At 40.1% G+C, this 284,454-nt stretch overlaps 1 protein-coding gene, 1 long non-coding RNA gene and 1 pseudogene across 7 annotated transcripts; 1 reads left to right on the top strand and 2 right to left on the bottom strand.

The window, feature by feature from the left end:
• Positions 1-37,863: 37,863 nt before the first annotated feature.
• Positions 37,864-66,422, bottom strand: LOC116584601. Of its 4 annotated transcripts, none has more exons than XR_004283251.1 (4): positions 66,251-66,422; positions 59,049-59,111; positions 48,656-48,723; positions 37,864-38,097 (listed from the first exon to the last, which is right to left on the bottom strand). It is a non-coding gene; the product is annotated as an uncharacterized LOC116584601 (long non-coding RNA). The 4 variants fall into 4 exon arrangements; XR_004283250.1 differs by lacking the exon at positions 48,656-48,723 and adding an exon at positions 48,485-48,590; XR_004283248.1 differs by lacking the exon at positions 48,656-48,723.
• A 66,715-nt stretch (positions 66,423-133,137) lies between these two features.
• On the top strand, positions 133,138-255,402 carry ELOVL6 (ELOVL fatty acid elongase 6). 3 transcript variants are annotated; one of them, XM_032333149.1, is made up of 5 exons: positions 133,138-133,366; positions 133,522-133,642; positions 216,581-216,712; positions 247,245-247,396; positions 254,887-255,402. In XM_032333149.1, the coding sequence occupies exons 2-5, from the start codon at positions 133,554-133,556 to the stop codon at positions 255,309-255,311; spliced, it is 798 nt and encodes a 265-aa protein (XP_032189040.1). In that variant the 5' UTR covers positions 133,138-133,366; positions 133,522-133,553; the 3' UTR covers positions 255,312-255,402. The 3 variants fall into 3 exon arrangements, with proteins under 3 accessions (XP_032189040.1, XP_032189041.1, XP_032189042.1); XM_032333150.1 differs by lacking the exon at positions 133,138-133,366 and having other exon boundaries at positions 133,443-133,642; XM_032333151.1 differs by lacking the exons at positions 133,138-133,366; positions 133,522-133,642 and adding an exon at positions 216,462-216,475.
• LOC116584600 lies at positions 139,101-139,576 on the bottom strand (annotated as a pseudogene).
• Positions 255,403-284,454: the final 29,052 nt, after the last annotated feature.

Here is a 284,454-nt window from a genome sequence, read left to right as displayed (position 1 = left end):
GTATGCTTCCACCTAATACTACAAAAAAATGGAGGTAAAATGGAGTATATGGTTTTCAGGACAACAGACACATCAGGCAACATAGGACAGTTTCCCCAGGAAGCAAGTTAGATGAGCCCTATTTTCGGTTCAGCAAAGGACGAGTTTCCAGGCTGTGGTGGAGAAGGGAAACACAAGAGGCACCTAGCAGACTTCCTGACTTGGATAGATGGAGCTAAGAATCTAGAGATCTACAGTGTGCCCCCCGAACAATGCAGCCCAGTACCCATTAGTGCATCTTTAGGTAAGGAAACTATTAGAGACAAAGGAAAAGAGTCACCCAAAAGAATTAGAGGGACAGTATGAACACTCACATAAGCTGGGTGTCAACCACATGTGAAACCTCTCCATGCACTGGGCATTGGGCAGATTGTTCAGAAAGGTTTAGTCACAGCTGTGGGAAATTATCAGCCAAAGACTAAAGATGGCTCTGTTCTCACCTAATAAATCTTGTTTTTTTTTTTCACCTAATAAATCTTATAAACAAGACCTAAAGATCAAAGTGTCTTCCTACCGTCTTAACTATATCTCAGAACAAAGCTCAAGAATACTGATAGGAATACAAAAACATCCAGCACACAACATGATAAAATTTACAACGTCTAGCATGAAAGCTCACCAGGCTTGCAAAGAAGTGGGAAAATAGGAGCCCTAAATAGATGAAAAATCCCTCAATTAAAAGTAGAACTGACCCATGTATTAGAATTAGCAGACAAAAACACTAAAACAATTTTTATATTCTGAATGTTCAAAAGTTAAGTAGATGTGGAAGAAGTAAAAATAGCCAAATTGAACTTCTGGAGATGAAAATGACAATGTCTGAGTTGAGAAATATGCTGGGTGGGATTAATGATAGCTTACATTGCAGAAGAAAAGATTAGTGAATTTGAAGGCATGGCAATAGAAACTACCCAAAATTAATAGATCCATGTACTCTGACTAGGTGGGGAAAGGGCATGGAAGGCCCTAGGGAAAGAAGTTTCCATGAAGGTAGAAAGATACAGAGTCAATGAGCTGCTCTTTGCTCTGAGTGTGTAGTCAGGGAGAACTGTAGGTTTGGGTTCGTGGGGGGCAGGCACTACTACCACTCTTAAATTAGTCATCCACCTCTGTGGGGCAGGAATATGGGACTTTTGTGTCTGAGTGGTGGTCCAGGTGATATTAAGAACTTTTATATTAGAAGCTCAGACCAATCTAGGGGTACTTGGGCGGCTCAGTCTGGTAAGCGTCCAGCTCTTGATTTGGGCTTAGGTCATGATCTCAGGGTAATAAGATCAAGCCCCACCTAAGGCTCCATGTTCAGCATGGAATCTGCTTGAGAGTCTTTCCCTTTGTCCCTCCCCCCAAAATAAAATGAATAAATCTTAAAAAAAAAGAAAAAAGAGAGAGAGAGAGAGAAGGGCAGACCAATCTAAATGCTATCACTTGTGGTTTGGTGATGGTTATCCTTTTTTGCACCTTGAAGAACTACTCTGGTAATTGCAACAATCATCACCATGAAGCACCAGCAGCATGATCCAATGCTAGCTAAGACCAGTGGAGAATTTCCTTGGATTATACAGGCATTAACTATGTTAACATGTAGAGGCAACATAGCATGTTCCAGACACCCAGCTTCTCATAGCATTTGTGGAGCTGGTCATTCTAGAGAGGGAACAATCTGAGTTCCAGTTCCAGCAGCAAGCCGAAAGCAAACAAGGCTGATCTTTCATAATAAGTAAGCATCCTAAGAAATTCTGGAACATATCAAGGGAGGAAGAACCCAGTATAGAAGAGAAATGATCTTCCTGTTAATGTGGGCATGAGTGTTGTGCTTTTGATTTCTCCTAGGGGCTAGTTATTATGTATAAAATTGAAACTTAGATACTCCAATTAGAGAGGAGAAGTCAAAGATGTGTTTCTTATGAACAGGGTTTATCTGTTTATCTGCTAAAGCATTATTAGAGATAAGTACCAAAAGGAAACAAGAACAAAGAGCCCAGAAATAGAGATTTTGGGGAATTCTGCCCAGTTTAAACTTGACCTTCAGATTCCATGAAATTTCACATATTATTTTACTTTGTGGTGAGTGACAAAGGAGGAAGTTTTTGAGGTGAATATGTAACTCTTACCCAATTCTATATTCCTTCTTCATCTATCACTACTTACACTGAATGCTTATAGCTAATACACATATAAATTTATTATGTGCCAAGTACAGCTTTACACATTGATTTAACTCATTAATACAGCTCACTTAAGTCTCAAATCTAACCTTCTCTGTTCATAAAAAATCACCATAATAATGTGAAGGATCTTCCGTGAGAAAAATATGGTATAAGAAAAATAAATGCTGTCTGCACAAGACTTTACTTATGTGGAATTAAAATTATTTACTTGCAGATTTCACATGGTGAAACTTTATTTGTACTGTCTTTTGCAAAACCTTGTCATTCAGACATACAGACATGCTTACACTTGAATGTAATGATTTAGGACGTATTTCACAAAGGTAGTTGTAACTATTTAAAGCCATGTAAAACATTGGATCTATAAAAATGCTTTCCCTTAATACCCTAAAATATATACAAAATAAATAAGACTAAGAGGGAGTGGTAGGGAAAGTATGCATTAATTAGTACAGTACTGTCCATGCATGCAAGCCCCAAGAATTCCAACAGTTTGTTATTTTCAGATAAAACTCTTTCCTACTATGCAGGTTCTTCTGCCACTTTATAATGGAAATTATTTCCAACCATTCTGTAAATTTTAAAAAAATATTTATTTCCTAATTATGATTTATGTAACTATATGTAGTCCTATAATCCAAAGCAAAAATATCAACTATACTCACCTTTTATCAGTTTTAAGAAATAGAATTCTCCATATTTCTTTTGGGTTCAAAAAATAGCTTTCTATGTGAATAATTTTAAGAGCATGAGAACTAAAAAGACACTAATTTAGCAAATATACTAATGTTTGAGAATTCATGGATCTTGGTTCTTTGTGGGATGTATTTTTAAAGTTTTGGTGTTTTTTTTTTAAGATCTTATTTATTTATTTGACAGACAGAGATCACAAGTAGGCAGAGAGGCAGGCAGAGAGAGAGAGGGGGAAGCAGGCTCCCTGCTGAGCAGAGAGCCTGATGCGGGGCTTGATCCCAGGACCCTGGGACCATGACCTGAGCCGAAGGCAGAGGCCCAACCCACTGAACCACCCAGGCACCCCATGGGATATATTTTTAAAAGAGGCACCTCTTCAGAAGCACATGGGATGCTCAGTTAAGATTCCGACTTTTGATTTCTGCTCAGGTCATGATCTCAGAATTGTGAGACTGAGATCGAGCCCCATGTGGGGTTCCTGTACCCAGCAGAGTCTGCTTAAGATTCTCTCCCTTTCCCTCTGCCCCTACCTGCCCCCACCCTTGCTTGTACTCTCTCACTCTCCCTAAAAAGAAAGAAAGAAAGAAAGAAAGAAAGAAAGAAAGAAAGAAAGAAAGAAAGAAAGAAAGAAAGAAAACACCTCTTCAGTGGATGTTCTTGGATTATTGAACTTGCAATCAAGTGAGTTTTATTTTCATGAAACAGTATGGAATTGGAAATAACTTTTTAAAATATGTTAATTCAAAAAATAAAATTCTCTGGGACACCTGGGTGGCTCAGTTGGTTAAGCAGCTGCCTTCGGCTCAGGTCATGATCCCAGCGTCCTGGGATTGAGTCCCACATCGGGCTCCTTGCTCCGCGGGGAGTCTGCTTCTCCTTCTGACTCTGCCACAGTCTGCCGGCCACTCTGTCTGCCTGTGTTCGCTCTTGCTCTCCCTCTGAAAAATAAATAAATAAAATCTTTTAAAAAATAAATAAATAAATAAATAACAAATAAAATAAAGATTAAAAAGATTTTAAAAAAATAAAAAAAATAAGATTCTAGGGTAATTCTATGCCTTACCTATTGCTAGTATTTCTGCATACACAGATTATGTTTTTAAAAAATCAGAAAATAAGTATTTCAGCTTTAAGGGAAAACTATGTATTCAATTCTCCATGCTTTTCTTATCATCCTCAATAGAGTGAGAACCTACTTGCAAGGTGATTTTCTTAATGGGTAAAAATAAATCATGATATGAGGTATATTTATGCCTTTTGGCCACTTACTAAGAGCCCACCCTAATATGCTAAGAGAAGCTTTCTTTGCCTGAGAAGTGTATGTAATATTAAGGAAAATAAAAATAAAAAGCTGAGAGAAATAGTTTTGATTCACTCATGGGAATATGAGAAAAAAACCAAAACAAAAATCATAATTATACATGTTAATCCTGTTTACCTTAAAATGTTAATACAATCTACTCCAAGAGAGTATGCTTTTATGCTCTGGAAAAATAGCATATTGAAAATCATACTGAAGCGGCAAATTGTAATAAGCCCCTAATGAAGTATTCCAACTTTCAATATGAAAAGAATTTTTAAGAATACCAAGGTAAAAGCCCAAGCTTTCTCATGAAATTTATTCTTTCCCCTGTATATGAAAATATTATTTATCAGAATGAGAATCACCAGAAAAATACTTGTTAAATCTATTGTTATTCATGTAATTTGAATAACAGTGCTAGTTACATGGAAGTTTGATGCCAGAGTACTGGCCCAGACTGCACAGTCCCATCTACATCTACTGACCAGTGCCAAACACGGCTAGGTTCTGAAGACAACATTTTTGTGGGGATCTCAGCTTAAAGGTAATAGAGCTTAAGAGACCTTCTCACACTTACCTCAGTGAGTCAAGAGATTGAGGACTGGTGGTACAGACCCATCAAGAGTCTACTTACATCTGTATTGAATTACCTCTTGAAGCAAAAGTCATCGTAAGGGAAGAGAGAGCCCTCAAGTATATTCTAGACCAGTACTCCACACCAAGAGAAGCGTGACTTCTGAAGATAGCAGTGTCTGCTGCTGGGCTCAGCTTGCCCACCTTGACTTTTGCCTGAGGCCAGTGTGGTGAGAGAGACTGGGAGGCCTGGCTCAGTTCAGCACTCCTGCTGACAGGGTATGACATCTGCCAGTAGCAGCAGATTTTGCCAGCGCTGGCAACACTGCCCCTGCTGGGTGTCAGCGCTGTATCTGGGATGGTGGACCCAACTCAGCATGGAGGACCACTGGTAGGAGAGAGCAAGTTGTAAAGTAGTTGCACCATTGACAGCCAGTGCCTTCCTGAGGTATGGCCCATTAAGGGGCCGTAACCATGGGGAACGAGAAGAGAGCAGGAAATGTTAGAGAAAATGGGGGATAAGATGTAGTTGCTCAAAGTGCTATCTGCACGAGTCATACTCTTGTGCACTCCTAGTATAACTAGAGGACTTTGAACGGGCCTGAAGGAACCCCAACAGTGGGTCATGGGAGAATACTGTTTGAAATGTGGCCCAAACTGTAGAAACAGACCACCTGGGTTTTAATCTTGCCTGCATTGCTTGTCAGCTCTATCAGTAGCTTAATATCTCGGTTTGCTCTTTAGTAGTATTTACCTACCTCATCAGGTTGTTAAGAGAGAGGATGAAATAGATTCCTTCTCTCTGCATGGAAAAGTGTCACAGTTTTGCTTCATGAGGACCGTGCTTTGCCCAACTGTGCTGGTGAATCAGGGCATGAACTTTTAGTGACTCATGTCCTTTCACAAGCATACATTATTTTTTCTCAAGCTATTTTACTTAAATCTACTTTAATTTGGGCATTGCAAAGACTTTGTAAACTACATCTAAAATAGAGGTTTTGTTTGCAATAATGCCTTTTATTTCTGTCTCTTCTTTAGCATGCCTTTCGCTTGTCACTATGTATTTAGGTGAGGATAAGGAAGTTACAATGATATAAATGCATACCTATGTCTAAATCCATATCTACATCCATATCCACATCTCTGTCCATCTCCCTCTATTCTCTATCTATATCTCTTCACACTGTGATAGTTTGTTGGCAAGATGATTGCAACCATTATCCTGACCCTGTGTGCTTGCCACTTAGCATTGCAACTTCGTGCTGTGTTTCCCACTAAGAGGTAAGGTCTATATTTCCATCCTCTTAACTTGGCTGGCTTTGTGACTCACTTTGACCCAAGGGATGAGGCAGAAATGATGCTGTGTGGCTTTAAAGGCTAGGTTTTCAAGGGCCTTGAAAGGCATAAGGCGGCATTTCTAGAATGGTCAGAAGGAAAATTCTCTCACTTCTTCAGAGACAAGCTTAGCACATACTTGCCTCAAAGAATAATGATAAATTGGATACAACTTTTCAAAAACAATACTTCCATGACTCTGGAAATTCACCACAGACATAAAACAATTTGAGAAGCGTTGATTCAAGAAAAACTACTGAACCACTATACCATCAGTGGGGGTCTGTGAAGTTTTAGGCTATGGCTGTGTCCATTCTGCATCTGATGCAGATGCTCCATCAGCTCCATGGCATAGAGTTTTACTTGGAGGGGCAAGCTATGAAGATGGGAAGCCTCAGTGTATGAACAGGCTGAGCGATTTAAAAAAGAATGCAGAAAAACACATACCCCGTAGTACTGATGAAAGCAATAACGATCTCTGGCAAATATGCAGGGAGGTCAACATTGCAGTTAGATTGCAGTAATTGCAACAAGTAACAGATCAGCAGATCAGCAAGAAATTTAAAAAGGAGATCTGGGAAATAAGACAGCCATAGTGGGTCTTGGTAAGCTCCCATGTATTTCTATGGCTCAGGAAGATTGCACTCATGCACAAGGACATGCTTAAACACTGGAAAGACTGGAAAAGGCTATCTAATTGTCATTGTCTGAACATTGGGCCTTGTGGGTGCAGAAAGTAAAATCTGGGGCAGACTTCTGGGCTGCCTGAAGTTTCAAAGCATTCCCCGATTTACAGGCAGAGTTAATCGCAAAGAGTAGAAACCTTACTGATGCTAAGCAAACTTTTGACCAATCATTGACTGACTACTGAGTTATGCTCATCCAGGGGAGATTCTAGGAAAGCAGATTAAAAAGTAAAAAGAATTAAAAAAAAAAAAACTAGGCAGAGACATCAATTAACTAGGGGGTTCAAAAGCAAATTTGAGCTGGTAGAGAAAAAGAATCAGGATTTTAAGATAGATCAATAGAACTGATCCACTCTGGAGAAAAGATAGGAAAAAGAATAAAGAAAAATGGCAAAGCTTCTGAAACCTGTAGACATATTAAACATACCCACATATGTGTAATGGGAGTTTCAGAGGAGAGGAGAGAGAAAAAAAATTTTTTTGGAGGAAATAAAAGCCAAAAATTTCTCAGATTTGATGTAAATCATTACACATCTAAGAAGCTAAAAGAACTCCAAGTGGGATAAACAGAAAGACATCTACCTCCAGAGACAGCATAATCAAATTGTTAAAGCCAAAGGCAAGGAGAAAATCTTGAAAGCTGCAAGAGTAAAACTAATTATGTACAAGGAAACCACATTAATACTAACAGCTGACTTCTCATTAGAAACAGGGGTGACCAAAAGGCAGTGGCATAATATATTTAAGATTCTAAGAGTGAGAAATATGTCAGTGAAGAATTATATACAGAAGTGCTGTGCCAAACTATATGGGGGCCTGAGGTAAAACAAAAAATCAGTAATACTGATCTGTCTTTATTTGAAATTTCGACAATTCACTCATCGTGGATTTTATTGTGTCAATTTTGATTTTAAAATATTGCATTAAAATATTTTTCCTGATTACCAAGATCTTCAGTTTCCCTTAAATTTTGTGCCCAAGGTGAATGTCTCACTTGCCTCACCCTAACCCCAGTCCTAACCAGCATAACTGTGTTTCAAAAAAGAACCAGAAACATAAAGAAAAGTAAAAGATATAAAACTTCTAGAAGAAAACATTTAGGACACAGGAAGATTTCTTAGGACACAAAAAGGTATTAAATTAAGAGAATTAAAGATTAATTGGACTTTACTAAAAACCTCTGCTTTTTAAAAAGTATGATAAAGAACACTACATACTAGGAGAAACAAAATTAGAAATAATCTGATTTAGTTTAGTAAATTTGAGGATATGCATGTCTTATGATCCAGCAGTTCCATTCTTAAGGACTATACCCTAGAGAAACTCTTAAATGTGCTGGGCATATAAATGTGCATAGGGTTTGGGGATGGGGAAGATAAATTTATTTCCATCTTAAAATCTCACTGCATCCCCATCCCAACTCCCCATTTTTCTGACACACACACACACACACACACACACAACTTTGTTAATGGGATCGTCTTATGTCTTTTTAGTCCTTTATTCAGGACCATTGGCCCACCCTACCTCCTCATGCTCATGGCCTCTAATCTCCAAGGGTCTTGAACTATACTGTAGACAAAATCCTATAGGCATACATGTGTGTTTGTGTGTGTGTATTTTTTCTCAACTGATAGTCAAAGCCTCCTTCCATGACATTCCCCCCCTTCTAATCTCCAATTCACAGTATTCATAACTCAACTAGGCTTTGAAAGGAAAAGAAGTGAGATAAGCTAACAGTCTAACCATGTCCTAGTTTCCAAGTGTGCCATCTTTGTTGTCCACAACTAGCTAATGTGGGAAGCGCTCATGTGAGGGCCTGGAGGACCTCAACAATAATTCATTCTGTCCATGACAACTCCTGCCTTGGGACTCCAGGACAACACGGATTTTTGTGACCGCCATTGCAGGGGTCCACATCCCATTCTTGCTGCTAGATGGTGCTGCCCAAAGAAGAAACTTCACTTGAAGAGAAAGTTGACCCAATCTAAAGGCATGGAAATGTTTTCCTGTCTCAGTTCTCCTGAGGGCAAGATAATCAGGGTTTACCTGTTGCATAAACTTATCCTTGTTTTATTTAGGAAGTACTTGAAGCCACTTCACACCATTGGAATGCTGCAGGTAATGCAACCCTTCTCCTTATTGAGAAGGAAACTCTCCCTAGCTTAGTTTTGCTATGGAAATGATTTCTCTTTTGGTCAACTCTCTTGAAGCAGCGCTGTTCATTAGGAGTAAGTTTACAAGAATTTAACTGAGAAACCCGGTAAAACCAAATTTAAGAACATTTCACCATATGGTGCATTGAGCATGTTGCAAATACTGATTTCTCTTTGTCACACATCCTCATTCCTGTTGGCAATAGTATATATACATATATCTAATTGAAATATTATATTATATAATTAAATATATTAAATAAATGTAATATAATATTAAATTAACACACTTTATTTTTTAAACAGTTTTAAGTTTATAGAAAATGAGGAGAAAGAACATAGAATTCTCCATATGGCCCCTCATTCTCTCCTCTTTTCCCCTATTACTAACATTTTGCATTAATGTGGTGCATTTGTTACAGTGGAGGAACTGACACTAATACATTATTATTAACTAAAGTCCATAGTTTAGTTAGGGTTCATTCATAATAGGCGTGTGTGTGTGTGTCTATGGAGATAGAGAGAGAGAGGGAGGCAGATCAGGTATGGCAAAAATATTACCACTTGATGAATCTAGATGAGGTTATAAGGGTGTTTATTATACTGTTCTTTGACATTTCTCAACACAAAATAAAGCATACTTCCTATTTGGCAAAGTGTTTTGTTTTGTTTTGAATTACTTATTTCTTTGAAGAGAGAGAAAGAGCGAGAGAGAGAGAGAGAGAGAGAGCATGCATGCGCATACATGGGTGCCCGAGAGCATTCTAGTGGGGGGAGGGGCAGAGGGAGAGACTCTCCAAGCAGACGCTCCACTGAGTGCAGAGCCCAGCACTGGGCCCCATCTCACCATCCTCCAGGTCATGACCTGAGCTGAAACCAAGAGTCTGACCCTTAACTGACTGAGCCACCCAGGCACCATAGGTTTTAAAGGTTTTTAAATTGTTTTAATATTATGTTCTGTTTATTAAAGTATATCAGCCTACATATAGACATACATAATTTAATGATACAGATTATTTGCTTTGTATGTCTTTAATCCAGTGGAAAATTTACCTTCTAGTCTTCTTAAGAGTAACATGCAACATTAGAAGAGCACATTATTTGTTACAAAATTAAGAAATTGTATGAATGTAAATAACTGAATGAAAATATGATCCTGAAGGTGACTTAAAGTAGTAATCATGCATTCATTAGTATGAACGTACAGCTATATGCAATTTCATGTAAATTATGTAATAAAACTGGAAAGATATGACTGCCACCAAGGAGACTTAAGCTTGCATGTGTGTATGTGTGTACACCGGGATACAGTTATGATGTCTTTGCTACTTTACCATTTCTGATTCTCCCCTTTTCCATGCATTCATGAAACTAGTGGCAGCACAATTTCTGAAGCCTGTCAACATGAACAGTTGGCCGAATTCAGATATCCTGTACCACACACAAATAACAGAGACACAGAAACACAGATATTCCTCTATGACATTGCTGAACCTTACCTTGACTTACTGATTTAATTAAAAACTATTGCTACAAAATGTGTACAGGCAGCCTAGATAATTCCTACATTCTTTTCTTAAACTGGCAGAAAGAGACCTTGCCTTTTACATCATCTCTCTCTGCCCCTAGATCACACTGTATAATGCTCTGCATAATATGGGAATAACATATGATAATGGTAGTCGTAGTAGTAATGAGAGTAAATATAAGAAGACATCATTCATACTCAAAAACTGGGGGAATGTCTCAATAAATTGCTTTAACTTCCAGTTTAACAGATGATGCTTTGCACATGGTAGGCACTGGAAATAATCTATCTTTTGACTCAAATTTAAGTTGATTAGGTCAATCAGAAACACTCGCTGAACACATTCTGGGAGCCTGACGCCATATCTGGCATGAAAGAAAAAAGAAATAAAAAGTTCCGAATCTTTGAGTAGATCACAATACAGAATAGGGTATAAGTATGTAAGTTTATGTCATACGGTACAATGTCGCAAAGTGTTGTGAATATTTAGTGGCTTAATGTAAATGCCAAAAGCAAACTCTACTGGTGTAGATAGTATTCAGGGAAAGAGCGGCTTCTGGCAGCTTCTGATAGTCACTGGGAGGATGAATGCCCCAGCCTCACTTTTCTCCCTTTGGCCAAACCTAACTTGTGAGTTCCCTGGGATACTGAACAGGTGGAGAAGGGTAAAGAGGGCTTTGGGAAGAGCAAATATCCTACAGAGCACAGTGAGTCTTTACTGAATGTTTGCTGCTTGAAGGCAATCTGCTAAATGACGTGAAGACAATTCAAGATAAAATTAACTCAGACCCTGCCCTCCTGAAACTTGTAGACCAGTGGGTAAAAGACACTGTATACATAAATAACCAAAATGTCAGTAGACATCTCTTGGAATGATTTAGGTGAGGTGCTATGGTAGTATCAGAAGAAGGGAGTTTCAGAGGGGTGATGGTGGGCATTGGCTGAACAAAGACTTCATGGGGAAATCAGAATTTATGTTGGAACTTAAAGGATGAGCAAAATGTAAGTAACACAGAGATGGGGCATTTTAGGCAGAGAAGCTTAGCATAGCAGTGAGAAATCCTGAGGCCCAGAGTCAAAAGAGCCAAGGTATGAAGAAGGAAATCATGTTAAATAAGGTCAGAAATGTTTTGCATCACATTTTCACACTGTAAACTTCTGCAAAACAGGAGATGAGTTCATCTTGGACATGGTGATGGGATTGTGCTCATATAACTAAAGACTAAAGCATTTTTCAAAGTAGATAACCCACTGAGCAAACTGGAGGATACAGATTGGGAGTACCAACATCACCAAGGCATTGCGGGATAAGTTTCCTTGATATTGTATTGAATGCAGAGTAACTTTCAGAATCTTCTCTTTCCTTATGTAGAACTGCACAGTATTCCTGCTGTAATATGTGTGTATATGAGGAAACCTGGCTTGTAAGTATAATCTTTAGCTGGAGCAAATTTTACTACCCTCTGGTTATTTCCCAGGATTTCAGAATAAGTTCTACATAGTTAGAAAAAGGGAGCAGAAAACTGGAATGAAGGGTCCTTTTTTGTTGTTGTTTTGGGTTTTGGGGGGGGGGATGTGTTAGTGGAACTGTAGTGGAGAGAGGGTGGTACAACATTACGTGGAAACAATTTTAGTTCCACAATCAAGATTCATAAGCCTTGGAGCACCTGGGTGGCTCAGCCGTTTCAGCAACTGAGTCTTGATTTGGGCTCAGGTCATGATCTCCAGGTTGTGGATTGGAGTTCTGTGCTCAGTGAGAGGACTGCTCCAGATTCTCTCGCCCCCTCCTTTTGCCCCGCCCCCTGCTTTCTCTCTCTTTCGCTTTCTCTCTCGCTCTCGCTCTCTCAAATAAATAAAATATTCTTAAAAATCCATAAACCTCAAATTTCATCAATTTTGTGGACTTGAGCAGTCCTACAACCTTTCTGAACCCCAATTTCTTTTATCGACCTATGAGATGGTGGATTTCCAGGGTGCCTACGTATGGTAGCACACACCGCATTCTTCCTGCACTAGTCCGTGGAAGGGAGTGCCCATCCTGATCCAGCACAGGTCCTGACAGATTCTGCCTGCAGAACAGGGTGAAGTTAAGGATTCATCCTCACCCTCATGGGGCAATCTAATCATGATTCTCTCAAACTCTTCAATTCCTCCCGATCTCCTGTTAATGAGATTTTGAACTCTATTTGGCAATGGTGTTGAGCAAAAACTACTTTCTGGAATTTCCGCTCTGTTTTGCTTCTTTTCAACAACACTTTTCTTTTACCTAATTAAGTCATTTAGTGTTCCTGATGCTCACGGCATTCTATCCTTTTTTTTTTTTTTTTAAGATCTATATATTTATTTATTTGAGAGAGAGAGAGGGAGAGAATCTTCAAGCAGACTCCCCACTGAGTACGGACAGAGTCCGGTGCAAGCCCCATCCCATGACCCACGAGATCATGACTGGAGCAGAAACCAAGAGCCGGGCATTCAACTGGCTGAGCCAACCAGGAGCCCCACAAGTATGAGTATTTTTAATACAAGGAATTAGAGGCTTACACAGTGGTTGAAAGGGTGGGAAAACTAAGGCCAAGGAGGCTGTCAGTGACAATCTCAGCCTCTAGCACCACAAAGTTCTTGAGTGCTGCTGGCACAAAAGATTCCTAGAATATCCAGAACCACTGGGAGGTTCCCACTGACTCCTCAGTCTGCAGGACTGACACAGGTGATTCTCAGGAAACTCTGCTGGAAACTGCTTAGAATCTCACATCTGCTGTGTCATCTCTCTGGAACTACTTCCAGAAAATAATGGCCCCTTCTCTTCTAAACCTTGTGCTAGTGCCTTCCATTGCAAGAGGATTGGGAGCATGAACATGGCATGAAGAGAGTCACAGAAATAGAAAATAGTCTGTTAAATGACGGACTCCTGATCTCAGTTCAGGTCTTGATCTCTAGGTCATGTGTCCAAACCTCATGTTGGGTTCCACACTGGGCATGGAGCTTACTTAAAAAAAAAAGAAGAAGAAGAAGAAGAAGAAGATATACTCATACTTGGAATCCTACACAGCATCTGTTTTTATGACCAAACCCTGACCTGCTTGTTTAATAAATATTTGCAGAATGAATGGAAATAATTCTATTACATGGGGAAGTAATAATTCTATTGCACATTTATTGTTCTAAGGGAGAGAAAGTAACATCTATTGTGAGTTGGTTATGTGACAGGCGATTTTACATGCATTATATATCACCTCCCAATAATCTTGAGAAATCGGTGTCATTGTCCCCATTTTATACATGAAGTTATGGAATGAAGAGAGTCAAACAGATACGCTGCCTCACAAAGCAGTACATGTTCCACTCTGTGATGTTGTTTTAGTGTCTGTCAAATTAGCCTATGCCTTTGTGGATAATCACAAATAATTTAAAGAACCATTTGAACCTAATATCAGTGAAGGTCTTCAGAGTAGTTTTTTCTGCCCAGAGTAAAGTCCCGTGTTTCCCTTCAGTTATACCACTGAATAAACTATTTATAACTAATGGATTTTTAAAAAGATTTTATTTATTTATTTGACAGAGAGATTAAGAGAGAAAATAAGTAGGCAGAGTGGCAGGCAGAGGCAGAGGGAAAAGCAAGCAACCAGCTGAGCAGGGAGCCTGATGCAGGGCTCGATCCCAAGACCCCAGGATCATGACCTGAGCCGAAGGCCACCGCTTAACCAACTGAGCCACCCAAGCACCCCTGTAACTAACAAATTTGACTAAAGTGTTTGAGTCAACTTTTCTTCAATCACTAAGATACCACATGCTTACAGGTCGCTAAGAATGAGTAATTTTTTATGGTGGATGAAGTGGCAAAATTAGAATTGTTTTAAATATCCAAAATTTGAGGTAAATTGGGTTAATGTACTCAAAATAAGAAAGACATTATACAATAAAAGACCAAGCAATATACCTTTTCTGTTACAGTTTAATTACCCATCAATATCTGTTGAGAACCTTTGGAGATTATCCAATAACTACTTGTTGACCTTATGGAAATGCTGAAGACTTTGATCCTAAATACAATGACCTGAAATACCTTTCAAAACTTTATTGTTCATTGCAAATTTTGCAGAACATTTTAAAGAGTGCAATTATGTGTGCACTTGTAAACATTATAGTCATACCCTGAATAGTTTCCTATATTGAGCAATGGAGTTGATTTATGTGTTTGATTTAAAACATGAGCAGATACAATTATCTAAATTATAGTGGTAGAAAAATATGTAGGAATACAATGAATTTCAGAAAAACTTGATTCAAAAGAAGAATTACTGTTAATGAGTTAACAGAACACTTTTCTAGAAAATTGGCAATTCCAGAAGGGATTTTGTTGTTGTTTGGCCTTGGTTATTTACTCTCTTTGTACTGGCTTTGGATAAGTAACGGGTACTTCTTGAAATAGAAAAAGGAGATGGTTTTACTTCAAATGGCAGAGTTCTTATATTTGCAGATAAGCAATTATGGCTCAGATTGGATATATGATTTTTAAATTCCTAATTTTGTCAAAATTATGTATTTGCCGAGACATAGAAATGTCAGTTTAAATTTCCAGAGAAATGACAGGTTGTTGTTCAAGAGTGTATCTTGTTTTGTTATGATGACTCCAAATCTATTTCGAATGTTCATTTACTTCAATTTTTTTTAAATGTTGATGTGACTTGGCAGTAAATTTTGAGTAGATAAGACAGTCTAACATTAAGAAACAATATGAACAATATGGTCAACTAAAAAAACTTAACAGTAAAACACATTAGGATTCAGAATTAAAATATTCAGGGAGAGGGCAACTCGCCTTGTCTTATGAGATTCTTTTTGGAGAAGAGTGACATTTATAAACTGAACACCAATTTTACTTGCTTTCTCAAAATAAGTTCCAAAATACTCCAATGAATGCATTTAGCTAACCAAACACTAATTTGGAACAAACCAGAGTTTGGTAAGGCATGCATCCCGAGGCTCTTTTAAATTTTGTCACCTAGGGTGAAATCACAGCTGACTTATCAACACACATAATTCAGAGAGCTGAATAAAACTGCCTTCCGTAAAGACCAAATATAACTTCATTTAAAAAATAATCACATCCATGCTTATAGATGAGGCAAAGAGCATTATTTATTTAGAAAGAGAAATCTTATTCCTTTCCATTGGAGGAAAAGAACATAAACTAGAAAATAAAATTAGTAATAAAGAGAAAAAGCCACTTATACTAGTTTGCTTATGGTGGGGGGGGGAGCCTAACCAAGAAGACGAACATGCCGGCACACGCACAGTTGACTAGTATGCAGGAAGGAGAATGCTGGACTAGAAAAGTTGATATTACTGTCCCTCTGTTTGTGCTCTCCTCTGTTTATCTGTTAAGGCCACTCTTAGAAAAGCACAAACTTTACTATATATTTGTGTGCCAAGCACAACCACGTAGTGCTCTTGTCTTCTTACAAGAACATTAGATGTTCATTGCTAGAAAGAGAAAAAAAGAAAAAGCAATCATAGACAAGCAAAAGAGAAAAACAGAAAACATCCATCACTATCTTTAACTCAGTGCCCCCACTTCTCATGCTGTTCTTTTCTTTACTGTTTCACAGGAATTTTTAATTTCAAAAATGCTGATATAGATATTCATTTTCACAAAAACACGATCATATTAGACACAATTTTTTTGTAGAATACTTTCTTCCGTATACTGATTGCATGAAGGCAGCAGAACGGTGGCAGAGGAAGTTAGCGCAGGGTAAAGCCCACAGACTCTAAAGACTACCTGGTGTTGGGTCCTGGCTCTGGGGACTAGCTCTGTTATCCTGGACAATACTTAAGTGCTCTGTCCCTCAGCTTTCTCATCTGTAAAATGCAGGTAATACCATTATTACATCACAACAATATATTTTTTTTAAGATTTTATTTATTTATTTGACAGAGAGAGATCACAGGTAGGTAGAGAGGCTGGCAGAGAGAGAGAGAGAGAGAGGGAAGCAGGCTCCCTCCTGAGCAGAGAACCTGATGTGGGACTCGATCCCAGGACCCTGAGATCATGACCTGAGCCGAAGGCAGCGGCTTAACCCACTGAGCCACCCAGGCGCCCCACATCACAACAATATTTTATACTGTATTGTATTACATAATGTTATGAGGATCAAATGATATTACTTTTGAAGTCTTTGAACAGTATACATAATAATCCTATGTAAGTGTATACAGTTTATTTAATCAACATCTCTTGGTAGGTATTCAACTTATTACCGCTTTTCTATTAAATAGCCAGTTTCGTAATGGAGATAGATTTTTACATCTGTCTTTGCACATTTGTCTAATTTTCTTGAGATCAATTCTTAGAAATAAAATTGCTGTGTCAAAGGATATGCACACTTTAAATTCTGGTAAAAAATAATAATAATAAGTTGCAAAAAAAATTGGCACATCATAGAGACTATGCCTGTTTTCACTCCCTCTGAGCTGTGCTGAATCTAAATATGATTGTAGCTTTTGACCTGTAGTTCTCAGACTTTAGTTTTTGTAACAATCACCTGGGAACTCAAAACTCATCCACAGAGATTTACTAGAGGCAGGGTGAATTCTTGGAATCCGCATATTTTTTTAAACAGGCTTAGTTAACTCTGCTGCAGGTGGCCAATGCATTAGAAATATTGCATCTTCTGTGACCTCTCTTCTGGCACGAACAGCTAGCTACAACTTTGCTGACACGATAGTTGGGTTCAGCAAAGACAATTCTATCAGAACCTGGGTGGAAAATACCTTTCATAAGCCAGCTATCGGTATTGGTGTTTTTCCATTACATGGCACAAAAAAGTGAACCCTTCTTAAAGTTGCCTTCAAAATTTCAACAGCTGAAACAGATTTTGCTATTTTGCCAATCTGTATGTGATCATTAATGACAAATGGTTGGGATGTATCTCCAAATCTTCTCATATATAATCTTCACATCATAGATCTCATCATTTCAAATGTAGTTTGTATTCCATGAGTACGTCAAACTTCTATAAAGTATGCCCAAGTGTAAAACAAAGCAAAACAAAACCAGTTTCCCAAGTGTAAGAGAAAGTCCGAGGTTAGCAGTTTTGGACTGTTTAGGCAGGCCCAAACACTCAACTTTTGTGCTCGTAAGCCTTTCTGGCATGGGTGTGTACCACAATTTATATTTTCATAAGCTACGAGTCTAATTAGTCTGTTAGCTCCCCCCTTTGTCATAAAGGTTGGTTGGAGAAGGTTGGGAAGGGGTCACTGAGTGACTGACGCCTTCAGAGACAGCTGTCAAGAAAAACAAGCTCCCTGAGGATTGCCGGAACTATCTGAAGAGAAGGAAAAATGGTAGAGTGAGGGGAGGAAGTTCATTCAAATTAGTAAAATAATCTCACATCTTTAGCATCAACAAACTATTAAATTAGCTAAAATAATAAAGACAATTTCTAGAAACAGAGAAGTTGCTTAGAACAGAATCATTCTGCCCAATGAGTAAATATTTAAAGAATAATCACTACTTTAACATTTCAAAACTTCCCTCCACTTGATCACATGGAAGCTCTGATCTCATCTCAACCATTTTCTCAAAATGGCTCCCTTCATTCTACCTCTACCTCCAAACATGGCATGTTTCTCTTCCCTTACTCTTTTTATCCCCTTTCACTATCACACGAAGTCTTGCCTTCTTTTCACTCCCAAATTTACAGAGCTTCTATTTCCTCAGCAATCAGTTTCCAGTTGATTCCCAACAACATGGCCACTGCAGTGACAAATCAGCACTATTGAAGGCCACAGAAAATTTCTCAAGAGTAAAATTCCAATGGGTTTTTACTCTCAAGTCTCATGCTTTGGATAGTTTGCTATAACTGACATTCTGGCTCCAGATTTTTCTTGGTGTTCTCTTCCTTTGATGGCAAGAGTTAGAAGCTGGTGGCTTACCCAGTGCCTAACTAGACCCAAAGTTTTTTGGTTTGGGGCTTTTGGGTTTTTGGGTTTTGGGGTTGGAGGAAGAGAAATGGTCAGTATACTGGTTTAACAGAAGTTGTGTTTACTTATTTTTGCACACTCAGAAGTTCACGAGGTCCTCACTTTCAACTTTACACATCCCTGCCTGACCACAAAGACACGAACATCTATAGCGCTAGGTCATCATGATTCCTCTCTGGACTCTCCATCTTATTCCACTCTCCTTCCCCCACATAATTTGTTAGCCATCTAGTTCTTTTTGTACCTACATATTCATCATCGACATTATTAACTCCTCTAATAACGTCAAGTATTCTGAGTAGTGGTCCTAATGTTGAAATTTTCTGCCTCTACTTTGCTACCGAAATCCAGCTGTAGATTACCAACTGATTTCTAGGCATATCCAACCAGATGTTCCACCATCAACCTAAAGCTCACATGTTTAAAAGAAAATTCATGTTCTTTCATGACAGACTGTTTTTATCTTCTGACTTTCATATTTTGATTAGAGGTATTATTATTCTTGCAATTGTTCAAATTGAGCCTCTGCCTTTTTTTGCATCCTCATTGCTTACCCAGCGATGCCTCATTAGTTTGAAGCAAAATTGATGCATAAGGAAACCAAGGATTCAGAGACTAGTGTGAAGCCATCCAGCTGGTTAATGACAATGTTCTTGGATAAAACATAGGTGTCTTAATGGTCAGATTTAGTATTCTCTTCACTGAATCGGGCTGCCTTCATACTGAGAGAATTTACTACATTCATACAAAGATTTCTAACCAAAGAAAATTCAGTAAGCAATGTTTTTTCTGAATATCTGTATAATTTTGAAATGCTGAAAGAGTTCACTGAACTGACAAAAAAGTGAACATTGAACTAAAAGTTTTAGATTTACAGAGGAAAGATAGATTTTATTTAAAAAAATTAGTTTTGACAATGTTCAATTTGGGTCTGAAGAGACTAACAATGACAATGAAGATAGTGATTCTAGATAACATTTCTGTTTTAAAAAAAAAGACTTCATATATATATATATATATATAGAGAGAGAGAGAGAGAGAGAGAGAGAGAGCAAGAGACAGAGCATGAGCTGGGGAGAGGGGCAAAGGGAGAGCCCCCGCTAAGTAGGGAGCCCTGGGGTCTCAGGACCCCAGGATCATGACCGCAGCCAAAGGCAGACACTTAACTGACTGAGCTACCCAGTTGCCCCTCTAGATATTTCTTGATGATAGATTTCATTTAAACTTCATAGCAAGCCTATGAGGTATTGATTTATTATCTCTACTTTATTAATAGGGAAATTAAGACTTATGAAGGAGCAGACCTTACAAGGCCAGCCATGCTGTGCCCAAGGGGCTGTTGATAATGTCTTGTTATTCCCAGTAGAGACCACTTCCCTGCAGAGAATATTAGTTCAGGAAATACATTGAGAAAGGATCATGTATGTAAGGAAGGCAGCTGTGGACCCTCAGATAGTGCTTTTCCCTCATATTTTGGATACCCAATTCATATCTACCTGTCAACTCAGGTGACTCCTTGTTCTTGAGCAGTGGTCCCGCTAGCTCTTTGGCCACGTGTTTTCTTCTCGTTTCTTTCTCATTTTCAGCAGTTCATTTGGTTTCTTCCCTGTGGTTTCCTGTTCCCATCTCACAACCACTAACCTATTGATAAAGAGAACCTGCCTAAAGCATTTATAGTCTTCAGTCCTTTAAAGTATTACAGGATCTGGAATTTTCCCAAACTCTATAAATTACCATGATTGTCCTTCATTATAGCCCATTCATATTTTATATATAAATATATATACATTTATGTATATATATATATACATTATGTATATTATGAGACCTAGAGGGATTAAATAACTTGCTTATGGCCCTCATTATTCAGTGGTTTTTCTTGATATTGAGGCTATTCCCAAATATTACAGTTTCTGTCTCCTTCTAAAAACCAAACAGATTTTACTTCCCCAGCACCCCCACCTCCCCTAAAGTAGGGCATGGCCATGTAAATTGCTCTGGTCAGTGAAATGTGAACTTACATGCTATGTGTCATTCTGAGCAGAAGTTTGAGGACTCTGTGTGGAATTCTCCATAGTTCTTTTTCTACCAGTGTTTCAGACATTGATGTCAACTCTGTCAACTAGGGTTCTGGAGTGGGGACAGCACAGAGTAGGGACCCCAGCCAATCCATTTCGGTATGTAGCATGTGTGAGAAATCTTTGTGTGCCTTGGAGCTATTCATCACTGCAGCCTAACCCGGGCCATCCTGGTGGATATAGAATGCTGAAAGCATAACTTTTGACACTAGGTCCCACTGATTTTAAAACCCATAAGCTTAACCACTGTTGTGGACTGAATTGTGTCCCCCTGAAATTCATACATTGAAGCCCTAACTCCTAGGTCCCCAGCATGTGACTGTATTCAAACATAGGCCTTTAAAGTTGTTAAAATGAGGTCATTAGAATGCACCCCAATCCAATCTGACAGGTATCCGTATAAGAAGAAATTCAAGTACACAAAGAGACACCAAAGATGCTGGCAAAGAGGGGAAAGACCATCTGAGGACACAGCCAGAAGGCAGCCATCTGCAAACCAAGGAGAAATCCATCCTGCCAACACCTTGATTTTGGACTTCTAGCCTCTAGAACTGGGAGAAAATTAATTTCTATTGTTTAAGCCCCCCAGCCCGTAGCTTTTGCTATGGTTGTCCTAACAAGCTAAGGCAACTACTATACTCCATCCCCTTATAGATAGATATCACTCACTCATTAATGAGCCATCAAGACCCTAAAAACTAAAATATCATAACTACATATGTCAAAAAAATTTTTTAAGTATCTAGTTGGGATTTTTTTTTTAAGATTTTATATATTTATTTGACAGAGATCACAAGTAGGCAGAGAGGCAGGCAGAGAGAGACAGAGGGAAGCGGGGTCAGGGAGCCTAATGTGGGGCTCAATCCCAGAACCCTGGGATCATGACCTGAGCCAAAGGCAGAGGCTTTAACCCACTAAGCCACCCAGGCAACCATACAAATTTAATGTCAAATTTAATTCACACAGCCACCTATAGATTTTTCCACAGTTTTCTTTTTAAAAAAAAAAGTGATTCACTTAGTTGCTCCACAAAGCCCCATTAACTTTATCTGGTAGTAGATAGTGTCCCAGGTCTATGAGTCCTAAAATCTAAAAATGTATTTTTGCTAATGTCAAAGGGACTGCTTGGGCATCACACATCTCTGAAATTCTAGCAAATGCAAATAGCACCCATGTAAATGAAAATTCAGTAATAAAAGACTTTTTTTTAAATGAGAATTACCATAACTTAAAAGTCTGAAGTCTCTGCTACCTTATATTTGGAATATATATTTCTTAAGACATTTTTAAAGCAATCTATACTATTTTTAGGTCACCAATAACTGAAGAAAACTGAAAATGACTCAGTAGATTCAACATTTCATACTGTTTTTTTAAATATATAATAATTCCCCAGATTTTTTAGATCCTTACATGATTGGAACTAGGCATTCTTTACATTCTATGCTTTGAGTATAGTGTGAAGCCTTTCACTGCTAAGGTCTAAAAGAAGAGAAAATAATGATAAGATGGCCCCATGAACTTTCTTGTAGAGTTACTCCAGTGATTACATTATGTTATATGGCAAAAAGGATTTTATAGATGTAATTAAGGGTACTCATTGATGTGGGTTGAATTGTATCACCAAAAAAGGTGTTGAAATCCTCACCCAGCACCTGTGAATGTGACCTTATTTGAAATAAGGTCTTTGAAGATGACCAGGTTGAGATGAGGTCACCAGAATGGGCCCTAATCCAGTAAGACTTGTTTTCCTGTGAAAAGGGGGAAATCAGACATTGAAAGCTATGCAGAGAGGGTAATGATGTGAAAATAAAGAGAAAGGCATTCAGAGGCAAGGAATGCTTGAGGCTACCAACAGCTGGGGGGAGGCAGGCAACAGATTCTCCCTCCCCGCCCACTGGAGGATCAAAAAGCTGCCTGCTGACACCTTGGTTTTGCACTTCTAGCCTCCTGAACTGTGATAATTTATGTTACCCCAAACTACTCGTTTCTGGGTTTCTGGTATTTTGTGGTGTTAGCCTTAGCAAATGAATGACTTTGAATTTTAAAAAAGAGAGATTACCAGGGGGAGCATAACCTAATCATGCAAGCTCTTTAAAAGCAGAGTTTTCTTCAGCAAAAGAGCAAATCAGAGAGACTGGAAGCCTGGGGAGGATTTTCATGCACCCTAGCAGGCTCGAGAAAGAGGGGTCACATAACTGAGGGAAATCTCTAGCTGCTGAGAGTGGTCAAGCTGACAACAGGCAGTAAAAAAGGGAATTCAGTTCCTTACCCGCAAGAAACAAATTCTGCCTACAACCTGAAGGAGCCTGGAAGGGGGTTCTTTCTAGGAGCCTCCAGATTTAAAAGCCAAGTCCAGACAACACTTTGAATTTGGCCTTTGATTCTCTTTCAACATCAGCTGAGCTCATCCAGACTTCTAACCTATAAACTATGAGATAATAAAAGGGCGTTGTCTTAAGCAGCTGTTTTGGGGTAATTCCGTGTGTATATGTATGTACCCATAGAAAGTAAATACCACAGCTAGCAAGTATTTGGTACTTTCTTTACCACTCACTATTCTAAGTCTTTCATTTGTTTTGTTTTGTTTTGTTTTAATTAACAATATTGCATGTGATCGGGGCTGTTGTTGTCCTGAGGCAATAAAGATAAATTCAGAATGGAAAATTACATGACATCTGAGAATAAGAGTCAAGCTGCAGACAGACAATAAATAAAATGCCCTATTCAAGAAAAAGCTGAACCAGTGGAACAGTGGGAATTTAAGTAAGTATAATAAATATCTTCAAAAAGATAAGTGAGGATATTGGGAACACAAGGCAGGAATAAACAATTATGAAGAAGAATCCCTTAGCGATATTGAATATAAAAAGATACATAATTGTTTAAAATGTAGTAAGAGAACAGGCCATGCCAACTGTCCCAAGAGAGGCTTTGGCACCATTTGTAGACCCCTGGAGGAGTGAATTGCCAAATGTATGGAAGTAACTTGTCAGAAGCTTTTGAAAGGCTTTTTTTCTAAAAGCCAGGAAAAAATACCTTTAGAAAAATATAATCCAAATTTTCTTGCAGTATAATCTCTTAAGATTAAGAATTCTAAAAATCAGAATGAAGAGGAATTATATCTATTTTATCCTCCCTCTCCCCAAATATTCCACTGTCTCATTGAGGCTAAATAAGCCTTTGAGGTATGTGGGAAAAACTCTTGGAGGAACTTTTATTATAGCCATATTAACAAAGGTGGCTGCTTTGTACCTTGATTACTACGTGTATTTGTGATTGCCACACCTCAGGAAAGACAGAATGGAGCCAGTAAACTCAGAGAGGCCAATAAAATAATCCATCAGGTTGAAGTCCTGACTCAAGAGCATACATAACCTTGTAGCTTTAAGCTATTCATTTTCTGGGGTTAGGCCTGAGCCAGCTTCCTGCCTCTGGGCCTTTTTCTCCTCTCCACTCTGTTCCTGCCCGAGGACTAGGAGGACTAGTCATGAAGGTTAGTGGGCAGGAATCCCACATGTTTCCAGCTGTCCTAACTCCTCCTTGTCTGATTTTCCTCCAGCTGAAGGTCAGCCCAACCAAGCTCCAAGAGAGTATGCTTAGTGACCTTTCCCAGGCGACAGTGACCTGGGAGTCAGTGAATGGGGAGAGGACATACAACCAAAGTCAAAGCTAGACGCCTGTTAGAGAGCAAGCCAGCTCTCTAACAGCAAGCCTGTTAGAGAGCAAGCCAATGGACTCTGTACCCTAGGAATGGAATTAACAAGGCCAAATTAAAGTGGTGAATCGAGTAGAAGGTGGTCTGGGGGACTTCCACGGACAGAGTGCACATATCTGTGGAGTCTTGTGTATGGACTGGTGAGGCATTTAGAGTATGAATGAGCGACTTATTATTTTGCCCCTGAACCACACCTTAGTGGTTTCATCATACTACTTTCGATAAGCTTCCCTGACACTGGTTCTCAACTTGTTTAGAAATGCAGGGTATCTCCTGTTGTTTGATCTTCCATCACAAGGCTCCATTAATGTCATCTGGAAGCCTAAAACCATTTGCCACCCACTTCAGATACTATGCTTTGCCTGTTCCCACCTGGGTATGTGGAGCTCTCTCTTAACTCTGGTTGTCACTAGGCTACCTTAACCTGTCACATTTGACGGAGATGTGGAACATCCAGGGACAAGAGAGGATATAATCACATCTTACAGATCACAAAGGCTGTGAGTAAAAGGCATGGTCACATTCTGAACTAGACATTCTTAGAATCTTATTTTTTTTTAAGATTTTATTTATTTATTTGACAGAGAGAGAGAGAGATCACAAGTAGGCAGAGAGGCAGGCAGAGAGAGGGGGAAGCAGGCTCACTGCCAAGCAGAGAGCCCGATGCAGGGCTTGATCCCAGGACGCTGAGATCATGAACTGAGCTGAAGGCATAGGCTTAACCCACTGAGCCACCCAGGTGCCCCACATTCTTGGAATCTTAAAAGTGGTTATTAAGATAAAATAAATTTCTATTTTTGCATAAAGTAGTTATGCAAAAAGTACTGGTAGAAATTTCATCAGAATCAGTGGTTTGGGCTCAATATAAACAGAAATTTATGAAGGATCTGAGAAAATAAAAAATAATATGTACAATGGAATATTATTCAGCCATCAGAAAGGATGAATACCCACCATTTGTACTGACATGGATGGAATTGGATGGGGTTATGCTAAATGAAGTAAGTCAAGCATAGAAAGATAATTATCCTGTGGTTTCACTCCTATGTGGAACATAATAGCACAGAGGACCATAGGGGAAGGGAGGGAAATCCGAAGAGGGAGAAATCAGAGAGGGAGATGGACCATGAGAGTCTGTGGACCCCGGGAAACAAACTGAGGGTTTCAGAGGGAAGGAGATTGAGGGGAGGGGATAACAGGGTGATGGGTAGTAAGGAGGACACATGCCGTGATGAGCACTGGGTGTTATATGTAACTAATGAATCATTGAATACTACATCAGAAACTAATGATGGACTATATAGTGGCTAACTAAATATAATAAAAAATTAAAAATAAATTTAAAGAAATAATAAAATGGAATATTATTCAGCCATAAAAAAGAATGAAATCTCACCATTTGCAACTACATGGATGGAGCTAGAGAGTATAATGCTGAGTGAAATAAGTCAGTCAGAGAAAGAGAAATACCATATGTATGTGGAAATACCATATGTATGTGGAAATACCATATGTATGTGGAATTTAAGAAACAAACAAAAAAAATGAGCAAAGGAAAAAAAGAGAGAACCAAACCAAAAAACAGACTCTTAACTCTAGAGAACAAATTGATGGTTACCAGAGGGGAGGCAAGTAGGGGGATGGGCAGAATAAATGATGGGGTTTAAGAAGGGCACTTGCTGTGATGAGAACCGGGTGTTGTATGGAAGTGTTGAATCACTATATTGTACACATGAAACTAATATAACACTGTATGTTAGTTATATTGGAATTTAAAATAATTAAAATTAAATAAAATAAGAACTTCTCTGAAAATAGATACTGCTGCAATCCTACACGCTCTGGTCGAAAACACAAAATCTCTCACTGGAATATTGCAAAAACTCCCAAGTGGTCTCTCTGCCCTCACTGCAGCTCCCCCTCCAATCTGTGTCCATCCCTCTCGCTGGTCAGGTCGGGTCACTGTCTATGACTCAGGGTGGATCCTCCATCTCATTCTAAATAAAAGCCGAAGCCCTTATTAATACAGTCCTATCAGATCTGTTCCCTTATTACCTCTGAGATGGTATTTGTTAGGCAAAACAGTATAGTTTAGCGATCAAGAATGGACTTCAGAAACCAGACTCCATGGATTCCAATCTACTGCTAGTATATGCTAGTTATGTAAATTTGGGCAAGTTATTTAACCTCCCTGGGCTCCAGTTTTATCGTCATTAATATGGAATTGGTGCAATTCCATACCAGGGCATGGAACTGTGGGGAAGATTCAATGAGATAATACATGTGAAGTATTCGGAACAATGACTGGCACATAGTAAGCCATCAATAAAAGATAAATATTGTAACTGACATATCTAGTATACGGTAGGTGCTTAGTTTAAGGGTAGTTGTAATTATCATCAAACTTAAGATGTAACCATCTGAGAGCCTCAGAGAATGAGTGGGTTTAAGAGGTGGAGAATGCAGTTGTCTCAGACATCAGAATCACCAAAAAACCAAGTTTGCATTCCATCAGGGGAATGTGTAGCTAGGCTGACCATCTCTGATTCAAGTACATGTGTGCAGCTTAGCTAATAATATCAGACTCCAAACAGCTGATTGAGCATAATATGATTGAAGGACAAATGACAGCAACAGGACAATGGGTCCAAGCTGTGGTCACAAGGTTGGTCTAAGTTAGAAGGCTTATTTCATCTGTCAGGGGGTGCAGATCATAATTACCCAGAGAGGAGCACAGAGGCCTTCGGTCTGAGTCTCCTGAGCAGTCTTGTCACAGCTGAATGAGGGGGCAGGCACAGGATATTATTAACTGTCCCACAAGTGAACGCCCATAAAAGCAAATTTGTCCTGCTCAGCAAATTCCATTGCAGACATAACCAGCAACAGAAGAGTAGTTTTTGGAAGCAAAGGAGCTATTAAACATATGATTCCTAAACAATGAGACAAAGTCAGTACCTCCCCTTCATTCAACTGCTTCCCCTCTGATGCCGAGTTTGTGGATTTGGGGGGTTGGTATAAATAATAAGTATTCTTTTTTTTAACTTATTTGAGAGAGAGAGAGTGTGTGTGTGAGTGCGGGGAGAGGCTGGGGGAGAGAGAGAATCCTGAAGCCGACTGCCTGCTAAGCATGGAGACTGAGGTCCATGAGACTCTGAGACCTTGCGCCCTGAGACTTGACCTGAGCCAAAATCAAAAGCAGGATGTTTAACTGAATGAGCCACCCAGGCACCCCTATAGTTACACCTACTATATCTAAGTCATTAGATAATCTAAAGGAATTATAGGAGTTTTATTATTCTATAATTGTACTTATAAAATAATAGCTAAATAATGGACAAAGCTAAGGATTTTCTACAGTTGTTATTATATTAATATGATATAGTTTTTGCTAATCTTTATCTTCTATCTTTCCAGATTATTTAATCGTGAAGATATTTTCAGTCTGAGAGTATTTCTATTACTATTATTGATTATGGATATTTAATATTTAATATTGCCAATTTTTGATAGTTTTGGATTTTATGATCATTATATTTTGTCTTATCTCTACTATGTTGTCTTATTTTTTCTCTTTTTATTCCTTTGTTAGATTAAGTTGCTTTTTACTTTACTCATAAACATAGTTTAATAACATATAGATTTTACATATTTAACAACATAATATATATAATATATTAACATATTTTTATATATTAAATCCTATATATATTTTAATAATATATAAATTTTAAATAAATATAGATAAACATAAAATATTCATTATATGCTTTTGGTGGTTAACCTTGCTTACATAACATTCTAATTTGATTGTTGTCAAAGTAATACTTTCACATAAGTTAAAAAAAAAAAAGTAATGATGCTCAGAATCTCATCTAGAAAATCACAAGTTCTCTATAATTTTTCTCCACAGGTTTTACCACAGCATGTCTCCTAAGATGAGAGGTGGGGAGAGTGAGCTTTCAGCCAGACTGTCTCTGGAACTAGGCTTCTGGGCTCCTGGTTTCTCCTGGTGTGGCTGCCTCCAGGAGAAAGGTCTCCTTAGTCTCTAGTGCATTCCATACCTGGTTCCTTCCTGGAGCAGGAAACAGAGTTTGTCTTACTGACCTATTCCTGCCTGAATTGGTTATTGTGATGTGATGAACACACAACCTACCCAGATTTATGAGGAAGAAACACACAGAGCCATGAGGGAGAAAAGAATAAGCCCTTGGCCACATATCACATGAATCTCTGTATAAAATGCTATCCAGGTAAATGTCCAGCCTCACTGCCCCAGGGCTCCCCTCTCCTTTCTGAAGAGGGAATTTGGGGGAATCAATCTTGCCCCCAGGGCAAGATGTAAACTCTAGTTCAAGTAAACTCCGGCATCAGTGAATCTTAGAGATAGACCATCTCAGCAACCTTTTGACTACACGGTCTACTTTGTTCTCTCACATCCCATAACTTACTGTGTGTCTGCTTTCTTGGAGACAAGAGCCCCTACTTGGATGACACCTCCCACTTGTTCTTCGTTAAGATGGCAGGCCTGCCACTAACCACCAAAGAGGGCTGTCTTATCTCTTTGTGGCAATGTCTGAATGTAGCCATTCCTAGATACCATGAGGCTGCATTCCAGCCATCAATGTGACACTGCATTTCTTTCTGCTGGGTTTTTCTGATGTTGACATTTTGCATAGACATCCACCATTAGACCCTTGAACTCTCTTCCCAGGTGGAGTTCTTTCTACAACCCTCAGCCCTTCCCTCCAGTTCTGCTCCCAGGGGTAGATAGGCTCTGGGTCTGGCACCTGCCACTGGGCTGATCAAGTAGCAGGCATTTTCATGTGCTTTCTCACATTTTCTACACACAACCCTGGGACATGGGGGTCCAAATTCATGTAACTGTCCTCATTTTAGATTTCAGAAAATTGAGACTTAGAGAGGCTAAGTGTCTTCCCTGCCTGAAGCCAAGAATTAAGTGGAGTCTGTTCTCAAAACCAGATCTTATATCCATACAGTAGAATATTCTTCATCCATAAAAAGGTATGAAATGCTGAGACATGCTACACTGCGGCTGCAAGTGGAAAATGGACCACTAAGTGAAAAAAGCCATGCACAAAAGGTCCCATATTATAGTGTTCCATTCATATGAAGTATCCATTATAAGTAAGTCCACAGAGACAGAAAAGATGGTCAGCTGCCAGGAACTCATCATTCCTTTTGGGTGATGAAAATGCTTTGGAATTATATACAAGTGGTGGTTGTACACCATGCTGACTGCACTAAATACCGTGGACCTGCTCACTCTAAAATGCTTAATGTTATGTTACATGAATTTCACCTCAGTTAAGAAAGAAAAAGCAGGGAGGAGGAGTCAAGATGGTGGAGAAGTAGCAGGCTGAGACTACTTCAGCTAGCAGGAGATCAGCTAGATAGCTTATCTAAAGATTGCAAACACCTACAAATCCAATGGGAGATTGAAGAGAAGAAGAACAGCAATTCTACAAACAGAAAATCAACCACTTTCTGCAAGGTAGGACTGGCGGAGAAGTGAATCCAAAGCGACAGGAAGATAGACCCCGGGGGGAGGAGCCGGCTCCCGGCAAGCGGCGGAGCAACGGAGCACAAAATCGGGACTTTTAAAAGTCTGTTCCGCTGAGGGACATCGCTCCAGAGGCTAAACCAGGGTGAAGCTCACGCGGGGTCAATGTGGCCTCAGGTCCCGCAGGGTCACAGAAGGATCGGGGGTGTCTGAGTGTCGCAGAGCTTGCGGGTATTAGAATGGGGAAGCCAGCTACAGAGACAGAGCCAAGGAGTGAGCTCCCAGCTCGGGGTTTACCTTGAACCAGTCACAGGCTCGGTGAGCTCGGAGCGCGGCCGGAGGCCAGGCAGACAGGAGTAAATGGGCGCTGTTCTCTGAGGGTGCACTGAGGAGTGGCGCCCCAGGCTCTTGTCTCCTCTGGGTCGCAGACTGGGAGGCCACCATTTTCATTCCCATCCTCCGGAACTCTATGGAAGGCGCGCAGGGAACGAAAGCTCCCAAAAGCCAACCCGAGCGGATTACTTAGCCGGGCCCCTGGTAAGGGCAGTACAATTCTGCCTGGGGCAAAGACGCTTGTGAATCACTACACCAGGCCCCTCCCCCAGAAGATCAACAAGCAATCCTGCCAGGACCAAGTTCACCTACCAAGGAGTGCAGTTTCAATACCAAGGAGAGCAGCGGAATTCCAGAGGAGGAGAAAGCAAAGCATGGAACTCATGGCTTTCTCCCCATGATTCTTTAGTCTTGCAGTTAATTTAATTTCTTCTTCTTTTTCAATTTTTTTTCTCTTCTTCTGCTAAATTTTTTTTAACTTTTACCCTTTTCTTTTTTAACGTTTTTTTAACTAGTTTATCTAACATATATATTTTTTTTCTTTTTTATATTTTTTATTTATTTATTTTCTTTTTTTAATTGTTTCTTTTCTTTTCTTTTCTTTCTTTCTGAAGCTCTTTTTACCCCCTTTCTCCCCCCTCACGATTTGGGATCTCTTCTGATTTGGTTAAAGCATATTTTCCTGGGGTTGTTGCCACCTTTTTAGTATTTTACTTGCTCCTTCATATACTCTTATTGGGACAAAATGACAAGGCAGAAAAATTCACCACAAAAAAAAAAAGAACAAGAGGCAGTACCGAAGGCTAGGGACCTAATCAATACAGACGCTGGTAATACGTCAGATCTAGAGTTCAGAATGATGATTCTCAAGGTTCTAGCCAGGCTCAAAAAAGGCAAGGAAGATATTAGAGAAACCCTCTCAGGAGATAGAAAGCCCTTTCTGGAGAAATAAAAGAAATAAAATCTAACCAAGTTGAAATCAAAAAAGCTATTAATGAGGTGCAATCAAAAATGGAGGCTCTCACTGCTAGGATAAATGATGAAGAAGAAAGAATTAGCAATACAGAAGACCAAATGACAGAGAATAAAGAAGCTGAGCAAAAGAGGAACAAACAGCTACTGGACCGCGAGGGGAGAATTCAAGAGATAAGTGATACCATAAGATGAAACAACATTAGAATAATTGGGATTCCAGACAAAGAAGAAAGAGAGAGGGGAGCTGAAGGTATATTGGAGAGGATTATTGGAGATAATTTCCCCAATATGGCAAAGGGAACAAGCATCAAAATCCAGTAGGAGCAGAGAATGCCCCTCAAAATCAATAAGAATAGGTCCACACCCCGTCACCTAATAGTAAAATTTACAAGTCTTAGTGACAAAGAGAAAATCCTGAAAGCAGCCTGGGAAAAGAAGTCTATAACATACAATGGTAAAAATATAAGATTGGCAGCAGACTTATCCACAGAGACCTGGCAGGCCAGAAAGAGCTGGCATGATATATTCAGAGCACTAAATGAGAAAAACATGCAGCCAAGAATACTATATCCAGCTAGGCTATCACTGAAAATAGAAGGAGAGATCAAAAGCTTCCAGGACAAACAAAAACTGAAAGAATTTGCAAACACCAAACCAGCTCTACAGGAAATATTGGAAGGGGTTCTCTAAGCAAAGAGAGAGTCTAAAAGTAGTAGATCAGAAAGGAACAGAGACAATATACAGTAACAGTCACCTTAACAGGCAATACAATGGCACTAAATTCATATCTCTCAATAGTTACCCTGAATGTTAATGGGCTAAATGCCCAATCAAAAGACATAGGGTATCAGAATGCATAAAAAAAACAAAACCCATCTATATGTTGCCTACAAGAAACTCATTTTAAACCCAAAGACACCTCCAGATTTAAAGTGAGGGGGTGGAAAAGAATTTACCATGCTAATGGACATCAGAAGAAAGCAGGAGTGGCAATCCTTATATCAGATCAATTAGATTTTAAGCCAAAGACTATAATAAGAGATGAGGAAGGACACTATATCATACTCAAAGGGTCTGTCCAACAAGAAGATCTAACAATTTTAAATGTCTATGCCCCCAACGTGGGAGCAGCCAACTATATAAACCAGTTAATAACAAAATCAAAGAAGCACATCAACAATAATACAATAATAGTAGGGGACTTTAACACTCCCCTCACTGAAATGGACAGATCATCCAAGCAAAAGATCAACAAGGAAATAAAGGCCTTAAATGACACACTGGACCAGATGGACATCACAGATATATTCAGAACATTTCATCCCAAAGCAACAGAATACACATTCTTCTCTAGTGCACATGGAACATTCTCCAGAATAGGTCACATCCTTGGTCCTAAATCAGGTCTCAACTGGTATCAAAAGATTGGGATCATTCCCTGCATATTTTCAGACCACAATGCTCTGAAGCTAGAACTCAATCACAAGAGGAAATTTGGAAAGAACCCAAATACATGAAGACTAAACAGCATCCTTCTAAAGAATGAATGGGTCAACCAGGAAATTAAAGAAGAATTGAAAAAATTCATGGAAACAAATGATAATGAAAACACAACAGTTCAAAATCTGTGGGACACAACAAAGGCATCCTGAGAGGGAAATATATAGCGGATCAAGCCTTTCTCAAGAAACAAGAAAGGTCTTGGGTACACAATCTAACCTACACCTAAAGGAGCTGGAGAAAGAACAATAAAGAAATCCTAAACCCAGCAGGAGAAGAGAAATCATAAAGATCAGAGCAGAAGTCAATGAAATACAAACCAAAAAAAACAATAGAACAAATCAACGAAACTAGGAGCTGGTTCTTTGAAAGAATTAATAAGACTGATAAACCCCTGGCCAGACTTATCAAAAAGAAAAGAGAAAGAACCCAAATAAATAAAATCATGAATGAAAGAGGAGAGATCACAACTAACACCAAAGAAATATGGACAATTATAAGAACATACTAAGAGCAACTCTATGCCAACAAATTTGATGATCTGGAAGAAATGGATGCATTCCTAGAGAAATATAAACCACCACAACTGAACCAGGGAGAAATAAAAAGCCTGAACAGACCCATAACCAGTAAGGAGATTGAAACAGTCATCAAAAATCTCCAAACAAACAAAAACCCAGGGCCAGACGGCTTCCTGGGGGAATTCTACCAAACATTCAAAGAAGAACTAATTCCTATTCTCCTGAAACTGTTCCAAAAAATAGAAATGGAAGGAAAACTTCCAAACTCATGTTATGAGGCCAGTATCACCTGGAACCCAAAACCAGACAAGGATCCCATCAAAAAAGAGAACTACAGACCAATATCCTTGATGAACACAGATGCGAAAATTCTCACCAAAATACTAGCCAATAGGATTCAACAGTACATTAAAAGGATCATTCACCACAACCAAGTGGGATTTATTCCAGGGCTGCAAGTTTGGTTCAACATCCGCAAATCACTCAATGTGATATAACACATTAATAAAAGAAAGAACAAGAACCATATGATACTCTCAATAGATGCTGAAAAAGCATTTGACAAAGTACAGCATCCCTTCCTGATCAAAACTCTTCAAATTGCAGGGATAGAGGGCACATACCTCAATATCATCAAAGCCATCTATAAAAAACCCACCACAAATATCATTCTCAATGGAGAAAAACTGAAAGCTTTTCCGCTAAGGTCAGGAACACAGCAGGGATGTCCATTATCACCACTGCTATTCAACATAGTACTAGAAGTCCTAGCCTCAGCAATCAGACAACAAAAGAAAATTAAAGGCATTCAAATCGGCAAAGAAGAAGTCAAACTATCACTCTTCGCAGATGATATGATACTATATGTGGAAAACCCAAAAGACTCCACTCCCAAACTGCTAGAACTTGTACAGGAATTCAGTAAAGTGTCAGGATATAAATTCAATGCACAGAAATCAGTTGCATTTCTCTACACCAACAACAAGACAGAAGAAAGAGAAATTAAGGAGTCAATCCCATTTACAATTGCACCCAAAACCATAAGATACCTAGGAATAAACCTAACCAAGAGGCACAAAATCTATACTCAGAAAACTATAAAGTACTAATGAAAGAAATTGAGGAAGACACAAAGAAATGGAAAAATGTTCCATGTTCCTGGATTGGAAGAATAAATATTGTGAAAATGTCTATGCTACCTAAAGCAATCTACACATTTAATGCAATTCCTATCAAAGTACCATCCATCTTTTTCAAAGAAATGGAACAAATAATCCTAAAATTTATATGGAACCAGAAAAGACCTCGAATAGCCAAAGGAATATTGAAAAAGAAAGCCAAAATTGGTGGCATCACAATTCTAGACTTCAAGCTCTATTACGAAGCTGTCATCATAAAGACAGTATGGTAATGGCACAAAAACAGACACATGGATCAATGGAACAGACCAGAGAGGCCAGAAATAGACCCTCAACTCTGTGGTCAAGTAATCTTTGACAAAGCAGGAAAGAATGTCCAATGGAAAAATGACAGCCTCTTCAACAAATTGTGTTGGGAAAATTGGACAGCCACATGCAGAAAAATGAAACTGGACCATTTCCTTACACCACACAGAAAATAGACTCAAAATGGATAAAGGACCTCAATGTGAGAAAGGAATCCATCAAAATTCTTGAGGAGAACACAGCCAGCAACCTCTTCGACCTCAACCGCAGCAACATCTTCCTAGGAACATCGCCAAAGGCAAGGGAAGCAAGGGCAAAAATGAACTATTGGGATTTCATCAAGATCAAAAGCTTTTGCACAGCAAAGGAAAGAGTTAACAAAACCAAAAGACAACTGACAGAATGGGAGAAGATATTTGCAAACAACATATCAGATAAAGGGCTAGTGTCCAAAATCTATAAAGAACTTAGCAAACTCAACACCCAAAGAACAAATAATCCAATCAAGAAATGGGCAGAGGACATGAACAGACATTTCTGCAAAGAAGACATCCAGATGGCCAAAAGACACATGAAAAAGAGCTCCATATCACTCGGCATCAGGGAAATACAAATCAAAACCACAATGAGATATCACCTCACACCAGTCAGAATGGCTAAAATTAACAAGTCAGGAAATGACAGATGCTGGCGAGGATGTGGAGAAAGGGGAACCCTCCTACACTGTTGGTGGGAATGCAAGCTGGTACAACCTCTCTGGAAAACAACATGGAAGTTCCTCAAAATGTTGAAAATAGAACTACCCTATGACCCAGCAATTGCACTACTGGGTATTTACCCTAAAGATACAAACGTAGTGATCCGAAGGGGCACTGCACCCGAATGTTTATAGCAGCAATGTCTACAATAGCCAAACTATGGAAAGAACCTAGATGTCCATCAACAGATGAATGGATAAAGAAGATGTGGTATATATACACAATGGAAAACTAGGCAGCCATCAAAAGAAATGAAATCTTGCCATTTGTGATAAAGTGGATGGAACTAGAGCGTATCATGCTTAGCGAAATAAGTCAAGCGGAGAAAGACAACTATCATATGATCTCCCTGATATGAGGAAGTGGTGATGCAACATGGGGGCTTAAGGGGGTAGGAGAAGAATAAATGAAACAAGATGGGATTAGGAGGGAGACAAACCATAAGTGATGCTTAATCTCACAAAACAAACTGAGGGTTGCTGGGGGGAGGGGGATTGGGAGAAGGGGGATTGTATTATGGACATTGGGGAGGGTATGTGCTTTGGTGAGTGCTGTGAAGTGTGTAAACCTGGCGATTCACAGACCTGTACCCCTGGGGATAAAAATATATTATATGTTTATAATAAAAAAAAAAGACTACATACTGCATGATTCAACTATATGATGTTCTGAAAGAGACAAAACTACGAAGACTAAAAATATCCATGGTTGGCAAGAGAGGGGTTGAGGGTGAGGGAAAGAGGAATTGTTGAAGTCGAGAAGATTCTTAGGGTAATGAAAATACTCTGTATGATATCGTAATTATGTGTATATGTCATTACACATTTGCCCAAACCCAAAAATATACAACAAGAGCAAACCCTAAAGCAAACCATGAGTTTTAAGTGACTATGATGTGTCAGTGTAGGTTCATCCTTGGTTAAAAAAAAAGAAGTACCATTCTGGTAAGGGATGTTAATAATGGGGGAAGCTATACATGTGTGGGGCAGGAAGTTTCTGTGAAATCCCTGTTTCTTCCTCTTAATTTTACTGTTGACTTAAAACTTCTTTTAAAAAATGAAGCCTCTATAAAAAAATAAAAGTGAAAGCCATTTAAACCAATTAGATTGTCAAGGACTAATAAGACTGATAATATCTAGCATTGGTAAAGGAATGGGAAGATAGCAAGCACCATCATATACATGCCTTACACAAAGGTAAGCAAACTCCTTGAAGAACAATTTGGAACTACTTCACAAAACTTAAAAATACTATGCATCTGACTCCACAGTTTCATTTCTAAGAATTTTCTGCAATGGTTCAAACAAATGCCCAAAAATAATTACAGAAATTTTAATTGCAACATCACTTATAATCACATGCACGGTGTATGCTCACACACTTACCAGCCTCAATATCCAATAGAGAAATAGTTAAGTAAATCGTGGTACGATGGAATAATGTAAATCCATGAAGAAGAATGAAGTAGATTTTCACATACTAATAAAGAAAGATCTCCAGGAGACATTGTTCAATAAAACAAAACAAAATAAAACAAAGCAAAAATGGATATACAGTATGATTTTATTTGCTTTAAATATATATGTATGTTTATAAATAGAAATTTTCTGGAAGGATAATATTATGAGCACTACCATAGTATCATTCCATTTATACTAGATATAGAAAATTTCGAGAAGGATGAAAAAGAAACTGTTAATAGTGGTTTCCTCCAGAGGAACAAGACTGAGTCAAGGAAGAATGAAGTAATCTTTTTTTATTTTTTTAAAGATTTTATTTATTTATTTGACAGACAGAGATCACAAGTAGGCAGAGAGTCAGGCAGAGAGAGAGGAAGGGAAGTAGGCTCCCTGCCTAGAAGAAAGCAAGATGCTGGGCTCGATCCCAGGACCCTGCAGTCATGACCTGAGCTGAAGGCAAAGGCTTTAACCCACTGAACCACCCAGGTGCCCCAGAATGAAGTAATCTTAATTTTAATTTTGTATTATTCTGTATTGTTGAAAGTTTTGTTTGTTTGTTTGTTTGTTTTAGCATATACAGGCATTGCTTTTATGATTAAAAATATTTTTAAATGTTTTTGTGTTCATTAATTATTTTTATTTCTCTGGTCCATTTTCTTCTGTTTGAGTTTCATTATTATTTTGCATTTATGTTAATCATAAACTCATGAAATATATCAGTTTGCTTTTGCCTTTCTCTGTTTGCCTTTGACTTTTTGTTGATATATATACACACACATATGAATATAAAGTAAGTGTACCCCTCAATGAGATGAGTATTCACCATTTAACCAGTCCAAGACCAAGAAACAAACCACGAGCAGCCCCTCCAAAGCCCCTGTATCCCTTCCAGTCTCTATTTCCATGGCCGCCTTTTAATTTTATTTACAACTTTGGGGAAGGAAAATTTTCCAAACTTTGGTTCTCAACCTTGTGCTCTACTCTTCTGAGAATTCTTTCATTACTTCTGCACATATAAAATTTTCCTTGATCTGGAAATCAAGTGAATAGTCACCCATATTTTTATATAGTATTAGTAATGGTTTATTTCTTTACGTTGCTCTTTACCATCATTTACATTTGGGTAAGAAGTGGATGAGAACTTCAATTAAGTTGTTTTGCCAAAAAGCCAATCTTACAAGATCTTTTGTTCCTGGGTGGGCACCACGGGAGGAAGTTAATCAGCTCCATCGTTCTCCAGACCCCACAGCGCAGGAATCACAATTTCAGCTTCAGGAGAAGAGAGAGACCTCCCTGAAGTATTAATGATGACCGCCCAGTACTGGAAAAATAGAAAGAAACATATTTAACAGTGTAAAAGAGTACACATTCTAAAGTGAATCAAAAGTTTTACGTACATATTTAGTCATAGCTGTACAGATGTTCTGAGAGGGGGCAGAGAGGGGTTTGGCTCACCGTTATCCCATAATACAAAGTGGATGAGAAAACTGAAACAAAGGCCACCAGCGCAATCACGGTACCTCGCAGTGTCAGCTTTGGACTTTTTCTGTAATAAAGGCCACAAAATTATTGATGAGCAAGTGAGCAGATGGTTAAAAGGGAGACTCAGCGGGGCGGTTCAAGCACCAAGCAGAAGAAAAAGGCTCAAGTGAGAAGTCAAAATCTGGATTTTTCTTGGCTCCTTACCAGCCACAAGCCCTCTGGCAATCTACCTTATCAAACTTGAGTTTCCTTGTGCCTAAAAGGAGCATGAAAATACTTATACCGCCTATTTCAGAGGATTACCAAGAGGGATAAATAAGAGGAGGATTTCCAAATGCTTCCTAAAGGGTTAAGATCACACCACCAGTGTGGGTGTCTCCTCTTTGCACCTGTCTCCTCCTGTGCAGGAGGCCGCACTGGGAGGCAGCTGGGAGAGAGCAGGTCAGGGGATGGATACATATGCCTCGGGGCTGTGAAGTAGGAATTTCAGGAAATGAGTCATTCAAGAGTTTGCTTTCTGTGCTTCTCTTCGCCATGGGAAAGGATCATTCTGAAGCTGTTGTGGAAAGAACATGAACTTTGGAGTCACACTGGGATTCAGATCCCAGCTCTACTTTTTTTCAATCTATGTGACCTGAAGCGTGTTTATGAACTTCTCTCTGAACTTCACTTCCATTCTGTAAAATGGAGAAGAAAGCAATACTTTTTTCACGGAGTTGTAAGGACATGATGCCTAGCCCAGCGTCGTCACTTAATAATTAACCTTTACAATTTCTGTAAATTGCTCATGTTTTCCTCTACTTATTCATAAATATCAGGTTTGCTGTTTTTCATGTCAATACAATTAAATTCAATAAATATAGAAAAAAGAGGTCTCTATGGCAGTCACTAGGACCACCAAGATATTAATATGCCTCATACCGTAGAGCAGGGTTTCTCAATAGCAGCACTGTTGCTGTCTTAGAAGGGATCATGGGGGGCGGGGTAGGCTGTCCTTTGCATTGCAGGATGTTTAATAGCATCTTTACATTCTACCAGTAGATTTCAGTATCATCCTCCCAATCCTAACAAACAAAAATGTCTACAGATATTACAAAATATCCCCTGGTTGAAAAATTGCACCCAGTTAAGGACTTCTGTTCTAGGTGGCGTTTTTGGAAGCTAAAGGGAAGCTCAGAAGGAGTTCCATCAAGGACAGGACAATGGGAAGAGGACAATTGGAGATTTGGGGTTAGCTACAAGTAAGGTTTCAACAGTACAATACAGAATTGTTTTTCGTTTGAACTAAATATTTACCTGGTAGTAAACTGATCTGAGGGAAGATGAGATGGTTGTTCCCTTCAATGCAGAGCTTAAAAGTTTAGACATGATTGCTCTTCTTAGGAGGTTTACTTAAGGGTCACCTATTAGCAAAACTACCTTAAACATTAGAAGATAATCTATGCTCCAGAGATGAGATTTTAGTAGTTCACCTTATCTGTGTCGAAACCAGGAAGTAATTAGATACAGATAGGTCCTCTAATGGTACAAAGGACATTTTCTAAATGCTTGGGAGCTTGGGTGGGCAATGATGGCCTTGTGGTTCACCTGATAGAGAGCACAATGTGAGGGTCTGCCTCAGCCCTATTCCTAGGAATTCTCATCATTGAAAGGTAGACTACTCTAGGGTGAAAACTGGCACCTGTTTAACCATCATCAGTGTGTTATGCTGAGGTTTAGAATAGAAAACAAGGAACAGTATTTTCCAATGAGGACCACAGGGTCACTTAACAAGCTGATATGCAGGAGCTGTCAGGCATTGCTCAAAGCAAGGGATCTGCCCTGAGCAGTGTGATTTAAAAGAACCACAGCTAACCACGGAATGCCATTTCTTCTTTCTGAAACAACCACATCAAAGTCTTCATTTAAAATGTTTTGGAGGGGGTGCCTGGCTGGTTAAGTTGGTAGAGCATCCAACTCACCTTGGGGTTGTAGAGGTTACTTAAAGTGTAAAAAAAAAAAAAAAAAAAAAAAAAAAATAATTAAATCTTTTTAAAAATAAAAAATAAAATATTTTGGAAAGATCTGTGCTAGAAACCAAGAACTATGTGAGGGTAGCTTTGAACCTCTGGTTCTTTATCATTTATTTCTTCTACAAATATTTGTTTAGCGCTTGTTCATGAGGTGCTGTCTAGGTATTAGAAACAGCAGTAATCGAGATAGTTCAATACCTCCCCATTTTGTCTGGGAAAGTGTAGGACCAGCCCCAGACAAAAATAAGGAAGTAAGATTTCTGTGTCTTTCTGGTTTTCCCCACTCTTGCCCTCTAAGTGCACTTCAGTAGCAAGGCCTGAGGGAAATTATGAGATCTGGGTTCAAATCCTGATTATACTATTTGCTAGCTATGCAACTCTGTGAAGTACCTAACTTTTCATTGTCCAGTTTCCTCATTGGTAAAGTGGGATAAAAGAGTAATATCTGTTGGCCAACAGACACATGAAAAAGTGCCCCACATCACTCTACATCAGGGAAATACAAATCAAAACCACCTCACACCAGTCAGAATGGCTGAAATTAACAAGTCAGGAAATGACAGATGCTGGCGAGGATGCGGAGAAAGGGGAACCCTCCTACACTGTGGGTGGGAATGCAAGCTGTTGCAACCACTCTGGAAAACAGTATGGAGGTTCCTCAAAATGTTGAAAATAGAGCTACTCTATGACCCAGCAATTGTACTACTGGGTATTTACCCTAAAGATACCAGTGTAGTGATCCAGAGGTGCATGTGCACCCGAATGTTTATAACAGCAATATCCACCATAGCCAAACTATGGGAAGAACCTAGATGTACATCAACAGACGAATGGATAAAGAAGATGTGGTATATATAATATATATATATATATATATAATATATATACACAATTATCATATCTCTCTGAAATGAAGAATTTAAGAGGCAGGGCAGGGATTGTAGGGGTAGGGAAGGAAAAAATGAAACAAGATGGGATCGAGAGGGAGGGAAACCATAAGAGACTCTTAATCTCACAAAACAAACTGAGGGTTGCTGGGGTTGAGGGGCGTAAGGATAGGGTGGCTGGGTTATGGACATTGGGGAGAGTATGTGATATGGTGAGTGCTGTGAAATGTGTAAGCCTTATGATTCACAGACCTGTATCCCTGGAGCAAATAAAACATTATATGTTAACAAAAATAAAAAGTAAAAAAAAATAGTAATATCTGTATCATAGGATTGATAAGGGACTGAATAATAAAACGTAAATATAAATACAAATAATAAAATGTAAAATGTAAACAATCATTAAATACAGAGTAAATGTACAGTCAGTAACAGTCAAAATAACAATAATGACAACCACACATTCATCCGGGACTTGGGGCATCATGCCATGTTTTGTCTGTCCAGAGTCCTAAAACGACACCAGCATCCTCTACCCATCATGCTTTTCAAATCAGATTCTCCCAGTCTCCCGGAGTTTGCATTGTGGAACACTCAAAGTCTCCCTCTCAGCTTCTAAGTTTGGTTCCTTGCTTTGTCAGGGTTGGAATTGTTGGGAATGAGAAGAGACTAGAAGGGATCCTGGGACTGGGGGGTTGCAGTGGATCCATACTACCTATGCTACACTGGGTCCAAAACTCCTGAAAACTAACAGTATATAAAACCATGGTATTAGAGAAAATAGAAAAAGTTCAAAAAGCAGAGTTTTCATGAAATGTAATAACATTTTAGGACCCAATCGAAATTCTGAATTGTAAAAGCTAGACACGGAAGAGCAATTCATTAAGCAATGAGTTTTATTTGGGGGGAGGAGAAACATGTGCAGCCATAGCATCACAGACCAACTACTGAGTTAGAGCTGGCCCAATGAGAGCAAAGAGCGTCCTTTCAGCAAGAACAGCAAAGAGTTGATGGACTATGATGGGTACTAGAAGTGGGTGCTAATTAGTCACGATGACTTTGCAGATGTAATGCCCATAAATGTCAGACCATATCTGTGGATTTAGCCCACTGGGAGCAAAAAGTTGACTTAAAGCTGTTTGGCTTGATTTAGATGAAGGGTGGCAGATGGGTTTTGTCGCGAGTGCAAAACAGAGCATGCGGTAGTGGGCACCTGGGACAGTGTGTGGGGACTGTTCTGTGAGGCTGCATACCAACTCAGTAAGAAGAGAGCCATGTGGACTGTGGATGATTGTGATGGGCAGATGGAAGGATTATTAGCTTAATATACCAGTTGATGTCAAAGACTAGGTTAAGTGTTCATATTTTCCCCCATTAGTTTAAAAAGCAGATTTCTAGAGCCCAGGAGAGTCTATTCAATAGGTAAATCCAAATAAAATGAACTTGATACAAAGAAGTATTTTCTCTTCATTTTTGGTTCAACATTCAGTCGTAAAGTAGCTATTTCTATTCTACACACTGTGCCTGGGTTAGGGGAAAGGAGACTAGAATAAATATGGTTTCTACCCTCATGTGCCTTAGATGGCAAACTAGACCTTAAATCATCATACAAATAAGCATGGCATTGCAAACCAAAGCAAATGCTCTGAAAGAAATTTCAGGGAACTGTGAGTGAAGCACATCTAGGGGGAGTGTTCTTTCTTTGGAAAGAACAGTGCATGGCATTTCCATGGGGGCTTTTTGCTGTCCCCTTGTAACAAGCAGAAACATTGTCATTCAACTAAAAAGTATTTATTGAAAACCAAGTGCAAAGTTGGATGTTGGAAGATATAAAAATCCCTTTATCAGGTCAATATATGTCAGAGTTCATTCTATCACCTTACCTAAACCTCCCATGATCTGACCTCTAGTCACTTCACCTTTAATCTAGTGACTTCACCTTTTACTCTTCTCCTATTTGTTTTCGGCTATGTATTAGCCCTCTAGTCATACTGGCCTCCTCGCTGTCATTCAGATATCAAGCGTCTTCTCACCTCAGGGTCTCAGCACTTGCTGCTCCTTCTTCCAAGAATAATCTCCCCACATGTGTCAGACACCTTCCTCACTGCTTTCAGGTCTCAAATGGCACTTGTAACAGAAAACGTTGCTTCTGAGCTCCTTTTTCCCTAACATTTTTAATTTCCATTGTTTTAAAATTTTTTTCTAATAGACTACATCTTTTATTTTTAAAATCTTCGTTCTTATCTGTCTCCCCCTCAGCTGCATATGACTTTCATGGACCCTAGGTGTGAGAGCCCCTCTTCTTACACACACATACACACACGCTATTAAAAAAATTTATATGACGACTATATTGGCATAAAGACAAATATAGTCTGACTCCATTCATTATTTTGTATTCTTTTTCTTCTGATTTTAAAAGAAGTTAAAATTAAAGGCTTAGGCACTGTGTTTACTTGGTCTAATGGGTAAGTCAGTCTTGATCTTCCCAACTAGAAAGTAGATACGGTGAGGGGCAAAGATGTTCATCAGTATCAGTCACTGCTGTGTCCCCAATACCTAGAACAGTACCACGCATACCACACACATAGTAGACACATAATGAATACTTGTGGATTGAATTACTGAAAGAATGCATAACCTGGAGAGGCTTGGGTTTCTAGGAACATGCACTGCAAATTTTTAATTTCCAACAACATCAAAGTGTGGTCCAAGAATTTCAAAGTATGAAGACCTTAACCCCACCAGTAAATGCCTTTGTGGGAAACAGCCCTACCTTGACTAATTTTTGGTCAAGCACAGAGCCACTGGAGAGTACAAGACCTCAGGGCACTACACCATGCCCTGCCCTCTATAAATCTGATACCACCCTGAGGCTTCATGGTCTTATCAACAACATAAATTGCCTTAACCCAGGGATGTGACAGGCAATGGCAACCTAGACTTTGCTAACAGATATCAAGGGGCCTGTTTATTCAAGGCACCCCTCCTTGTGACTGACTTCTTAGTCTGCACCCTTGAAACTACAAGTAGAGCCTCAGTAGCTGAGCAAGTGTTAACAAGTGTTGGCTTATCTGAACTGGCCTGCGGACACCTTGTAGAGACTCCTTCCTGACTTCTGCTGACCCAATTGGCAAGTGTACTCTGCTTCAGTTTCACGTTAGAACATGGTCACTCAAATACCTGTGACATGAAAAGATGTTGCCTCACCAATTTGGACTTCTAAAGACATCAACTGTGGGGTGCCTGGGTGGCTCAGTTGGTTAAGCATTTTCCTTCGGCTCAGGTCATGATCCCAAGATCCTGGGATGGAGTCCCTCATCAGGCTCCTTACTCAGCAGGGAATCTGCTTCTCCCTCTCCCTCTGCCTCTCCTGCTTGTGAGATCTCTCTCTCTCTGTGTTAAATAAAAAAAATAAATAAATAAAATCTTCAAAAAATAAAAATAAAAATGTCGGCTATGCTCCATCATTAAATATCTTTGAAAGTCTCCGTGTCAAACTGCACATATAAGGCGGCTTTGCAATGTAACTCCAAAGGGATCTTCAAAACCAAAGTCAAGGTTGATGGAGCAACAGCCATGTCTTCTCTCAGTTGCAGACTGTATTTGGGAAATTCAAATCTTTTCATCTTCAAAATGACAAGTTTACATGATACTTTATGTTGGGTGAGGTTTAAAGATTTTTTATTTATATATTTATTTGACAGAGAGAAAGATCACAAGTAGGCAGAGAGGCAGGCAGGTAGAGAGGTGGAAGCAGGCTCCCCACTGAGCAGAGAGCCCCTTGGGGGCTCGATCCCAGGACCCTGAGATCATGACCTGTGCCAAAAGCAAAGGCTTAACCCACAGAGCCACCCAGGCACCCCTATGTTGGGTGAGGTTTATGTGTTCTATAAAGTATGAGATCATCAGTAGGCTTCTTTCTTTTCAAACCCTTGCTTTGTTTGTTATGTAGCAAAGGTTCCCAATCTAATTTATCCCATGTTTATCCCAGGAGTCAAATGGAGTGAATCATCATGAGTCTATTTACATGCAGCACCCAGGACATCTTGAAAAATAATTTTTTTTAAAGAAAATTTTTTAGAGAAAATTGTTCATTCAAGAACAATGAAAAATTTTCTAAAGGAAAAAGGGAATTGACATTGGGCTTTGTGTTTGTCATATGTTTATTGTCTTCTCCCACACTGGAGACAAGAATAGAATCTCCGTGAGAGCAAGGGCTTCATCTGTTTTATTCACTGATGTGTTCCTAAAACCTAGAACACTGTGCATACATGGCAGGCCTTGAGTAAATATTTGTTGAATAACTGAATGAGTTACATTCCTATCCAGTCCCCACAGATTTCTCTGAACTATAACATGAGGAAACTACAAAGAAGAAAAGAGTAGAACTGTTTAGCAAACTATCTGAAAGCACAGCACACCTGCCGCACTGGTGATAGAAGTTTAAACAGTGGCCAGAGACAGGGCTGCTGGCTTCCAAAGATACTCTCTTACACCAAAGTCGATGCCCTTGGCTTCAGGCATGACAGACATACGTAAAATTACTGGTTGGCATTGGAAGCATGACCTCAGTGGCCACACAGAAGATCTGCTGCTTTTAGTAGTGATGGGAACCATCACCCCCACCCCCGAGAAGCAGAGCTGAGAAGAGGAAGAAATGAATTCTGCACAAAGTAACCAAGAAAATGAATTCATGACTCACGAAGCAGCAAACTAAATTAGGCTTTAATTTAGTTACTTTCCATCACCAGAGCCTTTCTTGAATTGGCTGTCGCAGTTGAAAGTTGAATTGCACTGCCTTGGACTATCCAACTTCCTTTTTTTAAGCAAGATCTAACCTTGGTGATGATTACTGCTACCATGGATGGGAACCAAGCAAGTTTCAATATCATCCCTTTATTGGAACATTACTTTGAGCTACCCCTGTCTGTGACATGATTTCACGGGGTGTCACGGACTCAAAAGGAGCCAAAATGAACCGTAATTTGTTTTGATTTACAAACGCCCACAGACTATCTCTCCCTTTCTCAGGTAACACACACATGTAGTTTAACAAAGACTTTCTAGAAACATCTATTTAAGTTGCTTAATTCCAAAGGCAGTTTGGGGAAAGGAATTAGAGGCCCTTCAGGAGTGGTGTATAGTGATGAATAGTTTGGGGAGAGACTCTCAGACAGGAAGATATTTCAGTGTCTCTCACAACAAACATAGCACACCGCTATAGGGGCACTCATGAGATCATAATCACTAGTATCTTTTAGCCATGGATAAATCCAGCTAGGGCCTGAGAGAAATACATTTACTTCCCTTCTTATTGGGAGTCTATTAGATCCTCAGGTACTGGTCTTGGACCAAATGGGCAGGGCTCAGGACAAGAAGAGGAGCTGCCAGTGGACCTGGAGAAGTGGCTGGCACCAGATGTGGTGTCCCTTTTGTGAGCCATTTAACTTGCTTTTGGAGTTAGAGGGGCAGTCTGTAGGGTAAAAACAACGTGAAGAAGACAACAACAAACAAGAAAACTGTGACACAGAAGCCAAAGGAAGGTCAAATAAGATGAGGCCTTAAATTGCCAAGTAATGTAGAGACACGAAGGTCCTGAGAAATAGGGAGAGAACAAACCAGGCATGGCAGAAATTTGTTGTCTCCTAATATCCATTCTCCCCTTACTCCTTGGTAATAGAATTTTTAGTTGGAACACGTTATGCCCAGAATAAAAACCCCATTTCTGAGAGCCCCTTGCAGCTGCCTATGACCATGTGATTGATTTAAGTCACCAAGGTATAAGTTTAGGTATCTTGCAAGCTGCCAGAAATGTTCCTTACAAGCTGGCTAGTATATGTCTTTGCCACGTCTTTTTCCTTCCTGCATCCTGTTTTTTGAAACGTGCTTATAATTGTGCAAATTCAAGCTCAGCTCATGAGGGCCAGGACCAAGAGACAGCAGACCAGAAAGCTGGAGATAGCCTTAAATTCCAGGGACCTTGTGAAGCCGATCTGCTTCTCCAGCCTTGGATTGCCTACCTCCAAAAGCCCATCTTATTTAAGATGGAGAAAAATAAAAGTCCATCTTATTTAAGCTGTTGTTATAGCCATATCTAATCCTAGCTGAAATCATGGTCTAGTGTCTCATAGACATCATGACCAAAGCATAACTCTCGACCTCCCTCCCCCAAAGTCTGCTCCTCACACATTCTGCCCCATCTCAATTAATGGCACTCCTATAAAAGAAAATTAAGCGTCATCTTTGATTTCCCTCACAGCCTAGTTTAATCCGCAGAAGTCCTATCAGCAGTACCATCAGTGAGCGCCATGATTGCAAGTAGTGCTCCCATCCCTATCTCTCCAAACAGGTTGCTAGAATTTCCCTCCCGGATTACTGTCATAATGTCCTCTCTAGTCTTTGTGCTTCTATCTTTCCCTCCATAATCCATTCTCTATGAAAGATTTGAAAATATAATTTGAAAACTGTAAGTCAGACCATAATTGAATTCTCCTCAAACCTATCCCATTAATGTGGGAAACAAAGGCAGAAGAAAAAATTAAATCTCCTTACTTAATAACCCATGGACAAGTCCTTGAAAGAGGCAAAATGACATTCCTGTAGGAACTCAGCTGCCTCAGTGTTAATACTTTGCTCAGGGCAAAGGGCAATTTTAGCTTAACATTATCCCAGTCCTCCAGGATCCTGTTAAGTCTACTTTGGCATATAAAAATTCCTCTGGAAACTTTCTTTATCTCTAACCCCTAAGATATAAGTTAACAGTCATCCTCCAAGCATATGGCCCACCGATACACATCTGAAGAGTCTCATGACGAAGTTTTTATTAGACGGTAATAAATGACCTTTTCTAACAACGGCTAGCCCCCTCAAGGTCTTGGAAACCTTGCTTCCAAAATGCCTTAGAGACTTAAACTATCCCTAACCACTCCCAACTTGAAAGTATTTAATGGGCCACTCCTCAGGACCCCAGGGTAGCTCTTTCTGCCCACGGGTCCTGTTCCCATGCTTTAATAAGATCACCTTTTTGCACCGAAGATGTCTCAAGAATTCTTTTGTGGCCATTGGCTCCAAACCCCAACGTTTCTACATCACCATGGCTTTCCTTCGTACTTTGAACAAAATTTTAAGTCTTTGCAACAATCTGTGTGGACTTACATGATACACCTTCTGACTATCTCCCAATTCTATCTCCTACCTATCTCTTCCTGACACTTGCCACTCAGGTTCCATTGGCCTTCCTCTTGTTCCTTGAATATCCTACCTCATAATGATATATACCCATTCGTAAGCCAAATGCTGTAGGTTTTCGAACAGCAGCTCTTACGTGTTAGTCGCTGTCTTTGCTGTGTCCTTCTCTATCGGCAGAAGCCTCACTGTTCATCCCCAGCAGCACTCCTGCTCCTGTCCCGGCTGCCTTTGCCAACAAGGTCCTAGCACCGAGTGAGGAAGAATTGTTAAGAACTAATACAAAATGTGATATTTATGGAATGCTTACTTTGCACCAGAAGAGTTTCCATAAATGACCTCTTTTGTTAAGTAGACAATATCATCAATTCCATCTTCCTGATGAGGAAAGGAAGAATTAAACAGGGTAAGTGCCCCACACAAAATCAAGAACGAGGAGGTATCAACCCAAGTTTGTGTCCCCCTTGAACTATTAGGTTCACATGCCAGCAAGAAGGAAAGTCAAGACAAGAGAAACGACCACATCTAGGGACTCAAATCTTGAGAAGAGGAAGCAGAGGCCAAATTTCTCATGGGAATGAATTTCTATTTCCTGGAAACCACAGTTGAGAGTGTTAATACCAAGGAGAAGATTTTGGGAAAAAAGACAAAGGGAAACGAAGTCCCTGTCTCACTTGAACTGTCACTAGTGTAAACTTCTTTAATTTGTCTTACTTAAGTTCTAAAAGGACAGCCCCATTCCACTGGAGCAGTAAGACCAGAAGTACCTTTTAAATGAATTAAACCAGCCAGGGCATTAAATTATTTGACAAAGATTTAAGTTGAAACAAAACATCAGTATAGGAAAATTATGTTCTGCAAAAGTAATTTGTTGTTTCAACATTATACCATCTAATTATAAAAAGGATTCATGGGAATTTATCTAGTAAAGATATTTATACATCTATCTCTCTAAATATTACTATTGGTTTTATCTCTTCTGGAGAACGGACCACAGTACTTAACTAAAGCAGCATCAGACATAATCTTAGGTATTGGAGTCCTATGTCCTCCAATTGTTTGGGATTACCTTCAGCCCAGCTTCATTTACACTTAATTTGCCATGTTAGGCTCCAAAACGGAAAAACAACTTTTTAGAACAATGTTCTGGTTTCGATTTGTAAAAATCACAGTTAACATTGGCACCTGCAATCATAGCTTCTAAGTAGCACACACACAGAAAATATGTATTTATTTAGACTCTGTAAATTAAGGCATCTATCGTTACCTACTGGCACTGTATTCTAGTTGCCAAAAAGGGAGTGATTCCGTGAGAACTTCACCTGAAAATCTAAAGTTAAATGAACAGCCAAAATACTGGTGAAATTAGGGACATTACAGAGACCCAGGGTATGGTCATAGTTTTTTATTCTTCCTGGAAAATCATTTTCTTCTGAAAAATCAATTTTTCAAAGTACAATGCAGGGCACCTGGGTGGCTCAGTTGGTTGAGTGACTGCCTTTGGCTCAGGTCATGATCCTGGGGTCTCAGGATCGAGTCCCACATAGAGCTCCCAGCTCACGAGGAGTCTGCTTCTCCCTCTGACCTTCTCCCCTCTCATGCTCTCTCTCACTGTCTCTCTCTAATAAATAAATAAAATCTTTAAAAAAATATATTAAAGTACTATGCAATGTAAGGAACAACACTTTTTTTCTTTGGGGCATTCCTAATTACAGTTCACATAGCCGAGATAGAGTGGCTCCAATAAATACTAGGGCAAGGATCCAAACTGCTGAATGGGGCAAGCTAGTTGATTTAAGGCTCATGCATCCTCGCATCCTCGTGTGAGTCATACAGGCCATTATCTCCTGCGGAGGGAGAGCTGAATGAGCGGGAATTGATTATAGGATTCCAAATAATGTCAACTTTTTAAAATTATAGAAGTTATTGAAGAAAAGACTGATGCTTTTGGTGGAACCAGAGGCCAGAGGACAAGGTCTTGTTTAAAAACAAACAAACAAACAAACAGAAAACAGTTCTCTCAAAGGAGAAAACACTAGAAATCCCTTAAGGAGCAGGTAATTCCATTTGACATCTTTTACCAGGCGAAATCCAAATAAACAAACGTGCTCCTAACATTGTAAAACTCCCTGATTTCCTGGCTAGCAGCTTGGCGTGCTACTCTTGGGGAAATAGCTTTGTCATTTAATTAGGCATTTACTCAGGGAGTTGCAAGAAGTTGGGGGGGGGTGTCTCCGTATTTCCATAGAATAAGAATACAAAAAGGTAACTTACACCCCATTTTAACATTTTTAAAATGTTTTCTTATTCTGTTTCCTTCACCACAGCAGAAATTACTCCCAGAATGTTAACTAATCCACCAGGGGAGACACCATTTTAGAGGAGTTGGTTGGATTACTAAATTCAAAAGTATATACCACCACTGTTCCACTTCCACTACGGAGGCCAAGAAAATTAAGGCCATCCCACCTCAAGTTTAGCTGATGTGGGAAACAGAGGCAGAAGAAAATCATTAAAATTCCTTACCTACTGACAAGTCCTTGAAACAGACAGAGTGGTTCTCCCCTGGGGACTTAACTGCCCTCACAGTCCTAGCCTGACCGACCGCCTACCCGCCTACCCCGACAGGTCCGACCAGGAACCTGTAAGTCTACTTTAACAATTCCTTTATCTCTTACCTCCCTGTCCGGGTAGTACTCCAGAATAGAAGAGGGTTTAATTTGTTGTTCCTCCGACAAGGGGGACTACGTGCCGCGTTAGGAGAAGAATGCTGCTTTTATGCCGACCATACTGGGGTAGTGAATCTATGGCTAAGGTGAGAGAAGGATTAGCCAAGAGGAAGGAGAGGGAGGCACAGAAGAACTGGTTTGACGCTTGGTTTAATAAGTCCCCCTGGTTCACCACCCTAGTTTCTACCTTAGATGGCCCATTTGTTTTGCGTGTGCTCATTCTAACTTTTGGCCCTTGCATTCTGAATAAGCTTATTAATTTTGTAAAGGACCGTGTTAATACCGTCCAGCTCTTGGTCTTAAGACAACAATATGAAAAGTTGTCCACTCCTGACTGCCCTACAAATGAGCAAGATTCCTCATTATGAACAACTGAAAGGGGGAATGTTAGAGTGGGTTAGCATAAGTACAGCCATCTTGGCTTGGGCAGCCATCTCGGGCCCAAGGGCTGAACTTTCCCCTACTTTACTTTAGTTCCAGGGACTCCCACCCTGCTTTAGTAACAGGAATACCTAACCCTGTAAACACTTCCAGGAAAAACCGCTCTACCTAACCCCTGTAAACACTTCCAAGAAAGTACCTAACCCTATAACCAGCTCTGCAACAATTAATCAGCCTATCGCAGAAAAGTTTGAAACTGCCCCCACCCCTCTGCCACCAAGCCTCTTGTCATGACCCATAAAAACCCCTGCCTTAACTAGCCTTGGGGTCCAAGTCTCTACTCCGCTGTGTCAGGTATACTTGAGCCCAAGCTTAAGCTTGTCAAATAAACCTTGCTGTGTGACTTGCACTATCGAGAGTGTTCTCTGTCTAATTGAGGGGTGGTCAACTCCGTACCCTAACACCACCCATTATGGTCAAGCTGCTACTGTGCTTGCTGCATAGAGTTTTTTGGGGTTTTTGTTTCATTTTGTTTTTTGTTTTTTTAATTTCAGAACTGGAGAAAATACAAGGAATGACTTCGTTTAGACACTGCTCCAATAAAACTGTGCTTCCTAAATAAAAGAGGTGATGCAAATATAATGAGCCTTCTGATAAAATCCCAGCTTTCTGCCTGGAGGGGCTTTCCTAGCTGAGGCACAGGGAGGTAGGAGAACTGAGCTGGCGCTCCCGGGGGTTCAAAGGCCAAGTAAGTGCCCGCTCTCCAAGAGCAGTAGCTCCCACAGCTGGCCCCTGTTCTGCATTTCCAATCTCTCTCATGGCCTTGAGGGCCTTACACTTTTGAATTATAGATAGTTCTTCCTAATTCCCCTTCCTCCTTTCAGTTTTGCACCTAAAGATCCATCTTTAAATGTATGTCACATGAATTTTTTAATGTAAATTGAGTTTCCATTCTTCCAATTAAAATGATTCAGTGGCTTCCTCTACCTTTGAGATAAATTAGCAATATTAGCCCAGAACACAAAATTGCCGTGATCCAGAGTCTATGAATTGCTGCCCACCTATCCACTCTGCTTCACTTTTTCACCTTTTTTTGGGACACTTCATTCTTACTGGTAATTGTCTAAATAGGGCATTCTTCCCCATGCCTATGGTCAGCATCATGGCCCTCAAGGACTACAAAAGGTTAAATGGGACCCCATGCTTACAGGGGGGCGCTGCACCTGGTTTAACGATCTGCTGTCAACATCTTGAAATTCTTAATATTTTAACAACGTGTCCCAAATTTGTGTTTTTCATTGCAGCCCACAAATTATGTAGCCAGTCCTTTCTAGCTTTATATATGCTGTTCTCTTTGATTTGAATTCACATGCGCACACTCCCCACTAGCACAATGGTAGGCACCGTGGAAAATGGTGCAAGAGACTTTAAGTCAAATACAAAGAACACTGGAGCATCTGGATTTGAGTTTCAGCTCTATCAGATTTTACTTCCTAACATCTCTTAATTTGTTTCATTATCTGCAGAGGATTAAAGTATCTTTTCTACTTGCAGGGATATTGAAAGGATTGGCTGAGATAATATGGAAGTTTCAAACAGTAATATACAGATAAGGATTTTCATTATATCACCACATCTTAATTGGCTTACTTGCTTTACTTAATATCAACTAATCCCCATTTCCAGGAGGAAGTATAGGCCTGTCAAAGCAACTTATTTCTTAGACTCCAACAGAAGCCAGGAGGGCTTCAATACTGGGCTTGTGAAGTCCTTATTCAAGAATTGCATGGGTTTAGAAAAAAATGTTTATGATATACTTACATGGATAAGAACATCCTGGGCATTGTATAAAGTCAAAAATATAGGTTAAATAGAGCAGAAATTATGACATATTTTGAAATTAAGTGATCTATTAGTTTGATATTTTGAAGAGGATACCAGTTCCTGTGAAATGGGCACACTCGAATATTGCTGGTGGAAATAGATAAAATGTACATCCATACAATACAAAACTATTCAGCCATAAAATGAAAGGAGCTACTGATATATGCTACAACACAGTGAACCCCAAAAAACAGAAGCACTCTTCTCTCATAAATGGACAAATCCAACAGGCAGAAAATCAGTAAGAACAAGGCTGAATTCAACACACCATCAATCAACTGAATATTATTGGCATCTATAGACTCCTTGATCCAACAAGAGCAGAATATATAATCTTCTAAAGTTCATATGAGACATGCACTAAGATAGACCACATTCTGGGCCAAAATCACATCTTCTTAGATTTAAAAAAATAGAAATTATACAATGTTTGCTTTCAGATCACAGTGGAATTAAACCAGAAATCAACAACAAAAAAGATAACAGGAAAACTCAAAATATATGGAGATTTAAAAAAATACTTCTAAATAATATATGGATCAAGGAAGGAACATCAGAAGAAATCTTAAAATATTTTGAAGTAAATGAAAATAAAAACACAGCTCAACAAATTTTGTGGGAGGTGGTGAAGGCAATCCTTAGAGGGAAATTTATACCACTGACTGATATATTTAGAAAAGACGAAGCTCTAAAATCAATAATGTAAGTTTCCATATTAGGAAAACAGAAAAGGAAGAATAAGATAAATCCAAAGTAAGCAGAAGAAAACAAAATAAGAATTAGAGTAGAAATCAATGAAATTCAAAATGGGAAATCAATAGGGAAAATCAATGAAACCAAAAACTGGTTCTTTAAAAGGATCAATAAAACAGATAAGCTTCTAGCCAGGCTAACTAAAGAAAAAAAGAGAGAACACAGATTGGTGTCAGAAGTGAAAGAGGAGATGGGGTGCTTGGGTGACTGAGTCAGTTAAGCGCCAATTCTTGGTTTAGGCTCAGGTTATGGTCTCATAGGTGGTGAGATGGAGCCCCACTTTGGGCTCTGCACTCAGCTCAGAGTCTGCTTGAAGGATCTCTCCTGCACTTCCCCCCTCTCTTTCTCTTAAATAAATAAATCTTTGAGGAAAAAAGGAATGAAAGAGGGGAAATTAAAAGGATAATAAAAGAATAATTATAAACAACACTATGCCCACAAATGTGATAACCTAGATGAAATAAACCAATGCCTTGAAAGACATAATTTGCCAAAACTCACACAAAAAGAAATGCAAAATCTGAATAGGCCTATATTGATTAAAGAAAATGAATCACTGTAAATAATAAACTCCCCAAATAGAAAACACCTGGCCCAGATAGGTTCATCATTTAAGGAAGAAGTTATACTGATTTTCTACAATCTCTTTCAGAGTTTAGAACCAGAGAGAATACTTCCTAATTTATCATGAGGCAATCAGCTCTAATGTCAAAAGTTGAAATAAACATTACAAGAAAACTACAAAATATGATCTCCTGTGAACATAAAACACAAAAATCAACAAAATATTAGCAAGTTGAATCCAACAATGTGTAAACCGAATTACATACAATGACCAAGTGGCATTTGTCCCAAATATGCAAGGTTGTGTCAACATTCAAAAAACAATTAACGTCATCTCCCTTGTCACAGACTGAAAAAAAAAATCACATGATCCCATCAAATAGAAACAGCATTTGACAAAATTCAATACCAAGTCATGATAAAAACACTGTCAACTAGAAATAGAGGAGAACTTTCTGCACTTTATAAAGAATATCTACAAAAAACCCTACAGCTAGCATCACACCTCATGGTACAAAACTCTAAGCTTTCTCACTAGTATCAGGCACAAGGCAAAAGTGTCCCCTCTAACCACTGCTTTTCAACATCACACTGGTAGATTTAGTTAATGCAGTAAGACAAGAAAAGGAATGAAATGGTATACAGAATGTGAAGGAAGACATAACACTGTCTTTGTAGGTAGATGATATGATTGTCTAGACAGAAAATCTAAAAGAATTAAAAAAAAAAAAAAAAAAAAGCTACTCCTGGAACTAATAAGCAATTATGGCAAGGTTGCAGGATAAAGGCTAAAAAACAAGAGTCAATTCCTTTCCTATATACCAGCATTGAACAAACAGAATTTGATATTAAAACTACAATACCACTTACATTGCCACCCCAAAAATGAAATACTTAGGTATAAACCTAACAAAACATGTACAAGATCGATATAATAAAAACTACAAAATTATGATGAACAAAATCAAAGAACTAAATAAATGGAAAAATAATCCATGTTTATGGATAGGATGATTCACGTTTTTCACCATGTCAGTTTTTCCCAACTTGATCTATAGATTCAATGCAATCTCAAACAAAAATCCAGCACAGTGGGGTGCCTGGGTGGCTCAGTGGGTTAAAGCCTCTGCCTTGGCTTAGGTCATGATCCCGGGGTCCTGGGATCAAGCCCCGAATCGGGCTCTCTGGTCGGCGGGGAGCCTGCTTCCCTTCCTCTCTCCCTCTGCCTGCCTCTCTGCCTACTTGTGATCTCTGTCTGTCAAATAAATAAATAAAATCTTTAAAAAAAAAAATTCAACACATTATTTTGTGGATATTCACAAACTGCTTATTAGGTTCACTAAGAGAATCAAAAACCCAAAATAGCCAACACAATATTAAAAAAGAAAAAGAAGAACAAAGTAGGAAGATTAACAGTGCTAACTTCAAGACTTACTATAAAGGGTGCCTGGGTGGCTGTCTGTTGAGCATCCCACTCTTGATTTCAGCTCAAGTCATGATCTCAGGGTCCTGGGATTGAGCCCTGCATTGGGCTCCCCCCTCAGTGGGGAGTCTGGTTGGGGATTCTCTCTCTTTCTCTCTTTTCCTCTGCCCTTACCCCCATTTTTGTGTGCTCCCTCTTTCAAATAAGTAAAGAAATATTTTTTTTAAAAAAAGATACTATAAAGCTACAGTTATCAAGACAATGTGATATTGGTGAAAAAATACAAAAAGGTCAATGGAACAGAATAGAGAGCCCAAAAAGAACCACACAAATACAGTCAACTGACCATGACAAAGGAACGAAGGCAATACAATGAAGCAATGATAGTCTCCTCCACAGATGGTACCGGAAAAACTAAATAACCACATGCCCCCAAAAAACAAAACAAGACATGACAACAGCAACAACAAAAACGAAAGAGAAAATCTAGACACAGAACTTACCACCCTTCACACAAATCAACTCAAAATGAATCACAGACTGAAATGTAAAATGCGTAACCATGAAATTCCTAGATGACAACATAGGACAAAATCCAAATGACCTTGGATATGGAGATGACTTTTTAAATACAATGCTGAAGACATTGTCCATGAAGAAATAATTGGTCGGCTGGCCTTCATTAAAGTAAAAAAACTCTGTTCCATAAAAGACAATGCCAACAGAATAAGACAAGCCATAGACTGAGAGAAAATACTTGTGAAATATATATATCAGATAAAGAGCTGTTACCCAAAATATACAAAGAACTCTTAAAATTCAACTCTAAGAAAACAAACAACCCAATTAAAAAATGGTTCAAAGATGGGACGCCTGGATGGTTCAGTGGGTTAAATCCTCTGCCTTTGGCTCAGGTCATGATCCCAGGGTCCTGGGATCGAGCCCCGCATCGGGCTCTCTGCTTGGTGGGGAGCCTGCATCCCGTCCCCTCTCTCTCTGCCTGCCTCTCTGCCTACTTGTGATCTCTGTCTGTGAAATAAATAAATAAAATCTTAAAAAAAAAAAGGTCCAAAGACATTAACAGACACCTCACCAAAGAAAATATATATAGATGGCAAATAAGCATGTGAAAATATGCTGCACATTCTATATCACAGGAAAATGCAAAATAAAACAATAGTGATATGCTACTACACATTTATTAGGATGGCCAAAGTCCAGAACGCTGACAACCCTCAGTGCTAAAGAGAATGAAGAGCAACAGGAAGTCATATTCATTATTAGTGGTGTGCAAAATTGTGCAGCCACTTTAAAATGACAGTTTGGCGATTTCCTATAAAACCAAATAAACATGCTCTTAACATAAGATCCAGAAGTCATGCATTTATTTGTATTTATGTGGCATTTACTTACCCAAAGGAGTTGAAAGAAAACTTATGTCCACTCAAAATTCTGCACGCAGATGTTTAGAAGGATTTTAGTCATAAATGCCAAAACTTTGAAGCAGCCAAGATGCCCATGAGTAGATGAATGGATAAATAAATGATGGTCCTCCAAACAGTGACATATTACTTAGTGCTAAAAAGGAATGGGCTACTAAGCCATGAAAAGACATGGAGAAATCTCAGACACGTATTACCACGTGGGGAAAAAAAGCAATCTGAAAAGGCTACATACTGTATGATTCCAACTATACAACATTCTGGGAAAGGCAAAACTGAAGACAATAAAAAAGTCAGTGGTTGTCATGGCATGGGCAGGGGGATGATTGGGAGAAGTGCAGGGAGTTTTTAGGGCAGTGAAAATGCTCTGTAAAATACCATACTAAAGGGGTGCCTGAGTGGCTCAATGGGTTGAGCCTCTGCCTTGGGCTCAGGTCATGATCTTCAGCTTCCTGGGATGGAGCCCACAGCACATTGGGTTCTCTGCTCAGCAGGGAGCCTGCTTCCCCCTCCCGCCTCTGCCTGCCTCTCTGCCTACTTGTGATCGCTCTGTCAAATAAATAAAATACCATAATAACAGTTACATGTCATTATATGTTTATCCAAACCCACAGAACGTATAAGAGTGAACCTTCATGTAAACTATGGATTCTAGGTGATAATGATGTGTCAGTGTTGGTTCACTAATTGTAACAAATGTACCACTTCTTGGAGGATATTGGTAATAAGGGAGGTTGTGCATGCGTGAGGGCAGGGAGAATTTGGAAAATCTCTATACCTTCCTCTCAGTTTTGCTGTGAAACTTAAACCTCTCTAAAAAAATTAAATCTTAATTTTAAAAAAAAAGATGTAGAAAGAAACTAGATGTAAAATATTACAATATTTAATTATTTCATTTATTTGAAATTTATAGAAACAGCAAATATATAAAGTCAGAAAGTTGAACTATCGTTTTCTCGGTCTGAAGACAGGAGTGGGATTGACTGCAAATGAGCACAAGGCAACTTCTGGAGTGATAAGAATGATTTAAAACGGAGTTATTAACTCCGTTTGTTAAGTGTGTGCTTTCAGCTCTGGTCATGATCCCAGGGTCCGGGGATAGAGTCCACGTTGGGCTCCTTGCTCAGTGGGAGTGCTTCTCCCTCTGCCTATCTCTCTTCCTGTCCCTCTAACCCTCTCCCACTGCTAGTGTTCTCTCTCTGTCTCAAATAAATACAGTAAACCCAGGTTGTGGTGGTAGTGGATAGTTCCATGAGATTACTAAATTTACCTAACTACACCTAGAGTGCGTAATCACACGGTATGTAAATCGTGCTTCAATGAAACAGCTCAAGAAGAAGGAGAAAGAGAAAGAGAAAAGGAGGAGGAGGAGATAAGGGAGGAGGAGAAGAAGGCGGAGGAGGAGAAGGAGAAGAGGAAAAGAGAAGGAAGGGAAAGCATGGGAGGAAAGAGAGGAGAGCTCCCTGCTGCACAGTTAGCCACCCTGTCCCCAGCTGCATACTTGTTAGTTCCAGCTCTGATATTTACCAGCTTTGCAATCTTGGCCACTTACTGGATAAATGAAAACTCAGAACTCCTTCCAATCATCTTCTAGGAAAATGAAATGGATTTTTAAATTATTAATAAGTATTGAAGGGAACTTCTTTCCTCTTCATAAGAACTTAGCTTCTTATCATTTCCACTAAGAAAAAGATAATTCTAAAATAAATACCTCCATTTGCTACTTAAAACTGTTTTTTACATGTTCTTGTTGCAGTTGGTTCAAATTAGCATCCACACAAGGTGCACCCGTTACATTTAGATTTTTCCTAAGTCTCTTTTAAGTTATAAGAGGAAAAGACCATGCTTTGGAGGGCACTTCTTTATTCAAAGCAAATAGGTTTTCGAAATTTCCAATAAAGCTTCTTACACAAATGAGTGTTAAGGGGCTAGTTAAAATTGAAAAAGCTGTCAAAGCAATAAAGGTCAAAGTACTGAGAATTTCCACCAGCAACAGATAAGTCATTTACCTGAAAATTTGATTTCTACTCAATTTCTACTCAAAAGTAAAGCAGGGAATGGTAGAAAAAAAGAGAGAGACAAAAGAGCAAGAGGCATACAGAAGTAACCTCAAACTGCAAATGAACACTTGCAAACACATAGTCAAGTAGCAACAGGGGGATTCTTAACAAGGAGCCATGGGGTTTGCAGGCATAAAATAACCCTTCTTCTACCAACCTAAGAAGTTTAGCCATCTGAAACTTCATATCAGTAGAGGTCCAGAGGTCTATTTTGGCTTATCAACTCCGTAAATTAAGTTTAGTTGCTTGAGCTTATGTAAGATCCTTTTATAAAGTAACTTGTCCTCAAAAGCAATATTTGCCTTTAACCATAACTTGGAGAATGCCACAAATGAATAAAAAAAAAAATCACAAATCCTTACAGAATATAGGAAAAATGCTGAATTTGCAACTCAGTAACTACACCCTTCCCTTGTATCTTCTAGAAATGTCCTCTCAACAAACTCACAGCATCTTATCCTTCAAAAAAGCCCTCAGAAGGAGAGTGGAATGGTCTTGGGGGAAATGGGTTTTGGCATAATATTCAAATATGTCCTACAAAAACAGACAGCCAGGGGTTGGAGTTAGAAGTTAAGTAGACAGAGATCTTAAAGCAAGGGTTATTGATTAGTTATGAGACTTGAAATGACATGAATTTCTATAAATACCATTTTGGTGAGAGGGGGCAGGGAGAGAGAAGCTAGTACTTTCGAAATGCCTACTGTGTATAGGGCAGGTGTTTTCAAATATATATTCATTAATCTTTTAACAGCTTAGAATTTTAAAACACCTTAAAAGAGGGGTTCCTGGGTAGCTCAGTTGGTTCAGCATCTGACTCATGGTTTTGGTTCAGGCCATGATCTAAGGGTTTTGAGATCAACCCCTGCATTATAACAGGCTATGAGCTGGGCATGGAGCCTGCTTAGGATTCTCTCCCTATCCCTCTCCCTCTGCCCCCTCTTCCCTCTCATAAATGAAAGAAAGAATGAATGATGGGATTGGGAGGGAGACAAGCCATAAATGACTCTTAATCTCACAAAACAAACTGAAGGTTGCTGGGGGGGAGGGGGGTTGGGAGAAGGGGGGTGGGGTTATGGACATTGGGGAGGGTATGTGCTTTGGTGAGTGCTATGAAGTGTATAAACCTGGCGATTCACAGACCTGTACCCCTGGGGATAAAAATATATGTTTATAAAAAATTAAAAATTAAAAATTAAAAAAAAAGAATGAATGCATGCATAAATAAATAAATAAATAAAACCTTAAAGGAAATAAACTTGGAAAAATAGGATATGAAAAGTAAAGTTATTCTATTTTGCTAGAGAAAAATGAAGGTATATGGGAAAAATCTTAAAACTCTAGCAAATGGGATTCATTAGCACATTAAGATTATACACGCTGACTAACTGGGGTTTATGCCAGGAATGTAATATAATATGCCACACTAATAGAAAGGAGAGAAGAATCAACAATCATTTCAATTCATGCAGGGAAAAAACATCTGACAAAATCTAACAACATATCATGATAAAAATAAACGAAGTAGGAGGGCACCGGCATGGCTCAGTCAGTCGAGTACCCAATTCTTGGTTTTGGTTCAGGTTATGATCTCATGGGTCGTGAGACTGAATTCTGCGGCAGGCTCTGTGTTCAGTAGGAGTCTGCTTCAAGATTCTCTCCCTTGATCCCTACTCTCACACGCGCTTTCTCTCTCTCTCTCTCTTTCTCTCTAAAATAAGTAAATAAAATCTTTAAAAACAAATAAATAAATAAAATATTTTTAAAAATTAAAATAAAATTAAGTAGGATTAGAAGGAGTCTTCCTCAATGTGATAAAAGGCATTTGTGAAAGACCTATAAGTAAAATTCTACTCAACAGTGAAAGACTTCAAGCTTCTCCCCAAAATCAAGGATAAAACAAGAACGCCATTTTTGCTACTTCCAATCAATGTTGTACTGAAAGTTCTAGCCAGATCAATTACGGTGGAAAAGAAAAAAAGAAAAGAGAAGGGAAATGAAACAAAATGTATCTAAATTGGAAAGGAGGGGCGCCTGGGTGACTCAGTCGTTAAACGTCTGCCTTTGGCTCGGATCATGATCTCAGGGTCCTGGGATCAAGTCCTGCACTGGACTCCCAGCTCCGTGGGAAGCCTGTTTCTTCCTCAGCTTGTATTCTCTCTCTCGGTGTCTCTTTCTCTCTGTTGAATAAATAAAATCTTTTAAAATAAATAAATACATATGTGTGTATATATATCTACATATATATATATAAAATTGGAGAGGAAAAAGTAAAAGCATTTCTGTTCTCAGATGACATGAAACTTATATATAGAAAGCCCTAGAGAATCCACAAAAAGTTATTATATCTAATAATCAAATTCAGCAAACTTGCAGGATATAGGGCTGACATTACAAATAGTTATTTCCATACACTCATTATGTATACTAAAATTAAGCAATGTAAAGATAAAATTAAGAAAGCAATTTCATTTATAATAGTATCAGATCAAAAAGAATAAAATACTTAGAAATAAATGTAACTAGAGAGTTGAAAGACTTATACACTGAAAATTACAAAACCATTGCTGAAAGAAACTTAAAAAGACTTAAATAAATGGAAAGACAACACATCCATGTTCATGGAAACTCAATATGGCTAATATCAATCCTACAAATATGATCTAGATCCAATGCAATCCCTGCCAAATTCCCAACAGTCTTTTTTGCAGAAATGGAAAAAGCCATCTTAAAATTCAGATGGAATTTCAAGAGACCTCAAATAGCCAGAACAAAAAGAAAAGCAGGGCTATGGTGATAATGGTGGAGGCTATGCAGATGTCGGGGCCAGGGGTGTGTGGAGTATCTCCCTACCTTCCTCTTAATTTTGCTGTGAACCTAAAACTGCTCTTTAAAAAGAAAGCAAAATTTACTTACTTACACTTCCTGATTTCAAAACTTACTAAAAGCACAGTAATCAAAACAATGTGCTCTGCCATATGGATAAAATACATAGATCAGTGAGATAGAATTGAAAGTTCAGAAATAAACCAATACATCTGTGGTCATTTGAGTTTTTTTTTTTAAGATTTTATTTATTTATTTGACAGAGAGAGATCACAATAGGCAGAGAGGCAGGCAGAGAGAGAGAGGAAGGGTAGCAGGCTCCCTGCTGAGCAGAGAGCCCGATGCGGGACTCGATCCCAAGACCCTGAGATCATGACCTGAGCCGAAGGCAGCGGCTTAACCCACTGAGCCACCCAGGCGCCTCCATTTGAGTTTTAACAAGGGTGACAAGAGCATTCAGTCTGGGCTTTTCGCAGTAAGCAATGAAGGAACTATTTAAGGGTTTTGAGGAGAGTGAGCTGATTCAATCCATGACTGCAGAGGATGACTTCAGTTCTTTGAGTGAAAGATAAATCGCAGAGACGTAAGAATAACTAGCAAATCACTATAAAGTCTCTGTTGGTGTATTTGTTCATCATCTATTTACCGACTGTAAGACGTGCCGGGCACCTCTCAGGTCCACTGAACCACACAGAGCCCCTGTCCTCAAGCAGTCTACATTCCAGCAAGGTAAGACCGTTAACACTACTGATACACGCACATTGTGTCAGGTGATTATATGTGCCCTGAAGAAAAATCAAGCCAGCTTCGGGCACCCAGTGAATGATGCTGCGTGGGACAGTCAGCATTGAGACCTGAACGACGGAGCCCTGAGTGTGTCTCCCTGACGAGTGCTGGGACTTTGGCAGAAGCTGGGGACTAGGTGCCAGTGCTGAACCAAACCAGCCAGAGACCCTGATACTTGAGATAATATTTAAACACAGCTTGTAACAAATAGAGAACCAAAAGGGCAAACCTGGGTCCTGGATGGGGAGAGGCTATCTGTGGGAAGAGACAGAAAGTAGAGGGTAAGAGACTGAGAGATTTGAAGGATCCAGGACCCCTAAGCAGATTTCAGCAGGGCAATATCTCTCTCCTAACCATGGCTGATGAGTTTCTCATTAGTAACAGTCAAGAAAGTGTATTTTTTCACCATGCATTAAGAATAAGCCCAGTTGGGGGAGCCTGGGTGTCTCAGTGAGTTAAAGCCTCTGCCTTCAGCTCAGGTCATGATCCCAGGGTCCCGGGATCGAGCCCCACATCAGGCTCTCTGCTCAGTGGGGAGCCTGCTTCCTCCTCTCTCTCTCTCTCTCTCTGCCTGCCTCTCTGCCTCCTTGTGATCTGTCAAATAAATAAATAAAATCTTTAAAAAAAAAAAAAAGAATAAGCCCAATTGCCCTAGAAAAACAAACAAACCAACAGGAATGGGGATAATTCAGCAACCAAACTCTATAGAGGTAAAAGAGCTGGTAAGATCTTTAAAAAAGTCTTTACAGCCCTTCTCAGCTAAAAGAAATTCTTAACCAGAGATACTCCTTTAAAAAAATGATCTTCCTGGGGCGCCTGGGTGGCTCAGTGGGTTAAGCCGCTGCCTTCGGCTCAGGTCATGATCTCAAGGTCCTGGGATCGAGTCCCACGTCAGGCTCTCTGCTCAGCGGGGAGCCTACTTCCTCCTCTCTCTCTCTGCCTGCCTCTCTGCCTACTTGTGATCTCTCTGTCAAATAAATAAATAAAATCTTTAAAAAAAAAATGATCTTCCTTCATATGTTCCTCATAAAATGATACAGCTTCTCTGAACAGTAGTTTGGCAGTTTCAACTAAACCTGCACTTGTCATGTGACCTGACGATGGCGCTCTTGGACATTTATTCCAGAGAAAAAACTTACACCCACATAAAAACCTGTTCATAGGGCAGCTGGATGGCTCAGTCGGTTGTGCATTTGCCTTTTGCTCCGGTCCTGACCCCGGGGTCATGGGATGGAACCCCATGTCGGGCTCCCTGCTCTGTGGGGAGTCTGCTCCTCCCTCTCCCTCTGCTCCTTCCCCGACTTGTGATCTCTCATACTCTCTCTCTCTCTCTCAAATGAATTAACTAAAGAATCTCAAAAAAACAAAAAACAAAAAAACCCCACCTGTACATAATTGTTCATAACAGCATTATTTGTAATCTTCAAGAAGGGAAACAACCAAAATGTCCCTCAATAGATGAGTGGGTACACAAATGGCGGCACATCCATACAATGGAATTCTTGTCAATAAAAAGACACGGACTGTCACACACAACAGTTTAGATAGAGCTCAAGGGATTATGTGGAGTGAAAAGCCAGTCTCAAAAGGTCATATATACTGTGTGATCTATGTAACACTCATAAATGATGAAATTGTAGAGATGGAAAATAGGTTAGTAGTTACCAAGTGTTAGGGGAGTTTCCTGGGGGAGAATGGATAAGTGTGACTATAAAGTCACAAGGGAGAGATTTGTGGTGATGGAATTGCTCTGTATCTTGTCTGCGGTAGTGAGTCTGCACATCTACACGTGTCACCAAATGACACTATGACAGAAGTATGGAACACATCAGTACTGATGTCAAATCCCCCAGCATCCTTTTGTATTATAATTCTATAAGATATAACCACTGGGAGAAACCAGATGAAAGATGCATCAGACCCATCTGTTAGGTTTTCACAACTTTCTAGGAATCTGAAACTTTTTCAAAATTAAAAAATATTTAAAGATGTTTTTGAAACCCTATTGACCTTAGGTCTCTGGAAAATGCAAAACAAAAACAAAACAAAAATCTGAAAACAAAAACAAAACAAAAATAAATATCTAAGGAAAAAAATGTCTTCTATTTATTTCCAGTCAGAGTTGATTTTAATTGAACATACTTGTATTATGCGGAATGGTATAGAATTTTAAGTGTACTCTAGAATAGCACGGATTTTAATCAGAAAGAATGTCTGAAATAGCCCTCCACTGCTTCTGAAAAAGCTGAAGTCTCTCACCTTATAAACAGGCATTGATTCAGTACCACTTAGGTCAGTCTGGCTTAAGTCCATCAAAACAATCACCTGGCCCCTTTATCCTGCCAGGTCAAAAGAGATCAGCAGGGTTTGCAGCTGTGGTAAGTGAAGTTCAGACTAGTCCACATGGGGCTTGCCAGGGCAATGCAGCTATCTCTAATGGGGGTGTTAGTCTCCTGTTTTGAGTGTCTGTATTTGTAGAACGATCCTTGGTTTTACTTCTCAATTCCAGGAAGTTGTCCCACCATCACATTTATCACCCATGATTTGGGGCTGTCAGATATTTGATTGGATTTAAGAGATATTTGATTGGAAGAGTTCTCTGCTCTTGGAAGTCTTATTTGCATCACTCAACTCAAATTCCATTGTTTCCTCCATATCTTCCCTGATCTCTGTCTTCACCTCACACCCATTAGAATATACTGTTTTTCTTCCATTGACCTCAACATGTGACATACCTTCAACACTTCAATCGCTCTCTCATGGCTTATAGAATCTACAAACATCTATACTTCCCCTGAATTTTTAGTTTTAGACGGCAAACAGCCAATTATTAAAGAATCTACCATAGTGTTTCTCACAAAATAAGGAGTAAAGATATCTTGGTTAAATTTCGTTTACACAAATTACATAATAAACTTCTGCCTAAAATTGAGGTCTTACAAAGTGGGGGATTCTCAAGAGGTAAAATTAGAAAAGAAAAGAAACTTGGCCTTTCTAAGCTGCCAGAAGGAAAACTGCATTTAATGAGATAATTAAGTTTCACAACTGGAAAGCAAATACCTTTCATGTTCTGATGGAAACTTCCATGTTCCGGACAAAACTTCAATTCGAATGCAGGTGTTCTAGATCAAGATCAGTACACCGTAAGCATTGAGTGTAGTTCCTGGGACAGAGTTAGCACTTAATAAATGTTACCTATTTCATGAATTTTAAGATGCATTTCTTCCACATTTGACCTATAGAATTTATATACAGCCTATAATTCACAGTATTTTATAATCTGTCAACCAGAGGCAATCTTAATGTCGTTGTTTAAAACTCTCCTCCTGACACAATCTGGTAAGATCAAGAAAACACCACCAGCAAGTATCTTAGGTTCAGTGAAATATGGGCATTACAATTGTGCATCACTATATCCTGTTCTAGTGCCTGTCATATAGTAGTGTGAATCTGGGTTGAGTAATAACTAATAGGATACTCTTTGTTTGTAATCTAAAAATTTTTGTAAAGATTTATTTATTTGACAGAGAGTGAGGGCACACAAGCAAAGGGAGCAGGACAGGGAGAAACAGGCTCCCCATCAAGCAGGGAGCCAGATGCAGGGCTCGATCCCAGAAACCCAGGAACATGACCTGAGCCGAAGGCAGATTCTTCACCAACTGAGCCACCCAGGTGCCCCTATAATCTAAATTTTAAATTGCCTTGTAAATTGGAAATGCGCCTGTAAGATAAGAGCTCCCTTCATCTGGCAAATCTATAAATGTGAGTAGACCAGCACCACCCTCGCTCTAGCTCATATTCAGACATTACCAGTTACTGCAGGGAAAGTGCAAATTAGAAAGGCATTTTGCAAAACGTCACAAAGGAATTGTGCAATACTGTGAAAATTCACGCATTAAAGGGACAAATTCTTAAGTGCCGATGCAGACTGATGCCTGTTGGCCTTCCTTGTCAACAGAATTGGTCTTGAGCTGTTTCTTGCTTTCCTGGGGGGAGATGCATTCCCTGTGTTATTCATTACCAAAAGCAGTGCAGGTTCCTTCACCTTAAAAAGCAATGTAAAATTTCATGGTTTCAGAAGTAAAATAAACATCAAGTGAGACTTATCTAAAAGAATCACAATGGAAAGAAATTATCACAGGTTTTTTTCCCCCTAAACCTAGTAGGGTAGATTTCTCAGTTTCTTTGAAACTTTTTGGGAAGCTACAAAAAGAGGGGCGTCTGGGTAGCTCAGTTGGTGAAGGAGCTACCTTTGGCTCAGGTCATGATCCTGGGGTCCTGGGATTGAGTCCCGGGTGAGGCTCCCTGCTCAGTGAGGAGCCTGTTTCTCCCTCTACCCTTCCTCTCTGTTTGAACTATCTCATATGCTCTCTTTCGCTCTCTCTCTCTCAAATAAATAACAAAAACTAATAAAAGCTTTATTAAAAAAGAAAAAATGGAATGATACAAAGAAAATTTTGCAGAATGCAAGAGAATTGAAGAATGAATATACAAATATATATACACAGAGGGGGGAAAATCTGCAATTCATCTCTTCTATTTTACTAATATCACTAACCACCATATATATATATATATATATATATATATATATATATATATGACCCAGGCATGTGATCTCTTTTTCCCGCTACACATCTAACCAGCCACTAAATCCTGGACATTCTGTCTGTGCAATAATCACTGTCCTTCTCCCTATTTCCACACCTACATAGATACATCTACATAGATACATTTTCCACATCTACATAGATACACACTAATTTAAATTCAGGCTCCTATTATCTGACCCTGGTCATAATTGCTTTCTAGACCATTTGTCCTACTCCAGCCTTTCTGCTCGGAGGCATTTCATGCTGATGGAAACAGAGGATCAGTTTCACACTCAAAAATCTTCCGAAACTCCTTCTTGCCACTTTGATGGCTAACAGACATCTCAAATTCAGTATGTCCAAAACTGTGGCCCTAATCTTCCACCCCCAGACTCTCACTTCCCATAATTATTCCACTTCAGTTGATGGTAGGCATTTCAAAATCAGTATGTCCAGCTGGCAACGCCTTATTTATGCTACAAAACTCACTCTTCCTATTGTCTTCCCTGTCATTCCAGTCAATCAAGGAAAAATCCTTGAGATCTTTGACACATCTCTTCTTCCCACACTTAACATCCAATCCATCAGGGAAAAAAAAAAAATCTGTCCACTCGAATATAATAATATTTGATAAATATCCTGATAATAAATATCCAGATAAATAAAGAGCTAGAATCCTGAGATTTTGCAATGCCTCCACTGACAGTCGGGCTGAGCCACTATCAGCTTCTTCCTGTGCTGATCTGATAGGTCTCTCTTAGTTTCCTGTCAGTTTCTCCTGGCACTCTACAGTCTGCCATTCTCATCACAAGACAGAATGATCCTTTAAAAACACAAATCGGGAGCGCCTGGTTGGCTCAGTTGGTTAAGTGTCTGCCTTCAGCTCAAGTCCTGATCTCAAAGTCCTGGAATGGAGTCCCCCATCAGGCACCCTGCTCAGCAGAGAGCCTGTTTCTCCCTCTCCCTCTGCCCCTCCTACTCATGGTTCCTCACTCTCTCTTGCTTGCTCTCTCTCAAATTAATAAATATTCAAAAAATTTTTTCACCTTCTCAGTAAATACCCTCTATAAAATCAAATCCTCCCTATCACCCAGGACCTTTGAACTGCCTTATCATGCTCAAACTTTATCTTTTCATGGTGACACTCACCAACTTCTAACACTCTAATTTTTTTTTTTTTCTTTTTAATCAGAGAGAGGGAGAACACAAGCTGGGGGGAAGCTGCAGCAGGCAGAGGGAGAAGTAGACTCCCCACTGAGCAAGGAGTCTGATGCAGGACTCGATCCCAGGACTCTGGGATCATGACCTGAGCCGAAGGCAGATGCCTAACTGGCTGAGCCACCCAGGCATTCCAACTTCTAACATTCTATACAATTTTCTTATTTCTTATTTTTAATGACTTTCTCACTCTGTTGCAATAGAATTTCCACAGGTGGGGCCCCTATGTGGCTCAGTGGGTTAAAGCCTCTGCCTTCAGTTTAGGTCATAATCCCGGGGTCCTGGGATTGAGTCCCATATCGGGCTCTCTACTCGGTAGGGAGCCCGCTTCCTTCTCTCTCTGCCTGCCTCTCTGCCTACTTGTGATCCCTGTCTGTCAAATAAATAAACAAATAATCTTAAAAAGAAGAAGAAGAAGTAGAAGAAGAAGAAGAAGAAGAAGATAAAGAAGAAGAAGAAGAAGAAGAATTATTATTATTTCTGCAGGTATAGGAATCTCTATTGTGTTCATAGATCCACACTAAGCACCTATTACTTTGCTGGACATATTGTGAACTGAATTAATTAATTGCCAGCCAATTTAGAATGGACTTTCTGGGCATGGTAAGAAAAATGCCCATAGCACAAGTTCTACCCTGCTTTCCCATCTTTTTCTCCTACTTCACTGCTTTAATTTTCTATACTTCAGTCAATGACTAGAATACCCACATTTAGATAGTTTCCATGGAAGTAAAATATCTGGAGAAAGACATGTTCCCATTGAAAGCAATTTTAAGTCTGGGTCACTTGTCAAAATTACAGTGCAGGACAGTTGCCACAGTCTCTCCTAATCATTCCCAAGGTGGCTGCTTGCACAGTTCCTAAGAAGTGGAGATGGAGATGGAACAGCGCCATCTGCTGTCAGCCTGTTGATCTTGATGAAATAACTAATTTGGGCCTTTCAGAAAGCGATTTGTTCTCAAAGATATTTTAATATTTAGCCGTTAAACTTTGTTTTGTTCTATCGTCCTTGTTGTCACACAAAACTTTTTATCTGGCCATCTAAATTTTTTCTTCTCCTTCTTTCATGAAAAGTTAAGTTTGGGGCACTGGGTGGCTCAGTTGGTAGAGCCTGTGACTCTTGATCTCAGGGTTGTGAGTTCAAGTCCCACATTGGATGTAGAGATTACTTAAAAATAAAATTTAAAAAAATAATAAAAGTTTTGGGGCCCCTGGGTGGCTCAGTTGGTTAAGCATCTGTCTTCAGCTCAGGTGGTGATCCCAGGGTCCCGGGATTGAGCCCTGCATTGGGCTCCCTGCTCAGCAGGAAGTCTGCTTATCCCTCTGCCCCTTTTCCTACTTGTGCTCTCTCTTTCTCTCTCTCTCTCAAACAGATAAATAAAAATCTTTAAAATCAATCAATCAAACAAAATAAATCTTTTTAAAAAAGAAAATTTCAGATCTCATTTCTGGAAAATCAAGGAAAGTGTCAAGGTGGTAATTCTAATTTTTCTTGTGTTTTAGTCATTCTTCAATATGATTAAAAGTCGTGAATAAAGAACATTTTCTCACAGTGAAAATACTCTTTTCGTGTCTGGATTTTCAGAAATGCAGGTGTCCCTCTTTTTTCTCCATAAGTGACTATTACATTTACTACTTATAAAAGAGTCTATAAAATAGAGGCAACATTGGGCTCTCTAATTCTAAATGTTATTGGTGCATCCAAGAAGTATTTATGAAGTGCCCTCTGTATGCCAGATTTTGTTATAAGCAATGGTGATTCAACAGAGTGAAAACTGAAAAATTCTCTGTCTTCAAGGAATTTAGATTCTGGTTTTTGACTGTTAACTTGTTGTCTAACTTGTTTGGGAAGACACAATACTTGCTCTCCCAGCAGCTAATACTCAACTGAGAGGAAACAAAAAAGAAGCAAAATAAATAAAATAAATAATATGCTGGATGGTGTTATGGATTGAACTGTGTCCCCCATCCAAATTCATATGTTGAAAACCTTACCCTCGGTACATCAGAACGTGAGGTGACTATGTTTATAAATAGAATCATTGCAGATGTCATTATTTAAGATGAGATCATAGTAAAGTAATGTGGGCCCCGAACCAATATGATGGATACCCTTGTAAAAAGGGGAGATTTGGACATAGAGGCACACAAGGAGATTGCCATGTGAGCATGGCAGATATCAGAGTGATGTGTCTACAAGATAAGAAACGCCCAAGATTACCAAAAAAATTCCAGAAGCTAGGAGAGAGGTGTGGAACTGATTCTCTCTTAAAGCCCGTAGGAAAAACCAGGTCTGCCAGCAACTTGATCACAGACGTCTAGTCTCCAGATCTGTAAAGCAATACACTTCTGTTCTGAGTCCCTCGGGTTTTGGTACTGTTTCTAGTGCCTTCCTACCTAGAAAACTGAAACTGAGGAGAAATTTTAAGGCTAGCACACAAAGTTAAACTTCAGGAGATCAACTATATATGTATTTGTGTCCAACTATGGGCACAAAATTATGTAGTCTATACCATTGGATCTCTCTGATTCACATTTTTCCTTGTCCATAAAGGGTTGGGTGACATAATTTCCAGTTCCAATTCCAGATTGCATTAGAATTAGATATTTCTCCTCAATTTGTATTTTCTGGGGAAAAAAGCATTAGAAGCTGGTGGCTACCTCTTTCAGGTCTGAGACCCATTGCTCCATCAATTTTCCCCTTTGGTGATTACCTTCCAGCCTCAGGGAGTTACAGAAGGTGCCAAATGAGTACCAGAGGATCAGTAACTAATGTACAAAATTTTAAAATAACTTGACAAGACAAATTAATAATAGTAGTTGTCATCTATTACACATGTCCTATTCACAGGCTCTGTGCTAAGAGTTTTACTAAAATTTTCTCATTTTATCTTCCCAACAACCCTATGAAGTATTATTATTATCTTCACTCTTCGTAGAAGGAAACAGAAGCATCAAGAAAGTGATTGACTTTCCCAAGGGTTCACAACTAGTAAATGTCAAAGTCAGAACACATTAACCCAAGATTAATTGGCACCAAATTCCATGGTCTAGAGTATTAAGTAAATATAAATGAAAGAGGATTTTGGCTGGTCGCTACTTGTATATGTCATCTGAGTGAAGCCTTTTTCTTTGTAACCATCTTTTTGCTCCTTACTAATAGGAAACCCAGCTTGAGCACATTGTGTTCTTGATAAAATTATTTTCTTCTGCTACATAATGGTTTTCCTTATGTGTCAGTGTACAATGCAGAGTATACAGTATACATTGTAGTAGGTAGTGAAATTCCCCATTCATAATACATGAGCACCTAATTAGAAACCTTTATTCAACTTGAGTATTTGCAGAAATAAAAGATGTGTTACCAGAGTGCCTGGGTGGTACAGTTGGTTGAGCGACCGACTCTTGGTTTCGGCTGGGTTAACAGTCCATATCTCGATTTTAAAAAGCTCCTAAAATATAAATTTATAAAAACTAATACACCCAAAAAGGTAAAATCTGAATAGGTTTGTACCCAGATAAGAAAATAAATATGTAATTTAAAGCCCTTCTCAAAAGAAAAAGAATTAAATTGATAGTAAAGATGTGGTTTTGTGGGTCATAGGGGCTTATCACAACTACCAAATTCTGCCTTGGGAACATAAAAGTAGCCATAGATAATATGCAAACAAATCACTGTGGTTTTGATCCAATAAAACATTATTTTCAGGGCACCTGGGTGGCTCCGTTGGCTAAGCAACTGCCTTCAGCTCAGGTCATGATCCTGGAGTCCGAGGATCGAGTCCCGCATTGGGCTCCCAGCTCAGCAGGGAGGCTGCTTCTCCCCTGACCCTCTCCCCTCTCATGCTCTCTCTCTCTCACTCTCCCTTCTCTCAAGTTAATAAATAAAATCTTTAAAGAAATGTTTAAAAAATTATTTACATAACCAGAAGTGAGTTGGACTTGGCCTCAGGGCTATAGTTTACTAGCCATTGCTATAGTTGAAATGGCAGGAAAAATTAGATAATTATAAAATATTATAGTGTATTTAGCAACAAATTTTCACAGGTTTATAGAGATGATTATCTGGAGCAGAAAGAATATAAACAGAACTTTTTTTTTTTTTTTTTTTTTTTTTAAGAGAAAGAAGCTAAGCAGAAAGAGCAGTTCCAGGAAGAGAAAAGAGCATCAGCAAAGACAGAAATATGTGACAAAGCATCGTGAGTGTGGGGAGTGGATAATCAGAGTCAAGGAAGTGGGAGTGGTGGTGGTGGGTGATGAGAGTAACAGCAGCTGGTGTTTAGTGAGTGCTTACTTCATGCCAAAAAATAAATAAATAAATAATAATAATGCACTATCAACAAACACTAAAGTTTGCCTAAGATTGTGTCACTCTTTTCAGAAGTTATTCCAGAGGCGGGATCAAGGCCTTCATAATGGGTCATTATTGCACAATATATCAACAAAATTCAGTTCGGTTCTTCTTCTTCTTCTTTTTTTTTTTTTTTTGATATTTTATTTTATTTATTTGACAGACAGAGATCACAATAGGCAGAGAGGCAGGCAGAGAGAGAGGGGGAAGCAGGCTCCCTGCCGAGCTGAGAGCCCGATGCGGGGCTCGATCCCAGGACCCTGGGATCATGACTTGAGCCCACGGCAGAGGCTTTAACCCACTGAGCCACCCAGGCACCCCCAGTTAGGTTCTCCTAACAGCAGGTGCTCTAAGCCACTACAGGGAATAGGAAACATATTCACCAGAAGACAAGACCTAAATTTTTCCCCATTTTTTAAAAAAGATTGTATTTATTTATTTATTTGACAGAGAGAGATCACAAGTAGGCAGAGAGGCAGACAGAGAGAGAGGAAGGGAAGCAGGCCCCCTGCTGAGCTGAGAGCCCGTTGCAGGACTCGATCCCAGGACCCCGAGATCATGACCTGAGCCCAGGGCAGAGGCTTAACCCACTGAGCCACTCAGTGGGTTTTTTTTTCCCCATTTTCCCATTTTTAAGATTAACAATCTGATAAATCCATATGAATTCAACATGGATAAAAGCATGACAATGGCATAAATTAGAAGAGAACATGATCTCATTTAATAATTTTGACATCATCAGTTCCCCTGTGAACATGATCAGTCCTGCCAGTGACAGGATCCTTCTTTACTCCATGAAGAGTGGATAAAGGACACAGACTAACTTGTGCTCTGAATGGCCTCTACCCATTGCCAAAGGCACTCTTTGTACATGCCGTGACCACAGACAAGCATCTCTGAAACACTCAGCCCACAGCTGGGGAGGTTACAGTTTTGCTGCCAAAGTTCTAATTGGACTAATTTCAATGTAAATGTTGGACCTGTCCCTATCCCGGCATTTTGGGAAGCTCCACAAAGAGAGAAAATAAACGATTGAAATAATTCAGTTCAATATTGACAGAACCTATTTCAAACTTTCAGCGCAATTGTTGACAACTTTCCCCACATAAGTCAGTCTAAAGAAGCCTGTTTCACATGACCAAAGTTGTGCCTCAACTGCCAGAAATTTGACTGGAAATACATAAAAGATTTTTCTCACCTCTCTTTTGGAAGCTGGACTTCCAGGGGAGAAAAATTAGACCATCTCCTATTGCGGAAGGTAGATATGGTTTAAGTGTAAGTAACTTAAAATTTTAAGTAGTTCTCTCACAATCCATTTGATAGTTTACTTGTTTCTTTGATTATTTTCTTCAGTGAGCTCTTACTGTTATAAGAAAGAAGAGATAAGATGGTTATATATATCACACAGATTGCATCATAAATAAGACTTAAGCTGCATAATTTAGAGTGATTTACAAAACAAATGAACACTTTCATAAATGCATTACTCAGTAAATGGAGTTAATTACTCAGTTAACTTCAGTAATTAGGTTAAATATGAACATGTAGTCAAAACCAATTGATAAGGGAACTATCCATTGTTTTACAGATACTCAACACAGGTTCCTCTTGTCACGTGGTACACATGGATCCTGCAGGTAATTCATCCCAGACCTTCAGAGCATATCACGGATAATGTCTGGAGTGGCAGCCTCCCTGCAATGCTTTCATTTCCTCTACAATTTGGTGCATATTACCCGAAAAGATTATTGGAATGTATTTGGTCATTTCCTGTGGTCGATTGTTTTAGATGCGTTTTATGTATATTCACCTACAGCCATAAGAGTCTATTACATGTTTCTTGTTTACAGATACAAAATCCTTTTGAACCACATTCTCTAGGCTTTATTATGAAAGGGATAGTGTAAACCGAATTCTTGAAACCAGAGCAGCTTTCAAAGTTCACCACCAATCACAACATAAGAGACAGAGTTGATGAGCCAAAAATAGCAATTTAAACATATTAAGGCTATGGAAATAACTCTCAGAATAATTCAAAATAGAAACTACTAGATGGGATTGCCTTAGTAGAACAGAACTGGTGTGGAAAAACATAGGGCACAGAGTGAGTAATTTCATAAAAATTGCTTAGAAAGCATTCAGTAAATGGGTAGAAGACATCATTATTATTATTATTATAAGCTCTTCTATATTATTTGATTTTTGAAGCAAAGGACAGGGTCAGAAAAAGTGAAAGAGATACTGATGACCCCAAGCTGAAGCACTAAGGTGACAAATTATGTCTCTACCGCCTATGGGGAAACTTGGAATTTTAATTCTCTAAAGAAGTTTCCACCAACTAATTAACTCCAAGGCGGTGAAGCAGGGAGTTCTCAAATGCCTAAGTAGATCTCTTTCAAGTTGGACATCAGCAAAATCTAACTCAGAATCATATGTGGAAGGGGATTAGGGAGCATGGCGTTCCCTGGGATATAACACAGAGGAGACTTTCAACAGGGGTTCCAGCTATGGTTCCTTCTGTCACCCAACCCCAACTCGTGGGATAGAGGCTCTACCTTAGGGGCAGTCCACTGAGAAGAGTGGAGTCCCAGTTGCCCTTGTTCTGGCTCCTTCGTAAAAAGAGATTCCTTGCCCAAGCTGAGAAGACCAGAGACTACAGCTGCACCTACACCTACAGCTTGAGTACCCAGTTGCTAAAGCAATTGTGTCCCTCAGAAAGAAACACATCGTTCCTCCTCATGATCGCTCCAAAGATTTGGCTTGGGGATTTTACAAAAGGGGAAAGGCAAGCAACAAATCAGAGAGCTTTGAAGGAACAGATTTCCAAAGTAACAGATTTCACTTGCAACAGAGTAGAGGGAAGTTCAAGCCTAAGGGTGTTCTCAAAAATGACAGACCTTGAGCTGAGAAGTAATTAATAGGAGACTGGCAAGTGCACCAAAGATGCACACTGAACAATCAACCAGTTAGCTCAGCAGAGAGAGCAAAGGAAAGAAACAGCTAAGAAGAGCTCTCCTGTGCTCACAACAAGTCTCCCAACACTGATCTCAAGACAATTCCTTTGAAGGAGCCGAGATTGAACTGGATCTGTCTGTGGAACAATTTGGGTCCTAAAGCATTGTTGAAAACAATGTAGCTATCACATAGCAATTAATGAAACTTAATACCTGAGTGCGATCAGACAGTGAAACAGAACCCCTGATTGTGTAAACCCTGATACCAAAACCAGATAACAATATCATCAACATAAAAATAAAAATGGACAGACCATTATCTCTTATGAATACAGATGAAGAATCCTCAACAAAATATTAGCAAATCAAATCCAAAATTATTTAAAAATAATTATACATCATGAGAAAGTAGAATTTATTCCAGGTATTCAAGTATGGTTCAACATTTGAAAATCGATTAATGTAATCCATCGTATCAATAAGTTAAAGAAGAAAAAATTCATATGATCATATCAATAAATGGGGGGGGGCATTGGACAAAATCCAGTACAGGTTCATGACAACATCTCTTATAACACTAGGTCTGGAGGGGAAGTTCAAGTAGATTAAAAAACCTACAGCTAACATACTTAATGGTGAAAAATTGGGTGCTTTCATCTGAAGATTAGGAACAAATCAAAGCTATCTGCTCTCATCACTTCTCTTCAACATTGTACTGCAGGTTCTAGACAGTGTAATCAGGCAAGAAAATAAGAGTCCAGATTGGAACAGAAGAAATACAGCTATCTCCATTTGCAGACAACATGGTCTTATATTGAGAGTATCCTAAGGAATCTGCTTTAAAAGCTATTAGAATTAATTAACATGTTCAGCAATATTGTAGGATACAAGATAAATATACAAAAATCAATAGTATTCTATACACTGACAACGAACAATCAGAAACAAAATTAGAAAAACAATTTCATTTATAAAAGCATTTAAAGTAGTAAATATTTGGGATTAAATTTCACAAAGTTGTAAAACTTGTACTCTAAAAATTACAAAACACTGTTGAAAAAATTAATAACCAGATTCCCATGTTCATAGGTCAGAAAACTTAATTTGTTAAGATGACAATACACCCCCAAGTTGATCCACAGATTCAATGCCATCCTATTAAAATCTCAGCTGCCTTCTTTGCAGAAATTGACAGGATGATCCTAAAATTCATATGGAAACTCCAAGGACCCCAAATAACCAAAACAATCTTGAAAGAGGAAGAAGAAGTTTGAAAGACCCATGTTCCCCAGTTTCAAAACTACTTTGTAAGGCCAGTTACAAAGCAACAATACTGGCATAAAGACAGCTATATAGACTGATAAAATAAAACAGAAAGCCTGGAAAAAAATAAGTGTTTGCATATATTGTTGTCAAGAGAGAACAGTCATTCAATGTAGAAAGAGTATTCTTTTCAAAGATCTCTCTTTCTCTCTCCCTCTCACTTTCCCTTCCCCTTTTCCTCACCTCTCCTTCTTCCACACCCGTTAACTCTTTCCTTTCCTTCCCCATAGTCACGCTTATTCCCAGACTCTGGTTAGAGTGGTCAAGGTTTACTCGCAAATAGGAAACTTGTAAGAACTCTGGAAGCCCAGGACATTTCAGAACTTCTCTTCCTCTCTCTGCTTTCAGCTCCGTGCCCCTCACGGGCGGGACTATGTTTCCTGGAACTCCAGAAATGAAAGAAAACAACACAAAACTTTACTTCTCTTGCCAAATTCAGAACAAATGTGAAGAAAATGCTATCCTTCTGATTACTATCTTTATCAGGACCTCAAGGAAATTGTGTAAAAAATATAATTTGTCACGTTATCTATGGCAATGAGAAAGGAAATGTTATGTCTGTTATTTCTTTATTTGAGGACAAATGTTTAATGAATGAGGTATGTGAGGTATCCATTTCAAGCTGCTGCTGCTGCTGCTTCTTCTTCTTCTTCTTCTTCTTCTTCTTCTTCTTCTTTTTATTGTTTATTGTTGTTTTTGTTTGCTGTTCCAAGCTTCTAAGAGAATTCAGGAGGTTGGATTCTCTGGCAAGTGTCTAGCCATCCTATTTCTATTAAAATCTTTTTGTCAGAGCACCTGAGTAGCTCATTTGTTGAGCGTCTGTCTTCTGCTCAGGCCATGATCCCAGGTCCTGAGATCGAGCCCTGCATTGGGCTCCCTGCTCAGCAGGAAGACTGCTTCTCCCTTTCCCACTCCCCCTGCTTGTGTTCCCTCTCTTGTCTCTCTCTCTCTCTCTGTCAAATAAATAAATAAAATCTTAAAAAAAAAAAATTGCAGCCTAAAATATAGAGTTACAACATAGCAGAAACCTAAGTAAAATATTTTAAGAAAGGAGGCAGTCATCCAAGGAGCATGTATCTAGGAACATAACTGTGCCAAAATTTCCTAGTACCTAGGATTCTTTCTGAACGCAAACTGCGTTTGTGGAAGTTGGGAAAATCTGGAGGAACAAGTTTGATTATAAGACCTGACTTGTTTGCATATTTGCCAAATGACCTGGAACAAAATAGCCTCTTTAGCATCTCAGATTCCTCTTCTGATTTTTTAAAATTTACATTAATTATCTCCCAGGGCTATTTTGAAAATCAAAGGCCATCTAATATCTTAACTACACACACACATACACAAACACATAGATTAAAATAAAAGTAAAATAATTATTACTTCTCAAAGACTAACTTAATTAAACCCTGAAAATATTGGGCTCATCTGTTTCATATCATGTGGTGATTAAAGTGGTAATTAAAAAAAAAGAAAGTGGTAATATACCAGTGTGTCCCTCTCTCTTTCTTCAAAACTCAGCTCAAAACTTCCACAAGGGTGACTGTATTCTTAAGAGGCTAGATTGAAACATTCAAAGGTGAAGCATCATTATTCCTGCATTTATTTTCAAATGTGGCAAGATGTTAAAGTTGTAAATCTAAAGGAAAGATGCTCATTGAACTAGTCAATTCACTTGTCTCTAAAGTAGAACATGTTCAAAATAATAAGTTGCTGGGGGAAAGGAAGCAGAACACATTCTCTCTCTCACTTTAGTCCTTCACACAAGCTGTTCTTTCTCCCAGAGCAGCCCTTCCCTTCACACTGAGCATCTAACCTATGACTTTATTCACTGTAGAATGACACAAAGTATCTCCAGTAACCTTTTGAGCTTCAGTTTTCTTGCTTGTAGGTGAGGAACAATGACATCTCATAGAATTGTGCAGGTGAAAAAAGATGATAATTGTATTCTGGAAACCACGAGGTTCTTCTATTCTTACTATTAAGAATTTCTGTATTATAAGTGTCTAATATCATAGTAGCCACATGGTTTGGGCGTAGAAACAATTATGGATGGGTCTTCGAATTTTAAACTGGTAGAAAAAGAATTTTCTAGAATAATTTGTTGAATTATACCATGCTCTGCTCCCCTCAGCAGGTGTGTACCACTTATATGATATGAAATTGTGGTTTATGTACCAACATCTCTAGTTGTTACCTGGTGAGAAGAAATAAAATATTGGTCATGTTGAGGGTCATTACACCTCCCTTAATATTATACAAAACCCCTAATATTTATGCAGTTTGGGAAAACTGAGGAAGATCTTCTGGTGTTTAGTCCATTACGGTTGAGATGTTCATTATCCAAGTCTACACAGTCCAGGTGAAGATTAGTAACGTGGTTGGCATTGTATACACCCTCTGTGGCGAGTTTTACCACTGGGACTTTTACCACCCAACCTATCCACAGGCATTCACACCTAGAACCCCAACAGGCCGGTGCTCTAGTCACCATAGAATCCACCACCCTTTCATCCGTCTACTCTCATTAAATCCAACCATCATTCAAAGGTAAGCCCAAAGCCCTTTTCCTCTGTCCAAACAAACACTTCCTTTCCCCACTCAGTACATGGATATTCAGTCCGTGGTATGGTTTCAAAGAAATTTCTCATCCTGGGGTCTGTAGATGTAGTTTCGGATATCCATGGGCCTCAGCTTTAAGAAACAGTGATTTGAGGGGCACCTGGGTGGCTCAGTGGGTTAAGGCCTCTGCCTTCGGCGCAGGTCATGATCTCAGGGTCTTGGGATTGAGCCCCACATCAGGCTCTCTGCTCAGCAGGGAACCTGCTTCCTCCTCTCTCTCTGCCTGCCTCTCTGCCTACTTGTCATCTCTGTCTGTCAAATAAATAAATAAAATCTTAAAAAAAAGAAAAAGAAAGAAACAGTGATTTGAGTAAGCAAGTAAAGATTTAAGCAAGCAGATGACATCAGGATCTTGATAAGATTTCTTACCCCTCCGGAATTTCTTTTTCAAAAGTGCAAGAACCGGTTTTAAAAAATGCCTTTGTGTCTTTCTTCTTAGTCATCTTATTGAAAGATTTTCAAACACCTGAGATAATTGAAACACTGAATATATTGTCTTAATAAAAGAATTGGCATTAGAGCTTATTACAACATTAGCATTAGAGCATTAGAGCTCTGTTACAACACAGAATTAAATGTGAGTCTTTCCTTGGTCTCCAATCGTTCTTTTCTTGACTCATCACTTACATAATCTCTGACACCCTGCAGTTAGTTGAATCCCGCTAGCCAAGAACTTGGGATTGATTGATAAGATCACAACTAGAGGAAAATCTCCAACTGGGACTGTAAATACCTAAGATTCATTTAGTTCAATTCAAGAAAAAAAAGACCCAAAGAAGTTATTATCTGAGAGCACACATTAAAGTAATTTTTACTAAATTATCTGGTTCAATACAAGAACATTCCCCATAAATATATCTAGCTTGAGTGGACTGGTTCGCTATCATCTCAGACTCAGCAATTCGTATTTCCTATTGTTTTTTCACTTTTAATTTAAGGGGGGAAAACAAGAGGAATGTACCTCACCCTTCAAGGGTCTATTAAATTTAATTTCTGTGTTTTTTCTTTGATTACTTTCTTTTAGCTAAACCTATTTTTACTTAGTTTTAGCCACAAGTAAGCTAACTGTGACTCTCCCTTTTGGGTAGACTGCTGCTTCCACCCCATGCTCACTGAGATAAAGTCACAGGACTTAATCACAGCACAATACTCAAATCTAATCTAAAAAAGCACTGGTAGTTAATGCAGATTTTGTAAATATTTATTTGAAACTATCTTCTCAGGGCACCTGAGTACTTCTGTCAGGTAAGCAGCCAACTCTTGATTTCAGTTTAGGTCATGATTTCATCAGGGTGGTGAGATCAAGCCCCACTTCAGGCTCCACACTGGGTCTGGAGCCTGCTTAAGATTCTCTTTCTCCCTTCGCTCTGCCCTTCCACGACCCCTCCCCCCAACTTGCGTGTGCACTCTCTCTCTCAAAAATATAAATAAATATACAGAGAGAGAGATAAATTAAAAAAAAACTATCCCTTCTCTGGCTTCCAATTTTCTTCTTTAGATCTTTTTTCTCCCATTATTTTTAGGCTTTTTTCCTCCTATTTTCATTCCCATATAGCATCTCTGGGTCAGAAATCCAAATATCATCTCTCAGCTTCAAACTTGACCTTGTAGCTTTATGATACTGGGACTGGGCTTCTGCAAAACACTTCTTTGCTATCTGGCATCTTTTAGGTTTCTCCAGTGGGAGAAACTAAAAGGAAACTAGAAAGCAGGAGGAAGGAGAAAGAACTCACCAGGTCTCTTTTGCTTTCTCTTGTTGCCAGGGTCACTCCAGTGTGGCTTTTTACCCAAGCAGCACAGGTGGTTCCGGTTTCCAGCTTTGTCCTTCATCTTAGATCCAGCCTCCTAAGGATAACTGTCAGAGATACAGCAGTCCCAGCCCTGCCATTCCGAGGCCTCTCCATCAAGCTTCCAGATTTTCTGAGAACCACAATCTCTTCTCATTGTACCTTTAGTACTAGGAATGAAGCTACTTCCTGAAGTTATCATCTCTGTGTTCCTTTTTATTTTTTAAGATCTATTTATTTAGTTTGAAATAGAGAGTGTGCCCATGCACACACACGTGCATGAGTGGGAGGAGGGGCAGAGGAAGGGGGAGAGAATCTTAAGCAGACTCCCCCCCCACCTCCCTACCCCCCACCCCACCCCCAGCATGGAGCCCCACCCAAGGCCTAAAATCATGACCTGAGCCAAAACCGGGAGTGGGACACTTAACTGACTGAGCCACCCAGGCCCCACCCCCCATGTTCCTTTTAATACCCATTTAACTGATTCCCCATATTAAATTTTCTTTGTTAAAAGAGCTCTTGTGTTTTCTCTTCTCCTGGCTGGACCTTAAGCTCCACATCGCTTCTGTTGATCTGTCACCTCCCTCTTGGCCTCCAAACCCCACTTAACAAAATGTTAAGGGAAGCATTTTCCCTCAGCATTCTTCAAGTATAACCCCATGGGCTTCAGTACATTCTGTTCCATTTCTTTGGTCTTCCATTTTTAAATGATGAACAGAAAATCTTGCTTGAAGGGAATGAATTCACAATAGTCTTCATTCCAAATAAAGAAGCTAAACGCTCATTACCCTTTCACTGATTGGCAGAAACTCTTCATCAAAACAGATGTCCTAGACCCATTTTCCATGAAGCGTCATCTAGAATTCAAGATCTTAAAAGAGGCTTGGAGATTTTTTGGTAGTCTTTTATCTGGGTAACTCAAAGGATTGCAGATTAAACTTCCCCCAGAAGGGAAGAAAGAGAGAAAACCCAAAAGGCTGCTCAGACTATGACACTTTTATATGAATTAAAAGCTGCAACCTGGAAATCACACAGCCTGTAGGTTTAAGCCAAATCCCGCATTATTGAAATGGCCTAAGGAATGAAATGGAAAAGAGGTAGATGACATAAACACTCAGCAGGCCTAAGGAACTGTGTGATAGTTGTGAACTTCCCAAAACATAATTTTGGAGAGACACAATAAAGAACACTTAAGTAATTAGGTGTCACTTGTCATCAACAAGGAAAATGCCCAACTAGTAAATTACCATACTGACAGCTTTTAAATTATTTTTCTTAGACTCATTTTTTCACCCTACTCATTTTGTGTTTGATAACTGACAACAAACCTCTCAGGTGAAATCTGATGCTTCATGAATCTTGATAACTTGACCTCCTGAATATTTCATTAACAGCTGCTTCATTTAGTAAAATTAATAGTACAAAAGAATGAGCTCATCAACTGTAGTGTCCTGCATTTCATTTATATAAAGCTATTAAATTATTCTGTATGTTTTTTTTTTAAAGACACCAATTTTATTGTGCATTTTTCACATTTAATAACTGACACCTGGGGTAAATTTTTCAGTCAGTAGAAGAAAAAATGGGAAAACACTGGGTGCAAAAAAGCTGAAAAGTTACAATTAAAATGTCTCCTCTTCTGAACAAATCTTGTTTTCTTTATTTGTTTGTTTGTATATTAACTTTTTCTCACATTTACACTTACATCAAAAAAGGATCTGAGACAACTGATAAAAATACATACAACTAAATGGGATAAAGCAGATAAAGTCAAAGCGAAGGGGATTCTAGGAGGAAAAGTAAAATAAATCCACGGTAAAATATAGGAAGTTCCTACACATCTGCCAAAGTAAGAAACAAGTTTGACTCTGAGTTTCCTAGCAACCAAAGCAAAGAAAGAAACTAATAAAATGTATGAACAGAGTATACATTCAAAGCCTATGCCTGCTACACAGGACGAGTTTCGCATTTCCTGGAACTATAGCCATTTCTTCCTTGTTTTCTTATCAAGGTTGATACTTGGATATGTGGTAGATGAGATTCTTAACACCATCCATATAGTAAGTATAATAGTGAGTTCTTACTGAGTCTCTATTGAGTCTTACTGTGCAAAAGTGAAAGTAATACACCAAAGTTTATTTCAATAAAAATAGGTTTGAGGAGAATGTTCTAAGCATAAATTTCTCCGATCCAGGACAAATAAAATTAATAATACATAAGGTAATGAAAAGATCGCATGTCCTATAGACATAGATATCATTACTCATGAAGAAGTTTCTGCCAAGGGTCGCCTGGGTGGCACAGTTTGTTAAGCCTTTGACTCTTGGTTTCAGCTTGGTGTGTGATCTCATGGGTCAGAGGATTGAGCCCAAGTAGCTCTTCACTCAGCTGGAGTCTGGAGTCTGGCTGGGGATTCTCTCTCCCCTTCCTCTACCCCTGTCCCACTCACACTTGTTCTCACTCTCCCAAATAAATTAGTTAATTAATTAATCTATCTTAAAAAAAAAAGTTTCAGGGCACCTGGGTGGCTCAGTCAGTTAAGCGTCTGCTGTCGGCTCAGGTCATGATCTCACGGTCCTGGGATAGAGCTCCAAATCAGGCGCCTTGCTGAGCAGGGAGCCTACTTCACCCTCTGCCTGCTGCTCCCCCTGTTCATGCTCTCTCTCTCTCAGTCAAATAAATAAAATCTTAAAAAAAAAAAAAAAAAGTTTTTGCCGAGAGTCAGAACCTTTCTGGAATTAAAGAACATCAGGAACAATCAAAGATTTTTGTTGACATTCTCTTGTTTGGAATAATTTGACTATCCAAAGGCCAGCCTGAATGGGTGTGGAAACAGACTGATGGAGATCCTGTGGGTAGGGCCAGTATGTTCCTCAAATAATGATTATGAAATCGTACAACCAAAGACAAGGTGGACTAACGATGAACCCAAGTTCCACATCACTATGTCAGCTAGAAACCTTCCAGAGCATGTTTTTATAGTGGCCAAAAGTCATGAAAGCAAAAAAAAATCTCAATAAAAGCATCATAAAACAGTTTTCACATGTGCTCTGTCACCCTCTTTAATGTGAGGAAAACTCATACAGGTTTATAGGATGTGAGCCAATTAAATTGCTTAAAGATGTCTACTCAAAATGCTGATTTGGGGCTTAAGTTAGTCATGTTGATAATAATTAGATACTACTCATTCTTCAACAATAATCACTGATAATCTACTAGGTATCAGCAACTGCTCTAGACATAGAGATAGAAATGTCAGCCTTTCGTGGGACTGAAATTAATTACACTTTCCAGAAAAAGCTGGTAGTCTCTCAGAAAGCTTTTGGGATGAATAATGACATTATTCACAACTTTTCTCTTTCTTAGCAAGAATTTCCTGGACTAGTAGCTATGTTGATGAGAATATAAAATAGTAAAGTCCTGTTAAAACACACAGTAAACTATGTGAGCATATAGGATTTTGGTCACTGAGGTAGGGAAATTTGAGCCCATACCCAAAAAAAGTAAGGGAATGAGCCATGCCAGTATCTGAAGGAAGAGGGTTTCAAGCCAGGCCCAAACATTTGCAGAGCCCAAGGCAAGAGTATTGACAAGGACCCACATTCCATGTTTAAATGTTTAGAAGTTTTAAATGAAGTTTGCAAACTCTGACATAAAAAGTTTTAGTGTTTTACTTTGATACTCTACAATAACAAAATTTAAAAAATGTATAAGTTGGTTCTTGCCTGTAAAATGTCAAAGACCATTTATTCATATTTGTGCATGTCTGAGTATTCTGTTGATGTTTGGGTAAATAATAAAATAAAAACACATGTTAGGGGCTCCTGGGTGGCTCAGTCGGTTAAAGGTCTGCCTTCAGCCCAGGTCATGATCCCAGGGTCCTGGAATTGAGTCCCGCATCTGACTCCTTGTTTAGAGGGGAGCCGGCTGCTCCCCCTGCTTGTGCTCTCTCTCCATCTGTCAAATAAATAAAATCTTTAAACTAACTAAATAAATAAATAATAAAACACACACACACACACACACACACACACACATCCTTTATAGATCAGTACCTACTTTATTTCCTAACATTTCATTTCCTTACCTTCATTTCAGCAGAATCATGAATTAAGTTGATTTAATACAGATTTTCACCTATTTTATTTTTCTCTTGACTGTAATGATCTAAAGACACACCATCCCATGTAGCAGCCACTAGCCATATGTAGTTACTGAGCACATGAAATGTGGCCTGTCCAAATTGAGATGCACTCTAAGTATAAAATATGCAATTCTGGGACGCCTGGGTGGCTCAGTTGGTTAAGCCGCTGCCTTCTACTCAGGTCATGATCCCAGGGTCCTGAGATCAAGTTCCGCATCAGGCTCCTCGCTCATCTGGGAGCCTGCTTCTCTCGCTGCCTCTGCCACAGTCTGCCTGCTTGTGTGTGCTCTCTCTCTCTAACTCTCTCTATCTCTCACAAATAAATAAAATCTTTAAAAAATATATACAATTCCAAGAGTGAATGAAAAATATATGAAATATATCATTAATAATTTTATACTGATTATATTTTAGATACTTTTAACATACTGACAAATAAAATATTACTAAAATTAATTTAATCTTTTTTGCTATTTAATGTGACTACTGAAAATTTTCAAATTTCTTATGTGGTTTATGTTCATTAACTCACATTATATTCCTATAGGATAGTGCCAATCTAAAGAATTATAAAATCAAATGTCATTATATTCAAAGTATACATAATTTTAGTTTTGTCATTAACATAAACTAAAATAGAAATATTTTGGGCATCTGGGTGGCTCAGTCCATTAGGCGTTTGCCTTTGGCTCAGGTCATGATCCCAGAGTCCTGGGATCAAGTCCCACATATTTCTTCCTCTCCTTCTGCTTCTTCCCACCTGCTTGTGCTCTTTCTCTCATGAGCAAATAAATAAATATTTAAAAAAAAAAAAAAAGAAAAGAAACATTTCAATTTGTCAGACATTTTAGTAAAAATAATTTTTTTAAATTTTATTTATGTATCTGACAGACAGAGATGATAAGTAGGTAGAGAGGCAGGCAGAGAGAGAGAGGGAGGGGCAGGCTCCCTGCTGAGCAGAGAGCCCGAAGAGGGACTCCATCCCAGGACCCTGGAATCACGGAATCATGACCTGAGCCAAAGGCAGAGGCTTTAACCCACTGAGCCACCCAGGCGCCACTTAATATTTTTCTTCTAAAGAACTCAAATTTATTATTGTTAAAAAGCAAGCTAAAATTAACAGTTAATTAATATCTAATATTTTAATCAAATAATTTAAATAATGCTAGATTTCTAATTGTTTAAAAAGCTATTTGTATCTTATTAAATGTTCACAAAATAAATCTGTTCACAATTCTGGAGTCCAACAGCCATCTCATTGATCTTACCCCTCCCACAGTCATTTATCTTTCCCTTCATTAACATTCAGGTGGCTTCCTGTTGAAGGGTCTTACTCCTTCCAACCTTGTGCAATCGGCATTTTGCCCATTTCACTCCACAAACATTACTCCCTCAAAGTTCTCAAATAATTTTCTTTTTTTTTTTTAAGATTTTTTTTTATTTGTTTGACAGAGAGAGATCACAAGTAGGCAGAGAGACAGACAGAGAGAGAGGGAGAAGCAGGCTCTCCGCCGAGCAGACAGCCCGATGCGGGGCTCAATCCCAGGACCCTGAGATCATGACCCAAGCTGAAGGCAGAGGCCCAACCCCCTGAGCAACCCAGGCGCCCCTCAAATAATTTTCTATTCGTCAAGTTAAATGGCACCTTTGCGGCACTCAACCCTGTTAAACTTCTCCCTTGGAAGTATCTCCAATTTGTGACGTCTGATTTCTTTGTTTTGTTCCTACCTCTCACGTGCCTTCCCCCACTACCTCCACCCTTCAGAACACCTTTAAATATTGGCATTTTTCCCTAAGCCCTTTCAAAATCTCACTATCTTTCTGAAGAAGGCGTCAACTACTATTTATTTGCAGTGACTCACAAATCTCACCTCACTAACAAGCTCGAATACAAATTTCTAACTGAACATTCCATAGCCTTTCTTGCTCCTGAAAAACCTGTTCTCCTTCCTGTATCCCCAGTCTAAGCTAACCCGATGGAAGAATCCTTCCAGTGACTCAGGCTAGAGCCCTGTGATGCCCCCTCCCTTTCCATGGTCTCTAATCAGTGGCCACACCCTGTTTTAATATCTCCCCAGTGATTCCCAAAATGCTTCTCATTTGCAGAGCTTGTGTGCAGATTCTCATTCCAATAGCCTCTTAACAGGGATTGTCATTTTTAAAAATCTTGCCTAGTATGAAAGGACAAAAAAAAGTATCTATTCATTGTTTTTCTTTTCATTTCTCGTTTTCCTAGATATCCAGACACCTCTTGTAACCGGCCTCACTTCATCTCTGCCCACGTTTAACTCTGGTTCTTTTTTTTTTTTTTTTTTAAGATTTTATTTATTTATTTGACAGACAGAGATTACAAGTAGGCAGAGAAGCAGGCAGAGAGAAAGAAGGAAGCAGGTTCCCTGCTGAGCAGAGAGCCCGATGTGGGGCTGGATCCCAGGACCCTGAGATCATGACCTAAGCCGAACGCAGAGGCTTTAACCCACTGAGCCACCCAGGCACCCCGTAACTCTGGTTCTTACCCTGCTCTCCAGCTCTGAGCTAGTGCAGCCCAGCAGCACCCTGCCTCGCCTGCACAGCATATTTCTCTCTTCCCTCTCTGGAATTCCTCTGGTGTCATGGTGAGAGATGCTGTTGGGAACCTGCTGGCCATCAGTACGTGTCTAAAACTGGAATCCAAGGGAATGATTATAGGAGTAAGTGGAGGGATGATTCCTTAACCTTCCTTAAGGCTAATGATTTTGAGGCACTTGCTACACCTATATTGTCCAAGATGGTAGCTACTAGACACCTGTGTCCACTGTGAAAGGGTTTCAATATCTAAAATGGAACCGGAGGTATGAAACAAAGAATGTCATGCATGTGCCCTCAGAAAAAACGAACTTAAGAACTGAAAAGAGATGGATTTACTGTAAGTCAGTGATTTACAAAAGACCAACACTCATCTAAGGACCGATGGACATCTGCCAAGAGTCTCCCCCTGTCTTCAAGCCAATGGACTCACCGCTTGGACTCTGGCTGGACTTTTCCCTCTTTGCACTTCTTGCACATTAATAAAAACAGCACCCAACTCTCGACAAATGTGCCTGTAGCTTGCTACAGGACGCATTTCCCACATTGCAATTCCCCTGTTTTTCCTAAATAAACTCAATTTCTGGTAATTCAAGCTTGCCTCAGTTTGCCTCTTTATTTAGGTTGACACTGTTGTGCATTTGAAATGTGAATAGCCCAAATTAATTATGCTGTAAATGTAAAATAAACAACAGATTCCAAGAACAAGAGGCTAACTCCGCCCCCCCCAAAAAAAAAGAAAGAGAGAAAGAAAAAATCTCAACCAAAAGATATGTTCAAGTCCTGTCCCCCAGGACTTATAAATGCGTTCTTGTTTAGAAATAGGGTCTTTGCCAATGTAATCAAGTTAGTATTTCCCTGAGGAAATACTAGGTGGTGTGGAGGGGACCCTTAGTCCAAAGACTGGTGTCTGTATAAGAAAGGAGAGCCAGATTTGGACCACTACTAGAGCCGTGTGATGACAGATGCAGAGACCAGAGAGGTGCAGCCACAAGCCAGGCTCCCCAAAGACTGCTGGAGCCACCAGCAGCTACAGAGGGGCAAGGAAGCTTTTTTTCTTAGGACTTTTAAAGGGACCTATCAACACCTGGAGTTCTAGATAAGAACTGTGAAAGAATAAATTTCTATCATTTAAATCTGGGTTAAACCACCCAGCTTGAGGCACCTGGGTAGTTCAGTTGTTGAACGTCTGCCTTTGGCTTAAGTCATTATTCCAGGGTCCCAGGATTGAGCCCCAAGACAGGCTCCCTGCTCCACGGAGAGCCTGCTTCTCCTTCTCCCTCTGCAGCTCTGCCTTCTTGCGCGCTCTCTCTAGCTCTCTGTCAAATAAATAAATAAAATCTTAAACAGAACAAACAAAAAAGCCACCCAGCTTGTGGTAATGTGTTACAAAAATCCCAAGAAAACGAATACAGACTAAAAGAGTGAGGAGGACTCAACATGTAAGTATGTGCTGGTCTATGCAGGGGGTCACTTCAAAAGCATGAGAAGGAACTAAATTCTACCAACATCTTGAATGAGCTTGGCAGCAGTTTCTTCCCTAGAACTTCCAGAAAGGAATGTAGCCCTGCCAACGCTCTGGTCGTAGCCTTGGGAGATCCTGAGCAGGGAATCCAGCCACCGGATAATAAGCGTTGCTGTAAACTGCTAAGCTTGTGGTAACTGGTTGTGAAACACAGAAAATTAATATACTAGGAAACTGAAGAACGTGGAAGAACCAAGACATACAAAGACCCAAACCTAGAATAAGTGAGAATTATTTCTGTATATGAATCGTAAGAGATGAACCTGAGTGGGCCTTCTTCATTTTTGAGTTTCCAAACCTGTACAGCTCCTGAGTTCAGTGATGGACACAGATGGGCTGGAAGCCACTCTGACCAAGCTAAAGAGAAGAGGGTCAGTCATTTATCACCTGGCCCAAGGTATCCATTCGCACTAAGGATGGTGTGGTGGTCAGAGGGAGACCAACTCTAACATCCAAGTATCATGGCTTCTGGGTGGCCCAGTCAGTTAAGAGTCTGCCTTCGGCTCATGTCATGAACCAAGGGTCCTGGGATCAAGCCTGGTGTTGGGCTCTCTGCTCAGCAGGGAGCCTGCTTCTCCCTTTCCCTTTGCCCCTCCCCCGGCTTGTGCTCTCTCTCTCTCTCTTACTCTCTCTCTTCCTCAAATAAATAAGTAAAATCTTAAGAAAGTGAGGAAGGAAGCGGAGCGGGAGGGAGAGAGAGAAGGAGGGAGGGAGGAAAGAAGGACGAGGGTGCCTGAGTGGCTCAGTTGGTTAAGTGTCTGCCTTTGACTTAGGTCATGAACCCTGGGTCCTGGGATCGAGCCCCGTGTTAGGCTCTCTCCTCAGCCAGAGGGAGCCTGCTTCTCCCTCTCCCTCTGCCTGCCTTTCCACCTGCTTATTCTCTCTCTGTGTGTGTCAAATAAGTAAATAAAATCTTAAAAAAAAAAAATAAATAACACCCAAGTATAAAACATGACACTTAAAATGAAATGAAAACAAAATGAAATACAAGTAAAAATTACCCTGGATTTAGTCCATATATTACGAGGATGTATGTGTCTACGCATGTGTGCATATAATTTTACAAATAACATGCAAGTTTCTACGCATGTGCATGTACATATATGTATATATGCATACACACACACATACAGATTGGAAGAGAGAAAAACTAACAAGCTGTTTTTGGAGGGATGGCCAGAATTGCCCCATGCATCTGCAACTCCCCAAAGTAGGAGTTCAGGGTTTCGGATTGCTGAATGGCTTGATGAATGAACATGCTTTTAGTGATTGGAGTTGGTAGGTAACCTTGGTTGCTTTGTCATGTGTCATCTTGGTTCATCTGAACTACATTTGCCAGAATCAGTTTTTCTGTTTGTTTCTGTTCAGGGTCATTGCAAGAAAAACTCATTGGAAATTTGAAGGGCAGAAGTGAAGCCTCAGCCAGCACGTGCACCGGCTCACTTCATTGGCGTAAGATCGCAACAGGCCTACAACCTCTCCAGCTTCCCCAGGATCCTTCTCAGCTTCTCTGAGTTCTGGGCAGACTGGTATGTTTAGTACCATGACGAGGGGCCCTAGTTTCCGCTCAGGACCTGGCCCGGGCTTCTGTCTGTCCTCATGGGCTACAGCTCCTGTTCATGTTTCCCCACTTGCCCATGCTCTTCCTCCTCTTTACCTTCATCCTCTTCCTGCCTGCCTGCCCATGAGTTAAGTGGGATGCAAAATTCCTCCATTAAATGGGAAGGTGACAGCCTTGCAGAGATGGCTTGATCAGCTCCTACAGTTGTGTAAGGTCAAGTCATACACACATCCGGATGCTCGTACATTATACGTTATACGCATCCCAGAGTTTCTGCTTTTCTGAACAAACCCTGACTGACACACCAAACCACACTGGGGGTGTTCATAGTTTTTTTTTTTATGATCTAGAGAAAAAAAAAAAAAACCCTAAAACTTTGAAAATGAGGACATACATAGGTCATCTGTTGCACAAGTTTTATATTAAAGTGCCAAGAAAGCTGTTACACACTGGTATCTTTACATATGGTCTCCTCATCTGGTTATATCCCACTAATACATTTTATCCAATAAAATTTGCCCAACACTGATAAGACCACAAGAATTTTTATTGACAACCGCAAACAATTTGAGGTGTGTAAATATGCACATTCAGTCATGGCTTGTAATACACGATATAATAACGATAGCAAAGTGCCAGGAAATTTTTGAAGAAATTTTAAACCAAATAGCAATAACAAACACTAATTTTGAATAAAAGAAAAAATAGACAGAATCATATATATTCATAGTATGAGAACTATAGGCATTTGTCACTGAGATACTGAACTATTCCTGTACATCTAAGAATTCATTAATTTTGTCTTCATGACCCTTATGAATCTTTACATTAATATGACTGTGAAATAGGATTTTTGTTAAATGGTGAAAGGCACATTCTATCTACATCTTATCTACATATTCAATGTAAATTAATGAAAATTAAATTTCAAATATGGACCATCACACACTTAGTCAGACACTTTGGGTGTGTCGGTGAGGGTTTTCTGGATGAGATTAGCATTGAATTAGTAGACTAAGTAAAGCAAATTGCTCTCCTCAATATGAGTGGGCCTCAACCAATCAGTTGAAGACCTGAATGGAACAAAAGGGTCAGTAAGAGGGAACTGGTGTAGCCTGACTGCTTTGTCCTGGAGCAATGGTCCTTTCCTGCCTTTGAACTGCAACTGAAACACGGGACCTTCTTGGGTCTGGAGACTGCTGGCTTTCAGAATAGAAACTATACCATTAGCCCTTCTGGGTCTCTAGCTTGCTGACTGCAGACCTTGGGACTGGTCAGCCTCCATAACCGTATGAACCAATTCCTTACAGTAAGTATAAATAAATAAATATATACATGTTTGTTGGTTTAGAGAACATAACACACCATGTATTTAATCTTCTAGCCTTCTAGCGCCTTTGGTAAATTAAAATTCATTGTGACTTGCTGATGACAAGGGCTTGGAGATCAAGGAAGCTGCAGATTGAACTGGGAAAATTTCAAGTGTACAAAGAAAATGTAAATAGCCTTTGTTACATAAGACTATTGTGAAATCTAATGAGTAAAATAAATAAATAAATATTAAAGTTAGTAAGATCTCAAAACTTTTAAAATAATAATAATCAGGGTCATAATAATAATTGGGGTAAAATATTGCAAAACACATCTACTGCCTGCTTATGCAGTTAACAACCAAAGCATTAAAACTTTCCCTTGGTGTGCTTGCTACATGGGCATCAACTGTGCTCACAACATAGGACAGTGCAAATCTAAGTAATTCTTTCCTAAGTGACAGTCAGACACCCAGGGACAAGGTCACCACAGCGGTCAGAGATAACAACTCCAGAAACATTCCAGAAGCTTCACCAAACTAAATACATGGTGCTTTTTATCCATATTATCTCAGATTTACTCTGCTGATCATTAATCAGCCTGAACGTCAATAAACATTGACTGAGAAGAAAGGAAACTTTCTTCAAAACCAAAAACACCTTTTTTTTAAAAAAAGATTTTATTTATTTATTTGACAGATGGAGAGATCACAAGTAGGCAGAGAGGTAGGCAGAGAGAGACGGGGAAGCAGGCTCCCTGCTGAGCAGAGAGCCCCATGTGGGGCTCCATCCCAGGACCCGAGATCATGACCTGAGCCCAAGGCAGCAGCTTAATCCACTAAGCCACCCAGGCACCCCAAAACCAAAAACACCTTTAAGACAAAGTTCAGGTTGTGGACTTCTGAACTTGACTGACAGTATCTGAGGAGAGAAATACTGAATGTTTTAATGCAAGTTTTCTAAAAAATTTGTCATGAATAGCATGTCTGCGTTAGAAATTTTTCTTAAAAAAAATGGTGAGAAACTTAAGAATAAGTTTCTAATATCTTATACCCAGTATATTTTCAAAGGTTTATTCATTTATTCATTTATATTTAAGATTTTATTTATTTATTTATTTATTTGACAGAGAGAGACAGCATAAGCAAAGGGAATGGCAGGCAGAGGGAGAGGGAGAGGGGGAAGCATGTTCCCCACTTGGCAAGGAGTCTGATGTGAGGCTTGATCCAAGGACCCTGGGTTCATGACCTGAGCCAAAGGCAGACGCTTAGCCAGCTGGGCCACCCAGACGCCCCTTCAAAGATTTTTAAATCCAGATTAATGTCAAAGCTTATGTGCCATTTAAGAATCTTTGCAAATATATTTTCTTTAATTCCAGTTGTAAATTTTGTGACTCTTTTTCCAAAAAGTAATCTTTCCAGTCTCAGATGCTTGATTTGTATTCACCCTCTTTCAGCCCTGTCTTCTGTTTCTGACATGCACAGATACATTTAATATGCACAGAGTTAATGAATGAGATTGGCTTTTCCGGCAGTGCCAGCCGATCTTGCCCCAAGTTCTCTTCAGGACCGCACACTGGTGCTGAGTGTGACTCAAAGAATCAGCCCAACAAATCACTTTGTAGGGGCGCCTGGGTGGCTCAGTGGGTTGGGCCTCTGCCTTCGGCTCGGGTCATGATCCCGGGGGCCTGGGATCGAGTCCCGCATGGGGCTCTCTGCTCGGCGGGGAGCCTGCTTTTCCTCATCTCTCTCTCTGTCTGTCTCTCTGCCTATTTGTGATCTCTCTCTCTGTCAAATAAATAAATAAAATCTTTAAAAAAAAAAAAAAGAATCAGCCCAACAAAGCACTTTGTAAATGGCTCAGTGTACTTCGCCCGGGCAGAGGACAGCAAGGCCCGGGGGTGTTAGACTCGGTTATGCAGGTCTTGGGAGAAGTGAAGACCCACAGACAGTCCCAGAGAGAGCCAGTGAGAAATTTGCTCCATTCCCTTGGAAGACCAAGACTGCTCTTATTTATTTTCCTCATTCTGACCTTGAAGGTAAAGCTGTTGAGGAAAATGACAGGGGAGATGCATATATGGATCATGTGTGTGTTGTATATTATTACATGATACTTATATCATGTATTTTTACATCATGTATTTTTTCAATATGTATCACATGTTCTTTTACTCACTCAAAGTCTACAGTTTGCATTTGGGTTCACTCCTGGTGTGTAACATTCTATGGACTTTGACAAATGTGGAATGACACATATTTACCATCCTACAAAGCACTGTCCGAGAAGCCCTCTGTGCTCCTTCTATCCATCCCTCCTTCCCCCTTAGCCCTGGTAACCCCTGATCTTTTAATAGTCTCCATAGTTTTGCCTTTTCCAGAATGTGTTAGAGTTGGAATCATACAGGTACCTTCTCTGATTGGCTTCCTGCACTTAGTAAAATGCGTTTTAGTTTCCTCCATGTCTCTTCATGACTTGAAAGCTCATTCTTTTTAGTGCTAACTAATATGTCATTGTCTGAATATCCTACCATTTATTTGTCCACTCACCTACTAAAGGGCATCTTGGTTGCTTCCAAGTTTTAGCAATTAGGAATAAAGCTCCTATAAATATCTACGTGCTGGTATTTGTACACACAAGTTTCCAACTTGTTGGGAGCACAGTGTATTTTTTTAAAATTTAAAATACTATGAAATAAGCTTCCTGTTAATGTTCTTGTAACATAAAGGCTGATTTCAGAAATGAATTACTGGAATTAACCAAAAAATGTCTATCTATGCATAGAAAATAAAATCAGAAAGAGGTCTAAACTAGTACCCCTGCTAGTAAAGGGTACTAGTTTTTAAGGGGTACTAGTTTAAAGGAGTCCCACCCACTTGGGCTCTCTTCTGACTTCACACCTCCATAAGGGACTTGTTCACCTGAAACCCAGAGCTCCTTCTAGGCTGCACAATGAGTTCCTGGAATCTTGGAATTCCTCTCAGACAGGAAGAAGTAGAAGGCAAAAAGGAATTTTGTCAGCAGATTCAACCCCCTTCAATAAGCTTCTAAGAACACTTTCCTCCCATCACTTCTGCTTCCATCTTATTTGCTAGAACTCTTATTTGCTAGAACTACCTGTAAGAGAAGCCTAGAAATGTAGCTGAAAGCATTACCACACCAAAAACAAGGAGGATGTGCTGTGTGTGTGTGTGTGTGTGTGTGTGTGTGTATACACAATTAAGGAAGAAAGGGAAATTTGATTTAGTAAGGCAAATAAAAGTCTGTGCCACAGATGGGATTATTTGGACGAGGAACTGTAATCTTCTCCAAAGCCAACATTCACTAGTATTTTGTTTTTTTTAACCTATCAACCTTACAAACTCAATAGCAATTCAACGGTCAATTAACAGGGACAAATTATCAGAATGTGTTGTCAGGAAATTGTCAATGTTCCCAAGTATCTGTCCTTCAATACCTTGTGAATATTTCTACTCTTAATCTAGAAGCATCTGAAGTAATCCAGAATGGGATGTTTTCTTTAAGGATTTTATTTATTTATTTGAGTAGGAGAGAGGGATCGATAGAGATAGAGATCAGGAGCAAGGGGAGGGGGAGAGGGAGAGGGAGAAGCAGACTCCCCGCTGAGCAGGGAGCCCCATGTGGGGCCTGATTCAAGGACTCCAGGATCATGACCTGAGCTGAAGACAGACACTTAATCAACTGAGCCACCCAGGCACCCCCAGATTTGGGCTATTAATTTAATCTTAAAATCACACCATATATAACTGTCTATACTGATTCGACTGACATCCAGAATTATACCTGACAGCCTTTGGTTCAAGATAGCAGATAACAAAAGAGAAAGAGGAGTCATTAGGAAATGTAAGAACTCACACATTTCCAGAGACCAGAAAGAAGACAAGCATAGGAAGGTCTTGCATGAGAAATGGAAGGGATTTCAACAAGAAAGAACACTTGACTTCTCAGACTCTGAATATACAAGTCTGAAGTGGACTGGAGTCGGGGGAAATGGTAAAAGCAAGGGATGTAAGTACAATTTTAAGCACAGAAAAGATGCCCCCGTCAGTAACTCACAACCTGCCCTTTCCATCTTGGCATATCCCTACCTCTATTCATATGAGTACCAGCATTTTACCGATAGGAAAAAAATTTTGAGGATATTTTGAAAAATAATTATACTAATTTGCTGGAGAAAAGCAGAGCTTCTAGGATGAAAGGCAACCTACAGAATAAAGGCCTTCCCGTTCCAGTATTTGGACCTTCCCTACCCCCAGATTAAAGTCTACACCTGCAGAAAGTAAAGTCTGCCTAACTAAATATCCTGTCCATAGACATAGGTGTCACTGGGAAACAACCTACATACACCAGAGAAGACAAAACTTGTGCTGGCTACTCAGAACAATCTAATTAAGTTATGTTAAATTTTCCAACCAAATTCACCAGAAGGGTCACACAGCATAGATCACATGAGAACATAAGCTTGAAATGCCAATGCAGCCATGTGAAATCCTTCAACTTGGCCACCACCCTATAAATTTGAGATGAGGAAGCTCCTCCTACTAACAAGTCTATTCTTATTCCAGATATAATTTAATACCCCCAGCCACGCATAGATCTCTCCTTCAATTTTCCACATAAAGTTTCAGAATAGATAACAATTGTCTTCCTTCCCCAAATTATTCTTTTTCTGTGGCCCTTTAGGACCAAAGTGCCTAGGATGAGCTTTATCCCTTCTTAACCGCTTGCACCAGCTTCTATTTTTTTTTAAACTGGGTTACATTGGGGTAGCACCAACTTTAGTACCTTCAAACCTGGATTGCTCCCAACACCATGGTCTCATGTGTCCCCTGCTTACAAATGTCCACAAAACCAGCCTTTTACCCACTGAATTTAGAAAACATTATGGAAGTCTCCAGAACAAAATGAGAAACCTACGTTTAAATCTCAACAACCACATACCATCAATGGCATTCCTTAAGCCAAAGTACATATTATAGTTGTATGCTACAACCTAAACCCACATGATTGCTGCCAGCCATAGGCTATAGCAGACACAGTGCTTTTGAGTGGAAGAACATAAACTATGGAGAACATTAAAAGCATCTTATTTATTTATGCATTAGATGGACTACTTGAGTAATATCACTTGCTCAGTTAAAGGCAGCTGAAGGCTTAGAACCAAAGCAGGCCAAATGACCTCCTTTGGCCCTTATTCCCTAAACACCTGACTGTTGCACTTTTCCAATTCAGATGAAAAAGCTCATCCAACAACAACAACAACAGCAACAACAAAACAGTAGCACAAAAGTACAGAAAGATAGAACAGGAAAACTAAGGTTTCCCCACAATGGCCAGAGACTCATTTCTTCCTCCACAGAGCAAGAGAAGAGTCAGGACAAGCTTACTTCATCAGGTGTCAGAAGAGTAAGCCCACGGAATACCAGAGTCTACCAAAGAGATGGTAGAAGTCAAAATAATGGTTGCCAGGAGGAGTAGATATTGACTGAGAAGGGGTAATAGAAAATTTCCAGAGTCAAGGAAATGTGTATGTTTTGATCTGGGTCATGAATACATGGGGATATATAGGCAAAAAATTTTCAAGTTGTTCACTTAAGATTTGTACACTTCACTGGGTATAAATTATACCTCAAGAGAAAAGAAAGGAAAAAAAGAATTCACCAAAAGAGAGAGAACCAAATTTGTCTACAATAAGAAACATCCCCAGGGGCACCCGGGTGGCTCAGTCAGTTATGGGTCTGACTCTTGATTTCAGCTCAGGTCATGATCTCAGGGTCGTGAGAACGAGCCCCACATCAGGCTTCACACTCAGCGGGGAGTTAGCTTGAGATTCTCTCTACCCCTCCCTCTGTTTCTCCCTGCTCCTCTCTCTCTTTATCTCTCTAATAAATAAATCTTTTTTAAAAAAGAGAAAAGAAACACCCCCAGACTTTAAGTCTCCAGAATTCTGGAAGCCGTAGATTCCGAAGAGAAAATTAAGGGGAAGCCCATGAGAGGACGATGATGATCTCAGAGCAGACTGGTTTCCATCTCCCTTCAATCTCCCTTCAACCTCATGGAAAAGCAACTAGAAGAAAGAGAGACAAAAAGCCAACCAGAGTTCTTCCGAAAGGAACGAATTCCTACACTTTCACCCATGTGCATCACAACTTAGGTCTTAAAAAAGACATTGCATCAAGAAGTCATCACCCATATGTGCACTTTGACTTTAAACCCTTTGTTGAAAACAGTGAAGGCTTCATTCCAGGGAAATGTGGCCAAAGAAAGTTGACAGGTCCAGATGGGCTGTTGGAGGCTTCCAGTAACATTCCCTGAGCACTCAACTTCACAACTGCCGTTGAACACACATGATCCACAGATTTATTCTCAGGGATGTGCCAAATGATTTTCTCTTTAAAAGGGTTCCTAGATCATTCAAATTGGGGAAATAATGCCTTTGAGGACATTAGTTAGGACTAACCAAAAAAAAAAGTTTTATTCTGCTTTTTAAAAAAAATATTAAGGCATTGCCATACTCCCATTCCCCGATATTTTTTTTCCCAGCTCCCCCTTGCCCTCTCACATACAAACCACCGCCACTATCCAGACACCCAGATTATCTGTCTCCTTGACTAGGAAAATGATGTGTCTGCAGATAACAAGATTTAAAGACGCTCCCTGTTAGATTTAGGATTTTAAAACTTAGGTCATTTGGAAGTTAAAAAAAGGAAGGAGCCATGACACTTACAAGATATGTGGGAAAATACATGAGTTAGAGCAAAATGTCCCAGCCTCACCCCACTCCAACCTCCACACTAGAAAAGAGTCCTCAGGCTAAGGGAAGTCTCCATCTTACTGAAATGGAATCAGAGATGTGGTAACAACATCTAGTGGGTCCCAGAAAGAGGAAGCTTCTCCCCACCTCTTGGACTGAGTTCTGGGAAAGATTGAAAACCCCCATAAAAAGCTGGTGGTCTCTAGGAGGAAAAGCAACCTAGACTCATTATTCAGACAGAGCCTGTGGAAATGGCAAGGCGTCTGAGAAAAAATGGCTGCATGGTGTGCCTAGGTAGATGGCACTGGGGACAATATTATAGGTTTCCTGTGTCCCAGCACAGGCTGAGAACCGAATGATTTCTATGTTCCCTCAAGACACAGCAAGAGAGATGAAGAGAACCTGTGGAGGTTGGAATGAGGAACTTCTGGGCATTACATGGACTGACCTCTAAGGACTAGATAGGATGGATGATGGCTGTTCCAATAGATGTTAGGGTCAACAGATGACATTGAGGACCACACTGACTGTTTGCTTTTCCTTCAACAACCCAGTCATAGTCATTGCTATCCCACAGAGTACTTTCATGCAACTTAGGAAAAGAACACCTAAAAGTGTGTACTGCTCAGTGAATGGAATATAGGTTAGGCCTTGGCCCCCTTGGCTCTTCACACCACCCCCACCCCCAGGCAGGGACACTTGAAAAATAGAACTCAGATGTTCTACCTCTTAAACTTGTGCCACATCGCCTCCAAACTAAAAATTAAGATTAGTCCACTTCAGGAAATTGATCTAAAACCTCAAGTAAAATAAATCTATAGCAAATCTATAGTGATGTTTTAAAAAAAAACTGTAATTAGAAAACTCAACAATGTCCACCAATACATGAAACTTCCCTTTATTATAATATTTGTTTTGGTGCTTAGCTTTTTACAAAATTCTATCTCACATTATAATTACTTTTTGGGTCTGATTTTTATTTTCCAGCTTTATTGATACGTAGTGGACATAACATTGTGTTAGTTTAAAATATACAATATGATGATTTGACACAACCACAGAACATCTAGTCCAAATTCTGAATTTTATAAAAGAGCAAACTGAGAATAGGAAAAAGTTATATTAGTATAGAATTTGGGAATCTGTGTATCGTTTTGACATACCTTTGTTTTTTTTCCTGGACTATCCCTGCCTCTATGGAACAGAAACTAGTAACCTCTGTTTAGAAGAATAAGAGGAAGAGGGGAGCCTGGTTGGCTCAGTCAGTTAAACATCTGACATGTGATCTCTCCTTGGGTCATTATCTCATGGGTCCTGGGATCCTGCCCTGTGTTGGGCTCAATGCTCAGTGTGGAGTCTGCTTGGTATTCTCTCTCTCCCTCTACCTATGCCCTCTGCCACTGGTGTGAATGCACACACTCTCTCTCTCTAAAATAAATAGATAACTCTCAAAAAAAAATGGAATAAATAAGTGAAGAAAAGGGAAGCAGTAGATATCAAACTTTTATTTTCAAACACAGATGTCCATTTATATGGGGAAAATATGTGATGGGACTCTAAATGATCATAATCTTCTTCTTTACACTTTTCCCCAGATTTTTAATATGTGAAAATTCCTTTTACACTGAAGAGAGAGAAAAGGAATTAAAATTAATAATATATTAATTTTTATTACCGGTTATTTATTTCTAAAATCTGACTACTAATTATTTATCAATTATTACAACAATGTAAACCATTAGAAAAGAAAAAGCCTGGGAGAAAATGTGCTTAAAGTAACTTCAAGGACATGCATGTAAATATTTTCTTTCTTCTGTTTGTATGTGTTTTTCAAATTTTCTATAATAATACAAATTAATTTTTAAGATAAAAATTACTTTATTTTTAAAGAAAAATTCCTAAATGAGTATTTTTAAGTATACAAAGACAATGTCTCTTATCCTAGCACATTTCTCAAAATATGGGTTTTAGTACTTTTGATTGGATTTAAAAAATGAGTAATGATACACACACACAATTTTTTCAAGAAATTTAAAAACAAATCATTGAAACACACGTTTCTGTGACTCTGATGTGGCATAGACCTAAGAATCAAGTAAAAATCTAAGAGTTATACCTTAACCAGAGGCTTTCTAGTCCAGCCTCCTACTTCATGGAGAAGGCACTTCATGCCTAGAACTTCACTTTCCCTCTTTGTAAAACCTGCCTTGCCTTCCATTACGAAGAAAATGAGGCTTGCAGGAAGTTAAGCAATCTGCCCAAGATCATCACAGCTACTAAGTCTCCAAATGAGGGGAAGAACTCAGATGGCTTGACTGTGACACTGAGCAGGCACTTTCTAATGTGCCACAGGGCTCCAACCATACTCTCTTTTCACACCCCGCCATCTTGTCTTTTAGAATGGTGATAACACCCTAACATTAAAATGATAATACTTTTGGAAAAACCAACCATTCTACCACCAGGAAAACAATTTACACAGGACTGATAACATAAGGAGAACTACCCTTCAACTGGGGAACACAGGTATGAAATGGAAACTTTCACAGAAAATGATGTCAAAGAAAAAATTATCTGGGAGAACATTCACTTATTTTTTATGTCAATTTATTAAACTCTGTCCTTTGTCTTTGCCCATGCTATCCAAAGTGACATCAAATCTTGTACATGCCTCTGATGCTTAAGAAACATTCATGAGAGAAGTCGTCTTTAAACATAGAAGTTGGGGCGTCTCGGTGGCTCAGTCGGTTATGTGTCTGCTTTTTGCTCAGGTCATGATCCCAGCATCCTGTGATTGAGTCCTGCATCAGGCCCCTTACTGGGTAGGGAGTCTGCTTCTCCCTCTGCCTGCTGCTCCCCATGCTTATGCTCACTCTCTCTCTCTGTGCCAAATAAATAAGTAAAATCTTAAAAATAAATAAATCAATAAACACAGAGGTTAAACCACCAAGAGATACAATGGCATGAAACAAGAAATTCTAAATTTGTTTGAAACAGAGAAGCCACTTGAGCCTGCTAGAGGTGGGGCACCTGGGTGGTACAGTCAAGAGAGCCTCTGACTCATTTTTGGTTCAGGTTGTGATCTCAGGATCTTGAGGTCAAGCACCACGTCAGGCTCAAGTTCCTCTCTCTCTGCCCCTCCCCATACTCATTCATTCACTCTCTCTCTAAAATAAATAAATAATTTTTTTAAAAAATTTAAAAATAAATAAACTAGAGATAACTGCTAGTGATCCCTTTGCCAGAGGCCATTTCTCTCTCCTAAGGTAATCTGATGCAAGGAACTCTGTTCAATAACATTAGACACCTGTAGGACAAAGGCCAGCATTGGTTTCAGAAAGGGACATTGGAACGTAATGTTTAAAAAAATAGCAGAGTAAACATCTTTGGTACTAAGGTTGCGAATCCAGAGGGGGGAAAGAGTCACATAATTTTAATCTATAATATATTTTGCCTTGTACACTGAAGTATTTTTTCTAGTTCATTTTGAAATTTTAAGGATAAAATCTTTACTATAGATAAAAAGAACACTTTATAGAGCTAACTCATTATTTTAAAACTGTTTAAATTCACTCATCTCCTATTAGTACAAAGGAGAAAATACAGCAGTGGGAAATTTTTAAAAACAGGCCTCAGTGCTGAGAGAGAAAACACGTTCTTATTAATGAGATATGGGATGAGTCATATCAAGGCCCAATCTCTTCCCGGTTGTAGCAGATTGGATCAATCCTACTGTACTTAATGTTGGTATTTTATTGTTGTAAGGCAACAGGAAAATAATCTAGTCCAAAGCTGTGAATGATTTGTGAAGTTCATTGTCCAAGTATATCTTGCAGAACAACAACAAAACAACAGTAGATACAACACGATGACTGTTTTTCAGATCAGAGAACTGAAGTGGAAAGAGTAAAATGGAAATAAATGGGCAAGCTCAGAATTTAACTTAAGGATTCTTCTGTCTTTTACTTCTTTCTTTTTTTTTTAAATTGTAACACACTTTTTGTTTGTTCCACTCGAAGGATCAAGTACCTATGTTTATGCTGACTGCCACAGGCCAAAAAAGGATTTGTTTAGATTTCACTGAATTAAGGGAAAAAGCTAAATTTGGACACTTAAATATATAATCTTCCCTAAACTGTTCAGTTTGTAAACTGCATCACTTTATCTGAAATCCCAAGGACTGCTTAGTCATATGTATGGATGTATTTGAATAAATTTTTCAAGTAACATAAATATTTCCCCCAAATAAACATAACAGATGTTATTTAATAAAAAGATATCTGAGGGACACCTGAGTGACTCAGTCAGTTAATCATCTGCCTTTGGTTCAAGTCATGATCCGGGGGTCTTGGGATGGAGTTCCACTTTGGGCTCCTGCTCAGCAGGGAGCCTGCTTCTCCCTCTCCCACACCCCCTGCTTGGGTTCCCTCTCTGTCTCTCTCTCTTGTCAAATAAATAATTAAAATCTTTAAAAAAAAAAAAAAAAAAGATATTTGAGCTTGAAACTCCAAAAAAAAAAAAAAATTTAGATACATCTAGTGCAAAGGAAACTCAAAATGGATATCTGTGTTCATTCCCTTTTCTCATGATAACTCACACTCCTAGGGTGCTGGAACTTGCAAGGGGCTCACCAGCATAAATTTGAGCTCAACATCACCTTCGTAATTTCTACCTAAATGTGTTAGCTTATCTTTGGAGGTGGTGTGTCTTTTTTTCTCTCATCTGTGAAATAAATGTACAAGACAGTATCTGTTTCAGCAAAATAGCGGACTTGTTTACGGTCCGACCACCTTCACCAGTGGCTTTCCCGGACCCCCTGCAGACCCCATGGCTTCATTGTCAGTGAAAGCAGCCTCAGTCCTCCTTTCCATCCCACGCAGTCTTATCTGGTTATTACTCCTCTCAAGCCCTTTCCAATTTGTTGTAAAACTTGCTCCCTTCGCCTCACTTGTGGTAGATGGCTTTATTAGTCCCGAGTTTTCACTCCAAGTTTTCACCCTTTCCACACAATTTTAGTCACGAAACTGGGCAGCTCCTCTCTTTTCTAAGGCAAATCTAGAGCGAATGTATTATGTTCCTAGGAAAAAGTGTAATTTAGCAAAATCAACCTAAGATGATATCACATATTTTTTAATTTAAATTTTTTTAAAGATTTTATTTATTTATTGGACAGAGAGAGAGATCACAAGCAGGCAGAGCAGCAGGCAGAAAGAGAGGGGGAAGCAGCCTCCCTCCCAGGCAGAGAGCCCAATGTGGGGCTCAATCCCGGGACCCCAAGTTCATGACCTGAGCTAAAGGCAGAGGCTTAACCCACTGAGCCACCTAGCTGCCCCTTAATTTAAATTTTTAAAATGAAAGCAAAATAACCTTTCTCTTTTAAAAGTAACCCTGTGGCCCATACTCAGGTAAGAGCTAAGGAATTATATCTTTTTTTTCTCTTTTGATTTTATTTATTTATTCGACAGAGATCACAAGTAGGCAGAGGCAGGCAGAGAGAGAAGAGGAAGCAGGCTCCCTGCTGAGCAGAGAGCCTGATAAGGAGTTTGATCCCAGGACTCTGGGATCATGACCTGAGCCGAAGGCAGAGGCTTTAACCCACTGAGCCACCCAGGAGCCCCTAAGGAATTATTTCTAACCGAGTCTTTCTAGCTCATTGTTACATGGATTACACAATTACAACAAATCTCTGATAGAACAGGTCCTAAAAATCAGAAGCAAAATGAAATTTTGCTTGTGAAATTAAGCACAGAAGATCTGAATACATTACATGCCAATTGAAACTAAGGGTCTACTAAAAGAAATAGGAAACTAAAAAGCATTAATTTAGAATATCTAAGAGTGAACTGTTCTGTTTTAATTATAAATCTTGATGAATGACAAAACAATTGATATGGTACATTCAAGATTAGAAAACAACAAATGAGAGATTGTGGGCCAACCACCTGTTTTTCTAAATAAAGTTTTATTCCAATAGCCAAAAAAAAAAAAAAAAAAAGATTTCCCTCACCCCCCAACTTTGGGGCCAGCATGTGATTTGCTTAGGCTTACGCAGTGACACTGGATGGGACATGTCCAAAAGCATTAAAGTCATATGAAGGATTAGGCTTGCACTCTTAGCCTCAAAGAAGAACATGTCTGGAATAGCCTGGTGGTTCAGGGAGAGAATGAGAATGAGAAAATCCCAAGGATGACCCTTTGCTCACCCCCGATGCAAGCCCAGCTGAGACAACAGAACGACCTTCTTGAGCTCAGCTCAGACCAGTTGAACCCCAGCTGGCCCATAATCAATGCTTACTGTTATATGCCACTGAGATTCTGTGTCAGTTGGCATATAAATATTTATATTTATATGCCAACTGTGTGCCAACAGTACATGGCATACTTATGGCCATATTTAACTGGTACATCACCACTACACCACTATATCAGTTATCTATTGCTGTGTAACAGATTATCCCCAAACTCCATGGTTTTAAATGACAGTAATTATCTTGGGGTGCCTGGGTGGTTAAGTGTCTGCCTTCAGCTCAGGTCATGACCCCATCCCGACTCAGCGGGAAGCCTACTTCTCTCTCTCCCTCTTCCCCATTCCCCCACTCAGGTGTGTGTGTGCAGGCGCAAGCATACTCGCTCTCTCTCTCTCTCTCAAATAAATGAATACAATTTTTAAAAATAAATAATGAAATGATGGTTACTTTTTTTTTTTTTTTTTTTTTTTTTGTGACCAGGAATTTGAAGAGTTTAGCTGGATGGTTCTGACTCAGAATGTCTCTCGTGGCTGTAGTCAGGATGTTGGCTGGGGTTTCAGGAAAAAGGTTTAACTGGAGCCAGAAGAGCATCAAGATGGCACACGCACAAACTGACAGGGAGCCTCAGTTTCTCGCACGCTGCTGACAGTACACCTCAGTCCATAGCCACGTAGACCCTTTATGTAGGCTGCCTGAGTGTCCTCATGGCATGGCGGCTAAACTCTCCCTGGGAAAGAAAGCCCAAAGGAAGCCTCCATGCCCTTATGACCTTGTCTCCATCCAGAACTATATACTGTCACTTTTGCTTTACCATATTCATTAGAAGAGAGCCAAGAAGTTCAAACCCTATTCGAGGAGAGGAAAAATAAGCTCCATCTCTTAAGAAAGAAGAGTAGCTAAGCCTTTGGTGAACATATTTAAAGATCACCACAGAAGGCCTTCTGTACATTCCTCCTCCATTTAAGACACACTCAGTCCTTTCTGAGGCTTCTAAAAGTCTCATCCCATGATAGCACCAGCAAAAAGTCCAGAATCTCATCATGTAAATTCAGTTTTAGGGTCCTGAGTACAGTTCTTGGGGCCTAGCTCCTCTCCATGCAAAGACCTGTGCACTAAAGGGATCGGTTAGCTGCTCCCACTGCCACACCCAACATAAAATGGTGAGACAGGCACAGGAGAAAGACTACAATCATACGCAGGTTTTCAAAAATATTCAGACAACATAACTTTTACTGTTTTTTTTCTCATCAAGTCTTTAGAAGTATTATTCCTATTTCACAAAAGAGTAAATAGATTTATGAATTCATATTTAGTGACAATAAGGTAACCCCTAGTGAAAAGACAAAATGATCATAAAGAAAAATAAGTAATCAAGTACCAGAAACTTGGTTATTAGTTAATAGGACAGTGGGAAACCCAGAATGCCTACATTATGAAAGGCTTTATTAGTCTTAGTGTATCAGCACTATTTAAAAGACTTTCCATATGAGCAGCCATGAGCTATGAGAAGATATCTATTTCCACTTTACTGGTATTACCTGCTAGAACAAAGTTTTTGTAGTATAGAATTTCTGCTTGGAATTCTGTTGAATTCAAGACTATCAACAGACCAGGTGTGAAACCAAGTATCATATTTTTAAATCATGTGGAAAGATATACCATAGTATATCCATTCACAGTACCAAAATGGTATGCAGTTAGAAAGAAACTGGAAAAGTACTTTTGAGCATTGGATTATATGAAATAGGTGCTTTATTTACCCTGGGAGATAAAAAGGCAGAAGAATATAATTTTTGATGTGGTTATAGTTCTCCAGGTACAGAAATCCTTCCAAATAACATTGTACACGGTCTGAAGTGATAAAAAATACATCACCAAACCGAGTACACTCATAGACATGGATCTTTCATGGAGCCCCCCAAACGAGACAGCCTCATTTATTTCTTCGTTGCTTTTGGATTTCTTCTTTATGAACAGCACTTCTTGCATTCAGTTTAAAATAACCAATAAAGTCCTTCCTCCTGCCCTTCGTCCCACCTCCCTCCGTGATGCTTACAGGCACCAGCATGGCCACCAGCACCATGACAGCAAGAGACAGGGTGACGTGAGAGATTCTATTGTTCCCCGCACTGGACAGCTTACTGGTAGAGGAATTAGTCCCTCAAGATACTGAAATGGGTTTCAGGATGGTGAGAGAGGAGCCCCCAAGTACTTGGCAGGACTTGCAGGAGCGGTAGAGGAGCTGTCTTTGCTGATAGAGTACATTCTGATTAATGCAAAGGTCAGTCTCCAAACAGGACATACAATAGAAAAATCGCAACATAACACTAATTTAAACACCATAGAAAGTTATTTCTCTCTTAAGTAGAAGAAACTGGAAGTAGGTCAGGAAATCTTTCTAACTCCTCTCCCGGCAATGACTAAATTGTGACCTTCAAACTTATCATCTAATGTCCCTGTTAGAGCCTCAGCCATTGTATCCACATTCCAGGCAATAGATTGGAGGAAGGAGGAGAAAAAGACTTTCAAACTACCTCCAATTTAAGGAGAATTCTTGGAAGGCAATGGCGGGGAGGGGCGTCTCTTTGAAAGTTTATTGTTAAGAAAAAAAAAAAAAAACCCTATACTTTTTACATTTTACATTCACCTCTCGGAACATTTGATGGTACCAGTTAATGATACTATATGAAAAGCCCATCAGCTGCTTGAAATGGCTGCGAATTTTTACCAAGTTCTGGTATCAGAATGGTTTGAGCTCTTTGGAAAAATTAGGGTAGCATAAAGTAACAAGATTTCAAACTCCCAGGTTAGAAACAAGATGTTCAAGTCAGGAGAAAATTTAGTAAAAATTCAAAGCTGAAATGAAATGGTAACAGAAAAACAACAACAAAAAAATATAGAAAATAGGATTTCCCCACACATATACACGTTTGGTGAAGAAAAAAAAAAAATGCAACCAACCCCACCCCCCCTCAATATTTCTCTTAGAAAAGTCACCAATCCTGAATACAGTGTCTCTCACACACAACACTTCCAATTATATCTCATTAACCAAAATTTAATCTCATGATTACCCAGCAAATGCAACAGTTGAGCTGGATACAGAGATGTAGCTCTCAGTCTGTGTCACAGATACCATCTTTTTCTGCTTTGTTGTCCATTTTGATTTATCTGTTACCCTGAAAATAAGGGGCTTAAGCCTACTTTAAGATTTGAGTATAATGTTCTACTGGAAGTCCAGTATCTGATAGAAATGTGATGTGAGCCACACAGGTAATTTAAAACATTCTAGTAGCCACATTTAAAAAGTAAAAAGAAGCAAATAAAAATCATGTTAATAATGTATTTTATTTAGCCTAATCCATCTAGAATATTTTGGTATGTAATCATTATAAAAAATTACTAATTAAAATAAAATATAATAAAATAACCAATATTGCCTAAAGCTAGCTTAGTGACAGTTAAGATTCTGGTGACTAGGAAGATATGTTAGTAATATATATAACAGAAAAATGGTTAATATTCATACATAAAGATCTCGTCTATAAAAAAGGAAAAAAAGGTAGGTTCAAAAGTCCATAATACTCTTACCATTTCAGCAGTCTTATTTTTTTTATCTCACATAAATATTCCTTTCTATCCATCCCACTAACCCATGCATCCATTCATTCATTCATGCATCTGTCCATCTATGTTATTCAACAAATAGTCTTCATCTGTTGAACCCCTATACAACATGGCAGAGATGCTACTGTTGCTCTATCTACAGCCCTGAGAACCTATGACTGTCAGACCACAGATGTGTGCCCAACTTGAGAAGAAGGCCAGAAGTATTGATGCGTTGATACCTCTGGAAGCAGCCCTGAATTAATGGTGAACAGTTGGAGATGAATACCACAACACTTTACTCTCCAGATGGGACAACGGGGAGGTACCCAGATCACTGTTTCCCAGTGGTCCCCTGTGGGATAGAACCCTAATTATTCCTCATATAGTTTGGCTTTTTTCCATTTCCTGACTCATTTCCCACTCCCTTTTCAGTGCTTCCTAAAATTACTTCTCAAATCCTTGCCTCGGCATCAGCTTCTGGAAAAGCCCAACCTAAGAAAAATTCTAACTCAAACTTTGCCACCACAAATGAGGGACTGCTCTCCCCATATGTGCTCTCAGAGTACAAATTCTTATTGTTCTCATAGCACATTTCTTCTGTTGAATTGTATTTTAAAGGTTCTTATCTCTCTCCCATCTTAGATTGTAAACTTCTAGAGAACAAGAATCTTGTTTACTTCTTATCTATCCCACACTGAATGGCACTTTTTCTATAAAATTATTTTTTGTTGTTTTTAAGTTTTTATTTTAATTCCAGTATGTTAACATACAGGTGATAGCAGTTTCAAGTATACCATACAGTGAATCAACACTTTCTTACATGACCTTGTGCTCATCACAACAAATGCACTCCTTAATCCCCACACCCTATTTACCAATCTCCCACCTCCCCTCTGGTAATTATCAATTTGTTTTCTATAGTTAAGAGTCTTTTTATTTTTTTTTTTTTAGTTTTCTTCCATATCTTTTTTCTTTTAATTATTAGGTCAACATTGTCCTTTTTCCTCGAACATATTCTTCTTCATCTTCTTCTCATCAGAGTATATTTATTGAGTATTCCTTGGAAGTCTAATATATAATTGTTGGGGGAGGGCACTTAGAAGACATGGCCACAGTTAACCAGTAAGCTGGACCCTGGCAATCGGAGGCAACTCGTCTCTTCTCCCATCCTTGGAATGTACATACTTCTTGCTCCCCTGGTCGCAGAGGCTGCTCCAAGGACCTAGCCTTCAGAACGATGTGGTGTTGAGACCACCCAGACGGCATAAGTGACTGAACCCAGTTGAGGGATCTATATAAATATTTACGATTTTGTGGTTGGAGGGCAGTATGTGGAAATCTACCCACCTTGCTATGCCCAAGATAACCCTTGTATATAAGTTCCCTTCTTTTTTAAACCCGCCACCTGCCAATATGGAATGCCTTGCCTCTTTCTTCAGTCTCTTTGTGCCCTCTTAATATGAGGGCTAGTTTCAGAATATACCTGAAACCAAGGAGATTACAAACTATCAATAAGCATATTTTGTGTCTTTACTGTGGACACTTGTATTCTCTAGTTTTAATACCTATCAATCAAATCTACTTTCATGAAATGGTATTTAGTATTTTACTTACTTTTGTCCAGTTGTTATATATTGAACTGAGAGACGGTAAGTAATGTCTATTGCCATTAACATAATTCTGACTGGTTCTCCTTTCTTTCTCATAATCTTGGCTTAACGAATGTAATAATGAATATATCCTATCATGAACATATCATATCAATGAATATATCGTAATGATATAATATCATAATCTTGGCTTAATGAATTTTGTGATTATTTTATTGTATGCATATATTTATTATATTCATGATTTCTATATCACTAAACTCTTTAGTATTATAAAGTACACTACTTATCTCTTAATTTCAATTATACTTTGATCATAACCTCTATCCTTGTCTTGCTCACATTTTTCTGTTAGAATTTTATGCATTCTTTAATTTTCATCTGTCTAAAGTTTGCTGTAGGCAATTCTTTGTATATAACATTCAGCTGGGTTTGATTTTGTGATCCAATCCATTACTTAGTTCTATGGATTTATTGCTATGCCTTCTTAATGAATTGAGTCTTTTATCATTATGAAGTCTCCTCCTCTATTTCTGACAATACTCTTTGCCTTGAAGTCTGTCATAGCTGATAGTGATATAGCCATTCCATCTTTTGTATGCTTATTGCATGAATGATCTACCTCTTTTCTTCCATGCGTTTATTTCAACCTATCAAAATCTTTTTATTTATAGGGTATCTGCCAAAACAGCATACAGTTAGGTCTTGCTTTGTAATCTATTTGGAAAATCTCTACTTATTTTTGGAGTTTCTTGAATATTAACATTTAATACAATTATCAATGTGGTTAAGTTTAGAACGACCATTTTACTGTTTTCTGTTTTTGCCCCTTTTTTTGTTTGTTGATTTATTTTTCTGTTTCATGTTTCCTGCCTTCTTTTGAATTATTTAATTTTTTAAGGATGTTTTCATCTATGGGCTTATAAACCATATTCATGTGTATTAATTTTTAGTGATTATGGTAAGGATTCCAATATACATCCTCAACTTCTTGCAGTTAATCTAGAGTTAACATGGTACCACTGGTGGTGAAATATAAAGACCTTACAACCATATAGATTCATTTATGACCTTCTAGCTTTTATTCTACAGTTGTCATATATATAACATCTATATGCATTATGGTTCCTACATAACAATTATAATTTATTTATAATTATTTATACATTAATTTATAATTATAACAATAATTTATATAATTATATAATTAACATCATTTTAATTATAAATATATATAATATACATGTAAATTTATAGTTATAAATATAAATGAATATTATTTATAATTATAATTTATTTATAATTATTTATAATTAATTATAATTCCTACATGACAGTTATAATTTTTGGCTTTAGCCTTAATATATGTTTTAAGAAATTGAGGAGACAATTTTTTTTTTACTCAGGTATTTATGATTTATTCATTTTCTCATAAAACAGAGGTCTGGAAGAAAGTAGTACCAGAGTTGGTCCAGTGGCTCAACAAAATTATAGAGACTAGAGTTTCTGTTTTTGTTCTTCTATCACGCCGTTACATCAGATGGGTTTGGCCCATAGGCTTGTCACTTCCTGCACACACCATAGCTGGCAAATCTGAGGGATCATCCTTTATAGATACATTAACATTCAGCTGAAGAATAAGGGTGTTTCATTCAATACTTTCCAAGAAGCCCAGTAGGATCCATGCCTTTGAGTAAGAATCCCAAGAAAGCATGTGGCAATGTATTTTCATCCCCTATCATGGGAAGCAGGCTCTCCAGTAAGAAGATAAGGAAGAGGGGTGCCTGGGTGGCTCAAAAGCCTCTGCTTTTGGCTCAGGTCATGATCCCAGTGTCCTGGGATCGAGCCCGCATCGGGCTCTCTGCTCACAGGGAGCCTGCTTCCCTTCCCCTCTCTCTGCCTGCCTCTCTGCCTACTTGTGATCTCTGTCTGCCAAGTAAATAAAAAAATAAAAAATAAATAAATAACATTAAAAGAAGAAGAAGAAGAAGATAAGGAAGAAATACAGCTGCTGGGTTGGAAATCAACAGTTCCTGCCGTTCCCTCTGACCTCGATTTATTAGTAGTGGCTGCTAAGAGTGCTATATTTAGAACTGAAGACTCGATTTTGAAGAACTAAAAACTGATTGATATGCAATATCTGCCATGCACCTGGGAAAGAAGACTGCTGGGGGTGTTTTTCTTCCCTTGGCCTAAAATGTGTCACTTAAACCTGAAACCATTGCCTTCAACACTATATTGTCAAGCCCTCACTGATTTAGAAAGCCACTGTCTGAGCTGAAATTCTAGTTTTAGTACACACCACAGTATAAGATGCCCACCTGCCTCTAGAAATCCTGCTCTGCACTGATGGTCAGCGTTCATACCCAAGTTTAGTTTCAAACTAGAGACAAAACCCATCTTACTACCTAAGGAATAACAGGAGCCCAGTCTTACCTGAATTAAACCAGCATCTCAGAGTAAATCAACATAGAGCTGACCACCTCCCTGCCCCCATGCTTCGGTATAATACTTAAAGAGTAAAGCTTAGCATAAAGTAATTAATTATTAAAGGTGATGCTTCTGAAAATTTTAATGAAGATCTTTTGCGGTAGAGGAAACTTCCCAGAGACCCTCAAATTACTTTGGTTTTTCAAAGCCAATGCTGATTAAGACCAGATTTGAAATTCCTCTGCTGTTTATTGGGCTACAGAATATCTTTACTATTTCATGAATTGGTCTACTGTACCAGAGAATAATCAAAAAACTGCAATATTTGTTTTTCTTGGTAAAGGTAAGTATTGACATACAGGTGTGTGTGCATGTGTGCGTATGCAGGGTTTGTGCCATACAGCCCATTTCTTCAATGGATCATGGCTTTAAAAAAACAAAACAAAAAAAACTTTGAAAAACACTGTCTTAGGTATTTGAAATTATTTTGGGGGGACACTGACATAGAGCCAAATAACTTTGGATCCCGTGGTGAGATTTTTTTTTTTCAACCTCTTTCATTTCTTCTGGGTAGATAGACAATCTCCATTTGCCACTAACACATCGCCATCGGCTCTGTAACTTCTGTTGAGTCCTTTCTTTTAAACAAAGAAGGAGGAGTCAGGCTCAGAGTCTACGGTAGGAAGCATTTCTGTATATCTTCTATTAGAGCTTCTCATATATTCTATTTTTTATAAGGGTGTTTCATTCAGTACTTTCCAAGAAGCCCAGTAGGATCCATGCCTTTGAGTAAGAATCCCAAGAAAGCATGTGGCAATGTATTTTCATCCCCTATCATGGGAAGCAGGTTCTCCAGTTTTCTTAGATTCAATTAGCCAACATACAGTACATGGTTCATTTCAGGTGTGGTGTTCAATAACTTATCAATGCTATCACATCCTTTGCGCTCCTTAATACCCATCACCCATCCACCCAATCCTCTCACCCTCCTTTCCTCCAGCAATCCTCAGTTTGTTTCCTATTGTTAAGAGTCTCATGGTTTTTCTCCCTCTCTGATGACTTCCCATTCAGTTTTCCCTCCCCTCCCCTATGATCCTCTAGGCTGTTCCTTATATTTCACACATAAATGAAGCCATCTAATTGTCTTTTTCTCTGATTGCCTTATTTTGCTCAACATCAGAAAACCACGATATTTTATCAGTAAATGCATATAATTAAAGCCAGCGATTACCATTTCAAACATCAGCTGACAAATCAAATTAATGAACAAGCCATCTCATCTTCAATAAAGTTAACATTTGGCCTGACTTTAGCTAACACAATCCCACACATAATACGTAATAAAACACGACATATGTTTTCTTCTTTCTTATGTGTTTTCTTTTTTCTTGAGAATTACTTTTTGACATGTTTTAGAGGTGAAAAACCAAGAGCTTTAGTCTTGAGAAATTAGAAATTATATATCATATATTTACATCTTATATTTTGCTCGAAGCTTTGTAAATGAAAAGAAAATGGTGGACATATGAGGGATGGGAATGAAGACATGTTTCCTAAGAATGAAGGCTAAGGTTGCAGAATCCCAAAATAGGATTGATCTCTGTGCACTTCTGTGTTCCCTGACAACTGTAGCAGTCATGTTTACTGGAACACACACTCAACCAACTATAAGTATTTTAAGCAGAAAGGAATCGAATACAGGAAACTAGGTACTGATGAGAATGGTTGGAAAGGCTCATGCAGAGGGCTCTAGGTTGTCTCCAAGAATGAGTCCTAGAATATGACAGAGTGGAAGTGCTGAGCGAGGGAAGCTCTCTGAGGCCATCCCGGGAATTATTGAGCCAAGCGCACACTACAGCTTTGATCCAGGAACGGGGCTACTGGAGTCAAGTCACTGCCACTACTGGTCTTGGCTCTCCCACAAATGCATACACACCCAGGAAGCTGAAGAATAGACACAAGAAAACTTGCAGAAAAACCTGCTAGCTCTAAGAAAAGACCAGGGAAAGAAAGATGGCCCCCAGATACCTTTGCCATATTGTGTTTTATAATAAGGAATATATGGTTTTTGTCTTCATTCCAGACACAGAGCTCCTAAACCCCTTGGAATTTCCTTAACGATAAAGACGGTAAAGGTATCTTTTAATATTCATAACAAGCCCCTTTCAATCACACCTGAGTTTAAATTAATGAGGTAACTTTTGAATAGCCTCAGGATAAGGGTTGATTGCTAGGGTAACCAACCCTGTGCTCAGACTGTGCTCAGCATCCACCGCCCCCACCCCCCACCTTGCGGGGAAACTCCATGCCCTGCCTCCATACACTGCCCATTTCCATCTCTTCTGTCTGGCTATTCCTAAATTGAATCCTTTAAAACAAATCAGTAAAAACTGTTTTCCTCCATTCTGTGAGCTACTGTAGCATTACTGAATCCAAGTAGATTACAAATCTCCAATTTGTAGCCGGTAGGACAGAATCACAGGGAATAACCTGGATTTCAGATTAGCATCTGAACTAGGGAGAGGGGCAGAGTCTTGTGTAACTGAGCCCTTCCTTCACCTGTGGGATCGGATGGTATGTCCCAGTAGATAGTGTAGATAGGGTCAAAGTTGAGTTCAGCTGTAGGACACCTTGCTGATGTCTACAGAGAATCAGAAAATTCTTACTGTGGAAAAACCTTTACATGCAGTATGAGAAGTATTGAAAGCAAAGTTCAGAGTAGGGAGAAACAGAGTTTTTCTTTACAACCTTCCTCCTTCCAAATGTGTCGTGACTGCATCTAATAGACAAAACATAATTTACATGCAGATTATAGATGCAAAGAAGAGTGGTCAACATAGTTTTTGGCTTTCCAACCTCCAGTGTACATGAAGGTCTTTTAAAAGGAGAGTAGATTGTGACTGACGGGCCATTCTTCAGTTGTGTATCATAGTCACCATGTCATGGTCCTCAAATATTGTATTTGTATATTCTGAAATTACATAGTGCCAGAAAAATGTGATAGAAGTTATTCTCTTTGGGAAATAAATTATTTTAAGTAAATCTATTCTACTGAAAGTAGAGGAAATACAAGTAGTGTTACCTGGCAACTTTGAATATCAATGAAATGATTAAGCATATAGTTTCCTTTATTCATGAGCTATGGCTACATAATGCCAAATTTCCAATTGTTTGATATACAAGGAAGGAAGAAGAAGGATCTGACAAGTGTAGGGCTCATTTGATCTTAAAGGAAAGTGTTTCCAAACCTTTACACCCCCAAGTTTATTCATTCTTTCCCATGGGGGAAAAAATCAATCCAGGAAGAAATTCACTCTAGCTTGCATCACATAAAATCAGAAAACTCTAAAATACTAAATAAAATGCTACTGTAGGCTGAATAACGGCTACCTAAGGATATCAGATCCTAATCCCTAGAACCTATAAATACCACCTTCTATGGCAGAAGAAGTCTTTGTAGATGCGATTAAATAAGGGTTTTGAGATGGAGGGATTATCCTGGTTTATCCAGGTGGGCCCAGAATGTAATCACATATATCCTTACATGGGGGAGACACAGGGAGATTTAACACAGATACACAGAGAAAAAGTGATGCAAGTCAGAGCAAATAGAGATTTGAAGATGTTGGTTTTGAAGGTTGGAGAGGTGCTCCCAGGAACCAACAAATGACTACAGCCATCAAAAGTTGGAAAAACCAAGGAACAGACTCTTCCCCCAACAGGGGGCACAGCCCTGTTGACTCCTTAACCGTGGCCCTGTGATACTGATTTTCGACTTCTGGACTCTCAAGCTGGGAGAGAATGAATTTCTGTTTTAAGCCACCAAATTGATGCTAATTTGCTACAGCAGCTACAAGACAAGTCTTTTAGAAGGACCAAAATACCAGAGCCTGCTAGCTCAGTTGCTTACAGCATTTTCTCTCCACTGATGCATTGCCACAGAGTACCAGAGGATGCCAGTTGCACAGACAAGAAGGGTGTGGGTCAGAGAGGTAATAGACTGATAGAGATCACATGAGGTAAACAGTAATCCTGCAAGGTATTCAGTCTAGGTTATTCTGTTCCAGAGGCTGATCCCTGAAAAGTGAAACAAAGGCTTCTTATCTCAGCCACTGTGGTCGTTTTCCACTCCCCTCCTAACAGAGATCCTGGTTTCTTCCTCAACGTCTCCCTTTCCCTCATGCCCACATCTCCTGAACAATGAAGTTCTTTCTATCCAAACGCAGTTCTAGTTCCTGAATCCATCTCCTCCACCCATCCCATCACCACTTCCTTAGTTCCTGCTTTATTACCTTTTTCCCAAGTCATGGCAATAGTTTCCCAATTCTCTCTACTTACTCAACCATTCCCTTTTACCTAAGGTGTAACGTCCAAGACCTCAGCATGGCATAAACAACCCTTCATCGTCTGATCCCAGTGAACTCCCCAGCTTTATTCTTGCCCCACACCCATTGTTCTAGTTACATACTACATTTTTTATTCCTTTCGCATACACTAGGTTTTCTCAAAGGCATCATGTTGTCCCTGCCATTCTTTCTGTGTGAAATGAATGTCCTCTTTTCCACTAGCCTTCACTTTTACTCATTCTTGACCATTCAGGACAAATGTCACCTATTTCATCAAGCCTTTCCTGAGTCATCCAGGAGACCATGGAGGCTTTCTCAAATAACAAGTACCATGGCCCAAATACCAACTGGATCATGAATTCCTGAAGAGTAATAGAGAAATATTATAGACTTCCTATTCTGCTTCAACAATCTCCAAACTAGGGTATATAATACCTGTTTGGTGTGTGGGAAAAAAACACTAAATCTTAATTTAAAAATTTTTTATTTATATTTTTATTCATTGTTTTAAATTTTGATTTATCTGATGTTTTATAAAATATACAGAATATATACCAGTAGTACATGTATGTAGTTTTCAAAAAAGAAATATATATGTGGGAAGATCATTGATTTTTTTTTTAACTGATAGAAAAACACAATAATGTTTGGCAACCACTGGTCTTGCCGGTTTGAGGGGATTCAACAATATATCGCCCAAATCCAGCAGAGAAACTTATTTATTTTCGAAAAACCGGCATCTAGGACAGTTCTCCACACTTGGCAGATACTCTGTGAATGTTAAATGAGTGAATATAAATAAGTACATGAGGAGTACAGTCTTAGCGTGCATGTTGTCATGGAAGAAATAAAACATAGTCTTTTGATTCTGATGGTGTTGAGTTCAAATCCCAAACCTCCCACTTTATATGTCTTTGGGTAAGTTATTCATCATTTTAAATGTCAATATTCTCATCTTGTGAAGTAAAGATAATACAGTAAGGTGACTGTGAGAATTACAAGGTATAAAGATATAACAAATGTCAGCTGCTTAACATGATGCCATGATATACTAAGAACACAGTGCTTGCAACTGTGTCTGCAGTTCTATGTGGCAATTCTCGCAAACCAGAAACCCCTGGGACCTCATCAGCCCACCTTCTTTCTACCAAAATTACTTTGCCTTACGGTCACCCAAGGTAAAGTCTTGTGTCTTTAGATATGGATGAATTCCATGGCTGAAATCTAGGTAATCTGAAAGTCAGAGAAGAATCTCATAAAGTCAGGGTCACTCATAAACTCCCTCATTCTGCCACACTGCAAAAGAGGTTTGCTAAAAGTTACCTTCTTCTTCAGGGTTTAGACCAGTGTGCTTTCTGAGCTCACATGGGTTGAAGGGCGAAACTGCTCCTACCAACTTGCAGGTGAGAAGGCGATAAACATCTCCTATTAGCCATCGAGGGGAAGCCTCTATGAGCAGAACGTCCTCGTCTTCTCTGACCTGTGAAAACACAGCTGCGTCCAAAGGAACTTCACAATATCATGCTGCAGAGTCCTGAATGAGAACAAAGCCAATAACTGGCAGAGCTGTTTAGTAAGCGTTCACCTCGGAGATCCCCACAGGTTTGACGTCTCTAGAACCTCCCCAGATGGACAAGAAGCTTGTGTGGCAGGAGTGTGCAGCTGTTCTTGTATGTAGCTTCCTAAGGGGGTTTTGGGTCAGTTCCAGGTACAGCACAGGTCTAAGTGTTCAGTCACCAAGTCCCCAGAGTGTAGGACAGGAAAGGCAAGGCGGAGAAACAGAAGATGGAGCTGGGCAGGCACCACAAATAACCTCAAGGGCTCCAATTCACTCTCCAGCTCTTAGCTTAGAAGCTCCTCTTCTGGGAAATCCTTGACCCACCAGTGCAGAAAGGCTTGAGTTCTCAACCTTCATCATCTCCATGGAAGTATCACTTGGGGTCTGCTCCCCAAATGTGCCTTTTCCAAAGCTCACTCTCCCTACCACACACAGTGTGTGGAAAAAGCATACCAGGCCATTTGTTCCCTAACCACGGAAGCCTTTCACAAGCAAGACAAAAAAATCTAAAAAGTCAAAATTGAGGCTCTAGAATGCACTTAGAACTTGGTGCACTTAGAATTTTTTGCCTGGTACTGTTCTAAACTCTTTATACAGTACCCCTAAAACATAGGTTCTGTCATCTTGTATTATAGCTGAGAACACGGAATCCTAGAGGAGTTCAGGAATTCCAGAGATAACATGGTTAGCAAGAGGCTCAGGCAGGAACTGAATTCAGGTTTATCTTACAGCAATGATCTTGACCTCAGTTCCTCCCCCAAAGTATGCCTCTGTCTATAACGCACTTTATCTCACATCTGAGATAATATTTATAAAGAGTCTGTGTGCCTGGCACATAGTAAGTGACAAAGCAATCTATTTTAACCCCTACTACCCACTTCCTACCCACTGACACTACACTGTGACTATTTGTAATTATTTTACCTCTGATGTCACTTAAAATCTAGAAGGAAAGAAGTGTAATCAAAGAATGTTAAACCCCCTCATGTGTAGGACAATGGAAAGTTACTGGAAAACTCTAAAAAAAGAAAAATACCAAAACATCTTTTAGCAGAGTATCAGGGGGTTTCAGCTAGATTTGTACACTACAATCTGAATGAATATTAAAATGCCTTGAATGAAGTAATGCTCTAGAAGGGAACCTGGAATGATTATTGAAAACACCTACCCACTAGAAATAGGAAGAGAAAGGAACAATAAGGTAAGAACCCAACTGAGGACAAAAATAAATAAGCTGCCGTAAGAGAGATCCACATGGAGGCATCATGTTTCAGACAATGGCAAGGGCAAAGATCTTGAAATTACAATGAGCCAAGGTTTACACTCTTGTGAATTGAGGATTTTTAAAAAATCTTACTGTATGAGAACGTGATAGGAATGAAATAAATGAGAAAATCTGTATGAAATGTTTTATTCTCTGCCTGTCATTTGCTAAGTCCATTCAAAATGTGTCTTCCCTGCTCCTTACCAACCCTCTCTGAATGCTGGTATCCATCTTGTCTATTTTTTTTTTCTTTTTGTAATAGTTTTAGTGAGATATAAAATATATCCATTAAAGTGTACATTTCAATAGGCTTAGTATATTCACAGAGTTGTATGGTCATCATTACAATCAGACCATTTCAATCACCCCCCAAAAGAAACCACATACCTTTTACCTATCACTGACATCTAAGCTTCCCAGCACTGGGGTACTAGCAATTTAATTTCTGTCTCTGTAGATTTGCCTATTCTGGACACTTTATACAGGTAGAATCACATCATGTGAGATCTTTGGTGACTAGCTTCTTACACTTAGCATACTGTTTTCAAGATTCATCTATGATGTAAATGCATTAGTACTTCATTCCTTCTTCTGACCAAATAATATTCTACATTATGGATGTGCCATAATTTGTTTATCCATTCATCAGTTGAAAGACACTGGATTGATCCAATCTTTGGGTTATTATGAATAATGCTGCAGTGAACATTCATGTACAAATTTTTGTTTAAATACCTCATTTCACCTCTCTTGGGTGTACTCAACAACAGTGCGATTCCTTGGCCAAAGTGGCCTATCGTTTGGAAATTTCATCCTTCATAATGTGTTCCTGATTCTACAATTGTACAAAAATGCAAAACTTATCTTGCCCCTTGGTGAACAGATTCTTCAGTAACTCCTCATTATATAAAGAATGAGGTCCAAATTCCTTAAAATCAAAATGTCACACAAACTCTTTTAAGATCTGACTTCTGCTCAACTTTCTAATTTACCTCCTACCACTCTGCCTCTAGCTTCCAAGACTCAAGGGAAACTGGAATTTCCCAACCATGGGCAAATACTTTAGTCAGACTTGAAACTGCATGCCTGCTTCTGCCTCTTATCATTTTATCTGACCCCTTGCTCCCTTAAGTGTATTATGAGATAGATTATGAGCTAGTAAAATCTATATCGCAGAGATATTGACAGGGTTAAATAAGAGACCGTGAAGGGTCTGATACATTGTCTATCTTCAATAGAGGTTTGTTTGCTTTCATCATCGTTATAGTCATGGTCGTCATCATCACACTCAGCATCGTTAGGTCTCTGGATCTTTGCAAATGCTTTTTTTCCCAATGAGAAATTGGAATGTCTTCGCAGTTTTTCTCCAAGATGAATTCCTTCAAGTCTCAGCTCAGAGGTTCCCTCTTCTACATCAGTGAGTTAGTGCATTTTATTTTTCTTTATTTAGCGAACATGTATATTATGCTTATTATGTTCTTGATCCCTAAACACTTTTGTAAATATTAGCTCATTTGGTTGTTTGTTTGTTTTAGATTTTATTTACTTATTTATTTGAGAGAGAGAGAGAGAGTACACATTTATGTGAGCCCAGTGAGGAGCAGAGGGGCAGGGAGAGGGAGGAGCAGCGGGACAGTAGAGGGAAAGAATCTCCAGCAGATTCAGTGCTGAACATGGAGCCTGGGGCTTGATCTCTTGCCCCTGAGATCAAGACCTGAGCTGAAACCAAGAGTCAGATGCTCAACTGACTGAACCACCCAGGTACCCCATAGCAGCTCATTTAATCTACATAACAATCATATAAGGTAGGAATTGTTATTCTTTTTTTTGTAGCTGAGAACATTGAAGCACACAGGGATAAATACCTTGCCCAGATCTCCCAGCTAGTAAGTGGTGAATGCAGACAGTGTGTTAGCAGGGAGACCTTATGAGAGGTACCCTCTACCACTTTTTTTATTTTTATATATTCTTTATAATGTTATATTGCCTTACAATAAAACTTGAGCATTTTCTTTCTCTTTTCTTTTCTTTTTTTTAAATAAAGAACGTGACGTTTGTGGAACTTATGGAGCTAACTACACTGAATGGCTGCTAAGGTCATGGAAGTTGACAGGCTGATAGCGGCTGTCATGGACCATGGCTGAAGTTCTCTTGGTGGGGACTTTGCTGAGTTGCCAGTGATTTAAAGTGTGGGGGTTTCAGTATTTCTAAATGAACAGGTTCTGAGAACAAATGCTTTTGCAAAATCCACTTGACCTCTCCAGGTCTCAACATTTCCTCATTTATAGAACAGAGGTGACTGGCTTGGACCATCTTTCACTCTTCTGTTGTTCTACGTGAGATTGAGATAAGCGTCATAACATCAACATCACGCCTGCTATTGCCCCAGGTGCTGTGGTAATCACATTACAAAATTTATCCATTCAAACCTTTTACTGTATTTAATCCTCACTTTTAGAGAAGGACACAAAGGTAAAAGAGACAGAATTTTGTGTTGGTTAAGAGCATTGTTTCTTTTTTTTTTTTCTTAAGTTTTTATTTATTTACTTGACAGAGAGAGAGATCACGAATAGGCAAAGAGTCAGGCACAGAGAGAGGGAGAAGCAGGCTTCCCGCTGAGCCCGATGCAGGGCTTGATGCGGGGCTCTATCCCAGGACCCTGAGATCATGGCCTGAGCCAAAGGCAGAGGCTTAACCCACTGAGCCATCCAGGTACCCCAAGAGCATTGTTTCTTAACAAGACTACCTGTATTCCTCCTCCCAAAGTCTCCCCTAACTATGGAAGCATTAGAAGATATCTTACCCTCTTGCAGCTCCTTTCATGTAAACTGGGAATATTCTTTTTTTTTTTTTTTTTAAGATTTTATTTATTTATCCGAGGGAGAGTGTGAGAGAGCACAAGCAGCAGGGTAGGGTAGAGAGGGAGAAACAGACTCCCCATTGAGCAGGGAGCTGATGTGGGACTTGATCCCAGGACCCCAGAATCATGACCTGAGCCAAAGGTCGACACTTAACCAATTAAGGCACCCAGGTGCCTGTAAATTGTGAATATTTTAACAGAACTGGGCCACAAGTCTGTTGTGAGGATTAAAAGAGACCATGCCTGCAAAGCATTAAACTCAAGTGTGGGAAATAGTAAGCTACTGTTTTTGTACTTGTCTGAAGAAAACTATCAGAAAGTGGTGCCCACATATAAAGCCTAAAGCCAAAGATCATGCTCTTTCCATAGCACCACATACCTTCCTGTCAAGGGATTTCAGACCTAGAGGTCTTACTTGTCCTTCAAATCTCAACTCCTGTTATCTTCTCTGGTAGCCTTCCCCAAAACTCATAGTCTGTTAAATATCCCTACTCTGTCTTCAAGTAACCTCCATAATATACTCCTCAGAATCCTTACTCACTATGTTATAACAGTTGGATTTACTGTCATCTGTCACAATAGGCTCTGGGGTTATGAGAGTATCTTCAGGACTTCACTCAGCGTCTGTTATAAATGTATAAATGAGTTGATATATGAATGAATGAGTGAATGAATGAATTGCAGAGGTAAGTTGGAAAACACAGAATCATCTTCTGTTTAAGACCTCCTCCTTTTTAAGACCAGTTCTAATACCACAAAAAGATGGGTAGTTGTCCAAAGGAAAACCGTGAGTTTCTTAAGCCTGGGAGCTATAGAGGGAGGTGGAAAATTGAGAAATGAGGCCACAGATTTATTTCCTAGACTACATATTTTACAATAGAAATAATAGTGCAGGGGAAATTTATGTAATATGATTTAATTGGTCATTTCACAATATCAACCATTTTTACAACAAATTCCTCTATTTGTGATTAGATTAATCTATATTTGTCATATCTTTCAACATGGCAGATCTTTGAGGGAAAGATCTAGGAAATGGTGATGTTTAAACTAAGGAGCATTCAGATTAATGGACAGAGAGAAAGCAAACCCAAGTGTTCCCTTGTGAAACGGGGGGCATTTGCCTTATCAGTAGCTCAGGCTTAGGGAAATTCTAGCTGTTACTTCCCAGATTCTGCTAGTCTCTCTTTCACTTGATCCAATGTTAGTAGTGAGATGATCTCTTGGTCCCCTATCGGTATGTGGCAATAACTCATATTCAGGTGCCATGTAAAGAGAATCTTAGGAGGATTTGAGGGTATTACTCTTAACTGGCAGTCCAGGATTTAATTACCAGTATTTTATAGAAGTTCGTTTTGCACTTGGCAACATTTCTCTTTCCACTGTGTCTTACAAAAAAGAATTCTTTCACCTTTACTTTTTCTCTGATCCCTACACCTTATCCCTTCTCCGTTCTAGAAACTCCCTTAAGGTGTAAGAAACCCCAAACGATCCCCAAGGGACATGTCAGAAGCCCTTTAGACTCACCTGAAAACTGTGGGATCATGATTTAACTTAGCTTGGGGCTCTTTGGGGACCAGGAATGGCTGTATATGGAACAGAAATGACTGTTATAATGTATAGGTCATCAGAGTTAGGTCACTCCAAGCTTCTCTCTGAAGAGGAATCCTGAAGATAGCTAAAGCTCATTGAATCAGGCTTACAGCGTAACCCTAAAGAAAACTTTGATTGGTTCAGCTTGGACCTGTGTCCACCTCTGTAACATTAACTGGGCCCAAGGGTTAGGATACTATGATTCCCTAGCCTGAGTCAAATGCTCACTTTATCCCTGTGATTGAGAGAGGGAAGCTTGCCCCATGACTAATGGGGTCCATGTAGAATTAAGAAGCCTTCCGAAGTTCCCCAAAAAGCAGTGGGATGCAGTTACCAAAACAAGAGAGGCAAAAACAGGGAATGTCCATGTCCATATAGAAAAAAATAAGAATATAGGCCCTGTTTTTCTGAAATTTTTCCCACTTTTACTGCAAACTATGTCCTTTATGTCGCTCACTATTGTATTTCCCCAGATCTCTCTCTAGCTTAGGAAAGCTTTTCTTTCAGTGTTGCTTACTTTCAGATCTCTTTTCAAGCCAATGTTGCATTTGTTGCTTGTGTCTGATCCCCTATTTTCTTATCTCCAATAATCCCATTCTTTTTCTTCCTCTACATCCTGATTGAAAAGTCAATTTTGAAAACCCAAAATGATTAGAAAGTGCAGTCAAATACATGACACCTCATAAGTCATTAGACTTTATAATTGGTATTACATAGTATTAATTTTTTAAAAATGATTCACAGCTTTAAAAGTTTCAAGTATGAGGCTTCAAACAGTCAGACATGAATAAATTGGCATGATCTTGGACAGCCCACATTTTAGGAACTATCTTACTCACTTGGCAATTTAGAGACTCTATTAGTTTCTGGATAGTATTCTTTTTTATCTCCAATATAAAATCTCTTAATCTTAATCTTAATCTTAATCTCCAATGTAAAATACCCTCCAACCTCTTTCAAAGATTTTTCTCAAGACAGTTGAGTAAGTGTAAGAGTTTTCTACATAGTCTAATTGAGAAAGACTCTAGGCTTAAGTTGAACTGGTTGAAAGGGATCTGCTCCTGGGAGTGTCTGCCATGCTCAGAGCACAAGAGCCCTAGATGGTCAGGCCGGGGGTAGCACAGCTATCTGCTGGCTGGCCAGTTTGAAGTCATCTCCCCCTGCCTCGTTTGCCTGCTAAGAACCATTAAAACATTAGGCCTGGAGGGGCTCTTCTGGTCACATTGCCCACTATCTTCATTTCACAGAGGAAGAGACCGAGGGCCAGAAAGGTAAAGGGTTTTGCCAGGATGACCCAGTAGGTTAATGGCTGGGTTAAGAAAGAACTCAGGCCTTTTGGACAACAGTCTAGTACTCTTTCCTCTATGTGCCCCACTTTTCCCCCCTTTCAAGGTCTCCTTCTCTAACAAACAGCTGAAATGATGTTTCCTGTCAGGTCTTGTCTGTCTTCGTTTGAGGCTGGTAGGTCTCTCTCTCCCTCTCAACCTCCCTCCCTCCTTCTTTTTCTCCCTTCTGTCCATTCTTACACACTCCCATTTCTTTCCTATTCTGCTATATATAAAATACAGCAGAAGGATGCATAAAATACCTCAAGATCATAAAGTAAAAAAAAGTAAGTTTCAAATGATGCAGAGAAAGGAATGAGGTTAAAAAAAATGTGTATTATATTAAGCTAAATACTTGGTACAAGGGCAAGCTCCAGATTTGCCTCCAAGAGCTCTAACAATGCACAGGAGTCTTTCTAATAGATCAATTACTTGAGATGACACAATTATTCTTAGTCCTGAAACCAGATGGAGATACTCTTCAGAGGTTCCTCATAAGAAAAATATTTGAAGCTTTCTTTTTCTCCTCCCTTAGGTTATCTGGCCTGGAACAGGCTGAAAAGATACATCTTTAGGAGTTTAATTGGTATTCGCTGTTAATAAGTCTTAGCCCAAGTCACAAAGGTGGTAAAAGGCTGTTCTAAAACGTACATGAGAATGACCTCCCTGCTCTTCCAAAGGCCCAGTCACTGTCCCTGCCCCGCCATGATGACTCCAGTGGGTGAAGGTTGGATCATAGTGGGAAAGAGGCCCACTGAGACCCTCCACTTTCTTGAGGCATCCTGTAGAGTTTGAACGGGGGCACATCAGAGAGAGAGCAGCAGAAGGTTTGGCTATTTCTTGCTAATTCAAAGAAGTTTATTCATCATTAGATACTTTCCATGCATTTTCTCTTTTTCTATTAACACAGATAATGAGGAGTAAATGGAAATTCCTAACAGCCAGCTCATTAAGACCTCTATCCATATATAGAGAGAGAAGATGTGAATGAGAACGTAGAGGTGGGCTCTTGAGGTTTCCCCTCACAGGCCCTTGACTGATTTCCCCCCATAGGCGCTATAATGGTCTTAATAGCTATGATGAGAAATCTGCTTTCATTACCAAATCGCATTCTTCGGGTTTTGATTTAGATCTGAAATAAGTTTTTGTGCTACGGCATAATTCCGTGTATTGACTCTATATAGGGAAAGTGTATCAGAATACATCTGAAATAAAGAAAGGAGAAGACAGGTAGAAGCCCGTCAGCCCCTGGATCTTTCCCAGAGAGACGCTGAGTCCCCAGCAGCCCAAAGACAAAGACAAACTCATCCCCTGAATCTTCCTTGTCCTCTGCTGTTCACTACCAAAGTGAAAGAGTCTCGGCTTGCAGACTCCAAATGGTTCAGATAGTTCCAGGCAGGAATTCTTCAGTGAGGCAGACAGTGATCACAGGGTCGTGAAAACCCCAGGGTCAAACTGGACTTGTGAGCACCCGTCACATTCTCTTATTATTTCTTAAGTCAGATTCCTTCCTCTCGAACTGCTGTGCTCTCTGTTCATTTAGTTAAACTTCTATAGGTATCTGTTTTGGAGTGTGACTCTATTTTTACCTAAGTATTTGCACTTCTCTTATTTACATAAATTAGCCGATGTCTTTTATATTTATCTCAATCTCTCCAAGATTAATAAGGAGCAATTGTCAGTATAATAAGCTCTTTTAAGACAGGTCTATTTGGGAAAGTGTCTGAGGTAACCCAGAGTCCTCCTCCCCTCACCCAAATGCAGAGTCAAGAGAAGGAGATACTCAGCATTCTGACAGTGAGATTGGGGATACTACTCTGGGCATCCCAAAGCATCCCTGGAGCCCCGTGGGTAGCAGGATCAGAAGGTGGGTGCCTGGTAGAGTCCTACCAGAGTCTTTAAGGAAGCCCTGGGCCTCAACGTCCCTGTTTCATCCAAAAACCTTGAGAGGAGGTGGACAGCCATCTCCATTCTCTTCGTTTTTGCTCAGGAAAGGGTTAGGGGTTGGCTAAGGGCTTCTTGGCTTCTTTGATTTATAAATAAATTACGTCTTTGAGAAAAAAAAATTCTTCCTAGGATTTAGAATTTTCAGAGAGGTCTCTAGTGAAAATGTTCAGGAAGCAAATATTGATTCTTCTTTCTCTATAGCAGTTATCAGTTTACAGATGAGTTTTTAATATGCAATATTAAGAACACAAAAAAGCATTTCTCTTTTACAAAACAAGATGCTGTCCAAATCATCCTTGCCCTTAAGGAAATTTATAATCCCCTACATGGAAGCAGATGGCTCAGGCAGGGCCTTAAGAGCTGCACTAACAAGAGTTTCAAGAGCATAAGAGGCAAGAGTGAGAGGGGTCATCTCTGTGAACAGGAAAGGCCTCCAGTGTGGAGTAGCTTGTGATTATCTGAAGAGTGGGCTGAATTCGACAGGGAGAAATGGGAAGTTTGTCATGGAATGGTATTCTGAGCAGAGGGAGTTATGGGAGAAAAAGAGCCAAAACTTAAGATGTTCAGAGGATCTCAGAGGATTTAGCTTGGTTCAATTCCACCTATGGAATAGAGTTCCAGAAAAGCAGGTTAGTATTATTAGAAAGGCCCAGAAACAATGTGTGTATTTTAACATATTTCTGTGCCAGAAAAATTTGAGCTGGTATCAGGATCATCTAGCCTAGTACTGTCATTTTATATACAGAAAGGGAAATTAAAGGCTCGATTTACTCTCCCAAGATCAGATAGCTAGATCTGGAATAAAGTTAGTACTAAAATCCAAGTCTTTTACTTAATAATTGAGTCAGCTTTGCAGTAAATTTATGACTTGCAGAAGTGCTTACTCTCTGGTCTAACTTTTAAAAATTTTACTACTAAATATCAATTAACTGTGATTTTTTGAGCCTCAGTTATTTATATTCAATAGTAATTACCTACCCGGTTATGGGTCAGAAGCACACACAATAAATCTTTTCATAAAGATTCCTAGTGGTGTTGCTGGGCACCCTCCCAACCTTCGCCTCCATCTTTCCTAACCTTCTATAGCCCCTAAAATAAGTCTAGCAAAGTCACCATTTAGAAGGTTTTATTTCTAATATTATGCTACCTATGAAATCTTTCAATACAGAAAATTAAAAATAAAAACTGACCCATTATCTCACTACTCTGCTAATTTCTGTTGACTTTTTTTAAAAAATGAAATACAAATACATCATAAGAAAACTCAAATACTTCAGAAAAACAAACCATATAAACAGGAAGTGGGAACTCCTGTTGCTCCCAGATCTTTCCCCAAACATACATCCCCATCGAATTCTTGTTTGTCTTCCCAGAAAAAAAAAAAGGTGCAATTGTAGATGTTTTTCTATACACAATGTGCTGTACCTTGCTTTTTTATTTTCCTTAAACATGTATCTGGAATCCTTCAATATTACAACCTATAGAACAATTTCTTTTAACAAAGCTTTATAATAAACCATTATAAGGATGCATCATCATTTTGTTAATGAGCCCCCATTATTTCCAGTGTTCTGTTACTACAGACATTGCTGAACAATATCTTATACATACATCTAAAAGGTTTTTTGTTTTGTTTTGTTCACATCTAGAATGTCTTTGCAAGTATATCTTCAGAATAAGTTCCCAGTTGTAGAATTACTGGGAATTATCATGCAATATTGCTGAACTAAAGACTCTTTAATGCTCCCCCACCCCACTGCAGGTAGAGTCAAATCCAAACATCTTGGTTACCTGGCCTGCCTGTCTCTTTAACCTGTCAGTTACCCTTTACTTATGACCTGGGGACATACCAGCATTTTGCTCTTACTCCTGCAAAGTCCTTTCTTACCCCAAGACAAGACTTTTGTACTTCTTCTTGCTTCTCGTAACTTTCTGCAAGATGTGGTTGCCTCTTTGTCACTCTGGTTTCAAATCAAAGTCATCTTCTCTGTGAGGTCTAAAAGGGAATAAATGAGCACCTCTATTCCTTCACATCATACTGATTTTCTTTCTTTCTTTTTTTTAAAGTTTATTTTTGAGAGAGAGAAACAGTGCGCACATACACGTGCGTGGGGGGGATGTTGGCAGGCCAAGGGGGGGGGCCAATGGAGAGAAAGAGACAGCCTTTTTTTTTTTTTTTTTAAGATTTTATTATTTGAAAGAGAGTGAAAGAGACAGAGCTCGGGAAGTGGGGAGGGTCAGGGGGAAAAGTAGACTCCCTGCTGAGTAGGTGGCCCAATGTGGGGCTTGATCCCAGGACCCAGAGATCATGACCTGAGGGGAAAGCAGACTCAACCCACTGAGCTACCCAGGCACCAGGGAGAGACAGTCTTAAGCAGAGTCTGCTAAGCCCAGAGTCTGCTGGAGGGCTGGATCTCATGATCCTAGGATCACTACCAGAGCTGAAACCAATAGTCCAAGGTTTAACAGACTGTGCCTTCCTGATTAATTTTCATTTTAGTGCTTCACTCTGCGTGAAATTGTCTTCCCCTCTGGAATGTGAGCTCAAAAAGAACAAGAGCCCTATCTCTTTTCTTCACCAAGACCCAAGATCTCAGATGAACACAGGCTTAAGGAATATCTGGTGAAGAAATGGGTAGAGGGTAAATGGGTTTAAAATGACCACACAGGCAGCCAAATTGCTTTCAGGATAGTTACCTGCTTTTATTACCACTGGCAATGCCTCAATACCCTTGGAAGCGGTTAGTACTGCTAAGCATTTATCATTTTTTTGTAAATGTCCATTTTAAAGGTCAAAAATAGAGGCCTATCTCCCATTTCAGAGTAGTTTTCTTTAGACACTGTTAAGAACAAATCAGATATTTTAATATAACTTCATATCCATCTTCGAAAAATAAACAGACAATAACAACCATTATTTGAGTGAGAAACATAGTAAATGAGAATGTTTCATATTTGTTTCAAATTGGTGTGATGACTTCTAAGGGCATTGAATTTGAAAATCAAATCTTTTTAAGACTAAAGATTTATCCTTCCAATATACAATAAAACGTTTGCTGGAATTTGATTCCTTTCTCACTTCTCTCACCTCTTTCATCTATTTAATCATCTTACAAATATTTATTGATTGCTCACAGGCCCAGGTACTATAGAAAATCTTTCCTCTCTCATCAGACCACACCCATCTTCTAAGTCAATATTACCAAGCCTTCAGGCCTGGGCTTTATTTTTAAATTCATTCTGACTTGTACTGCAGAAGTATCTAGAATGATAACCCTTAAATGGAGAGACAAGGAAAGTCTATACATGAAATCTTTGGGAGGATATTCTCAAAAATTACTTGTTAATCATCAACCAATCTAGCCCTTTGATTTAAGTAATATTGTACTGGATTTTAAAAACCCTCTCTTTAATATAATTTCCTCCTTTACAGAGATATTTCTCCCAGTTCCCACTTTTCAGTGGTTTCCGGCAACCTAACTTTGAATGAAAATATCCTCTACTAGGACTACAGGTAAGGTGGGGGAAAGAGCACCAGAGGAAGGAAGGGAATTTTCTTCTTGGTCCTAATGTCCACCCCATTTTAAAGCATAAATTCTTGTTTCTAGTTTAAGCTTACAATTACATCCATAGATTAATTATTAGATACCTCCATGTCTCCTATACCTCATTTTTCCGAACATGTGGGTAGTGAGTGGAGGGATGGTCCCAGTAGAAAATCCTTTTCCTTCTGAGAATTAAGAGGGGTGTAAACAGAAGCTGAGTTTAGGACACTGCTATGAGACTGGGGGCTCAGTAGGGGTCAACATTACATTTAGCCTTTTCCTCAACACAATTCTCTTCCACCTACCCGTGAAATATATAAAACGAAATTTCTCATGCATATAAATAAAGTTTTTGCATTGGACCAGTTGGTCCAGTTCTCCTACCTGCTAACTTCCTTCCCCCCACTTTGTCTCAGTTCGTTAACTCTACCTCTCCCCGTACCCAAACCCTCCACCTAGCCTCTCTCCCTCTTCTGGCTACTGGTCTCTCTCCACTTTCCATCCCCAGCTCGAGAATGGTTGAGGAGCTCTGGGGGCTGCCGGGCCCCAGGTTGGCCGTAGTCGAAGCCATCGCTCTGGGGGGGGGGACCCCGAGAGTACAGTGGGGGCAGGGGCAAGGAGGTGGAAAGCGCGTTCCTCTCACGGGTAATCTCAGCACAAATTTGCCTGGAGCTCTCCCAGTGAAAGAGCTGGCAGGGTTTACTGTTTTCTTTATCGCCTACTAGCCAAGCTTGCAGGTCGCGCGCCTAAGGGCCGCTCCTGGCAAGCCGAAACCACATTCAAAGGCAAGGCTAGGCTGCCCACGAGGTTGGGATTGGGGATTGTGAATGACCTCGAGGCCGTTTCCTCCTTCTCGGCGCCCTTCCTCCACTCCCCTAGTCACCTTCGCGTCAGCAAAACTGCCCCTCGGGGCGAGAGGTCTCGCGCTCTCTCTCTCTCGCAAAGGGTTAATTTTCCGATCGCACGAGGGGGAGGAGATTTCCCCGTAGACAAGTAAAAAGGGTGATGGACAAACGTGCGGGCACTAAGACCGCAAGGCATTCATTTCCTCCGACGGTGGATGCGGACGCCGGGAGGAGGAGAGCCGCGGAGCGAGGAGCTGGGAGCCGTGGCACAGGCAATGCTCGACCCTGGATGTAGCTGAGAGAGGCTGGGAGAGGCCGGCCCCCGGAGATCCAGCGGAGAGGGGAAGACCTCGGGGGGGTGGGTGGGGAAAACAGACAGGAGAGCACTCGAAATCAAGCGCTTTACAGATTATTTTATTTTGTGTAGAGAACACGTAGCGACTCCGAAGATCAGCCCCAATGAACATGTCAGTGTTGACTTTACAAGAATATGAATTCGAAAAGCAGTTCAACGAGAATGAAGCCATCCAGTGGATGCAGGAAAACTGGTAGGTGATGCTTTCGCGTGACACTCTTCCCGGGAGCCCTGCGCGTCTTCCCGGTGCGCCTTAATGTCGATGTTTTCTGTCTGGGGCGTGAATGGGCCGATGAATCGCCGGCAGCAGAGAGCTGGTCGCTGAGTTCCCGGGTCCCCCGGGTGCAGGAACCTCCGGGGCTGCATGAAGCGCGTGGGTCTGTGAGTGCCCCTGTGTGAACCGTGGCTACACATACATCTTTAACATAGATTATATAACATAGAACATACATGAGTGTACAGAGTAGATGTCTGCGCGACACGGAAGGCGGGAGAGATGCCCCAGTCCAGATTCTGCACCTGAACTACCTTCTGGTTTTCATCTAGATTTGGGTTTTCTCTCTTGGCTCCCGCAAGCTGAGTGTGAAAGGCAGTGGAGGAAGGACCCAGGCTTCTGCTCCGTTTAACCCTCTCCCGCCGGCGCTCTCTGGTCCTCGCCCTCTTCCTATCCCTCGTGTCCTTCCTTTCTCCTTGCAGCCCTCCTACTTCACTGCCCTGCTCTCTGCAGCTCCCCGGCCGGATTTCTCCTTGCCTGGACCCCTCTCCCCACGCGGATCCCTTTCCGGTTTCATTAAGAGGCGGGGGCGGTGGGGGGAGGGGACAATGAAAACAGTAATAAAAATGAATGAACCCGAGCGAGTGGAGCCACGCCATTATTAAGTTTCTGTTTTACGGGAACGCCTTTTGGACCCACTCAGTTCTAATTCAGTAGGAAGCTGTTGATTGGAGTTGAGACACGGATTAAAAACCCCTCGGTCCGCAGAGTCCTTGGGGGCTCCTCCCCAGACACACTTCTAATAGGGAAAGAGTCTTGCTTGTTTAGTGTGTTCCCTCCGCCAGTCCTTTTGAAAAATCCCTGTGTGGGAGGAGATCCTGTGTCACCTTGCAATATTTAACAGGGGAGGGTGTGCTCATCTCGCTTCTTCCTTGTAGACCGAGGTGCTGGGGCAGACATTCCGGTCATCTTCTTGAGCCCGGGTCTGGCGATCAGTAAAGTGCACGCTCAACACCCCCGAAGCTGGGCAGCGGCCTGCAGCCTCCCGGGGGCTGGATGGGAGGGTTGGGATGAGGGGCTCTCCGGCGCCAAGGGATCCCGCCCGCCGCCGCGTGCGCGTGTGCGCGTGCCCCGTGGCGTCACGACCTGCCTTCCCTCCCCCCTCTCATCAATGGGAAACCAAAGACGCGGGCGCGGCGCGGGCCGGGGCTGGCTGGTGCAGTAGGAGGCGGTGCCGCGGGCCGGAGCCCGTGGAGGGAGGTTCAACTTCCTTTCCTACGGTCCCCGGTTGCGACCGGCCCGGGAAGTCTTGGCCGCGGTACCTGCCTCCTCCTGCTCAGCCCGCCCGCCCGAGGCCCGCTGGCCAGTTGCGGCTGCAGCCGGGCCGAGCCCGCCCCCTGCGAGATGCGCGCAGGCTGGGCCCGGCCCTTTGGGGGCGGGTGTGGAGGGCTCGGCGCACTCACACCCGCTATGGGTGGGCTGGGGACTCCACTGGGTGCGGGGCGTGAGGGGGCCCGAAGGCCGCGTCTGGCCGGAGCCGGAAGCTGGCAGGGGGACACGATCCGCTCCGAAGCCCTGGAAGTGCGGCGAGCACTTGGGGCGCGGGGCTGAGGCCCCTCCTGGGCGGACGAGCGCCGAGGGTACACCTCTCGAGGCTGGATCTCATAGGAGTGCAGACACTGAAAGGCCTTTGGCTCTTGGGGAGGCGGCCCCTCTCCGCCCATGCGGCCTGTGGACCTTCTCCGGAGGCACTTCCTCCTCCCGCGTAGAGGGTGGTGCTGAAGGCGGGGCGGGGCGGGGCGGGGGCCTGAGGCTGCCGGCGCTCAGAGCTGCGGGGCGGGCCCGCTGTGCGGCGGGGTCTTCCCTGCAGCTGTTTGTCTTGTTCTCTTGCCACATCACTCGAGCCCATCGAGTCTCCCTTGTCTCCAACTTGCTGCACCTTTACCGAGCCTGACTTTCTGGATCCGGTGTCCCCTCGCCGTTGCTACCCCCATTCCCGGTTGGCCTGCCACCCCTTGCACCACCAAGGTCCATAGGTCCATATTTATGGGTTGCCTTTTCTGAGGCCAGGTAACCATTTCCCGCTTCTTTTATCCATTCACTCAACAAGCACACAATGAGCCAGACAGGGCCCAGCCCTCATTGGGACTGAAAATGGCCAAAATGTGCCCCAAAGTTATTTTCTCCTGTTGAGCTCTCACCACTTGTTTCCTTCTGGCTCTTTACGAACCGTTCTTCTGGCAACATCTTTCCTGGCTTTTTACTTGTATATATGAATATTTACATGTCTGCCGGTGCCTCCTTCCTATCAGACCATAAGCTCTTTAGGTCACGGTTCTTGTCTCATTCAGCACGTTAAAGGCGCTTTGTACGTGGCAGATGCTGGGGGAGATGCTTATCCAGTGAGTTAAAATGATTACTGGTGCCCATTTTATTGCCAGCACTACCTGTTAATACCCGAACTTTAGCATATTTGGCTTCCCCCCTGCATTTGAATACTATATCATAGTCACCTACTGGGATTTTTCCCTTCCTTTTTCTTTGTGGACCCTATTTTTTTTAACTTGCCTTTTGCAGTCAAAAAGACTTTCAGGCTGTTACTCTTTCTTTGCATGTCTTCCTGACCTTAATTGTCTTGCTTTCTCCTTTTTATGGGGGGGTGGTGCATTTCTCCCAGTATCCTGGGGGTCCAGTTTTCTAAACCTCCCAGATCCCACCCCCAAATCCGGAAAACACAAAGTCTTGACTAAGTTGTGTAAGAAAAGGATTATTATTATTATTATTATTTGCCCTTGTTAACAGGAGTAGGGAGCTCCATAACCCAGGCTTAGACCACCCCCTGGGGGCAGGGGAAGTTTAGGAAACTAAAGCCTTACCTGTTCAAAATGGTTTGAAATAGCTTCTGGGGAAAAACAAAATGTTGTGAAGCATCTACTCTGTCATTTGAGAATCATTTGCACTTGTCCTTAAAAATGTCTTAGATATGACTTCAAACAAAGCTTTTTAATTTAGAAAATTAAAACTCCTCTCTCAAAGATGAGCTCATTTTGAAGAATTGTGAGAAAGGCCAGGAGTGCTGTTTTGTCAGTATGCTGTCTGTCCTACTTTGCGTTATTTAAGAGGACCTTAAATAAGCGTAGTTTATTAAACATATCTTATAATCCATATTCTTTTACCTCGTGGATTCCATAATCTATTACCTTATTACATATTAATGTTAAGGCCCCCTTATTTTGGAGTTGTATTTGTATAAACACTACAGGGTTCAACTGTGGCAAACTTATCAGGTTTATTGCTGCCTTAACAAAGGATTAATCCTATACTCGCTGTTCTAAACACAGGATAAGTACTAGAGACCTTTTCAATTTTCTGTCAAATAGTTCATGTATAATAGAGCAGCAGTTGAAATGCAAAGTAATAAATATATTTCCTAGGAGAATCATCCTGAGACCTCATCTTGAAACTACACGGCAAGTTAAAAATATCTCCGGTAAAGTTATCCAATACACACGACTTTGTTAGATGAGGTAGAGGTAGAGGAAAATGCATGAATGCCCAGTAGCATTTTTGACTGCCAGTTCTACACTGAAAAGCTCTGTCTGCGATTTCAAAACATTGAAAAGAAAGGCATTTTGTCCTTTAATGAGATGTCTTGCCTTTACCTGTTATTTTCACCAATAGCTGATTTAATTTATAAGTGCTGCTAGCAAGGAAGCGAAATCACCTAGTGACTGGTAAGGCAAGGCGACATAAAACTCATTGAGTGAGAAGGGCAGCTGGGCTCTGCCTTCTCTTTCAGCAGCCTGCCAGGTTTGTGCTAACAGCGGTGGATGCTAGTTAGTCGCTCCAGTTGTAATTGTCTGGCCAATGATGATTATCTTCTGATGTCGGCTGACACGGTGTTCACCAATAGGAAAACAGGAGGCCTGTGCTGACTGCTGTAACATTATGGCTGTGAGGTGACGTCATCACAGGGCTTGCCTAGAACCTCATGAGGCCCTCCCCCGCTCCTCTCTGGCATCCTTCACATACCCAGCCTTTCAGTGCTTTGTATATTTTTCTGACTTTCTCCACTCCCCCCACCGAGGTATTGGTTATAAAGGTTTAATTGTTTACATTTTGTGTTCTGTATTTTAGGGTCTACAAGCTAGTGTTGGATTTTTTAAGATTAAATACTACCCAAGGAAATCTTGGGATCCTCAAATTTGTTTTGACTAAGAAAAAAAAAAATGGAAGAAACACTATTTAAAAGGAAGTGTACATTGTTATATGGGGGGCTCAGAAAGTAAGATGATGTATAATTTCTGTATTAAAGAAACACATATAAGAACATCATAAGCCTTAGTATTTTGCTCAAAATAGAGCATCATAAGGCATGTCAGACTTTTAAAATGCAGACAAATTATTAAGCTGTTGTTTATCCTGTAGTGACAATTGTTCTGCATCGATCCCTAAGATCCTTGTGATCTGCTATATTCGTTTATAGAAAAATGGCTGGAGAATAGTGCAGTCTGCTCTCATGAAACCGCAAAGACCAGAGTCTCATTTAATCTGTGCCACTACAGCAAATACAAATTTGGTCAGATATCTAGGAAAATACTATGTCCATATAATACTCATGTTTCTTGCCACCTTGGGGAATCACAGTTCATATTAGTCTTAGGATTGAAAAGTCCTAAGTGAGGAATTTAGCATGTCATTCAATAAGCTTTAGAGAGCGCTGGGATATTGGTGTAATAGCACTAGGTTAAGAATGAGAAGACTGAGAAAATGTACAGAGAAGAAAAATACAATCTATGTTATGGTGTTAGAAAATAATGAAGTGTGTGGGAGGTCTGATCTGAACTTTTATGTATCTTTTTAAAAATTATGTATTTTCACATAGTCCTTGGTATTTTAGGATTCCAGGGATAATGGAAATTATTTTATGATCATATTGTCCATCCCTATATTTGCATTAGTTATAAATAATAGCATGTGATGCTAAAATTTTTACATAGGGCCTTTTGTTAAATTGAAGGTTGAGTTTTGTGAATAAGGCTTGTTGCTTGTTGCTTTTAATGTTAGGTGATGATAATTCTAAAGGTATCAGGATCACATTGTCAGATGTGATCCAAGACCTCTCCAGATCTGAGAGTTATTTTGCATACTTCTTGAAAGAAGATTCTTTCAAGTTAAACAGTGGAAATGTTGTGGGGTGGGAGGTGAGGGAGGGAGACTTAGAAATACTTAGGAGGGCATAAAATACCCATCTAGTCAGTCTTTAGCCGAAGAAGCAAAATGAAGGAGTGTTACACTATTCAGTTAATTCAAGAATTCATCTTTGCTTCAGTGATCTGGATATTTTAGGTCCAAGTTTTTTGTGTTTTTTTTTTTTTTTTTGAGGATACTTAAAATATGTTTCATAATAGATAACCGACATCCTCTTTCTATTTTTATTTGCATTTATTCTGTGCAGAATTTACTCCTGGGCCATGAGTTTTTGTTTCTTCAGTTTCTTCTGAGATATCTTTTTATTCTTCGTAAGCTCTTCTGGTTTAGGAACAATCAGCTCTTTTTCAGTAAGGAAATCTCGGTGTGGCAAGGAGAGCTCACATATGGATTAATCCAACCACGAGCCTTCTAAGTTCTTCGCTCTTCAGTGCATCTTGGGGGCTTGGTTCACCCAGATGTGCTCAGTGACCAGAGAATCAATATCTAAACCCTTAAGTTGAGCATTACTCTCTGAATTCAGCACTCTTCTGGGGCCACTGACCCTGTGTCCAGCCCCACTGTTTGGCACACCTACCTAGGTGCCTGGGCACACATACCAACTTCACCATGATAGCGATGGAATGGCATTTACTGCTTCTGCAAAGTGACATCTTTCAGATACTTGGTGGCTTTTTGGATATGCATACCCTCGTTGGCCTGGGCAGTTACATACGTGTTCCTAAAGTGAGTCCACAGATCTGAACCTCTTGATTTGCATGATTTTGTAGGGTTTTGGGGATGAAGCATTTTCAGAGTTCACGTCAGGCCTCTTAGGGGAAGAAGTGGGGTGGTGCAAGTATTTTCTAAAATGAATTATCTAAAAATTGACTCAGTGATCCACTTAATGTTTCATGTAAGGACATAAGTGAGCTGGACTGGCCTTCATTAATAAGAGCCAGACAGCAGTCCACAAACTTTGCCTTAGTTCTTTACCTTTACCTGTTCTATCTTCTAGTCCCTACCTTCAAATTTTCCTGCTCCCGTTTACTTTCCGCTTACCTGTGTTAAAAGAGCACAGGCATTTACGTAGAAAAATTACCTATGTATACCACAGACACATTTCTATTGATAGCCTTAGAAAACTTGAATGAAAATATAACATGGCTTTATTGGAATATTAAGGTTTATAACTTTATCTGTATTCAGACTACACAAACAGGCTGGTACAAATGTGTAACTTTTGGTCTAGTTATTCGCAGAACTTAAGTAGCATCCTTAATTATATTTAACTTCTGATCATTTTATTTTAGAAATAGATTTGTTCTTTTTTAAAAAATTATTGTTCTAGAGTCTGAAGTGAATTTGTACTTTTAAGCCTGTTGAGCGAGAACCATTGCACAACATTGGGTCCATGTAAGTCATCAAGGTTCAAGCTTGTGTGTTTATCGTGATTCATTTAGATACTGAGCACTCAAAATTTTTAGTCTTAAGGTTCTTTACCCTAGTATGTTGTAATGACAAATACTTTTAGGAAAAACTTCTGTTTAATTGGTTACTTGCTGTGAACTTTCAGCAATTTAACTTTAAAGCTTGTCTGCCCCCTCCCCTCCAAATGTACAAGTGAAAAAGATTTACACTTCCCTTTGCTGAGATGAGTAAGACGTACTGATTACAAGGAATTTTGCTGGATGGATAATTTTCTAATTTTTCTAATAATTTTATTTCCTCCAGATTTTCATATTTTGGTAGTTTTCTTTCTAAAAATTTTATAACTAATTGCAGTATGGTTAAGGGAATATCACTGACAGAATGTCTTTTAGGCTGTATGATCACATATATTTTTTTTAATTTTATTTATTTATTTGATAGGCAGAGATCACAAGTAGGCAGAGGCAGGCAGAGAGAGAGGAAGGGAAGCAGGCTCCCTGTTGAGCAGAGAGCCTGATGTGGGGCTCAATCCCAGGACCCTGGAATCATGACCTGAGTGGAAGGCAGAGGCTTTAACCCACTGAGCCACCTAGGTACCCTATGATCACATATTTTAAATGAAATAGGTGTAACCCCTTTCTTAAAGATAAATTTCAAATGTTTTAGCCCAACCTTTAACTTTATTAACACCCATCCTTGGAGCTAGTGTATTGTTTGGTTTTGTTTGGTTTTGTTTTTTTAATTGATTCTTTGTGTTCTGGGGCTGAATTTTTTTTTTTTAAATATTTTATTTATTTATTTGACAGAGAGAGAGAGATCACAAGTAGGCAGAGAGGCAGGCATAGAGAGAGGAGGAAGCAGGCTCCCTGCAGAGCAGAGAGCCCGATGTGGGGCCCTATCCCAGCACGCTGAGATCATGACCTGAGCCGAAGGTAGAGGCTTAACCCACTGAGCCACCCAGGCGTGGGGCTGAATTTTTTAAGGGACTTTTGAATTCATTAACTCTTAATGGACAGTATACATCATTCTTTGAAGATTATGAAAATAACCCATGAAATGTATGTTACATATTTTTGTTAGGAGAGGTACAGGCATTTACCTAGAAAAGTACACACATACACATAAGGACGTTGAAGTGACTTTCAAAAAATGAAAACTGATACCCTATTATAGACCATGTCTTTTCTATTTCTTGCTATTTAAAGAGCACCTTGCTGAACTGGACATACTTCTAAAATTTGCAAAACAGGTCCCAATTTACTTGCTTTTTGTCTATTTTTTTTTTAAAGTTGACTCCATGCCCAGTATGGAGCCCAATACAAGGCTTCAGCCTGTGACCCTAAGATCAAGACCCCCAACTGACTGAGCCACCTAGGTGCCCCTTGACTTTTATTAATTTTTTTTAAAACTAGTTAAGTAATGATTTTAAGATTTTATTTTATTATTATTATTTTTTATTTGACAGAGAGAGAGCACAAGCAGGGGTAACGGCAGTCAAAAGGAGAGGGAGAGGGGGAAGCAGAAGCATGCTCCCCGCTGAGCTGGGAGCTCAGTGCAGAGCTCCATCTCAGGACCCTGGAATCATGACCTGAGCCGGAGGCAGAGGCTTAACCAACTGAGCCACCCAGGTGCCCCAACAATTTGATTTTAATAAATATTTTAAAACCACAAAAATTGAATATTTAATTAATTTGTTCGATCCCGAGCAGTACTTGGATTTTTCCCGATTATTAATAAATTTTAAAAATCTTCAAAGTAGTTAATAATGGCTGAAACCTTCAAGTTTTGGGGCTTTTTTTTTGGTTTTGTTTTACTTTTTGTCTTGTAGGCCCAGTTGTTCCTTCTATTCAAAAGCTGGTGTTAATAAAATGTGAAAGCTTTTAGGATACTAGGCCCACTCTCACTGGGGTAATTGACTCATTCGGGTGTAGTGAGTTCAGTGGAATTGAATGTTTTGAAGTTGAGAATTTTATGATCTTGTTTTAGGAGGCACAATGGGGAAATAGGAGCTAGTTGAAAAGGTTTACTCCTAAAACTTTTTTTTTTTTTAATTAAATGTGTGAGATTTCTAGTAAAGTCTTTGGGTGCATTAAACATTTAAAAGCTAGACTAGTAGTGGTTATCATTACAATAAAAGGGAAGGAAGCTTAGTAAATGTACTATAAATATCAATGTCTGTAGTTAGCTCTCAATTTTATGACTTCTTGGCAGACTTAATTTAAAGATCTTTAAAAGTAGGGTAGATTTTCTTTATTTTAGAGTAATGATACTAATAGTTGGTACATAATTGTTTACTGATGGCAGGCATTCTTTTTTATTTTTAGTTTTTAAGATTTTATGTATTTATTTGAGAGAGAGCACAAGCAGGGGAAGAGGCGGAAGGAGAGGGAGAAGCAGACTCTCCGCTGAACTGGGAGCCTGTGGCAGGGCTCAATCCTAGAATCCCAGGATTGTGACCTGAGTGGGATGCTTAACCCCCTGAGCCACCCAGGTGCCCCGCAGGCATTCTCTTAAAATGCTTACATGTGTTAACTGTTACATCCTCCCAATCACCCTTTGATGTATTATCTTTTTTGATTTCTTAGGACAGGAAACGAGGCTCAGTGTGGTTATACAAGTTGGGATTTGCAGGTAGGGACTAAAAAGGGAGGAATGGGCTCCAGGCCAGATGAAGAATTTGTCACTGAGGCCTTGATCATCCCCTCATTTGAATAGGAATAAATACTCAATAAACAGTGCACTTGGTCACTTGAAGCACTCTAAACACAGAAGGAAATTGTGGTTTTAGTCAAGGGTCTCCCAAGTGCCTCTAAAAAATTTTTCCTAAGGGATCCTGAACACGGCAGGCCAGGGTCACTACGAAAAACACCTCTAAATGTTGTAGTGAACATTAAACTAGATAGATAATAAGTAACTAAATTAAATGATTAAATGATTAAAAATGATTAAATGCCTTAATCATTAAGAAGTATTTCCTGAATAGTGTGTGTTCATCTATCAACACTTTTAGGAGTGGGGAAAGCCATGTCACCTTTAATGTTGCTTCTGTCATAAACAATTCCAGTTTTGCCACAAGCAAACAACAGATTGGGAACTTTTTGTATAAAACATGCTTTCTGTCTGCTTCTCTTCCAAGAGCCTCGTACATTCAGCTTGGTTCTAGACTCCAGGAATGTGTTTCCACCTGGCGCTGACTATACCCTTCTTTCCTCCAGGCAGGTCTTAGTAGCTAGGGTAAATAGCCACCCACTGTTGCCAGAAGGAAAAAAAAAAAAAAGATGTGTGGGTCGGGGATGTCCCTGTTCTTTGAGGTGTGTTCCTGCTGTGTGAAGAATTAAGATGTACTTTTACTTGTTTTGTTGGCGAGTTTTAAGTCCTTGATCTCGTTCTACAGAAAGAAATACTGTAGGAAAAAGACATGAAAACATTAGAAAACGTAAAGATGTGGGAAATAAAACATCTTTCTTATCCAGAGGCATCCACTGTTCTTTTGCCACATTTCCTTCAGCCTTGTTTCCAAGGTTTTGATATACTTTAGATCATTCAGTGCAAACTGTTGATAGATTGAGTTCTTTATTGCGTGCTGGGACTGCAGTGGGCACTTTACATTTAATATATCATCTCATTACAATTCTTGTGTTACATATTTCCCTCTTTACATTATAAACCTACCGCTAAAACCTCTCCATAAGTGTATTTTCCATATATGTTATTGTTTGGTATCGTTTGGACTCATATTAATTTAGGTAACCATTGCCTACTGTTGAACATGTTCAATGCCTAAGATTTTGCTATTAGAACTAGTCCTCTGATTATCTTTGCATATTAATTTTTTAACTTATCTAATGTTTTCCTTTGTATAAATACGAACTGTAATGCAGGGGAATTACCTCTTTTTAAGGTTTATGATATCTATGGCTTGGCTCATGTGTAGAAAAGTGGAACCAATTTGCACTGCAGCAAGGAAGGACAGTTTTCACATCGCATTTCAAAAATCTTTGATAAGTTCATGCAAAATAGGATATCCCATTGCTTTAATTTATATTTATTTGTTTTGAAATGAGATCCAGACAATTTAGTTGGGTGTATTTTCCTCTTGCTTTTACAAGTTCTTTCTACTGGGCCTTTCCCAGTTAGCTATTATTTGCTCACACTTGGGATATATTAAGCATATTCACTTTTGTCTAGCATGACAACTTTGTTGTGAATAATTTCATCTCTAGAGTGACTTCTGGCAACTAGTTTAATATATGAAATAGAAATGTATTTTTTCATCACCTTCTGAATTAAGGAAAACAACTCTGCTTCTCTCTCTATAAATAACCTGTAAGGCAACAGCCCCAGGGAAGAAGGCAAAGAGGAGAGAAAGCCTGGAGACTGGGCGTCAGTGTGGAGGGAGCACTTCCCACACATTTTTAGACTCTCTTATTTGCATTTATTTTTCAGTTTTCCACAGGTGTGGTGATGAGTGTGCGCTGTGGTATTCCAGCATGGTGGTTAAACCATGGTATTAAACACTTGGACTCTGGAGTCCAAGTTGGTATTAAACACTTGGACTCTGGAGCCAGTGTGTCTGGGTTCAAGGCCTGGTTGAGCCACATAGCAGCTGAGTGACCATCTCTCTAGCAGATGAATTAGCACTTCTGCTTCAGTTCCCTCATCTTTAAATAGAGAGATGATAATAATAGTATTGGGGATGTTAATGAGGGAATCTACGTTAGCAGGCTGGGAGAATTAGACAATTTATTACACATTAAGTCCTTAGAACAGTGTCCAGGACCGTATATAATTTTTATTATACCTTTATTGTTGTCTGCACATAGACTCTATGGCATCAAAAGAAAAAGGGAGGAATCATAATAAAATTCTGGTAGAACTGAGGTCACCCTAAGTGGCTATGCAGTCAGTTCTCCAAATATGACAAAAAGGCCCATTACCCAGGAGCCACTACCAAGGGATAGGCACTGAGGGAAAAAAACAAGAAAAAGAAAAAAATCTGACGTCGACTTTGCCGTCAAGAAACCTATAATTTGAACGAGCCCAGCAAGAGAATATATTGTTAATAAAAAAGTGATTTTTAAAAAAGTATGGGGGGGCAACTCTACCATGAACATTTGGAACATTTTCAAAAAATGCTTTATCTTCCATCACAACGTAACAAACCGTGAAATCTAGGCAGTCCTGGGAATAGATGCTGATTACTAATTTATTTCCTATAAAACACCTGAGATTATCTCATTTAATAATTTATTCAACAAGAGTACGGTAGTGTCTCTATTGTGTTACACATACTGAAGGTAAAATCACTATATCCCTAAGTGAAATTATAGTGGCTGAAAATTTTGGAGTTATAAACTCCCAAGTTTGGGCTTCAAGTAAGTCTTTGGTTACTGCTCAAAGATATCTATCTATCTATCTAATTTCAATGAAAGAAACATGGCTATTTGATTTCTTAGTGAAGTAAAATAAGGGAGGATTACATGTCAGTTTTCTCTTATGCTCTGGAATATCAGTGAGCTTGTGGTAGAGAAACTGAAGGGGAGTCCTTTAAGGTTCCCAGTTTTCTCATTCTTGAGACAAGGAGGTCCATTAGGGGTTCTCAAAGTATGGGGGAGCTTTTCATCCATGTGCTTATTCCTTCTTCTCTTAGCTCCTGTTGAAGGAGTCATCAAAGGGTACATGTCTGCCTGTTGACCCTCAAGCTAGACCTGGCATTTGCAGGATCATCATTCCCTCCCTTGTTTTTGAGATGTGTGTTCTTCTCATTGTTCCCATACTACAAGCCACTTCAAGGACGCAGCCTTGAGAGAGTCATGTTTAGGGAGACCATCTGACTATATACACAACTGAACCCTGTGAAGGCCTTTGTACCAGAGACCATCTGACTATATACATAACTGAACCCCGTGAAGGCATTTGTACCAACTCTTAAGATTCCGGCAGGCAGGGACAGAGATCTGCCTGTCTTGCAGCTTCTGAAGACCAGCCTCATATGTAAATTCCCTTGCTTTTTAAAACGGCCGCGTACCAGTCTGGTGTGATCTGCCTCTTTCTTAGGGCTCCATGCACAAGGGACCTGTTTTGAATTTCACCTGGAGGACTCCTGAGGTTACCAACCAACAGCTCCCCATCCAGGCCTGGAGTTCGCATGGCCGTGGGCAATTTGCCCCTCTGTTTGTGATGACAGCAGAGGGGAAGTGTGTCGTGCTCTTAGAGGTATCTTATAACTAATTTCTAAGATAATAAACATGTAAGTTGTAAGTGGACTGTCCCCTTGGTCTGTATCAACTGTAGAGAAATTCTTCTTTCAGACCTAATGTTGTAGACGCTTGGAATTTGTAGATACTTGGAACAGTAGCAGTTAAATGTGGAAAATGACCCAAAGGTCCAGGAAATGAAGAAATTTAAAATTTTTTTCTGAGGTCAAATTTGAGAAGCTTTTATTTGTCAGAGCGATTATACTGTGTTTTCTCTTATTGTCCTGTTAGGTAGGAATTTTCGTGAAGTGTAGAAATTCTGCTCTCATGAAAAATGGCCCCATGAAGGACTATAACACTTAGTACTGACATGAGATTAGGAGATGACTAAAATCTAGGGACATTGTGATGCTTAATCAGAAAACCCAGATAGTTTCATGGGATTTTCTAGATTATAGGAGTGTGCTTCAAACTTTCTGCTCACATCCTCCTAAAAGATGTTTCAAAAGCTATGTACTGTCTGACACATTTGAAATTTTTCATTATAAGCTGAATTAACTTCTTAACAGTTAGAATAAATAAATGAGGGTTAGCTAGTTAAAACAAATATTTTATGATGTGCTATTGAATAATACACAGTGAATCTGAAATTACATAAACATTTTTATCAATGCTTTTATTTCATTGATGGCTCCAAAAAACATGACACATTCCACAATAAAAGAATCAATGGCATTAACCTATAGGGCTTCTGTTCTGAAAATTCAGAATATCTCAGTATTCATGATGTAAAAGGCTCTAAACAGAAGGGAAAAAAATGAATATTATCTTTATGCCTCATCATTGATCATTTTTACTTTGGGGGGGCTAGAAGGAAAGACCTAGGCAGGCAATCAAGTTTTTTTTTTTTTTTTTTTTTTTTAAGATTCTATTTATTTATTTGAGAGAGGGAGAGAGAGCACAAGGAGGGGGAGGGGCAGAGAGAGAGAGGGAAAAGCAGACACCCCGCGAGTGGTGAACCTGATGTGGGACTTGATCCCAGGACCCTGAGATCATGACCCGAGCTGAAGGCAGATGCTTAACTGACTGAGCCACCCAGGCACCTGGCTATCAAGTATCTTAAACTATGTTTTTTTGACTGCAGAGAAGATTATAGATAGAATTTCCAAATGTTTGTTAGGACTAGTTTTCTAACAGGGTAAAGCGATTTCTTTTTAACTTGGTCACCTGAGAACCTGAGGATGTTCTAGAGAAGCCTTCTTCCGTCCATTCCACTGGGGGTGGCTTCGATTGTTGAAAGCTGTTACACATATTGACTTGAAAGTTGAGTATTCCCGCCATTCCTCCATTAGTCCTTGTGCTGACTCTACCTGTATTTAATTCCCCCCTTCCAAATGACCATTTTGTATGCATTTGAAAATTGCTATTATGCCCTCTGTAGGTTTTCCTTTTCTTTCTTTCTTTCTTTCTTTCTTTCTTTCTTTCTTTCTTTCTTTTTTAAAGATTTTATTTACTTATTTATCTGAGAGAGAGCGTGAGAGGTGGAAGGTCAGAGGGAGAAACAGACTCCCTGCTGAGCAGAGAACCCTATATGGGACTTGATCCTGAGACGTTGGGATCGTAACCCAAGCTGAAGGCAGTTTCTTAACCAACTGAGCCACACAGGCACCCTGTAGTCTTTCTTTTCTAAGCCATTTCTCGTGTATTATTTGCAGCCCACTGATAATTCACATGGTCACTTATGAAAAATCAAAAATTAGGACTCCCATGCTTTGGGTTTGGACAATTCAATGTGACAGACTAGGAAACTGCTAATCAATTTTTTAAAGCTTGGTACATAGATATTAAAATGAGCAAGTCTGTATTAAAGAATAGCGGTGGGGGAGAAGAGAATTATAATTTTAATCTACTGGTAGGTCGGCCATGTGGTCCTTTGGAACATTACAAAGCTCTTATTGTACATAAGACATTCTGGAAATTTTAAGGACTCCAAGAGAACCTCAAGGGTTATCTTGAGTTGTAGTGATTTTCAATTACTGCTCATGCATTCACATTTGCAGAAATCCTTTTTTGAACTTGTATGTTCTGATTGCTGACACTGTTTGTGGTGACATCATTTTGATTAGTACTTAGTTTTTTGCAATTATTGAGTTCTTTTTCTACTGATGAGGGCAGTTTGGGGTTGGAAAAAAAAAAAAATCGAGAACCATGTTGTGTCCCTGATCCTTCAACAGATATTTTGGCCAGACTCAGTTAGAGGAGATGGTTTCTCTTCAGATTACACGAGCAAGCTTCGTGTCGGAGATTGAGAATGAGTATGTCCATATGAGTATGGAGGTGCCCAGGTACAGTGAAAGGTATTCCCAGGTAATTGTTACTGGGAGTACTGCTTGATGATGCTGATTCCATCTGACATTCTTTGGATTTGTCTTCACAGGCCATTGATTTCACAAACTGAACTACTTCCAACTTGCTCAACTTCCTTTGTTGTCTGCTTCAGGGCACCTTCGTGATCTGGCTCTGGTCATTTCTCTTGGCTCAGAGCCATTATCCCTGCTCTCCCTCTGTCTCCTATTCTACCTTTTGTCTCCTCACTCACTTTCCTCCCTCTATTGTCTTCCTAGTCTTTCAGCAGAAGTCACAGATCCCATCCTGTCACGCCTGGCCTACAAACCCCCACTGTCTATATGACTAGTCCAAATTGTTTTGGTTGGTTTGAAAGGCCATTTAAAACCTGGCTCCAAGGTAGCCCTCATCCCTGGCTGTCTATTCAAATGCAAATTAAAATCCCTTTTCCTCCCCACCCACCAAAATCCACTGGGTCTTCCCTTGTGGTTTGCAGGAACTTGACTCATAACTGGGTGAGTATTTTTTTCTTCTAGCTTTGAAATCAGTGCCTGTCACAGAATTTGGCATATAGTTGTACTCTGTGTGTGTTAAACAGATGAATGCATATTTGTATGGATACTCAAGCCTGTTCATTCACTTTCAAATTTATCTGATTTATTATCCAGTACACTTTATATTGTCCTGAAGTGAATCATGGGACACTGTCCAGTGACTTACTAAACAGTGAAAAAAAAAATCTTCTAATTTTATTTTTAAGAGGAAAGGGTAATAATTTATCATGACTAATTTTTAGTGAAACTGTGCTAATTGTTGGGGATTATTAAATCTTTTCTAGGCACTCAAGCCATCTACTCCAATCAGAAAGAATTTTAAAAACTTACCTACAATGAGGGATGGGTAGGACTGTATGCACAAGGAACAAAGATCAGGAGGAAAATAATACTCAAATGGTACAAGATAGTTGTATCAAGAGATTATTTGTCCCTTTGCTTTTCTAGTTTTCTATAGTCTTTTTTATGTTATACCCTGAGTATGAATGGGTGGTATGATTATGCATGTGGTCTTACTTTTCCCTTTTTTTGCATTAACTATAACATATTTACTGTTTTTATTGTAAAAGTTGCATTTTACTATGGTGTATTTGGTATCAGGTAACATACTTCTTTTTAAACTAATGCATTTTTAAATAAACATTAAAAAAGCAACATAGTTAAACAGAAACACAGTTTGTGGACATTGAATTGCACAATCTTCCTTCCAGTAAATACACTTTTCAGATTAAGGTAGACATGAGCCATACTATTGATGTCACAAAGATTTCCTTCACTTTCTCCAGTTGCCAATTCCCCAGTTCGCTTATTTTTTAGTAGGGAGGGGTTATCTATCTTTAAATGGGTTGGGGGGGGGGGGACAGAGATAAAGGACGTTAATTTGAGTTTAACATAACAACTTTTATGCTTTGGCTTCCGGAATATATCTAATAGGGCAAAGTTTCCCCAAGGACAATAGTCATCTAATCTAATAGAGATATAAGATGAAACATAAACCTGTCCCTGGAGAGAAAAAAATGAATAGGATAATTGGCTCAGGGACCTTGTGGCCCCTTGGAACAGATGCTGTACACATACCTGGAATTCATCATTAACAAATACTTCCAGAATTGCAGAATGCCTGGAAGATCATATCTCATTCAGAAGAGCCGGAAGGACTTTGTTTCTTTCTGGAATGAAGGCTGAGTCCGGAGGCCATGCTCTGTGGTTCCCCAGAACCTGGTGTGTCTTAATCTGGTGTGAAGTACCAGGTAGGAGGTTAAGAAGAGTGTGACAGAGCTTTTTAACAGGAGGACTGCTTTGCAGAGATTTTATCAACCTTGGGCATTGCTTTGAACTCTTGCTTCTTCTGGACTTCATCTTAGAAAAAGATGGGCTGTTGCCATTTGAATACAGGAAAAGTAGTATTTTGGTTTGTTTTCATGTTACCAGTGTTTAGGGAGACCTGCCATTCCATATTAGTCTTTTCCTCTCCATTGTCTCAGCCAGGAAACGAAAGGGCACAGGAGAAAGGAAAGGGGGGTTGGAAGAGAATGGTTCCAAATTGTATGGGATACAGTTTTTAAAGGTCTCGGTAAATGATCTGATCTTTTGGTTCTATCATTTCTGTACATTTAGAAAAAGTTTGCTCTTAATCTATTAAGTATTCTTTCTGGATGCAAAAAAACCCCAAAGTATTGGTAGAAATACCCTAGAGAATACCCTAGAAATACCTAGAAATACCCTAGAGAAGCAAAAAAGAATATTAAGTACTAAGGAAAATATTGCATAATTACTGTTTCAGGTTTTTTTAGTCTTGATTATTTTTAAGAGTGTTATTTCCTCAAAAGATATTTTTTCTGGAAGTAAATTTAAATATTTAATTTATTAAACATTTGTGACTTTTTTTGTCACCTAAGACAAAAATGTGTATCTCCTTTCAGGTAATTTTTTTTTAACGAAGTTTTCTGCTGCTATAGACATTTTTTTTTTTTTTAAATTTTGAAAACCACCCCCAAATAAAGCATACATAGTTTCATATTCTAGAGCAATGTGCTTGTATCAGCCTAATATCAAAATTACAATTAACTAACCATAAAATGTTCTCACAGCACAATCTCTGGGGATACTGTAGGTGCAGTTCCTGCCAGGAGAGAGTAGGGGCTATATGATTGTATTTGACTTTTAAAAACATTAAAACAAAATTTTTTACATTATAAACTTTTTTAAAAGATTTATTTATTTGACACAGAGGGAGAGCTCAAGTAGGCAGAGTGGAAGGCAAAGGGAGAGGGAGAAGCAGGTTCCCCAGTGACTAGGGAGCCGGATGTGGAACTCCATCCCAAGACCCTGGGATCATGACCTGAGCCAAGGGCAGACACTTAACCAACTGAGCCACCCATGAGCCCCTCACGTTATAAACTTTTGATAAACTTAAACATTCAGGGGTGCCTGGGTGGCTCAATGGGTTAAAGCCTCTGCCTTCCGCTCAGGTCATGATCCCGGGGTCCTGGGATCAAGCCTCACCCCAGGCTCTCTGCTCAGTGGGGAGCCTTCTTCCTCATCCTCTCTCTCACTGCCTGCCTTTCTGCCTACTTGTGATCTCTGTCAAATAAATACATAAATAAATGCCGTAAACATTCAAATTTTCATATACTATAAGTGCATATAAATATTCACATTAATTTTGAAAATAAGCTTCAATTTTAATGCTGTCTAATATGAACATTGTGGTGATTTAAAAAGTAAACCTCTACTAATTACTGGGCTTTTTTTTTTTAATCGAACGAATGTTGATGCTAATCTCTTATTTAGTTCTGCTATAACAATAAGAAGTGGTCAGTGCATTGTAACTGGTGGCTGGGCTCAGATGGGAGATGTTATTTCATGTGAGTAATTTCAGGCAAACCAGACAGTTGTTTTTCTGAACTGGCATTGCCTGGATGAAATAATACTCACAGTGGAGAACTACATGAAACAAACTTAAAAAAAAAAAAAAATTACAGTGTTTTTGAGAATTCTATCATGGCTAAAGATGAGTATGGTTGGCCTCGGAGATCTAAGAGCTCATCATCTGACTAAACTTTTCCGTGGAAAATATTTCTTCCCCACAAAGCATTTGGTGTCCAGAACTTCCTTCTTTCTCAGAGATGCTGGAGGGATGGACGAGGTGTCAGGATTCAGAAGCTGGTAAATTGTGCTTGTCCTTTGTTCCCACAGTGGAGGACAGAAAATGACAAAACATGGTGCAACTGGATGCCCCTTATAGGATTAAATTTCCCTTAGTGGAAAGAAAACATAAGTTCTTTTTTCTGTTTATAGTTTCTCCTATGTAGATGGGCTGTAATAGATCAAAGCTGTTTTTCCTTAGGTAGCTATAGTGTAACAGTTCTGTCTTTTTTATATGCCAGGTCTAGGATATTTGGAATATAGTGGCTTTCCCAAATATTCTATGAATTATATTTTCATCGATCTGGGGCCAGACCATCAATAGCTTGCCATTTGTCTTTAGTAGATGAAATTGTTTTTCTTCTTCTTTTATTTTTTTAAAGATCCTATTTATTTACTTGAGAGAGACCATGAGAGAGAAAGAGAGGGAGTATAAGCAGTGGGGAGGCAAGAGGCAAGAGTACAAGCAAGAGGGAGACTGAGAAGCAGGCTCCCCGCGGATCCCAAAACCCTGGGATCATGACCTGAGCCAAAGGCAGATGCTTAACTGACTGAGCCACCCAGGTGCCCCTTAAAGTGTTTTTCATGTGAAAATGAACAGTAACACTCTTGTTTTCTCATGAGTTCAGCTGAGTTTAAGGTTTACTGTTACATCATTCCTGAAATTGATGTATATGTTGTTCTGCTTTATCAATGAAATTATATGCACACAGAGGCCTAGAATTATGGAGATATAATCTTTATTTTTTTTTCCTAGTGATTTTACTTATGTAGAGACTATTAGGATTTATTTTGATAATGCAAAGACGGGTACTGTCACAGAAGTATTTTTAAAAAGCAGTAAACTTCATTCAGTTGTAGTTTCTTCTTTCAGTGGATAGACCTGGAGTAAGTAAGTTTTAAATAACACTGTAGAAATTTTAGGAAACCACAAATAAGCAAAAATAAGAAAATAAAATGTTACCTTGACATAAACACTAACATTTCAGTGCAAATCTTTTTAAAATTCTTTCTTTCCATCAGTCCATTTTTGTTTTTCTTCTTAACAAAAATAGTATGAGTTCATGCCATATTTTTCTATACCTGACTTTTTTTCCCCTTAATATAGGATGCACATTATTTCATATTGTCAAATACTTCCCTTACCTAATTGTATTTGAGAGAATTATGTTTCTTTATTGTGATATTCCACTTAACATGTGAAAAGCTTGAGGAGACATGTCACTCTTTTTAATCAGTATATTATTTTTTGTCATTTTTAGAAGGAAAAAGAAAGCTAGTAACTTTATTTTTTTAAAGATTTTATGGATTTGTGTGACCGAGAGTGTGCGTACAAGGGAGATGAGAAGCAGAGGGAGAAGCAGGCTCCCTGCTAAGCAAGGAGCCCGGTGCGGGCTCGGTCCCAGGACCCTGGGATCATGACCTGAGCTGAAGGCAGAGGCTTAACTGACTGAGCCACCCAGGCACCCTGATTATTTCTTCTTAGTTTGTTAATTATACATTTTACTTAGAGTACAAGCAGAAGTTAAAAATACATGGAATTTACACATTCTTAGATTATATGGTCCATAAGGTCACATTAGAAGTATGGAGAAGGGAAAGGAATGACTGGCTAATAGACAAGTATCCTAGAAGCTGATGCACTCAGAAATAATGGTGTTTTTTCACTGCATTAAATTTGGGGATTGACTTAAATGCATGGATATGCCAGCTCTAGGGTAAGAGAGTAAAAATACAGGTAAAGCTCATGGCATATTATGTGATAGTTTCCTGTGCTTTAAATCTATTCTATGCCTGTAGATTTGGCACCTGTGACTACTGCTAGGTCTAATACAGGGGAAGCAAATCCAGTCTGGTGAACGTGTGTTGACACTAGGAATGTCCAGCTCAGAGCAGGAGGGAACTGAAGGTCAACGGAAGAGTCTCAGTAAATCCAATCTGATTCAGTAGGACCACAGGCAAAAAGACATGCCATCCAAGCTCTTAATTTTTTCTTTTGATTCATGTTCAGGAGGAACAGCATTCTTCATTAAGAAGATATGTGTTTAAAATGGCTGAATGGGGGGAGGGCGGCACCTGGGTAGTTCAGCTGGTTAAGTCTCTGACTTCTGGCTCAGGTCATGATCTCAGTGTCCTGGGATCACCCTGTATAGGGGTCCCCTGCTCGGCCAGAAGTCTGCTCGTCCCTCTCTCTCCCCTCTTTCCCTCCCCTTGCTCATGCTCTATCAAATAAATAAAATCTTTAAAATAAATAAATAAAATGGCCAAACCGTTTTTGCATCCGCATATTGGGGATCTCTTTAGTTTGCATTGAAGGCAATGTCATTTTATTGGACTCTTTTTATAGTTCAGGGAGTTGTTTTGACAGAAGGCCATAAGCTGAGCGGCACGGCCCATTTAATAACAGGGTAAATTACATTCAGGTGGCTTGCTGCAGGTAGAGAAATCAGGTAAAGAATCCATGCGCATTGGGTCTAAAAGTTTTAGATGTTGGTCAGGAGTCTTTCGAAATGTGTCAGATGTGGTTGTTCAGGGTGGAGAAAATGATGAAAGGGGATGGGTGAGGGTATCACTCGTAACATTAACACATTAATGTAACTCTCAGAGCAGTTCCTGCCATCCTGGGACTGGCGCTCAGCAAACTGGGCTGCTGGGATTGCGTTCTGCCTCCTTCTCTCATTGACTGCTCCTGGCCCTGGACCGCCAGAGCTACATTTCCCTGTTTGTGTGCATTCTCACGCTTGACTAAGTCACACCCAGCAATTTGTGTTGTCTCGACAGAGAAGCAGGTCGGAGGTGCTATTTGAATGCATAGATAAGCAGATAAAGTCAGTGGATGAAATAGCATAGTATTATGGGGCTGCCTGGTGAGCTTTTTGGACTTCTTAAACAGACCTATAGGTTTACTCAGCGCAGGGCCGAGTGGAGAGTATTGCCTGGACATACGCATTGTGTAAAGTCAGTGTAACTGCAGATTCTGCTCCATACTTGGAACCTGAACAAAAGCAGGTTTGGGAGATCCAGGAGTGTTGTTGGTTTTCCTATGGTTACTATATAGCAAGCATAAGGCTCAGATGCAAAAGTCCCTGTATTCCAGGGGACATATGTCCATTGTTCCACTGTAATAAGACTCAAAAGCTCTTTGCAGAGTTCATAGTATAAGAAAAGAAAAGAAAAGGGAAAAGGAAAGGAAAGGGAAAAAGGAAAGGAAAGAAAAGAAAGGAAAAGAGAAAAGAAAGAAAAGAGGAAGGAGGAAAGAATTTTAAGTACATTGGGATAATACAAGTGTTTATTTTTGCAAGCATTTATTTTAAACCAAGCAAAGTCAGATCACATTTCTTAAGAAGATAATCACTAATCTAAGCAACGAGTATCAAGTATGGATTATATTCTAGAAAGTTCTTCCTTCCCAGGGTTTGATCTGTTGCCTAGATAGATTAGTACCATCTCTCTCTAACCCATGTTCTTTGTCAGAGGTTTGGTGCATTCTCATTATTTGCAGTAGTTACGTTTCGTAAAGTGTCTGAGAACACTGAATTAGCAAATTCTGAACCATTGCTCGCAGGGGAAATACAGGGTTAGGTTTCTGCAAGCCTTTGGTCATAACAGTTTTGCCAACTGATCAATATATGACCCTGTTTTATGCGTGCTTCTGTTTAAAGACACTTTATTTAATATGTATTGTTGAGTCATTAACATTAAACTCCCAACCGTAACTCATGCTTCCATGAAGCTCATCTAACACGCATTTCTCTGTAAGGCACAGCCTTCTTGCACTTAAGAGCACTGGACAGCATTTCAGTACTGGGGGCCGTTTTAAATGGTGAAATCACCAACAAAAAAAGCACAAAAATGCAAAAAATGTAGCACCAAGTAGACCAAAAAAGGGACGCTTGTTTACTGTATGAGAGTTGAAACAAGAAGGCAGAGTGTTGCCTTGTTTGACCTTAGCTGCGAACGTGGGCATCGGCAAGTCAAATTATTCACTGCTGTGCACGTGACCGTGAATGACCATGGAAGACTTTGAGTATAGAGTTTGGGGTGAGTGATGGGCTTGAGTGAGTAGGCGAATTTGCAATAATGAGGATCGCCTGTGTTCAGCTGCAGGAAGAAGCGTCCAAAGTTCAAGCCTTCATACTGTCCTAGATGAGTCTAACTTACAATGGCAGCACTCAACCTATGTTTAGCAGTGAAAATACTTTTCACAGAATGCTGAGAAGGCAAGTGTCTCTATACAGAGAACTTGTCTTTCCCAATTTACATCACAAAACATGCCTCTAAAGCTGCAGAGTTAAAAGTTTATTTTATTTTTTTAAAGATTTTATTTATTTATTTCAGAGACAGAGCACAAGGCAGGGGTGGGGGTGGCAAGGAGGGGCAGAGGGAGAGCAGATGCCCCGCTGAGCAGGGAGCCTGTCCCGAGGCTCCATCCCAGGACTCTGGGATCATGACCAGAGCCAAAGGTAGACGCTTAACCCACTGAGCCACCCAGGCACCCCCAAAATTTTATAAAAGCAGATAACAATTAGGTCAAAAAATTATTGTGGTTTCCTAAGGGAGAATCAGGAGGGAATTTCAGAAAAAAGTGGATAATTGCAAGCATGCAAGCTTACACACACACACACACACACACACACACACACAGTGAATCCTTTGTCATTGCCTTTATGAATGTGGAAGGTGATCGAAGCGTTTGCTGGAAATTGAAACATTTATTTGAGGATTTCTTTGGGGCATTTATAAGGATATTAGCTAACAGTTATTGAGAGCCTACCATGAGCCCACGGAGGGCTTTGTGAATAATTGACTCACCAACTCTCCATTTTATACAATCTGCTTTATGACTGGGCGTGTTTTGCAACTGAGGAACCTCCGGCACAGAGAGGATGAGTAACTTGCAGAAGGGCACAGAGCTGGTAATCAGTAGAGATGGGCTTCAAACCCAGGCAGGCTGGGTCCTCTAGCTATGCTTTATATACTCCCTCTCCGATTTTGGCTAATGACCCCAGCACTTATTGGAAAGATCATAAAAACCATTCCAAAGACCATATTTTAAAAGGGTAGTGATGGGTGGGAGAGCGGATTTCGTTTTGTTGAGGAAGCCCAGATCATGGGAATATATCACATGAAACAGAGTCTTTGAAAAAGTTCCGATTGTATCTTTTGAACTGGACTCTTATTCTAATGGTATATAGCAATATAATGCTCATATAACGAGCTAAAAATACAGACAGAAAATGCTGATTCACTCTTGAAAACTTTCTTTTTTAACTTGAGTAATCTCTTTCGTGTTTACTTATATTCCAGGCTCTATTCATAAAGTGATACGAAGGCAGGTTCCTACTAAAACATTAATCGTAATTAATAAACACTCCCTAACTAGATCTCCCAACTGGAATCAAGCATTTTGTGGCAAAATCTAGAACTTTGTGCCAAAAATACAAGAAATGACTTTTTTAATTGGCCTGACACTGGTCAGCACCTAAAGACCTCAGAAAGTTTTACATACAAACAATAAGAACAGCCTTAAACTTCGATGTGGGCATTCTGTTCTGATGTCTTTTAAAAAAAAATAAGAACTCTACATATAGATTTTTCAAAAGATGATGTGTGTGAGTTACTTGTCTGTTCTTTTTTTTTTTTTTTAATTTGACAGACAGAGATCATAAGTAGGCAGAGAGAGAAGAGGAAGCAGGCTCCCCGTCGAGCAGAGAGCCCGACGTGGGGCTCGATCCCAGGACCCCGGGATCATGACCCGAGCCGAAGGCTGAGGCCTCAACCCACTGACCCACCCAGGCGCCCGTTACTTGTATGTACTTGACAGAGATCAATTATAGTCAAGAATATTCTGATGGTGGGGCACCTGGGAGGCACAGTCGGTTAAGCATCCAACTCTTGGTTTTGGCTCAGGTCATGATCTCGGGGTCATGAGATTGAGCCCATCATTGGGCTCTGTGCTCAGCGTGGAGTCGGCTTAAGACTCTCTCTCCCTGTCCCTCTGCCCCTCCCCCTCCCTCTCAAATAAATAAATAAATCTTAAAAAAACAAAAAAGAATATTCTGTTGGGAAGGCCTTGCATCCCCCTCAAAAAAAAAAAAAAAAATACACCTTTACCCTCCAAAAATCTTTGGTAGACCTTTGTGTCTTACTAAAATTATATTACTGGAGAATAGATCTTGGCAGAAAAAGCACATCATGTATGGCCAAGGGGGAAAATGCCTGCTTACAAAACAGCAAGACCAGTTTGCAAAACATACACATATTATACGTATATACATATACAAATATATGCACAATTTTAACTGTGTGCATATCCGAATTCTAATCATGATCCTTTTGAAGATGGGATTAAGTTTTACTCCAGGGACCCAAAAGTGTGTCTCAGACCACGTAATACGTTTTTGCCAGTGGAGAGACCTTCAGATGCCTTGGTCTTCAGCAGCTGTGTGCATCTAGGCCATTCCATCTGTTCTTGGGTCAAGCCAGCTGGTTATTACTAAGAGATCGTAGTGTGCCCAACAGGCAGGAGACAGGCAGGCGAAAGGAAGACAATGTCCTGTGTTTGGCAGAGAGACCTTTTGTAAATATCTCAGTCTGTTGGAATTGTGATCCATTCAGGAAGGCAAATCCACTTGCAAAACACAGGTAGGATGATGTCGTACAGCCCAGCAAATGCTCAAGTGCTATAATATTACAGAGGGAGTTATAGTAACTCGGAAAAGAAAATCACTATGTCGTGAGATGTTTAGGATGATTTCCTGAAGGGGCAGGGGGCCTTGAGAGCTTGTAGTTGGATTAACAAGAAGGAGGAGTAGTGGGAGTTTACTCTGAAGGTTGCTAGCAACAACCTCCCGTGTGTTGTCCCCAGTGCCAACCCCGACAGAGTACAGAGTGCTGAGATGGAGAAGTGCCTTCCAGCTGTTTTCCATCAGCCAGGGCGAAAGTAGAAACACAAGAACTCAAGACAGTTGTTATCTGAAAAGAAAGGCGGGTGTGTATTGCTCAAGAGAGCTAGTTGATCTTTCTGGCAGTAAAGGACAAAGCAAGGTCCTCGACCAAAGACTTAAAGTGACCACTGGGGGAAAGTCAGTGATATAACATCAAAGAACACAGGAGAGCAAGGGCCAGATTAACACGACTAAAGTCACTTTCCAGTGCTCTTACCTGAGAGCAGGCTGGAAGTCACAGTACCCAGGAGAATCAATAATGCTGACTTTATCTTCCCTGAAGATCAGCTCTGAGCTGGACCTTTGCTGATAAGCTGGACCAGTAGTGCCAGACTCTGTGTCACGGAGGGAGGAGGTGGTATGGAAAACAGGATCCCCAGTTGACAGTTGGTGAGGAATACAGAGAAGCCATTAGAACAAGTATGTCCTTCTTGCTTGAGAAAACCACCCTTTCTTCCCACACTCCCTGGTGAGCCGAGGGGGTTTAGGCAGAGAATGCAGGATTGTTCTTGGCAGTTCTCGAATTCTCTCCCATGTGTGGGTAAATAGTCGGTTTTTCCAAAGAGGTGTTAATCGGCATTGTCTACGTACCTTATTTGAAGCATCTCTGATAATCCTGACAGGAATCCTTATAATTGTTATTTTATAGTTGAAGAAACCGAATCTCAAAGAGGTGATTAATTTACCTGTACCAGCTAGCGAGTGTGTGACTGATCTGGGATTAGAACTCGAGCAACCCCAGCTCCAGAGACCAGAAGCCACGCTTGTCTTTCGTACCCACTTTGCTGCAATGCTAGGAAAGCACAGGAGTTGATCAGCTTTAGCCGCTGAGAGGAGACGCAGCCCAGCCCAAGTGAGGTTTACGCGGAGTTTGTTGGGGGGAAGGAGGCTGGAGAGGTGAGGGTCGACTGGCAACTCGGGAACCAGACTGAGGAACTGGAGTAGCTCTGGGGCACAGGAAGGAGCCACATAAATCAAGGATGAACAAAATGGTGGAACTTCCCTCTTCTTTCACAAACCCAAATAATATTGAAGATGAATCATAGGAAACTACCAGTATTTTGACCTGTGAAATGGAGATATCATATGGTTCGATGGAAACAGATTCCCTGGTATAGTTTTATTCTTCTTATTTCACCAATATTTTCACTTAAGAGAGTCCTGGAGACGGTTGCCGTTTTGAGTTTATTGTTTGCAGACACCAAGCAAACAGTCTGTATTTCTTGTCCAACTAGTTAGAAGCCAGTTCTCTCTCTCTCTCTCTTTTTTTTTTTTTCTGAATAAAGATGAAACCTGCTGCGTGTGATTTTAAGTTTGCCATAATTTGGAAGCACCTCATAAAGATTGAATGCATAGAAAGGCCATGCACTGCGTTACTTTTCAGAGCTCCTTGCTTTCATCAAACACAAGCAGCCCACCAACCTGCCTCCATCTTGTTTTCCTTATTTCCTAGAAGTCTTCTTGGCATTTCTAGAGCACACTTACGGTGATAGTTGCCTTTTGCGAATGTGTGTATCTTGTGCTGGGGTCCTTGTACTCATGCTAATGAATGCAGTTTCCCTTTTTCTTTTTCTGAGCCAGAAACTTCCCTTCCTCCGCCGAACTTGTTCTTAGAGAAGCCGTGTATGAGTCTGGCACCTGTAGATTCAGACTTACCAAATCCTAGTTACGCCCTTGCCACGGGATGGTTTAGTGAACTAAGCACTCTCGTTAAGATCTCTGGGTCTCCATTTCTCAGTTTGAAATTGGGATAATCAGATTGGGCTGTGGTTGGGACTCCTTGGTGGTTAAGTGGGTTAAGTCCTTCAGCTCAGGTCACGATCCCAAGGTCCTGGGATTGAGTCCGGTGTCAGGCTCCCGCTCAGCAGGGAGCCTACTTCTCCATCTGCCTGCTCTTCCCCCTGCTTTTGCGTTCTCTCTCTCTCTCTCTCTCTCTCTTTCTCTGATAAATAAAATCTTCAAAGCAAAACAAAACAATTTGGGCTGTGGTAAGGACTGAACTAGAGAAGGTGGGTAAATGGCTTATAAAATGCCCAGGACTTTTTCAGACCTTCATAAAGGGGAGCTTTCGCTGCATGACCATGGGCATCTGTTTTCGCTTTGCTTTGCTTTCAACCTAACTGTGCTCTTAATTGAACGGTATTTTTTAACTTCCACAAAGTATTCAGAAACATCGTTAAAACTCTGCCTAAAAACTTTTCATGGCTCCCAAACTGCCTGCTCCATTGATTCAGATTGCCCACTTTCAGGTTTCCCACTCTGATACAGAAGACTTTGAAACATGACTTCAACTCACCGTTCTGAATTTATGGTCACTTTCCCCCTTTTCCTATGAATAGCTTATACCCCGGCATTTTTGAACCACTTCCTATTCCGTATGTATTTCCATCCCATCCTTTTCCTTTGTTTCTCTTATCTGGAATATCTGTCCCCTTTCCTTACCTTTTTTTTTTTTTTAAGATTTTATATATTTATTTGACAGAGAGAGCACACAAGCAGGGGGTAATGGCAGAGGGAGAAGCAGACTCCCCACTAAGCAGGGAGTCCAATGCAGGGCTTGATCCCAGGACCCCCAGGATTGTACCTGAGCTGAAGGTAGATGTTTAATCAACTGAGACACCCAGGCGCCCCTCCTTTCCTTACTTTTAAAACTTACCCAGAAAGCTTAACTTGACCCCATCACCTTTAAAAAACCTTTGAAAGTTTTTATTTTTTTTTTTTAAGATTTTACTTATTTATTTGTCAGAGAGAGAGAGAGAGAGAGCAAGAGCGAGCACAGGCAGAGTGGCAGGCAGAGTCAGAGGGAGAAGCAGGCTCCCTGCGGAGCAAGGAGCCCGATGTGGGACTCGATCCCAGGACGCTGGGATCATGACCCGAGCCGAAGGCAGCTGCTTAGCCAACTGAGCCACCCAGGCGTCCCAGTTTTGACAGTTTTTTAAATGGTTTTGATATTTGCAACCCCTAACTCTTGTTTACCTCTGGCCGCTTTTCTTGTAATAAGTTTAGTTATGATTTGTGTTATCACCCTTATCGCATTTTATACTCATTGATTGTAAGACTTGACTTGTAATCAAACCTGCTACGATGTACAGTAAGGTCAGGAACTATTTGCAGAATTCCATTTACTCACCAGACACTGTTTCAGGGCAAGGCTCTTGTTCTCATGGACCATACATGCCCCTGGGACAGAGAGGCATTAAACACATAAACAAATACATAAACAAAATAATGTCAAGTGTTGATGTGTGCTACAGTGAAAAAAAAGGCACCTGGATGGCTCAATCGTTAAGTGTCTATCTTCAGCTCAGGTCATGATCTCAGGGTCCTGGGATTGAGACCCACATCGGGCTCTCTGCTCAGCAGGGAGCCCGCTTCTCCCTCTCCCTCTGCCTGCTGCTCCCCTTGCTTGTACTCGCCCTTTCTCTCTGTCAAATAAATAAATAAAGTCTTTTAAAAAAAATAATGTTAGATGTTGATAAGTGTTACAGTGAAAGTAAAATAACTGTGTGATAGGAAGTAACCAGGGGCCACATGGAGCCCCATGTTTTTAGTCAAGGCTGGGGGAGCTGGTGGGGAAGACTTTTCGAAAAGCTATCATCTGAGATGTTACCAAATGAAAAGACCATGCTAGCCCTGGAAGCATCTGGAAGAAGAGTGTCCCAGGCAGGACATAATCAATACAAAGCCTTCATCAGATGAACTGTGGCTTGGCACCAGAGTTGGCTTCTGCTTTGTTTTGTTTCCAAACACTGCTCAGGTATTGATTGCACATTTGTGTCTTGTTTGGTTGTTTGGAGTTCATTGTATTCTCAGTGTAGTTCTGTATTATTTTTACCTATATGATTGGGTTCATATATGGTCACAGGAAGCCAGTTTTTCTCTGCACAGCCTTGGACACAGAACATTTCATTTAAATCCTAGCTCTGCCACTACTTATTACGGGGTGACCTTCAGTACATTATTCACCCCTTCAAGACTCGTGTTCCTTCACTTGAATGAGTATCACAGGAACTGATTTTCAGAGATGTGAGGATCTAATTAGGAAGTGTATATCAAGTGCCTGGCTTGGGGTAGAACTTCAGTAAAGTGTAGAATTTACTACGTCATGCATCGCGTTTGGGAAACCTTAAAACATGTTCTTCATATGGAGTTGTAAAACCAGATTCTAAGCTTGTGTTTCTGTAGCATTGCAGTTAGTTCCCGTGGTTAAGCATTCATCCTTGTGAAGTTTTCATCTTAAGGCAGATTCACTCCTGCTGAGAGCAGAAGTGTTGCAAGTTTCTGTGAAGGAGCCTGAGCTTCCCACGTGCCCCAAAAGGAGCTGCTTTGATAAAGGAATTAAGGTGTTAACAGTAGAAGTCGAAACATGTTCAGTGAGGTGGAGAGACTACCACTAGGTCTGTCCTGTCTGTCTTTTTTAAAAGATTTTTATTTATTCGACAGTCACAGTGAGAGAGGTAACACAGCAGGGGGAGTGGCAGGAAGAGGAAGAAGCAGGCTTGCCGCTGAGCAGGGACCCTGATGTGGAACTCGATCCCGGGACCCTGGGATCGTGACCTAACCCAAAGGCAGATGCTTAACGGCTGAGCCACCCAGGCACCCATAGGTGTTTCTTTAACCAAAATGTAACTCAATTTGCCTTTAGTCCACAGTCTAGATAGAAACATTTCAAGAGCTCCTATTTTGTATTTGTAGCAGGGAGATAAGAGGGAAAATGGGAAAAAAAAAAAATTCTGGTGGAAAAATTTCTCCAAAATATCTATATTCAGAAAAACAGTTCATTACAGTTCATTACAGTTCATTACAGCTCCTTGAAATAACCATATTAAGACTTTACTGAGTTTAACTAAAAACAAGAGACAGTTGGGTAATTTGTTGTCTATTATCTTTATAATTCGGCTGTGGATAGTCCATGAAACTATTTATTTAACATCCTACTGTTAGCATTCTTCTTCTTTATTTTTAACTTTAATTTTTATTTCTTAAAAAATAATTAAAAATAAGCATGATATAAAAATAAACATTATACAAGGGCACGTATGGAAAAGGGTATCCAGTGTAAAGGAACATATCGCCTTGCAAACCACAATGCCCTACCCTGTGGATAACCAGCGTACCCTTACAGCTTTATTCTGTGCATGTACAGAACAATTACAAATACAATTAGCTTCTCATTATTTGTGATAGTTATGTTCTATAAAGTCACCACAAACAGCAAATTATCAAATGCAAAACCATTACACATATTAGGTTCCTGAGAGCTCCTGAGCATTTTCGACAACTGATTAATACTTAACCTTGTTTTATGGTTATATCTGTTTGAAGATATCGTATTTAATATATATTGTTCATTCATTAACATTGAACTCACAGCTACTAGCACTGCAATGCTTGCCTCAATGAAGCTTATCTAACACAAAGTTTCTCCATCAGACATATCACAGCCTTTGCTTAGAAACATCAGACAGTATTTCAGCACTGAAAGTCATTTTAAACAGTGAAATCCCTAAGAAAAAGCCACCAAATTGAACAGATGTGGTAGTAAATTAGATCTTGAAAGCGCACTTCTATCCAGTATGAGGGCGAAACAAGAAGCAGAGAGAACATTGCCTTGCTGGACCTTAGCTGGACATGTGACTGTGTCAGTTAATTCACATTTTTTTTTTTTGCCACTCTGTGCATTTCCACGAATGATCATGAAAGTGGTGTGAGTATTGATTTTGGGGTTAGAAATAAATTTCAGGAGCACCTGGGTAGCTCAGTCGGTTGAGCCTCTGACTCTCGATTTCTGTTCCCGTCATGGTCTCAGGGTCGTGGAATTGAGCATGTGTGTGCCCAGTGTGGAGTCTTCTTCTCCCTCTCCCTCTGCTCTCCCCGCCACACCCATCCTTGTTCTTGTTCTCTCTCTCTCTCTCTAATAAATAATAAATAATAAATAAAATATTTTTAAAAAGAAATTGTAGTGAGTAGGAAAATTTGCAAATACAGAATCTGCAAAAAACAGGGATCGACTATTATCTTTTTCTAATTGTAAAGACACAGATGGTAGTATCGATAGATAATGTGCTGCATCCCCTTTCTTCACTTAACACATCTTAAACATATGTGATACACACGTCCATATATAATACATTTCCTTAAGAAGAGCTTTTGAATTGTATATTGTCATAGAAGCTGCAGTCCTCCATGAGGTGGACATTTGTGTTGTTTGCAACACTTAATTATCGGAGAGTTCGTGTATGCAGATCTGGAAGAAACACGTGGACTGAATTGCATGCCTCCATGATGACTGTGCATTATACATTCCTACAGCCATTTTAAGAGGGTTTGGCATTCTTTTACAAAGCAACGCGCTTTGCTGGTAGTATTAGATAATGGTTTGAATTCTATCTTAACACCCATCTACTGTGTCGGAGGTACCGTTTTACCAGTTTTCCAGTAGGCCCAAGAATCTACTGACTAGAAAACAATAGTTACAACTTCTAAAGAGTGAGTGTATGAGATACTCAGTTCCTTCCCTCTCTGTATACCAATATCCTAACCTTTATATTTGATACAAAACTGTGCTCAGTGCTTCACGTGAAGCAACTTGTCGTTTTCCACTCTAGTTAAACTCCCTGCAGAAAGTAGTGTGTTTCAAAAGTCCACACACATTGTAGCAACATATGGGCAACATGGATGTTCTCAGTATTTTATTGTTAGAACAAGCCTAGAGAGGATAATTTGAAGAGATTAAAAATATCTGAAACTTTACTCCCATGAAGTTGGTATGGATCCAAACTTGTAAAATGGCAGAGCTGTACAAATTATTTAATAAGATACTATTTTTCAATCCCTGCCTTCACGAAGGTTACATTTTAGTAGCAGGAGATAAACCGTAAATAAGTTAACCATGGAGTATATGGTTATCTGCCAAAGTTTTTCAGTGTACATAGGTTTTTCCCCAGGACAGATCTCCCCTTATATGTGTGCCTAAAGATGCAGGTGCAGGAACGTTCTTTGAAGCACTGGTTGTAATAGCAAATAATTAAGGGCAGTCTAGGTACCTTCTACTACAGAAGTGGTTTAATAAATTACAGCACAATGAAGCGGTGGAATACTATGAAACCATAGAATGAACAATGTCAAGCCCTAAGTGCTATCCTAGAAAGACCAAGACAAGGTACATTGTTAAAGATAAAGGCAATTCAATTGTTATATGCATCCGTGTCATGTGTTGTTAAAAACACACACACATACACACACACATTAAATTTTATTTGTTTTCCTTGAGGTGCCAATTTTTCCATTGTTAAAAGAGGTCTTACACATTAGTAGGAAAAAGATAAATAACTCAATAATATGGTATGTAAAAGGCATAAATTGGAAGTTCATAACAAAGGAAATGTTTCTTAGGCATGTCTTTCGGGAAAAATGAAAAAAATGTCTAAATGAATTTGCAACTACAAAATAAAACAGCAATGAGGTATCACTTTCACCTTTTCAGTGTTAAGAGATTAAATTTTTTGAGCAATCTCAAGGCTCGAGAGTGTGGGACAATGTTGGTGGAAATATAAACTCCTGTACTTTGGGGAGCCCTTTTGGAAGCTAATTTTGCATTCTCTATCAATTGTTAAAAAGACTAAGGTAGATTCTTGTGCTGATGTGAAGAGATTTCAAAGGTACATTGTCATAAATGAAAAACATCAAGATACACAATAGTATTTAAAATAGGACTCCTGGGCCCGTTGGCTGGCTCAGTCATTGGAGTGGGTGGCTCTCCGGGTCAGGAATTTGAGCTCCACGTTGGGTGTAGAGATTGCTTAAATAAATACACTTTAAAAAATAAAATATGACTTTTTAAAAAGTACATATGTATATATTATATACTAATATGTATAAAAATCTGAGGAGTGGAATTGGGAATCCGTGGGAATGGGAAGGAGACTTGATTTTGACTTTGTACTTTTCCTGTATTACTTGACCTTTTTTATTTTTTACCATATGCATGTATTATTTTTATAGTAAAAATGAAATCTCACCAATTTAAATGAGAAAACATTTATTTTTCTTCATACAATCAAGCAAAATAACTTTAGCCATCAAATCATTGTTGTTGTCCTCACCTATATTATTGACTGGTGGTCCCCTGTCTTAGAAATCCCTTGCGATTAAAAGGTTTCATCCGTATGGTTCTCCTGGGTGTGCCCTGGTAGCTTGGCATATGGTAGGCATTTGATAACAGTTTGTTGATTGAATAAAGGATAAACACTTTTAAGAGATTTTTTAAAATTTATTGGACAGAAAGAGCACAAGTAGGGGGAGCAGCAAGCAGAGGGAGGGAAGAGGCAGACTTCTTGCTGAGCACAGAGCCCGCTGCGGGGATCAGTCCCAGGACCCTGGGATCATGATCTGAGCCAAAGGCAGATGCTTCACAGACTGAACCACCCAGGTGCCCCAAGGAAAACATTTTTAATAAAGTGTCCAATATTCCAGTACCACCATCATTCTGGCAGGTACATTATTGTCTCTGTTTATAGGTAAAGTAGAAAAAAAAAGGTGTAATGTCTCAAAGTCAGTCTGGAAGTGACTAGAATAGATATGCGAAGTGAGTTTAGTATTAGAGCAGAGGTTAAGATTTTGGGAGTCATAACTATTTGTTCAACTTAACGTATTATCCAACTTCCTGGTCATTAATTTGAGAGTATTTGTTAAATTTTGTCCTGGCTCTTGATAATTCTTGATAGTACCTCTGGGAAACAGAAAAATGTGAATGCATGTGAAGTTTTTCTTCATCAGAGCTGTGCTTCTGTCTCAGTAAACAAACTAGAGGGAAAGGAATGTGTAGGGTGATTCCATGAGTGGCACAAAATGAGTTACCTCATGTTTGGTTTAAAGTTGAAAATGGGGTTGAATTATGGACCATCCATCTATACAATGGTCCATTATGCAACCTTATATTTATTTCCATGGGTGAATATGTACTGACATGGAAAGATGTACCCTTATCTAATATAAAGTAAAATAGAAATGTATACTGTGATTAAATTTTTGTAAGTAATGTATGTATTAATAAATTTGTCAAATTATCAATAAGTGCAAGAAAATAATGTAAAGATTTTCTTAAACTGTGCATTAAAGCATAATTAACTAGCTTGGTAAACTTAGTTTTCAGTGAATATATGCATGAACTTTGGTTTTCCTATTATCAGAAAAGTTTATTTAATCCTTCCTGTTCGCAGAAAAGGACTGGTGATTAGATGTCACAGTATGAAGCATTGACTGTTAGTCCACTTCATACCTTCATGAGTATATATACTTCCTACTTCCTTTACTTAAAAAAAAATTTACTTAGCAACAGAATGAAACAAAGTGTCATGTTAATTCAACATGTACAACTCTGCAAGATGTTTTTATATCCTCCATAGCAGATAGGTAATTCCTTGAGGTGTTTGGCACTCAGGAAATGCTTATTGGGTCACTGTTGGTTTTCTTCTCAAAGAAAGGTAAGTTATGGAGGCACCTGGGTGGCTCAGTGGGTTAAGCATCTGCCTTTGGCCCAGGTTATGATCTCAGGGTCCTGGGATGGAACCCTGCACCTCTCAGTGGAGAGCCTGCTTGTCCCTCGCCCTCTGCCTGCCTGTCAACTTGTGCTATCTCTCTGTCAAATAAATAAATAAAATCTTTTTAAAAAGAGAAAGGTAAAATATCTTTAAGAACTACCTTACAGATTACTCATTCGTTGCCCCTGACCTGCCTTCTCAAATACTACGTAATAGTAGTTTCGGTATCTGATCTGCTCAAACCAGATATTTGTACTTTACATTGCATGCCAAATTATTTTCCTATTATGCTTCAGTTAGCCATCACTTGGGGAGGGAAAAAGTGAAGTGAAGTTGGTGGTTATTTGATACTAGCGGTGAATAACATGTTTGAGCCTTTCTCTTACTCCCTTCTAACCTAGGCTTTGTCCTTTCCACAAAGAGGCTAAGGGGACCCTGCCTTCTCCTCTTGGACCATTCTCCTCTCCAAATCTTCCAAAAAAATAGGTCGTAAGATGGATTGGCCAGTTTGCACAGGGTGTTTACAGACCAATGAAGTGAGTGAGGAAAAGGCATCTCTTACCAATGGAAGATTTTTAGGAATAATCTTGTGCTTTCCATGTGAATGTTGTTTTTACTTTGGTGATGTATTTTATTCCAAGGCAGACACTTATTAATCAAATGTTTATTTAATTAACCAAGGAAGTATGAAACGGCTCAAAGAAACTAATTCAATCCCTCTGTCTCTTCTTTCCTGAAAAAGAAGCATGTGTTTCATCACACAGGGAAGCCCCTTTCCTGCCTGTTCACGTAAGTCAGTAAACTGTAGACGGAGCACAGCCGGGCGTGGACATCTTAGACAAGCCCTTCCCTTTCCTTATCCCCTCAGCAGCGGTCCTTCAGGGAGACTCACATCCTAAGTCTAGGTCACTTGTTCCCTAATCCTCTTTCCTGACGTGTCTCCCACTCCAGAAGGCATCTTAACACCGCCCGATTATTTAGATTTTACCAACCATGCCGTGTTCCGCGGCAACGGCCGGTCTCTGGAATCTTCAAGGTGCCTCTTCTGGAATCTTAACTCTTCCAGCAGGTTCTAGTTTTCTTTTGTCTTCCTCTTCTTTTTCTGTTCCTGTCTTTGTCTCTTCAGTAGGTATTCACAGAAAGGAAAACAGGCGTGTTTGGAGGGATGCCCAGTAAGGCACTCTTCCTAAGAGAATGTTTGTTCAGTGTCTTTTTTCACCGCCTGTGTGTTTCATTATTCCCACACGGCATTGTAACAATGAGCATAGTGGTTCTTTGCATGAGTTCCCACGTAGTAATCACCTGGGAAGCTTTTACAATCACCTGAGCAATCATCTTAGCATCTCTGGAGGTGGGATCAAGAGGTTTAAATCTTCCCCAGGAGATGAAGTAATGAGAACCTGTGATTTAGGAAGATACTAGAAACAAGTGTGTCTGTTTATCTGCTCAAGTGATTCTGGTCATCTTAAACATATGGGGAATACGGATCTATTCCTTCATGGTGTACTGAGCTGTTTCTGGGTTCAGATATGAATATAGGAACCAGGACAACTTGGGTCTCTTACTCGTGTTATAGAAAAAAATTATAAGTCTTCTAATGAATGCCTTTGGCATAGTTAAATCTTGAAATTCATGATATACATTTTAAAACTTTGATTTGGTAAAATATTATCCAATGTGTGATAGAATGCTCTTAAATATTTGGGTAGATTTATAGTTTTTTTTTCTATTATAAACAAAGTTTTGCTATAAATAGAACATTTCCTACACTCTTAGTCCCCCAAGCTAATAATTTTTGGTGCCAATATTTTTAGATAAGTTTTTTATGATATATCAAATACTGTGTGACTAAATGTAAACATTTCTAAAACCACAAAATCATTAATAAATATATTAGGGTCACTATTTAATTTTGAGCAAGCAATTATAATAATTTACCATTTGAAAGACATTAAGAAGTACAAGTTTTCACATATGTAAACATGTTCAATATGTACTTAAAAATCATATCTTCATGGAATATTTAAAATTGTTTACCAGTTGTACTCAAAATTTGCTGAAAACATATTGGGGTTAGTAAAGTATATTACGTCCCTATCATGTATATTAAGTACCTATCATGTATTTAGAATACATGACTCAATTCTCAGAATTGAGTTAATTGAGAATTAATGCTACAAGGAGGATAGTACCTCCATTCTCCTGATGAAAGAGCTATGGCCCAGTCACAGAATCAGTAACTGTCAAACATGCTGGATTTTAGCTTAGATCCCTTTTTCTGGCAAGCCCTTCTCTTTTCTCCTTCAACCGCATGTTTGTCTTTCCAGCTGCTAGAATAACATTTCTCCTCCAAGTTGTATCACAAAGAAGACATGGAGTTTTAGGGTTAGAGAGTGTCATGGCACACGGTTCTCCATCTTGCTCAGTACGTTGCTGCTTCTCGTTCATGCAGCACTGAGCCATCTTGTCTACCCAGCGGTGACTGCATAAGACAGAAGTTGGCAGCTGATAAAAAGCTCAAACAGAGGGACACCTGGCTGACTCAGTCAGTAGATCATGGGACTCTGATCTTAAGATTGTGAGTTCAAGCCCCACATTGGATACAGAGCCCACTTAAATAAATAAATAATGAATGAATGAATGAATGAATGAATGGTTTTTTTTTTTTTTAAAGAAATTCAGACAGGCTTTGGGTTTGATGATAAAAAAAAAATAACTGAGGGGGCACATCAGATGTTAAGCTGAAGAAATTAATATTGATGACAATGCCTAGCACCTTTTACATTTCTTAACTTTTCTGAGTAAAAGAGGAATTGGTAGTTTTAGTAGACAAGTCTGTGCTTTAGAATAAAATTATGGTTGGTAAAGAAAACTATTTCTGTTTCATTGCAAATGAGGTAAAGAATGCTGTTAGGTCAGTGGAGACAGCTAAGCCTTGTAAAGCTGCTTACTTTGCATTAAGAAACTACAAAGTAAGAAACTGCGCATTATTCCATCTCTAGAGTTATTTCAGGAATGGCATTGGAAAATTCAGTGGATCTCATCTTAAACAAAGATTTGTTAGCTTTGTTTAAATCTGAAAACCGCCCTTAAAAACGGGAAGATTACAGTACTTCTCACTTAATTATTTACATAGGAGCATAAGGTTTAAAGTTTTAAATTTTCAAAACACTAAAAAGAAAAACTGCGTACTTTAAGAATGAAAGTGGAGGATAAAATGTATCAACAGTTTATGAATCTTAAAGGAGCGTTTATTACTTTTTACTTTCTTTACCTGGCGTTTTCACCTGCCGACCATTGTGGATTTTATGTCAAGGAGTGAATAATTGTTAAAAATTCTACAGATAGTATTTCTCTTCCTGTTCCACTATCAGTTCGGTTTTACCCTACCATCTAATAACTATCTATTTATCTCACTATCAGAGTGTAAGGCACTCAAGAGAGACCTGTAGGTGGTAAATGCTGTCATTCTGTTTCAAAGAGAAATATTTTGTGTAGGAAATAAAGTAATAAGTAAGGTCTCAGAAGTGATACCAACCACCTGCTTTCTACAGAATGGTATATTTCTACTTTTACTGTAATCATAATTACTTATTTCTATTACTATTATTATTAACTTTGGAAAATCTTCTCCATGACACCAGGACATTTTCCTAATAACACATTTTGTTTGTAATTGTTTCTTCATAACTATCAGTGTTCTGGCTGCCTACTTACAAACCAACATGGGCTGACCGTGACTTTATAAAGCGATTAAGGGCATAACAGAGAAGTAATTCATCATCTACTGTGTCCTCTTTGCTCTCTACTAGACCGGTATCCTTATTCATGGGAGGGCCACACAGGTCTGCCATCCTCGTTTTGAAAGACAAAAAATCGTCTTTGCCAATTCGAAAAAGCAAATTTTGAAAGAACCAAATGTTCGTTTTGAAATAAGGTTTCTAGGACAGGGTAGGAATGTGCTTCCCCCTTCATCTAAAATTTCCTTAAATATTTTTAGCAGTCTGAAACACACACACACACACACACACACACCTGTGACCTAATTGTCTCCACCCTCACCACTTACCAGCGTGATCTCTGTGTGGACCAACAGCATCCCTGGGGGCGTTGTTGGATATATAGAATCTCAGGCACTACCCCAGACCTACTGAATCAAAATCTGCATTTTAACAAGATCTCCAGGAATTTCATATGTTCAAACATACCCAGAGTTTGACAACCTGGTATTAAGAAGCACTCATTGCCTGGCAGAAAGACCAGGCATGGAACTATCAGTATTTTCCCTGAGACAGTTCTCTCTCTCTGCTCGACACGATGCTTTACTCTTTTCTAAACAAGGGAGATCCTGATCTTGGGTAATAGGGAGGTGAAGCTCAAGCAGGTGAAGGTCTTATAACTGTAACAGTGTGATGATAGCCGGCGTAAAATAATGCCAGGGAAATAATTGATGAGAATCCATTAGGACGGATGAATTTTTTTTCCTCAACAACTTCCTCTTTGATGGTGTCTTTAGTCAATGATCTGTGAAGAGAAGGGTCCATGATCAGGATTGGGATGAGTGAAGTAAGGCGTGACCTATCCGTAGTGCCTAAAGAAAGCTGTTTCTTATTATAGTATGATCCATCAGTATTAAACTTTAAAAATATTTTGGGGGCATATGGGAGTGCCAAGAGTCCAAATCAATAGAAGTCAACTATTTAGACTCAAATACTCCTCATATGAATATTCATTTTACTGTTACCCTGCATTAGCTAAATCTCCCTTTTCTATTTTTAAGATTTTTTTTTTCCCTTAAGTAATCTCCACGCTCAAGGTAGAGATTGAACTCACAACCCTGAGATCAAGAATCACATATGCTCTATTGACTGGGCCCACCGGGCGCCCCTGATAAGTCTCTATTTTATCACTAGGATTTCCATACAGTTTAAAATGTAAAGATGTTCATATTTTCAGGTAATGACTTTCTTGTTGACTGCTGCAATTTCTCTAATAAGATTAATATTCATTCATGGACCACTGAATGCATTCTGCACAATCTCGTAAATGAATCCTCACCATACTCCTAGGTAACAACTCTTATTTTCTCCTTTTTACTAATAGGGAAACTCAAAAAGGAAGACATAAGTAGGCTCCCAAAATGATATAGCTAGTAAGTGGCAGAGGCAGGTATTAAAGCCAGCATCTCCCATTCCAAAGTCTTCTTTTTTTTTTTTCATTTTGTTTTGTTTAATATCTTATGTATTTATTTGACAAAGAGAGAGAGCTCATGCAAACACAAGCAGGGGAGCAGCAGGCACAAAGAGGGAAGAGAAGCAGACTTCCCGCTGAGCAGGGACCCCCAATTCAGGGGCTGGATCCCAGGACCCTGGGATCATGACCTGAATTAAAGGCTGACGTTCAACCACCTGAGCCATCCAGGTGTCCCACGATGTGCTCGTTTTAAAGAAAAAATAAAAATTCAACTAAGAATTTGATTAGGAAAGCTTAATTAAGCTCTCAAATCTATAAGATTTAGTCTTCCAAATAATGAATTCCTTTATCCATTCAGGGGTGCTTTAAAACATACTCTGTGGGGGCACCTGGGTGGCTCAGTGGGGTAAGCCTCTGCCTTTGGCTCAGGTCATGATCAGGTCCTGGGATCGAGCCCCACATCAGGATCTCCACTCACCCGGGAGCCTGCTTCCCCTTCTCTCTCTCTGCCTGCCTCTCTGCCTACTAGTGATCTCTGTCTGTCAAATAAATAAATAAAATCTTTAAAAAAAAAAATACTCTGCGTAGGTCTTTTTCCAAGTGGAAATTTTTCTATGTAGACAGGTAAACATCAGTGTTAGGAAGACTCTTTAACAGGAAAACAGCAGAAAGTGGTCCACATAGAATTCATATTCACATTGGTTTTATTCCGTAAGGTTTTTTTCTGTCTCTTATAATTGTGTTTCTTTCTCATCGTGTCCTTCTCATATATGATCATCTCGAGGTGGACAGACTGATTCACTTCTCTAGAACCTAACCGGACGCCCTTATAATGGTAAACGACTCAGTTTGAGAATGGTCTTGGTGGCATTCTTCCATCCGTGTTCTGAGTAGGGGCTGGCCAGGATTCCTTCTTTCTGGATATCCATTATATTTGGGTTTCTCACCTTGTGGAATGAGGATTGGGATTGAGCAGCTGGAAAAAGATCTTGCCTTGGTCCCGAGAGACTGGCTGGGTTTTTGTTTTTCTTCTTTACTCCTGCCAGTTCTCTGAGCTCTGTCTTCATTGTAATCGCCTCATATCTTTCTATACAGTTGACCTTTGAACATCACAGGTTTGAACTGCGTGAGTGTACTTACATACAGTTTTTTTTCCATAAATAAAAGTGCAGTACTCTAAGTGTATTTTCTCTCCCTTTCTTAGTAAACATTTTCTCTTCTCTAGTTTACATTATCGTAAGAATCCGGTATCTAATTACGTATAACATACAAAATATGCGTTAATTGTTTATGTTCTTTTTTTTAAAGATTTTATTTATTTATTTGATAGACAGAGATCACAGGTAGGCAGAGAGAGGAGGAAGCAGGCTCCCCACCGAGCAGAGAGCCTGATGCGGGACTCGATCCCAGGACCCTGGGATCATGACCCGAGCGGAAGGCAGAGGCTCCAACCCCCTGAGCCATCCAGGCGCCCAAAGTTAATTGTTTATGTTATCAGTAAGGCTTCTGTTCAGCTGTAGGCTATTGGTAGTTAAATCTGGTTGGGGGGAGTCAAAAGTTAACACATGGATTTCCAACTGTAACAGGGGTTGGCATGTCTAACCCCCACGTTGTTGAACTATACTGTGCCTGTTCTGTTGTCCCAGCCAGGACATTTCTCCCTGCCAGGACGTTTCTCTCTGCCTTGAACCTCCCTGAATTCCAGCTCTACCTGGCATGAACCCTCTTGCTTTGCCAGATGCTGGACACCAGCTTCCTCAGATGAGGATTTTAACGTACTTCTGCGAACTGATGCAGAGAATACAAGTCAGACCAAAAGGAGGGAGGTGACTGCCTGGTGACAAGACAAGAGAGAAAGATTTCAACAGTTGATGGATTCCGGCATCTAAAATTAGATCTTTTGAAGTGCTGGAATTTCCATCTTTAATAATGTATTTCTTGGCAGACATTCTCTTCATAGTGATTACAGTTGTTCCATTTGGAATTAGTTCAATTTTCAAAGCCAAGAGGCTCTGTTTAAAGAGTTAGCTATGAAATGTATTTTTATTGGCAATGATCACTCCTGTGCAATACCCAAGTAGGAAGACACTAACTGCATCCACCCCAGCTCGTTATAATTAGGATCCTCTCTGCAGACAGGGTACCAGTGTAAGGTTGGAAAGAGAAAGGCCACCACTGACTACTGAGGAAGGACGTCAGGAGTCTTCTGTGTTCTCTGGGGCTCATCACTTCACTGTTGGTTGACTATTCCAGTTCTATTAGGAGAATTAGGAGTATTTTGATAAAATGTTAATGTTCATCACCAAAAAATTGGAAATAGTTGTAAGCAAACATGACTTTAATGCTAGAATGGTATTACATTATATGAATATACCGTAGGCATTGTGCCAAGTTTATTGATTTACAGTGAAAGATATCTTTTCCAGCATCTAAAATATTCATAACTACTCCCCATGCCTCTCCATTTCTTATAAAAGTACCTACATAAGGATTATGGATTGGGGGTAGAATCAAAATGCAGGGAACTACCTAATTTTTATCTGTAACAGAAAGTGACCGACTGTATTGTTAGCATCCTGTGGGTCACTGATATCTATGACAGATATCAGTATTTTTACTTTGAAATTGCTATGTCAGTTCCTTGACTTAAAATTTTCTCAAGATCAATCTTCTTATATTATGAAAATGACTTATTTTTGTTCATGTTGTTATTGTTTTCTTGATAGAAAGCTAAACTTTCTAACGTAGTATTGCTCCAATTTTACTATGCATCCAGGTCCTCTGGGGAATCCTGATAAATGTGGATTCATTTTCAGGAAATCGGTATGTAAATGTATAGATTCTTAGATGATGCTAATGGTGCTGATTGCTACCACCCTTTAAGTAGAAAAGTTCTAGGCATCCTAAGGAATGGCTGACATTTCTTGGAATGGGGCATTCCTATACAACCTAGCTCTTTTCTTCTGAACTTGGTAGGCATTTAGTCTATAAATGTAAAACATGGAATCAGAGCATGAAATTTTTTTTACCTTCTGTACAGATTCGGGAGTGCCATTAAAGAATAATTGAACTAACAGAGCACTTGGAAGACATGTATTATATATTGTGTATTATATGTGGAGAAAACTATCAATAGAAAAATTAGGTATATTTATCAATTACCTATAGAACAATATTTATTGTAAAGACAAATGAAAACCAACACTGGAGTCTAATTCTTTTTTTTTTTTTTTAAGATTTTATTTATTTATTTGACAGAGAGAAATCACAAGTAGATGGAGAGGCAGGCAGAGAGAGAGAGAGAGGGAAGCAGGCTCCCTGCCGAGCAGAGAGCCCGATGCGGGACTCGATCCCAGGACCCTGAGATCATGACCTGAGCCGAAGGTGCGGCTTAACCCACTGAGCCACCCAGGGACCCCTGGAGTCTAATTCTTATGAAAATCTCACTGCCATTTATTTGAGCTGACATCAATAAGATATTCCACATCTAGCAATGTCCAATGCGCTTGTTTGTTTTGTTTTTTAATGATGTGACCTCACCAAATCCTGGAATCAGGAGTTTGAGGTCCCTTACACAGTATTATGGTCCACTCTACAAGAACTGCCCACTTGATAGGCACATGGTAGAGAGGTTATCAGCTTTTAATTGGTAGATTTGAGGGTCTATGGAATTTGACAAAGAGACAATTCATTTTGTGTATGCTCGGGTAAAGGGTGTCTAACAGATAACGGGCAAGCCATTACAGTATGTTTTAGAAGATTTAGCATAGGTATAATATTTCTTCAAAACGTAAAACCACTATTTGAGGATGAGTTACATTGAAGAATAGGTATATCGTAGGATTGATTGATAACTGGAAAAACTGGCAACACAGCCAGCAAAGCTCCCAGCCAAGCGGAATAAGCAAGAATTAACTAAAGTCAGTAATTATGTTGTTTACTTTTCCAGTCTGAATGAAGAAATGCCACGATCTAACCCAGAGAGGAAGGCGCAGGTTGATTATCAAGAGACCAAGAGTTCATTCTTACTGTTGAAGATTTGAACTTCCTGGTTGTTACATTAATTCATTTCACTAGTTGCCCAGAAATTCTTTAGAAGACTGAGGAGTAGACAAATGACATCAAATGGCAGAGATTCCACAGTTTAAACAGGCACAGAGGTGGGAATGTAAGGAATGTTCGTAAATGCTAGTTAGAATGGGAGCAAGAGGAACCCTGTTAAGTCCTGTTAAGCAGGTCAGGCAAATTCCTGTAACCCAGGACATTGCTACAAGGTAGCAAGGGGCAGGATGTCCAGGATGCAGTCCCTGGACTGGAGAGATCCCAGAAATGAATGACACCTGATGACCTCTGGCCAAACTGCTGCTGAAGGATGACTAGCAGTGACGTCAGACCCCTCGACCTAATGCTCCATGCATTTTCAAGTTTCACTTTAGCACCAGTCAAATGCTGCTAAATTATCAGGAGTTCTTCTCATGCCAGAGTCACCAGTGGAATTTACTAAGTAATTTGCATGACAGAGGACCTCCTTAAGAAAATAAAATAAATGAAAAACAAAAAAATACATATCTTTTTGCCTGGAGTAAAAATTAGGAATGCAGTAAATCTTCTTAAAATATAAAGCTGGGAGGGGCGCCTGGCCGGCTCCCTCAGGAGAGCATGTAGTGTTTGGTCTTGGCATCGTGAGTTCAAGCCCCACATGGTTATAGAGATTCCTTAAATAACTAAAAACTTAAATATATACATATATATATACATATATATGTGTATATATATATACATACTAGGGAATCAAAACCTTTTTGATTTTGAAGTCTAGTCCCTAGCTATTGAAAACAGATTGAAGAAATGGTAAGAAGAGTGGAATATGCCTCAGATCCCAGCCCTGCCCCCTGCAATTCATACACCATGTAAGTCACATATACTCTGATCGTGTTTCCTCATCTGTAAAACTAGTTTATAGTATCAGGGTTGCTGCATTTTTGCAATACAATAAATTAAGTGAAATCACCTTGAATAGTGATACATCTTTAAAAATCCACATACAAGAAATCTGCAGATCTAACGTTCACCATTGAAACTGTTTGCAAAAAATAACTTGTTCTCTGGAGATGGAAGTCTCTAGAACGAGCAGGCTACTTACTAGGTAAATGAGAGTAGCCAGCTCTGCAGCACCATATCCAGACCCGCTGAGAAATGCGTTCCCCACTTGTTATAGCAGAAATGGTGGCTCTGGGAATGTGAGAACGAACTTATTTCAAGATGAAATAGAGAAAAAAAAGACCTGTTACTTTTTTTTTTTTTTTACAAGGGGCAAAATGTTTATCTTTATTATCAATTTTTTTTTTTTTTATTTCCAGCATAACAGTATTCATTATTTTTGCACCACACCCCGTGCTCCATGCAATCCGTGCCCTCTATAATACCCACCACCTGGTACCCCAACCTCCCACCCCCCGTCCCTTCAAAACCCTCAGATTGTTTTTCAGAGTCCATAGTCGCGCATGGTTCACCTCCCCTTCCAATTTCCCCCAACTCCCTTCTCCACTCTAAGTCCCCATGTCCTCCATGCTATTTGTTATGCTCCACAAATAAGTGAAACCATATGATAATCGACTCTCTCTGCTTGACTTATTTCACTCAGCATAATCTCTTCCAGTCCCGTCCATGTTGCTACAAAAGTTGGGTATTCATCCTTTCTGATGGAGGCATAATACTCTATCCCCAGGGGTACAGGTCTGTGAATCACCAGGTTTACACACTTCACAGCACTCACCAAAGCACATACCCTCCCCAATGTCCATAATCCCACCCCCTTCTCCCAAACCCCCTCCCCCCAGCAACCCTCAGTTTGTTTTGTGAGATTAAAAGTCACTTATGGTTTGTCTCCCTCCCAATCCCATCTTGTTTCATTGATTCTTCTCCTACCCACTTAAGCCCCCATGTTGCATCACCACTTCTTCATATCAGGGAGATCATATGATAGTTGTCTTTCTCTGCTTGACTTATTTCGCTAAGCATGATACGCTCTAGTTCCATCCATGTTGTCGCAAATGGCAAGATTTCATTTCTTTTGATGGCTGCATAGTATTCCATTGTGTATATATACCACATCTTCTTGATCCATTCATCTGTTGATGGACATCTAGGTTCTTTCCATAGTTTGGCTATTGTGGACATTGCTGCTATAAACATTCGGGTGCATGTGCCCCTTTGGATCACTACGTTTGTATCCTTAGGGTAAATACCCAATAGTGCAATTGCTGGGTCATAGGGCAGTTCTATTTTCAACATTTTGAGGAACCTCCATGCTGTTTTCCAGAGTGGCTGCACCAGCTTGCATTCCCACCAACAGTGTAGGAGGGTTCCCCTTTCTCCGCATCCTCGCCAGCATCTGTCATTTCCTGACTTGTTTATTTTAGCCATTCTGACTGGTGTGAGGTGATATCTCATTGTGGTTTTGATTTGTATTTCCCTGATGCCGAGTGATATGGAGCACTTTTTCATGTGTCTGTTGGCCATCTGGATGTCTTCTTTGCAGAAATGTCTGTTCATGTCCTCTGCCCATTTCTTGATTGGATTATTTGTTCTTTGGGTGTTGAGTTTGCTAAGTTCTTTATAGATTCTGGACACTAGTCCTTTATCTGATATGTCATTTGCAAATATCTTCTCCCATTCTGTCAGTTGTCTTTTGATTTTGTTAACTGTTTCCTTTGCTGTGCAAAAGCTTTTGATCTTGATGAAATCCCAATAGTTCATTTTTGCCCTTGCTTCCCTTGCCTTTTGCGTTGTTCCTAGGAAGATGTTGCTGCGGTTGAGGTCAAAGAGGTTGCTGCCTGTGTTCTCCTCAAGGATTTTGATGGATTCCTTTCGCACATTGAGGTCCTTCATCCATTTTGAGTCTATTTTTGTGTGTGGTGTAAGGAAATGGTCCAATTTCATTTTTCTGCATGTGGCTGTCCAATTTTCCCAGCACCATTTATTGAAGAGGCTGTCTTTTTGCCGTTGGACATTCTTTCCTGCTTTGTCGAAGATTAGTTGACCATAGAGTTGAGGGTCTATTTCTGGGCTCTCTATTCTGTTCCATTGATCTATGTGTCTGTTTTTGTGCCAGTACCATGCTGTCTTGATGACGACAGCTTTGTAATAGAGCTTGAAGTCCGGAATTGTGATGCCACCAACGTTGGCTTTCTTTTTCAATATCCCTTTGGCTATTCGAGGTCTTTTCTGGTTCCATATAAATTTTAGCATTATTTGTTCCATTTCTTTGAAAAAGATGGATGGTACTTTGATAGGAATTGCATTAAATGTGTAGATTGCTTTAGGTAGCATAGACATTTTCACAATATTTATTCTTCCAATCCAGGAGCATGGAACATTTTTCCATTTCTTTGTGAAGACCTGTTACTTTTAAGATGATAATACCCATTTGGGTAATTCAATCAGGAAATATCCCTTTGAAAATAAAAAATTTTGTTTCTATTAGAGAGAATAGCTACTTATTTCAGAATCAGGAATTTTATGATATCTGAATGAAAAAGGAGGCATTTCCATCAAATGAGGAAGGAATTGGGTAAGGACCCAAGAATTTCTCCGATCCATATCAAGTTTCTTTTTTTGTTGTCAGCCTGCCAGAGGTGACAGGGATCCCAGTGGGCTATGGGATACAAAGGGCACTGGTCATATTTGATAAGAGCTGAAAAGAGGCCCTAATGCCACTAATAAGTGGGCAGACAAGGATGGGTAACAGTCAGCGAATAAGGTACTTTCCCAGAGCCCCTGAGCCACTGAGAAAGAGGTGGGAAATTTGGGGGGCAAGTTGCTGGTTCAGAATTGGGCCAAGGGAAGGTGATCAGAGAAGCAGGACCAATTTATCGAAAAGTTGAAAGTGAAGCCTGGCAAACTCAGGGCTAAACTGTATGGTTGTCATTCTGTTTCAAAGTATATTCTCCCCCATCTGTTGAATTTCTTGTCTAAATTCACCTAAAATTCTTGTAAAAATTCACCTAAAATTCCAATGCAGCTGAAGGTTCTTTTATACTAGTACAACACTAATACTGTACTCCTAAAATTCAAATACTTCTATAAGGATTCTCAAGACAAGGCATCTGTAGCGCTCCCTCAGATCGTCCAGTTCCACAGCCCCTGGCTTTTCTGGCGTATCCTTTTCTGAGTATATGGCCCCAGTGGACCACTGTGCTGTGTTCTTCAGGAGCATTGTGAGTGTCCTTCAGGTGTTCTGGGGCTGATTATTAAAGTTAACCTGGGCACTGGTGTATGATAAAATGGCCCATTTTGTCATACACCTGAAACTAATGGAACTTACACCTCATTTAAAAAAACAAACAAAAAACAAAACAAGCAAAAAAAACAACGTCCCAGTCCTTCCCCAGACAAATCAGTTGCTCTTAAAGTCAGTTCTCAGATCCAGTAGTTTTAAAAAAAACTTTCCAGGTGATTCTAATGTGCTGCCAGGGCTCTGACCCATGCAGCTTTAAAAGATTAAAAATGACAGCTGTCGGTCATTCATTCTTCAGGGTGAATCAGTTACTGTGGATTGAGTTTTCCCCAAACCAAGAGTAATGAGAATGAGTTGAATGATTAATTTTAATTCTGGTGGTGGGCCATTAAAAACCATACATTTAACAGTTTGTCAATAGGGATAAGAGAACTTAGGTCAATATTTTGTTCAGACAAATTTTAAGCTCTTTGAGCAGGTTGCAAACCACTTGTAGAAAAAGATCCTAAGGCTTTGTATTCTTTGAAGAGTCAAGAGAGGGATATTACTGCTATTATACTCTCAAAAAGTTGTTGTCAAATGTCTCTTCACGTGTTATCTATTAAGGTCAGAATAAAAGAGGTTTCTAAAAAAATTAGAAAAACTAGTCAGTCCAAAAACCATACCAAATTATGGTGTTTTTATGGTGCTCAAGGGGTGACTTTAATGGATAATAAAAGAATATGCACAGTATTTTTTATATTTTATTAAACTTTAGGTACATCTTGAACACTTTAATATATACATTAAAAAGTATGACCCTGGATTGCAATTAACAAGTAATTATTGAAGGCACTTGGGCAATAGGGACATGTTCTATCTCACTCCGACATTGCTAAGGTTTTTGAGTATTAGTTGATAACCTTAAGAATTCATTTAAAAAAAATTATCTTTTGGCTGCAATGAAGAAGTGCTCAGAATTGAAGGCAGAAAAACCATCCAAAAAATTAAAAAGAACTAGAGTCTCAGAGTCAATATCCGTTCTTCTTAGCAGAATAAATGATAGAGATTGGTTAGAATTTGCTACTGAAGTGCACAAAGTTTTGAAGTGAGGGCCAGGAAGCACTTGATCATTGCAACAGTTGCAGAAATAAAGACTGAGTTCAATCTTCCTCTGGCTTGCGGGAGAAAAAGAAAGAATAAAAGAAAAAAATCCCCACTTTTCCACCTCCCTGGGAAACACAAAGTCAAGTTTGGGGCATATAGAAAGTGCTAGTTCTGTCCATCTCCATAGTGGTGGAGGGAATAAAGGCTACATGAGCTCACCCAGCACTTCCCAAGTAAATGAGCGAGTGAGTTCGCCCCATCTGTGGCAGCCCGGGACTAGGGAAGTCACAGACCATCACCAAGCAACCAGGGTGACAGAGCTGTCCCGCAAAATGCCTAATGACTAAGGGGCAGGTTAGGTGAATGTTCTGCCAAGAAGGGGAAGGGACAGGACAACGCCACATCCAGCACTTAGATATTGAAAGACCCTGGAGCCGCACCCAAGAATCAAACAGCACGCCTCCAATGGATGCAAACTGCAAGAGGTTTATTGGTTACACAGGCGCCTGCGGACGCATCAGCTTTTGTGGGCTGAGCGTGCCGGGCTAAGTTGGGGAGCAGATTATATAGGGCAAGGTTGGGGTGGCGGGAAGCGAGTTTACAGAAGCAGATGCTTGGTTACCGGGATCTGATTGGTTAACCTAAATCAAGCATTGTCAGGCACTGTAACGGTTTGTTCTGGCGGGAAGCGGTCCTATAGAAACAGATATGCATGGTTACAGGAGTCTAATTGATCAATTTGATTCAGGCATGATTGGGCGTCAGGGCGTTCTGGCGGTTCCTTGGGGCAGCACTCTGGAAAGTCCCGGTACATTTCATTTCTCATTTGTCTTTCCTTTTGACAGACCAGGTGACCACAGACAATGTTTTGCCATCAGGCTATGGGGACAATAGGTTGCTAAAACACGCCTTTACCAAGGAGGAAGGGGATCTTTCAATATCAGAAACAAGTTTATAGCCAACTGCTGTGTTCTGAGTTTTCTCCATGAAAATTTAGCAATAATGGAGATTGTTTTGGTCATGTGAGAGACTGGCAACGTGCTAAAATGACAGCACTGGCCAAAGCTGACTTGGGAAGGGGGAAGAGTTAGTTTAGGAATGTGGAAAAATGCAGGGCACCTGGGTGACTCAGTCAGTTAAGTGTCCGACTCTTAATTTCGGCTCAGGTCAGGATCCCAGGGTCCTGGGATTGAGCCCCGAGTCAGGCTCCAGGCTTAGTGAGCGTCTGCTTCTCCCTCTCCCCCTGCTCCTCCCCCTGCATGCACTCACTCTGTCTCTCTGCCTCCCTCAAATAAATAAATAAAATCTAAAAAAAAAAAAAAAAAAGAAAAGAAAAGAAAGAGAGAGAGAGGAAGGGAGGGAGGGAGAGAGAGCAGTGTTGACTACATAGTCATTCCCTTCTTTTCTTCCAAATCGTTTCTAAAAAGAGAAAAAGAGGAAGACATGTTAAGAGAAAAGGTCCAGGCCAGCAGGGTAAGGGCAAACATTTTTACGTGCATGATTATTCTCTAAAAGTGTATTTGTAAGCACCCCCCCTAAAAAAAAAATCTTTAAGAGGCAAAAATAACTGGAGGGAAAATAGATTTGAATAAGGAAAAGCATATTACGGACTTTCTGCACATGTCTGCCTATCTATGGGAAGTAAAATATGGACAGCCCAGAGCCCCATATGAGGATAAAAATGTGTATCAAATTCTCAGTCAAATAGGGCGCCCGAGTGGCTCCGTGGATTGAGCCCCTGCCTTCGGCTCAGGTCATGATCCCAGCATCCTGGGATGAAGCCCCGCATGGCATCGGGCTCTCTCAGCAGGGAGTCTCCTACCCCCCTCCCCTCCCTCTGCCTGCCTCTCTATCCTGGGGCTCAATCCCAGGACGCTGGGATCATGACCTGAGCCGAAGGCAGAGACTTAATCCACCAAGCCACCCAGGCGCCCCCAAACCAAACGAATTTTGAGGCTTGCCAGTAAGCAGTTCCTTCTCCCCGGAATGCTCTTTCATTCTCCTCAAGGCCAGCACTTTAGGAAGATGCTCTCACCCTCCCTTTCAAGGGCTCCCTGCCCACGAGCGTGCTCTCTTGGGACTCTGCTCGGTTTTCTCTCAAAACCACATCATAGTCAGTGTTAAAAAACAAAATTCAATGGAGTAAATTTGAAGATCTAATTGGCTCTTCTCACTGATTCAAGTACCAGGCAGCGTCCCATCTATCAAAGGGAGGGGGGCTCTGAATTGTACAAAATGGAAGGTGGATATAAGAAGGAGGGTGCAGTAAGAGAGTTAGAAAGGCCAAGGCCTGAGTGACAGCTTACTTCGTTGGTATTTACTAGAAAATTCCTGATTGTCAGTTTAATACTTAGATCTCCAGTGGCGGTTGAAACTGCAGCCAGGTTGGGTATGAAGCCCGGGTTTGGTGACTTGGCCTGGCCTAAAGAACGCCATTCGGGGCTTGTGGCTTTTCTTTTTAATGTGGGTTATTTTTATTTGTTAGTGTCTATCTCTCCCCTTTTCAACAGAACGAGCTCTGCGAGGCTCACAGTGGTGCCTCTCGTTTTCAGTACTGTGCATCCAGCACCAGGCACAGAGTCTGGCAGATAATAGGTGTCTAGTAAGTGTCTGTGGGATTAAGTTATATATGTCTCATTAATGCCAATACACAAACATTATATTAGCTTGCTTTCTTCTGGTGAGGCCATGAAGAAAGAGAAGTCAAGCTAGATCCTAAGACCTTGAGCAAGGCTCGTGCTTCAGAATGAAACTGTCCTCTTCTCCAGGTGAATTTGCTCCATTTCTGATTGACTTTGACCTCTGCTTTCCTACTTTGCCCAAAGAAAGTTAGTCACAGTTTTGAACTTCTTAAGAGGAAGCAGCCATCAAATGGAAAATCACTAAAGGCAACTAGCCAGTCATCCAGGCTCTAAGACAAAGAAATCACTGAATTCTAGGGCTGGAGGGAACTAAAATTTCCCCTTATTAACCTGTAAGTCTAGCCTGAAGTTCTCTTGATTTCCAGTCTCCTAAGGAAACCGAAGAAATTCATTTTATTATATTTCTTGATTATACATATAGGGGCGCCTGGGTGGCTGTTATTAGGCGTCTGCCTTCAGCTCAGGTCATGATCCCAGGGTCCTGGGATCAAGCCCCATGTCAGGCTCTCTGCTCAGCGGGAAGCCTGCTTCTCCCACTGCTTGTGTTTCCCTCTCTCTCTGTCAAATAAATTAAAAACAAAACAAAACAAAACAAAAACCTTATGTAATACATAGAATATACCAAACCTTAAAATTTACAAAGGTGTCACCAGTGTTACAAAGGTAACACTGCCAGGCTTTGATGTGTGTGCATATTTCCATGGCATCCTTGGCCTTCCAACCAAGAAAGGTAGGATTTATGCACAGTTTTTTATTTTTTATTGTTTTTACTTTTTAATTCATTTGAGAGAAAAAGCGAAGGAGAGAGAGAGTGCGCACAAGCAGCGGGGAGGGATAAGGGAGAAGCAGACTCCCCACCAAGCAGGGAGCCTGATGCGGGACTCCAGAATCACAACCTGAGCCTAAGGCAGTCGCTTAACCGACTGAGCCACCCACCCAGGCACCCCCACAGCTTTTTAAATGACAATTCTGGAGATATCTGGACATGGCTGTTATAAGACTTCATTTTCAGGCCCTAGTTCTTCATTTCCACTTTTCTCCCAGCTTCTCTCTGTGCTCTGTAGGGGGACATGGTGTGGCTGTGATATCGTGGCTCATTTTGTTAATTCGGCTTCAAACAGCAGCCTTACAAGTAAATTACCAATCTGATGACCTGAAACACAAAGGTGATATGAAACTCAGAAAACCACAGCTGACCTTGAACCAGCTTTCAGAGGATAAAATAATATTTTTGAGAGGGTAAAATAACATTGTTCGTTGTGGGTATTGGGTGCAGCTGGTATAATTAGAGATTGCTGGCAGATCCTACAAGAATTAGTTATTCTGGGTAAATAAGAAAATATTCATAAACTGATTCCAGGACTACATCTCCAGTCTATAATTCAGTTTATGAGGAAGTGCTGATTGCTCCTAATTTAGGTAACTATATCTGTCCATCAACAGAATACGTAATCAATCCTAGCTTTGTGGATAATGGGGCAAACTGTATGACAACTTTACATTTCTAATGTCTTCAATAACGTACTTAACATACAGTGAACATTTTTTATTAAAGACCAACCACGGGGTGCCTCAGTCGGTTAAGCGTCTGCCTTCAGCTCCAGTTGTGGTCCTGGAGTCCCGGGATCAAGTCCCGAGCAGGCTGTCCCCGCTCAGTAGGGAGTCTGCTTCTCCCTCTGCCTTTCACCCCGCTCATGTTCGCACTGTCTCTCTCACTCTCTCTCTCTCAAATGAATAAATACAATCTTAAAAAAAAAAAAAAAAAAGACAAAACCATTGTGGGAATTCTACTCAGAAGAACTGTAAGCACTGCCTTTAACTTTACAAATGAGTAAACTTAAATATGAAACTTAGAAGTACTACATTGATTTTCCCTAATGCAGGACTCCCTGTGAAACAGCATTCATAGAGAGACAGGCATGTATTAGGGTCGATTTCCGTCAGTTTGTGAATGTGTAGTCAGTCTCCCTGATCAGTGCTTTGAAGAAGCCCACTGCAGATATCTTTCATATTAACCAGACTTAATCACTTACATTATGCTGATTAAATTAACACCCTAACCCCACATCCAAGTTGAGAAGAAAGACGCCTTTTTCTACTGGACTCACAGTTTTAACATCTAATCGAGGTTGTATGACGTTAATGAAGATAGAGGTCAGTTCTTTGGAAACTTCATACCAAACTGCGGTCAGCCTTCTCCCAGTTCCCTATGGTATTTCTTTATAGACCCAATATTTTGACTTCTTGCTCATCTTTGAGGATCTTCTCCCAACACTAAGTTCCCTCTGGTGCCCAGTGTGGACAGACACCGCTGAGAACAGGATTACTTCTTTGTTCTTCCAAGAGGCCATGATTGAGGTTGATTATAGGAAGCCAGAGAGGGAGGAAAGGAGGCGGGAAGGAAGAGGGAGCCCCGCAGGGCAGTCCGTCGGGTCGTAGGCTCCTTCCTGCGAGGTCCTTTACCTGCCTCTGAGCTTACCCATTTTTAAATCTGTAGTGCCTCCCCTTCTTGCCTGGACTCCTGCCCTGCGGCCCAAAACTGTCTTTGTGGAGCTTCATTACATGGGACTCTGACTGCTCAGATTTCCTAAATCATTTGCAATTTTCATCCTCCACGATGCTGACCTTGGCTTTGAAGTGAGGTTGGTTTGAAGCCAGGACACTACTACTTGCTAGTTCAGTAACCCTGGGCAACTTCCTTAACCTCACAGCTTCCTCCTCTGTAACTGAATATTGAAGGAGAAATCCCGGTCAGGTTCTCGGTGCAGCACCTCGAAAGTCTCAGCAACAGTCGAGTCTGCTGCAATTTCAAACATCTCCGTTAGGCATGCTGAGATGATTTTCAGTGACTTTCTGACGGCCTTAAGGTGATGCTTTCCTCTTCGTCCAGTCTTACATCTACATTTTACAAAGGAGGGTCCCGGGTTCCCCATTCCAGGTCTGTTAGTGAATAGAAGTAAAATGAAAGGCCGCCCGTTTGTAGCCTGGAATTCACGGCCCTGCACTGTTCTTTCCCAGGCTCCTTCTTCTGCCTTATTTCCCACATCATCACTTTCAGACATTGAACACATTATCCAATCTGGAATAATCCTCCTTCTCTGGAATGCTATCCTCCTGATCTCCACCATTCCCCATCCTCGTCTTTGTGCTAGTCTTACCAAACGCATCTCCTTATAGCCGGAAATAATTCCTCCATCAGCCGATTTCACACTGTGTGCTTAATAATTTTATTATGACTGACCATGTTCTTCCATGTGTGATAGTTACGACTCGTTAGGAGACTCTGAGGCCTTTAACCAAGTTTAATGGTGTTTGGCAGCTGGTAGAGCTCAGTGCTGGGGTACTGACAGAAGCAATACATTGCAGGGATCAGAACCAGGCAACAGTCATGAGCCACATAGATTCTCCCTAATCATTTCAAACATTTATTTTCATATATTTCTATTCCATGCATGAACGGCCTTTCCTGATCACCATGCTGAGGAAGCCCTGTCATTCCTCTGCCTTGATTTTGTACATAACACACATTTTTAGCACATGGTCGTGGAGCCTTGGGTTGCTTGTTGATTTCTATCTCCCGTGGGAAGGTAGTTTTCACAAGCTCAAGGATCTTATCTATGTACATAGGTATGTATTTTTCCCTCCTGACCCAGGACTTCATCTCCCCCACCCCCAAATCCTTCTTTCTTTCTTATTTATTTATTTATAGAAAGTAATCGGGGGAGGGGCAGAGGGAGAGAGAAAATCTCAAGCAGACTCCACACCAAGCACGGAGGTCAACATGGAGCCTATTCCATGGCCCAAGATCACCACCGGAGCTGAAATCAAGAGTTGACTGCTCAACTGACTGAGCCACTCAGATGCCCCAGGACTTCATCTCTTTGATACTTACAATCTTTAGCAGAAGCTCCTGAAGTATTTTCTGAACAAATGAATGGATAAATGAAGTAACCACAGGATTTACTCTATCATTGTTCCAGATGTTATCAGGACAGTGTCTAGAGGCCTTTAGCATGGCCCAGCCTTTGACTTACACCATTGCAGGCTATCATCCAATACAACATCTCAAAGCTATCACTGTAGGCTCTCAAAGCTATCACTGTAGCCTATATCTGATATAGGCTCTCTCAAATCCAAGGTGATAAAATCCCAGCTCATTGTTAATCTCTATACCAAGATGTTTTGGAAGGCAGCAGAGTCCACATATGGTGTGTGCCCAGGCCAACTTTGGGACTCCATACTGTAAGACTTAAACAAAATAAAAGGTCAACAAGGCCTATGTTGGATCCATGTGTGTGAAATATGTGACCAATTCAAAAGTGCCTTCCTTATTGAGCAGCAGAAAATTGTGAAAGTGTTGAAGGAGCATGCACAGAGTCAGAAAGCTAAATAACAAAATGGAACCTTTGTTGAGGAATAAAAATGAAAAGGCTCGTTGTTTTAAAAAAAAAAAAGTTTAATCAGTGCTAATTAATTATGAGACAAGGTTTCTGTGAAGTGTAGTCGGCTCAGAAATATGTTAGTTTCATTTGGAGTCTTTAACTTTTTCTTTCTTGCCTTAATTTTCTTCTTTCAATACCAAAAGAACATATTGGGAAATAATTACTTCTCTCCAGCCTAGGACTTTGCTTCCTAAGTAGATGCGGGGGTGGGGGGGGTTTAAGTAAAGGGATAAGCAGAAACTAGGGCCAGGATGAGCCGATCTAGCCACCTTGACTTTTCTTCCCTTCCTTACTTTCTTCCCAGGCTCCTGGGATCTCCTCTGCATACAAATTCCATTCCTGTTCACATCTTAATGTAGCGTAACCTTTGTAAGGAAATGGAAATGATTTCACTATGCTTTCAAAGTAGGATGAGACTGTCCTTGAGGCTTGAGGTTTATCTGCACGGCACCAAGCACTCAGGAGACTTTGGTAAATATTTGTTGAAGAAATGAATGAGCCATTCATAGAGGAAGCGCTGATAGGCACTCCGGGTCCCAATGGAACACTCTCTGTATCAGCACTTAACTGACTTGATTGCTCTGTGACACTTGACCCTCTTTCTCCCGTAGCACTCCTTGGTTCTCTTTTTACCTTTGTCTCTTCTTATGCTTTCCTGCTTGTTTCTTTTCTTCCTCCCCACTGAATGGTGGTGCCCCCCTCCCAGTTAGGCCCCACGTTGACCTTTAGTGTATTCCCCTTGGATGACCTTATTCATTTCCATGACTTCAGCCACCGCCGCTCAGGCATGGATGACTTCCAAATGGGAACCTTCATACAGCCCAGGCGTTTCTAAGTCCCATACCCTCTTTCAATCTCTACCAGTAAGTTCTACAGTCTCGTTAACTACTTAGGAGTAAATACTGAAATCCCAGTTCTTTACTCACCACACATTGAACTAACACCAGCTACCAAGACAGACAAACCAGAAACTCAAGATTCATCTGTTCTTCTCTTTTGCCTCTCTTCCCAAATTAAGTTAGTTGTTTTCAGACCTCTGTTTTTCCATGGTGATGAAATCATTTCAGTAAACATAGGGAACGATTACAGTGAGAGGTTACTGCTTTCTAGATGGCATTCACCTGTTTGTCTTCAGCACTGTAGGCATTTTCTCTTGAGGAGAAGGGCAATTAGTTACCTGCCTTTCCACCTCCCTCAGGTTATGTTCCTCCCAGAGGCCCTCTGTGTTGCTGCTGCCTGGCGGCCTTTTGTTTGTTTGTTTTGGGGTTTTTTTTTTTTAAAGATTATTTATTTATTTATTTGACAGACAGAGATCACAAGTAGGCAGAGAGGCAGGCAGAGAGAGGAGGAAGCAGGTTCCCCACTAAGCAGAGAGCCGGATGTGGGGCTCGATCCGAGGACATTGGGATCATGACCCGAGCCTAAGGCAGAGGCCTTAACCCACTGAGCCACCCAGGCGCCCCCTGGCGGCCTTTCTTAAAATTGAATCTGACTGCCTCTCCTGCTTCAACCCTGAGTGACCTCCTGTACCTTCAGGGTAAAAAGTTAAAATTAGGGACGCCTGGGTGCCTCAGTTGGTTGGACGACTGCCTTCGGCTCAGGTCATGATCCCGGAGTCCCGGGATCGAGTCCCGCATCGGGCTCCCAGCTCCATGGGGAGTCTGCTTCTCCCTCTGACCTTCTCCTTGCTCATGCTCTCTCTCACTGTCTCTCTCTCTCAAATAAATAAATAAAATCTTAAAAAAAAAAAAAAAAGTTAAAATTAGGCCCATGCAGGCACAAAACTCATTTAAGATAGTACTTCATCTTAACACCCTCATTTCCCACTCCTGGAACCTGTGCCAAATTAGTCCAAACTCCCCAGTGCTTGTCCCCACCAACTCCCACTCAGGCTTGTCCCCACCATGCTTCCTCCCATTCTCTAGTTCTACTGGTTAGAGAAAAAACGGGATTATTTCTGCAGGAGAATTACCCTTCTGCCCACATTTTGATGCCTTCTCCTATCTTCTCCATACCTCTCTGGATGTGTAAAATGCATCGTAAAATTGTTTACTTGTCTATCTCAGTAGAGTGAGCTGTATGGGGTTTGTGTTTCTGGCATCTAGAACAGTATTGACCAGTGTTTCTCAAAGTGAGGTCCACAGGAACCTCCTATATCATTTAGCTATTGCTAACATTCATATTTTTGGGTCCTCCTCACCACCATAGGACCTAGAGCATTAGAATTTCTGACTTTTTAAACGGACTTCCCAGGTAATTTTTATAACTATATGTATTTAATACTTTTGAGTAAACACATCAGCTGGAGACTTTGATCTTACCTCTTTATTCACATGCACTGCACTAACTTGGATTTGCAGCTGATAATTTTATACTCATCATGTGGTAAAAGGTGATTTGATTCTCTAGAGAAAAGACTGCCTACATGTCTTCAAATGAATTAGGGATTTGGAAGTCCTCTGCCCAGTTTTAATTAGTCCAAACAAACAATTTGAACAATCCTGATTTAAAAAATAATTCACCCAAGTGTAGAGTAGGCAGCCGAAACCATTCTAGTTCTTGTGGTGAATGTGTTGTCTCCCTGCTTTAGACCTGAATGTCTCTCCAGGCAAATTTGAATCAGTAAGTGCATAGCGACAGGTGGTTTGCGGGGAATTGAAAATCACAGTGGCAGACATGTCATAAGTGATTCATTATTTTCAGTCCAATGTCCAAGGTATAGACCCTACACATACTATACAAATTAATCATTTAGAAGGCTTTCTTAACTGTAAAAGATTCTGTTACAAAGAAAATGAAGGAAAGGTGCCCCCAGAATTTCTCCAGGTAAGTGGGAGTAAGAAGTCTCAAAGGATCCTTATACTGTGTTAAACTCACATACCATCTCCTTGAACAGAAAGATGTGCTTCGCTGTGTTTATATGCATTTAAATGCCAATATAAATATACACTCATGCACAAATATAAATCTGCTGTCTTTGATATAAAAACGATTTCTAGTCATGTGCATAGAAACAACTCTGAAAATCTGAAGCCAGCCAAACAGGTCGTACCTTAGAATAAATATAGCTGTTGCAGCCTTCAGCCCACATAATTATGTTTGCTTAAAGTAAACCGTCCGGTCCCTGATGACTGACACTTGTGACGCGCGTGTGCAGTACTTACTGTTGTGCAACTTCAGTGTGCCTAAAATTGTCCACAAAACATTTTCCCTTCTGTTTTTCTGGGAAGTCACTTTCCCTTGGATCCTTATGTTGCTTCTGCTTGAATATCAGGGCTCCGTTATTTTTAACACTTGATCAGTCAAGCTCGACTAAAGAAGAATTGTGGCCAGAATGCCCTGCATGTGTGCGGAGAGTTTTCTGCGTTTTGTTTTCCTGCTGTTTTTTCGTAATAACACAACTCCCATGGATCTGGTAGTTTAGCATCTTCGTAGACGGTTAAACACATGTCACTTTAAAAACATTTAGGTTGGGGCCCTGGGTGGGTGGCCATTAGTCATTAAGTGTCTGCCTCCCGCTTGGGTCATGATCCCAGGGTCCTGGGATGGAGCCCCACATCGGGCTCCCTGCTCAACAGGGAGCCTGCTTCTCCCTCTCTCCCTTCCCCTGCTTGTGTTCCCTCTCGCTGTGTCTCTCTGCGACAAATAAATAAATTAAATCTTTTAAACACAAACAAACAAACAAACAAAATTTAGGTTTTGGAGGTAATGGCTTGCTGGTTCTCATCCGTGTTATTAAATCACCACAGAATCCCACATACTGTCAGCAGCAACAGAATTTGGTACATGATGTTCAAAGAAGTTTCAATAGAAATCGAGGCTGTTAAGAGTGTTGGGCCGGAAAGAACAGAAAATCGACTAATAGAACCTTCATTAAGTAGGGGGATTTTCTTATTTCATTCAACAAAAGTCTAGAGTAGAGTTGGTGAGGCAGCTCAGTGATGTTATCAGAAAACCAGGCTCAGCTAGTCTCTCTACGCCACCATCCTTTCTCATGGCTGCAAGATGGCTACTACCAGAAGTCAGGTCTGTAACTAGGTAGGAAAAAGAAGCACAAATCTGTACTTTCTAAAGTTCTTTAAGGCATGAATATAAAATCCTGGTGACTCAGTGACATGCTTTATTTATCCTCAGCAGTACAGCCTTTCTTAGATTTTCAAAAAATGTATTCCAGGTAAGCTGAGAACTTGCCTTTACATGTTTTGTCTTATTGACTGGAAACATGGATGACTGTTTTCTTAGTCCTATAACTAACCTGCATACCGGTGGTTGACACGTGATGGGAGGGGGCATAATTTTATATCTAAGAACACGATAAGCAACAAACCAATGAGGAAATACTATACTTTGCTATATGCTCAGCACAGAAATGTGTGAGTGGAGTCTTGCAGAAAACACCTGATTAATTTTGTACATTCACACACCAGACATTTGACCATATGATAGGTTACTGTGAAAGGACACACCGCCCCCCACCCGACCCCCACCCCACCCCCTGCTGGGAGGGTGCAGACAGGAAAACTTCCTGTAACTACATTGCTCTCGCCTGCCTTTTCCTGAGTTCCAGGACCTGCCCTTCTCTTATCTAAAACCTCTGCCACTCCCTTACTCAAGACTGACTCAAGCTCCTCATTTTTTTTTAATCAGTGAGGAATCTTCATAGATCATAAATGAAAGCATGTTGACTTCATTCATTTAATCTCTTCAGTGGCTCCCCATTGGTTTTAGGATTAAAAAGAAACTTTTTAACATGATCTATAAAAGCTCTCATGATCTTGCTTCCACCTGCTTCTTGGACATTCAGCTTAGTGGTCTCCAACCTACTCTGGATTTCAAGGTCAAGCACAGTAAATTTTGTAAAGTTGGAATGTGCTTTTCTTTCTTGACTCTGGCTCTTTGCCCAAAGCTGCTTCAACCCACCTTCTCATCCTGTCTAATCTGAGTTAGAGCACATTCCCCTCCCCCTCCTCCACCTCCTCCTCCTCCTTCCTCTTCTTCTTCTTTGAATATTTCCTTATTATTTATTCTCCACTTTTCCATGTATTTGTCTGTTACCTCCCAAAGATGTTAAAGTCTCCAGGGAACAGGGGAAGACGTCTGTTTTGTGAGCTCTCTTCAGTAGCTTGCACACAGCACTTAATGACTTATTGAAAATATTTGTGAGTAATGGTATGAAAGAATGAATGAATTGGGATTCTCTTTTCTCTGAGCCCAGATAAACTCTCAGTAATACTAATTCAGCAAAGTTTTGTACCATAAACCAAAAGGCTTTGCAAATTTTTGTTAATTAGGAGATAAGTAAATAACTTTGGTCTCTGTTATTAAATCATCACCCTTAAAGCAATTCCTGGAAAATTACATCTTTTACCGGAAGTAGCTCATTACTAATGAAGAAGAGTAAATACGTTGTTCCTAGGTTTCAGCTTTGTTTAAAAGGGCAAGGGATCTTTGACTGAGTCAGTGTTTTTGTTAAATTCTCACATAAGTGAGACACTTCAGAAGCTTCGTAAGTTGTGGGCTGACCTTCCATTACCAAGGTACCAGGGCAATTAAAGTGCAAGGTGCTGTCTGTATATTGTTGATGCATTTGCCCATTCCTTTTGTTTTCCTCTCTTTCAAAGTCTTTCCCAGTTGTACTACACTGATATATATATATATATATATTTGTAAACAGGATATTAGCCAGAAATTTTTTTTATTTGATTGTAGGATATAATAGATGTTGCTCTATAGGAAAGTTGTGTTATCTTTGGAATAGGAAATTGAAGAATCCAGAGGGTTAGGGATGATGGTGGCTGACCACATGAAGCTAAATAATCATGTTCTTCAAGTCAGACCTCAATCTAAAAATCTCCTAAAAGTCATGTTTAACTACAGACTTTCAGAGCTACTCTTTGTTCTTCATTCAGACTGCTATCATGGAATACCACAGACTGAGTTGCTTAAATAAAGGAAATTTTTCTCACAGTTCTGGAGGTTGGGAAGTCCCAGATCTAGATGCTGGCAGATTCATTGTCTGATAAGAACGTACAGCTGCCTTCTCTCTTTGACCTCACATGGATCGTTCTGGGGCCCCTTTTCTAAGGGCACAAACTCCATTCAGAAGAGCTCTGCCCTCATGATCTAATCACCTCCTAGCGGCCTTACCTCCTAACACTATCATATTGGAGGTTAGGATTTCTGCATGAGGGGCGCCTTTGGCTCCATCGTTAAGTGTCTCTGCCTTTGGCTCGGGTCATGATCCCAGGGTCCTGGGACAGAGCCCCGCATCCAGCTCCGTGCGCACTAGGAAGCCTGCTTCTCCCTCTCCCACTACCCCTGCTTGTGTTCCTTCTCTCACTCTCTCTCTTTGTCAAATAAATAAAATCTTTAAAAAGAAAGAAAGAAAGAAAGAAGAAATAAATAAATAAATAAATAGGATTTCTACATGAATTCTGAGGGGGACACAACATTCAGAAGGTCTGACGTGAAATCCACAGTCTTAACAAGCACCTCAAAAGCTTCTGAGGCACGTGGTCAGTGGTCCATACTAAGAAACATGTAAGGTTAGCTGGTGAAAGCATTTAGTCAGAAAATGTGAACTGGCAGATGAATGTTAGAGGACCAGCCCCTGCAAACCCTCTTAAACTGTCTCCATTGTCATAGCACCCTGAGCAGTTAGAAAGTTGAAGAAAATGGTCATCTATCTAATTTTCCACCACCACCCACACATACACTTCCTCGGGAGGCCTCCAGAGAGCCACCAAGGGACCAACATTGAGTTACTAAATTGCCATTAATGGGAATTCCAATCCTGGCTCCCTTTTTTGATGCCAGCCTCCCTCCCCCTCAACTCCAACTAGGATCTGACATTTTTTGTTTAAGACTGGTCACTATGTTGGGGGGGGGCACCTGGGTGATCCAGTCGGTTGTACACCACATCTGCCATTTATTCATTCATCTATTGATGGACACTTGGTCTGCTTCCATAATGTGATGATTGTCAATAATGCTGCAATAAACATATGGGTGCACATATCCTTTCAAATTAGTGTTTTCGTATTCTTTGGCTAAATACCCAGTAGTGCAATTTCTGGATCATAGGGTAGTTCTATTTTTAACTTTTTGAGAGACCTCCATAGTGTTTTCCACAGTATGCTACTGCCAGTAGCAATTTCCAGTGGCAGTACCAGTTTGCATTCCCACCAACAGTGCACAAGGGTTCATTTTTCTCCACATCCTCGCCAACACTTGGTGTTTCTTGTGTTTTTAATTTTAGCCATTCTGACAGGTGTGAGGTAACATCTCCTTGTGGTTTTAATTTGCATTTCCCTGATGATGAGTGATGCTGAGCATCTTTTCATGTGTCTGCTGGTTATCTGTAGGTCTTCTTTGGGGAAATGTCTATTTGTGTTTTGTGTCCAAAAAGAAAACTTACCTTTGAAGTGTTTATGTTTCTGCTTTATGATGACTTCCTAAAATTGGGATTGGCCTATTGATTAAAAATATCAAATTCACCTCAACTCACTTAAGCCCTGCAGAAAAGACCTATTTTTTTTTTTAATGGCAATAGAAGTTGTCACAACATATATATTTGTTGTTGTTGTTGTTAAGATTTTATTTATTTGACAGACAGAGATCACAAGTAGGCAGAGAGGCAGGCACAGAGAGGAGGAAGCAGGCTCCCTGCTGAGCAGAGAGCCTGATGTGGGTCTCGATCCCAGGACCCTGAGACCATGACCTGAGCTGAAGGCAGAGGCTCAACCCACTGAGACACCCAGGTGCCCCAGAATATATATATTTTTAAGTTAGTTCCTTTTTTAGTCTGAAAGCTGTATTCATTTTCATTTGCCTTTTTAAAAATAAAGTTCTGATTTCCACATTACCATTAGACTTTGCTTCTTAATATGTACATTTAGAGAAATATATATTAGAAAGTCACTTGTGTCCAACACTCTCTTGCTGACTCAGGAAGAAAATGGAAAACCTATTTCCTTGTCCTTGTCAGGAATTATTATCTTTCTTTCGCAATTTGGACCTAAAACCAATTTGCAAGTGAAGCAGAATTAATGTGCTTGTAGGAAATCATGTCTCCAGTTCAGGAATAATCCTGCTAAATTCTTGAAGAACCAGACTTTGCTTTTGTATATTCAAGTCTAGGTTTGCAAGAGGAAATCCTGAAAGAACAGCACACACCTTCTTTGTAAGAAAGATTAAATAAATTCATCTCTAGTGTCAAGCTACTTTTAGATCTGTCTTAATTCAAGACTCTACCATGGTAACCTTATAATCTTCTATCTACGGACTGCCTTAACTTATTTCACAAGAGATTCTATCAGAAATTCAAATGTTCTGGAATGTCTTAGTAACTCAGATGTATAATCATCCCCTTAATGAGATTACTTCTACAAATTAACAAACTTCTTGAAAATCATAGTCTAGGTATTTTCATGCTCGTTATTCTTGAATGACATTCATGAATATGCAAACAGTTGTACCGACTTGAAAATTTACTCGAAGAAGCAGAATTATTGCTCAGATACACACTTATAGGCATATTCTCGAAGGATATCGTTGAATACTGAATTTTCCAAAGACAAAATTGGCCCTATCGGGTAAACTTACACCCCGGAGATAGTTCTTGCCCTGGCGACTTCATGCCTCACACACTACACCGTTTCCCGCCCCGTTCCACTCCCTCATTCCCTTAAAGCCTTCTGCTACAGTTCGCCTGAGCGTGCCTACCCTGACTCTCTCCTATTTTAAATTCCCATCTACTCTTCACCTCATTTTGCCTTTACACTGCATAACTCTTTCCTCTTTCTGTAGTATTTATAATCTTCTAACGTATCCTATTATTTATTGCCTGTCTCCAGACTTGTAACCTCCGTGAAAATAGGCTTTTTTGTCTGGCTTGTTCGCTGATGTATTCTCAGAGCCTCGAATTGCACTTGGCACGCTGTAGGTGCTCAATTAATACCTCTTGAATGGATAATTAGGAGCTCCAACTGGAACTGGAAAAGAATATAGAAAATGAATGTTTCTACCTGACTATTTGTGCTGTCAAAATGTACAACTTCTCTTATTTGTTCCGGCTACAGAGACTAGACATGAGTTTTCAATGAATACAGAAAACTGAAATTTCTATATAGTCAGAAAACTGACTATTTGTGCTGTCAAAATGTACAACTTCTCTTATTTGTTCCGGCTACAGAGACTAGACATGAGTTTTCAATGAATATAGAAAACTGAAATGTCAGTGAATACATGACTTAAATTGTTGGAGTCAGTCAATTTACCCCCAGAATATATCTGCTTAATAAGAAAGAAAGAATGCTCACGTTGGTGTCATTTAGGTAATGCTTTTGTTTTATCGTATACGGTTAATGGATGAGAATACGGGACTGTGCAGCCTATGCCAGACAAGGCCATGTCATTGACAATTTTATATACTAAAGCACTTCAAAAGGACATAGCCACAGAGAGTTTGTAACTGGAGGGAAGACTGAACTCCAAAAACAGAGATTAGATTTTTGGCAGCACATGGCACTCTTGGGATTAAAACTTCCCCTGTTGGTGCTCCTTCGTAGGGAGACCTGTCACACAGATCTCTCCGGCCTGCGGCTGTTTAGGTATGGGATGATCTCCTGCTGCTGTGAAGCTGGAGTTAGCCCTCTTCTCTGCCCCAGACAGCCTCAAGGAGCCAAACGAAGATCCTGCTGAGAAGAGGAACTTCGCAAAGCACTTTCATAATTTCGGCCCTTTGACTTAGACTCTTTTCCACTAAAGGTCTTAGGGAAGGCATGGGCAAAAGGCAGCAGTAGAAGTTGGAAAACCAGTTACCTAAGATCATGAGCTATTGTGAGCCTAGAGCGAAAGGTGCACTTCGGGTCAGAGAGCTGGTGTCTGCCGGGAGGCAGCGAGGCCGGACTCTTGGCCAGTAGCTGGTCTGGGAATCATCAGATAGGGCCATATCTGTATCCTGCAGATAGCCTCTGAATGTCTGCTGACATCATTGTCTGTTTGACAAATCTGGGTTAGATCAGACTTTCACCTTGCAGCCGGGTTTGCTTTTCAGCCCTCCCCTCCCAGGCAGAGAGAGCAACGACCTCGCAGGGCAGTGTGACCTCTCCACTCACCCAGGTGCTAGGCCAGCCTGACCTCGCTCAGGCTTGCTGCAGTCAGCATTTTTTTAAAGTTGTGAAAAGAGGGTCCAGTGTGCAACATTCACGTCATAACATTTCATGGGCCTTTTAACTGCCGCATAAATCAGCCAAATGGTTACATTTAATTCCTTTCTTTACTGCTACCCTAGTAATTAAATGACTATAAAAGGGGCCATTTTTTTTTCTTACTCTGTATATAGGTCAGAAAGAAAAGGATATCTACCCCTAACATCTTTATTTTCATTTTACTTTAGAAATATCTAATTTAGAAGACTTCTCTATAGCCATTCTTGTAACTATTCCTAAATAGACTGCTTTTTGCTAGTTCAGTTAGCTTTCAGCCCACCTGCAGGTGTCCGCAAAGGAACTTATGTCCTGTGTCCTGTCTACATGCTCTCATGAGAGTAAAGTGCTTACATTATTGTTTCATACTCTTCTTTTGCTCCATATTCAAGCTGAGATATCAAAGTGACTTGTTTTCTTAAGAGCTCTTGTTTACTGGCAAACTTGGATTGTGCTGTTTTGCTTAATGATTGCTCTTTGAAGTATACACACAGGGTCAATATCAAATTCACAGGACTGCTGGGGTCAGGTGTAACTCAAAGTGACTAAAAATAAATAAATAAATAAATAAACCGACTAAACGGAACTTGAAAGGCTTTTGGCCAATAAAGGCCCAAGTAGCCTGATTTTGCATTTGATTCTATTATTTTTTTTCTTGATAGTGAGCAGCAACATTAGGTATCGTGTACTGGATACTTACAACACATCAGAAGCCACCAAGTCCAATATTTTGAGGATTTATGATAAGCCTGATGAACAACGGTTATTTTCTTGGTTTTTTTTTTTTTTTTTTTTTTTTTTTTTTTCCGGTAAGGACATTGAGACAGATAAAATTTGTAAAGGAATTTATTCAAGATCAAGATCCCGGAGCTGGGGGCACCTGGGTGGCTCGGTGAGTTAAGCCGCTGCCTTCAGCTCAGGTCATGATCTCAGGGTCCTGGGATCAGGCCCCACATCGGGCCCTTTGCTCAGCAGGGAGCCTGCTTCCCTCTCTCTCTCTGCCTGCCTCTCTGCCTACTTGTGATCTCTGTCTGTCAAATAAATAAATAAAATCTTTAAAAAAAAAAAAAAAAAGATGCCAGAACCAATATGTGGCAGCCAAAATTGAAATCCATGTCTTTGTGACTCCAGTAGGTGTGATGGTAAGTGACAGCTATAGCGTCTTCCAGTAAGACTGTAGAAATATGTGGAACAAAATTTGTGCGATTTTATATAATGTATATGCAACCACCATCAAAATGCTTGGCATGTTTGTTAGCCTTTTGTTCTTTTAGAAATAAAAACGTTACTTTTTGTCATTTAGTTTTATTTATAAAAATCCTCGGGGAGCCTGGGTGGCTCAGTTGTTAAGGGTCTGCCTTCGGCTCAGGTCATGATCCCAGAGTCCTAGGACCCAGGCCCGCATCGGGTTCCCTGCTCCCTGGGAAGCCTCCTTCTCCCTCTCCCACTCCTCCTTCCTGTGTTCCCTGTCTCACTGTGTTTCTCTCTGTCAAATAACTAAATAAAATCTTAAAAAAAAATTTCCCAGTTTTCATTATTAAACTAGTAGAAAAAAACTTCAATACATAATAAATTGAAGAAAAGGAGCATGCATAACCCTGTCACCCAGTAATAGCCACTATAAATTGGGGGCAGGGGCGTTCTTTCAACTTGTAATTATACCACATTCTGCTTTTTGCTTCCATAGTTATTAAAATTATATGCATCTTACATAGCTCTAGTGGTTGTTTAATCATCTTTTGAGTGAATATACCACAGTATATCCCTGACTCTTTAGAAATGTTGTCCACTTTTTCACTGCCGGGCTCCCGTGATCCCTGTACCTTTACCATATTTAAGACTGTTTGCGCTAGGGAGCCTGGGTGGCTCAGTTGGTTAAGCAACTGCCTTCATCTCAGGTCATGATCCCGGAGCACTGGGACTGAGTCCCGCATGGGGTTCCCAGCTCCACGGGGAGTCTGCTTCTCTCTCTGACCTTCTCCTCTCTCATGCTCTCTCTCAAATAAATAAAATTTAAAAAAAAAAAAAAAAAAAGATTGTTTGCGCTAGAGAGATTCCTTGAGGTGGAATTTCAGGATTAAAAGACATGAATGTTTTCAAGTTCTTGATAAGTTTTTCCAGAGACAGGTCATTTGGCCTTCGCAGCTGCCAGCAAAAGCGGCTCCCCTCACTCAGGTATTATCACTTTCTCCTTTGCCTAGCGATCGGCATCAAATGGTATCTTAGAGTTGTCTTTGATTGTGGAATGATCCTGATCAAAACAAACATGGTTTCTTTAGAACTGTAAAGTTATATAGACAGTTTGGGGTCATCATTTTGGTTTCAGATTAAGCTTAGACATTCCCAGAATTTGCCTTAGAATGTGTTGGCGAATCATAGATTCTCTTGATGGCAGAAGGTACAGTTATCAGGTGGAAAGTGATGCTACCATGGGGACGGTCTCATTTCACGCCTGTCTATTCTGTCTTTTGCTTACTTTCTGCAAATAGTTCCACTGAGAAAGTAATACATGAGTCTCTGGCCAACAAGAACTAAAGAAGTTGGATCATACTTTCCCAGCCTTCCTGAGCAGTGTTTGATATAGTAAGCTACTCCAGAAGGAGCATGTCTCAGTAGAAACATAATCATATTTCCAAAGAAAGGTGGTTTGTTGTTTGTTTGTTTGCTTTTTTTTTTAAGCCAACAGTATTGAATTCAGATTAATTTGTAGGATTCTTTCCGCTTCCAAAGGAAAAAAGAAGTATAATAAAATATAATTTTTGCTGTTTGGACTTAGAATCAAGTGGATTTGAAGCACCAATTCAAGACTTGAGCATTGGTTATCCTATTTAGTCTCTTGGTTATATATTATTTCTTTCTTTTCCCTTAAAGTATTTCCAAAATTTAATAATATCCACTTTATCATTCATCCATTCATATGTTAGGCGCCCACTTCAGGCCAGCACTGTGGTATAGAAGACCTTGGGCATACAAAGTTGAGTAAGACACACTTCTTACATACTTCAGGATTATAGACCTGTAAACTTACACTTAAGAGTTATAGACGTGAAATATATAGGGTAAGGGCGCTGATATTAGGTCCACAAAAGGTATAGAGAAAGCTCAGTGGTGATGAAGGATGTGCAATCACCTTGACCTAGAGGCAGTCGGGACATATCTTCCCAGAAAATGATGAGGGCAGGTGGGAAGGGCATTCAACATAGTGAGAATGGCATTGTGCAAATGCAAGCTGGGGCAAAGGTGTGATGTCTTTTGAAAATCACAGTACAGCTATATATGTAGGATGTATAGACATGATTCCAGAATAGGCAGAATAGCATCATCCAAATCATGTAAAAGCATTTGGAGATAGTCTGAGAGACAAAAATCAAATCAAATCTATTACAAATCTTAGAGAATTTCATGACTGTATGAGATTAATGACATTTCTATTCAAACACATAAATACTTTAAAATGTTGTTATAGCTCTTAGATATCTCACAATTCTTAAATTGGTTCCAAATGCTTAAGATCAAAGGATATATCTTGAGTAAATACGTGTCAATCCTTTTTTTTTTTTTTAGCTTCTTTTTTTCTTTTGGTAGGAAACCTTTCTGTGTAAGCATAGCTAACTAAAGACCATTCCTTCAATATTCTCAAATTTGTTGCCTAGAAAATCTGTCCTGATGAAGAAGAACAGTAGAAAAGAGAATAGTAAAATCAAAGACTCAGGTTTATTCTCCAGAGTGGTTGCTCTCTCTTGACATAACACAGGCGTGTGGCCACGCATGGTCTGAAGGACATATTCTCTCCTATTGCACACCCCAAAGGGAATGCTCTTGGATGTATGGGAAGACACATCAACTTTCTGGCTTTCAAGGAAACAGTGAGTCAGATACACTCTCTTCTCTCCCTAAGCATTTTCACCTTCTTGTGAAGAAAAGGTTGCTGTGAGCATTGTATTTTGAGAGTCTCTTTCATCAGATCCCATGCTTCCTCAATCCAAGCTGTACCTTAGTTGTGTCCCAAGACACATCTGATCAACAAGGAAAAAAAATATTTTTGTCTCACAAGCTAGAAGTCCAAAGAAACTTGTAAAAATAAAAGGAATTTCTCTTTCACCCTCTAAAGAAATGGAAGCTATGCTTTTCATGCTGGAGTTTCCTAATGGATCTTGAGATTTTTACTATTACTCATTTTTCCCCCCAAATTTTATCTTCTTTTTTTCTAGCTTTGAACCTGTGAATGAAGGGGGGAAAAGGAAGCAAAGTGAAGGTCTTTGTGGGAAATGAAGTAAACAGAAAGAGAAAAGACTCCCAAGCCAGCTTTGGGCACAATCTGGCGGGCTTCACTCTGGTTCCCCCTGTGGAAACTGATGACGGGAACATTACAGAAAGCAGCTTCCTGTTCAACTCATTAAGCTTTGTACACAGTCATCAGGGGAGAATCAGTGTCTCCTGATGCGGCGAAAATGTTGGAGAGCAAAGGCCTGAGAGTAGGTAATAAAAATAAAGAGTAATTTGTTCTAAGATTTAGAAAATGGCACAATAATTTTATCACATTTGGCATATTTTACCATATGAGAGCTCCTATTTTCCTTATGAAATTCTGAGGCTTACAAAATAGAGCTTTTCCTACTGTTAATTTTAAAAAGTTTATGCCATAGACATCTTTATTGTTATCAACTTATCATACTTTAATGATTTAGAAGACAGTAAGAACTTATAAGAGCTACATAACAGTTGTAAATTCTGATAATCTAATGTATTTTTATGGCATTGCCCCATCCAGAGCTGAGTTAGGATTGGCTGTTATGGAATTATCTTATACTGTAGGATTGGTTAGTAAAGAGATGACGGGAAACACCTGGAATTCTACTTCAAGAAGAATCGGAACTCTGTGGGATAAGGGATTGTCTTGGCAACCTGTCTTGACGAATCTTCCTTTCAAATCTGAAATATAGTATCTCTTAGAGAGATACTATAAAATCATTTCCCAGTGACCTTCACGGCAAGGAAAGGACTGCAAAAAATGTAGAGTTGGGAAGAATTGATCATTCATATCATCACCAGGCTGTACCATGTTTCCATTTTAGGCAGAAGTGAACCTAATTCTAGAATTGTGAAGGAAAAGTTGACCCGAATTGGTTGTTTTGTCTTGTCTTCACTTTTAACTTGGACTGCTGATTTGAAAAAAAGAAGTTCACTCTGCACTTAAAATCAGTTTGAAGCAATTCAGCCCAAGTGTATCTGAAGCATAAATGATATCATCCCAACTAGTAAATGCATTTTTTGAAGATATATCACATTTTAATATACATTCTCTTGAGTTTTCCAATTTCTCTTCTCTTTTCTTTTTTTTTTTTTTAAAGATTTTATTTATTTGAGAGAGAGAGAATGTGTGTGTGTGTGTGTGTGTGTGTGTGTGTGTGCACATGCCTGCAAGTGGAGGGGGAGGAGGGGAGAAAGAGGGAGAAAGAGACTCCACACTGAGCAGGAAGCCCAACATGGGACTCAGGGCTCAATCTCAGGACCCTAAGATAATGACCTGAATCAAAGGCAGACGCTTAACCGACTGAGCCACCCAGGTGCCCCGCCCCGCTTCTAAAGATGATATTTCTTTATATTTCTTTTATCCAAGTTTTCTCAACCTTAGCACCACTGACATTTGGGGCTCGATAATCCTCCACAGTATCCAGGGCCTCCACACACTAGGTGCCAGTAGCCAACCCCATCCAGTTACGAAAACCAAAAATGTCTCCACACATTGCCAAATGTCCTCAGAGGGGCAAAGTCATCGCCCCCGTTGTGAACCACAGGTAGATTTAAAAAAAAAAAAAAAAAGAGAGAGAGATCCATAGATTGAGCCCTGGTAACCCTTCAAGGTTTAAAGATAGCGGAGATAAAGAGAGAACCAGCAAAGGAGAATGAAAAAAGTGCCGACTGTGAAGTTGGGAAAGAGCTAAGAGAAGATAGTATTCCAGAAACCAAGTGAAGAAGGAGTTACAGAAAAGGAGTTAACATCTACATCAAACAATGTTCCTTCTTAGCCCCCTGAGAGAAAGACTCAGTCTTCAAGGATTTAACAGTAAGAGTGATGAAGTACAGGACAACAGGCTTGCTGCAGATAGGAAAATGTACCAAATGTAGGCTATAATGTATATTTTAAGATTTAAAGGCAAGTGATAGTCCCAAGCCAAACAATCTGTGTTGTCACAAAAGCGTGTTAAGACAGCAATTTAGAACTTGTGACAGTGGAGATACGTTGAATACATATTATTTCTAGTAAATTGTGTGTGTGTTACTAGAAATTCCAAGCTTTGGCACTTAGTCAGTTCTAAGGTAAACCATATGTTACTACTAAGACTTCCAATACTGATTTGTGAGTTCACATGCATATGAGTCGCTTCAGGACAATTGTGTGACAGTGTGACTCTCAGGCCCTTGCATTTTAAAGTGCTTTCTTTCTTTCTTTTTTCTTTTTTTTTTTTAAAGATTTTATTTATTTGACAGACAGAGATCACAAGTAGGCAGAGAGGCAGGCAGAGAGAGAGGGGAGGAACCAGGCTCTCTGTAGAGCAGAGAGCCCAACTCGGGGCTCAATCCCAGGACCCTGGGACCATGACCCCAGCCGAAGGCAGAGGCTTTAACGCACTGAGCCACCCAGGTGCCCCTTAAAGTACTTTCTTAACTTGGAGGGAAGAGGCTGGCTTTGGGTCTAATAAAGCAAGAATAGAAAAGAAAGTTTTGCCCTCTGTAGGGTTGTCCCCTGTTAGTTGCATCAGAAAAATGGCTTTAGACTTTATTATAATTTCAAGTTAATCCATGTGGCCAAATGAATCATAGTCCCCCAAAGGCGTCCATGTTTTATGTATGAATTTGTATGTGTATTTCTCTTCTACAGCAACAGAGAGAGACTGCAAATGCGATTAGGTTAAGGACTTGGAGATGAGATTGTTCGGGAATATCCCGTGGGCCCAATCCAATCATAAGAGTCCTTAAAATTGGAGAATAGTTCTTTCCAGAGCGTGGGCCTGGATTATCTCTCGCACCCAATGTAATCTCAAGAGTCCTTAGAAGGGAGGTAAGAGCAGAGTCGGAGGAGGTGATAGGATGACAAAATCAGAGTTAGAGAAGACAGTGTGACCGTAGAAACAGAGGTGGGAGCAATGCATTTTGAATGTGGAGAAAGCCAAGGATGACAGACAGCCTCCAAATGCCACAAAAGACCAAGAAAGAGATTGCCCCCCAGAACCTCCAGAAGGAACACAACCGGGGTACACCTTGAGTTTAGCCCCATAAGACTCGTTTCAGACTTCTGACTCTGCAACAATACGATAATCCAATCCTGTCGTTTGAAGCCATGACGTTTGTGGGGCTTTTTTACAGCAGGGATGAGAAAGCAGCACAGTCCAATTCGTGAGGCCAATTGTCGTCATTACGGGAGTTCTCAAAGCTAGTGTCTTTGGGCCTTATCTTCTTCTGTCCCTGAATGAGCATTCATATCTGGAAGGAGCCATGTGAATACCCTAATCAAAATCTTGCCGCATTATTATTTTCAAAAGGCAAAGAGAGTTTTTTCTTGGGTAATTGGGTGATATCTCATGGGTGAAAAAAAAAGTCTGTCATTTCCACTCCCTGGCTAATAATATATTCCTTCTTGTCATTGCCAGTTTTTACTCAGGCTTCGTATCTTATGTAAATTTTCTTTTGGTGACAAAAAACGTATCTGTGAGCTATACCACGAAATCATCTTTATCACTTCTGAGCTATTTTTTCCCTAATCCAGAAATAGCATTTGGGACATGTTTTCTCATTGCTTTTCCCACCACCCCTCTTTCAACATTTCTATCCACGGGGAAAGTCAATGCAACAGTCTATTTAATCAACCAGTAGTTACCATGAAAACATGTAGTTGTGGGGGGTTTTGGTCCTTGATAGTATTTTCTAGCTTCTTTACAGTTGTCTGAAGCAACGAGTATAAACTAAAACTCTCTAAATATAAGGTGGTAGTAGACCGTGGCAGAAATGGGTCACTTTTCACTTCAAACGGTTAGCCCTTGAGTATAAAGAGCTCATAAATTTGAATATGTTTGTGCTTATTATGAGCTGGTGTCTGTGCAGCTGTCATTTTGATTTTAAGTCTGGGAAAATTGTGTGTCTGAATTGGACTTAATCTTGTAAACCTGAAATCCGGTTTCCGTTCCATTGTGAATAATCATAAATGCTTTTTACAGTGTTTTTTCACTTCTGGTTTTAGTCTCCACCTCTCAGAGTAATCTGTTTTCTACAGAACATTTCAGGGCTTCTTTAGGATGAAGACAAGCAGGAAACAAAATTCTGTATTTGACTCTAGTTTTTATTTTTATATATATTTTAATATCATATAAGATTTTTTAAATTTTCTATTTCTATGGTGCGCAGGCCATTAGAATAGATAGCAGGATTCAAAACCAAACAAACCAAACAAAAACTTGCGGTCTTGACCCAAGCCCATAATTAATCATGCTTTGTGTAACTTCTGGTCTGCAAAAAATTTATTTTCAGGGAAAAAAAAAATCCCTCATCCCTTATTTCTACTTTGTGGTAGATTTTAAGACTCTAAACGGTAAAATTTAATCTGGTAACAGGGAGTCACTCACCGCTCTTATATCATAGAAGACGTTTCAGAATTTTAGTCTGCTCTCTGTGTTCATTATCATATTCGTTTTACTCATTATCATGATCTTAATGGGTGAGCATTTCTTCATTGGAAATTCGGATGAAAGCTTTCTTTTTCTTAGAACAAAGGGCATTTCTTTAAGGGAATGAGTGGAACCACTTTCTGAATTCTCTTTCTGCATGCTGTCTCCTATTTACTGTTATTTACTGTTGTTTTACACGACCTCTAGAACGTCGTGTTTTGCCATGGCAAGCACCAGGAGCTGATAACAAGACAGTTACTTGGTAACTTGGCAATTCTATTTCAGAGTGACCCTCAGTACCGGGTAATCAAGTTGAGCCACGCTCTCAGACATACCAGAAACTCCAAATAAGTTTGTTGGTGCCGCCGCTCGTCATTAGTTTGAAGTGGGAGATTTGTCTACCAGGACCCCTGACACAGTTTTTATTCACAGGTGGTTGCAAGCTTTACTCTTTCCAAGGAGATGAGAAACTCTAACCTTTGCCAAAGCAAGAAGTTTAATTATTCCTTTGTTTTTGTGTTCTCGAAAATCTTTAATTCTGACTTTGAATTCGAATCTTTCTGATCAGTTTTATGAAACCATGTCATCTGACACAAAGAAAAAATATTCTGGCATCTCTGTAAGATGCAGTATTTTAGGATTAAAAGGGACATTTGCTCTGGAGGACTATTAGGGGACACTGAACCAAGTATCAGCTTTCTGGAAACAATGCCACGGTTGGCCTCGAAATTTGCTCTTCTTTTCTCAGGAAAGGAGAATAGTCATTTTTAAGTGAATAAAACTTCAAGTTGGTCCCATCTGATAATTCCTGGGAAGAGCAATTCATTAAAGAAGTTCCTTCCATCTGTACCACGGCACTCAGGAACCCCAGCCGCTACCGAGGCTGCCCGTGTGGGCTATGGGGAACTTGTGTGTTGATTTAGAGATCTAGAGTCAAACTTCAGCCACATCTACCCATTAGAAGAGAAGTACTCAATGCCAAGTTTCCCCGTGAACGGATCTCTTTATTCCTGTCCTGCCGCCCCTCCCCATCCCAGCTCAAAGACTTGGAGCGCTCTCCATGGCCTGAACCAGGGCATCGCCATCTATCTTTACTTCCCTCTTCCTCTCTCCCCCAAGGCATATTATGGTATACCCATGAGTGAGGCTATTCTTATTTATTTAAAAGGAAGGAAAATTAAGCCACAGATTCCAGTACTATACTTCAACTACTAGTCATAACCCATTCCTGACCACACACCTCGCACAACCTTGAGAAGATGCCAGAACTTTAATCTGACTTTCTCTCATGTCTTCCCACCCACTGAGGAAACATCGGGTCTGACACATGCCCAGCGTAGCTTATGCCTAGAGGCGCTGCTTTCTCCCCACCCCAAATTCCCACTTACATCTGTCCATCCATCCAAAGCCCACCCTCCACCGGGTCTGCCTCAAAGCCCACCCTCCACAGAGCATTTTCTAATCACAGCAATATCTCCTTCCTCAGAATTTTTAACAGACATTATTATCTACATTATTTATGGGGCTTTGTGTGTATGTGATTTTAACATTTTGAAAGTAGAAAGATCCTATTTCCCCCTGTAAAAAGAAAAGAGAATTCATCAAGAGTTTTAAAAAGGGGACAAGGGGTAAAAATGGTATGTTGCCATATATGTACAAGCAATCTTCTGTAACGGGTCTGTTTTAGGAGTAGTGTACTTTCCTAGAAAGAGATACACAGCCATGCCCTTTAATCCTCAGTACTAAATACAAGTCTACCTTGAGCGTGGCCTACTTCAACAATAGAAAAACTGAATTACAAAAAATGGTTTTCTCGCCTTTTTTTTTTTTAAATAAATAAGGACAACCTGTGATCTTTCAATTTGCATCTGAGAGGAAAGTAAAATAAGAAAGAGGTATTTACAACTCAAAAGACTCAGAAACTATTTGGCTTCTTGGGTCACACATAACTGGTTAGAATAACACCCTTTTCTTTAGTCACAGATTTGTCTTGCAATTATGAAGTCACTATTCATTTGTACTTATTATGGATCTATTTCCACTATTATTCTCTAAATCATTCTTTGTCAGAATTTCTGGGCAGAGTTAATTTCTAGTTATAATTTACTTGTGAATAGCAACTCCTGGAAAATTTCCATTATTTGTAATGTAGAGAAATGCCTGTATGAAGTGCTGGGGGTAATTCTCAAGAATAGGACAGAATCCAGTCCCAGAGCACAATTTCACCCTCTCAAGAAAACCTCTTTTATATTCTTACCAAATTATGACCACCATTGACGATGGTCCACTGAATGTCTTGTTGGCAAAAAGCCAAATGTTATTTCCTCCATCTCTGGGTCTGTAATTTGTTTGTGGCCTTAAAATTACTTTCAGAATCCTGAATTGCTTCCTCATTCGAATCAGGAGCTGAACTAAAGGAGAAGTCTTAAAAGAGATATGGCCTCTCCAATTAGCTTTTTTTTTTCCCCAGTTAGACTCTTTGGAAAATTTTCTCAACTAGAAAACGTTCTGTGCTTGGTAGCTATCGGGCAAAGCAGGTGAGGTGTTCAGGGGTCCTTTTCTTTTCTTCTTCGAAGTTTTGTTTGCATTTTCACAACCCTTGTACTTTACACATGCATGGTAACCACAAAAGCAAGGTCACTAGGGCACAAAGGCGTTCAGGCCATCTCCCCCCATAGTGTTCATTAGCAAATACCCTGTGTTGAAAGACTACCCACTTGAAAGTGTCACCATTCTCAAATGAACTTGTCTGACTCTTCAGAAGTGCACAAGTCAGCCAACAGAGATCTGGAAGTGAGTATTAAAGGGACTCAAGCTAGGTCCTGATTTCTGTAGAAGCTCAGGGGTTGGGCCGGGTTGGGGGGCAGTTTGAATGTATACACAGTCTATGACAAGTGTTATTGGTTAGAACAATAAGTACAAATCATTAGCAGTTACTCTGGTGAGAATAGGAAAAACAACACCTAGGAATGTTTTGGATGAGGGTAACATGATAAAGAAGTCCAGCTTTCTGAGGATAAATGATAAAGCCATTATCTGTTTTTATTAGTTATGGGCTAATGTCCATTCACATCAATGACAGAAATGGAAGGGGGGAAAAGAGTGAATACCAGGGCAACAAGCTCAGAACACATCAGTATTTCATTTGGGTTTTCTTTATTTAGTTGGTTACTTTGTAATTATAGCTACAGAAGCACTGTCCTGAAAGGTATTGGGCCCCTATGGTGAAGGGTTAGGCTATATGATATACATTTAAGATTCTTTAATGGTAGGAGTCCCTACCCTCTGGAAATTGTTAATGATCCAGTAACAAAACAATGTAGTGTTACCATTATACCCAGCTATGGAGGCCTGCCAGAATATGAAGTATTATTAGATTACTATGGAAGCATTAGGGAAGTCATCTATCCCTATTAAATAGTAAGTGGGCTAGTAGGAAGTCATTATTCACTTGACAATGATTGAATCTTTAACAAAGAGATGGCAGAACCGAACGGCAGCTTGAATCCATTTAAATTGCCCAGTATGTTAATGAAAATCTTAATTTATTCTAAGTTAAATGGAAAAAAATCATAATGCATTCAACTATAAGTGATACATTTTGGATTTCTCAGTTGGAAGAGGTAAGAGTTCATGCCTCCTTAGATGACTCCCTCTTACAGAAGAAGTAAAAGTTTAATTCTGAATTAACTGAAAGCATTACAGACTTGAATTTCACCACAATAGATTTAGAAAGTATACAATAAGCAATTTATTTGTATTATAGCAGGTGACTCAGATATACCCTAGACAATTAAGTTATGTTTACCTACCTGCTTGAGCAAAATTTTGGTAGTTTTGGCCCATATACAGTATGTAGCTATGTGACCATAGGAAAGTAATGTCATCTAGCACCACACCCTATCCCCCATTCCCTCTTCTGTTGAACGATAAATTTGGGCTCAATCTCTCTAAGGTCTCTGGCAATTCTCAGATTCTCTGTGTCTATATCGATTGACTTGGTTGCCCTAGCTATGGAATTGAAGGTTGGTAAAGATAATCTTTAGAAAACACATGGAAAATAGAAAGGTCTGTGCCAGGAAGTTAGTAGTGCATTAGGACTAATTCTCATTCTTAGCTGAAGAAATGCAGAGGAAAACATCCTGAGGGGAGATTTTTGTATTTTTCTTGGTTCTTCGAGGCACATTATTTTTCCCTCAATGGCTAGAATGATAGGATCACATACAGACAGCCATTTAATTTGGTCCGTAATTGCAAGAAACACAATCTAACCATAACCAAAATCCAAATTAGATGGAATGAGCAAGAATGATAAGCAATTTAAGGAAAAGCTTTTATATATAAATATATATATAAATGATTTAAACACCTGAATGAACTTCGCATATATAGATTATTTGTATTCTCCAGGAGGTAAACAGGGTCTGGATCAAAGTGTTCCAAACCTTCAAAATATGATAGTTGAAACATGAAGGCATGGAGATTACTCTTGGTGTATTCACAGTTTAGCAACGTGCCACACAGTTACACAATGACCATGCAATTCAGTAGGAGGGCTTGTGGAATTCTTCTGTGGCTATAAGATAACACATCAGGTGCACCCTTTTTTCTTGGGAAAGTTTACTACAGGAGAACAGGGAGATCTGAGGCTTAACCTCTAAGCCGGTTTGCTTATCTGTAAAATGAAGACAATGCTTTACCTACATTACAGGTGATTAGGAAAATCAAGGAGAAAGCTCGTTAGCACTGAGTGGCTCCCACAGGACTCCCTCCCTGAATCATACCACGAATACTGTCACTCATCATTACTTTTATAACTTAGAAAAGAACAACAAAATTGTTTTAAAATTTTTAGGAAAGAATATAGACTATTTCATATTACTACGGCTTACATTAACTTGATAGAATTTGGTTTTTCGCGAGTCCTTGCTTAGATTGGTGTGAATGCAGGCGGTGATTAGGACTCAATTTAGTGACACGCACTTGCAAAATTCATACATAACATATATATGAGTAAACCTACAAACACTCATTCACATTTGTATTCATATTTATCGGATACACATACTTACAGGCAAAAGTACTTTCTTCTTGAAGTGTTTAATAACGTTCCTATAAAACTGTCTCACATTTCCACCTCTCTTTGAAGTATAGAAATTGCCTGTTTCTTTATGGAGGAAGAAAATGGATCATGTTTTTTCCGAATATTTCATTCTTTAGTAATTCTTATGTTACTGGGAAAGTAAACCGTTCATTCACGCAGTTAATGTTTCCTGAGCACATAAGACATCAGTGCATAATTATTTTTCCCTATCAGAAAATTTGATATGACAAGACCATGATCATCTAACAAACATTTAGCAAATAGTGACTATGTGCCCAGGTCCTGTGTTTCCAAAAGAATCTGCGAACCTCAATTGGAAAGTGTTTCATTCCATCTTTATGGGTTGATTTCTGGAAATACCACTTTACTGGGTGGGGCTCACCAAGTAGGTCACATGCCTACTAAGTGTGTTGCTTGTGAAAATAATTAGATCCCTCCTTAGTCAGCAACACACACAAGCAGTGTCAGGGAGAAAAATAGGAGGCATTTGCAAAAAACTAATTCATTTTGCTTTTTGTATTAGACTTATAACTTACTTTTCAATGATTTCCCTTTTAATCTCATCAAGTGGGAAATATCCATCTTAAGAGAAATACTGCTTTTTTAGGAAGTTCATTCAGGTGTTTAAATCATTTACAAGGCCTCTGTTACTTTCTTTCTTTTTTTTTTTTTTTTAAGATTTTATTTATTTATTTGACAGACAGAGATCACAAGTAGGCAGAGAGGCAGGCGGGGGTGGGGGGGCGGAAGCAGGCTCCTTGCAGAGCAGAGAGCCCGATGCGGGGCTCGATCCCAGGACCCTGGGAATCATGACCTGAGTGGAAGGCAGAGGCTTTAACCCACTGAGCCACCCAGGCACCCCTCTCTGTTACTTTCTGTTGAATCATAGTTGTATAGAATCGTGTTGGTTTTGTTTTTGTTCTTATTGGTATTATCAATAACACTGTTTACTTCTTGATACAGTAGTAAACCAGCAGGACCTAGAGATTCTAATTCATATTGCTTGGACATTTCTGACTAGAGTTCCACCTAAGCCTGACAAAAAGAGAAAAAGCCTGTATTCCTTCGTCCTTTTGTTAATCTGGTTTTATCTCTTTACCCTGAATATTGTCTTGGTTTTATTTCTTTCCTAGAATATTTTTAAACAAATCCAAGACATGTAATTTCACCCATAAATAGTAACTAAGTATGTTTAAAATTATGACTAAAAACTTTCTCATTTTATTAAAAATGTCTTTTTCCATTTGGTTTGCTCAAATACAGAGCCTCCAAAGTCTACCTATTACCTTTGATTATAGTTTCTCAAGCCACTCCTTAATCTAGAAGAGACTCGTATTTAGATTCCATACTCCTGACTTATTGAAGACGAAAGTTCAGTTGTCCTACAGAAGCTCCCACAGTTTATATTTCCAAAGGATAGGTAGTAAAATCCGATTTTGATTAGGTTCAGGTTCAAGCTCTAGGGCAGGTGTACTTCACGTACCACCTACGTTCTTCTTTTGTATTGTATGATGTTGACCAGTTATCCCTATTATTAATGATCATATTCAAACTTAATACTTGCTCCTTTGGTGAAGAAGATCTCAGGAATCCATACTAAGGGTGCCCTAAGTCTAAGTAGCTTGATTTTAGTGTTTAAATCCCTCAGTGAAAGTTTTTCTTTTTGTACCTTAATGCTATGTTGTTGAAATTTTTAAAGTCATGGAGCTCCAAAAGGACACAGATCTATTCTGACATGTGTTGACTAATCTAGATTGACATAATTTGTCAAGGGAGGTTTCCATAGAATGCCATGTCATCGAAAGGATGTTTAAACATTCTATCTTCAGTGAAGGGGCACATTCCCAAGAACACACTCTCAGCACTTATGAAGAAAAACTGGTATAAAAAATTGCAAATAATTCGGAAATATAAATTTCTCATGAATAAAAATTAACTGCTTAGAGATTTTTATTTTCTAAGATACTGGGTTTTTGTCTGTCGCAGGAAGAAATCTTTCCTGTTTTCTGCTCTGTATGCTGCCTTCATCTTTGGTGGTCGGCACCTGATGAACAAACGGGCGAAGTTTGAACTGAGGAAGCCATTAGTGCTCTGGTCTCTGACCCTTGCCGTCTTCAGGTAGGTTTTTCTTCATTTTCCCCAATGCAATCCATGCATTTCATCAGACTTGGCTGAAAGAAGCAATGCTTGAGCATTTTATAGTCCATATTTTTGATCATTCAGTCCATTGAAGAGAAAATAAAGGCATGTCCAGAGAGTAGGACTTCATTGCAACCAACCATATTGTGCATATTGGCAACCATTGCCATATTGTGCTCAGTCTCTTCTTTTCAGGCTCTCTCCTTTCTTGTCCAAACTGCTCATTCAGTGATCCAGTTAATCTCATAGGCCTAGAAGCGATGTGTCAATTCCATTATTGATGTTGCTTAAATAAGGCTGAAGGGCTACGTGCACAGCCACACCTGTAAACTATGGCACAGTACGGTTTAAATGTGCGGGGTATGCTGTACTGATATTTAATGAAAAAATGGCACTCAAACACATGACTGGATACTGGACCCCTATCTAGTCCAGGATTATTAGACCAGACAATGCTGTTAGCTCTGTGCCCCAAAAGCACCATTCACCACCATCGCTTGGATCTGACTTGCTGGCATATGTTTATGCAAATAGTTCTTACTTTGTCCTGACTAGAACACATCATAGAGGCTGTTAGGACCTGGCCCATATCTCCAGGGGCATTTGGAGCCAACATTTAGACACATTCCTAGAAGTTGAGGGAGCATTTCTAGCTTTGTAGTATTTGGTGATCTAGGCCATCCCAAGATTAATTAGCACACAGCTGGTATCGATCTAAGTGCCAGAAAATACCTACAGCACTAACAAAGGCACCTGCTCTATTTGTGTTCTGCTTGTCAAGACCCACAAGTTTATAACTGGGCTTGAGGAAGGTGAGTGAAGAAGTAGATGTATATATCCTACAAGTAAATAACTATTTTAATATTTATGAATATTCATTCTTATTTTTTCCCACTACATATTAACTGTTCCACCACTAAGTGGAAATAGATGGTATCATTAAAAGCCTCATTAGTCACTCAAGGCATATTAAAAATGATCAGGCACTGGGCGCCTGGGTGGCTCAGTGGGTTAAGCCTCTGCCTTCGGCTCAGGTCATGATCTCAGAGTTCTGGGATAAAGTCCCGTCGTCGGGCTCTCTGCTCAGCAGGGAGCCTGCTTCCTCCTCTCTCTCTCTCTCTCCTCTCTCTTTCTCTTTCTCTCTCTCTGTGCCTACTTGTCATCTCTCTCTGTTAAATAAATAAAATCTTTTTAAAAAATGGTCAGGCAGGAAGAGGATTTTCATAAACTCTGACAATCTGTACATTTCCATTATGTCAGATCTGTACATTTCCGTTAAGCAGGATTCCCCAAATCCAAACACTCATTTGCTTGCTACTACTGGCTGTCCTCTAATTCAGTGCATTTTGTAAGTTCTACATATGAAGTACTCAATGATTTGGATCTGTCACCAAAAAATTCTTCCATCTTAATCTGAATCAGGACATGCTTCTCTGTAATACAAAGAGCATTTTCATTTTTGTTCACATGTAAGTTTCACAGAGCCTGCCACTACTAAAGTGTTTTGCTATTTGAGGAAAAAGTTATCTTTTTTTTTTTTTGAAGATTTTATTTATTTATTTTAGAGAGCGTGAGCTCAGGGCTGAGGGGAGAAGCAGAGGGAGAAGAATAAGCAGACTCCCTGCTGAGGGTAGAGCCTGGCATGAGATCATGAGGCGGGAGCTAAACAACTGAGCTACCCAGGTGTCTCAAGGAAAAAGTTAATCTCTATCCTAATGATGCCTTTCAGCAATTCTATCTGGAAAAAGAAGGAAAGAGAAAGAGAACAAAATTTTGAGTTAGAAGAATTCAAAATGTGGGGAAGGGAGGAATAGCAAGATATTTTTTTAATTCATTGAAAATGTGATTTTGTGCGTGAGTATATTTTACCACTTAGAAATAATATCTTTTCTCCAACTTCTCAAGCTTGCCCATTAGCTTTCTGTGGGAGCCAGAGACTCAACTCTGACTAATTTGCAAATGCCACACACTGTATTTACTCATGAACTAAGACAACTGAGATGGGAATTAATTTGGATATGCCAATTACTTAAGCAAAAATTAAAAAAACCCTGTCTTCAGACCAATCGTTTTGTCTAGTTTGGCAAGAATTACTTATAGAATATTTTTCTTCTCTCTCTTTACTTTTGGATATTGATGGAATATATGATAGTAGCCTTCATGCAAGCCATATACCAGTGAACTTATTGAAAGCTGTCATAAGTTTGGATGGAGTCAGTAGAATATGATCATGACTGAGTTTCCACCGGGACTACAATGTGTTCATTTTATTTAAGAATGATTTCTCCACGGTTTTCTTGGGAGTTTCTCCTCATCACCCATCACCCGGCACCCTGCCCCACCCTTTCCAGATTCAAACCCCCAGCATCTGGTGTCAGTGAGTCCTTAGGAACATGAGCGGGCTAAGGACACAGAGCCCTACCTACATCCCCCCACACTCAGGACAAGCATTTCCTTATTTGTTGAGCTTGTCCTGTGTGGCATTTGGCCCTAGATATTTGAACCTTTCCTTAGGATCAATGTTGAGAAAAATCCTGGTACTTGGAATTAGTAAACCCTTTAGATGAGATTGTTTCTCCCGGCAAAAATCATCAGATGCTTCAAGGTGCCTCTGCTCCATTCTTCTCCGACACCGCTGAGTCATTAAATGCTGTTGCTAGGGTATCTCGTCTGGGTTACTATAGTTGATTTGTAAGGCATTTTCTAGACATTTACTTAATGACTCCAGATCCTACTAGATGGGGTAGAGATGTGTGCGTTTCTGACTCAAGCAGCCTTTATCCCAGTATCTGTCTGGCAGCGTTTTCTTCCCTCTGGTAGCATCAGGAGTTTCAAGGAGCCTTCCTGGTCTCTGACCCAGAACAGGTCAAAGCAGGGAGCCTCGTCAGTGTACATCAGAGTCAGATGTGTTGCATATTTTTAGATGCCAATGTCACACTTGCTCGAGATTTGCTTACTCATGTTTCCTGGTGATTCACTCTGGCTTCAACTGTGTTAGGCTTTATTTGCACAAAGCCCAAGTTTCCATGCTTTGCAGTCTGACTTCTCATCTTGTTATTAACTGGCCATTTTTCCCACTGAGGCTCATTTTTATTTCCTGGCTGTATTCTTACTTTGCCACTAAGTTTCAGTATTGGCTTAAGTGTTGGCTTAAGTATATTCAAGCATAATTTTAAAAATAATGATTCTTTTTCTTTCTTTCGTGAGATTTCCAAGAACAAAGTGCTGTCTTTAAAGATAGCACCAGAAACATTTAGAAAAGTACGTTGAACAGTGCAGAGCAGCAGATGTGATTTTTTTTACACACAGATCAACGTTTAATATCTGGAGAATTATTAGCAACCTTCTTAGTATTGTTAAGGCAATAAATATACAATAAAACCAACAGAAACTATTTGGATGAGAAAATAGGACAGCTAAAAAACTTGTTGAAGGGGAAATACATCACTGACCTGTATAATGACGGGACATTGAAAATGACAAATTTCAGAATAACTTAATCAATTTAATCAATTCATACTCAAGCACTCTGGTCTCGCATTTTGTTCTGTGGTGGCCAAAAGTGGTCCCTCCTGATCCACAAAGAAAACATTACAGAGAGTGATTGCAGTGATAGTAATGATATAAAAGAAATGGTACATAAACTATAAATGTAACAGGAGAAAAACTCCTATTGTATTGTAACAGGTTAGAAATTTCACATTTTTAAATGGCACCAAGGAGGGCAAAAGTAACAAAGGAAAAGATAGCTCTAGAAAACACATGCTGAGTAGCAAAAAAAGCAATCTGCTGAATAATTATGGGAATGTGATGCCATGTATGAAACTTTCATAACCCATAAATTAACACTACATTTTATTTATTAACATATATGCAGTAATAGCAAAAAAAAAAATTCTGCTAATGATTATCTCCGCTTCTGTGGAGGCAGAGAGAATGATGGGATCAGAGAGGGTCCGAAGGAGTGGTCAACTCTTTTTTTGTAAGGTTTTTATGTTATCACGAATAGATCGTGAGAAAAAGATAATTGCGTTTGACACAAAGTATGGATGGCAGGTATTTTTGTGGGGTTTTTTGTTGTTTTTAAGTTGGAAGCAAATAATGAAAAAAATCTACTTTTCAAAAGACAAGCTGGCAACTGTACTTAATAAGATTCTGGTGAAATGCTGGTGTACATTAAGTAAAACGAGCTTATATCCAAACACAAATTTTGCCCTGTTGATGCACACATTTCCCCTCCCTCCCTAATGGCAAGTTTATAGTTAGAATTAAGAATATTTTTTGTTTGCTCTTTTCTGATGATAATCTTGAGTTAAGAATGTATGTATAAGGGTACCTGGGTGGCTCAGTGGGTTAAAGCCTCTGCCTTCATCTCAGGTCATGATCCCAGGTTCCTGGGATCAAGCCCCGCATCAGGCTCTCTGCTCAGCAGGGAGCCTGCTTCCTCCTCTCTCTCTGCCTCCCTCTCTGCCTACTTGAGATCTCTGTCTGTCAAATAAATAAATAAAATCTTTAAAAAAAAAAAGAATGTATGTATGGTTGCAAGTATAATTTTAGGACCTTTCTTTTCCGTCCATTTGTTGTTTGACTCCTTAAAGATTATCTGGGATTTCTATATTGTATAAAGATATATGGTCTGATAAACAACTTATAGACAGATCGAAGCCAAATAGTGCTCATTTAAACATTTGTTCAGCAAAACATTTTGTCAAAATGTTTTGCGTTTTGTTTTTATGTATAGTCTGTTTGAAAATGTAAAATATGACCATATATATATATATACCTCATATAGATAGATCAATACTTTGTGCCTTTCTTCCTTTCTGGGTTTTGTGCCATTTTATCAAAGAACCATAGAAATCATCGCATGCTTTGCTTCTGATGCCATATTTATAAATTACAGCTTCTGTCTCATTTTTTTAAACTGTAACTAATAGATATGTAGAAAAATCTTCCTTCTTGAAGGCAGGGTATAGAAAAGTTTTTGCAGAATCAAATAGATTTTTCTCAAAAATAAACTGTTCATTGAGACATAAGACCACAGAGACTAGAAATAACACAATAACCAGATGACGTGGTTGTTTCAAAGGTCAGGTCAAAGAACGCCAACAAAACACATCCTGTTCCCGTTTGCATCAAGAGAAATGTGAAGCATCTACTCGGAATAAAAAGCCTGATAAATTATTAAGGCAGGAAGCCTAATGGGCAGTAAAGGCAAAAAAAGTCCACTGCCCTAGGAAAAATCACCCCTACATTTTACAGGGTACTCCCAGAGTTGACTTCCTTCCCTGAAGAAGGGTACCATGTGAACATGTTCTTAAATGAAGATGACAATGTTGAGTCTGAACGATAACGGCTTTCTTTAGCATTTTGAGTTGGATTTGAGTGCCTTCCTACCTGAGAGCTGCAGGAATGCTCGCCAGTTTGAATATCAATTTTGCTCTTCTGTTAAACTACTTTTGGCAGCAAAGGAACTACCAAACGAATCACCTCTACAGGATAAGGAGAACACTTCCCTGCCTGTTCGTCCCCAGCACGCGTGTGCACAGCATCGCGCACATGCACGCGCGGCGTGCACACCCTTCAGGCCCTCCCCCTCCACACTTCATTAGCTGTGCCTGGAGCATCAATAGAGAGGAGTTATAGGACATAAACTACTTCATTAGCATTGTGTTTGTTGTGTAGGTGTCTAAAACTGGGTCCTTTGCCAGAATACACTGTGGCCTCAAATGACAGTGAAGCGACGTTAATTGAATCACTTGACTCCTTTTGAGAAAACAAGAGCAGTAATAAAGATAAGGAATGGGCAGCTCCCCAACCTTGAAAAAGTAAGAGAGCGCTTATAAACTGGAATCTGTACGTCCTCACTTGCTCTGGACAGCCCTTCTTCTCTACTCCTTATCCCGCTGTAATTACTCACAGTTCCCCTCTCATTCTCACAATGTCCCAACTTGAATGGGAGATGAAATGGCTCTTCTATTTATACCCACTAGAGATTGTGTTGGAAAAGGAAAAATACCAATAATTATTTGCCAACTTTACCCTAACAAGTTTTTATTTTTAGCATTGCCTCTTACCTGAAACTTGCCCTCCTGTCTGTAACCCTTCTAAATGTCTGGCATATCATCACTCAAATTTCAAATCTTCAAACCAGATTCCTTTTTTGTTGACCCCATAAAATATCTCAAAATTTGTCACCATTTTCTTAGTGAACATCTCTCAGTCTTTCAAAATATACAAATAGCTCTTAACCAGTCACTAGGTTGTATAATTCTTCTCAAATATCTGGTGTAGCAGTCTACACCTCTCCATGGCCACATTGGCCACTCCTGTCATGACTTTCAGCTCTTCTTGAGTATTTGCCGCCACTAGTTGCTCTCTCCCAAAAGTTTTCTCTGTCAAAGCAGCTCTACACACCATACCATTTTCCTATTGAAACCTTCACTGAAACTCCTTTGCTTATTGGTTAAAACATCAATCTGTCCATAAAAAAATTCTGATCTTACCCTGACCCACCTTTCACCACTGCCCTGTATACATTTTCCACTCAAGCCAACATATGTTTCCATTCAAAACAAACACACTTTTCCTATCCTAATTTCATGTATTTGGACACCTCACAACCCCTTCTCTTTCTTCATTCTTCCACCATTTTTTTCCCCTTTAAACATTACCAGTCACTTGGTCTTGACTTAGGCTGCCAGCTCTATGAAGTCTTAGCAATGTATCTCAGCTTCCACCAAACTCTTTGCTATGCCTCATTTAACCAGACCCTATGCTGCCTTCCCGATGGGCCTCCTGGGAGACCATATGAGTTTCTTGGGCCCAAACTGTGCCTGGCTGTTCCTGGAACACCTTAGCATGCGCAGAGTTTCTGAATTAACAGATTTTTAAAGAAGTCTCACCTTTGGCCACACCTCCAGTCACATGCACTCAGCATTTTCAGTCATTTCACTTATTCACCCTTTGGATTTCTTGCGGTCAGCTGTGTCAGACATGCCCAGTCCAGTCTGCACTTGGTATCATGAGGCTCCATCAGTGAAACTACAGGCACATTGTAGGAAATCTGGAAAAGACGAGAAACACTAAGTGTTGGCAAGGATGCAGAAGAAGGGGAACCCTTGTGCGCTGTTGGTGGGAATGTAAATTGGCACAGCTATTTTGGAATACAGAAGGAAGCATTTTTAAAAATTCGAACTAGAAATACTGAATGGATCCAGCAACTCCATTCCTAGGGATTTATCTGGAAGAAATGAAAACATTAACTTAAAAAGATACACGCACCTCTATGTTCATTGCAGCAAATGCGGAGGCAATTTAAGTGTCCATCAGTGAATAAATGGGTAAAGAAGATGTCAGAGAGAGAAAGATATATTAGTGGACTTTAAAAAATTGCAAATCATAGAGAATAGATTGGTGGTTGCCACAGGCAGGGAGTAGGGAGGTAGGCAAGAGGACAGAAAGGTACGAACTGCCAGTTATGAAATACGTACAACACGGGGATGTAAGGTACAGCGTGGTGACTGTAGTTAATAGTACTGTATTGCATATTTGACAGTTGCTAAGAGAATAGATCTTAAAAGCTCTCAGCACAAGAACAAAAATCGTCACTCTGTTGATGTCTATTAACTAGACTTATTGTGGTGACCATTTTGCAATATGTATAAATATTGAATTATTTGGTTTGGACACCTAAAACTAATATAATGCTTTATGTCAATTATATCTCAATTTTAAAAAAAAAAAAGAAAGAAATTTGAGCTGGATGTTATATAATTGCAGGGGCCTTCCAAAGGCCTGCAAAGCCCTACACAATCTGGTCTTTTTTTTTTTTTTTTTTTTTTAAAGATTTTATTTATTTATTTGACAGAGAGAAATCACAAGTAGATGGAGAGGCAGGCAGAGAGAGAGAGAGAGGGAAGCAAGCTCCCTGCTGAGCAGAGAGCCCGATGCGGGACTCGATCCCAGGACCCTGAGATCATGACCTGAGCCGAAGGCAGCGGCTTAACCCACTGAGCCACCCAGGCACCCCACAATCTGGTCTTTGTTATTCTCTGACCTCTCCTCCCCTCCCCCTCTTCCTCCCCCCCATCCTTGCTGTTCCTTAAATGTGCTAGTTAGGCTGCTCCTCAGAGTCCTCACACTTTCCCTCCTCTGCCCAGAATGCTCCTTGTCCGGGTACGCCAATGGTTTCTCCCTCATCTCCTTCGAGTCTTGGCTCAAATTTTACTTCCTTGGTGAGAACTTCTTCAGCCTGTCTCTCCAAAATCACAAAAGTCCCCACCACACACTCCTTACCGCCCTTGCCTGATTTATTTTTCTCCTTGGCACTTGCTACCTTCTAGCGCACTGTATGTTTTATAATCTTGTTCATTCTCCTCCTACTGAACTATGAATGCCACGAGGGCAGGAATTTTTGTCTGCTCTTATGCTGCATCTTTAGGGTCCAAATAGGTGCTAAATGTTTATATATATAATATGTATTATATATTATATTTTTTACTATATAGAATACATATTACATATATAAATTATATAAAATATATATATGTTTTTTTCATTAAAAAGGGAAATAAATAGAGGGTAGGGCCTTGTAGACAGCTGTTAGTAACTCTCCTTTCCTTTTTTGGAAAATGTTTCTTTCCAAAGGGGGAAACAAGAAAAATTTTCTGCTTTTTCCTTGAATCCGGGAGCTACCAATTTTTATTTCCAAGAGAATAATAAGTAAGTAAGTAAATACAGGATATTTTACTCATTTTTTTTCTTTTTACATAAAAATGTGCATTGTGAGGGAGAATTCCAAACTGCTATGAAAAGGACTTACTGAAAAGAAGCCAGGGAGAGAGGCCACTCTGCTTTGCAGGTGGCACTTTGGGCTCTGACCAGTGGGCAGGCTGACTTTAGGATGGGCAGTGACCTGCTGGTCACTCTGCGGCTCCAGACTTGCCCAATTTATCCATTTCCTTCCAAATTAAGGGGGGAAAAATCTACTCATTACATAATGATTAAGTCCAGATAAGACATAAGCTTATGATTTATAGCAGTAAGTTATAAATGTAGAAAGTTTAGGGACACCTGGGTGGCTCATATGGTTAAACATCTGACTCTTGGTTTGGGCTTAGGTTGGGAACTCACAGTTGTGAGATCAAGCCCCCTGTTAGGGTCCGAGCTCGGCTCAGAGTCTGCTTGAGATTCTTTACACAAATGTCTCTCTCCCCTTCCACTGTTCCTGTTCTCTCTCTCTCAAATAAATAAATAAAATCTTATTACAAAAAGTTTTTAGAGGGGCACCTGGGTGGCTCAGTGGGTTAAAGCCTCTGCCTTCTGCTCCGGTCATAATCCCAGGGTCCTGGGATCGAGCCCCATGTCGGGCTCTCTGCTCAGCAGGGTGCCTGCTTCCTCCTCTTTCTCTGCCTGCCTCTCTGCCTACTTGTGATCTCTGTCTGTCAAATAAATAAATAAATAAATAAATAAATAAATAAATAAATAAATAAAAAGTTTCTAGAAAACTCAGGCCATCACTATTGTAATGCAGGGAGAGAGTTGAGGTTAAAAGAATGGCCTCTCCTTCTGCCAGAAAGGCAGTCCACTTGACAACATTTGCCTCCTTACAATTGGAAACGCTATTCAGTAGTACTTTTCTAATTAAATAATTTCTTTTTCTAGTTTTAAAGTGAAAAGTCTCTCTGTATAAGACTGAAACTACGGGAAGCACACAGAGAAAGCCTTTAATCTCACTACACACAGATATTTATTGTTAATATTTTGGCACATTCCTTTTCTATAATTTAACACTAAACTTGAGATTCTTTCATCGTAATTTTAATTCTCTGTAATCCAGTTAATATATTTGAGTTTGGACAAAAATAGGACTTCAGTAATATGTTTGTATTACTGCTGCTATAACAACTTGAAACAGCTGACACGTAAGACATTTTAAATCATTTTGCCAAAATGAATTAGTATTTAAATAGCTGGAATATGATAGCTTTTCTGAAACTGTGTGAGAAATAACATGAGCATTCTTGAAGAGATCGCATGGTAATTTAGGATGTAAGTAAAACAACCCCTGAAGCATTTGTTAAGGGTTATTTTGAGTTGAGACTCAGTTAAGAATTACCATGTTTAATCTTCATATGTTACCTCACAAATTTTTAAGGAATCCTGTCTGTTAGCAGGGTGAAAAACAAAACAAAACAAAAAACCAACCAAACAAAAACTCTAAGTTTTGAATGAATTGATTCCTTTAAAACATGTTCAGACCTAACTCTTTTTGAAATTGCCTAATTGCAGGGGCACCTGGGTGGTTCAGTCATTAAGCGTCTTCCTTTGGCTCAGGTCATGATCCCCGGTTCTGGGATCAAGCCCCGCACCGGGCTCCCTGCTCAGCAGGAGTCTGCTTCTCCTTCTCAATCTCCCTGCTTGTGTTCCCTCTCTTGCTATGTCTCTTTCTGTCAAATAAATAAAATCTTTAAAAAAAAAAAATTGCCTAATTTCATAATCTGGAATGCATCAGTTGATGCTGACATTGATCATTTTTAAAATGTTTAAATATTATAGTTGACACATAATGTTATATTAGTTTCAGGTATACATCGCTGATGGTTCAACAATTCCATATATCAGGCAGGTATCACTATGACAAGTCTAACTACCATCTGTCACCATATAAAGTTAGTATAGTATTGTTGACTCTACTCTCTATGCTGTACTTTTCATCCCAGTGACTTATTTATTTTATAACTGGAAGTTTGTACCCCTTCATCCACTTCACTTAGTTTGCCCATTTCCTCACCGCCATTATTAAGTTGACTTAACCACAGTGGTAGACTGGCTGAAGGAATCTGAAAAAGGAATGACCTGCAAAAGGACTAGAAGTTTATTCTGGAGAGGGACATTTAGTGAGCAGAGAATTAACTGAAAATACTGAGAGCGGAGTCTTCCTTCCCTTCGTGGTCCACATGTCCTCAAGGACAGTTGAGAACTGTAGAAAAGACATGAAATCAGGGTTCAATAAAGAAACATTGGGAGGTGCCTGGGTGACTCCGTTGTTAAGCAGTTGCCTTCAGCTCAGGTCATGATCTCAGGGTCCTGGGATCCAGCCCCACACTGGACTCCCTGCTCAGTGGGAAGCCTGCATCTTGTTCTCCTACTCCCCCTGCCTGTGATTCCTCTCTCACTGCCTCTCTCTCTCTCTGTCAAATAAATAAAATCTTTTAAAAAAGAAAAAGAGAGAAACATTGGTCACTTAACTAGGATTACCCACTGCGGTTAGGTAACTGAAAGTTATCTTCCTAAATATAATGCCTCTCCCATAGGAAGCAACTATTTTGCAAGCCTCTTCTGACTTCAATCTTAAAAGTATTGGCAGTTCTTTCTTGAAAGCTATCAACTTTTCTCCTCTGGATATCAACCCAGAACTCCAGATAGTAGCTGCTGTTTCTGATGATGCTGTGAACCTGACAGGTGGCCTAGCTCTCACTTGATTTTGCCTGTGAAATAGACAGCCTGGGTTCCTCCCTTTAAAACAGCAGTTCCATTAGTCGGGGCTCCCAGTGGTTTAACTGGTAGCGAGGTCTCCTCGCAACTTTTCCCTACTATTTGTTTCAAAGCATTTGTGGGTGAAAATTAGTGGGGTTGTTTGATCCCTTCTTATCATCACTTATGCTAAATTGTCATGTTGGCAGGAGTCTGAGCTACCCAAGCGAGCCTCACTGCATTCTCACCCATGATAGTTCTTACAGTTTGCAGAGCCCTGGGATTTGGAATCAAATCTATATAATTAAAATACTTAATCGTTCACACTCAGCATTTCCCTAAAAGCATAATAAAGCAGTGGTTTACTTTTCTTCCTTTCATTTCATTACTACTGCTATAAGACAGGTGGCCTTTTTAAATTTTTTTCATTCCAGGACATGGATAAGCGTCACAGACCTAGAGAGGATGTGCAGGGTAATTGAAGTGGCCAAGAGAGATTGCTCGCTATTCCTAAGTATTTGTTTTAACCCAGAGCCGGAGCAGAAATCTTCAATACAACTTTCCATAATTGTCTAGAATTTGAAATTATGAATCATTAGCTTAGAGTTGTCTTGTTTGGGAGGTAGTAATTTGGGCTTTCTGTAAGGGTTTAGCTTTAAACTGGAGTTCCACTAGGTTGGTACAAAAAAAAAAAAATCAAAAGGGTCCAGGACGAGACTGGAGAATTTAGGTGAGAAGAGCTGAGAAGAACACCTAATTCTTGCCTTTAAAAAGAACGTACTTCAAACTCTAGAACTTCTACAATCTTGAACAGAAAGCCTGGCTCAGAAGCTTTTATCTTTACATCTTGTCACCTCATATGTTTTGGCTGAGACCAAACCCATTTTTAATCACACCTAGGAGTGAAGGAAATGTACTTGAGTGTTCTCCTCTAATCTGCTGATTGACATCTCTAGGATGTGTATGTAATTTATTGCGCTCCTAAGGACTTTGATCCTTAAGATCACAGAGCAGAACTAGGGTAAATTTTGAAGTCATTAGAAGAAAAGGCAGATTCCAGATCAAGATCGCAATAGAGAAAGATCCTAAACCCATCTCCTCCCATGGGTACACCAAATCTATAGCTACATATGGAACAGTTTTCTCCGAAAAAAAATTCGAAAAACCAGCTGAGAGGGTCCCACACATCAGGCAAATGGGGGAAAAGCCCACATTGAAGTTGGTTAGAATGACTTGAGGCACAGTCTCACCATAAACCCTGCCCTAGGCACCATGACCCGTAATCGGGAGGTCAACTGAAAACCTGGAGCTTTTCCCTGAGGAGTGCAGGGTTAGTACCCCACATCAGACATCCCAGCTTTTAAGACATGCACCTGGGAGGTGAGGTCCCAAAACATCTAGCTTTGAAAATGAGGTTTGAGTGCACAAGACCTGCAGGGATCGATCAACCTGACAAGTGGCTCTTAAGGGCTTGTATGCTTGGACTTCCCCATCCCACAGCCGAAGGCAGAAACAGCTGATCAAGAGGCTCATCTGCTGATTTTAAAGCATCATGATTAAGAGGGATGTACTCAAGGGATGCAAGGATGTTTCAACATCCTCAAGTGAACATGATACATAACATTAACTGAAAGAAGGATAGAAATCATTTGATCATTTTAAGCTGCAGGAAAAAGTATGTGACAAAATTCAACATCCACTTATGTTTAAAAATTCTTAGCAAAGTGGGCATAGCGGGAACATACCTCAACATAATATTAAGACCACATATGGCCCCCACAGCTCACATTATACTCAGTGATGAAAAGCTGGAAACTTTTCCTCTAAGAGCAGGAACAAGACAAGGATGCCCACTCTTGCCACTTTTATTCAGTATAGTACTAGAAGTCCTAGACAGAGCAATTAGGCAAGAAAAAGAAAGAAAAGACATCCAGATCATAGAGGCAGAAGTAAAACTGTCATGCTTTACAGATGACTTGATATTGCATATAGAAAATCCTAAAGTATCTACCAAAAGCCTGTTAGAAATAATAAATGAGTACAGTAAATTTGCAAGATACAAAGTTGATATACAAACATATATTATGTTTTTACACACTTATAATGAACTAGCAGACAGAGAAAGTAGGGAAAAAATCCCATTTACAATTGCATCAAAATGAATGAACTGTTTAGGAATAAGTTTAACCAAAGAGGATAAAGATCTACATGCTAAAATCTAAAGATATTGACAAAAATAAAAAAGTTAAAGATGCAAGTAAATGGAAAGATAATTTGTGCTCGTGGATTGAAAGACTTAATATTGTTGTAACATCCATAGTACCCAAAGCCACCTACAGATTCAGTGCCGTCCCCATCAAAATTCTAAGAGCATTTTTCCAGAGGTAGAACAAACAATCCTAAAATTTGTATGGAACCTAGCAGGTGTTCAAATAACGAGAGAAGTCTTGAGAAAGGAATGAAGTTGGAAGCATCATTATAGAAATATTACAAAGCTATAGTAACCAAAACAATATGATATTGGCATAAAAACAGACACATAGGTCAGTACACAGAGTAGAGAGCCCAGAAAGAAACCCACACACATTTGGCCAATTAATTTGTGACAGAGGAGCTGAGAATATACAATGGGGAAAGCATAGTCTCTTCAATAAATGGTCCTGGAAAAACTAGATAGCCAAATTCAAAAGAATGAAATTGGACAGCTATCTTACACCATACACAAAAATTAACTCAAAATGGATTAAATACTTAAATGTAATATCTGAAATCATAAAACTCATGCAAGAGAACATAGGTAGTAAGCTCTTTGACATTGGTCTTGGCAGTGATTTTTTGGATCTAAACCAAAAGCAAAGACAACAAAAACAAAAAATAACCAATGGGACTACATCAAACTAAAAAACTTTTGCACAGCAAATGGACCATAAACAAAATGAAAAAAAAAAAAACTAAAACTGCAGAATGGAAGGAAATATTTTCAAATCATATATCTGATAAGGGGTTAAAATGCAAAATATTTGAAGTTCATAAAACTCAATAGCAAAAAAAAAAAAAAAAAAAAAAGTAATCCAATTAAAAATGACCAGAAGATCTGAATGGACCTTTTTTTAACAAAGACATACATATGGCCAACAGACACATGAAAGGGGCTCAACATCACTGATCATCAGGGAAATGCAAAATCAAAACCACAATGACATAGCAACTCACACTTGTCAGAATGGCCATTAACAAAAGACAAAAAATAACAAGTGTTGGTGAGCATGTAGAGAAAAGGAAACATAATATACATTCTCGTTTGATTCCTATCAATATTCAAGCCACAACACGTGATGTCAGTTTTGGCGCAAACTCCACACACAGTTCCCTGAAACCTTTGAACAGGAGTGACTGAAGGGATTGGAAGCTTCTGAACCTAGGGTCAGGGTCATGTTGGCCTGGCAATCTATTATTTCTTGTAGCTTTAAATGCTTCTAGGCAAAGGTTGTGAGATGTTTTACAAATTCTAAATAGATCTATAATTTAAAACCCTTCAAAAAAAATTAAGCCATATATCTGGAATCTTGATTCAAAGAGGCAGAAAAAATATTAACTCCTCCTTCACCCCACTATAAATTTTAAATGATTGTTTCTTAATGCAACTTAAGTAACTATACAAACAAGGGAAAGGATAAGTTTCTCTGATGTGACCTTAACAGCAGGTGCACACTACAGACTCATTCAGTAATTTTTAATAGAATGAAGACGAGTGTCAGAGACAGCTGGGTTTGCAAACCACCGGAAGTCTTTTATTGTTTCCTGAATTGGAGCAAGTCCAGAAGGGAGAATAATTACTCTTTCTAACTGCCAAGTTTTCAGGCTGTTCAGATAACCCTGGTCTTGTAGTAGGAAAAAAATATGAGCCAAGGTACAAGAATAGCGACTGATTATTTAAAAAAAAAAAAAAATTTCTAAGGGAGCAGTTTTCTCAGAGTGTTCTGTTTGCTTTAACAGAATACGAAATAGGGCGCCTGGGTGGCTCAGTGGGTTAAGCCGCTGCCTTCGGCTCAGGTCATGATCTCAGGGTCCTGGGATCGAGTCCCGCATCGGGCTCTCTGCTCAGCAGGGAGCCTGCTTCCTCCTCTCTCTGCCTGCCTCTCCGCCTACTTGTGATCTCTCTCTGTCAAATAAATAAATAAAATCTTTAAAAAAAAAAAAAAAAAAAAAAAAAGAATACGAAATAAATGACTATCTTACCAAAACCACAAAAAATAAAGGAGAGAAAAAAATCGGACTTATTATCCACTCTTGGGCTTTATAGTACTATAAGAGCTAAGGATTTCAACCGGACTTCTTTGGGACTTGTTAAGTTATCGATGAAAACTTCTGTGAAAGGAGAGGGGCAGGAAGTAGTTCTCAATATTAAATGGAAAAAGGTTATCCTTAAAATTCTTCATTTTCCAAAAACATTTTGGATTACTCTGATTTAAAGTGAACATGTTCCCTCCCTTGACAATAGAGAAGAAATCCTAGGTTCTGTTCTAAATTTCCAAACCTAATAACAAATTTAGATGACAGATACTAGGTGCTTTATCTATACTATCCTCACAACAGACCTATGAAGGAAGTACTACTATAAGGGTGTCCCATTTTTTGACAGAGAAGAGTTTCTTGAAAATTTCAAAATATTCAAGTATTTCAGAACTTTCATAATTCAAAATCTGTTTTCCCGTAGGAATAATTTTATTTTTTTAAGTCTCTTTTAACTGGGTGTTATATGTGAATAATGAATCTTGGCCCACTACGTCAAAAACTAATGACGTATTGTATGGTGACTAACATAACAGAATAAACAATTCTTTTTCAAAAAATCACAAAATAAAATCCTTTTTAAGAAAAATAGGTAATACTCGTATTTATTTATTTTTAATTAAGCTGTATGCCCGAAATGGGGCTTGAACTCAAAACTCTGACATGAATAGTTGCGTGTTCTACCTACTGAACCAGCCAGGAGCCTTCCCCATAGGAATGATTTTAAACATAACAATAAGTACATTCCTAATGGTAAGTTTTGTGTTACGTTGTGTTTACGTAATTGTGTTTACGTTGTGTTTCTTCATTCCAAAGTTCTTGGTTGCTGACTCATGTTTCTCCATTCTAACCCCACCTTAATGATTACTTGGATGGCATTGTTAAAATTCACCAGCAGTGGTGGTTAAAGTTACAGCTCAGTAGTCCCCAAAAATCACACCCAGGACTTCTGAGGCACCTGAAGAACAGCATAGTTCAGAGGACGCTGACCAGCGATGGTATTTCTGTTTCCCACTAATGTGCTGCTCTTACGTGGCAATATTATAGTGTATATCCATTTGGCCATCAGCTTTGAAATCATGTCGTCCTTGAGTATATTTTAGATGTAGAGCATGCATATTCCTTCAGATTTTACATGTCACAGGTGTTCTTATTAATATTGTATATACCAGTATTTCAAATTGTCATGATCCACCTCTATGTAAAATGTGCCTATGTCCCTATTGGCAGATGAAGGAACTAATGCTTAATGATTAAGAAATTTACCCACAGGTATTTACCCACAAGCACAGTTTATAGGTAACAGATCATAATTAGTTGGTCTGACCTTAACCCATGTTCTTTGCTCAATACACACGTGTACTTAACTAACAAGGACAAAATTAAAGGGACCAACTCCAGACAGTCTTTGTGACCTCCATAAAAGGGGGATATGGAAAAAAAAGAGAGGGGTGGAAAATGATTTTACAAGACAGGGAAGGAGGAGAAACTTTGCTGAGTTTCTCAAACTGAAACGTGTGGGCCATTTGCATTGAAACACTTGGAATGTCTATTAAAAAATTCCATTTCTGGGTCTTCCCCCCAAAGCTATTAAATTGGAGCCTGGAAATCTTCATTTTTACAACCCTCCATGGTTCACTGTAATTAAAATTCTCATATAATTTCGGGCATCTTATGTGCCTCTTGAACACTACACTCTCCCCGACCCCTAAATCCAGGGACCACCTACGCTGACAATCCCTGTTAAATAATTAGAGATTCTGGTGAGATGTTCGGTAGCTAAGAAGTTCAGTGCATGAGAAACTCTGGAGAGCATTGGACTGTGACTCCGGTCAATGATGGCATACTTGATCCTTACTCATGCATTTCTTAGTTTGTCTCTGACCTTTTTATAGCCATTTTGTTCAGCTCTATGGACTGTTACCTGGGTTCTTGCACCTGAAACAACATCGGTGTCCTGGTAACCTTTTATGAGGGCATCTTTTCTCAATCATCTTCCTGGTCAACCTAACGTCATCTCCACAGAGCTGTGGACGCCACGGATGGCAGCTCATGGTTCTACTAGGATTTCCTGTCACCATAATGTCTCCATGACTCTAGCTTCTCCCATCCCACATCCCTCCTCTCCCGCACACATATGGTCTGACATATTTCTTGAGTCCCTATTTCATATCAATCTGCAGTTTCTTCTTTGGATGTCCCATCATGCCTCAAATTCAACATGATCTGACCCAGAATTTGACGAAAAATGTTCTTAGCCAGCCCTTTAACTCAGCAATTCTACTGCTGAGAATCTATCCCAAGGAAATAACTCAAAACAATGATTTTTTTTTTTTTTTAAACAAAGTTAACTCACTTGTATAGGCCCCTCTTGGATGAAAATCATGATCCGCACCACAAGCTTCTCTCTGTGGCCCTTCGCAATTATTATTTCCCCAAAAGTAACTGCTAGTCTGACTTCTATCAGATCAGTTTTACCTGTATTTGAACTTCATATAAACAGTGTACAATTTGTACTCTGTGTGTCTGGATCCTTTAATTCACTATATTAGTGAGAATTATCTATGTTTTTACATGTAGCAATAGTTCCTTTGTTCTCCACAGAAAAATTTGGATTAATAGGAAAAATGGAAATGGAAAGCAAGCCAAGATCTATAGAAAAATTAAGGAACAAAGTGAATTTTTCTTCTCTGATTAGACCTGGTATACACAAATGTATAAAAATGTGCTTATCTGTGCTATGCTTTTGGTTTCTAAAATTATTTTGTGATTAAATTGGGGCCATGAGTTCCTGTTACCTTGTTGTGCTGGACTATGGAGACTTTGGTTTGGCTGTTGAAGTGTAGGAGAGGGGAAATTCTCAGATTCCCAGATTTCTTTTTTTTTTTTTTAAGATTTTATTTTTTTTAAAGATTTTTTATTTATTTATTTGACAGAGAGAGAGAGAGAGATCACAAGTAGGCAGAGAGACAGGCAGAGAGAGGGTGGGGAAGCAGCTTCCCCGCTGAGCAGAGAGCCTGATTTGGGGCTCGATCCCAGGACCCTAAGATCATGACCTGAGCTGAAGGCAGAGGCTTAAACCACTGAGCCACCCAGGTGCCCCCAAAGATTTTATTTATTTATTTGAGAGCGTGAGAGAGAGAAAGCATGAGCATGGGGAGGAGCAGAGGTAGAGGGAGAAGCAGACACCCCTCTGAGCAGGAAGCTGGATGCAGGGCTCCATCCCACGACCCTGAGATCATGACCTGAGTGAAGGCAGATGCTTAGCCGACTGAGCCACCCAGGCGCCCCAATTCTCAGGCTTCCTTGAGTAAATAGAAATTCATGAACTAGAGGTGGGAGACTCTCAGAACAGACGGTTTGGATGTTCATAAATGTCAGGGAAGCCATGTCAGCATCTTGGCGATTCTAGAATGGGAGATTCTGAATTGGCCACAAGTTTAGGGACTATTAAGTGCTGCTGAGGGTTTCTTCTGAGGGAGAAGAACTCTGCAACATAGACACTGCCAACACAACAGAGCTCAAGGGTGGCCCATCTGGGCACCAACTTTTCAGCAGAAGAGTTTAATGTTGAGTTTCACCTGCAACACCAATGCCCAACAATTTCCAGGAACAACAGTACAAAGGATTTTTACAGCTGTCACTTTTTAGTGGCAGAATTAATGTTCTGAGCTCATTAGCTAGCTGCTAAGAACTAGGTGTTCTAGCGATTAGTAGCCATCTTCGAAGATCTTCAGTCTGCATCTGTCTGTCTGTCCAATCCCTCTAACTTCATAATGCTGGTGGTGAATTGATCTCACTGGAGAACTTCCGTATTTCTGATGCAAAGAATTCGGGTGGTGGGGAGACTGACTCTCAGAGTCCTTATCACATAGAATTCACCTGACAATGAGCTAGCCAACTGTTACAGTCCCTGTAATCCTCTGGGAAATTCCCCAGACATTCCCCTGGAGGTCTGTATAACTTTGTCTTTTAAAAAAATATTAACAAAAGATAATTTAGAAAGGAATATCTTTTCTTTTCATATGATCTCTGTTCAGTGGTGGTATCTAAGTGATCTCTTTATTTTTTTTTTTTAAGGATTTTATTTATTTGAGAGAAGTAGAGGGAGAGAGTGGTTGCAAGCACAAGCAGGGGAAGAGGCAGAGAAAGAAGCAGACTCCCCACTCAGCAGGGAGCCCATACGGGGTTCTATCCCAGGACTCCGAGATCATGACCCGAGCTGAATTATGACAGAACCACCCAGCCACCCCTTGAATGTGAATGATCTCTTTAAAAATGAAACTGGGGGCACCTGGGTGGCTCAGTGAGTTAAGCCTCTGCCTTGATCTCAGGGTCATGATCTCGGGGTCCTGGCATCGAACCCTGCATCTCGCTCTCTGCTCAGCAGGGAGCCTGCTTCCTCCTCTCCTCTGCCTGCCTCTCTGCCTACTTGTGATCTCTGTCTCTATCAAATAAGTAAATAAAATCTTAAATATAAAAAAAAGAAGAAACTCTGATAGGAGTGAGATCTGGCTCAGGGCCTTCCACCTCACAGGCATTCATACTTAGTAAATACGTGTAAAATGAATATTGTTTAAATTAACTTTCTTTGGTATGTCTTGTGATTAGAATAATTCAATTACTGTGAACAACATGAAAATTAACAGTCAATGTGCTGCTTAGAAAGTTGTAAAAATTTATCTAATTTTAGATCAATAAGCCCAAAGGAATGAACTGGGCATATACAGAGCAGCAACTTTTATGACTTGTATTTCCTCCCTTTCTTGGAGTTCTTCCACGAATGAGCCCACAGAAGTTCTTCCACGAATGAGGCCACAGAATGAAATCCTAAAGGACATTTCCAGTCCCTAAATTTAAGGATGTGGAAAACTGAGAGTTGTGATAATTTTTTCTTTTTTCCTTTCTTTTCCCTCTCCCCTTTCTTTCTTACCTCCCTCCCTACTTCCCTTTTCATTTTATTTGTTTTGGGGTTGGGTTGTTTTTTTACAGTTTTTACAGTTTTGACCTTAGAAAGGTAAAAGAGCCAGCTATCTTACCAGCAAAATGAGTTTATTCAGGAATAAGAAAATTGCAGGACACCCAAACCATCGGCAAGTCCAGAGAGTGGAGGGGGACTTACTTTCACAGGGGAAAAGAGGAAGCTGGGAGGGGCTGTTATGGCCTCTCATTGACTGAGTGTGGCGGCTTCCCATTGGCTGGGCTGTTGCTAGACCCAGAGAAATTCTTCCTTCCTCCTGCTTGAAAATGTAAAGTCAACTTCTTCCTGTTGGGGTTGGAGAATGCCAGATATGCTTCTTATCACAGGGAGTAGTGTGTGGGAGTGCCCCTCTACAGGGCCTCTGGACCTTGTTTTTAAAGAAGTTTCCTTTATTTTTACTACAGATAATGTTATATTTCGATTCAAGTGCTCTCCCAATGAAATTTTCATTTATCGTCCCTCAGGAAAAAAGAAGTTTGGTTTCCTCGTGTGCCTATGAAACCTAGTTAAGACTGCAGTGGAGTTAGTGGGGCAATGCTATTAATCTTAGCACTGGAATTATCAGAGTCCTAATAAGTTTGTAATTCCAAAAGGGATTAAGAGTCTTTTCAAAGGAAGAAAATTTTTTATAGAAACAAGATGACTAACCACTTCTGTGATCTTGGTGAGTTTTTGGCTTCAATACTAATCTTTGCTACTGCCCACATTTAATTTTAGGTTTCCTTTAGTTCATACAACTAACTCACCTATTTTAATTTTCTGCGGTACTTAATTGGGTTCACTACTGGTATTACTTAAGTCTTTGTTCCCACTGTAAAAGTCCAGAAACCAGCACATTTCTCTTTCCAATGTAGCTGAAAGTTGTCGGCTGGTCTCCACTTGTCCTGGAATGCATTAGACGACACCCCCATCAGCAGTTGAATAAAAAAGATAAGGCAAAGGCAGAAAACGTACCCATCAAAAGACATTAATTTTATGGAATTTAGCAGAACAAAAGGCTTAAAATTCAAGGACAAGGATTCTCACCTAGCACAGCACCAATGCATAGATAAGTAACTTTCTTCATCAGCTACCTCAACAGCTTCATCCAAAGGTTCATGAAGTAGGAATGATGGGTGAGAAAGGGGAACAGTCAGGAAGGTGTCTTGGAAGATGAAGTCTCCAGAAAGTCTCTAACTCAGACCCATTCATGCCTCCATATCCAAGGTTCTGAACCAGTTCATTGGAGATAGATCCTAGACATTAGAATTGTTTTAGCCATTTTTGGTGATTGTAATATCCAGTCAGGTTGAGAACCATTATACTAAATGGGAGTCCGGTAAAAGCACAGGGGCTGTAGTCAGAAGATTCTGGTACTTAGTAACTGGGTGACCCTGGGCCAGTCCCTTGCCCTTCCTGTGCCTACATGTTTTGCTCTATAACCAGGATAGGGGTGCTTCATGAAGTTATAAAACTCACATTTCATGATGGAGGAGCTCAATAAAGTTCTTCAAATGTGCAATGCTATGCCAGCCTCTAGCACAATGTTTTCACAGGGTCAAGTACTTACCAGCAAGAATTGAAGCTAGTATTGTGTGGCCGCCTTCCACTCTGGCCCTGATGGGGCTAAGGTTACTAGAAATTCCTCTATCTCAGATAAAAACATAATAATAGTAGCTCAAATAATAGTGAAAGAAAATCCTATATTATGAGGCACAGAGCAATCTTAAAATTTCAGATTCAAATTAAAATGTTATGAGTTCTATAGCCAGGTGTTATGTTTCTCTGGGGAAATTCTAATGAGATCTATTATGGTACCAATTGTCCTTACTATTATTATTTTTTAATCTCTGCTCCCCACTTTGCCTCCCGACTCTGCCAGGCTGGTTTTTATCAGGTGATTTTTTTTAAACGTGAGCCAGCATTTCTTTGCCTTGTCAGATGCCTGGATTGCAAACTCCAGATTGCAAGGATAGCCAAGTTACATTCTCCAGATGCGAAGACTGTACCCCCACGGTATTATCTAAGCAATATTTAGACCTACTGGGCTTTTCCTTTTTTTTTTTTAATGCTTAGATTCACAAGTTAAGAAAATAAACTGATACATCAGAAAGTGAATTGTAGTCAACCCATCCCCTCAAACATTAAATAAGGACATCTGTTTGAGATTGATGCTTTCTGACTGAGCGGGGGGGCGGGATTTCTGGTGAATGGAGAGAGCAGTCCTGGAGGGCTTGCCTACCTTCTGTTTGTCAGGGAAGTTTGTTACCCACTAAGATACCCTCTCTGTAGTCTCCACAAGACTTTCCTCACCTACAGCTGCTTCCGTGAAGCCTTCAGCTCTGATGAATTCCGCACTGCCACATGTTAACATTTTAATTAGGAGCTCATGAATAATATTAGCTGTGATACTATTTAACAATTAGGTACCAACACCAGAAACTACTCCGTGCTTCAAAACGTAATAGTTCTCCACCAAGGCCATGTGGATCCTCCCCCTCCTCTTCTAAACTAGGTTCAGCTTTTCTACTCAGTACTTCTACTCAGTTTTAAATGATTTTTTTAAATATTTTATTTATTTATTTGACAGAGATCATAAGTAGGCAGAGAGGCAGGCAGAGAGAGAGAGAGAGAGGAGGAAGCAGGCTCCCTGCCGTGCAGAGAGCCCGATGCGGGGCTTGATCCCAGGACCCTGAGATCATGACCTGAGTCAAAGGCAGAGGCTTAACCCACTGAGCACCCAGGCGCCTAGTTTTAAATGATTTATTACTGGTCTTCTTCATGATTGTTATTGGCCATGTGAGTCCCCTCTAGCCCCAAAACTCCATTGAATATGTCTGGCCTCTCAGAAGCAAAGCAGTCATTATCTAAGCAACATTTAGACTTTAACATATCTTTTTTTATTCAGGAAAAAAAAAAAGGTTTATTTAGCATTAGATTATAAATATTAGAAATGGGCACTAAAGATTAGGTTTCTAATAGCTTCTGAGAAAGAGCAAGACCTGACTATTGGAAAACAAAATTTGATGAAGAATCATCATTAACAGTTTGAAGAGTTTTTCCCATAAGTATTTTTATAGCCATCATATATATTTTATAGCCATAAATCCTTTCCTTTTTTTTTTTAAGTTTGTTTTTTTTTTTTTTTTTTTTTTTTTTTTTTTTTTTTTTTTTTTGTCAGAGAGAGAGAGCGCTAGCACAGGCAGAGGGGCAGGCAGAGTCAGAGGGAGAGGCAGGATCCCTGCGGGGCAAGGAGCCCGATGTGGGACTTGATCCCAGGATGCTGGGATCATGACCCAAGCCGAAGGCAGCCGCCCAACCAACTGAGCCACCCAGGCGTCCCCATAAAAGCTTTTCAAAACGCACACCGGTTGAGTCATTCCCTACAGATTTTTTTTTTTTTAAAGATTTTATCCATCTACCTGAGAGAGAGCGCATGAGAGGAGAGAAGGTCAGAGGGAGAAACAGACTCCCCATGGACCTGGGAGCCCAAACTCCAGGGTCATGACCTGAGCCGAAGGCAGTTGCCCAACCAACCGAGCCACCCAAGGCACCCCATACAGAATATTTTTCTCCTTTTATTTCTTACTTAACTATCTTGTACCTTGGAGCTTTTCCATGTCAGCATTTCGGGCAGATGTACCTGGCTCACTTAGTAGTTGTATTGTGTTCGTTGTCATTTATTTAACCCTTCCCATATCAGTGAGCTTTTAGATTTTGTTCTAGCCATCTTCTCTGTATTACAAAACATACAGTATGGTATATTTTTGCAAGTATGCCTAAAGGATACATTGTGTTTCCAACAATGGAAGTACTATATCATAAGATGTGAGTATTTTCAATTTTGATATACAAAATGCAATTTTAGCCTCACCTGCCTCGGTCCACAAATTGTTTGAGAGACTTTCTAATGTAGATGTCTGAGTAAATATTCCAATCAAGACAAAGGAGTCAAACCTAGAAAGGATCGTTCATTGAGAGATGAAATTGTACACTGTACTTGTTACTGAAAGAGTAGGGCAAGTAAATTATTAAACACTACTATGTCTGTTCCCATATAACTGCTGATTTATTGGGCAAAAAATGCACACCTGATGGTTTGTTATATTATTATTATTACTGAAAAATGTATTTTTAACACAGGCTAAATGCTAGACCTGGCTTATGTAGACATTCTCTATTAACGATGCCTGTCATCAGGTGTGGAAAGGTTTTAGAAGCGGGATTGCACTTTGTCAAAGAAACATGATATGACATGGGGACATCATTACTCCATATCACAAACACTGCATTCCTGTATCACCTCTGGAATCTAAGGGCATTACAGTGGATTTGGGGGTTGTTGTTAATTTGCTTTAACCTCTTTGGGGATCATTGCATATTCTTCCTACTCTGGATACTGTTAGCATCTATGGCAAATGATAATTCAAGTTTTGTTATCAGGAAAATCAAGGACCTCTCCTATGTTTGTAGAGTTGCAGCTGTTGGATCAGCTGTTGCCATGTTTCGAGAACTGACAAAATCTCATCCATTTTTTTTTTTCTTTTTCTGATTGTAGAATACCCGTATAATAAACATCTTTGTTGCCCAGTCCTAAAAGTAATTGCCCCTTTGGTTATTGAAATAGCGGGCTGAGGGGTTCTGTTGGCTGGCACTTCAGAATACAAACCTTTCAGAAACCCTTGTTTTGATTCCAGAACACCTTGCATTTAAGTTGAGAGCCCATAAGAGGAAAATGTAAAGCTGAGTTTATCTACCGTTGACGTTCAAATTGAAACAGTTGAAAGGTTTATTGATGTTCTACACCTAAGAGTCTTTCTATCCAGAGCAGAATTCTGGAATTCTGTAGCCGGTATTGCAATTACTCCACTTTAACTTCCAGTTGGCAGTAAAACTGGAAGGCCGGAACACAGAGTTATTCAAACTTTTCTCGAGTTGAACAATGATGAGGCCTCTTGGTCAGAGCCTGGGTTTGAAGGAAGATTTACCATGTCTCTCACACTTGTTTAGAAAGGACGCCAATACTTGTGAAAGGAAAAAACTCACACAACCTGAAAATGAGAACTTGTTTTCCAAAGTTTTGCTCTAAATGTTTCAACATCTGTGTAATGGAGTACATGATATATCCAAAGAAGAATCCCTTCCAGATATATATGCATTGTCTCCCAGTCTTTTCTACTAGTCTCAGTGTCCGGGTGTCCTCAAGGGCTGGCTGATCGAGGGTTACGGCTGTATCTCAGTGTCACACTAAAAAGTTTCTGTAAAGCCTTGCAAGCTAGTACCATTGTGATTTGTTAGTTATTATATCAATTGTAGGTAAGCACCCATTGAAAAAAAAATTTTAATTGTCAATCTGATATATCCTTGCTTTAAAATAAGCAATGTAGAAATGCATATATAGTATAAAAGAGAAGGTTCTCTCTCCCACCCCCAAAATACTCCCATTAACAGTCCAATAGGCATACCTCCTTGAGTCCATGCGATGGCCAATGGCTAAAGATGAAGAAACAGACCTCTTCTGGACTAGGACTCCAGAACGTTTGTTTGCAGAGAAACACTTAGCTAATCAGATCCCCTTGCCACATTGTGCCTAATGTAGCTGATAGAGAGCAGATATATCCAATTCTCCCTTCACTGAGCTCTCTCCTGTTCCACTAATTGTTATAGTCAAAACTGAACTTTGATAAGAAAAATTATATATTCCCTTAAAAAAGATGCCAGTATGACGTTACCACTGGGAAAAGACCTGTGATATAGCACTAATCTGCCCTCATTAAACACAATGGCCCAGACTCTCAGCTGGTTTGAGACTATAGATTTAGTATAATCTTTATCCTCTGATTGAAAGATAAATTTTACATGAACCAGATGCTTTTCGATACCAGTCTCCTTGAAGATGTTCTATGGAAAATGCATATTTCACATCCTCTTGTGAATTTACTGGTTGTCACTTCTTTGTGAAAATTTGGCTCATGAAAAGGAGAGTGGTTGAGAATGTTGAAGCCATGTCCAGGCATGGCCGGGAAGAATGTCAAAATTGGTTAGAAATGTCCACCATGAGTGTAAGCAAGGACTAGGGGGAGCAGAACATAAGCTCCTATCTGTCTTTTACATCATGGTGTCTCTCAAGATGATATGACTTAAGATGCCTGGCTCATTCAGTGGAGCACGCGACTCGATCTCAGGGTCATGAGTTCGAACCCCACATTGGGTGTAGAGTTTGCTTAAATAAATGAATTTTTAAAAGAAAGAGATGATGTAACTTAAGAAGGAAAAATGTCTCCTGATGTAAAGTATTTTTTGGTCAAGTATCATAGCCTCAGGGCCTGAGCCTAGATATAAGAAAAAGCCATATGGTTCCAAAGTGTACCATGGCTGAGATGTACCAGGGGCAGAGCTCCTGGCTTCTCACACATAACAATCATCCCACTGGCTAAGCAGCTCCCTCATGCTGCCCCCCCAGCAGGAGCATTGTCACATTACAACAAAGCGCCTTTGCTCACAGACACATAGGCCTGATGGCTGGCACTGACACTTTCCCTGAAAAAATGCATTGCCCTCTGTTCTGAGTCAGCCTTATTGTTGAGAGCTTAGGGGGTAAGGGTGAGATCCAGATATGGGATGATCATATGTGCTATACACTGATACCCAGCAATACTGTGGCCACATCATCTCCACATTTGTCATGTTGCAGTGCTCTGAAATGACCTCCTTGTACACTGACCCTTAAATTCTGAATCCCTATTTATCCCGACATCAAATCCCGCTTCCTCTGATGTCTTCCAGTACCGCCCCCTAACCTAGCCAGAGTTAGCATATTGCTTCTTGTTAGCCCCGCATCTGGGACATTGCCAGTCCATATTTAGCAGCTGAAAGAATAAATTAAAGCATGCCAATGCTTAAGAAATGGGCTATGAACTACAATGGCTTTTGAGACCCAAGAAGAGGAAAGGACAGTGACTATTCCAGAGGTGCTTTCTTTGTCTCTGCTCGATCTTGTATGAAGCACAGAGTCTAGCAGCAGAATAGGAGAGGAGGGACACTGTGGCTGTCACTAGGCTGGCATTTAGCTCTGGACATTATGCTGATGGTTCAGAAATGTCCTAGACCAGGGGTTTATAACAGAGACAGATACATATCAAAAGTGTGTCACTTTTCTGTTTATCTGCTTTGGGCATGTACCAAAGTCATTGACTTCTCTCCCACTGGTTTATGGAAAGCCCATAACTGATGTAGTCAGAAGCTGACTTAGGAACTGATGTAGTCAGTATTTTGACTTAGACATACCGTGTAGCCACAGAATATTAACTGGTGTTCCAAGGTCTACCGAAAATCCAATCTTGTGTGTTGTGTCTGCTGGAACACAAGTAATAGCAGAATTCCAAAGGGCTTAGACAATAAGAAAGCTTTCTCAAAAACGAGAAGCCTTGCAAGAAGGTCACTGAAAGATTGGCTGAGTCCCTCACTTGGTCACATATTGCAGGAATAACTTCTGTCCTCCTGGTAGCTCCCGCCCTCTGGTAAGATGGCTGCCGCACCCCCAGGCCATACATAGTAAAAAGCAAGGAAGCCTTCCCACATGCCACACGGCCCCTAGCAGCCCAGTGCTCACACCACATTGGCTAGAAGTGGGTCAATGCCCACCCCTAACCAATCACCTGTAAGGGAAATTGGGATTACTAAAACTTGCTGAAGAAATTAGGATATACTCCTAAATCAAAGGTGGTGTCACCTTCCTTGGGCAAATCATGAGTTGACAGAAACTGGACAAAATCAGCCTTCTTCTCAAATGGAGCAAGAGGAAGGACTTGGTTCTTGAATAGGTATCCACTGCTAGGCTGTGTATGCCTAGCAGAGACAGCACGTCCAGACTTCCGTAGTACCTTCACAGCAGCAAAGTCCAAGGGCCCCATGTGTGAATTACCTTAACTTGGCGATGGTGGCCACTCTTCACATTACCATTTTGCCATCATCTGGTGAGGTAAAGACACACAAAAAAATCAATTCAGATAACACAGAAAAATCACCATGACCTGACTTCACCAATGAGTTCCAATTCTCCACTCTCCAATTAGGACAGTTTATTGCCTGTAAAGACACAGGTCATTCCACTTGGGAGGGGACATTTCTTTGAGATAAGAAAATGGAAAAGGGCAGCCTTGGAGCGAACAGGGAGAAAAGCTCCCTAGGAGAACATATATGCAAAGTCCCTAAGGCAGAAAACAGAAAGGATAAGAAAGTGGTGGAAAGACTGGCTCACAGTGAGCAGGAAGAAAATGGCGGTCAGAAGGGTGGAGTTGGGGGACAAAGGGGCCATTCAGAGCCTCGGATGTCCCATTAAGGAGCTGGGGGGTTTTATTCTGTATGCAGTGGGAAGCCACTAAAGGATTAAATAGGATCTCCAACTGTAAAGTGATACCAAAAATCCTATGCAGGATCATTTTATATGTTGGAAAGAGTAATTCCATTTAATGCAGGCTGTATATCATTAGAGAAGCTACTTACAAAGTCCCAACTTAATAAATTAATAGTTGCCAGGAATTCAACTTTATTATCTTGCCTTTAGGCAAAGTGACTTTTAGCTCTAGTTGGCAGACACAAGCTGACAGCCTAGTGGAATGGCTTATTTTGAAGCAACTCTTAAGAACTCTTAAAGAAACAATAATGCCTCTGAGGAGAAATGAAAGCTCCTAATGCCTCTGAGGAGAAATGAAAGCTCCTGTTCCCAGTTTGGTGAGGCTTCTACTCCTCTTAGCAGCTGTTCACTGGCTAACCTCCTAACTGACTTGGCCCCTTGAAGGGGATGCTGCCGGAAGAAGGATGGCCGAGTATGGCCCCACATGGTTAGCTGGCTTTGCTTTCAGTCATGCGTGTGGTCCACATGCTCTGGTACACATGCCTGAGGGATCCCTCCTTAATGGAGACTGCCTGTTCCAGCTGCAAAGTTCTTTCACACTTAAGGTTGCATTACTGAGCTCAACACATTCCAGAGCTCTCCTGTTTCCTTGGCAGTTCCTTGATAAAAGTGCCCGAAGCTAGTTTATTTTTCAATCATCTTTGAGTACGTGCGCCTGTGGGGAGGCCAACATGTGACAGGGCTTTGAAGAATGGGGTTCCAACAGGGTTAGCCTGTGGTTATGGGGAGCTTAAGGGAATGAGCCTGACTGGAGAGCTAAGCCTGCTGGCTTCCATGAGAAAGACGGATTAGAGAGTGGAAGGGAGGTAAGCGATGACAATGGTAGTTTGGAGGCCGCTGCAGGGGTCCAAAAAGATGCCAAGGAGGAGGTCTACATTGATAAGGCTAGTCCAAAGATAAAGGAAGAGTTGGCTGAGAGAAACAAACCGAAACCCAGGCAATCGAGCCAGGACGGGTGTGGGGGAACTTTGAAAATGACTGGACATAGGACAGACCTGAGCTCATTCCAAGAGTTTTCAGCCAACCCCATCTCATCTCCAAGGGAGAGTTCTCAAACTGAAACATAACAGTCACCAGCTTCTTCATGAGATCCTGCCCTGGCTCCATTCCGCTTGGCCGTGACCTCTTCTTGATACAGTGATGACATACATGATGGCATCGTGTATGATCTTCAGAATAAAGCACTGAGAAGTTGTGTTGCTCTTGTTTACAAAACATTTTAAGAAGCTTCCGGGTCCAAGTAAATGATTGCCAGACATCTATATACCTCTTTCCCCAATGGCAGACAGTCTTCTAAGTATGGGAAATGTTAGAAATGAAATGATTTGCCTGAATGTTGTTTCTTTTCTCTTTTTATTATAAAGTATATTCGGTGCTCTTCGAACTGGTGCTTATATGGTGTACATTTTGATGACCAAAGGCCTGAAGCAGTCAGTTTGTGACCAGAGTTTTTACAATGGACCTGTCAGCAAATTCTGGGCTTATGCATTTGTGCTAAGCAAAGCACCCGAACTAGGTGAGTGTCTTCTCTCCTTCCGTTTCCACCCCCACCCTTCTGGGTATCTACACACCCACAAGATATATTTATTTGAAAACGGACAAAGAAACCATTCGGAGGTCCTGTTTTATTGGTTGCAATGAATTTGAGTTCTTGACTAACTTTTCCACTATTCTTTCTCTCCCCTCCTTCCTTCTGTTTCAACAATTATACGCTGTGTGGGGCACCTGGGTGGCTCAGTGGGTTAAGCCTCTGCCTTTGACTCAGGTCATGATCTCAGGGTCCTGGGATCAAGCCCCACATTGGGCTCTCTGCTCAGCAGGGAGCCTGCTTCCTGCCCCCCTCTCTCTGCCTGGTGCTCTGCCTACTTGTGATCTCTGTCTGTCAAATAAATAAAATCTTTAAAAAAAAATTATACTTAGTGTATGTGAAGAGTGAAATAGCTTACAGAAACATGCAGACTTCCAGACACTACTGGAAATACACTCCCAGGGGCATATAAAATCCACACACAGTCCCTTCTGTCCAGCGTATAAACGACTGTGCTAAGTTGAGAATATGGAAGAATATTTGCAGTGCAGCTCTCTCCCAGTCCGATGGAAGCAGACTTTCATCCGGGAGTTAGGATTCAGATGAGGAGACTAGGCTTTCCGTTTGGGTGTCCTCCTGTTCTAATTAACAAATGGAAAGCATTGGTTTCTGGTGTTTGATTTGAATCATCTAAGAGATGGGCCTTGGAGAAAAGAAGTGTGGCTCCCCTTCTAGAACTGAATCCAAAATACTGGCTATATACATAGAAGGTTTTTCCTTCAACTCTTTAATGGTCTTGAACAGAAGTGTGGTACAGATTCATAGGAACGTGGGAAATTCATGGCAAGGTTGTGATATGGATATAGTTCACCAGGAAAATACCTTTACTACCAGAGAAAGGGAGCTGCTGGTGATCACAAACTCTGGACTCATCCATGAGCGTACTGGTCATCATCTCACAATCTCATATATATCCTTAAGAAACACCTATCCATTCTCTGGGTTTGTTTGTTTGTTTGTTTGTTTTTCATTTTTTATTGGGAATTAAGAATTGAATTATTTAGTTCAAAATATTTATTTATAGTTGGGTCCCCTCTCCTTTTTCTCCTAAAAGGGGGTTAGAGGTTGTACTTTGCTTATAAACCACATATAATCAAGCTATCCACAGTCTTTCTTTAAGGTGTCTTTCAGATATATCCTGTGTCTGCTCACAAAGGATAGGAGGTCTCTTGGATGTGTATGTTAGCAGCCTATCTATCCACTTTTCTTTTTTAAGATTTTATTTCTTTATTTGAGAGAGAGCATGAGAGGGGAGAAGGTCAGAGGGAGAAGCAGACTCCCCATGGAGCTGGGAACCCAATGCAGGACTCGATCCCAGGACTTGGGGATCATGACCTGAGCTGAAGGCAGTTGCTTAACCAGCTTAACCAACTGAGCCGCCCAGTGCCCTCTATTCACTTTCTACCAGCAGCTATACCCCTGCTGCCTACAAAGAGTGGGCAATTGATTTGAACTGTGGGTGTTTTTCCAAGTCAAAGGCAAGGGAAGAGCAGAAGAGGGAAACTAAAAACCTTTGCTAAGAGGAACAGGGGTATGGAGATGAATGCTCTACAGTTCAAAATAACTAGATTACTGTTGTTCGTGCACGCACACGTGCAAGAGCCCATGAAGGTAGACTTAGGTTGAAATGCATTGGTATGGATGTATTCATTCATTCACTTAACATATTTATATTAAGCTCCAACAAGGGGTATTTAATAGGGGCTTGAATGGAATGTCTAACTCCTCCAAAAAGAAATTTAGAATATGAATTTTACGAACCAGGCCCCAGGAAGTGATTTTTCATATTTGAATTGAGACCACAAGCTGCCAAATCGTAGGCTACAAAAATGTTTTTCCAACTTGGAGCTACACACAGTGCCTAAGACAGATGTGTTTTGAGGAATTTCAAGATCCTATGGTAACATTTTAATTTTGTGTTTTCACTTAGAGATAAAATAAAAGACTGTCTTGACAGATCTATTTCTTTCACAGTGATTCTTTAGATTCATAGAGCATCTGAGCCAGATTACTTTTTCTCAAGCTAGTGTTGGTCTGAGAATGTGAGCCTGTATCCTCATGTATCCTCTTGGGGTTCGGTGACATTTTCTTTTAAATGCATACATTATTAATGTTTGAGAATTTTTCACTTTGAGAACTATCGATCTCTCTGACTTTTAGTTTGTGCACTATAATGAGCATACTTATGAATCTCCCCATCTTTTTTGATGGAGCTGACTACAGCTGTATGAAAACAGTAAATGCATGAACCCCCTGGCTCCCTCTACATGTCAGCACTAAACACTTCACACAATTTCACGACCCTCAACATTTTCAAAAAACAACAACAATGGTGCCTCTATGCTTCTGGCCCATAAGTCTTAAATCACAAAGTAGCAACCTCAGTCTTTGCGTCTAGAAATCCTTTCCCTTGCAAAGGCTGCTTGTCTGCTTTCTGAGTTTTAGCCAGGTGTATTTGAGGGACTTGAAACTAAAAATAGTCCCTTCCACCTTTAGAATAATTTCTTGAAGAGCCACCTCAACCTATTCATATAAGTGGTCATTTTTCTTCAGAGACATGAGTAGACCTATATTGTCTTGTCCACCCACCTTCTGTTCCAGACTGAAATCAAAGTTTTAGGAAGGCGGACAGAGTTAGAATTTCCACACAAGAGCTATTAGTGAAGCACTTAGAGGTATTTGTGCTGTGTCCTCTGTTTTGTTAGCAGGCTAGTGTGGATGATGCTGATTAATCATCTGTCTTAATTTAATGTCAACCCAGCCATGCTGCTCCCTACCTCCCCCACGTTGACGTAAGATTAAACACAATTCTATTCCCTCTAGAGCCCAGAAGGAACTGCACCGTAGTCCGTTGTGCCGCAGTTTCAATAATCCCTTTCCCTAAGAAGCCTTATTCACCATAGTGGTTTATAGGTTGGATATCAAACACTCCATTTCTTCACAGTTAAAAGAGGATTGAAGTGCAGACATTGGGCTAAAGGGTTGATTAAACTTGATCTGGTTCTTTAATGAGGCTTCTTCATGTCATTTCAGGTTCACTATACAGGTAATTTCATGGTCAGAGTCCCCTTTTTTCAGTTTTAAGATATGCCTTATTTTCCCTCAAATGTTCTGGAGCTCAACAGAACAACTTCCCCAACTAAACTGTGAATCATAATAGGTCCAAAAACCAGATAGCCAGTCTCTATCCCTAATTAACACATGTATTTTTTTGCTCTTAGAAGACATTGCTGCTACCGTTTAATTAAGAAAGATCTATCGACTTGGATTATTGAGAACTTTTCTTATTTTTAGGTCCAAAGCTCAGCTTCTCAGTACACTAAGGTCCTGGACTCCCTTATGTGCGGCAGAAAGGGAAGGTTCCCGCGAGAAGAAATTGTTCTGTGTTCAATACCGAAATTCTATTTTCCCACCAAAACCCACATGCCCGCAGTTTTCACTATACTTTTTGGGGGGGTGGGGGGGAGCAGGCAAAATACACATGACATCAGATTTACCATTTCTAAGTGTACAAGGCTGTGGCACTAAGAACACTTGCATCATCACGGTCCTCACCACCATGCTTTTCTAGCACTGTTTCATCTTCCCCAACTGACACTACCCAATAACCCCTATCCTTCGCTGAACTCTTAATAGCAAGAAGGGCTTTCTGTTTTTGCAGAAAACAATGAGCTCATTTCAGTGAATTATGGAGTTACGACCCATTAGAACAAATGAGGAGAAGAGAACCACCAGCCCGCTCTGCGTGCCAAAAATCTTGTGCGCCTGCTGTTTTAGTTATATTAAAACCTGCTGAGATTTGCTTTTGTTAAAACTTGGAAACATCTGCTCCGAGTCTCGGTCCTTGCTCAGTTGAGCTTGTCATTGTTTCTGAAACTCTGACTCAGCAGAGCTCCAGCTAACTGTGAAGAAGGGCACGGCCATCTGGGACAAACCACACAGAGTGGCCTCTTGGTGACTGCGAGCACCCTGGTGGTTTCCAACTGCCGACTGACTGCTCCCCAGTGACACAGACATCTGTACTTAACAGGCACACAGGCTGGAGGCAGATTGTTTGGAAGGGACGCTTGGGAATGAGAATACCATGTCCTGCCTGGCTCTTGGCTGAAAACAGCTGAATCAAAAGTTAGAGAGACTGTGGTAGAGAAAACATGAGCCAGTGGCCACTCGAATGGGTGATGTAGCTGAACTGGTCAAGAGTCAAAAGTCCCACTACTTACTGTTGGCCAGCATTCTTTCCATAAGGCACCAGACCTTGATCAAGAAAGACGGGTTGGCCAACGTCAAATACACAGTCTTTATCTTCGGTTTACATTTTCAGGTCACTCGGTAGCTTTTGGCAGGGCTGTAAATACCCTATCTTGGTACAACTGGCTCATGGCAAATCAAGCGCGATATTATGCAGTTTCCATGGAAGAAAAATAATTTATAACCGCCAGCGTGTTGTGACTGATGCATCTTAGCTGCCGTATCAAAAAAAAAAAAAAAAAAAAAACCCAAAAGAAAAAAAAATACAAAAAACATAGGAGCTCTCAGGAAGCCCTTCTGGAACCCCACCAGTTTCCCCTTCCATTTCCCCATGGGAAACTACCATTCCCTAGGTCAACAGCCTACTTGGGGATAGTAACCTTGATGCAGCCTTGGAGTGGTAAGTCCTGAGAGGCTCCAGGGCTAGTATCGGAAAAGAGTCATCTTCATTACTCCACCTGCCATCCTGTATGTCTGTTCCAGAAAAAATTCTTAAAGGAATTCAAATTAATTTTGTTTTAAAGATCTCTTGACATCAGAGCACCTGGGTGGCTCAGTCGGTTAAGCATCCAACTCAAGGTTTCAGCTGAGGTCATGACTGCAGGATCCCGAGATCAAGCCCCATTTGAGATCCATGCTTAGCATGAGTCTGCTTGGGTTTCTATCTCCTCCTTCTGCCCCTCCTTCTGCATTCTCCCTCTCTCTCTTTCTTTCAAAATAATAAATAAATCTTTTAAAAAATAATATAGATCTCATAACATGTGCTTCATCTCCGGCTCCCCTCTATTAAATGGAAACACGTAATGTGTCTTAATCATGCCCCCTACTCATGAGATCTGAGACCCCTACTCAGACAGGAAAAACACAAAGCTAGTTTCAGTACCAGAACTGTAGGTTCCACTTTTTGTTCCAGGTTAGCCCATTCTAATATGGTCTGTCTTTTGTCCCCTATTACTCTTCTCATACTAAAATTGTTCTTCAGACAATAAAGTTTTACACTTAAGTGATGATAGAGTCAAAACTAAATCTAAAGAAATAAAACAGTTGAGCTACTTATTGCTCTACAGAAAATAACCTAATACAGTGTGTTTGGATATTGCATGGCTTGTACATTTCTGTCATTCTTAGAGGCTCATAAAAAACATATTTTCAATTATGAATGGATTTGTTTTTACCATGTAATTCCTTGGACTTCTACATTCTTTCCACCACAAACAAAAGTAGGCTGGAATTACTGCGTCTACGTTATAGTTTACTGAGTGAAGGGAGGCACAGAGTAGTAATTACACAGAAATAGTGGATCTTTGACAGGCACACAAAAATAGCACAGTTTAACACTAAGAAGTAGACCCCAGGTCTCCTGATACCAATTTTGTCTCTGAAGTACACAAAATCAGAGTTACCATCACCATCAATCATTATCAGTCTAACATTTATAGGCATAATTTGTCAGGCATCTCACAAGACAGAAAAGGACTTCAAAGAAAATTTTATAATATGTCTGGAAATACAGCTGTCCTTTTCTCTCCGAAACAAATATGAAGTACTAATGTTTAACACTTCAGTAGGGAAACAAATGAATAGCTCCTGCTGAATGGAATGGGGTACCACCTGGTTTATTCCAGCCATGGCCATTTGAACCTTAAAAATCTTCCCAAGGCCTCAGATTCCTTGACCTTTCCTAGTGTCAAATGGTTTAGGACATCGGTGAAGTCTGAGGGATAAGACAAGGATAAGCACTAATTCCCTTCCTACTTAATTAGATTTCAGAACAAGAAGGACCTTCTAGTTCTCCTTGTACAGAAAGGAGTCAAGTTGGAGTTCAGTAAAGGTCATGAAGGAGGTTGGGTTTTCCCATCCTTGAGAAGAACACAGAGATAGGAAAGAGAATGGATCATGAATCCTGTTTTTGTCCCACATCCCCGTATCCCTTCCCCTTTTTTCATGCTTGTTAATGAAATTGTGTGCATTTTTTACTGTGTTTCTCTTTATCCATTTTGTTCTAAGTGTCCTATGGTATATTCTTTGGAATCGGTAAGGCTTTTGAGAGAATCATTACATATAAATAACATCTACCTACCTGAGTACTATTCTAGCTTCTATAATATAAATTTTCCTACCTTAGGGACAGAGGTCTTTTTCTTCAAAAGGATATTGTTAATGGGGCACCTGGGTGGCTCAGTGGGTTAAGCCTCTGCCTTCGGCTCAGGTCATGATCTCAGGGTCCTGGGATCGGGTCCCGCATCGGGCTCTCTGCTCAGCAGGGAGCCTGCTTCCTCCTCTCTCTCTCTCTCTCTGCCTGCCTCTCTGCCTTCTTGTGATCTCTCTCTCTGTCAAATAAATAAATAAAATCTTTAAAAAAAAAAGGATATTGTTAATAATAGATTTTGAAAAGCTTTCTCAAAGTTAACTCCGTAAAAATGTGTGTGTTCTCCGTTCTTATCATTCAATTCATTGATGTAAAATATTCAGGTTACCATGTTCAGCAAATATGATAGAGGGTGACTTTTTCTCTCTTTTTCTATTTTTGCCTTTTGTTTCAGTTTTACTCCTCTGATTGCCAAATGTCTGTTGAGACTTCACCTTTTACAGGGAACTCACAAAGATGGGTTTTTTAGGAGTGGCTTTTGCCATATACCAAAGACAAATGGTCTTCCTGCTCTAGTGAAGCCTATGAACGTTTGCTGGGCCCTCGAATTCTAATCTGTCTCTCTGCATTGACAAATGATCTGAGAGAAGTCACTTGACTCTTCCAGATAATATTCCCTAAAATGTACAGTCGAGTTAGAAATTGGGGCACTTGATTGCTCATGTCCCTTCTAGGTCAGAAATTGAAAAGATTTTGTGTAAAACAGCCTTCTAAAAGTAACATTTATTGCGTGTTCTCCATGTGCCGGGAGGGCACACTGGTTATCATAATTAGCCCTTGGGCGATTCCAGGCTACGACTGTTATCCCCATTACTATCTCCATTTTACAGAAACTGGAAAATAGTGAGGACAAGTAGCTTACCCAAGCTCACAGAGCTAGTAAATACCTATCCAGGATTCTAACCCAGTCCGTCTCACACTCAAGTTCAAGCTATGTCCTTTCTTGGGAAAAAATGAATTATCGTTACATCATGGTCAAGGGGCTCACGTAGGTTTTTTTTTGTCCTTCTCTGTCTTTCAGGAGATACAATATTCATTATTCTGAGGAAGCAAAAGCTGATCTTCCTGCACTGGTACCACCACATCACTGTGCTGCTGTACTCGTGGTACTCCTACAAGGACATGGTAGCCGGGGGCGGTTGGTTCATGACCATGAACTATAGCGTGCACGCCGTGATGTACTCTTACTATGCCTTGCGAGCGGCGGGTTTCCGAGTTTCCCGGAAGTTTGCCATGTTCATCACCTTGTCCCAGATCACTCAGATGCTGATGGGCTGTGTCGTTAACTACCTGGTCTTCTACTGGATGCAACATGACCAGTGTTACTCTCACTTTCAGAACATCTTCTGGTCCTCACTCATGTACCTCAGCTACCTAGTGCTCTTCTGCCACTTCTTCTTTGAGGCCTACATCGGCAAGATGAGGAAAACAACGAAAGCTGAATAGTGTTGGAACTGAGGAGGAAACCATAGCTCAGGGTCATCAAGAAAAACAATAGACAAAAGAAAAATGGCACAAGGAATCACATATGGTGCAGCTAAAACAAAACAAAACACATGAGCAAACATAAAACCCAAGGCAGCTTAGGGATAATAAGGTTGACTCAACCCAGTAAGTTTATGATCCTTTTTGGGTGAGGACTCGCTGAGTGAACCTCCGTCTCAAAGGACTGCTGCTGGAAAACCCCATTCCCTCCTTAACTGTCAGCTCTAGGACAAATGAGAACAAAAGTGAGCCAGCGGCACAGAGAGAGAGAAATAGAAGGTCAAGAAAGGCTATTAACACTATATGAAAAAAAAAAGTATTTACTAAGTGTTATATTTCTCTAAGAATGAAAGAAGTTTACTTAAACTGTGCGAGCACATACACACACAATCTCTTTGGACACTAAACTGGAGCCAATAGAATAGATACAAAATGGAAGAGACACAGGGTGGATATCTAGATCAATAACACTTGTGCAAAAATTAAAGCCTTTTTAAGAAAGGCCGTAGCTGTAGCCCCCCCCATGAGAAAAGATGTCTTAATCACCTCTCGTGAAGACGGATGTAAACAATTTTATTTCCACTAAGAGAAGGACTGGTGTTTTTCCCTTCCTAGCACAGTCTCGGGCTAGTGAGTTTGCCAGAACCAAATGGGGCACAGTGTTTTTCCGAGGTTCTTCCTGGGAGAATGGGAACGGTACAGACCAGTTCCTAAAGGGGCAGCTCTACCTCTGAGCGTTTCTGATGGTTTCACTGAAATTTCCACTCTGAAATGAGCTCTGAAGGATTATCTTTGGTTCAGCGGCCCCAGACTTTTGAGCAGAAGAGTAAATACCGAATAGCAAAGTTAAAACCCGACCAAATGATTTGAAAGTGGATTCTGGATCACCTCTAAGAAGGGTCAGCCCCAAACCATTCTTGAGCTGGGAAAAGGACAGTTGGGAAAGAGATGGGAGCCGAGGATCAACCCAACAGATACAGTCTGTATTCCCCGCTCTATTTGACTTCACACACACACTCATGGCTTTCCAAGTGAAGCCCTGTTGTACAGTCCATATTTTCTATATTTTTGTGACTTTCAAAAAGAAATCTGCAGGGCTCTTCCTGATATTGGGTGAACACTGTGTTTCCGCATCATCTGCGTCTGCTCCCTGAGCGTCGCAGAGGTGTGTAAAGTGCCCTCTGCTGGTCAAGTGGAGATACTTCAACAAACCCTTCATGGCAAGTTTGGTTGAACAGCTGACAACAAAGCCCCCCTCCCCCAGACTTAACCCTTCAAATTTTCAATGATATAAAATACTCGTCATATTTTTGGCCAAATCAGAAGACCTTCTTCCTGCTTCAAGTCAGCTTCAGAAATTTTTTTAAAAGGGACTTCTGCTCTGGAACTCAGAAAACCAGTTTATTAAGAGCCATATTCTTTAAAAAAGAGAGAGAGAGAAAGAAATGAAAGCTAGATAATATAATATTATCTGTCATACTTCAGTCCTTTACAAGCCAAATAAATGTGTAAACATTCCTAGTATTTCAAAGAAGCAATTATGTAAAATTGTTCAATGTGATACGCTAGTATTCTAATTGGTTAAGTAGCTTCATGACTAGACAAACTAGATGACACAATTAGCGGCTACACTGCATAGACGACACGCATTACCACACATACGTGCACACAGATGTGGGGTACACTCAACTTCAAAGCCCAAATGAACAGGAACACATTTTCTGGCTAGCAGAAAAAGAAAACCGTTGTTTATCTTTCTTGCTTTATTTGAGAGTGTACAGTAAAAGGGATTTTTTTTTCAGACTATTTTTATATTATTTGAGCTTTAACCGTGCTGTCATTCATGAAACAGAGCTGCTCTGCTTCTCTGTCAGAGATGACACGGTCTTTCTCAGCATCTTGTTTATGTGTGGAATTTGAAAGAATAAAGTTTTATCCCATTCTGTGTGAATGGTTTGAACAATGAACAAAGAATCCATGCAAACCAAGTCAGGACCGCTAGACCCTGGGGTAGGGGCGGGGCCAGGCAGGGGAGGGAAGCTGTGACAGCTATGTGAAATTATCGGGGACGCGCTATGATGTCTTGACATTGGTTCATAGGTGAGAAGCAACTGGTGGATGGGTTGGGATTCCTAGGGTGAAAACTGACGTGAGCTAAAAGGAGAGGTCCTGCTATCACACCTAGGAGGTTCTTAGGCTGCAAATAATGTTCTTTTGAGCTCTGAAAAGACATGATACTGTGCAATAAGCTTTTTTTCTTATGAAAGAAAATGAGCAGAATAATTCGTATGAGGAAAAGGCCAAATAACAACTGACTTGTGTTTAACCGAAGGACCAATTCAAACTTATCTGGCTGATTTAATTTAATGGTTGAATCCATTGATTAATCATTGATCCTTCAATGCAGGTTAGAATAAGGAAATGAGCATAGACCTTAAATAGACTCTAAATGATGCTTCCAAAGCACTTTGATCTTGCTACAAATTCATACTTGTGTTCACTTGTGAGTTAACTTAGAATTTCTGTTTACAGGTTGAATGTCTAATAAGTAGTTTGTAAATTGGCTAAATAAATCTAAAGGCTTTTCCAATTCCTCATAGAAAGAAAAACATTTTTTTAAAAATTCTGGTGTTATAGGTTCAATACAGTGTTTTTAACATCTCAGCTTAACCGCTTAATTATATCGAGATAAGAGGCTGGACCACTAGCCCATGGCAAATCTGAATCCTATCAGAGAACTGACTGCCACATAGATAATCCTACCGTCAGTTAACATTCCAGAAAAACTTGGGCAGGCAAGTTTTTAAAACTGCCCCACTATGCTGCAATAGATTATCTTTCTACTGGAGATTTTCTACTGCACTCCAGTCCCATTATGGCGAAAACGCTTCTGGATTGAAAAAAACAAACATCCTTCATTTCATATCTGAGTGCATGCAATTTGATGCCCTCAGTGTGAGTATCAACCCAAGTCTCTGAGTTTGCAATGAAAAAACATTCTAATGAAAAATGCTCTATTCATCGAACAGGAAGTTTTACTGGGTAAAATGAGAGAAGAGTAAGCACTCTGTTATTTACATCCATGCCAGGCCAAAATACCCAATTAAAATCATGTATTGAGGGTATTATTCCAGATAATTTACTCTCACCATTCTATTCACACGCTACTATATATATGGGGGGGGGGGTAGGTGGGAGGGATAATACATACATATATGTTGCTTAAGGGGAAAGAAAACACTAATTAGATCCCTCTGCTTCCCTACCTCTCTACTAATGTAGCTCAGTCCTGAGTCAGAAACTTCCTGTGAGGAGGGGCTTTGCAGAACTGAATGCAAGAACACTTCCAGGAAAGAGAGCTACAAATTTTTTTTTTCTAAAGCAGTTATTGTGTCTTTAAGATAAAACCTGTCACATCAAAGAAACAATGCACCTGGAGTCAACTACACTGAATAGAATGCTCCAGAAGTCTGGCCTCATTCCTAAACTGCTGAATTACCTGGGAGACACAGCATGCTCAGGTTACAATCTTTTCTTTATCCTGATAAAACAGCCTCCCCTCAGAGACTACCTTTCGTCCAACTGTCAGCTCCAGCACATTCTGAGGCCTTTTTTTTCCCTCAGAGTTGTTGGATGGGCCCTGTGCTGATTCAATAGAGCTGTTAATAGAGTAGAGAAGATCCAGTAGATTTTTGCCTCCGAGAGCTCAGCACTCGGTTGTATGTGGATGCCCCAAGCGTGTCTCTTAGACACTTATTTCCCCAAAAAAGTTTCCATCCCCAAGAGTGTAACTGCATGAAAATTTTCATAATGAAAGCCCAGAACTTTCTGGCCTTCCAGTCTCTGTTTCCAGTATTATTTTGCCCTCAGTTCAGGACAACAGAGTCTGTCTTTGTGTTGTGAGTCCCTGTCTTAGCTTTCTTAGGTTGTGCTCTGTCTCCTATACAAGGTCTGATTCCTTGTGCCTCAGACCCATTACCATCAAGAGATTTTGCTAAGGATGCCCCACAGGCCTGTCGTATACACACCGAAGTGAGAGCTAATAAAGCAACCTTACACTTTTGTGCCAACAATCAGTACAAAGTGTTAGGTCCCAGTTTTCCAATGAACCAGCAGCCTCTGTCTGCTGGTACAAATACTTAAGTAAAACAAGTGTCAGTGCAGTTAGAGCTTTTTTTAAATTTTTATTTATTTATATATTTTTTGAGTGCCAATTGTGACAGACTCCCATTATAAACCTCCTCCAGCCACGTGGCAGAACCCATAGCTACATAGCTAAAGAAACTGGCTAAGAACACCTGCGCAGAGTATCAAAGAATCTTTGTGAACCTGTTGAATCATCCCATTACTTTCCTCATCCTCAGATACTTTGAAAATTCAGGGCTCACAGGAGGAGGAGGAAAGATAATCCTCAGGCTTCGCTTCCTCCTGAATTACACTTAGAAAGAAGTGGAACAGAAGTTGTCCTCACACTGAAAGAGAGACCATGGGAGCACCTCCCCCCTGTGTGGGTTTGGGAAGGTCCTAATAAAGGCATGTTGACTTTACGTTGGGCAGGCAAAAGTCTTACAGTCAAATACACTTCGGTGGACATCCAAACCCAAAATGACATTGCACTAAACTTTTCCGGAAGCAACTGGACTTGAAGAAACTGCAACCCATTTAGGCCAGCATTGCGGGGTCCTGACTCCTGTCGGTATTTAAACACTGTTACTTTCCCAACACTTGGCGGCACTTGAAACTTCTCTCAGTGGGCCGAAATCAAGAACTCTCCAGAAGTAGCCTAGTAGTGCTCCCCAGGCATGTCGATTTCAGACAGGTCTGACTGACTGGGCATGTTCAGGTAGGAGGTTGCTTGCTGCTAACTTGAAAACCACTGGGAGCTTCAGCCCCTTGGGGGCCCCAGAGCCCATATTCAGATAGATGTTCACCCATATAAGCCTCACAGAGCAAATCACAGCAATGTTGGAATTGTTATTTTCAAGTGCTTATTTCACAACATTCAAAGAAATATTTTTTCTTGGTATATTAAAATTAAAAATAAAATCATAACTTTTGATTTAAAACCAAACAGTGTGTGCGGTTTCTTTGATCTCTTGTTCTGGGCAGTTCGAAAGGGGGCATCCTGGACCCTCAAAATCTCAGAAAGGTCATTCCGTACTTGACACCAACATGCTTAGGGAAATGCAGTGAGTCACCCCAATTCTTGAGTAGAGCTCAACAATGATGTAGTCCCCAAATACCACCGGTCTAAATCCCACAAGATGCCTGCCCTTCTGTGGTGTTTCACGGATATAACACTCAGGGTCCTGGGATCGAGCCCCGCATCGGGCTCTCTGCAAAAAAATTTTTTTTCATTAAAAAAAAAAAGAATTTATGTGCTTTCCAGACCTATTAGCTCACCACAGCCATCCTCACAGGGCAGACAGTCCAAGTCAGATTCCCATTTTACTGATGAGGAAATTTTTCCTGTTAGATCAAATGTCACAGAAGTAGAAGGAATGGGAATTTCACATATCTTAACTTCAGTTTCATTGTTGCCATTCAAATCTTTTGAAAGAAGTAGGGTATGAATGAATTAAACTCTAATACTCAGTCCTGAACTAAGAAGCAATTTGCCATGTCATTGAACAAAGGATTTCAGGGCAGAATGTATGTTGGGGAAAATATTTCGAAAGCACAGCACCTCCTTCCTAGAAAGGCACTTTGCTTACACACCTGTGGGATATTAGAGAGCACAGTCCCCCGCACTTCAACTCCCGGATCCTAAAATTTGACCTGCAACTGCTTGTGTTCTCGTATGTTCTAGCAGGTCCTCTTTAGGTTAAATGTCTTATGGCGTTCTTTGTGGTTTGGGGAGACCTAAACAACGTGTACAACAGAAATGCTCCTGCAGGATCGATATTCAAAACCAAGAACCTGCCCTTTGGGGATGTTTTCCAGCGCCAAATTACTATGAACGTGCCTCTTTTCACAGCATCTCAGAATAAACTTTTTATTTCTTTCATAACCTATTTAAGGTGTGTTCCTAATTTGGGACAAAATGGGAGGGGCCCTCTGATACACACAGTATTTTTATTAACGTCACTGTAAAGACAGAAAAAGGGAGGAAGGAAGGGATTGATGGAGGAAGGGAGAGAGAAGAGAGAGAGAAGGAAGGGAGGGTGGGAAAGAGAGGAATACAGGAAGGGAAGGAGGAAGGGGGGAGGGGGCAAACATAGGAGGTGTTCCTGGTTTCGCGAGAGCTCTCAGAAACCCACTACAAATGACTACACCATCCTGTAACTTCTGATAAAAACACAATCTGAGGGGCGCCTGGGTGGCTCAGTGGGTTAAGCCGCTGCCTTCAGCTCGGGTCATGATCTCAGGGTCCTGGGATCGAGTCCCGCATCGGGCTCTCTGCTCGGCAGGGAGCCTGCTTCCCTCTCTCTCTCTCTGCCTGTTTCTCTGCCTACTTGTGATTTCTGTCAAATAAATACATAAAATCTTAAAAAAAAAAAAAAAAACCACACAATCTGATACAATGTGAGCTCCAGAAATTAATAAAGCATTAAAACATGCAAGCATTTTACATCACTGTCTAACCAATAAAAAGACTGCACTTAGGTAATTTCAAAACCAAGAAATTTACTACAGCAGTCTTCTTAGAAATGAAAACATAAGAATGGGATCAGAATACCCATATTTCCACAACATGAGCACTCTTGGCGGCTTTTTGTTTTTCAAAATGAATGAAATTAATTGGAGCCTGTGAATGTCCTAAATCAATGGTCAGGACAGTTAAAATAACTAGAAGAGCTCCCCCCTGGTCAGTCTCTAGCTTGTTAATCTCCAGCCCTCGTAGATGTGAAGCAGGAACTCAGTTACTGCGAAACACTTCTCTTGGGGCTACAGGGAGGCATGCTGAGAAGCAGTGGCCATCCGGCATTGGGGGGTGGTGGTGGGGAATGGGATGTGCCACGTGACCGCCCCCAACCCAGACACACACAGCTGGATACTCACACACAGACAGAATTGCTTGTCCTCGCTGTCCTAAAACATCATGTCACTCCCTAATAAAGGACTCCCGGCAAGATGAGAAGTTCTGGGTCAGGGAAAGATCTGATCTTACTGATGTAAAGGGACTGTTTCCTAATTCGCTATCTCATTTTATACGGTAATCTTTTACATTTCCTTCTGCTTTTCGTCGTTCATGCCTATGTAATAATTGAAGGGGATAACCTTTGGTATTTCACCTTATTTATATATGCGTGATAGGATATGTAGTTATAAGGAAAAGATCACACACCTTCACGCAGGAAAACAATATTGCAGCCTAAGCGTTAAACACATGTGACAGCCCCTTCCTGTCACCAGCGCTTCCCCCTCCCCCACCACCAACACCGCCATCTCACTACTGGATTCTGCAATCTTGGGTATTTTCAGGCCCCCAGGTGGCCTGAAAACCCTATGCTAGGGTTTTCTGGGCTTTCATACACAGCCCTATTTTCCATGGACTACACTAATTCCTTTCATACTAGAGGGAAAAAGTGCCCCCATGGGTGTTTCTCTGCTATGTTTTATTTATAAAACTCTGATGGGTGTTTCTTAAGGCAGCCAATATCTCTCTACAAAGAGAAGGCAAACAGTATTCTCCCTGCATCCTCCATGGCTCATAGTTATATGGGAATTACTGTAAAATTCCAGAGCATTTTTGCAAAGTGAACACTTAGTCTCCACCCGAGAAACCATTCTAATTTCAGCTTAGTCTTAGAAGACTCAAATCAATAAAACACAAATAAAGGTTCTGAGTTTCCAAGCGGACTTAAGCAGCCACGCCAATGCATCTGTTCATTCACATGTAACTTGGACTTCCCTTGGACCCACCAGCCAGTAGAGACAAATTGTTTACTGGTCCGTAGCCCCCGCTGATGCAGGACCTCTGACTGCTTGCTAAGTCCCTGGCTTCTAGCTCTGGACGCCGCCAAGAGGAGTCTCACAGCCTCTGTCAGGCGATCCTGTTATGCCCCCAACTCACCTCCTCTCCCGCCTCCCATTTCCACCAGGCCCATCCACCGCTGCATCTCCCCACCGGGCCCGAAAATCTTGCTTTCTGCACAGCCAGCCTCGGGTCCTCAGCAGGCCACCCCCCACCCATCAGGAGGGCAGAGCCCCTCTGCTCTCCTATGGGGCGAAAGGCCTTTTCTCTTCGGTCACATGTTCTGCGTGAGAAAGCTGGCCTCCTTCTCTGCTCGGGGTCAGATGTGCCTCCAGGTGACAAATCTGGGGAACAGCCATCAGAATGTCTCTTTCCTCCACCACATAGGCAAAGCCTCTCCCTGGCTTGGACTCAATGAACCTAGTTCCTTTCTCCACTTGGATAAGTGCCATCCCTGGAAAGTTCATAGCCCCATTGTAAATGGGCCTTGGGACTACCCCAGACTTGCCCAGGCATATCCAAGCTTCACGGAGGACACAGGTAGAGTTCCTTTTCCAGAAGCCACCCCACCCCAGCTCTCCTGCAGACTCGCTATTATCTGTCCCCACCATAGGTAAAGACATTTCTGTGACTCACTTAAATTCAACCCAGGCACCTTGACCATCCACCCAAATAAGTAATGAAATGCAAACATATTTAAAACAGGTCTTTTTCTTCCCATTAAAAATTGGCTTTTGAGGGGCGCCTGGGTGGCTCAGTGGGTTAAGCCGCTGCCTTCGGCTCAGGTCATGATCTCAGGGTCCTGGGATCGAGTCCCGCATCGGGCTCTCTGCTCAGCAGGGAGCCTGCTTCCTCCTCTCTCTCTGCCTGCCTCTCTGCCTACTTGTGTTCTCTGTCAAATAAATAAATAAAATCTTTTAAAAAAAAATTGGCTTTTGAATTAAACGGGCAAACTGCGGAAAGTCATGATAATTTCTGTGAATTGCTATGTTAAATCCTGACTCACAGCCTTCCCACAAGCCTGTTTCCTCTGCCTCAGAGTACAGGTTAGTTAGGGTGCTTGCATTTTCCTCTCACATTTCCGTGTGTTTCGACTTGCTGGAGCTTATCATCACAGTAATGAAATGATTAGTTATCAGTCCAACAGTCGTGAGCTCTGTAGGACAGGAATCAAGTTTGCCTGTTCTCCCTAGCAACGCCAGGACCTGGCAGAGGGCTGACTCCTTGTTGAAAGGATGAAGAAATGTTGGTATGTAGTCGTGGATGTAACCCGTGCCACTTTAGAGCTCACATGGTCTGTGTGTTTAGTGCGTATGCGTGTAAATGAGTGTGTTCGCATCTATTGGGAAAGTCCTCGTACTTCTTCATTCTGTACTTATGAATAGGATGAACTATATTTCTAACTCTTGGATTATTTGATTATTTACTTCCTATTTGCTTATTCTACTGGAAATTTTAAAGTCTCGTGTAATAGAACACTTGTGATTCACAAAAATTCTTTTCTAGGACTTCAGAACATAGGCTCTGGAATCCAACTGCCTTGCTCTGCCATCTCTTGGGAGTAGTTACTTGGCAATTCCTCATTTCCTCATCTGGGCAAAGGGTATAAAATGACACCAACCACACAGAGTTATCAGGAGGATAAAATGAGATAATCCTTGTAAAGTGCAAGCATAGTCCTTGGTACAAAGTAATTGCTCAGTAAATATTAGTTAATATTCCCACTCTTGTTAATGTTATTTTTACCTTCTCTTTTCTGGATGATCTATACATGAGCCTCTCTTTGTTCTTCACCATGAGCCTTGAGACATTCGCCTATAGAACTTCTCCTGGGGCCACAGGAGGGCTGCTGAGAAGCAGTGGTGATCTCAGGGATGGCCGCCATCCCTTAGTGGGAGAGGATGGGATGTGCCACGTGACTGCCCCCCCACCCAGACCCACACAGCTGGATACTCACACGCAGACAAAATTGCTTATCCTCGCTGTCATTGCCTTATTATTTTCTTTAAAAATTGTTTATTTATTTACTTTAAGTAATCTCTACACCCAAGGTGGGACTTGAACTTACGAAACCAAGATCAAGAGTTGTACACTCCTCAACTGAGCCAGCCAGGCACCACAATTATTGTCTTATTATTAGAAAATGTTCTATAAACAAAGAAAATACCTTTTTCAGGCTAAGAGAGAATGAGATGCAAGGCAAACAATTTATTTCCATTACAGCAAATATAAAATTCTTCCTAACATTTTTGTTTGTTTCTTTTGGTATTTATTCATGATTAGCAAAAACCCTTGAGAAGAAAATATCTTTCACCTAAGCACCCACTTTTTGTGTCCAAATATTACTGTAACCTGTCCTAAGAGATCATTTTTCACCAAAGACCTACTTTTTTGCATGAATATTGCAATAAAAAAGAAATTCTTACAGAGATAGAGGTGAGTTCCTGCATTTCATAACTTAAATAATATTTTTTGGTATAATACATTTTGAAATTGCCAGGACTATTAATCCAACACAAACATCTAAATTTAAATATCTGGGGGCGCCTGGGTGGCTCAGCGGGTTGAGTCTCTGCCTTCGGCTCAGGTCATGATCTTAGGGTCCTGGGATCGAGCCCAGCATCGGGCTCTCTGCTCAGCAGGGAGCCTGCTTCCCCCTCTCTCTCTGCCTGCTGCTCTGCCTACTTGTGATCTCTCTCTCTGTCAAATAAATTTAAAAAAAAAAAAGAACATGTCTTGAAAGAAACTTGACTGGAACATGATGCCACTAAAAAGGTTTCTTCTCGTCTAGAATTTTGGTGTACTTTCTGTATTGCTTTGCAATTATGTTACAGTGACTGCATTTTCATTAAAGCGGCATGTTCCTTTCAAAATTGCCATTCTCCTCCATGGAACATAGGCAACTACCAAATGACTATTTTATTCAAAATACCTGAAAACATATGAAATGCTGAATTGATTAAGTGTGTACTTGTCATTCAAAAGTAGTAAATGCAATATTAACCACTAAGTATCCTTCAATGTAGACCCATTCGCTTACCTTTAAGCTTACAAATAAACCTTTTATTTGGAAACGTCTTCAGTGAGATATGAGGAAAGCTGTATGAATCGTCCCAAGCTGCTCTTGTGCTGAGGAAGAAAACCCATTTGCTTGTCTGTCCATTCCAAAGAGATTAACTGAACTTTGAAGTGTAGGTTATAGATTTTGCTTTAACTCTGGGAATTCTATAAACCTCATTTAATTAAGGTGTAATGCCACTAAAAAGGTTTCTTCTCGTCTAGAATTTTGGTGTACTTTCTGTATTGCTTTGCAATTATGTTACAGTGACTGCATTTTCATTAAAGCGGCATGTTCCTTTCAAAATTGCCATTCTCCTCCATGGATTTATCTTGTGTCCAGCTCTGAAACTAGAACAAACCCAGTATCCTCAACAAATAAGAGTCTTACAGACTGCTTCTTTCTCTCCTTTTTTTCTTTTATTACATATAGGTTGTTTATCAATAAAAATCCTTATTATATCCAAAAAGCTATTTCAGTTCTTCCTAAAATGTCCCACATTTACATATATATGTGCATTTAAAAAAAATTTGAAGTTTTTTAATATTTTGAACTGCTTCTCAGAGCTTAATTCATGGCAACTTCATTGCATCTAACCACTGATTAAACCTTTTATCATGAGAACTTTCAAACATACATCAAAGTAAAGAGAAGATTATAATAAGCCCTATATTCCTACTATCTAGATTAAACATTTATTAACATTTTGCTATATTTACCATATTTGTTTTTTTTTAATCTTTTTTTTTTTTTTTTAGATTTTATTTATTTATTTGTCAGAGAGAGAGCAAGCGAGAGCGAGCACAGGCAGACAGAGTGGAAGGCAGAGTCAGAGGGAGAAGCAGGCTCCCTGCGGAGCAAGGAGCCCGATGTGGGACTCGATCCCAGGACGCTGGGATCATGACCTGAGCCGAAGGCAGCTGCTTAACCAACTGAGCCACCCAGGCGTCCCTGTTTTATTTTTTTAAAAGATTTTATTTATTTATTTGACAGAGAGCACAAGCAGGAGGAGCACAGGCAGAGGAATAAGCAGGCTTCCCACTGAGCAAGGAGCCCAATGCGGGGCTTTATTCCGGAACCCCAGGATCACAACTTGAGCTGAAGGCAGATGCTTAATCCACTCAGTCACCCAGGTGCCCTGCCATGTTTGTTTTAAAGCAAATCCCAGGCATTATGATATTTTATTCTTACATACTTCAAGAGGCATTGCCTTAAAAAAAATATTCTCACATAACCCCAGTATTTATATTATGACTCCTAGCAAAATTAACCATTTATTACCATCTAATGACCATTTCCAAATTCCCCTGGTTATCTCCAAAATGTCTTTTTACAGACATCTCTTCCTACTTTTTTTTTTCATGCCAAATGTTTTCTTAGAGAAACAGGGTCAATGGGTCCTACGAAATGTCCCACACTCTGGATTCTCTGATTGTTAGCTTGTGCTATCATTTAACTTGTTCTCTGTCCTTAGTCTTGCCTATAAATGAGAATTCAGACCTTCAAGTTTCATTATATTCCAGCCTAAGATTTTTAGCAACAACATGTTAGGAGGCACTGCGTATTTCTGAGGAAGGCAAATAAGGCCTGGAAGCCCCACTTCTAGAGACTCTCAGACTGCCCAGGTGGCTCAAATGGCAATCTGCCCCCACTCTGTAACATCAGCTCTCCACTCCTACCCCTGTAGGCTAGGACTTTGACATCTTCCAAATGTCCAGTTCCTTATAAACTTCTCATCTAATCCTTTTGCCAGCCATTCTGAGAATAGCTGTCTGAATCCTTTATTTTACTGATGAAAAATTGAGATTTTATCCTTTTATTTTTGTGTCCACCTTAACTAAAATATTTTTGCTTAATTAGAAAGCATTCCTCATCAACTCGGGCCATATGGGCATCCTGAAATAAAATTTATGTAAGGAACTATATAGGTAGGCAGGATAAATCCTTTGTTTTTGTTTTTTAAGATTTTATTTATTTATTTGGCAGACAGATCACAAGTAGGCAGAGAGGCAGGCAGACAGAGAGGGGGAAGCAGTCTCTGAGCAGAGAGCCCAATGTGGGGCTCAATCCCAGGACCCTAAGATCATGACCTGAGCTGAAGGCAGAGGCTTAACCCACCAAGCCACCCAGGCGCCCCTCTTTTTCTAATTCTTTCCTTAAATGGCAATTTTCAGAGTACTGATCTGGTGCACCAAACATCTCCAATAGTGACAAATGAGTTTCGAGATTTTTTTTTCCGTTCATTCCTTCTTTTTCTCATTATATTTATGAACTCATAGATTTTTTAATATATTCAATATGTTTCAACAAACTGTAGTCAATGGGAACCTGGTGGCTCAATCGGTTGAGCATGTGCCTTTGGCTCAGGTCATGATCCTGGAGTCCTGGGATTGAGCACCACATCCAACTCCCTGCTCAGCAGAGAGTCTGCTTCTCGCTCTGCCTGTTGCTCACTGTGCTTGTGCTCTTTCTCTCTCTCTTTCTCATTCTATCTCAAAGAAGTAAATAAGAATCTTAGAAAGAAAGAAAGAAAGAAAGAAAGAAAGAAAGAAAGAAAGAAGAAAACCAAGGTCATTACTCTCTTTCGGCTGCTCAAGTTATCTCGTTTTGGGTCAGTGTGAGCCCTTTCAAATGGCTGCTCTATCTTTCTGTCATGACCTCAGAGGTCTGATTGTTTCCTTTCCTTTTAGCAAAACAGGATGTTTCTTTGAGCGGGAAAAATTACCAATTTTTTCTCCTCTCAAGTATTTATATTTCACAATGAATCTGAATTTAACTACATCGTAAGGTTGAAAACCAACTTATTTCAAAGACTAAAAACCCGTTCATGTGCTGCTCACAAAAGACGTTTTAATTAATATAATCACCAGGCACACACAAGTAAGATTATCAAAGCACTTTGGGCATTTCCTCACTGGTTCTGCAATATTCCTATTAAGTTGGAACAAGACAATTTTATCCCCATCTAACAAGGTGAGCTAAATAGGAAAGGAGAAATTTAATTGTACAGAATATGAGATGCATGTAAACTAAGGCATCAGTCATGTTCTCTCACTATTAACAGAAAGCTAGGCAAGGCTTTAAAGAAATTGTACAAGGCAGTCCAAAAAGTATTATGCAAATGAGACTAGCTGGCAGTTATTTAATTAAATTCTAGTGAAGTTCTTTAAAAGAAGTGTTTCGATCGTAATTTTAAATATGTATTCCACAGAAAAATAGGTAAAGATTGATCAGGGATGTAATGTCTTGACTAGAACATTCATTTATTTATGTAGTCAGTAAATATTTTTTGTGCCTAGAAATATGAGACACTAACATTTAGTCCATAGAGCTGTGATGTTTTAAATTAATTTCTAGAGATAGGAAGATTTTTCTGCAACTTTAAACCAATCTCCATCAAACTATTCCACAACTGTCAAAGGTAGGATTAGAGTATCGTGATGTATTTTAAGGACAAACATATGAAGAAGAAATTGGCCTAATTTCCCAAGATACCTATTCTCCTGAGGTCCTCAGCACTTGGCAGTTGATAAGCCTTCATTTTCCACTGTGGCTGGGTTAGGGTTTCAAGCCATAAATCTGCTTTCTTCTCATTTTGGTTGCCAACTTGTCATTATCACCGCCCCGACCAACCTCAGCCACCTCATTGTCAGGCATACTCTGCATCAAAGAGCAGGCTTGAGCCAAATGGATTCTTCCTCAGAGGACTGTCCATGGCTGAAAGGCCCAGGTGACTTCCAATAGGGGGCTTTTCCGTTCAATTTTATGTCTTTGTCTGCGAACGCCTTGTCACCAGGGCTGTTCCTTTTCAGTATGATTTTTCAAGTGTTGCCTGACAGCTTGCTTCAGTTCAGAGGGCGCTGCTGTGGAAAGAGCTCTATTCGAGGAAGTGAACATTCTAGGCTGCCTATAAGCGGCTCTCTGAACTGCTGCTGTCCTCTTGAGCAAGTCACCAACCTTTGACCTTCAGTGACGTCAGTGCCCTCAACTCCAGATGATCTATGAGGGTTGTGATGACCCCAACATTTTTCCCCAATTAAAATTAGATATCCCTCTCCACAGTCTTCCTAGAAATCCACATCGGCAAAGGAAGACACGCTCAAGGTCTACTTCATTTGCATCACTGCACTTTGGTGTTTTCAGCTGGTACAACCTGTCAATAAAATGAAGTCAAGAATTTAGGAGAACTGACTAAACAACAATAATCAAGGACTTAGAAACATCACCAGCAACTTGAGTTTTTCAAAAAATGAGCTGCCAAATAGAATTGACTAAATTCTTCAGAAAACAACCCAATTCCTCACTTAACTTTCTTACAGGGATGCGGCCTTGTTTCAAAGTAACTTGAACGTTGTAAGCCTACAGGTACTTCTTTAAGTTGCGGCTATACCCTTGGAGGCTGTGTAGCAAAATAATGGAGAACATGTGCTCTAGAGAAAACTACCTAGGTTTAAATTTCACTCTATCCACTAACCAGACGTATAACCACGGCCAAGTTATCTAGCCTCTGTTTACCTCAATTTCCTTATCTATGAAATGTGGGTAGGAATAGTATCTCCCTCATAAATAAATACATTAAAGTTCTTAGATAGTGCCTGGTCCATCCTGAGTCATCTGTAAATGTTAGGTAGCCTGCAGCAAGCCAAGCCACCATTCCTGACCGAAAAGAGAATTTTTATTTTTTTCAACAGACCACTGTCATCCTTCATCACCTACCTTCAAAAGCTCACAAGTCACTACATTGTTTTACAGATCACACAACACCTGCAGGGACAGTTAAATCTTCAAGGCAGTTCAACAGAGAAACCATAACTTCCAAATATTTCTAGAACACTTTCTTCAAGTTAGTACCTATCCAGTTGCAAATCAATCAAACCCATGTTGGGCCATTATTGCTCTCCTGAGAGCTACTCAAAAGCCCTGTCTCCTGGCAAGGGAAGCAGTCCACCTCTTTGGCACTTTTTTCCTGAAAGGTCATATCTACTTGTCTTAAAAATGTCTGCAAATACTGAAATGTGTAAGGTTTTCCCTTTTAACAGGATACTTCAACCCACCAATCCCATACCACAGACCTCAACAGCTTTCACTTCCAATATTCAGAGCCAATAACCTGCACCAAAATCGATCAAGCACTTCCTCTCCCTATGATTGCTATGGTGGTTATAATATTTTCATAAGAAAAATTTATAAATAGGTTCCACAAAGTGTAAAATTTCCCCCAAATTCCTTCACGTATGCTGAATGTGGGAAGAAAATTAGAGTTACTTTCAGAAAAGTACATTTTTTTTTCCCTTTTCTGCTATGAGGACCAGCCAGAGTAGTTTGAAACTATACGAACATGCCTGAGGATTATTTGCTTGTAAATTAAAAAGAGATTCATGTAGAAAGTTCACTATTTGACTCTGGGAGTTTCCCAGCAGCTTTCCAAAAAACAATTTCTCAGGTGCTTACATGAAATCATTGAGGCAAAATGGATTTTTTTACACAAATGGTTAATTAATTCATAATCACATATCAAAGCATGTATTTTTGTGAATAAATAATGTGATATTGTGTTCTTTTTAGCCAGTCATAAGCAGGAGACAGTGGATTAATTTGCCAAGTTGAAAATCTTCGCTTGGCTTACAGCTGACCAAAACAGAAAAAAAAAAAAAGAAAGAAAGAAAGAAAAAGAAAGAAGAAAGGACGAGGGTGCTTTTATCTCAGAAACCAATAGTTAGATATTCTTAGGAAAACGGTGTATGGGGGATGCCTAAGGAGGCCTTGTGGGAAATCACTCCAATGAGCCTTCTTTTTTCAAGACTATTTATTTATTTATTTATTTGGGAGAGAGCACACGCAAAGAAGGAGCAGAGGGAGAGCGACAAGCAGATTCCATGCTGAGCCCCACATAGGGCTCGATCCTATAACTCCGAGATCATGACCTGAGTCGAAGTCAAGAACTGGACGCTTACTTGACTGGGCCTCTCAGGTGCCCCTGGCAGTTTTATTTTTAAGATTACCTTAATAGGTGAACTGTATAGGGCTCTCGAAGACCCCCAAATGAGTCTCCAGCTGGTGAGCAAACACAGGTACCAGTCCTCACAGAGCTGATTGGGCTGACTGCTTTCTCATCAGCCCTAGGGTTTGGGGATAAGTCTTCTCCTGCAATTCAACCTCCACACTTTGTGTCTGAGCTCTCCAGGCTTTATTCAGGATCTGTTTTAAGGCCCGGGTTTTTGTTTTTATCTCTCAGAGTGCCATTTGGTCTTTGGTTTGAGTCTTGTTTGGAACTGGGCTAGCCTTACTCTGACTTTCTGAACTCAGACTGTTTCTGTTTGAACTGTGCCAGTTTCAACTGTGTTGGCCTTTGGTCTGATTCCCTTTTGGGGAATCAGACTGTTCTAGTAAGAACTGTGCCTGTTGGAACCCCATCAGCGTTTGGTCTGAGTCCAGCTAGGATGGAAATAGTTCCTACTGGAACTGTGCTAGCCTCCGGTCTAATTCCTTCTAGGGTCAGGCTGTTCCTGAAAAACCTCTAAGAAATAGGATCCCAGTCATTATAGTGCTTTGAGTGTCCCCCCCTACTGAGACTCCGGTCAGTTTTATGTTTAAAAACTACGGCCTGGGACACCTAGGTGACAGTTGATTAAGCAACCGCCTTCAGCTCAGGTCATGGTCCTGGAGTCCCGTGATCAAGTCCCACGTTGCTCGGCAGGAAGTCTGCTTCTCCCTCTGACCTCTCCCCTCTCATGCTCTCTCTCTCTCAAATAAATAAATGGAATCTTCAAATAAATAAATAAATAATAAGAAACTATGGCCCCTCCGCAGACCCCTTTATAACTAATTGGAGTGATTTAACCAAAAGTAATAATGTTTCAGTGGCCATTATGAAGAACTTTTGATCTCCCCAAACTTGTTTTACTCAAAATTAAATCAGAAAGCCATGTCTCAGGGTGCCTGGGTGGCTCAGTGGGTTAAAGCTTCTGCCTTCGGCTCAGGTCATGATCCCTGGGATAGAACCCCGCATCAGGCCATCTGCTCAGCAGGGAGTCTGCTTCTCCCTCTCTCTGCCTGCCTCTCTGCCTACTTGTGATCTCTGTCAAATAAATAAATAAAATCTTTAAAAAAAAAAAAAAGAAAGAAAGAAAGAAAGAAAGAAAGCCATGGCTCCTTAAGAGAAAAAGAAGGTGGGGGCAAAACTGAATGGGATGTCTATTTTAAAAAGTACCCTGAGGCTCCTGGATGTTTTCAGGATTCAGGTTTGCCTCTTTGCAAAATACTATTTCTAAATTCACTAAAGCAAACACTTGAAAGAAGTCAAAATGGCTGGGGGTGGGAGGCCTTGGGGGGGCGTCTGCTGATGGCTGCCTTGAGCACAGGCCCCACCTCTCTACCAGTATCCTCTGTTCTCTCTGCTGAACTTGCTTTTTTCTCTGAATTTTTCCCCACTCCCTCCTCTCTTGAACCTGTTAAAATCTACCTCTTTAAAGTTAAGTCTTCTGAGGATCTAAATAAACCTCAAGTTTCTTATGTTCCCTAGACTCAGGCTGAATGGAGAGTCATAGCTAAAGAGTTTCTTCAAGTGGCTGAGGGCCCACAGGTTTGCTGAAGAATTCAAATTTTTCAAACTTACCAACCTGGCATCTCAGATTTATAGCAATTAACCCAACCGCATGCTGGTTGGTGAAAGCCAGGCCAAACATTGGATGAAACTAGCCAGTGGGACCATCCTGAAGGAGGCTTTGAAGAAACAAACCCCTATTAACTAATTTTGTATTCTTTTCAAATTTGTGGTTTCTGAATTTGCAATCTTAGGGGTTATATTATGAATAAGACATTGGGTTCTAAACAGTTCTTTTGTGGTAACAGTACTGTTTTAAAATGTCTTGGGAGTTTTGCTATTTTGCAAATAGTTGATTAGCTATTGCTTCCTGCTTATGCCTGCGCTGTATCTTTCCAGATACACTTGGTTAATTCTTTTAGTGTGTCCCTGCAGCATTCATAATTCTGTTTCCATGGCTGCTTTAAACAGAGACTTCCCGGAGGCATGCATGATTCTGGTTTGCCTTCATAGATAGAACTTTTCTCCCCTAAGTTGGAATGAGTGCCAATAAAGATTTAAGTTAGTTACTTTCAGACCTTGAGTCCTGGTTTAGAACCATCACACAATGTGCAATTGTGACGTTTCTTCCCTTTTGTATAATTAAGTTTTGTATTTTGTTGGTTGTTGAGCTTTTTAAAAAACATTATACCCAGTAAGGTGATGGTGGCTCATTGTTGAGAAGATGTAGGCTTTTGGTGGGAAGTACCTGAGAATTTCTCCCTCCTAAGCTTTCTTGTGACACGAATGTGGCAGTTTCCAACTGCTATGCACTTTCCATCCTACAGAGGACTAGGCAACCACAAAAGGTCCTTCCTGGCACTGAGGGACAGAACCACTAATATAAAGAGCGTGATTATGGATCAGCGATGCTTTCAAAGAAAGATCTGGATCAAAAGGGGAAATGTGAAAATTTATATAGGCAAACATCACTACGAGGGAGTCAGTCAGTAAAGTTTGGCATGGGGTACTCTCCTGCCCTACTACTGCAGACTCAACCGGAAGAGAGAGACCTTGCTTATGACTACTGCTCTACCATCCCAGCAAGTGGAAAGAGCACTTCTTCCACCCTGGCTACAGCCCAGCCAATGAGAGACCGTCATTGAGACGGTCAACTCAGCCAAAGAAACCCTGCTAAACTTCCAGTTCCCAGCTTATTTCTAAAGGGCACACTCATAGGATAAACAACAAGGGACACGAAGAGAAAAATAGAAAATATCTGATTGGCAGGGGCTGCATAGTCAACCTTTTTTAGATCAGAAGGAATAACACGAACCAAGCGTAGATCCCAGAGCTAGCTGGGCACCCGCGGATCGGCTGACCGGGTATACTGTGTTTCTGGTCAAGCGGAGCATTCAAGGACAAGTCTGGGTTTCCTGATGAGGTAGCTGGACAGGAGCAGCTCGATTTGGGGCCTAGAAATGTGTTTCAGCAGCTGATAACAACTCAATGGAGAATATCACTCTTTCCGTGTGTGTCTTGGGGGTGGGGGGTGGGGCAGTGCAAATAATACAGACTGTGATCTGGGGCAGGAACTGCACTGAGGAATTGGTCCCACCGAGGGTGAGGATCCCGTCTTTTGTATCCGCTGATGGGGCCGATTCTGCCGTGCATTTCCTTCCCCAGATCTTCCATGGGGGAAATCTAGTCTCCAGCTTCCATCACATCCTTATTTAGTTTTTCCTTCTTGTCCTGATTGCTGCATCTCCCACTGCTCCAGAGAGCACTTCCCCAATGAATAACCTGAATGAGAAACCCCACATCCTAAGAGAGCTGGTATTGGTACTATATGGCCCTAGGAAGCAAAACAGAGGATAGGACTCTGCATCACTAACCTACTAGTTGGAAAGGAGACCGCATCCCCGGTGGGAGGGGGTGTGCTACTAATTCCTGGCATGGTGATTGCGAAGACCTTTAGTGGGAGGACTGAGATAGACTACAGGTGGAAAGAGGTGCATTAGCTGGTACAAAAGATAGGCATTTAGAAGGTATGTGGGAAATAGTAACTGTAGGGGCTGGAAGGGTTCATAAAGAGAGAAAATGACCGGCAGACCTGTTAATCAACAAGTTAAAGTACAGTGTGAGAATAAAAAAAGAAAACTCCTTGGCAGCTTTTAAAGTAACCTGGGTCTCCTACAGCTGGAAAACTTAATTGTAGGAATGGCAGAAGGTGAGAGAGATTGGATTCCCAGCACAAGCCAAGGTCAGGGCCTTGATGGGAAAAGAGTGACCCTGAGAATGGAGATGGGCATAAGTGAGTAGGTACCCTTGAGAACCTTGGCACTCCTACCCCACTTGAACCACTGGTTCCTTAGCACCGCTTCTCCTCCCTTTCCTGAGTGGTTCGGGCTCCACAGTCGAGGCCCATGTGGGGTTGGCAATGATTGCTCACCAGAGAAGGGCCCCTGCCACTTCGCCTTCAGCTGTGTGCACGAGCAGGCGGTCCAGGCACCGGTGAGTCACACCTAGGACACCATTCAAGGGTCCTCCATTCACCGCTTTGTCATACGCACCGTCCCTGAACATCCGCTTCCTTGTTATCTGCAATCACTCTTTGAGGCCCGTGAGATAGTACCAACAGAAGTGCAATTACCCAGCCTCGCAACAGGTAGCCGCATTAATAATTACCGTGATTAGTACGCTGCTGAGTGTAAACGTAATGTCAAGCTTACTTCCAGTGCCACCAAATGACTGAACATCACCCTTTCCAGACGGCTGAGCCAACTGAAATCGCATGATTACATCATGTTACAGGAGTCTTTGTCCGCAGACAGAGGTAGGATTACTCTCAGAGGTGTTATCAGATAGTGCCGAGCTCTGGGAGCAGATGCCCGGGTAGTTTCAGGAGGATGGAGAAAGGCAAAGGGAAGTGGAGTAGCAGATCGCTTGTCTCATGGGCAGCACCAGGGAAACACCTACGGGGCACGGATTTGCCCAAGAATCTTAGCCTCTCCCTCCCCTTCCCCCACCCCACCACACCCCACCTGACGCAGACTGTGGAACCCCGATGGCCAGGGCGACAAACCAGTCTCTTCTTGGTTCCCATGGTGGCTCCCCGGTAAATTGATTGGCATCACTTCTCTTCCAGCCTGCCTCCTGACTGTTGAGGAGTTTTCTAAACCTGGCTCTGCGGGAATCTGCACCTAATCTCTACAAACTGCCCAGAGAAGTTTCTGTAGACAGATGTTTACATAAACAATCAGAGCCCCCCTAATCCAGGAAAATGATCTTGCAAAGATGTGTCCTTGATAATATAAGAGGCACTCATCAGGATTCTCACTTACAAATAATAGCTAACACCAGTTGGCACCTCCCCTCTATATTTAAGAGTCTTTTTGGGGGGGTACCTTGGTGGCTCAGTGGTTAGGCCTCTGCCTTCAGGCCCATGATCCCAGGGTCCTGGAATCGAGCCCCACATCCTGCTCTCTGCTTGCCCCTCTCTCTCTGTTGATCTGCCTGCCTCTCTGCCTACTTGTGATCTCTCTGTCAAATAAATAAATAAAATCTTTTTTAAAAAATCATTAAAAGAATCTGTTTTTTGGTTTCTCTTCCCCACCGTGCTAGCGAGTGTGAGGTGGTATCTCATCGAGGCTTTGATATTTGCTTCCCTGATTATTTGTGACGCCAAGCAACTTTTTGTGTACTTGTTGGCCATCTGTACATCTTCTTTGAAAAAAAGTCTGAATTTCTTAAAGATTTTTACATGTTGATATTTTGATTCAATCCAAAAAAGCCATGGAAATAGAGGAAGTCTGAAAAAGAGTCCCCTCTGTAACAGCATTTCCCAAACTTCACTTATTCACCAACCACTTCACAGATTTTGCCATAACCATATACCACCTCAACTCTTATTCATCTGGAATTTTAATTTAACTTCATCTTGAATTGACACAATTTTTATTTGGCCCTGGCTCCAGTCTGATATACTTGAAATCATAGACTCGATGTTCTAATTGTCTTTTTCCTAAAATATTAAATGTAAGCAACCAGGGAAATCGAATTACAAATACAATGAGAACCACTCACATTGAAAGAAAGAGTAAAAATAAAAAGACTGTTGATAGGACAGGCAACCCACTCACTGCTGGTGATGTAAACTGGTCCAATCACTTTGGAAAAAAATTCCCTACATTTTCTATAAAAGTGAAAAATATATATCTACCCTGTAACTTGACAACTACAGCTTCACCCAAGGAAACTGACAATCTCTTTACACAAAAAGAACAGACTATTATCCAGCAATACAAAGGAATAAACAGAACAAAGGAGGGCTGCAGAACAAAAAGGATGAAGAAAAAGATTAGGCTGAGTGAAAGAAGCCTAATGTAAAATTTCCATTTATTTGTGGTTTCCAAAATAGGTACAATTACCAGTGGTTATAAAAATACATATCTCAGAATAGTGGTTGCTTGGGGATAAGAGAGAGGGATGGGGATTAAGCTTCAGGGAACTTTCTGAGGTCATGGCCATATTGTACATTTTTATAGGAGTTTGGGTTACACAGATATTTGTATGTATTTTGTCAGACAGTACATTTTAATCCCACAAAAACATAAACTATAAGCAAATATTGAACTCTCAATGATCTGTCTGCATACTAAAGGGTTTTAGGAGAAACGTACTAGAGTCTGAAATGCATTAAAAATAAGATGCATAAAATGCATTAAAAATAAGAGGAATTGATGGCTAGAGCAAGGGCTGGATAGACAGCTATGCATGTGATAAAGCAAGGAGAGTAAAATGTTAATTACAGAATTCCGGCAGTAGGTTTATGGGTGTTCGTTGTAAAATTCTTTCCACTTGGCTGTATTTTGAAATTTTCTATCATAAAATGTTGGGCTAAAAGTAAACACCTAACCATTATAATAAACTTTTCACATAGGTACCCCTTGAAAGCACGCCACCTCCCACCAGTAGTACCTGTTCATAGTCCGCAAACACTGCCGTAGCATGGGGCGCCTGGGTGGCTCAGTGGTTTGGGCTGCTGCCTTCGGCTCGGGTCATGATCTCAGGGTCCTGGGATCGAGCCCCGCATCGGGCTCTCTGCTCTGCAGGAAGCCTGCTTCCCTCTTTCTCTCTCTCTCTCTCTCTCTGCCTGCCTCTCTGCCTACTTGTGATCTCTGTCTATCAAATAAATAAATAAAATCTTTAAAAAAAAAAAAAAACACTGCCGTAGCAGAAATTCCCTTGCCTTGATGCCTGGAGTTGCAAAAGAAGATTATTCCAGCTCTGTTTAAGCCTACATAGCTGAGTGAAAAATGTTTGGTTTAGAGTCATATCCATCTCATTACTTTTCATGTCAAAAATTACACATTTCTTCCAATTCGTCTCAATTCCAAGCTTTTCTGAAACAAAGGAACAACTGACTAAAATTGGTAAATGATCTCCATTCTCCTTTAGGAAAAAGTCATTCTTCAGGAAAAATGAGGAATTTGGCTTTTGGAAGTCTTGGTCACTGCACAAATATGTCTCTAATTTAAGGCATGGTGGAAAAAAAATCAAAGTTGACAATTACAGAACTTGGTAAGTTTCACAAATGTCGCCACTTAAACCATTGCCTGAGATGCCGTTGACCGTCAGCAGGAAAGGCTCAGTTGTGGTATGCCATTATCAAGTATATAAATCTAATGACAACTCGCATCAATAGTGGTTTGGATTAATTTATTTTTTTCTGACAAACTAATGACAATCATTCACAAGATTTAAGTAAGAGTCCCCTATCAGAAGAAAGTGAGAAAGCTAGAACAGCAGAGCAAGCGATATAAAATAAATTGGAATAAGGGTTTTGGAGCATTGGCAGAATAAACAAAATGATTTTTTTTTTTAAGATTTCCTTTATTTATTTGAGAGAGAGAGTGAGAGAGAGCAGGAGGGGAGAAGGTCGGAGGGAGAAGCAGACTCCCTGCGGAGCTGGGAGCCCGATGTGGGACTTGATCCCAGGATTCAAGGATCATGACCTGAGCCGAAGGCAGTCGCTTAACCAACTGAGCCACCCAGGCACACAATCTTTTCTTTTTTTTCTTTTTTTTTTTTAGCAAAGGCAATTACTATCTTGGTTAAGGGAGAAAAAGCACTAAAGACAAATATTCAGTAGTCTGAATAGAGTTTGAGATGGCAAGAGTTTAAATAGCTATTCGCTTAGATTACATCTGTGAAAGAAAAAAATGGCACATGGGCTTTCTACTTGCTATTGGATATCCAAAAATTCAATGCTTATAAAACATTAGAGTCATCCCAATAGGCAATTATAGTGATTCTGTTTATTGAAACTGTATACAAATGCAAACTTCCATTTTACATGCTCTCACATTAAAATGAAAAAATTATTTGCTGTTACTGAAAAAAAATAACCCCACAATGCTGTTTGCTTTGTAGCTATGAATATGTGTGTCAACTAATAGGAGAGGAATCAGATCTATTTTTCTCTTCTTATGACATTGACATGAAAGTCATACTTATTAACTCCCTAGATGAGACTTACTTTAGACAGACTAACATAATGAGTTTCATATTCATATGAAGATTAGGGCAATGTCTTTAAGCCTTCAAAACTAACCCCGAAGGGAAGAGGCCAAATGTCTGTGGCTCTACCAAAGAAAACTTACACACAGCTTAAAAGGACAAAAGTGACTCCTGCCAAGAAACCAGAGTGGGGAAGTTATGGATTTGGTCTTGAGGTCTACCATTTGGCAAAAAAGGGAAGACTTGTGTTGAATTAGTGTGATGAATAGACACACCATGAAAACGGCCAAGATCAGGCACCCTGCAGTGGTATAGAGGCTAACAGACTCAAAAGGACACTTCCATTTATTTTTTTAGAGGCTTTGAAAATTGATCTCTAAAGTGGTCCCAGGTGAATGTCTCCTTGGCCCAACAAATCTCTGAGAGTACTTTGATTTTCCTTGCATCCCAAATAAATTTATCCATTGTGGCTATGCCTCTTAATTGACGAAATGAAAAGATGGAAAAGAAGCCAAGTTTCTGATTAAACTAATGTGCCAGTCCTCTGAATTATGGAAGACCTCTTGCAAACCCCAAATGGGTCATATGGTTTTTCTGGGACTAGTTTTTTAAAAAGTGAACAAACAGCAAGACCAATTCTGACAATCCAGGGCTGAGATGAATTGCTACATGATTTCTTTCTAAGCTCCCCAAGCTGGAATAATTTCTTTGACCTCCCCAGCCTCATGCCAGAGAACTTTCTCATTATCCTGTCGCATCCATCCCCATCACCCCTCTCCACTGCCCACTCCTTCAAGTACTTCAATTGCTAGAAATGACCTTGCAGCTAAGGGAAAAAAAAAAAAAAAAGCCAACATTGGAGCCCAGTGGAAGGGGAACACACCACAGTGTCTCTACCAAGGAGTAAACATCTAGATTAGGGAGTAAAAGTAAAATGCTGCCATCATTTCCGGTATCCTCAATGTAGTGGAAGAGAGAGCATTCGGCACAGTATGTGGGCGACGGGAGGTGGCGGAGGAGGTAGGGTGTAGGTTTCAGTTCCAAACTATAATGTTTCCCTCTAGACATCATTTGTAGTTTGGAAATCACACTCAAGAGATTCCCTGAAAGGCCATACACGCCTCCCTGGATACGCTCTTGAAAAAGGACATTTGACTATTATAACTGCAAATCTGCACTGAGTTCAGGGATGGCAGAAAGAGAAATAATACCGTATAAAGGGGTTCCTTCTTTAGGATGGTTGGCTGAAAGCATGTCTTTCATTTCTTCCAAAATCTCATTGAAATGACAGAAGAATAAAATCTAAACTACAAAAACTAGTTCAAGTGGACAATTCATAATTTTTTCTTTTCTAGAATATTTTAATTTGACAGGTATATTCCTTATGCAAACATCAGAAACAAGTTTAACTTAACTGTATGAACAGGGTTTAAAGGAAATTAGAACCATACCAATTATGTTGGAAAATGGCAGTCTCTCCCATTATATATAAGAAAAGGGTACAATGCAAGATAGTCAAAATTTGGTTTCGTGATGAGGTGCCTGGGTGGCTCAGTCAGTTAAGCATCCGGCTCTTGGTTTCAGCTCAGTTCATGATCTCAGGATCGTGGGATCGAGCCCCACATTGCATAGGGATCTCCACTCAGCAGGGAGTTGGCTTGGGATCCTCTCCCTCTGCCCCCCCCCAAAATAAGTAAGTAAAGCCTTTAAAAAATTTTGGTTTGGTGAGCCATTTACATAATCATGACCTTGGGCTGTTAGCTGACTCACGCTATAGATGTATTTTAACATTTTGAACTACTCAGTCTACCCACATCTCCTGCTGTAGAGGCTGACCAAAGTGCATGTCCGTCTTCTGTCCATCTGTTCTCCTGCCAATAGCTAATGAGAGCAGTGTAATCCAGGGTAAGCAAACCCAAAAATTGGACTAGGATAATCAGATTCCCTCTTCCACGAATTTGGAATTGGGAAACTGGATCAGCTGTCTTTTGATTCACTTGCTCCTCAAAGTGGAATCTGTGGGCCAGCAACATCCAGGTCAGCTGAGAACTTGTTAAAAAGGTACACTCCTTCCCTGAGACTTAATGAGCCATTATTTGCATTTGTGACAAGATTTCTGCATGATTTTGAGGACATTCAAGTTTAAGGGACACCGAGCTGGACGCTGGGGAGGGGGCACTTGGAATGAAAGATGGTATAGAATTTGGAGTATATGTATGGTATATATATCTGGAGTATGGTGTTCAGTTTGGACATCTTGCTTCTTCAGGACACTGATGTTCTGGATCCCCGCCTCCAAGGAGAGGCACCAGCTCTTCTGAAAGGTCTAAAAATATAATCGATAGAGGAATGTACAAAAAGGCAGGGAGATTTGGCTTCTGGGGGAGAAAAAAAAAAGATTTTCAGGAGACATGTCTTGAAAAAGGAGATACTATTTTTTTAGTATTTAAAGGATTAAATGAAGAATTGGTCATCTAGCCATCGGAGCTGGTTCAGTGGATAACTGTTACAGGCAGAATGTTCTTGAAACTCCAATGGCATAACAGCTGTCCTCTGAAGCACCAAGCTGCCCACGATTACAGGCAGTAAGTTGAAAGTAAAGTAAAAGGACCCTCTTCAGAGACTTGGGAGAGGAAATCCTACTTTGAGCATGGAACTAAACCTTTAGGATATGTTGTATGACTAAACTGTCCGGTTGCAAGGCTAAGACTACAAAGGCTCTTTTCTTCCTTCCCTTTGTGAGTATACTGAATGATCACTGAAGTCCAGATTTTTCTTTTTTTCCTTTTCTTTAAGATATATTTATTTTAGAGAGCAAGCATGAGTGGGGGGGAGGGGCAAAGGAGAGAATGGCAAGCGGATTTCCAGCCATCCCACCACCCATGAGATCTTGACCTGAGCCGAAACCAAGAGTCCCATGCTCAACCAACTGAGCCAACCAGGCACCCCCAGATTTTTTTTTCTTTTCTTTTCTTTTCTTTATTTTTTTTTAGAATTCCTCTATTCTCTTATTTTTTTATAAACATATAATGTATTTTTATCCCCAGGGGTACAGGTCTGTGAATTGCCAGGTTTACACACTTCACAGCACTTACCATAGCACATACCCTCCCTAATGTCCATACCCAGATTTTTTTATTTGCCTTATTTTCTGAGAATTTGCTGAGTTTCATGGCAGATTTTGAATAAGAAGATGGTAACAACTGTGGGAGAATACAAAGTCGTTTGAAGTCCAAGAGAAAAACTGAAAGAAAGCTGTGAGGTTGGAATGAGAAAGGGACGAACCTGGTGCCAAGAGTTCCAATGAGGCAGAGGACTAAAAATGGTGATGGAGGCAGAAGTCTTTAGCTTCTACTTTCTTCCATTTTGTGATCTTGACTGCCTTTCTGCTTTAATTACTTAAAATAATTATCCCTACCTATTATCTCATGAATGCGAGAAGGACAGACAGTTTCATTATCATTTCCATCTTGGGACAAACATACACATTGCTATGTTAATCTATTGAATAATTTAGCAAACACAGAAGGCTGCACAAGGATTTGAAAAGCAGAATTCAAAAATGAAAGTTAAGAAGAAAAACAGAACAACGGATTGCTAAAGGTCAGCTTTGGTAATAGAAGGTCAAAGCAAATCAAATCACCAACATTTGAATGCCCTTTTTCCTCATAATTGCAAACATCATTTTATTTTTACCCAACCAGGTTATTCCAAATGTCAATTTTTATTTTTTCTATGTATTTCCTCCTTTGTTATACACAGCCTTTCTTTGCCCATAACCTCCATGATCTCATTCCTTGTTTTGATCCCTCTATTTGCCATATGTGTTCAAAATGTGTGGTGAAAATAAATAAATAAATACATACATAAATAAATACATAAATAAGTGGGGGGGGGGACCCACAAAATGGGTGGTGAATAGCATTTTTGCCATTCTTCAGGCTGTTGCAACTGTGGAGGAAAATTGCCAGATCCGAACATGGTGACCCAGCCTGTATGCTCCATGGCTTCAGAGAGCACTTCAGAAAGCCCAGCTCGGTTAAATGCAAGGAATGTGAGTGATTCTGCTTTGGAATCCATGAAG

The sequence above is a fragment of the Mustela erminea genome, chromosome 2, assembly GCF_009829155.1.
Source record: "Mustela erminea isolate mMusErm1 chromosome 2, mMusErm1.Pri, whole genome shotgun sequence".
Taxonomy (NCBI): domain Eukaryota; kingdom Metazoa; phylum Chordata; class Mammalia; order Carnivora; family Mustelidae; genus Mustela; species Mustela erminea.
The sequence above is the reverse complement of the archived record's forward strand: the minus strand, read 5'-3'. Positions and strand labels throughout refer to the sequence as shown.

Excerpts from the sequence above, each read along its gene's own strand:
- ELOVL6 (XM_032333149.1), top strand. The coding sequence starts at position 133,554 with ATGAACATGTCAGTGTTGACTTTACAAGAATATGAATTCGAAAAGCAG. Across the intron at positions 133,643-216,580 it reads CAGTGGATGCAGGAAAACTG|GAAGAAATCTTTCCTGTTTT; the intron begins GTAGGTGATGCT and ends TGTCTGTCGCAG. Across the intron at positions 247,397-254,886 it reads AAGCAAAGCACCCGAACTAG|GAGATACAATATTCATTATT; the intron begins GTGAGTGTCTTC and ends TCTGTCTTTCAG.